Genomic DNA, 288,358 nt, shown 5'->3' on the forward strand with positions numbered 1-288,358 from the left:
CGCTGCTTGTTCTACCCTCACTTCCTGTATTTGGACTCCTCATAGAGACACACTGGCAATAGCTGCAGGGATAGAACTTTTTCACCCAAAAATATACACATTTTTTAACCAATGTATATTGCAAATATACATATAGTAGCATTATCTACATTATATAAAAAGTTTTTGTTGTACACTTTAATAATGCATGTTTTGTGCATCTTCTCCTAAAGGCCCCAATACATAGTAATCTTTTGTGTATGGGATCCTCACTATTCTAATAATGACAGGGAAAATAGGGTCTAAGTATGTTAAATGAAATGCCTGATCCTTTTATTTACCCTAGTAATAAGCTGCCACCAGAAGTGTTTGGCTGAGGTTTTTGGCTGTACTAGACCTGCCAAGCAGAATCTCTTAGATCGGAGCTTGATTAATAAACCTTTATATGGCTCAACCATTGTACAAGCAACCATCAGTGGATCGTTTTTGTGGCTGTTTCTCTTCATCATTCATCAACCGCATATCCCCCAAAGGAAGATGTGCAGCCGATGACCTAGGATTTTTAAGCATGCTAATAGGATGTGATCAGCAGATGAACAAGCGTTTATTGCTGGCCCTATAACATAGGCAATATCTTATAATAGGACCCTTATTCTCCTCTCCCCATTGAAAACACAAGCACATTTGACTGATCTGATCATGTTTGCCATTGTGAAGTGAAGTAAAGAGTTGCTGTTAGCCCTACAAGTGTTTGGCCAACAGCTGTTAAATATGTATTCAAATTGCAAGAGTGAAATAGCACCATCTCCAACTTTACTAGTTTAGCATTTTATCTGTAGTGCTCTTGGTGTTAGGCCTTGACCCAATGGCCCCAGCAACATCCTTACTGTCAATTATGACTATAATTTATTACAGTACCCAGCCATAATGTCACATCAGTGTTAAAAAAAAAAAGAATAGTGCAAACAGCAACTCATGGCTTAGAAACTTAGATGTTAAAAGGTAATATATTTTTAAGAGCTCTGACTGTCGCAACAAATAAAAAAATAAAAACAACAATACTCATCTGCCGATCCCCTGCTGTTGCAGACCCGATGATGCCTGATTCCTTCTGTCTAGCACTTCCTGCTTTCATCTTGACACACATGATGGCCCTGATTTATCAGCTTGAAACCATTATTGTCTGTTTTTTCCCATAGCAACCAATCACAGCTCAACTTTCACTTAACAAGAGCTCGTTAAGATATGAAAGTTGAGCTGTGATTGGTTGTTCTGGGAAAAAACTGACAATTAGGGATTCAGGCTGATGGATAAATCTGGCCAAAATGTATGTTCAGACAATGACTCTCCACAGTGCTAGATGACACCTTTTAGGCAGACTTAAAGTGAAGTGTCTTTTTTGGCAATACTGAACTGCTATTGATCTATACTAATACCTTTTTATAAGATGTGCTACTCTTGCAGTGGCTTAGCAATTTATTTATAATGCGATAAAAAGTTGGTGTACTAAACCTAACCATTATATATATATATTTTTTATAGAAAACTATAATAGTAAAGCAAAGGTAATTGTATCCTTTGTGCTAATGTAATGTGAATTTCAGTTGCTTTCTCCCCCTCTATTTCCTGATGACCTCTAAAAGACCTTTTCCCTCGGTAACAAAACCTCTCATATATCTGCATTGAATTGTGTCACATACTTGTGGAATTTTGACAAACTAATGGTGATTCCAGAGCAACTGATTGGGAATCAATGGCGTAAAGCATGCAATGTGTGTAATGAAGACATGTGTTGTAGCTAGTTAACCTACATTATTAAATATACTAATGCACAGTAAATCACTCACCATACAGAAATAACCTCTCACATGATAAGTTTTCTTCATGTATTCAGTAAACACTTTTCCAAAAAATTTCATTTTGCTTTATGCATTTTTAAATGACGTCTCTGGCTTCACATGGGATTTCCCGCCCTACATGTTGCTGCTCATATGCTAATTACGGTGTCACTTGGAAGTGGAGAAGAAAATGAATATCTTCAATTCTGCAAGTTTGCAAGAGTGAGTCAAGAGTGAATGAACCTGATTAACCCAGTAAATGCTTTGTTTTCTGACATACTATATAAGGCATTTTTTGGGAACATTTGGTAACGTTAAGTAGAAAAATGATGACACTCTCTATACATTAACTTCATGTTAGTATTTAATGTAAAACAATGCATCAATCAGAAGACTGTAGGATATAGTAGAAAGAAAAAGCTGTCTCTGATAAGAATGTTTTTCTTTAATTTTCTGGAATAACTGTGATGTTGGTCATTTTAGGGTACATTCATACTTTTATTGTGCTGCAGATTTTCTGCAGCAGATATTGCTGCCCAATGAAAAAAAATATGCAGCAAAATATGCATGTGTGAACAAACCCCATACACAGGAAAGGTCTGTAGATTTTCTGTGGAATTTTACCTGCATGTAAATCTACAGCTAAAAATCAGCACCAAATTGTGCCAATTTGTTGCCGCAGATATACACTGCTCAAAAAAATAATAATAAATAAATAAATAAAGGGAACACTAAGATAACACATCCAAGATCTGAATTAATTAACTAAACAAGGTGAAGTCGCTAAGGCAGACGTGAGGCCCTACTACTTACGTAATTAGAATTGTTAATCAACTAATCATATTAAATACTTTCATCTTTACATAGTTGAATGTACTGACACCAAAATCGCACAAAAGGTGTGGAGAGCTCACAAAGGTGGGTGCGCAATGACAGATTGCGGGGGTTCCCAGGGGCGAGACCCCCGCAATCAGACATCTTATCCCCTATCCTTTGGATAGGGGATAAGATGTGTTAGGGCCAGAGCACCCCTTTAACCCCTTAAGGACTCAGCCCATTTTGGCCTTAAGGACTCAGACAATTAAATTTTTACGTTTTCATTTTTTTCTCCTCGCCTTCTAAAAATCATAGCTCTTTTATATTTTCATCCACAGACTAGTATGAGGGCTTATTTTTTGCGCGACCAGTTGTCCTTTGTAATGAAATAACTCATTATATCATAAAATGTATGGCGCAACCAAAAAACACTATTTTTGTGGGGAAATTAAAAAGAAAAACGCAATTTTGCTGATTTTGGAAAGGTTTTGTTTTCACGCCGTACAATTTATGGTAAAAATGACATGTGTTCTTTATTCTGAGGGTCAATACGATTAAAATGATACCCATTATTACATACTTTTCTATTATTGTTGTGCTTAAAAAAAATCACAAACTTTTTAACCAAATTAGTACGTTTATTATCCCTTTATTTTGATGACCTCAAATTTTTTTATTTTTCCGCATAAGCGGCGGTATGAGGGCTCATTTTTTGCGCCATGATCTGTACTTTTTTTTGATACCACATATAAAAAACTTTTTATACATTTTTTATTATTTTTTTAAATAAAATGTATTTAAAAAGTAGCAATTTTGGACTTTTTTTTTTTCGTTCACGCCGTTCACCGTACGGGATCATTAACATTTTATTTTAATAGTTCGGACATTTACACACGCGGTGATACCAAATATGTCTTTAAAATTTATTTTTTACGCTTTTTGGGGGTAAAATAGGAAAAAACGGACGTTTTACTTTTTTATTGGGGGAGGGGATTTTTCACTTTTTTTTTACTTTTACTTTTACATTTTTTTTCCATTTTTTTTTTACAGTTGAATAGTCCCCATAGAGGACTATTCATAGCAATACCATGATTGCTAATACTGATCTGTTCTATGTATAGGACATAGAACAGATCAGTGTTATCGGCGATCTTCTGCTCTGGTCTGCTCGATCTCAGACCAGAGCAGGAGACGCCAGAAGCCGTACAGAGGCAGGTGAGGGGACCTCCGTGCAGCGTTCTAAATGATCGGATCCCCGCAGCAGCGCTGTGGGCGATCCGATCATTCATTCAAATCGCGCACTGCCGCAGATGCCGGGATCTGTATTGATCCCGGCACCTGAGGGGTTAATGGCGGACGCCCGCGAGATCGCGGGCGTCAGCCATTGTCGGCGGGTCCCTGGCTGCGATCAGCAGCCGGGATCAGCCGCGCATGACACGGGCATCGCTCCGATGCCTGCGGTTATGCACAGGACGTAAATGTACGTCCTGGTGCGTTAAGTACCACCGCACCAGGACGTACATTTACGTCCTGCGTCCTTAAGGAGTTAATAGTTGATAACATGAGTGTTATGCTGATTGGTATTTACATCAATTATTAAGGTAAACGAGAAAAATATAATTTGCATAATAATTTGGAACAGGGTGTAAACAATAACTGGCACCTGATTCAAAGGGATGCTGTCCTTGCAGAGCTGGCAAAAGAAAAAACAGTAGTGGCCTTTAAGAAAGTACAGAATTTGGGGGACTTACTTGTAGTAGATTTAGGTCAAAAGCCCAGAGTACTTCTAGCCCAAAAGGTAATCAAAAATGTGGCACATGTAACTGGTGCCTCTAATTATAAAAGGGGAAAAACTTTGTTTTAGGAGGTATGTCATTTCAAGTGAGGGATTTCATTTGCTGACAAATCAAAATCTCAAATAGCTAAAAATATCTTCCTTTATTACAAATAGCATATTACAGAATAAAGTATATATAAATCCCCATAAAAACAGTGATTCACAATCAATACACAAGGCGCGATATTTGTAGGGACAATCCCCAATATTACATCCTAACCCGACGCGTTTCCCCGTAACTGGGTAATTTACAGTAGCATGCGGTTCATCAGGGGGTAAAAAGACGGTTGTGGTCGCTTTAGAGCAAAAAAATGTATATGAGCAGCATATAAAACATATAAGCAACAAATAAAGCAAGTACATAGAAACACATTACTAGACTCTGAGATAATCAAATGGTCTGTTCGGGTTTTGGAGCTACAGATTGCAGTGATGCATCCTCAGACCTTCATTATTGTCTCAATATAGTCACAGTAGTCAAAGTATGTTTCTTTCTATAGCTGACCTCAAAGATATATAGAGTGTACTCAACACATATCCTCCAGGGATGCCACTACAGTCGTGTAGACACATAAAGATACAGCCATCCAACTAGAGAGCGGAGCTATAGATCAGAACTGTCATTGATAAAGATTAAGCGATATATGGTATAAACCAGCCACACTCAGATAGCAAAATCCTCCATACCTATTCCCGCTGCTGACGGTCACCTAAGCTTACTACAGCGACCACTTAAGCACATGACCACCGCTCCTGATGCCGAGGGAATTTAATTTGCTGCCATATTGATTTTGGGGTGTACGGAATTGCGTGTGAATGTGAAAAATTTTATATAGATAGTAGTGTACGTTCCATGCACACGCGGTTCTGTGAACACATCTACTCAAAACACAAAAGGGTTGTTGTCCCACAGTAATACAGCATATGTTAGAAGATCATGGAGGCTAAACTAATGTTCTGGAGTTTTTTGGTATTGATAAGGTACAAAAAATAGCTGGCGGTGACAGGAGATCTGACCCTAGATCTGAATGAATGAACTAATCGTATGAAATACTTTCGTCTTTACATAGTTGAATGTGCTGACAACAAAATAACACAAAAATGATCAATGGAAATCAAATTTATCAACCCATGGAGGTCTGGATATGAAGTCATACTCAAAATCAAAGTGGAAAACCACACAACAGGCTGATCCAACTTTGATGTAATGTCCTTAAAACAAGTCAAAATGAGGCACAGTAGTGTGTGTGGCCTTTACAGACCCATATGACCTCCCTACAACACCTGGGCATGCTCCTGATGAGGTGGTGGATGGTCTCCTGAGGGATGTCCTCCCAGACCTGGACTAAAGCATCTGACAACTCTGGACAGTCAGGGTTCAACATGGCGTTGGTGGATGGAGCAAGACATGATGTCCCAGATGTGCTCAGTCGGATTCAGGTCTTGGGAATGGGCGGGCCAATCCATAGCATCAATGCCCTCCTCTTGCAGGAACTGCTGACTCACTCCAGCCACATGAGGTCTAGCATTGTCTTGCATTAGGAGGAACCCACGTCCAACCGCACCAGCAAATGGTCTCACAAGGGGTCTGAGGATCTCATCTTGGTACCTAATGGCAATCAGGCTACCTCTGGCAAGCACATGGAGGGCTGTGCGGCCCCTCAAAGAAATGCCACCCCACACCAATACTGACCAACTGCCAAACCGGTCATGCTGGAGGATGTTGCAGGCAGCAGAACGTTCTCCACGGCGTCTCCAGACTCTGTCATGTCTGTCTCATGTGCTTAGTGTGAACCTGCTTTCCTCTGTGAAGAGCACAGGGCAGCAGTGGCGAATTTGGCAATCTTTGTGTTCTCTGGCAAATACCAAACATCCTGCATGGTGTTGGGGTGTAAGTACAACCCCCACCTGTGGACATCGGGCCCTCATACCACCCTCATCTAGTCTGTTTCTGAACTGAGAAGTGGTCTGTGGTCACCACCTGCAGAACCACTCCTTTATTAAGGGTGCCTTGCTTATTGCCTATAATTTCCACCTGTTGTATTTTCCATTTGCACAACAGCATGTGAAATTGATTGTCAATCAGTGTTGCTTCCTGAGTGGACAGTGTGATTTCACAGAAGTGTGATTGACTTGGAGTTACATTGTGTTGTTTAAGTGTTCCCTTAATTTTTTTGAGTAGTGTATATTTATTTGTGCAGTTTCCATTGTTGTATTTGTAAGTTTCTAACTAACTTGTTTTTATTGAGCACTGTTCTTTGTTAAAGGATACGCGCCCTGATGTTGGCAGCAGGTATTGCAAACTGGCAGTGACAATAGTGGGGAGGGGCGCCCTGTACTCCCCTGTTTGTTGTATGCCGTTTTCACCGTAAATAAATTCTACTGTTCCTGCATCAATTATCTGGTGAGTGCCATCAGTTCTTTTTTTATTCTACTGTATTGATGGACCAGCTTCCATGATTAAGCACCCCAGAGTGAGCAGATCAGGTCTTGGTATGTTTTCTCCTCCCGTCACCTGCACGTCTGGTCTCTGTCATTGCTGTGCCAAACGCTGTCTCTTTTGGATGTTATGATATACTTTAAATAGGTGTAAATATCTCTGCTGCATAATTTTTCTTGCACAGTTTATTATACGGTTAAAAAAGGCCATCAAGTACAACCTGAACCCTACTGTGCTGATCCAGAGGAGCACAACCCTCTCCCATGAGGTTGATGCCAATTGCTTCCTAACAGAGGAAAAATTCCTTCCCGACTCCAATGTGGCAATCAGATTTAGTCTCTGGATCAACGTTCTGTCCCCATAAATTTAAAGTGGTTTTCTAGGAAAATAAAAAAATGTAACATTTGCCTCCCCATACATTAACCCCTTAACGACCATGGACTTCCCTCACCAGGACGTACATTTACGTCCTGTGTATGACCGCGAGCATCGGAAGGGTGCTGGCGTCATACACGGCAGGTTCCGGCTGCTAGCAGCAGCCGGGGACCCGCCGGTAATGGCCGACATCCACGATCGCGCGGATGTCCGCCATTAACCCCTCCGATGCCGTGATCAATACAGATCACGGCATCTGCGGCATTGCGGCACTTTGATTGGATGATCGGATCGCCCGCAGCGCTGCCGCGGGGATCCGATTATCCAGCATGACAGCCGGAGGTCCCCTCACCTGGCTCCGGCCATCTCCTGGAGGCCTTCTGCTTTGGTCTGTGATCGAGCAGACCAGAGCAGAAGATCACCGATAATACTGAGCAGTGCTGTGTCCTATGCATAGCACTGCACAGTATTAGCAATCAAAGGATTGCTATAGATAGTCCCCTATGGGGACATAAAAAGTGTTTAAAAAAAAGTTGAAAAATGTAAAACTAAAAAGTAAAAAAAAAAGTGAAAAATCCCCTCCCCCAATAAAAATGAATATTGTCCGTTCTTCCCATTTTACCTCCAAAAAGCGTAAACATTTTTTTATAAACATATTTGGTATCGCCGCATGTGTAAATGTCCGAACTATCAAAATATAATGTTAATGATCCCGTACGGTGACTGGCGTAAACGTAAAAAATGTTAAAAGTCCACAAATGCTTTTTTGTCACATTTTACATAAAAAAAATGAATTAAAAATGATCTAAAAGTTTTATAGAAGCAAATGTGGTATTTAAAAAAGTAAAGATGACGGCGCAAAAAATTAGCCCTCATACCGCCCTATATACGGAAAAATGGAAAAGTTATAGGTGGTCAAAATAGGGCGATTTTAGATTACTGATTTTGTACAAAAAGTTTTAGATTTTTTTTAAGCGGTACAAAAATATAAAAGTATCTAGCCATGGGTATCATTTTAATCATATTGACCCACAGAATAAAGAACACCTATCATTTTTACTGTAAAGTGTACAGTGTGAAAACAAAACCCTCCAAAATGTGCAACATTTTGGTTTTCATTTAAATGTCCTCCCTAAAAAAAAATTTTGGGGGGGTTTGCCGTACATTTTATGGTAAAATGAGAGGTTTCATTACAAAGTAAAATTGGTCATGCAAAAAACAAGCCCTTAAATTGGTCTGTACATCGAAATATAAAGGAGTTATGGATTTTAGAAGGAAAAAACGAAAACGCAAAAATAAAATTGGCCTGGTCCTTGAGGTGAAAATGGGCTTGGTCATTAAGGGGTTAAAACAATAAAGGGAAAAAAGCCAGTGTTCAGCAGGATGTCAGAAAGGAGAACAAACTTGATTGTTTGAGGGACAGAAAGCTCTGTCAATCGCGGCTGTGGGGGAGCAATGGAGGTAAGTATGCTGGCTTTTATTGGTTTAGTAAATGGAAGGCATATGCTAAAGTTTTATATTTCACTGGAAACCCCCATTTACTACTTTTTACAGATTTTGGCACATTGTTTTTTCATACAGGGCTAAACCTCCCTGTACAGATTTCATACTTAACATGCTGGCTATCTTCAGCGGTGACTTTTGGGAGCTTGCTATAAATGTTATACTTAATGATGATCTCTTTAGCATTTGTCAATGAATGGGATTTGGAACACTGTATCAGAAAAATGGAGTTTCCATCATGGTAAAGATAACTATATTAAGAAAAATGTTTTGGACCTTAACACGACATAATTTTAAAGTGTGATGATTTACTTTTGTTATTGAGTTTGGGTCCAAGTTGACCTTTAAAAGTAGTTGATCCAGAAGATTGATTAATCATAGCGGAGTCAATGCAGATGATGGATGCATAGTACCTATGTGTCTCATCTAGTGTATTCCTTTGATTGTATCTACTTGACTGTTTTTCTAAATATCAATCCCATAACTTTATCTGAGGTCAATGCGGGTACAATTTTTTTTTCTATTTAAAAAAAAATTATGATTATTATTTTTTTTTTAAGATCACAGTAAAATAATTCTGCACTGCTGTAATAATCCATCCAAAGATCAAAAATAGGGTAAGCATGGTAGCAGGAAAAAGAAATCTTAGTACTCATTGTAATTTATGATCTAAATCATCCCCTGTATTAAATATACTGTGTGACCTGGATATTTATCGGTGGTTTTTCCAATGTTTAGCCATGAACTGCTGTCAGAAATACAGGTCAGGATATTCATGCGCTAACCACTCTCATGCAAACATTAGCTGCCTACAAGGCATGTAATGTCACTGAGAACATTCCTGTTGTAGTGGCTCAGTCAACCTGAAATAGATTTCTCTAGACCGTAATTCTTTATAGGAAGGACGAAATCTGAAGACTTGTGTTATATTATCTTTGATGCTTTTATAATGTCATATCTGCTGTATATTAATATGTTTTTTTTCTTCGGCACTCTTGGTTGACCTGAGATTAATCCCATTTATAGAGTTGCACGTATGTTCCCATGTGCAGTGATGGCTCGGTTTATGATCTAATCCACTGGGGGGTGCACACGCATCAAACATTTCACGTCCAATATGTTTGTTGCCAAGTCTCATAACCAGAAATAGATTATTGAATAAATATTTTGCTTTAGAAGAGCTGGCCTTTACTGTTGACAGCAATTTATATCACTGTATGGCTTCCAGGGCAGTAAAAGTCACTGAGGCTCAATGTGTAGAGCTGCTAAGTGCTAGCATATAGGCCATAAACAGAAGTGATCAGGTAACAGCACATGTAATCTACAGACCTCTATGTAATCTCATTCTCAGGGTCTGTATCAGACACTTCATCAGAAGCCTGGCACTGTCACACAATGATTAATTAGTACTATCCTTTTCCCCACACGTGCACTGTGGATTATGCTGACAGGCGTTCATGAATGACTTGCAGCTCTGCAAATAATATATTGGAGCTTTCTATTGACTGAGCTTTAGAAAATCAAACTGTGCCAAGGAAAAAAAAATAAAGCAGGCTTCAGGATAAAGCAAAAGACCTTGAGCAATCAGATAGCCATTGCTGATTTAATATATCAATTTTAGATATACAGTGTGACTTCTGGGATTTATATTGATTTAATATAGCTCAAAGTACTAAGTGTAAATGAAGTCCTGTCTATAATTTCAACCTTCAATAAGCAAAAACAAAATCAATGATACGATATGGAAAAACTTCCCTTGTTCTTGATCATTTAACAAAGGGAAAAGGCTTTGTTATTATAGTGCAGCCTCTTGTTAAAGGAGTAGGACATTAGAGAAATGGTGTCAATCTATAAATATAGATAAAGCACTCAAAACACCCTAGCAGCTAATATCCTAAAACATTGTCCTTGGGATTTTCCTTTGTAGGCTGCTTTTTCATGTGAAAGCTGCTGTTTCGGAATTGACTTCAGAGTAAGCCATTTTGTACTGTGCTGACTTGCGCTTTTTAGTTGGCAGGGGGCAGCATGAAAAAAAAAAAAAAACCTCACCTACACACGTCCCCCATAGGGGACCTACATAAGTCCCCCACTTTGACGTCATTTGGTCCCCATGACCATGATAATTGGTCTCTTTTATCAGGCGGTCTTTCTTCATTAAATACACATCTTATCGATGGAGCCGGAGGCCAAGCGCACGCCCTTCACAGCTCCACGCTATCAAGTGCTCCTTAGCATTGTGCACAGGGAACTCCTGCGTCTTGTTGTTCACTCCTGCACATTGTTCCAATAGATTTGAGTGATTGATTAATTCAAGTTTAAATTTGGATTTTCAAATTTTAAAGGGGTTATCCAGGGAAAAACTTTTTTTTATATATCAACTGGCTCCAGAAAGTTAAACAGATTTTTTAATTACTTTTATTAAAAAATCTTAATCCTTTCAGTACTTATGAGCTGCTGAAGTTGAGTTGTTCTTTTCAAAGTGCTCTCTGATGACACCTGTCTTGGAAACTGTCCAAAGTAGAAGCAAATCCCCATAACAAACACTTCAGACAGTGTTGAGTGCAAATATTCCAAATGCAAATTTTTACTGTGAATATCGTTATTTCGCGATTTTGCGAATATTTAGAATATAGTGATATATATTTGTAATGACGAATATTCTTTTTTTTTTTTTTTGGGTGAATTTATTTGAATATTTATGTGAATATTGGCACTTCCAGACAGGGCACTGATCCCTCCCTTCTTTTTGGTGGAAAATAGGTAGACGCAGCAGCACTCCGGGGTAGTGAAAAATAGTGACTTTATTTATTACCAGAAATGTACAACGACGTTTCCACCACCTCTCGTGGCCATTATTTAGCTTTTTTGGTGCAAGATATAATTGCGCATGCGCATTATGCGAATTTCATTAAGAATTTTTGCATGAAAAAGAAATGGAGAGAGAACAAACATAGCGAATATGCAAATTTCGTAAACATAGGCCAAATATTTGTCCATATATTTGCGAAATATCGCAAATTCGAATATGGCCCCTGCCGCTCATTGCCAGACAGAGAAGAACAACTCAACTTCAGCAGCTGATAATTATTGAAAGGATTAGGATTTTTTAATAGAAGTAATGTACAAATCTGTTTAACCAGTTGAGAGGTTAAATAAGGTTAGCGAACGGATTTTAATATGAGGTTTATATAATTTATATGTTCATTTATATAATCCTATTTTTATAATAGTTTTTCAGTGGATGTAATAGTTCTGTGATGATATTATGTGTTATTTATTTTTATATATGAGGGTACTGTATTCTAATGATGGTTACCTCACTTCCTGTCATGTAATTTAGTTTTGCCGGCATTTTAAGTCATTTTTTTATTGTATGTTTTCTTTATTACCTGAGGATGAAACAAGACCGGCTTTGAAAAGGATTGTACACATCACATGCAATAAATGTGATTTTATTTTTAAAGATTGGTCTATTGACCGTTTTACTGGCAGCATCCTGTGAATCTCAAGAGGGAGTGTTAGGGGTGATTGTTACTATTTTTAAATAGGCATTTTAGTCAGTGGAGGGACTGGCACCCTGTTGTTGGCAGCTCTGTTTAAGGTGGCTATGCAAGTAGGTAGGGAAAGGGTTCCTGGGCTAGCTCAGGGCGTACTCTTTCCTGCCCTACGTGACATTTTATGACAGCAGAGCGGTCACATTCAAAATTATGCTGAAATACCTTGCATCACCACTACAAATAGTAGAAGAGGCTTTAGTACTCTCACAAGTACCACGGCCACTATAAACAGCTGTCTGGAGTTGGACCTCCCTCTTTTTCAATTTTAAAGTGCTGTTTTTGGGCCAGACCATACATTTTTGGAGGGTGAATAATTCCTTTAAGAACTAATATATTTTTGTCACATTTCAGGATCAACAACATTTTTCTTTTCTGTTGTATCATCAACGTAGCTTTATAGCACCATTTTGAGGATTATTTGGGGATCGTTTTATTGATTCATTTTTTCTTTCCTTGTTTTTAGATTGCTAAAACCAGAAAATCCACCCCTGTGTTTTATGCAAAAAGTGAATTTTGTGTAGCCACATTAAATGTTTTATTTTTATTAAATTTTTTTGCACTTTTTCTTTTGCTGTTATCATGTGACAAAATTAAGAAGTTAAAGCAGACCTGTCAGCAGTAAACAGGAGTGTCAAATGCATATGAATAGATGGAGCTAGTCCTTAGAACTCCAGACATATTTGGCTAGATTTATCAAAACCTGTGCAGGGGAAAGTTGCCCAGTTGCCCATAACAACCAATCAGCTGCTCCTTTAATTTTTAATAAGGCCTCTGCAAAATGAAAGAAGCAATCTGATTGGTTGTTATGGGCAACTGGACAACTTTTCCTTTGCACAGCTTTTGATAAATCTCCCCAAATATCTCAAAGCCCAGGTAAGTCCAGTACATGCCCTCTTTAGGTAGTGGCAGGCAGTCAAATGAGGTGGGCAGTTGCAAGTGGGCCAGTGGGTGATAATAAGGAGGACATGGGTTGGGCTTACCTGTGTTCTTGCCGTGCTGGAGAACGCCCCTGTGCTTTTGAGCCTTACTTGCATACTAAAAAGGCTTATATCTTGGCATAGGACTTTAAAAGTAAAAAAAAAAAATACTGTATTTAACTGTATTAACTGTAAAATTAAAATTAATAACACTTTATTCCATTTAAGTTGCCTGTCAGTGTTACACAGACAGGCAACAGGCAGATGCTAATGGCAGACCTAGGGGCATTTGTTAAGTCCCTGACTGCCATAGTTAATTATTGGACCCCCATGATTGTGCTGCTGTGAATTGATGGGCTGACAGAAGGAGCTTTCTCTCGCTGAAAAACACCTTAGATGTTGTGGTTGTTGCTGACAACAGCATCTAAGGTGTTATTTAAGGGGTACTCTGGTGGAGAAAAGTTTTTTTTTTTTTTTAATCAACTAGTGCCAGAAAGTTAAACAGATTTGTAAATTACTTACATTTTTTTCTTTTCTGTCTGACCACAGATTCTCTCTGCTGACACCTTTGTCCACATCAGGAACTGTCCAGAGCAGGAGAGATATGCTACGGTGATTTGTTTATACTCTGGACAGTTCCTGACATGGACAAAGGTGTCAGCAGAGAGCACTGTGGTTAGACAGAAAATACATTAAAAAAGAAAGTCCTATGGAGCATACAGCAGCTTATAAGTAATGGAAGGATTAAGATTTTTAAATAGAAGTAATTTATTTATTACAGCATTTTACATTTTTCCAGTTCACATCCCATCCATTATTTATTAGGCTTAAACGCCTAAACAGTGATCCAGCCACATATCTACATCAAGCAGAGGAGCTGAAAAGTAGCCTTTGCCTTTTTTGGACAGTGCACAAGAGAAAGTAGCAAATATGGACAGGAAGGATCTACTCTCGTACCGCAACAAAAGGAAGAATAAAAAACAGGACACAAAACGCTTTACCCTCTTTTTCAAGAATTCTCTGGTCAATTCTATCATCAATAGCACCGTAAGGAAATTTTGCCATTACCTGGATAATGATAAGGATCTACATGAGATTGCTAAGCAACCTCCGATGATAACATACAGAAAGAAGAGAAGGTCTTAAATACCTCACCAATAAGAATCAGAAAAAAATAGATGTTTCTACCAACTGACTTAGTGACAAAAAAATGGCAGGCAACTTTAAATGTGGCAATTGTAAATTTTGCACACCATTTCCCAACTCATTACATGCAAGACCACTTACTTAGTCTATTATTTAGTTTGCCCCTGTTTGCGTTTCTACATAGGCAAGACCAAACGTCAGCTATGTACACGTTTCAGAGAACACCATTAAACTTTAAAAAAAGGTCTAGGGATTCCTTGATTGGCCGAGCACTTACTGTCATGCCATGACAATAATGTAGAAGTGTTAAATTTTTGCGGTCTCTAAAAAATTGTCATGCCTGACATGGGAGGAGACATGCCAAACCACTTTTACAGTGTGAGGCTCATTGGATCTTGAGGTGCAATGCCCAAGGTCCTGCAGGATTCAATGACCGGGTTGATATTTCCCTGTTTCTTTTATGATGTTCTATCATTTTTCAGTATGGGCTACATGATTTCTCTTTCTTGGTACACGCATTTATTAATATTTTCTATGGTTATCTACTTCATAATATTTTCTAATGATAGATATTTTCATTTTCCTTTTGCTCCTTCTTTCACATTTTTGTGGTTTTATTTATTGGTCCTCTTATTCTTTTATTGTCTCATTGTTCTACTCGGGCTTTCTCTCTATTACCTTTACTCCTATTCACTGGGTGTTGGTTTTTGACTTGCATCACTTCCCGTTCATTTTGTTTATCAGTTGCTATGGTAACTTCTCTCAGATCTCACTCTGTTAAAAACCCTGGGTGTGACAACGTAATCTTGAGGCCGGAAGAAACACGCACTCATGTGCGAAACTGCCGGCGTTGGCTCTGAACGCTACCAACACACGTCGATGCTTCGATCCAGTGCCCCGTGATTCGGACCCCTGGACGCATCGACCTCCGCTGAGCGGTGAGTGCACATGCACTTCTTTTGCATTTGATTAATTTACAAATCTGTTAAACTTTCTGGCACCAGTTGATTTAAAAAAACAAAAAACAAATTTCCACCGGAGTACCCCTTTAAATGTTTAAAAATAAACAGTACAGCATGTAATGATTAGATTTTTTTTCCGAATAAAACCCATAAAACAGTGGAGTATCAAAAAAAAAGTCTCCTAAATGGCTGCCATAAAACCACTGTATGATGGTAATTATTTCTTGGGCCCCCTTTTTTTTTCTAATTAAATCATAAGTATCAAAATCATATGGCAAATATCTATGAGCATTGGGACACTTGTTCTTACAAACTATTTAATGAGACAATATCTTTGTTGTGAACAAAATCTGTTATTTGATAATAGCCGAAATAGCTGGTGGGAACTGTGTCTGGATTCCCATACAACACTCTGGGACTGCAGCAAGCTCAGACATAATTGCAGTTGTTTTACTTGTGCCTGGCACCATATGTCCTCATAAGGAAGTGTCACACTGGTGTAGCATTACTAACATCTGGCTACCATGAGTGCCTGTAAATGAGAGCATTTGCAAGTGGGAGGATAAGGCTGGCGATTGGCAGTGCCTCATTACTTAACACTGTTTGCCCTGTCACACACAACTCTCTTGCAGGTTAATTGTGGAGCAAAACAATAGATTTGCAAATCAGTGGAAAGACTGATCTGTTCAACATGTTTTCGGATGCAAATCCTATATTTGTGCTCTAAAGAATTTTAAATAAGGAGCTTAAATCTACAAACAAACAAAGTCAACTGTCATGTTGTGTTGTACTGATGTGTGCCTGATGCGGTGGGTATGTGTACCTGCATGTGCGTATACATTCATACCTGCTGCTTACTTAATATTCTATCTCTTCCTTCCAAAGTGATACCAATATGTGTCCCGTGTCAGGAACTGTCCAGAGCAGGACAGGTTTGCTATGGAGATTTGCTCCTGACATGAACAGAGGTGTAAGCAGAGAGCAATGTGGTCAGACAGAAACATTTTTTAAAAGAAAAAAACTTCCTCTGTGGTGTACAGCAGCTGATAAGTAATGGAAGAGAAGTAATAGAAGTAATTTACAAATGTGTTTAATGTTCTGGCACCAGATGATTACATTTTTCCCCGCACTGGAGTACCCCTTTAAATGCATTCCATTTCAATGAATTCACCACAAAGAAATGCATTTACAAGCTGATATATATTTATTTATATTTATTTACAGTATAATGGTCCTCATGCACGGCATGATCGCAAGTCTGATGACACAGACTAATGACTGGTGAGGCATGGTCAGATCAAGAATTGCTGCCGTAATATGGATGCATAAAAAACTCAGGTATGTGAGGACCTTTAGACTCCATGAGGGAATTAAAACATTTCTGTTTGACACTTTGGCATAAACATAGCTGTGATTGTTTACCTATATTGGTGTTCTCAAGTATTGGGACACTCTTCACAACCAGTTGAGGACGCAGGGCGTATGAGTACGCACTTGCGTCCTGGTACTTAAGAACACTGAGCATGCTTCAAACCCAGTGGGTCCTGACTGCTAGCAGCAGCCAGGACCCAGGGTTATTGCTGGGCATTGCCAATTGGGCTGATGCCTATAGACCCTGCGATCACAGTTGATCGCGGCATCTAAAATGAAAGTAAAACAATCCCAGCAGCTCAGCAGAGCTGATTGGGACCATCACAATGAAACCGCAATGTCCCAATTAGCTATGAGGATGGAAGGAGGGCCCTTACCTAACTCTTCGCCTTCTGATCAGTGATACTCTGCTGCCTCCAGCCTCCGCAGTCTGGAGCAGCAGAGCACCGATAACACTGATCAATGCTGAGCCAAAGCTCAGCATTGAACAGTGTATGCATCAGCAAGACTGCATGTTATAGCCCCTATGGGGACTTCAAAAAAAAAATGCTGAATGACACAGCATGGACATGTTGGCAGCATGAGGAGACCATATAGTGGCTGAATGACACAGCATGGAGGTGTTGGCAGCATGAGGAGACCATATAGTGGTTGAATGGCACAGCGTGGAGGTGTTGGCAGCATGAGGAGACCATATAGTGGATGAATGCCACAGCCTGGAGTTGCCAGCAGCATGAGTAGGCACTAGGCCTTCACAATCCCTAAGATTTAAAGATGAATTAAAAAATTTAAACCAAAGATTTTGGATAGCGGGTGCTACCTATGAGAAAATTTAAAATTCCCAGACCCAGGCCCCACAGCGGCATCAGTAAACCATATATTGCCTGAATAACACAGTCTGGAGTTGGCTGATGCACGAGTACACAGCAGGGCTTTACAATCCCCCCCCAAAAAACACAACAATTTTATACATTTTTGAAAAAGATTTTGGATGGTGGGTGCTACCTATGAGAAAATTTGAAATTCCCAGACCCAGGCCCCACAGCGGCATCAGTAAACCATATATTGCCTAAATGACACAGCCTGGAGTTGGCTGATGCACGAGTACACAGCAGGGCTTCACAATCCCCCCCCAAAAAAATAATGATTTTCTACATTTTTGAAAAAGATTTTGGATAGCGGGTGCTACCTATGAGAAAATTTGAAATTCCCAGGCCCAGGCCCCATAGCGGCATCAGGAACCCATATATTGCCTGAATGACACAGCCTGGAGTTGGCTGATGCACGAGTACACACCAGGGCTTCACAATCCCCCCCAAAAAACAACACAATTTTTGAAATTTTTGAAAAAGATTTTGGATAGCAGGTGCTACCTATGAGAAAATTTGAAATGACCAGACCCAGGCCCAGAAGCACCATCATTTTTTTCTTTGAAATTTAAAACAACCTTTGCCTGTCCCGGACCCCATCGTGTGGGTACAAAAGACCAAATCCAACAAGCCCCCACAGCAACATCAGTAAAGCATACATTGCCTGAATGGCACAGCCTGGAGTTGGCTGATTCACGAGTACACAGCAGGGCTTCACAATTCCCCCCCAAAAACACCACAATTTAAAAAAAAATTTAAAAAGATTTTGGATAGCGGGTGCTACCTATGAGAAAATTTGAAATTCCCAGACCCAGGCCCCACAGCGGCATCAGTAAACCATATTTTGCCTGAATTACACAGCCTGGAGTTGGCTGATGCACGAGTACACACGCCAATTACCAGATCCAGGACCCACAACGGCATCAGTAACCCGGCATCAGTAACCCATATATTGCCTGTATGACACAGCCTGGGGTTGGCTGATGCACGAGTACACACCAGGGCTTCACAATCCCCCCCAAAAAAACAACACAATTTTTGAAATTTTTAAAAAAGATTTATGATAGCGGGTGCTACCTATGAGAAAATTAGAAATTACCAGACCCAGCAGCCCCAAATTTTTTTTAATTTTAAATTTAATACAACCTTTGCGTGTCCCAGACCCCAGCGTGTGGGTACGAAGGACCAAATCCAACAAGCCCCCACAGGGCTCATGTGGCCGTGAGATGTAGGCGCAACGTCTCCATTGCCCTGACTGGCCATTGTTTCCAAGACTTCTCGCCCAGACAAACGATGTGAAGAACAGTGTGACACCGCCGTGACCTGCACACATGGTATGCTGAAGGGCCACTGAGACTTGTCCGGGCAGTGGAGGCTTAAGACATAGTGGAGGATGTGGAGGTGGAGTAGCACACTGTCACAGGACCAACGGGCTGACAGAGTGTAGCAGGAAGCAGCATTGAGTACACACCAGAATCCCAAAGAAAAAACAACCTTTTTTAAAAAAAAATTTAAGAATATTTAGAACAGAGGGTGCCACCTATATATTGCCTGAATGACACACCCTGGAGCTGGCTGATGCATGAGTACACACTAGGGCTTGACAATTCCCCCCCGAAAAAATACAACAATTGTAGAAATTTATGAAGAAGACTTTTGGGTGCTACCTATGAGAAAATTAGAAATTCCCAGACCCAGGCCCAGCAGCGCCATCAGTAAACCATATATTGCCTGAATGACACAGGCTGGAGTTGGCTGATTCATGAGTACGCACCAAAGCTTCACAATCCCTAATAAATTCACAATCCCTAATTTTTGACAAAAAATTTTAACGGAAATTTAGGACAGTGAGTGCTCTCTATATATTACCAGAATGACGCAGCCTAAGAGTTGGCTGCAGCATGAGGAGACCATTGAAATGTGTGATTTTTTTAATTTGAAATTTTAATAAAAATTTGTGTCTCGGACCCCGCCGTGTGGGTACAAAGGACCTAATCTCACAAGCACCCACAGGGCTCATGTGGCCGTAAGATGTACGCGCAATGTCTCCATAGCCCTGACCGGCCATTTTAGTTTTTTGTACCTTTGGTTAAGAACAAGCGCATATCCAAGAGTCCAGAAGACTATATAATGCAGGATGGTGGACCACCAAAAGACATTCTTCTATAAAATATTTTTTTATTAAATAAAGAAGCAGAGTTCATCCCTCTCCGTATTTTTTTTTGAAAATTTTACTTTAAAAAATAACACGCAACAAGCGTTCAATGGTGTAATGGTTATTATTCTAGAAAATTCAAGTTTATTACTGTGATAATTATCAGAAAATTTGAAATAAACACTACCCAAGAGGGTTACATTGCACCATAAATGTTAAAATTTAAATTAAGCACGTATGTATGTATTTCAAAAATCCGAAAATTAAAGGCCCAAGCCCAGAAGCATCATGAAGTCAAGTAGTTCCTGAAAGACACAGGAGCAGTCAGGAGTAGGCATCAGCAGTACCCAAGAGGCTTTAATAACCCCTTACATTGCACGATCAATCACAAGATCGAGCAATAACAGGTGTGTTATGCCCTCAGATGTCCGGGGCTGCACGTGTGCTACACTGAACGGACCAGCGTGTGCCTATCTTTCACCGACAGGTGCGGGTAATCCGCTGAACCCCGTTCGCGATAGGGATCAGGGATTGCAATTATTTGCCAGGAAAGAAGAATCACAACTAAGTGCGGGTCATAAGCTCGGGTTCATTAAGTCCCTGCCCTTTGTACACACCGCATGTCTCTACTACCGATTGGATGGTTTAGTGAGGTCCTTGGATCGTCCCCGGCAGGGTAGGAGAAGGCCCTGGCAGAGCGACAAGAATTTAAAGAGAAGGAAAAGGACGGGGAAAGGAAGGGGAAGGGGGAAGGGAGATATTGGGGGGGAGAGAAAGAGGGGGAGGGGGGAGAGGGAAAAAGGGGAAGGGAAAGGGGGGGAGGGGGGTTGTTGGGAAGGTAGTAGATTTTTATGAGCTATTTTTGATTATGTCCTTAGGATTTTGGATTTTTTATTTAGTGTTTTTCATCTTCTTTTTTTCTTTTTCCCTTCTTTTTTTCTTTTTTAGATGAACTTCATCTCCTGTGCTCCTCCACTCATCGGCAGGGAACACCACATCTCTCCTCATCTTCACTTCCCTGTGGGTAAGTATTTGATTCGACTATATCCATATTTTATTCCTATACAGCATGCACTAATAATCTATGTTTAAATAACATTTGATGTCATACAGTCAATATAGATACGTTATGTGATTTTCAGACTGGATGATATTTTAATCTATTGGGGCATGTGCTATTGGGTATATAGACAACCTGGTTAATTAGTTGTAAATTTGGTATCAGGTTTTGGTCATCCTTTACTAGTTTCGACTCGACACCTGCTCTTTGTGTAGGCTGTTACTAAATTTACTGATAGGCAGGCATATTTAGAGGAAGGCAGAAAAAGTAAACCCTTTGTTAAGTCCCAGTGGACTGAGAGTTTTTAATCTAAATATCCATGTTGCCCCCTCTCTCAACAATTTTTTATCTAGGTTTCCTCCTCTTGGCCCCAGGCGGGGTTTGAGAAAACCCCTAAACTTCAAATTTGACATATCTCCCCTTTGTATTTTACGGATGTGTCTTGCTAGGGGGTATCTGCACCCCTTCTAATTGTGCTGAGATGTTTGGATATTCTCCTTCTCAACTGTTGTGTGGTATTGCCCACATACATCTTTGGGCATCCGCATTCCGCAATGTAAACTACTACGGTGGTCTGACAATTAATAAATTCTCGTATTTCATATTAACGTCCATCTGTGACGTTGACAAATTATTTTTTCTTTGGCATGTATCTACAGAAATTACATCCTCCACATGGATAGGATCCTTTTACCTTTGATTTTAACCACATTGTATTTGTTTTCTCTTCTTTATAGTGACTGTGCACCAGACACTCTCTGATATTTCTGCCTCTACGATAGGTCACACTTGGGCCTTCGGTAAGTACTTCCTTAAGATCATTATATTAAGATATCATTATATATCAGCCAATATTTTTTGAGTATCTCCAGAACCTGCTTATTGCTTTGATCAAAGGTTCCTATACACCTCACTATTCGTGGTTGTTCATCTGTTTTTTTCTTTCTTAATAGATCCACCCTTGGGGTGTCTCTGGCCCTCACAAAGGCATGATGCAAAGTCTTTTTAGGGTAACCCCTGGCTAAAAATCGATGGTATAGGAGTTTACTCTCTTCTAAAAAAGCATCTTCATTTGAACAATTGCGTTTGGCTCTGAGATACTGGCCTATGGGTATACCATTTTTTAGAGGTCTCGGATTAAAACTTTTCCAATTGAGAAAACTATTAGTAGATGTGATTTTTCTGTAAACTTTTGTCTGTACGCTGTCTCCAGGCTCGAAAGAGATCTCTAAATCCAAAAAACATAAAGAGTGAGACTTAATTTCTGATGTGAAATGAATACCAATCTGATTATTATTAAGGCTTTGTACAAACGTATTCAATAAAGTTGTGGTGCTGTCCCAAAACAAAATAACATCATCTATATATCGCCCCCCAAAATAAAATGTGCTTAGTGAATTCCTCGTGCTCATCTGAAAATACTATTGTGTCCTCCCACCACCCAAAAAATTAATTTGCAAAATTCGGTGCACATGCTGTGCCCATTGCTGTGCCTTTGTGCTGTAAATAAAAGTGACCATCAAATGTGAAGAAATTATGTGTTAGTAGAAAATAGAGGAGAGTGGTAACAAATTTGTTGTGCTCAGTGAATTGTGTGCCTCTAGTGTTGAGAAAGTGCTCTACTGCTTTTATTCCCAAATTGTGTTCAATATTAGTACATAAGGCCTCTACATCGAGACTTGCAACATATGTACCAGGTGGGAATGTGATCTCTTTGAGTATTGAGACAGCGTCTCTGGTGTCCTTTATATATGAGGGTAACGAAGCCACAAATGGTGATAAAATTTGATCTACGTATAGACTTATTCCCTCTGTTAAGTTGTTTTCCGATATTATCGGGCGTCCCGGAATCGGATCCTTCTGTTTGCGAATTTTTGGCAACGCATAACACGTTGCCAATGTGGGTTTTTTATTCAGCATCGCCTTATATTCCTCTTCCATGATCATGCCCTTTGATTTTCCATCTAGCAGGATGTTTTTTAATTCTTTGACATAATTGTTTGTGGGGTTATGGTCTAACCTCTTGTAGGTGCTTTGATCTTCTAGCAATCTTAACACCATATTTTTATAGTCATCTCTCGTCATGATTACTATGTTGCCCCCCTTATCGGAGGGTTTTATGACTATTTGGTAATTTTTCTCTAGTTCTTGAAGAGCTTGATTTTCTTTTTTAGTGAGATTATTGTTATACCTACTAGGTGTTATTTTTTCAATTTCTGAGCACACCATTCTTACAAAAGTGTCTATGTTGTTAAATTGACTAAATGTTGGCGTTGTTTTACATTTAGGTTTTAGAGTGGAGAAAGGTGGAAGTACTGCAGATCTGACTCCCGTCTCATTCTCCTCCAGAAGATCAGTCAGGTCAGTTATCACTTGTTCATCTCTCCTTCTATTTTCTACCCAATTGCCTGAGTTATTTTTATGTACTTTATGCAAAGCGAGCTTTCTCGCGAAGAGGTTAATATCTTTAACCCATATAACAGGGTTAAATTTGGGGGTCGGGGTGAAGGATAACCCCTTCTGTAATATTGACTCCTGGTCTGATGTTAACTGTATTTTTGAGAGGTTACATATCTGCATTTCTCCATCTGTCCCTAGGTGGGTCTGGGGTGTAGTGAATTTTGCAGGTATCCCAACTTCTCCCTGTCTCTGAGTTGGATACCTCCTCCTAAAAAATGAGGTTGTTGTTGATTTGTTCCTCCTCCAGATTTTATATGTGGATGAGTTACCACTACCGATTGTTGAGTCTGAGCTGTTGTTTGTGGTACAGAGGAATAGGGTGCCAAGGATGAGTCCTGCAAATTTCCAATATTTGGTGCTATTGTCTGAGGTCCTGGGTTTTGTGCCCATGTCTGCTGTTGGTAATTAGGGTTCGTGTAGTTGTACTGATTTGGGGTACTTCTCTGTTGGTTGTATTGCTTATATTGTTGACCCCCAGGGCCTTGGCCTCTATTTATCTGGCTCTTATTTGGTCTCTTATAACTGTATTTTCATAAATTTTTTGCCTTATATCTCCCAGTATTTGAATTGGTACCCTTTCCACCTGACTGGTCGTCAGACTCTGATATTTCCGATTCAGATATATCAGTATATTTATTATACTGGTTATATGTATTCTCTGTACCTCTTTTTATATATATCAGACCTGTTTCGAAGTCTTTTTTGTCTCTTATGTATTTACGATGCTTACATTCTTTCAGCTCAGATTGAAAACTCTCAATATGCTTTTGTAGTTCTTGTTCTAAATTGTTAAATTCTGTTTGCGATTTAAAGACCTGAATCTCTTCTATCTGTTCCTCCAACTGCTTAGCAACCTCACCAAAAATCCTTTTTTGGTATGTGACCAAATAATCAAGCATGCAAAGTGAATTTTCTGTTAGGAGCTATTGCCAACCCTTAATAAACTCTATTTATCCTAAGTCCCCTATACACAATTTTTTGTTGTAAGTAAGTCTCTAGACTTGCAATCTCACACCAGGAGCGTAAATGCTTTTTATATGTTTTTTGAAGATTGCCTAATGCGGAATTTATGTCAATTTGGTTTAATGGCAGCTCATTTGCAGAAAACAAGTGCTGCGCCTGGGTAATGAATGATTCTGGATTTAGTTTTCCAGATAAAAAACTTGCCATCACCTTTGTTGGCAATTTTGCCTGGTCTGATCACAATAGGGAATTAACCTCTATTCACATTCACCATAACTGGTATAGACCAGTATATGGAGGGTTAAATTTGTTTATTTAATTCCAATAGATTCCCATTTGGGAATCCAAAAAACCCTAATTTCTCATATACTTCTTTTGATTTATATTAAAACTCCCATATGCTTTATTAGGTGATACACACTTTTTTAAAATGCTTTCCTCTAAATATGCCTGCCTATCAGTTAAAAAATACAATTATGATTACTAAAAACACCAAATAAATTTAGTAACAGCCTACACAAAGAGCAGATGTTGAGTCGAAACTAGTGAAGGATGACCAAAACCTGATACCAAATATACAACTAATTAACCAGGTTGTCTATATACCCAATAGCACAGGCCCCAATAGATTAACCCCTTAAGGACCAGGCCCATTTTGGCCTTAAGGACCAGACCAATTTTATTTTTGCATTTTCGTTTTTTCCTCCTCGCCTTCAAAAAATCATAACTCTCTTATATTTCCACCCACAGACCCATATGAGGGCTTGTTTTTTGCGTCACCAATTGTACTTTGTAATTACATCACTTATTTTAACATAAAATGTACGGCGCAACCAAACAAATATTATTTATGTGGGAAAATTTAAAAGAAAAACGCAATTTAGCAAATTTTGGAAGGTTTTGTTTTCACACTGTACACTTTCCGGTAAAAATTACATGTTTTCTTTATTCTGTGGGTCAATACAATTAAAATGATACCCATGATTATATTCTTTTCTATAATTGTACCGCTTAAAAAAAATCTCAAACCATTTTAACAAAATTAGTATGTTTGAAATTGCCCTAATTTGACTACCTATAACTTTCTCATTTTTCCGTATATGGGGCGATATGAGGGCTCATTTTTTGTTGCATGATCTGTAGTTTTTATCAGTATCATTTTTGCTTAGGTTTTACTTTTTATTAATTTTTTATTAATTTTTTTTAGAATAAAATGTGACAAAAAAGCAGCAATTTTGGACATTTCTATTTTTTTTACGTTTACGCCGTTCCTCGTACGGGATGATTAACAATATATTTTAATAGTTCAGACTTTTACGCATGCGGCGATACCAAATGTGTATTAATTATTTTTTTTATGCTTTTTTGGGGGTAAAATGGGAAAAAACTGACGTTTTACTTTTTTATTGGGGGAGGGGATTTTTCAAATTTTTTTACTTTTTTAATTTACATTTTTTTACACTTTTTATGTCCCCATAGGGGACTATTCATTGCAATCAGTTGATTGCTAATACTGTGGAGTGCTATGTATAGGACACAGCACTGCTCAGTATTATCGGTGACCTTCTGCTCTGGTCTGCTCGATCTCAGACCAGAGCAGAAGACCCCTGGAGACGGCCAGAGCAAGGTGAGGGGACCTCCAGCCGCCATGCTGGATGATTGGATCCCCGCGGCAGCGCCGCGGGAGATCCGATCATCCGTTCAAAGTACCGCATTGCCGCAGATGACGTGATCTGTATTGATGACGGCATCGGAGGAGTTAATGGCGGACATCTTCGCGATCGCGGATGTGCGCCATTACCGGCGGGTCCCTGGCTGCTGATAGCAGCCGGAACCTGCCGGGCATGACGCGAGCACCGCTCCGGTGCTTGCGATCATGTCGGCGCGTAAATGTACGTCGTGGTGCGTTAAGTACCACGTCACCATGACGTACATTTACGCCCATTGTCGTTAAGGGGTTAAAATATCATCCAATCTGAAAATCACATAACGTATCTATATTGACTGTATAACATCAAATGTTATTTAAACATAGATTATTAGTGCATGCTGTATAGTAATAAAATAGGCATATAGTCGAATCAAATACTTACCCACAGGAAAGAGAAGATGTGGAGAGATGTGGTGTTACCCGCCGATGAGTGGAGGAGCACAGGAGATGAAGTTCATCTAAAAAAGAAAAGAAAAAAAGAAGGGAAAAAGAAGATGAAAAACAATAAATAAAAAATCCAAAATCCTAAGGACATAATCAAAAATAGCTCATAAAAATCTACTACCTTCCCAACAACCAACAGTGCCCATCAATCAAAAGGGCCTGTCCAATGGGCTGAATTGAAGTAGGTAAACACAGCCCATTGGATAATAACACATCCTGTATGCTATCGGTGACGCCATAAACAGAGGTTATAAGAACGACCGACACCACATCCACGCTGAGGTGCCCGCTACCTCTTGATAACGCTACGTCGTAGCGAAACATGTTGAGGGGGGCAGAGTGAATATTTTAAATAACCATAGCGCTGCTCCTCTCTGCAATTAGCCGTGTGTGACCTGCAGGCACACATGGTTGCTCCACCATAAACAAAGCAGTATTAAAGCAGCAGAGACATCTGCTCAAGGAAATAACCTTATCACAATAGCAAAAAGAGCAAACAGCGCTATCTGATTTAAAAAATAAAAATAAAAAAACACCTAATAAAGCATATGGGAGTTTTAATATCAATTAAAAGAAGTATATGGGAAATTAAGGTTTTTTGGATTCCCAAATGGGAATCAATTGGAATTAAATAAACAAACTTAACCCTCCATATACTGGTCTATACCAGTTATGGCACACTGTAACAGGACCAACTGCCTGGGAGCCAGAGCGTGGAGGAGGAAGTGGTGTGACCTGTCCAAGTTGCTGTTGTGGCTGTGCAGGAACCACATTTACCCAGTGGGCGGTAAAAGACAAGTATTGTCCCTGCCCGTAGTTACAGCTCCACACTTCGGCGCTGCCGTGCACTTTTGAACACACCGTCTGGCTCAAGGACTGGCCCACCTTCTCTTGAACAAACTTATGCAGGGCTGGTACTGCCTTCTTCGCAAAGAAATGACGGCTTGGGACTCTCCACCTCGGCTCGGCACAAGCCATCAATTCTCTGAAAGCTGCAGAGTCCACCACTTGAAAAGGGAGGGACTGCAACACCAGCAACTTGGACAGGAGCACATTAAACTTCTGCGCCGTTGGATGAGTGGGCGCATACTGTTGTCTCTTGGACATGGCTTCGCCGATGGATTGTTGGTGGAATGGCTGACTAAAAGCGGGAGAAGCAGGAGCGACAGAAGGAGGGTTTGACACACAGCTCCCTTCGGCTGAGGTGGTGGAGCCTTGGCTGGATGAAGGAGGGAGCGGATGGCCAATGGGTGATGCAGCAGGCTGGACCACTACATCGGAGCCAAGGTTCTCCCAGGCCGCTTTATGGTGGCGAAGCATGTTTTGACGCAGGTCCGTGGTGCCGACATTGGGACCCTGGCCACGCTTCACCTTCTGCCGACAGATCTTGCATGTGGCTACGTGAACCTCCTCCGGATGCCTTAGGAAAAACTTCCACACCGCTGAGTAGCTGATTTTCCCACCCGCAGTCCGCACTAATTGACTGCTACTGGCGCCGTCTACAGGAACTCCTGTTCCACTACCTCCCAGAAAGGTAGGCTGCCGCGAAGCAGGTGGTCTCCCGGGGCACGTTTGGCTCCTGAATTTCCACTCCTGCAACCGTGCTACCGCCTTGCTGCCTCAAGGGCAACCTGCAACTCTCTTCTCCTGATGATGATGAAGCCCCTTCTGCACCCGGCTTCATCATCATCAAAAGGTGTGTGCACGTCACTGATGTCCTCCTCAGGTTCCCCAACAGGGTCTGCTTCAGGACCCTGAACACTTGCAACACCGCCTCCCACGTCACTCTCCGCATCACTACTTGGCCGCCTAGAGGAGCAAGCGATGCATGTCTCCTCCCCTTCATGGCTGTCCAGTAGCTGCTGACTGTCCTCTATTAGATCGTCCTCAGTAAATAGTGGAGCTGAACCCACAGCATAAGATACTTCTTTAGGAGAGGGAACAGCATAGGACAAAGGCAATGGGAGGACAGAGACTGCTCCCGGGCCATGCCAACTAAGGGTTGTGTCTGAGGAACCCACCGACTGTTGACTGGGGGTGTCAGATGTCACTTGTGATGATGTGGATGAGCGTGTTAACCAATTGACGATGGCAGATGGGTTGCTGGTGGAGACACGACCGCTGGCTGATAACGGGAGCTCAGGCCTCTCGCTGTGACTCCTGCTGCCACTCGCCCAAAGTCTGCTGCCAACTCTGCCTGAAGTATTTAGGCCTCTGCCACTCCTCTGTGCATGTCCTGGCACTTCTCTGCCTGACATATTTAGTGCGTTTCTGAGGGTAATACAATACGCTACACTACTCTTTAAACAGTATTTGTCTAGAACAGCAGCAGGTGATTACTTATGGCTGTCCTTTCACAGTATGTAGGCCCTTTACAGATTAACAGGTACAAGATGGTACACTACTTGGATGTACGTATGCGGTATTCGCTGATGAGGGCAGTAAGATGCGTAACTATATTGCAGAAAAAACTCGTTATTTTTGTAAAACACCAGCCGGTGAATACTATTGTTTGGACTTTGACGGTATGGAGCACCATGACAGATTAACAGGTACTAAATGGTACAATACTTGGATGTACCTATGCGGTATGCACTGATGAGGGCAGTAATATGCGTAACTATAGGTAGAAAAAACTCTGTATTTTTGTAAAACACCAGCCGGTGAATACTATTGTTTGGACTTTGACGGTATGGAGCACCTTGACAGCTTAACAGGTACTAAATGGTACGATACTTTGATGTATGTATGCGGTATGCACTGATGAGGGCAGTAAGATGCGGAACTATACGCAGAAAAAACTCAGTATTTTTGTAAAACACCAGCTGGTGAATACTATTGTTTGGACTTTGACGGTATGGAGCACCTTGACAGCTTAACAGGTACTAAATGGTACAATACTTGGATGTACCTATGCGGTATGCACTGATGAGGGCAGTAATATGCGTAACTATACGCAGAAAAACTCTGTATTTTTGTAAAACACCAGCCGGTGAATACTATTTTTTAGACTTTGACGATGTGGAGCACCTTGACAGATTAACAGGTACTAAATGGTACAATACTTGGATGTACCTATGCGGTATGCACTTATGAGGGCAGTAATATGCGTAACTATACGCAGAAAAACTCTGTATTTTTGTAAAACACAAGCCGGTGAATACTATTTTTTAGACTTTGACGATGTGGAGCACCTTGACAGATTAACAGGTACTAAATGGTACAATACTTGGATGTACCTATGCGGTATGCACTGATGAGGGAAGTAATATGCGTAACTATACGCAGAAAATACTCTGTATTTTTGGAAAACACCAGCCGGTGAATACTATTGTTTGTACTTTGACGGTATGAAGCACTTTGACAGCTTAACAGGTACTAAATGGTACAATACTTGGATGTACGTATGCGGTATGCACTGATGAGGGCAGCAATATGCATAACTATACGCAGAAAAAACTCTGTATTTGTTTTTTTAAAAACAGCCGGTGAATACTATTGTTTGGACTTGCACAGTATGTAGCCCCTTGATAGATTAACAGGTACAAAATGGTACAAGTGCACTACAGTCCACTGAACAATCACATATTTCTGAACAGCAGCAGGACCCAACAGTGCAGCACCACAAAAAAAAAAAAAAAAATACAGGGATTAAACACACAATTCTGTGCCACAGAAGTTTTGTGGAGCAAATAAAAATAAACTCAATTGGGCTGAAAAATGAGGAGATAAGATGCTTCAGAAAGTTCAGGCAGCTTGGAGATCTGTATGAGGCAGCTGACAGCTATCTGCCCCTCTCTGCTGCAATGCTCAATAACGTGAATAGGAGGTTTAGCTATCAATGATCCTTCTCAGTGTAACAGCACAGCACTCTGCACTCCTGTCTTTCCCTAATGCTGATGTGACTAGCATTTGCTTTGTAACGCTGTGGTATGAGCTATTCACACACACGCAGTCCCGTCCTCTCTATCTGAGTGCATAAATGAAATGAAGAGAGGCAAGATGGACGCCGATTATATAGGGGCTGTGACATCACAGGGGTCAGTGAACACTGATAGGCTGCATCTAACATGTGATTCAGGGTTCGCCCGCCTACCTTCATTCCCCCCGCTGTTTCCCACCCTCCCATAATCCCCTGCCCCATGTACTCACATGCGGATCCACCATCTTAGGTCTCCAATAGCCTGGGACGCTGTAAAATGGAGTTTAATGAAGCGATTTGCACGATAGAATTGCGGCGATATTCGTTGCGAATCGAATTTTTCATTAAATTCGTAACGAATTTGGGTTTGTCAACTTCGATTCGCTCATCTCTAACTATGACCAAAGGAAATTACTGGAAACTTTCCCTCCAGCAGAACCTGGTGTCTCAGAGCACTCAGCCATGCCACAGTCTACCATCATTCAACCTCACAACCTGCAGGTTGATAGGTCCCTACTAAAAGAAAAGGGTTTATTAGACAGAATATTGGACACACTAGCCCACTCTAGGAGTTAGTCTACTAATAGAACATATGTCAGAATCAATATAGTTTTTTTCTTCCTGATATGTTGAAAGAAATATTAACTCAGTCTCACCTACAACTCTGAAAATTTATGACGTTTTAACAGGATGGTTTTGACAAGGGCCTGTCGCCCAGTACGATTTGGGTTCAAATTGCAGCTATGTCAGCCTTTCTACATACCAAGCTTCTTCAGATACAGGAGGTAAATGCAAATATCTGCTTAAACCCTTGGAAGAGATTGAACTCAAGTTTCTTTCACTTTTTTGGAGTTTTTTGGAATTGCAGGATTTTTCCTCTGTAGAGCCTTACTTTTTTTTTTTTCCCCCTGGGAAGGTTCTTCTGAAACTCTTTCAATTATTCAATTCAAAATGTATTTCATTTGTAGATATAAAACAGGTCATAATTTTACCACAATATATCCCTGATATTGCTGGTGGTAAAGGTGACAATCTTAAAAGCTGGATGTGGTAAGATGTCTCAAAATCTATCGTGGAAGAACCAGTCAATTTTGGAAGGACAAATTTGTTTATCTCCTATCAAGGTAACAACAAAGGAAAGAAGGCATCTAAACTCTTTAATGATAATGTCATAAAAAAATGTCAAGGTCCTGAAAGCTCACAGTAGAGAAGTTATCCCCATTATTGTGCTGCTGATGAGACTAAGGGAAAACAGATTAACTACTTCAATCTTATCTTTTATAACACTTGATAAACTTTCTGTGCCATGCTCCTGTTCTATCTATTTTCCAGCCACCAGCAGCACCACCATGAATCCTTCAGCAGAGCTGGTAGTGGCATAGTGGCCTCAGGGCTAGTAATCTGTGTTTTAAATTCTTGAGCTTTAGCTTATTTAAACATTTGAATTTATCTGAACTTACTGAATGGATTCTTTGTGTCTGAAAAAAGCGGTGATGCATTTTAAGTGTTCCAATTGCATGGAAAACTCTGAGGCATCCAATTTACATCTACTGTATAATACTATAGTATTAATGTGGATAAAGTACTAAAATCTAGAAATGTTATAAGTTGGTAGAAGTAATCTGCAATAGTGCTCAAATAATAGGAATTTAATACAAAAACATATGTAACACTATATAATCATAATTTTCACACAAAGCCATATAATCTACATATGCACGCAAAGCAATTAGAAGGCCGTCAGAGGCTGAAGCAATTAGATTTAAATTATTAATCTGTTTCTCTGTGTATTACCATCTAATTTCATAGTAATATTCCCATGGCTATTTTGTACATACGTTTATCTTTGATTCTAATAATACTCTCCAATGGGATTTCCTGTTGCTAATTGAATACTCAGAGAGATATTTAAAAAGCATTACACTGGCACTTGTAACACCAGTGGTTCCTATTCACTAGCATGTGGCATGTATCGCAACTTAACTCTGCTGAGCAAAGCGCTAGGTTGTCTGTCTGCTCAGCTTCACTGTGGTATGCTGCGACAGTTACTGATGTGCCCAATAGGGGTCATGCACATACACAGGCTGCTTTTCAAAGATTCAGTGCATGTTATTGAATTCCTTCCCCCCAGCAACCACTTATATTAACCTGGTCCTGTCCTTTGGTGCAATAATGTAATTTCAAAAGTGTCTAATCTGTGTTCTGTTGTTCATGTTTCTGTGTCTGTTATCCTGACCCTTCCTCAGCCTGATCCCTTTGTACCTCACAGATTCTCCAGTGTATGACCCCGAATTTCCACCACACCTGTGTATTTATCAAGCTTGTTACCACCTGGCTGCACCTAAGCCTACTTAGCTCTGCTACGCTGAAACTAGTTTCAGGTTGCTACTACCTAGCTGTACCTATACTAGATCAGCTCTGCTGCATAACCAACTCAGACTGCTACAAGTACCAGGGAGTTCTGGCCAACCAGTCCAGCCTCCACCTAACCGGGATCATCTTTACGGTAGCAACCTGATATCCCCCTGCAGCAGAAGTCCAGCTTTCACATCCTGAAGCAGGATAAAGGGTGAAAACCAGGGGAATACTTAAACTCTGCTCTCTAGTTTGGCCCAAAGTCAAACCTGTAGGTGGCACAGCATGTCCACACTCATTGGGGCATTACAACCCTACGACAACAAGGTATTTCACTCAGCCATCTAGTATGCTGCTCTGTACTGATGAGGAGCAAGAACTTTAAAACAGCTGTCCGAATGGGTGTCTCAGGTTTGGTTGGTATCCTAGTCCTGTTTCATGGCTCTTTCTTTTGAAGGAGAACTAATTTATATTATGTTCTCAGGGAGTGTTACAATGTAATACTCCCTATGCCAGTTGGATCTCCACACGGAGAACCAGTACCCCTGAGAGCACAAAACAAATCAATATTTTTTCCTAGTTCATGGGGTGGGTTTTGGGACTGCTGGGGATATTGTTAAGCTTATTAGACTATTCTTATTACTTTATAAATTTTTTGTATAATGTTAAAAAGTTTAAAAAGCCATTTTATTTTAATTGTTTCCCTATTTTTAATTAAATAGAAGCAATGGATAAGAGTTCACTTAAAAGAAACAGAAGAATCTAATTACATTTTTGTTCTAATGAATTTAATAAGAAGGAACCTTTTCTCCTCTTTTAAACAAGCACAAAGCCACATGCTTTCTTATATTGTTCTAGAGCTAATGAACAAGTTATAATAAACTGATTGTTTTACTACATACAAGGATTGTATATTTCAGACTTTGCTGTTTTTGCATGGGCTTATAACCCCAATATTAGTGCACATTAGTGGTTGTATAACTAATAAGGTTTTAATTCTACTAGATTGTAGCATTTAGACTTTGCTTCTTTTTAGTCTATATTTTGATGAGCTATTATAGGAATGCTATCCTTTAGGGTATAGTCACATGGTGCAGTTTTTAATAAATGAACAGCTAAATTATTCTGATTATCAGAAAAAGCACAAGAATTACACTCTTATGGCAAATATCAAATCATAATATTGACTACAGTAAGAAAAGGGGCAAAAACATTATCTCCAAAAATCCCATATAAAAAGTAAGTTCCATTTTTATTACAAATTACATTATTTTCCTACAATACTTGTTTTTATCCTGTAAAAATTCAAATGAAAATGTTTAATATACAGTGATCTCTCCGACCTACGATGGCCCCGACATACGATAATTTCAACATGCGATGGCCTCTCAGAGGCCATCGCATGTTGAAGGAAGCATCAACATACGATGCTTTTGTATGTCGGGGCCATCACATAAACGGCTATCCGTCAGCACAGACTGCTTCAGCTGCTGCCGGATAGCCATTTACGGTGCCCCGAGTGCTCCGGTGGTCTCCTACCTGTCCTCAGGGCTCCAGAGCGTCCTTTTCGGGATCCCATCCATCACCGGCGCTCTCCATCGTCATCATCACGTTGCCGCGCATGCCGCCCCATCATCCAATAGGAGCGGCGTGCATAGTGACGTGATGACGGCGACGTGAGAGCGACGTACCCGGGCAGCAGAGACATTCCGGAGCATTGGGGACACCACAGGGACGCGGCGACAGCGATGGACCAGCGGTGGACCAGGGCAGCGGTGACGGGTCCAGAACGGCAGGGACAGGTGAGTACAACTTCCTATACTTTACATTGCACGGATCCCTCAACATACGATGGTTTCAACAAACGATGGTTCATTTGGAACAGATTACCATCGTATGTTGAGGGACCACTGTATTCACAAATAAAAAGACAATAAGACAATGTAGAAATTATAAACAAACAAAAGCACGGCCACAATAGTATTAGGTACAATCAGGCCTGCACTGGCCATTACCCTGAAGCTGTAAACCCTGTTGTGTAACAAAAATCACCTGCCCCTTATACCTAATGCATACTGTAAAAAGCAATAACCTATGGGTATTAAGGGGACTAATTGAAGAATTAAAAAATTAGTTTGTCTTCTCTTAAGGTGGGCATATATTTTCAATAACTGTTGTCCAAATGTTCGGCCAACAGTTATTTCTTCCTAACTCCCCACATACATGAATGTTTAGCATAGCCAAACGTTCATGTGTTGTCTATGGGGAGGGGTATGCTGCAGTCAGACAGAGGCTTACCCTCTCAGAACATAAGGGTCTGGCGGCAAAAATCTAAAATGCCTGACATTTCTTTCCACCAACATAATCTGTTGGTGGAGAATTGGGAAACTACCATACACCTTAAACAGTTGGGTCATTTGGCTGACTTTAGAATAAGGTGTATGGGCACCTTTAGAATATCATTCAGTACAAAGTACATTGTATGAGAATCTAAGGCGATAAATTGGCTCCCCCTTTACACTATTCCTGTAAAAGTCAGAAAAACAACCTTTGGTTTGACCCTGCCTACTTTTCACAGTCCATGTTGGCTAGATCACTCACTAAAACTGGCCCGGCTATCACGGTCACATCCTATAGCCAATTCCCGTGGTATGTAGGGTAACTACTCTTCGGAACTACTAACTAACACAGCTATGACCAGATACATACAGGTCATTTAGTAGGTCCCCCCGTGTGGTTCTGGGATTTTTTCTCACCGATCTTGTGATAATCTTGATACCACAGGGTGAGATCTTGCATGGAGCCCCAATCGAGGGAGATTATCAGTGGTCTTGTATTTTCTAATAATTGCTCCCACAGTTGATTTCTTTACACCAAGCTGCTTTCCTATTGCAGATTCAGTCTTCCCAGCCTGGTGCAGGTCTACAATTTTGTTTCTGGTATCATTCGACAGCTCTTTGGTCTTGGCCATAGTGAAGTTTAGAGTGTGACTGTTTGAGGTTGTGATAACAAGTTCAAACAGGTTCCATTAATACAGGTAACGAGTGCAGGAGAGAATATTTTCTTAACTGTTTGCCGATGAAGGACGAGCCGACTCGAGCCCGCGTCATACAGCGCGGCCCCCAGCTATTTCCTATAGCTGGGGGCCGGTGTTAATAGCCGACATGCGGCGATTGCCACGGTCGACTATTAACCCTTTAGATCGCCGCTGTCAAAGTTGACAGCGGCGTCTAAAGGGACATTTAAACGGTCCCTGGTGGTCCAGTGGGGGGGATCGAACCCCCCCCCCCCGCAGTGCGATCGCGGGGGAGCGATCCACTTCTGAGGGAGCCGGAGGGCTTACCTCTCCTGCTGCGGCGGCTCCTGCGCTCTGAATGATAAAGCCTGGCAGGGCCAGGCTTTATCAATCGAGCCGGAGCACACAGATCAGTGTGGTTGCATGAAACCCCATTGATCTGTATGAGGAATCTAGTCATTCCTCTTAAAGGAGTACTATGATACAGAAAAAAATGTCACCATCGTATAGGTTCTTTAAATACCTCTCAATAGAGGTGCTGATCTCCTGAATCGGTCCGGCGGTTCTCCCGCTGCAGCCCGCGGTAATTCGGCTTACTTCCGGGTACTGTACGTCTGAATCTGACGTCAGCAATCACGTTATCCAGCATTCATTGCACCTATCCTTTTGCCCACAAGCCCTTCCTCACTATTTCTCCCCACCCCTAATAATATATATCACTACACCCCTCTCTGCCTCCTCCAATAATGTAACAATTGCTACAGCTGGATCACACTGGCTACAGCTATGTAAGCATACTTTGCTCACATCGCTGTAGCACACTTGTACCGGAGAATAGCTATTAGCTATTTACATGCATAAAATAACTTTTAAACACACTTTTCTAATGGAATAGCTACGGTTTCCATTTGCTCCTATTGGGATGTGCGCATGCGAGTATAGTATGTTAGTTGCGTAACTTGCTTTGTGAATATAACTGATAGTTACGGCGGCTTAACTATCAGTTATATTACTGGTTGAACGTAATCACATGCCAGGTCCGAGGATGCTGGTTACTGCGCATGCGTGCGACTCGGTTCATGATAGGAGGGAGGCTGCAGAGACATTTACTCAGCCGAGCGAATGCCGGCTGAGTAAACGAGGGGGCTGTTGAATATTCAACTGGGGGAGTGACCGAATCGCATTTGTGGGGCCGACTAAATGTGGGGAGGAACAAAGGAATGATGACATCTTGTTTCAAAGATGGCCGCCGACGGCCAGATAGTGCGGAACGAAAGTCATCATTCACTGGGTGAGGCTGCACTTCCGGTTTGGCTAGAAAACATGGATTCATTCATGGAACGCTACTGAGGTAATTGACAAAATTATATAACTTGGGGAATCAGTGATAATGGCAGGTAAAAGTGTTGGTTAAGAGTACTCCTTTAAAAGTCACCTGAGAGGACTAAAAGAGTAAAAAAAATAAGTTTTAAAGCACACACATTAACCCCTTCCTTATTAAAAGTTTAAATCACCCCCCTTTTCCCAAATTCCATATAAAAATATGTAACATAATAAAAATTAACATATGTGGTATCGCCACGTGCGTAAATGTCCAAACTATAAAAATATATTGTTAATTAAACTGCACGGTCAATGGCGTAGGCGCAAAAAAAAGTCCAAAATCTAAAAAAGAGTATTTTTGGTCACTTTTTTTAGATCATGAAAAAAATGAATAAAAAGCGATCAAAAAGTCAGATCAATACAAAAATGGTACCGTCCTGTACAAGTAAAAAGAAAAAAGTTATAGGGGTCAGAAGATGACAATTTTAAACGTATACATTTTCGTGCATGTAGTTATGATTTTTTCCAGAAGTAAGAAAAAATCAAACCTGTATAAGTAGGGTATCATTTTAATCGTATGGACCTACAGAATAAAGAGAGAGTGTAAAAATGGTATCCCCCCGAACTTACAAAATGGTGTTTCTTCTATAATGTTGTCACACAATGATTTTTTTTTGTTTCGCCTTAGATTTTTGGGTAAAATGTCTGATGTCATTACAAAGTAGTGGTGGTGCAAAAAATAAGCCATCATATGGATTTTTAGGTGCAAAATTGAAAGGGTTATGATTTTTAAAAATAAAAAGTAAAAAACGAAAGTGCAAAAACTAAAAAAACTCTGCGTCGTTAAAGAAGAAGTTAAAGAAGAAGTTACAGGTTTGTGAGAGCCAGAAATCTTCCACCATAATTTGCAAATAAATTCTTTAAAAATCAGACAATGTGATTTTATGGATTTTGTTTTCTCATCATGTCTCTCATAGTTGAGGTATACCGTATTTTTCGCCATATAAGACGCTCCGGCATATAAAACGCACCCAATTTTAAAGGAGGAAAATCTAGAAAAAAATAGATTCTGAACCAAATACTGTAGGAAAATATTTTATATCAGTATAGTTCCCCCACAATAGTTGGCAGTATAGTTCCTCCACAATAGTTGGCAGTATAGTTCCCCCACAATGGTAGGCAGCTCCCCCCCCACAATGGTTGGCAGTATAGTTCCCCCACAATGGTAGGCAGCTCCCCCCCCCACAATGGTTGGCAGTATAGTTCCCCCAGAATGGTAGGCAGCTCCCCCCCCACACACACACAATGGTTGGCAGTATAGTTCCCCCACAATAGTTGGCAGTATAGTTCCCCCACAATGGTAGGCAGCTCCCCCCCACAATAGTTTGCAGTATAGTTCCACCACAATGGTAGGCAGCTCCCCCCCCCACAGACATACAGCTTCCAGCCATATACAGAGTACGGCTGGAAGCTGTATGTCTGTGTGCTGCCCCCACAGTGTTCCAGTCACCGCTCCTCTGGCCCGGTGTCACAATCTACTGCTATGGCCTATGGACCATAGCAGTAGGTGCCGGGACCGGAGGAGCGGTGACCGGAACACTGAAGATTACGCGCCGCCAGTCACTCACCAGGCCCAGGCCAGCGCGCGTCTTCCTCCGGTCCTCCTGCGCCTCTATGGTTGTCCGCACATGACGTCACTGACGTCCTGTGCGTACAACCATAGAGAGGCGGAGGATCGCAGGAGGACCGGAGGAGGACGCGCATCGGCCGGGGAATGGTTAGTGACCTGCGGACATCCTTATGTCCCAAAAAGATTTTTCGGGACACAGGTTTTCCTATGCCGCACATCACTATGATTATCTGCCCGGGCCGGCTCCTGTGTGCGGCTGCAGGCGGGGGCTGGCCAGAGCAGGTAAAAACTAATTCATGTATACTAAAAACCAGGGTGCCTCCAGCTGTTGTGAAACTACAACTACCAGCATGCCCGGACAGCCTTTGCCGGTCGGGGCATGCTGGGAGTTGTAGTTTCACAACAGCTGGAGGCACCCTGGTTTTTAGTATACAGTTATTAGTAATTCACCTGCCCGGCGCCCGGAACTGTATGTTCCTGGCGTAGGGCAACAAACATTCAAAAATTCACCGGCGGTCATCAGGCTGCTGCGGGCGGTGAGCGGGTAGTCAGCGCTGTACCGCACCGCCGCAGCCTCTGTACTTACCGCTGACTTCCCGCTCTCGCCCGCAGCAGCCTCGGGTATATATTCGCCGTATAAGACGCACCAACTTTCCCCCCTCCGTTTTGGGGAAGAAAAAGTGTGTCTTATATGGCGAAAAATACGGTACCTATGAAGAAGATTACAGGCCTCTCACATCTTTTTAAGTGGGAGAACTTGCACAATTGGTGGCTGACTACATTTTTCCCCCCCCACAGTTCATTACTAATACAATGCTTCAATCTATATATGCCTTTAATGAAACTTGCAACAATAAAAGGAGGGGCAATACACACACATTTCACCCCCTGACAAATTAGTCTCTTGCTAATACATTAAAATTGTTTGAATCTGAAAAAGGCATGATAACTTCTACCCCTTAGAGCAGGGGATATACTCATATTACACCTACTAACCTCATTGTTACGCCTAGCGCTCCGGGTCCCCGCTCCTCCCCGGAGCGCTCACGGCGTCTTTCTCCCTGCAGCTCCCCGGTCAGTCCCGCTGACCAGGAGCGCTGCTCTGTCATGGCCGTTGGGGATGCGATTCGCACAGCGGGACGCGCCCGCTCGCGAATCGCATCCCAGGTCACTTACCCGTTCCCGTCCCCTGCTGTCATGTGCTGGCGCGCGCGGCTCCGCTCTCTAGGGCGCGCGCGCGCCAGCTCCCTGAGACTTAAAGGGCCAGTGCACCAATGATTGGTGCCTGGCCCAATTAGCTTAATTGGCTCCCACCTGGTCCTTGACTATATCTAACCTCCTCCTATGCACTTCCTTGCCGGATCTTGTTGCCCTTGTGCCTAGTGAAAGCGTTTTGTGTGTTTATACCCTGTGTACCAGAACTACTGCTATCTCCCCTGACTACGAACCTTGCCGCCTGCCCCCGACCTTCTGCTACGTCCGACTTTGCTTCTGCCTACTCCCTTGTACCGCGCCTATCTTCAGCAGCCAGAGAGGTGAGCCGTTGCTAGTGGATACGACCTGGTCACTACCGCCGCAGCAAGACCATCCCGCTTTGCGGCGGGCTCTGGTGAAAACCAGTAGTGGCTTAGAACCGGTCCACTAGCACGGTCCACGCCTATCCCTCTCTGGCACAGAGGATCCACTACCTGCCAGCCGGCATCGTGACAGTAGATCCGGCCATGGATCCCGCTGAGGTTCCCCAGCATTCCATCTCTGATCTCACCACGGTGGTCGCCCAGCAATCCCGACAGATCGCCCATCTAACCCACCGGATGTCGGAAATGTCCACCATTGTGCACCAACTTCAGTCGCAACTGCAGCAGCAACCATCTCCTCCGCCACCTCCTGCACCCCTTCCGCAGCGAGTGGCCACTCCTAGCCTCCGCCTGTCCTTGCCGGACAAATTTAATGGGGACTCTAAGTTTTGCCGTGGCTTTCTTTCGCAATGTTCCTTGCACTTGGAGATGATGTCGGATCAGTTTCCTACTGAAAGGTCTAAGGTGGCTTTCGTAGTCAGCCTTCTGTCTGGAAAAGCCCTGTCATGGGCCACACCGCTCTGGGACCGCGATGACCCCGTCACTGCCTCTGTACACTCCTTCTTCTCGGAAATTCGAAGCGTCTTTGAGGAACCTGCCCGAGCCTCTTCTGCTGAGACTGCCCTGCTGAACCTGGTCCAGGGTAATTCCTCCGTTGGCGAGTACGCCATACAATTCCGTACTCTTGCTTCTGAACTATCCTGGAATAATGAGGCTCTCTGCGCGACCTTTAAAAAAGGCCTATCCAGCAACATTAAAGATGTTCTGGCCGCACGAGAGACTCCTGCTAACCTGCATGAACTCATTCATCTAGCCACTCGCATTGACATGCGTTTTTCTGAGAGGCATCAAGAGCTCCGCCAGGAAAAAGACTTAGATCTCTGGACACCTCTCCCACAGTCTCCACTGCAATCTGCGCCTAGGCCTCCCGCCGAGGAGGCCATGCAAGTGGATCGGTCTCGCCTGACCCTGGAAGAGAGGAATCGCCGTAAGGAAGAGAATCTTTGTCTATACTGTGCCAGTACTGAACATTTTTTGGTGGATTGCCCAATCCGTCCTCCACGTCTGGGAAACGCACGCTCGCACCCAGCTCTCGTGGGTGTGGCGTCTCTTGATGCCAAGTCGGCTTCTCCACGTCTCACGGTACCTGTTCGGATTTCCACTTCAGCCAGCTCTCCCCTCTCAGCCGTGGCCTGCCTGGACTCTGGAGCTTCTGGGAATTTTATTCGGGAATCCTTAGTGAATAAATTCCGCATTCCGGTGACCCGTCTTGTCAAGCCACTCCACGTTTCCGCGGTCAACGGAGCCAGGTTGGATTGTACCATACGCTTCCGCACGGAGCCCCTTCTAATGAGCATCGGATCTCATCACGAGAGGATTGAACTTTTGGTCCTCCCCAATTGCACCTCGGAAATTCTCCTTGGACTTCCCTGGCTTCAACTTCATTCCCCAACCCTGGATTGGTCCACTGGGGAGATCAAGAGTTGGGGGCCCTCTTGTTCCAAGGACTGTCTAAGACCGGTTCCCAGTAATCCTTGCCGTGACTCTGTGGTTCCCTCAGTATCCGGTCCCCCTAAGGTCATTAAGGACTCTGCCTGCCACAGGAAATGCCCCTCCCCCCCTCCCAGTTCCATCAGGCAAGCTTCTGTGTCCCCTCATGACCCTCGTCCTGGTGTCACACTGCCCCGTGCCAGGTCTCGCCCTCTGCCCTCTCTCCCCATTCCCACTCCTGCGGTTCTGCCTGCCGTTGAGGAATCCCTCCATCCTTTCCCGGTGTCCTCATCCCAGGGGAGGCAGTTACCCGATAAAGAGAAGGGGAGACCTAAGGGGGGGGGTACTGTTACGCCTAGCGCTCCGGGTCCCCGCTCCTCCCCGGAGCGCTCACGGCGTCTTTCTCCCTGCAGCTCCCCGGTCAGTCCCGCTGACCAGGAGCGCTGCTCTGTCATGGCCGTTGGGGATGCGATTCGCACAGCGGGACGCGCCCGCTCGCGAATCGCATCCCAGGTCACTTACCCGTTCCCGTCCCCTGCTGTCATGTGCTGGCGCGCGCGGCTCCGCTCTCTAGGGCGCGCGCGCGCCAGCTCCCTGAGACTTAAAGGGCCAGTGCACCAATGATTGGTGCCTGGCCCAATTAGCTTAATTGGCTCCCACCTGGTCCTTGACTATATCTAACCTCCTCCTATGCACTTCCTTGCCGGATCTTGTTGCCCTTGTGCCTAGTGAAAGCGTTTTGTGTGTTTATACCCTGTGTACCAGAACTACTGCTATCTCCCCTGACTACGAACCTTGCCGCCTGCCCCCGACCTTCTGCTACGTCCGACTTTGCTTCTGCCTACTCCCTTGTACCGCGCCTATCTTCAGCAGCCAGAGAGGTGAGCCGTTGCTAGTGGATACGACCTGGTCACTACCGCCGCAGCAAGACCATCCCGCTTTGCGGCGGGCTCTGGTGAAAACCAGTAGTGGCTTAGAACCGGTCCACTAGCACGGTCCACGCCTATCCCTCTCTGGCACAGAGGATCCACTACCTGCCAGCCGGCATCGTGACACTCATAGTACACATATAAACCTGTAAAGTGCTATAACTCAGAATAGATATAAAGAATGTATATAAAATAGAATATATATATATATATATATATATATAAATAATGCCAATACCTTTATTTCTCTGAGAAAATAACTTTCAGTGGACTGGCCATTCAATGCACCCATTAAGTTAAAATAGATGAAAATGGCAAAATAGCTAAATGATTGTTCACAGTGTTAAATTTAAGAACAAACTCCAAGGCTCCAAGCTTCAGCACAATCCCCACCTCTATACAAACTTCCCATGTGTATCACCTTAAACAGTAACAGTGCACACTTGTGCCACCATATAGTAGTTAATTGCCCCTTGTGCCCAACACATAGTATTTAGGTCCCCTGCGCCCCTAAAGTGCTAGACCCCTCTACATACCCCCATAAAGTTATTAGGTACCTTTATGTATCCCCAAATAACAGTCCCTCATATAGTTGTCATGCCTACATGCCCCTACATCATCATGCCCCCTTATAGTTTTTAGGCTCCACTATGTGTCTCCATATAGTTTTTAGGCCTCATTGTGTGCTTTAACACTGTGACAACATGTAGCAGCTAGGCCTCTATGTGCCCCCACAGTGTACCCCCATATAATAGTTAGGTCCCTCCATCTGCCCCCACACCATGCCTCCGTATAGCAGCTAGGCCCCTCCATTTGTTCCTGAGCTGTGCCCTTATATAGTAGCTGGGTCCCTTCATGTGCCCCCACACTGCACCTCTATAAAGAATATGGGTTTCTCCATGTGCCCCCATACTGTGCACCCATATAGTAGTAAAAAAAAAAAAAAAACTCACCTCTTACACTCCTTGCTCCCCGTTTCTGTGCAGCTCCTCTTCTCTTTTCTCTGACTAGCATCTCACAGACATGCAACTTTCCCTTAAAGGGGTAGTTCAGTGAAAAACAACTTATCCCCTGCCTAACTCCCTGGCTTTCTGAGAGGAGAGCATGCTATAGACAGCACACGCTCCATTCATTTCTATGGGAGTGCCGGGTCTATTCAGCGCTCCCATAGAGAATGAATGGAGTGCATGCCATCTGTAGCACGCACTCTTTTTATAGAGCCGGGATGCCGAGCAGGAGATTGTAGGGGATCCTAGCAGTCGGACTCTGGGGAATCCTGGGAAGGCAGGAACAAGGGTAGGTGTGACAGGCAGCGCTGTGTGTTGCACAGAAAAGCATTTTTCCAGCAATGATTCACCTCCCAGTCACATCAGCGTTCTGTTGCAGAGTGAGGGACAGAGAGCAGTGTGTGTTGCACAGAAAAGCATTTTTACAGCAGCGATTCACCTCCCAGTCACTATAGCATTCTATTACAGAGAGGGACAGAAAGCAGTGTGTTGCACAGAACAGCAGCGATTCACCTCAAGCCCAAATCCTGCCTAGAAGCACTGATAGGGAAGGGAGTGAGATTGAGAGAGAGTGCAATTTTGGGTGTAGTACACAGCAACTGTGTACTTAACCCCTTAAGGACACATGACGTTCTCATACGTCTCCATTTCCGAGTCCTTAAGGACACATGACGTATGAGAATGTCATGTGTTTTACCGGCCCCCCGCAACCATCTGGAGCGGAGCCGGTCCCCGATGCCTGCTGAAATCGTTCAGCAGGCATCGGGGCATATCGCCCAGGGGGGTATTATGACCCCCCATGTCGGCGATGGCCGCAGATCGCTGGACAATTCAGTCCAGCGATCTGCGGCGGATTCCGGGTCAATCGGGTCTCCAGTGACCCGGTGACCCGGAATTATTGGCTGATCGGGGCCGTCAGAGACGGCCCCGATCAGCCAGAGCCAGCAGGGGTGAGGTGGCACTGGTGCCACCTCACGATCGCCCTGATTCGTCGGCCGGATTACCGGCCGACCAATCAGGGCGCCTGCTGCGGGTGTCACTCCCGCAACCCGCTCCGCCCCTCTTCCGGAGGACGTGAGCGGGTGCGGGACGTGCACCCCGGGTGCTGGGGACCCCGATCCCCGGCGCCCCTGTTGGGATCGGGGCCCCAGGAGCAGCGGCGGCGGCGGAGACGACGAGGGACTGACCTGGATCGTTGGAGGTGAGTGACAGCCTCCTGCTGTTGCTTAGCAACAGCTCCCAGCATGCAAAAAGGGCATGCTGGGAGCTGTAGTTATGCAACAGCAGGAGGCAGACCACCACAACTCCCAGCATGCCCTTATGGGCATGCTGGGACTTGTAGTTTTGCAACAGCTGGAGGCACATTCTTTCTATGGAAAAGTGTACCTTCAGCTGTTGTGTAACTACAACTCCCAGCTTGCACAATCAGCTAAAGTGCATGCTGGGAGTTGTAGTGGTGCATCTGGTGGTTGCATAACTACAACTCCCAGCATGCCCGTTGGCTGTCGGTGACTGCTGAGAGTTGTAGTTTTGCAACAGCTGAAGGCACACTGAGTTAAGTAGCAAACCAGTGTGTCTCCAGCTGTTGCATAACTACAACACCCAGCATGCCCTTCCGCTGTCCGTACATGCTGGGGGTTGTAGCTTTTGCAACAGCTGAAGGCACACTGGTTGCAAAACACTGAGTTTGTTACCAAACTCGGTGTTTCACAACCAGTATGCCTCCAGCTGTTGCAAAACTACAACTCCCAGCATGCACTGATAGACCGTACATGCTGGGAGTTGTAGTTTTGCAACAGCTGGATGTTCCCCCCCCCCCCCCAATGTGAACGTACAGGGTACACTCACATGGGCGGAGGATTACAGTAAGTATCCGGCTGCAAGTTTGAGCTGCGTCAAATTTTCTGCCGTAGCTCAAACTGCCAGCGAGAAACTACTGTGAACCCCCGCCCGTGCGACTGTACCCTAAAAACACTACACAACACTAACACAAAATAAAATAAAAAGTAAAAAACACTACATATACACATACCCCTATACAACCCCCCTCCCCAATAAAAATGAAAAACGTCTGGTACGCCACTGTTTCCAAAACGGAGCCTCCAGCTGTTGCAAAACAACTACTCCCAGTATTGCCAGATAGCCATTGACTGTCCAGGCATGCTGGGAGTTTTACAACAGCTGGAGGCACCCTGTTTGGGAATCAGTGGCGTAGAATACCCCTATGTCCACCCCTATGCAAGTCCCTAATTTAGGCCTCAAATGCGCATGGCGCTCTCACTTTGGAGCCCTGTCGTATTTCAAGCCAACAGTTTAGGGCCACATATGGGGTATCGCCGTACTCGGGAGAAATTGGGCTTCAAATCTTGGGGGGTATTTTCTGCTATTACCCTTTTAAAAAATGTAAAATTTTTGGGAAAACAAGCATTTTAGGTAAAAAAAATATATATTTTTTTACATATGCAAAAGTCGTGAAACACCTGTAGGGTATTAAGGTTCAAATTACCCCTTGTTACGTTCCCCAAGGGGTCTAGTTTCCAAAATGGTATGCCATGTGTTTTTTTTTTTTGCTGTCCTGGCACCATAGGGGCTTCCTAAATGCGGCATGCCCCCAGAGCAAAATTCGCTTTCAAAAAGCCAAATGTGACTCCTTCTCTTCTGAGACCTGTAGTGCGCCAGCAGAGCACTTTTCACACCCATATGGGGTGTTTTCTGAATCGGGAGAAATTGGGCTTCAAATTTTGGGGGGTATTTTCCGCTATTACCCTTTTTAAAAATGTAAACATTTTGGGAAAACAAGCATTTTAGGTAAAAAAAAATTTTTTTTTTACATATGCAAAAGTCGTGAAACACCTGTAGGGCATTAAGGTTCACGTTACCCCTTGTTACGTTCCCCGAGGGGTCTAGTTTCCAAAATGGTATGCCATGTGTTTTTTTTTGCTGTTCTGGCACCATAGGGGCTTCCTAAATGCGGCATGCCCCCAGAGCAAAATTTGCTTTCAAAAAGCCAAATGTAACTCCTTCTCTTCTGAGACCTGTAGTGCACCAGCAGAGCACTTTTCACCCCCATGCGAGGTGTTTTCTGTATCGGGAGAAATTGGGCTTCAAATTTTGGGGGGTATTTTCTGCTATTACTCTTTTTAAAAATGTAAAATTTTTGGGAAACCAAGCATTTTAGGTAAAAAAAATATATATTTTTTTTACATATGCAAAAGTCGTGAATCACCTGTGGGGTATTAAGGTTCACTTTACCCCTTGTTACGTTCCCTGAGGGGTCTAGTTTCCAAAATGGTATGCCATGTGTTTTTTTTTTGCTGTCCTGGCACCATAGGGGCTTCCTAAATGCGGCATGCCCCCCAAAAACCATTTGTCGCTCCTTCCCTTCTGAGCCCTCTACTGCGCCCGCCGAACAATTAACATAGACATATGAGGTATGTGCTTACTCGAGAGAAATTGGGTTTCAAATACAAGTAAAAATTTTCTCCTTTTTATCCCTTGCAAAAATTTAAAAATTGGGTCTACAAGAACATGCGAGTGTAAAAAATGAAGATTTTGAATTTTCTCCTTCACTTTGCTGCTATTCCTGTGAAACACCTAAAGGGTTAATACACTTACTGAATGTTTTTTTGAATACTTTAGGGGGTGTAGTTTTTATAATGGGGTCTTTTATGGGGTATTTCTAATATGAAGACCCTTCAAATCCACTTCAAAACTGAACTGGTCCCTGAAAAATAGTGAGTTTGAAAATTTTGTGAAAAATTTCAAAATTGCTACTGAACTTTGAAGCCCTCTGGTGTCTTCCAAAAGTAAAAACTCATAAATTTTATGATGCAAACATAAAGTAGACATATTGTATATGTGAACCCCAAAAAAATATATTTTGAATATCCATTTTCCTTACAAGCAGAGAGCTTCAAAGTTAGAAAAATGCAAAATTTTCATTTTTTTCATCAAATTTTGGGACTTTTCACCAAGAAAGGATGCAAGTTACCATAAAATTTTACCGCTAAGTTAAAGTAGAATATGTCACGAAAAAACAATCTCAGAATCAGAATGATAACTAAAAGTATTCCAGAGTTATTAATGTTTAAAGTGACAGTGGTCAGAATTGCAAAAAACGCTCCGGTCCTTAAGGTATAAAATGGCCTGGTCCTTAAGGGGTTAAGCACTGGTGTGTACATCTGATTGTTTTACACAAATACTTTTTTAAGCGTATTGGAGCGCATTGTCCTCCCCTCATTAGTGCATACCACATACGTACATCTAAGTGGTGTACTATTTTGTTCCTGTTAAAGTCTTAAGGGCCTAGATACTGTGAAAGGCCAGTGAAAGGTACACACCATCTGGTGTTGTATACAAATACTTTTTTAAGCATACTGGAGCGCATTGTGCTCCCCTCATAGGTGCATACCACATACATACATCTAAGTGGTGTAATATTTTGTTCCTGTTAAAGTCTTAAAGGCCTAAATACTGTGAAAGCCTGCCAAAAGTACACACCGGCTGGTGTTATACACAGACACTGTTTTAAGCGTACTGGGGCAGCGCTGACAGAGGCCTACTGAGCTTCAGGTAGTGCACCCCTACCCTTCTTTCACTCTTCTACACCTCTCTGTCACCCATCGTAACCTCTCTGTAACCCCTGGAAACCCTTCTTTTATTCCATACACCCTTCTGTCACCCCTGTATGCCCCTCTGTCACCCATGTTCACCTATCTACACCCCTGTCTCCCATGTACACCCCTCTGTCACTGTGGTGTAATGCAGGAGGCATTGTGTGTGCTTGGAGGGGGGGGGGGGGCTGGAGGTATTTGAATGAGGCTGGAAACATTGGAAGAGATTTATCAAAACCTTTGCAAAGGAAAAGTTGCCCATAGCAACCAATCAGATTTATAATTTCATTTTGCAAAGGCCTTGTTATAAATGAAAGAAGCAAGCTGATTTCCTCTGCACAGGTTTTGATAAATCTCCCCCCTTGTGTGTTGTGGGAAGGCTGGTGGCATTGTGTTTGGAGGAGGCTGGAGTCATTTGTAGGGAAAAGATGAGGATAATGCTGGAAAAGTGCAGAGCCTAATACTAATATGTCTGTGTTGCATGTTCTGTGCCAGATGTCATGATGTCCTGCGCCAGATGGGGAAGAAAAAAAAGAGAATGACTGATTAATCGGTAAGGATGTCCTGCTAATTTCTTTTTTCCAAGGGGTGCCCAAAGCCAAAATGGGGAGGGGGGAAGCACAATTTTCTGTTCTCGCCTCAGGAGCAAAAAGAGCTAGCTACAGTTCTGTCTGTAATGCACATCATGTAACAATGTTTAGCACTTATTAGAGTGCTGTCATTGTCTGTTCTTGCATCAGGAGCAAAAAGAGCTAGCTACAGCTCTGTCTGTAATGCACATCATGTAACAATGTTTAGCACTTAGCTGATTGCTGTTATTTTCTGTTCTCGTCTCAGGAGCAAAAAGAGCTAGCTACAGCTCTGTCTGTAATACACATCATGTAACAATGTTTAGGACTTAGCTGATTGCTTTTAATTTCTGTTCTCGCCTCAGGAGCAAAAAGAGCTAGCTACAGCTCTGTAATGTACATCATGAAACAATGTTTAGCACTTATAAGATCGCTGTCATAAGAGCCTTGTAGTTTGCAGACTTTGTTTAAAGACAATTTATAATTTATGAAAAGTGACTTGTAAATTTTTTAATAATATTTAATATAATTTAAATAAATAATTTCTATACATAAAAGCCAGGTAAAAAGTCCAGAATGGAAGGTAACTCTTGTCACTACATTCTCATGGCATAAAGGACATTTCCAAAAGAATCTGCATGTCATACTGAATAACAGTATTATTTTACTAACCCAGTGTTAGGAGTCACGCCAGGTGGTGGATCCTCTGAGCCTGTGTGGATGGAGACGTGAGCCATGCCAGGTGCCGCTGGATTTCACCCGAGCTAGCAAAGCTGGATGGTCTTGCTGTGGCAGACGGCACCCAGGTCGCTACCCCTGGCACGACTCGTCCACACATGTAGCTGGGGGGGGGGGGGAGTGGCGTGGCACAGAACGTGGCAAGATGGCAGACGGACAGGGCAGGAACACAGGTACAGGATAGGACAGGAACAAGGGACAAGTGTACAGTAGCTGAGACACAGGACTAAGCAATGGCAATGGGACTTCACAATGGCATAGACTACCAAATATCCGGCTGGAAACCAGGGAGGAGCAGATACTTATGGACCAGGGGACAGGTGCAGGTGCTTTAATTAATTACGCACTGGCCCATAAGAGTAAGAGCCCTAGAAGGCAGAGGCACGCATGCCGGGGTTGAAGGGACGCCAGGAAGCAGACACCGAGGATGGTGAGTGACAGACTGAGATTCGCATGCGGGCGCGTCCCGCAATGCGAATCTCAGCCCCGCCGACAGCGGGGACAGAAAGTGCTCACGGCTGACAAGTCCGGCCGGAGCGCAGGCGTAACACCCAGCACACTCCCTATGTGTGTTACAGCAAGACAAAGTGTTCTACTCCCCTATTGAGGCTCTCTGTAGGCCAGAAATAGCTGCTTTTAATAGCGATTCACCCCAAAAATTTATACAGACCGAAACAATTATTTTTGAAAAATTCGACAAATCGGCCGAATAGAATTTTTCAAGAATTCGCTCATCTCTAACACAAATGCATAACCCTTTCAACTCTCACCTTTACTTTGCACATATGATATCTGAAGAAAGACATTATTTATATCATTATAGTACATCTTGAATAGATTCTTTATTGCTAAAGTTTGATTTATACTGACCATTAAAGAGGTACTCCGGGGAACTAAACCCATAGCCCATTCTTTCCCTCTCATCAACCTATTTAATTGTCTAAACATCATTCAATAACTTTATAGAGCAGATTCCCCTCTTTCAGTTGTCACATGTAGGGAGTAAGGAAAATATGTCATACTGCCATACTCTCTGTCTGTTCAAACCCCTCACTAAAAGTAGCCCCCACCTTCCTGAGAGACACAGACCACATGGGCTTTGCCCCGCCAGATAAGTCATGCTCTCTTTAGTGCTGAGAGCTGGGAGGTGTGTGTGGTCTCCTCCAATCACACACTGAACCTCTGTCTGCTACTCAGAGCAGGATGGTGGGTGCTTTTCGCAAAGAGTGAGTGGAATGGCAGAGAAGAGATGCAATGATTCCTGGGAAATGTAGTATCAATTTGGCAAGGATGGCAAAGAATATCAAGCAGCCAGAGAAGACCACAGGTGTCACAGGAGCCATGCATATCAAGTAGGATCATTTGCAGGGAACATATACAGGTAGCGTGGTGACTTTGGAGCTTTTTTTTATATTTACACTTTCCTGGATTACCCCTTTAACACTATGATGGGGTATAAATCTTTTATTTTTATTTGGTAAGTTAAATACACATTATAATATTGTTTTGGTGTTTACTATTGTAACACTCACGGTTCAGTAGCTGCTGTATTCAAGTGCTGCTGTTTCTAAGTGCATTGGAGAGATATTGCAGGAGGCTGACTTGGAGTTGTTCAACTGCAACATCTGTGTTTCTGCTGACCACTGCATGAGAACAGGTAAGGAATTTGTTCAGGTGTTTGGTATTGTGTTTGCTAATGAGCCTAGCTCATTAAGACGTTACATTTGTTTTTGGGGGAGGAGCTTGTGAGGGAGTGTGTGTATATATAGGCTCTGACTCATTAGCTGACCTAATTCATTAGCTGCTGTATTCAAGTGCTGCTGTTTCTAAGTGCATTGGAGAGATATTGCAGGAGACTGACATGGAGTTGTTCAACTGCAACATCTGTGTTTCTGCTGACCACTGTTTGAGAACAGGTGTTTGGTATTGTGTGTTTGCTAATGATCCTAGCTCATTAAGGTGTTACATTTGTTTTTGGGGGAGGAGCTTGTGAGGGAGTGTGTTTATATATAGGCTCTGACTCATTAGCTGGCCTAATTCATTAGCTGCTGTATTCAAGTGCTGCTGTTTCTAAGTGCATTGGAGAGATATTGCAGGAGACTGACTTGGAGTTGATCAACTGCAACATCTGTGTTTCTGCTGACCACTGCTTGAGAACAGGTAGTCAATGGAGAATATTCAGCGCAAGGTCTTGTCACCAGTAGGGTACCTCAGGGATCTGTACTGGGACCAATATTGTTTAATATATTCATTAGTGATATTGCAAAAGGTCTCGATGGTAAGGTATGTCTTTTTGATAATGACACCAAGATATGTAACAGGGTTGATGTTCCTGGAGGGATATGCCAAATGGAAAAGGATTTAGTAAAACTAGAAGAATGGTCAAAACTCTGGCAACTGAAATTTTATGTGGATAAGTGCAAGATAATGTACCTGGGGCATAAAACCCTCAGACAGAATATAGAATATTTGACACAGTCCTGACCTCAGTATCTGAGGAAATGGATTTAGGAGTAATTATTTCAGAAGACTTTAAGGTAGGAAGACAATGTAATAGAGCAGCAGGAAACGCTAGCAGAATGCTTGGATGTATAGGGAGAGGTATAAGCAGTAGAAAGAGAGAAGTGCTCATGCCGCTGTACAGAACACTGATGAGACCTCACTTGGAGTATTGTGTGCAGTACTGGAGGCCATATCTGCAAAAGGATATAGATACTCTAGAGAGAGTTCAAAGAAGAGCTACTAAACTAGAACATGGATTGCAGGACAAAACTTACCAGGAAAGGTTAAAGGACTTTAACATGTATAGCTTGGAAGAAAGAAGAGACAGAGGGGATATGATAGAGACTTTTAAATATATAAAGGGAATCAACACAGTAAAGGAAGAGAGCATTTATAAAAGAAGAAAAACTACCACAATAGGACATAGTTTTAAATTAGAGGGGCAAAGGTTTAAAGTAATATCAGGAAGTATTACTTTACTGAGAGAGTAGTGGATGCATGGAATAGCCTTCCTGCAGAAGTGGTCGCTGCAAATACAGTGAAGGAGTTTAAACATGCATGGGATAAGCACAAGGCTATCCTTCATATAAGATAGGGCCAGGGACTATTGATAGGATTCAGATTATTGGGCAGACTAGATGGGCCAAATGGTTCTTATCTGCCGACACATTCTATGTTTCTATGTTTAGTAGACCAGAACACTGGTAGTAGTAGATCCGCTGGACCTGTGTGGCAGATGACGAGGGCCATACCAGGAAGTGGAGTCTAAGATGCCGCTGGCTTTCACCAGAGCCCGCCGCAAAGCTGGATGGACTTGCTGCGGAAGGCGGCACCCAGGTGGCTACCCCTGGCACGACTCGACCACACAAGCGGCTGAGGAGATTCGAGGTACAGATGGAAAACAGTAACTCGTAGTCTGGATAGCAGAAGGTCAGGGCTGACAGCACAGGTGCATAGTCAGGAACGAAGCATGAGGTCAGTAGGCACGTGGCACAGGAGCAAGGTCAGGAACGTAGCAGGAGGTCAGTAACAAGGCAAGGCAAAACACAGTAATGCTTCTCAAAGGCACAAGGCAACAGAGATCCGGCAGGGATATGAGGGAGGAGCAGGAACTTATAGAGGAGACACAGGTGTTGCACATAATTATGGGCGTACTGGCCATTTAAATCTTAAAGCTCTGGCGCACGCCCTAGGAGATGGGGACACACGTGACAGAACTGAAAGGCAAGAGGCAACAGGGAGCTGAGGTGAGTGACAGGCTGGGATCCGCATGCGGACGAGTACCGCGATGCGAACCCCAGCCTCCCCGGCAGCAGGAGAGAACAGGGAAATGCGCTTACGGCCAGCACTGGCGGCTGGAGCGCAAACCATAACAACTATTAGAGATGAGCGAATCGAACTTGACAAACCCGAATTCGTTACGAATTTCATGAAAAATTCGATTCGCAATGAATACGAATATCGCCGCGATTCTATCGCACGAATCGCTTCATTGAACTCCATTTTACAGCGTTTCAGGCTATTGTAGAGCAAAGATGGCGGATCCACATGTGAGTACATGGGGCAGGGGATTATGGGAGGGCAGGAAAGAGCGGCGGGAATGAAGGTAGGTGGGCTGACCCTGAACCACATGTGAGATGCAGCCTATCAGTGTTCACTGACCCCTGTGATGTCACAGCCCCTATATAATCGGCGGCCATCTTGCCTCTCTTCATTTCATCTATGCACTCAGATGGAGAGGACGGGGCTGTGTGTGTGAATAGCTCATACCGCAGCGTTACACTGCAACTGCTAGTCACATCAGCATTAGGGAAAGACAGGAGTGCAGAGTGCTGTGCTGTTACTCTGAGAAGGATCATTGATAGCTAAACCTCCTATTCACGTTATTGAGCATTGCAGCAGAGAGGGGCAGATAGCTGTCAGCTGCCTCATACAGATTTCCAAGCTGCCTGAACTTTCTGAAGCATCTTGTCTCCTTATTTTTCAGCTCTATTGAGTTTTTTTTGCTCCACAAATCTTCTGCTGCTCAGAATTGTGTGCCAGAGTGCAATTTAGGGTTTAATCCCTGGATTTTTTTTTTTGGTTGTGCTGCACTGTTAGGTCCTGCTGCTGTTCAGAAATAAGTCATATTAGTGAGGACTTTAGTGCCTTTTTACCATTTTTCACCTGTTACTCTGTCTCTGTGCTAAATTCAGTGTTATACCACACGTTATACACCTGCCGTGGTATTAAAGAATTTTTTTTTTCCTGAGTACAAATACGCTTTTTCAGTGGCCATATCATTGCAAAGGGCCTACATACAAGCAAATAGCGTACCATATACCACCTTTTTTTCTGTCTCTGTGCTAAATTCAGTGTTATACCACACGTTATACACCTGCCGGTGTATTAAAGAAAAATAAGGTTTTCCTGCGTAAAAATATGCTTAACAGTGGCCATATCATTGCAAAGGGCCTAAATTCAAGCAAATAGCGTACCATATACCACCTTTTTTTCTGTCTCTGTGCTAAATTCAGTGTTATACCACACGTTATACACCTGCCGGTATATTAAAGACATTTTTTTTTTTCCTGAGTACAAATACGCTTAACAGTTGCCTTATCATTGCAAAGGGCCTAAATACAAGCAAATAGCGTACCATATATTACCTTTTTTTCTGTATGTGTGCTAAATTAAGTGTTATACCACACATTATACACCTGCCGGTGTATTAAAGAAAAAAAGTTTTTCCTGAGTACTAACACGCTTTTTCAGTGGCCTTATCATTGCAAAGAACCTACATACAAGCAAATAGCGTACCATATACCACCTTTTTTTCTGTCTCTGAGCTAAATTCAGTGTTATACCACACGTTATACACCTGCCAGTGTATTAAAGAATTTTTTTTTTCTGAGTAAAAATACGCTTAACAGTGGACTTATCATTGCGAAGGGCCTAAATACAAGCAAATAGCGTACCATATACTACCTTTTTTCTGTCTCTGTGCTAAATTAAGTGTTATACCACACGTTATACACCTGCCGGTGTATTAAATAATTTTTTTTTTCCTGAGTACAAATACGCTTTTTCAGTGGCCTTATCATTGCAAAGGGCCTACATACAAGCAAATAGCGTACCATATACCACCTTTTTTTCTGTCTCTGTGCTAAATTCAGTGTTATACCACACGTTATACACCTGCCGGTGTATTAAAGAAAAAAAAGGTTTTCCTGCGTACAAATACGCTTAACAGTGGCCTTATCATTGCAAAGGGCCTAAATACAAGCAAATATCGTACCATATACTACCATTTTTTCTGTCTCTGTGCTAAATTAATTGTAATACCACACGTTATACACCTGCTGGTGTATTAAAGAAAAAAAAGGTTTTCCTGCGTATAAATACGCTTAACAGTGGCCTTATCATTGCAAAGGGCCTAAATTCAAGCAAATAGCGTACCATATACCACCTTTTTTTCTGTCTCTGTGCTAAATTAAGTGTTATACCACACGTTATACACCTGCCGGTGTAGTAAAGAAAAAAAAGTTTTTCCTGAGTACAAATACGCTTTTTCAGTAGCCTCATCATTGAAAAGGGCCTACATACAAGCAAATAGCATACTATTTAGTACCTGTATTTCTGTTTTATACCACACGTTATACACCTGCCGGTGTATTAAAGAAAAGAAAGGTTTTCTTGCGTAAAAATATGCTTTTTCAGTGGCCTTATCATTGCAAAGGGCCTAAATTCAAGCAAATAGCGTACCATATACCACCTTTTTTTCTGTCTCTGTGCTAAATTAAGTGTTATACCACACGTTATACACCTGCTGGTGTATTAAAGAAAATAAAGTTTTTCCTGCGTACAAATACGCTTAACAGTGCGCTCATCATTGCAAAGGGCATACATACAACCAAGTAGTGCACTATTTAGTACCTGTATTTCTGTCTTGGTGCTAAATTCAGTGCTATTTCACACATTAGTATACACTGGCCGGTGTATACAACAAAAAAATTGTTTTTTTCTGCGTATAAATACGCTTAACAGTGCGCTCATCATTGCAAAGGGCATACATACAACAAAGGAGTGTACTATTTAGTAACTGTTATTCTGTCTAGGGCCTATATACTTTGAAAGGACAGCCATAAGTAATCGCCTGCTGCTGTTCTATACCCTCATAAACGCACTAAATATGTCAGGCAGGGAAGTGCCAGGACGTGCACAGAGAAGGGGCAGAGGCCTACATACGTCAGGCAGAGTTGGCAGCAGACTTGGGGCGAGTGGCAGCAGGAGTCGCAGCAATAGGCCTGAGCTCCCTTTAACACCCAGCGGTCGTGTTGTCCACCCATCTCTCCTCGTCAATTGGTTTGCACACCCATCCCCATCATCACAAGCGACATCTGACAACCCCAGTCAAGAGTCGGTGGGTTCCTCAGACACAACCCTCAGTTGGCATGGCCTGGGAGCAGTCCCCATAATCCCATTGCCTTTGTCCTATGCTATTCCTTCTCCCAAAGAAGTATCTCATGCTTTGGGTTCAGCTCCACTATTTAGCGAGGACGATGTAATAGAGGACAGTCAGCATCTAATCGGCAGCCAAGAATGTGAGGAGACATGCGTCCCTTGCTCCGCAAGGCGGCCAAGTAGTGATGCGGAGAGTGACGTGGGAGGCGGTGTTTCAATTGTTCAGGGTCCTGAGGCAGACACTGTTGTGGAACACGAGGAGGACATCAGTGACGTGCACACATCTTTTGATGATGATGAAGCCGATCGCAATTGGGAGCCGGGTGCAGAAGCCATCAGGAGAAGAGATTTGCTCTTTGTCTATGAGGCAGCAAGGCGGTAGCACGGTTGGCAATCAGCGTGGTGGTGGCAGTAGTGGAAATTCAGGAGCCAAACGTGCCAGGGGGAGACCACCTGCTTCGCGGCAAGCTACCATACAGGGAGGTAGTGGAACAGGGGTTCCTGGAGACGGCGCCAATAGCAGTGAAATAATGCGAACTGTGGGTTGGAAAATCAGCTACTCTGCGGTGTGGTTGTTCTTCATAAAGAATCCGGAGGACCTTAACGTAGTCACATGCAAAATCTGTGGGCAGAAAGTGAAGCGTGGCCAGGGTCCCAATCTCGGCACCACGGCCCTGCGTCAACACATGATTCTCCACCATAAAGCGGCCTGGGATAATTGTGGCTCCGAGGTAGTGGTCCAGCCTGCCGCATCACCCAGTGGCCATCCGCTCCCTCCGTCATCCAGCCAAGGCTCCATCACCTCAGCCGAAGGGAGCAATGTGTCAAACCCTCCTTCTTGCGCTCCTGCTTCCTCCGCTCGTAGTCAGCCATTCCGCCAACAATCGATCGGCGAAGCCATGTTCAAGAGACAACAGTATGCGCCCACTCATCCAACGGCGCAGAAGTTGAATGTGCTCCTGTCCAAGTTGCTGGTGTTGCAGTCCCTCCCTTTCCAACTGGTGGACTCTGCAGCTTTGAGGGAATTGATGGCTTGTGCCGAGCCGAGGTGGAGAGTCCCAAGCCGTCATTTCTTTGCGAAGAAGGCAGTACCAGCCCTGCATAAGTTTGTACAAGAAAAGGTGGGCCAGTCCTTGAGCCTGTCGGTGTGTTCAAAAGGGCACAGCAGCGCCGACGTGTGGAGCTGTAACTACGGGCAGGGACAATACATGTCTTTTACGGCCCACTGGGTAAATGTTGTTCCTGCACAGCCACAACAGCAACTTGGACAGGTCACACCGCTTCCTCCTCCACACTCTCGCTCCCAGGCAGTTGGTCCTTTTACAGTGTGCACCTCCTCCTCCTCCCCCGTGTCCTCGGCCTCCACTGCACATCCAAATCTCGGTGGCCCTTCATCGTACCACGTGTGTAGGGCACAGCGGTGTAAAGCCGTCCTTCCCATGGTTTGCCTTGGCGAACGGAGTCACACAGGGGAGGAACTGCTGAAGTTCATTAGGGAAGAAATCCGAGTATGGCTTACTCCACAATGGGTAGAACATTGTGGCCGCGCTGTGACAAGGAAATGTGAACCATTCGCCCTGCATGGCACACGTGTTGAATCTGGTTGTCAAGAAGTTCATCAAGTCTTCACCCCATTTGCAAGACGTCCTGACAATGGCAAGGAAACTGTGCATGCACTTCAGCCACTCGTACACCGCCAAGCACACTTTGCTTGAGCTGCAGCGTCAGAACGGTATCCCACAACATAGTCTCATTTGTGACGTTGCCACATGTTGGAATTCCACCCTCCATATGTTGGACAGACTATACGAACAAAGAAAAGCCATCACTGATTTTTTGATGATACAAGCAGATAGGAGTACTCCCCTGTGTAACTTCAATGTGAACCAGTGGCAGCTCATACGTGACACCTGCCGTTTGCTGAGGCCCTTTGAGGAAGCCAAATTTTTTGTTAGTCGCTCGAATTACGCCATGAACGACGTAATTCCACTCCTACATTTACTCCAAAAAAGGAGTAAATGTAGGAGCAGCCAGAGGAGCTGGAGGGTTATTACGAGGGAGGCGAGACAGAGGACCCAGACACATCGTGGCAGTATGCAGTGGAGATGGAGGCAGGTAGTCCCATCGAGTAACTGTCACAACTGGCACGTTGCATGCTGAGTTGCTTGCGTAGTGACCCCCGAATTGTCAAAATTCGTCAGCGCAATGACTTCTGGATCTCCACCTTATTAGACCCTCTCTACTGGCCCAGAATGGGGGCCTTTTTTACACCCACTGAGAGGGAGGACAAACTGACCTACTTCAGGGAGCTTCTACGTAGTCGGTTGGCCGATGCCTATCGGCCACATGGTCCATCCATTCGCAGGTCTGACTCGGGGGGCCCTCTGCTCTCACCATCCACTGCCACGGCTGCTGGGGAGGGGAGGGGTGGCAGGAGCAGTACCGGCTCAATCAGCAGCAGCCTGAGTCTACAGTCGCTGATGAGTAGCTTCCTTCAGCCGCATAGTGAAGCTACTCATCAGCAGCAGGTGAACATGGAGCACGACCAGTACCAGCAGGTGATGGCTTACCTCGACATGACCCTGCCAACAACCGTTGAAGATCTGCTGGACTTCTGGGCAGCCAAACTCGATTTATGGCCGCAACTAGCAGAGTTTGCCCTGGAAAAGCTATCCTGCCCGGCCAGTAGTGTTCCATCAGAGCGGGTGTTTAGTGCGGCCGGGGCCATAGTCACCCCAAGGCGAACTCGTCTGTCCACTAAAAATGTGGAGAGACTGACGTTTGTCAAGATGAATCAGGAATGGATCAACCAGGATTTCCAGCCACCAATGACAGATGGGTCTGAGTAGATTGGCCATGCTCCTATAACAAAAAAATTTCTATTGTGGTTGGTTATGAAACCCTCTGGGGCAGACCTGGGGATTGTACGGCCCCCTTGACACATATGGCCCTTTGATTGGCTCTGACCAGCCCGCGCTGATTGGGGGACAACTATGCTGCCTAATCTGGGGGACATCTATGCTGCCTAATCTGGGGGACAAGTATGCTCCTAATCTGGGGGACATCTATGCTGCCTAATCTGGGTGACATCTATGCTGCCTAATCTGGGGGACAAGTATGCTCCTAATCTGGGGGGCATCTATGCTGCTTACTCTGGGGGACATCTATGCTGCCTAATCTGGGTGACATCTATGCTGCCTAATCTGGGGGACAACTATGGTCCTAATCTGGGAGACATCTATGCTGCCTAATTTAGGGGCAACTATGCTCCTAATATGGGGAAAACTGAAGCTTCTGGCCTTGGGCCCATAATTTTTTGAAGTTTAGCAGTAGCTAAATACATGCTTAATGCAAATGTCAACATTGATCTTTAAATGTAAGGGGTTATGAAACCCTCTTGGGTACTGCAAATGCATGCTCCAGACTCATTCTGTGTCTTTCAGAAACTACTTGCCTCTCTGGTGCCTCTGGCCTTGGGCCTTAAATTTTTGGATGTTTAGCAGTAGCTAAATACATGCTTAATGCAAATTTCAACAATGATCGTTAAATTCTGGGCGCTCTGCCAGGGCCTTCTCCTACCCCGCCTGTGCCGATCCGAGGACCTCACTAACCAACTCACTTACTAATCCAATCGCTTATAGTGACGGGCGGTGTGTACAAAGGGCAGGGACTTAATAAACGCCAGCTTATGACCCTCACTTACTGGTAATTCCTCGTTTTAAGATTAAATAATTGCAATCACAGATGCCTATCATGAACTGGTTTCAGCGTGCAACACGCACCTGTCCTTGAAAGATAGAGACACGCTAATCCATTCAGTGGAGCGCTAGTGCGGCCCAGGACATCTGAGGCCATAACACACCTGTTACCAACACAACATACCTGTTGCGATCTCGCAATTGATCGGGCAAGGTAAGGGGTTATTAAAGCCTCTTGGGTACTGCTGAGGCCTACTCCTGACTGCTCCTGGTGCAATGTATGGGGCAATTAAACACTCTTGGGTAGTGTTATTGTTAAATTTACTGGTAATTTTATCAGTAATAAAATTGAATTTTGCAGAATGCTAACTGTTACACTACGGAAAGCTTGTTGCGTGTGATTTTTTTATGAAAAAAATAATAGATGGAGAGGGATTAACTCTGCTTAATCATTTTTGGCGAATAGAATCCTTTTGCCATCTGATTTTTTGGAGACAGATGCACTTACACACATGTAATAATTTTTTTAACCAAATTTCAAACATTGTGTGGTTTATTACTTTTGAAAAGAATGTCTTTGGGTGGTCCACCATCCTGCATTATAGAGTCTTCTGAACTGCTGTATATGCGCTTGTTTTTTTAAAAAAAAAGGTATTTTGTCCGACAATTTTGATAAAATTTTGCGTTTTTTTGGGGTGGATTGTGAAGCCCGGGTGAAGGGTGTGTAGTGTGTACTCGTGCATCAGTCAACTCCAGTCTGTGTCCGTTAGGCAATATATGGGTTACTGATGCAGCAGAGGTGAGGCCTTGGTATTGGAATTTCAATTATTTAAAAAAATTGAACATATTGTGTGGTTTATTATATTATAGAAGAATGTCTTTGGGTGGTCCACCGTCCTGCATTATAGAGTCTTCTGAACTGCTGTATATGCGCTTGTTTTAACAAAAAGGCATTTTGTCAGACAATTTAAAAAAAATTTGCGTTTTTTGGGGGTGGATTGTGAAGCCCGGGTGTGTACTCGTGCATCAGCCAACTCCAGGCTGTGTCTTTCAGGCAATCTATGGCTTACTGATGCAGCTGTAATTGAAATTGAAATTCCTAGACCCAGGCCCCACCTGAGCCTGGGTCTAGGAATTTCAATAAAAAAAAAAAAAATTCAACAATTGTGTGGTTCATTATTTTTGAGAAGAAAGTCTTTGGGTGGTCCACCGTCCTGCCTTATAGAGTCTTCTGAAATGTTGGATTGTGAAGCCCTGTGTGTACTGGTGCATCAGCCAACTCCAGGCTGTGTCCTTCAGGCAATAAATGGGTTCCTGATGCCGCAGAGGTGGGGCCTGGGTCTGGGAATTAAAAATTTTTGGATTGCGGGTGCTACAAAAAAAGATGGACACACCCTAATCCGTTCAGTGGAGCGCGCCTGCGGGCCCGGACATCTGAGGGCATAACACACCTGTTATTGCTCGATCTCAGGAGAAGGGGGTTCATCATCGGGAGAAGAGAGTTGCAGGTTGCCCTTGAGTCAGCAAGGCGGTAGCACGGTTGGCAGTCAGCGTGGTGTGACAGTAGTGGAAATTCTGGAGCCAAACGTGCCCGGGGGAGACCACCTGCTTCGCGGCAGCTTACCTTTCCGGGAGTTAGCGGGTTACCAGCACCGGTCGATGAAAGATAGAGATACGCTAATCCGTTCAGTGGAGCGCGCCTGCGGCCCCGGAAATCAGAGGGCATAACACACCTGGTATTGCTCGATCTCGCAATTTATTGTGCAAAGGTAGGGGGTTATTAAAGCCTCTTGGGTACTGCTGAGGCCTACTCTTTACTGCTCCTGGTGCAATGTATGGGGTAATTAACCCCTTAACGACGCAGGACGTATATTTACGTCCTCCGCCGGCTCCCGCGATATGAAGCGGGATCACGCCGCGATCCTTCATCATAGCGTGTTGGTCCCGGCGCTCATCAACGGCCGGGACCCGCGGCTAATACCGCACATCGCCGATCGGGGCGATGTGCGGTATTAACCCTTTAGAAGCGGCGGTCAAAGCTGACCGCCGTTTCTAAAGTGAAAGTGAAAGTGACCCGGCTGCTCAGTCGGGCTGTTCGGGCGGCGTCCCGAACAGCTTACAGGACACCGGGAGGGCCCTTACCTGCCTCCTCGGTGTCCGATCGGCGAATAACTGCTCCGTGCCTGAGATCCAGGCAGGAGCAGTCAAGCGCCGATAACACTGATCACAGGCGTGTTAATACACGCCTGTGATCTGTGTAAAAGATCAGTGTGTGCAGTGTTATAGGTCCCTATGGGACCTATAACACTGCAAAAAAAAAGTAAAAAAAAAGTGTTAATAAAGGTCATTTAACCCCTTCCCTAATAAAAGTTTGAATCACCCCCCTTTTCCCAAAAAAAAAATAAAACAGTGTAAAAAAATAAATAAATAAACATATGTGGTATCGCCGCGTGCGTAAATGTCCTAACTATAAAAATATATCATTCATTAAACCGCACGGTCAATGGCGTACGCTCAAAAAAATTCCAAAGTCAAAAAAAGCGCATTTTGGTCACTTTTTATACCATAAAAAATGAATAAAAAGTGATCAAAAAATCTGATCAAAACAAAAATCATACCGATAAAAACTTCAGATCACGGCGCAAAAAAATGAGTCCTCACACCACCCTGGAACCTGGAAAAATAAAAAAGTTATAGGGGTCAGAAGATGACATTTTTAAACATATTAATTTGCCTGCATGTAGTTATGATTTTTTCCAGAAGTGCGACAAAATCAAACCTATATAAGTAGGGTATCATTTTAACCGTATGGACCTACAGAATAATGATAAAGTGTAATTTTTACTGAAATATGCACTGCGTAGAAACGGAAGCCCCCAAAATTTACAGAATGGCGTTTTTTCTTCGATTTTGTCGCACAATGATTTTTTTATCCGTTTCGCCGTGCATTTTTGGGTAAAATAACTAATGTCACTGCAAAGTAGAATTGGCGACGCAAAAAATAAGCCATAATATGGATTTTTAGGTGGAAAATTGAAAGGGTTATGATTTTTAAAAGGTAAGGAGGAAAAAACGAAAGTGCAAAAACTGAAAAACCCTGAGTCCTTAAGGGGTTAAACACTCTTGGGTAGTGTTTTTTTTAGTAGTTTTATCAGTAATAAAATTGAATTTTTCAGAATGCTAATCCTTACACAACGGAACGCTTGTTGCGTGTGATTTTTTAATGAAAAATATATATATATACGGACAGGGATTAACTTTGCTTCATCATTTTGTTCGAAAAAAGTTCTTTGGTGATCTGATCTTTTGGAGACAGATGCGCTTACACACATATTGAATTAGTTTTTGTAAAAAAATTTCAAACATTGTGTGGTTTATTATTTTTGAGAAGAATGTCTTTGGGTGGTCCACCGTCCTGCATTATAGAGTCTTGTGAACTGTTGGATATGCGCTTGTTCTTACACAAAGGTATTTCTTTAAAACATTTCTAAAATGTTGTTATTTTTTGGGGGGGGATTGTGAAGCCCTGGTGTGTACTCTTGCATCAGCCAACTCCAGGCTGCATCATGCAGGCAATATATGGGTTACTGATGCCGCAGGGGTGGGGCCTGGTTCTGGAAATTTAAAATTTTTGGATAGCGGGTACTACCAATGAGAAATCTTTGACAAAAATGTCATATATTGTGTTGGTTTTTGGGAGGGGGGGGGATTGTGAAGCCCTGGTGTGTACTCTTGCATCAGCCAACTCCAGGCTGTGTCATGCAGGCAATATATGGGTTACTGATGCCAGAGGGGTGGGGCCTGGTTCTGGAAATTTCTAATTTTTGGATAGCGGGTGCTACCAATGAGCAATCTTTGACAAAAATTTCTCATTGTGTTTATTTTGGAGGGGGGGATTGTGAAGCCCTGGTGTGTACTGGTGCATCAGCCAACTCCAGGCTGTGTCCTTCAGGCAATATATGGGTTACTGATGCCGCAGAGGTGGGGCCTGGGTCTGGAAATTTCTAATTTTTGGATAGCGGGTGCTACCAATGAGAAATCTTTGTCAAAAATGTCATATATTGTGTTGTTTTTTTGGGGGGGATTGTGAAGCCCTGGTGTGTAGTGTACTAGTGCATCAGCCAACTCCACACTGTGCCATTCAACCACTAAATGGTCTCCTCTTGCTGCCAACATGTCCACGCTATGTCATTCAGTCACTATATGGTCTCCTGACACTGATGCCACCACCAGGCTCTGTCATTGTGCTGCTGTGCGGCAGTGATTCTAAGAGCGATGCCGGTAATCTGCATGCTATTCTGAATAACAGAATTATTTCACTACCCCAGCACACTCCATATGCATTTTAGGACACAGCAAAGTGTTCTATACCCCTATAGAGGCTGTATGTAGGCTAGAAATAGCCTTTTTTAACATTGATTCGCCGCAAATAAATTCAGATCAAAACGAAGTTTTTGGGAAAATTCGGCGAATCGGCCGAATCGAATTTTTGAAAAGTTCGCTCATCTCTAACAACTATGAATACTCCCTTTTTGAATACCTCTGCTAATCTCTTTACATCTCAGCCTTTTAAGCATGAGTTCCATATACCGTATTTATCGGGGTATACCACGCACCGGCCTATAACACGCACCCTCATTTTACCAAGGATATTTGGGTAAAAAATTTTTTTTTACCTAAATATCCATGGTAAAATGAGGGTGCGTGTGTGCGCGTGTATACCCCGATATACCCCAGGAAAGGCAGGGGGAGAGAGGCCGTCGCTGTCCGCTTCTCTCCCCCTGCCTTTCCTGGGGTCTAGAGCGCTGCTGTCGGCCCTTCTCACCCCCTGGCTATCGTCGCCGCTGCCGGTTCTGTCCCCCTGACTATCGGTGCCGGCGCCGATAGCCAGGGGGAGAGAAGCGGCGCCGACAGCCAGGGGGAGAGAAGGGGCAGCGGCACCCATTGCCGCTGCCCCGTTGCCTCCCCCCATCCCCGGTGGCATAATTACCTGAGTCGGGTCCGCGCTGCTGCAGGCCTCCGGCGTGCGTCCCCGGCGTCGTTGCTATGCGCTGAACGGCGCGGCGCATGACGTCAGTGCGCCGCGCCGTGCATAGCAACGACGCAGGGGACGCACGCCGGAGGCCTGCAGCAGCGCGGACCCGACTCAGGTAATTATGCCACCGGGGATAGGGGGAGGCAACGGGGCAGCGGCGCCGGCAATGGGTGCCGCTGCCCCTTCTCTCCCCCTGGCTGTCGGCGCCGCTTCTCTCCCCCTGGTTATCGGCGCCGGCACCGATAGTCAGGGGGACAGAACGGGCAGCGGTGCCGATAGCCAGGGGGTGAGAAGGGCCGACAGCAGCGCTCTAGACCCCAGGAAAGGTAGGGGGAGAGAAGCGGACAGCGACGGCCTCTCTCCCCCTGCCCTTCCTGGGGGTGTATCGGCGTATAACACGCACACAGACTTTAGGCTAAAAATGTTAGCCTAAAAAGTGCGTGTTATACGCCGATAAATACGGTACATAGTCAGAATTCAGTTTTAGATCTTGCATATACTGTCAGTGTGGTGGCGGGAGGGGCAGGGCAGATGTTTCTGCCCTAGGGGCAGATGGCATTACCCCTCGTATTTGTGACGCCAGGGCGTGGTTTAGCCTATAAGCATCCGAAGGTATAACGCTGGATCCTGGGCTAGGAACGAGGGCAATAAATACTCAGACGCCAAGTTACGGACAACAGTATCTTTACTGATGGTAGACAGTTGGTAAAGTCTATACAGTTCAGCCAGGGCAAAAGGAGGCAACCAGTGACTCAGAGACCTTAAGGGCTTGCCAGGACTTGTAGTAGGACTAGGCAATTTAGTGTAGGCCACGTTGCTTGACAATTTGACAGAGACCGACTTGACTTGACTGATGACGGACAAAGCTGCAGGTTTAGCTTACTTGCACTTGACTGTGGCTGCAGGACTTGAGTTGAGGCCTCCAATACTCTGGACACACACACTAGGCATGACTGACCTGCAAAAGACATGACTGCAAAAGAGAGAGAGCTATCTCCACCCAGGGCTTATATGGGGGGAGACTAGCAGGGAGCCCTAGGTCACCCCTGGGATCACTGGTACCTCTTGGGTAACAATCACATGACATATCACATGGTATAACTCTTAACCCCTTGGGGACTGAGCCCATTTTGACTTTAAGGACGGAAGGTATGTATATTTTTATTTTTTTACTGCCGGCAGTATGGAGGACAATTTTTATTTTCTGGAGTTCTCCTTTAAGCATTAATAACTCTGGGATGCTTGCACTTATGAATTTGATTCCGAGATAGTTTTTTCGTGACATATTCTACTTTATTTTATTGGTAAATTTTCATCGATACTTGCATAATTTCTTGGTGAAAAATGTCAAAGTCTGATGAAAAATTAGAAAATTTAGCATTTTGATAAATTTGAAGCTCTCTGCTTGTAAGGAAAATGGATATTCCAAATAAATTATATATTGATTCACATATACAATATGTCTTCTTTATGTTTGCATCATAAAGTTGACATGTTTTTACTTTTTGAAGACATCAGAGGGCTTCAAAGTATAGCAAAATTTCAAAATCTGAATTTTTCAGGGACCAGTTCAGTTTTGAAGTGAATTTGAGGATCTTTATGTTAGAAATACCCCATAATGGACCCCATTATGAAAACTGCACCCCTCAACGTATTCAAAATGACATTCAGAAAGTTTGTTAACCCTTTAGATGTTTCACAGGAATAGCAGCAAAATGGAAACAAAAATTCTAAATCTTCATTTTTTACACTAACATGCTCTTGCAGACCCATATTTTTTTATTTTAACAAGAGGTAAAAGGAGAAAATGAAAAATGTAACCCAATAACCCAATTTCTCTCGAGTAAGGAAATACCTCATATGTGGATGTAAAGTCCTTTGTGGGTGCACTAGAGGGCTCAGAAGAAAAGAGCGACAATGGGATTTTGGAGAGCAAATTTTGCTGAAATGGTTTTTGCGGGGCGTGTGGCATTTAGGAAGCCCCCATGGTGCCAGAACAGTGGAAAACACCCCACATGGCACAATATATGGGAAACTACACCCCTCATGGAACATAACAAGTGGTACAGTGAGCCTTAAAGGGTAGCTCCCACCATCATGTTTTTTTTTCTGTCCCTGCCTATTGCCCTTCTATCCCTTACACCCTCCCTGCCTTTATTTTATTTTTTTACTATTTTAAAAATGGCATTTAGTCAGCCTCTTCCTGCCCCCCCCCCCCCCCCCACCTTGCAGCAGGGCCATCGGCGAGTGCGGGGAGCCGATGCGCAGCCCTGGATGTTCCTGCGCCTGCGCAAAATTACGACTGATGCCCTGCCGGAATCAGTCGGAATTTTGCAGTGACGTCACTCTGCACTGCATTCGGCCATTAGGAGGGTGACCCCTAGTGGCCGAATTTCTAATTGCTTTTAAAATCTTTTAAAAGCATTTTTTTAATAAAAGTATTATTAGAGATATGTTGTAGTACTTAAGTACTACAACATATCAAAAAAATAATTTCATGACAGTGCCCATTTAACACCCCACAGGTGTTTGACGACTTTGCTTTGAAGTTGGACGTGAAAATGAAAAAAAAAATTTTTTTAACTAAAATGCTGATGTTACCCCAAATTTTTCATTTTCACAAGGGTTAATAGGGAAAATGTCCCCCAAAATTTGAAATTCCATTTCTATTGCGTAAGGAAATACTTCATATGTGGATGTAAAGTGATCTGCGGGTGCACTAGAGGGCTCAGAAGGGAAGGAGCGACATTGGGCTTTTGGAAAGTGAATTTTGCTGAAATGGTTTTTGGGTGGCATGTCTCCTTTAGGAAGCCCCTATGGTGCCAGAACAGCAAAAAAGCACCTCACATGGCACACTATTTGTGAAACTACACCCCTCAAGGAACGTAACAAGGGGTGCAGTAAGCGTTTACACCCCACTGGCGTTTGATAGATCTTTGTTTTCATTTTCACAGACCACTGTTCCAAAAATCTGTCAGTCACCTGTGGGGTGTAAATGCTCACTGCACCCCTTGTTACATTCCGCGAGGGATGTCGTTTCTAAAATGGGGTCACATGTGGGTATAAATTTTTTTGCGTTTATGTCAGAACCGCTGTAACCAGCCGCCACCCCTGTGCTAATCACCAGTTTAGGCATAAAAAGTACGTAGTGCGCTCTCACTCCTGAGCCTTGTTGTGCTCCCGCAGAGCATTTTATGCCCACATATGGGGTATTTCCGTACTTGTGAGAAATTGTGTTCCAAACTTTGGGGGTCTTTTTTTCCTTTTACCTCTCATGAAAATGAAAAGTACGGGGCAACACCAGCATGTTAGTGTGAAAAAATTAAAAAATGTTACACTAACAGGCTGGTGTAGACCCTAACTTTACCTTTTCATATGTGTTTAAAGGAAAAAAAGGCCATCAAAATTTGTAGTGCAATTTCTCCCGAGTACGGAAATACCCCATGTGTGGCCCTAAAATGTTGCCTTGAAATGAGAGAGCACCATGCGCATATGAGGCCTAAATTAGGGATTTTCATAGGATGCCACCACAAATACTGTACGTCCGTTTTCCCCAGACAGGGTGCCTCCAGCTGTCGTAAAACTCCCAACATGCCTGGATAGTCAATGGCTGTCTGGCAATACTGGGAGTTGTTATTTTGCAACAGCTGGAGGCTCCGTTTAGGAAATACTGACGTACAAGATGTTTTTAATGGGGGGGGCACAGTGTAAGGGTGTCGTGTATATGTAGTGCTTTACTCTTTATTTAGGGTTAGTGTAGTGTAGCGTTATTAGGGTACATTCACACGAGCGGGGGTTTACAGTGAGTTTCCCGCTGCAGCGGAAAATTTGCCGCATCTCAAACTTGAAGCGGGAAACTTGCTGTAAACCCCCGCCCATGTGAATGTACCCAGCGTGCACTGTTAGACCGTGCATACTGGGAGTTGTAGTTCCACTGAGAGGTATACTGGTTGGGATTGGGAAACACTGAGTTAGGTAACAGACAACCACAGTGTTTCCACACCACTGTCTGTTTCCTAACTCATGTGCCTCCAGCTGTTGCAAAACTACAGCTCTCAGCATGTATGGTTTGTCAGTGCATGCTGGGAGTTATAGTTTTCCAACAGGAGGAGGCACACGGGTTGGGAAACACTGAGTTAGGAAACAGACAATGTTTCCCAACCAGTGTGCCTCCAGTTGTTGCAATACTACAACTCCCATCATTCCCAGACAGCTGAAGGGCATGTAGGGAGTTGTAGTTATGCAACAACTGGAGGAGAACAGTTTGGAGACCACTGTGTAGTGGTCTCCAAACTGTAGCCCTCCAGATGTTGCAAAACTTCCACTCCAAGCATGCCCAGACTGCCGAGCCATGCTGGGAGTTGTATTTCGGCAACATCTGAAGGGCCAGATGTTGCCAAACTACAACTCCCAGCATGCCTGGACAGTCTTGGCATGCTTTGAATTGACATCTGGAGCGCTACTGTTTGTACACCACTGTATAGTGGTCTCTAAACTGTGCGCTTCCAGATGTTGCAAAACTACAACTCCCAGCATGCCTGGACTGTCTGGGCATGCTGAGAGTTGTAGTTTTGCAATATCTGGAAGGACTCAGTTTGGAGACCACCCACTTTACGGCGATCTTCCCTGCTGCATCTGACACCGCCACAGCCGCTGGATGCACTTGTCTGCCGCTGGTCGCTGGTCCCTGGTCCCCACGCCGTGATCGCAGGTAACTGCCACCGGTCCCCGCCACATCCTCGGCACCCGCACCAACGCTGCCATCTTCTCTTGCTCTGCCCCGACAGCCAGGGGCGGGCAGAGTGGGGGAAATAAACTTTCACCCCCCCCCCCCACTCCTGCCCTGTGATTTGCCGGTCAGTCCTGATTGGCCAATCGCAGGGGATAGGTGGATGCGGCTATGCTGCCACCTCACTCCTATCCTTCAGGATGGTCGGAGCTGTGTCTGACAGCTCCGATCATCCCTATTTTCTGGGCTATGGGTCATCAGAGACCCGATCAGCCCGGAATCTCCACAAATCGCCAATCTGAATTGATCTCTCCCCTCCAGGCATTTGCACGCGGTGTCTGCTGAATGATTTCAGCAGGCATCCCGGTCCGGTCGCCACCCACCGCGTGGCAGGGTCTGAAATTACCATGGGCGTACAGGTATGCCCTTGGTCCTTAAGTACCAGGGAGCAAGGGCGTACCTGTACGTCCTTCATCCCCAAGAGGTTAAAGTGATAACACATTTTATACAGTACAACATATTTACAATGGGGAAACTAATGCGGGGGGCATTGGTGACACTGAAGAATGCTGTCTGACAGGGCAGTGAAGGTACGGGTTAACACCTCCCGTACTGGGCCACCACATAAGTATGTAGTGATTTTTTGTGTATTGTTATAAATGTATTCGTTAATGTCAACTGTGATCTCATCACATGGGATTTTCTTTTCAGGCAGAAGGCTACACTTAGAAGGCTACACAAAGAAGCTATTTTACATTTCTCCACAGGATAATACCAATATCCTATAGAAACTTGAATCAACAATAGCTATGTCCCCTTATAATGAATAAATGCCATCACTAGGAAAATGTACCGTAGTCTTTTATGATACAAATAAAAATATGAAAGGTTTTTAACATTAAACAATATGCCACTAAAAGCCATTTAATGGAAAACCCTTTAAATGAATAAATCATTGTTCATCATAGAATTATGTCAAAACAGAGACAATCCCAGATATATTAAACCCAGGAATATATATGTAGAGGGGTTTGTACATGCATTAAATTGTGCTGTCATTTTAGATTGTTATACTTAGGCCTTCGAGATAAAGCTAACATGGTCTTTCCAGGATGCATCATGCCTATGTCTTTCTCTAAAACTAAAGCCAAGTGTTCCACAATAGTGGAATCTGAGGCACATGTGGCTCATGACCTCATGCTATGTGGTTCGTCATAGGAGTTCTGAACAATGAGAATTTGTATGGTATAATACGCACCCCCCCCCCCCCCATAGACATGATTGTAGGGGGTGTGGCATGACATCATGATCACGGCTGCCCTATCCTTTGCATAGGGGATAAGATGTCCAGGGGTGGAGTACGCCTTTGAATCAGCACACGTTACAAGGGTGAAACAAAAATCACAAAAGAAAAAGGCAAGAAGGAAAAAAGCACACAATCACCAATATCTGTAAAAATATGTAGACAACTTTTATTGTACAACTATAAAACACTACCTTGTCACTACCTGACGGAATGCGTGGGGTCACTTCCCTTCTAGACTGTGCGCTTTACTCTAGTGTTGACTAAACTGTAATTTTTCATCTTATTTTGTGCACTTTATAATGTGGATATTGTTTACATATTGCGTAGTATTGTGACTAGAGATGAGCGAATCGAAGCAGACGAACCCGAATTTGTTACGAATTTCAGGATTTATTTGATTTACAACGATTGCGAATATCGTTGCAATTCTATCGCAGGAATCGCTTCATTAAACTCTGTTTTACAACATTCCAGGCTCCAGGACACCTAAAGTGGCGGATCGACATGTCAGTACATGGGGCAGGGGATGCTGGGAAGGCAGGAAGGCAAGGCAAGAAGGGAGGTAGGCGGAATGACCCTGAATCACATGCAACCCTCTTGGGTACTGCTGATGCCTGCTCCTGTGTCTTTCAGGAACTACTTGGCTCAATGATGCTTCAGGGCTTGGGCCTTAAATTTTGGGATGTTTTGCACTAGCTTACATACATGCTTAATTGAGATTTCAACATTGATCTTTCAATCTTAGGGGTTGTGAACCCCTCTTGTGTACTCATGCTGTTTCCTGGCAGTTCAACGAGGGGAAGTGTGGATTTGGGGCAGAGTGCCGCTTTAAAAACGAGTGCTCCGGTTGTGAAGGCGCTCACGGTTTGTCGCGCTGCTTCCGCCTGGGCAAGGGAAAGGGGTTTGGAGAGGCTGACCAGAAGAGTAGTGACGCCGGTGAGGTTGGCAGAGATGCCGTTCCTCGTGCGTTACCCAAATAGGCGGGCTGCGGAGTTGCTCAGTTTGAGACGTTTTTGATGGGTTTTAGGATACCTTGTGTAGGGATTGGTGGGGCGTGGGGGGTGCACAACTTGGCCTCGGCCCTGGCGCACCCAGAGGTCGTGGCCGAAAAGTTGTTGACGGAGGTTGCGCTTGACCGTATGGCAGGGCCGTTTGTTTCACAGCCATTGCCTGACTTGTGCTTATCCCCTTTGGGGCTGGTCCCAAAGAAGGAGCCCAACAAGTTGCACCTCATCCAGCATCTCTCCCACTCAGAGGGGTCGTCGGTGAATGACAGAATTGACCCGGAGCTTTGTGCAGTGTTGTACACCTCCTTTGATGAGGCATTGGGTTGGGTGCGGAAGTACATTGTGGGGCCCTGTTGGCCAAGACCGATATTGAGGCTGCATTTGGGTTGTTGCTGGTGCATCTGGGTTGGGTTGCTGTTGGGGGGGGGGGTACATTTTTTGTTGATTTATGTCTCCCAATGGGTTGTTACATTTTGTGTGCTTATTTTTAGACTTTTAGCATGTTTTGGAATGGGTAGTTAGGTCTGAGGTGTGGTTGCATCGGTGCTCCATTATCTCAATGATTTCCTGTTTTTGGGGCAGGGCAGTTCAGCCTTGTGTGGGATTCTGTTGCAAACCATGGAGAGGGTGGCTCGCTTGCTTGGGGTCCCATTGGCGCCTGATAAGGCTGAGGGCCCGGATACCGAGATCAAGTTTCTTGGGATTGTCATAGATACGGTGGCCTTGGAGTGCCGGCTACTCTCTGATAAGTTTTCGGAGCTGCTGGCGGTGGTGGCTTCGGCTGTTCGGGTTCGTAATTTGCAGTTGAGGGACTTGCAGTCTCTGTTGGGGTATTTGAATTTTGCATGTCGCATTATGCCTATGTAGTGGGTGTTCTCGCGGAGGCTGGTGGCTGCCACCTCATAGGTTCGGTGGCCGCACCACTATGTGCGGTTGTTGGCAGAGTTGAGGGCTAACTTGATGGTGTGGCAGTCGTTTCTGGAGCATTTCAACGGGCGGTCGGTGGTCATGGAGGGGTTGGTGTCCAGTTGTGCTTTAGAATTGTATACGGATGCTGCTGGCGGTGGGGGTTTTGGGGCCTACTGGCAAGGTCGGTGGTGTGCGGATGCTTGGCCGGATGAGTGACGGGCGGCAGGTTTGGTGCGCAATTTGGTGCTACTGGAACTGTTTCCCATTGTGGTGGTGGTGGAGGTTTGGGGTAATCAGCGGAGTATCTGTTTCTGGTGCGACAATTTTGGGGTGGTTCAGGCGGTGAATGCGCAAACTGCATCCTCGCCGCCTGTGGTTCGCTTGCTGTGCTGGCTGGGGCTGCGGGGTCTAGAATTGAATTCACATTTTGTTGTGCGTCATGTCCCTAGTGTGAAGAATGCCAGAGCTGACTCTCTTTCTCGCTTTCAGTGGGAGCGGTTTGGGGAATTGGCCCCGGAGGCAGAAGTGCGAGGTGCGCAGTGCCCGGCGTGGCTGTGGAAGCTGGTCTGAGGGATGCCTTTGGGTTAGTTCGCCGGTCCGTAAGTGAGGCTACATGATCAGGGTATAGCAGATGTTGGTGGGAGTGGGAGTCAGTGTTGGGTGAGCTACATGGTGCGGGTGAGTCAGAGGATTGGGTTATGAGGGTGTTGTGTTATGTGGGCTGGTGTTTTGGGGAGGGGGTGTCTCCTTCTGGGTTGAGCCGCCGTTTGTCGGCACTAGCGTTTGGTTCAAGTTCAGGAGGTTGTAGGACATTACTAAATTCTTTTTAGTCTGGCAGGCTGCAAAGGGGTTCCGTAGGGGGGCTCAGGCGTGGGACTCACGCTGGCCTGTTTCCTTTGAGTTGCTGGAACGCCTGGGGGTGGTCCTGGAGGAGGTGTGTGTGTTGGCTTTTGAGGCAATGTGATTTTGCTTGGCATTCTCGCTGGCATTTTTCGGGGCTTTGTGAGTTGGAGTCACCCTGTAAGGTAGTGGTGGGGGGTCTGCGCGTAAATGACGTGGGGGTGGTGGATTCAGTTCTGGAATGTTTTATTCGCAGGTACAAAACGGATCAGTTGGGTAAGGGAGTCTTGGTGCGTTTGGCGGCTCATGGGGTGTCTGCCATGTGTCCGGTGCGGTGTTTCCGTGCTTTTTTGGCTATTAGGCCCGATTGTGGGGGACTGTTGTTGGTGCATGGTAATGGCGACTATTTGTCTCATTTTCAGTTTATTCATGTTTTTAGGAGGTGTGTTGCCAAGGTGGGAGGGGAGACGAGTGAATTTAGTTCCCATTCCTTCCAAATTGGTGTAGCTACAGAAGCCGCTCAGTGGAGTTTGGGGCCAGAGGCCATTAAGAGGATTGGCAGGTGGGAGTCGGGCAGGTTCCAGTTGTTTATGCGGCCGCATTTATTGTGATTTGGGGGGTTGTTTGATTGTGGTGTTTTACGGGAGGCTTATTTTAGGGGTCTGTTTATTTGTTGTGTTTTGTCTTTCAGATGCTGGTCCTTGACTGATTTGGATAGTGGGTCACTCCTACATGCGGTGTGGATGTGTGCGGGCCGCGGTTGATCAGAAAGCCAGATATGTAGGTAGGTGACTAGCTAGGCACTTAGGCAGTCATGTATGAAGGCAAGGTATGTACATAGTTAGGTAGTCAGGTATGTAGGTAGGTAGCAAGATATGTCGGTAGGTAGTTAGGCAACCAGGTATGTAGGTTGTTAGATAGCAAGGTATGTAGGTAAGTAGTTCAGCATCCAGGTATAAAGTTATGTAGCCAGGTAGTTAGTCAAGTATGTATATATAACGCACTGACGAAGGAGTGAAGTATCATTCGTTTCACTAATTTTATTAAATAGTGAAAAAGATAATTGTACAAAAATCCATTATAAAAAATCCCTTCATATAGATAGAAGGTGTGTAAAAAATATTATGGTAGTTCCGGCCGCCATCGGCTGTAAATATGGTTCACATATAGCACCTCCTCCACATAATCATCTGAGTCACATTTGTATACTCTTCTTAAAATGTGAAAAAATAAACCTGTGTTCACACCAGTCTTTTCCAGCAATATTATCTTTCGTGTTTGTGCTGGTCTCTGTTCAATTTAATCTTAAGCATTCAGCATTAGTCATACAGCGGGGTACTTGTAATATGTATCCGGTTCAATCTGGACTTAAACGGTCCCGTCTAGCAGTCCAATTCCCTTGGTTTTATTGCATCAATAAGTCCTATGTGTGAACAGAATTCAAAGTTCGCTATACTTAAATGAACATCACTGGTTGAAGGGAAAAACAAAAAGAAAAAACCTGCAGTCCCGAACTTGCTTCACATGTTCCTCCAGATGGATGGCAGTCCTCTCGGTAGGTCAGGTTCTGTGAGTCAGGATATCATATCGTGTAGGATCCTTCACATGGCGTACGTGCTCAGGTTGGATTGAGGTGCTTGATTGTTTTAGATGGAAACAAGATAGTGTTATTGCGATTAGAAAGACTGCAATATTGTCTGGGTTTGCGGATTCAACGCTTTTCCTGCTGTTGAAGTCATCAGGAATCTTTTTTGGTACAGCATAGTAATAGCTCAGTCTGTCATTTTGGCTTGAGTAGTTCACCTGCATACAGCTCTGATGGCGGCCGAACCTGACGAAGAGGGAGTCCCCGTCCCTCGAAACGCGTTGTTCCCTTTCTTAAATAAATCTCTTTTGTTTTACTATAAGTACGCTTCCATGACGGTTTTTATGCCCTAATAACTGCCGTGATTTAAGAGGAGGAGAGCGCAGCTCAGAAGCACCCCCTTTTGGACCCGGGGATTCTTGCATCTCCACGCCATTTCTACATGTGAAGGATCCTGCACGATATGATATCCTGACTCACAGAACCTGACCTACCAAGAGGACTGCCATCCATCCGGAGGAACATGTGAAGCAAGTTCGGGACTGCAGGTTTTTCCTTTTTGTTTTTCCGTTCACCCAGTGATGTTCATTTAAGTATAGTGAACTTTGAATCCTGTTTACACATAGGACTCATTGATGCAATAACGGCGAGGGGAATTGGATTGCTAGACGGGACCGTTTAAGTCCAGATTGAACAGGATACATATTACAAGTACCGCGCTTTATGACTAATGCTGAATGCTTAATATTAAATTGAACAGAGACCAGCACAATCACGAAAGATAATATTGCTGGAATAGACTGGTGTGAACACAGGTTTATTTTTTCACATTTTAAGAAGAGTATACAAATGTAACTCAGATGATTATGTGGAGGAGGTGCTATATGTGAACCATATTTACAGCCGATGGCGGCCGGAACTACCATAATCTTTTTTACACACCTTCTATCTATATGAAGGGATTTTTTGTAATGGATTTTTGTACAATTATCTTTTTCACTATTTAATAATTTATTCACTGTGGTGTACAATAAAAAGGGAAATGAATGATACTTCACTCCTTCGTCAGTGCGTTATAATTGACTGAGTGAGGAAACTTGGAGAATTGTGCTATACACAGATCAGTGCGAAATAGTCAAGTATGTAGCCAGCACCCCCTCCACCCGGTAGCATATCCAGAGTCTAGTCTCGGGAGAAGCAATATTTTGTGTTAGCGGACAGAAAATAAGGTGTTGCTTACGGAAGTTACAGGTAGGAAATGTCCCCAGGAGGTATTGGGCCCTAGTGGATCATGCATCATGCTCCCAGGTAGTTAATGTCCCCCTGGAGGTAGTTATGCCCTCTGTGGGTGAAGCCCCCAGATAGCTTCCCCTGTAGGCAGCGGGGTCCCCCCACAGTGGGTGCAGACAACAGGGTCCCCCCACAGTGGGTGTAGGCAGTGGGGTCCCCCCCTACAGTGGGTGTAGGCAGCGAAGTCCCCCCCAGTGGGTGTAGGCAGCAGGATTCCTCCACAGCAGGTGTCAGCAGTGTGATCCCCCCACAGTAGGTGTCAGCAGTGGGGTCCCCCAACAGTAGGTTTAGGCAACGGGGTCCCCTCACAGTAGGTGTAAGCAGCGGGCACCCCCACAGTAGGTGTCGGCAGCAGGGTCCCCCCACAGTAGGTGTCGACAGCAGAGTTTTTACCCTTCCCCCCCAATCCCAAGTTTAAAAAAAATAAAAATGATGATGTTTACCTGATGTCTTCTCCTCCGCAGTGCAGCAGGGGCCACGCCGTCCTTCCTCCACAGTGCAAGCACTGATGAGTGATGTCATCGGCGCCTGCACTGCGCGAAGTCACGTCTCCTCTGTGTAGGTGCAGATGCTGCTCACACAGAGTAGATGCCTTCTCCTGTTTGTGTGTGTGCCGCACATACAGGAGAAGGCATCACTGTCTGCTGGGGATCCGGGACAAGTGTCCTGGATCCTCTGTAGTGGCGGCACTTGCGGACCCTGTACCCGGCTGGCCCCTCGGGTATTACTGGGATTACCATTCACTTTTCCATCTGGGCAGCTTAATTTTATTTAAAATATCCAGATGTTAGAATGACTAAGATAGCAATATACAGGAACACATACGATAATGAATAATAATAATCCATTTATATAAATCCTTAAAGCTAAGAAACCATTTGATGGCACGAGTACGCCAGAAATTAAATGTATTCTCCAGAATATATTTTCCATAACAAAAATAACATTTTGGGTTTATCCCCTTTCGAAGTCAGTATGAAAGCATTTTCCATTTCCAGAGATGAGTCTTTGATATGATTGTCAGTTCACCTGAAGGTTTGTGAAATTTGTTTAAGCAAATTCTCCCAGCAAAAATCAGCACTGTAGGAAAATCTGTTCTGACAGTGTTTAGTTAAAGGATGCCTGTGTAGCGTGTGACTGTTGAAGCAGCCCCAGGGAACTTTGCAAAAAAGGTGTATGCAAATTATTTCCTAAAAAAGCCAACATGTCCAACAATTGGTGACAATGTTTAGTTAGGAAAGCTGAACATAGACAGGGGCAACAACAAGCTATAACAGAGGAAAATTCCAGACGTGACCGGCTCTATCAAGTCAGTGTCAACAAAAGTAAACTGCAATTGTCTTTGCTTCCTGACACCTTGGAAAAGGGTTTAAACATACAAAGAAATTCACACAGTCTCCTATCACATATTCTGCCTGAATGCATTAAATGTATTATGACATTCTCTGCAATACAAGTAGAGCAAGATTCGATAATAATAGTACTAAGCAATAAGCAAATATCTGGAGAATTGCATGCAAATAGCAAAAGCCTGTCCCATCTCTGAGATAAGAAGCCACCTTGAGACCAGTAAATGGAGGGCCCAATTTAAACCAATCCCATAAACCTCCATTAGGTTATTATTAAATCCCAACATTTTTCAATTCACTTGAATAGAAATGTATTAACTCTTTATTAAATCTTTATTGCTAAAGGGTAACTGCAGGAAAAGTAACTTATCACCTATCCACAGGATAGGGGATAAGTGTCAAATTGCAGGGGGTCCGACTGCTGGAATCTCCTGAATGGGCCCTGGCCTGAGAGGAGTGGGTGCTGGGTCAGCACATGCACCATTCATTCTCTATGGGAGCGCAGAAGAGACCCGAGTGCGGTACTTGACAACTTCGGCGCTTTCATAGAAATAAAAGGAGCATGTGCTGACCCCAGCATGTGCTCTTCTCAGAGAGCAGGGGCCTGTTCAGAAGATCGTGGGGGGTCCCAGCAATTACCCCTGCAATCTGACACTTATCCCCTATCCTATGGATAGGTAATAACTTACTTTTTGCTGCAATAACCCTTTAACTAAATACACAAGTTAAAAATATGTTTAAGTACACAAGAGTCTATTATGTACCATGCAAGTTACAAAGACAGCTGTGCATGCAGTACCTGCTTGATGCAGAGATGCTTACTACACAATTAAAATTAAAATTCTCTTCCCCCCAAAACATGTTTCACCACATACAGTGGCTTTGCCAAAACACCACTCTTGGGCCTTTTATAACCACCCATGATGACTTTAAAGTGGGTATAGACAATGTACCCCCAATAAAAAGCTGTACCACTATAGTTAGTTACTAATCAGAAGCAATGTGTAACAACTGCACTCACCATCACGGAAAAGGTCCCATGAAGGGAGACTTAGAAGACATGGGAAGAAGTTGGCACTCGGAGCATGCACAGGGCCTTATAGTTAAGTAGGAATTGAAATTGTGCATGAACGCCTTACTTAGTAAAATTTGGCCTATGAACACAGTAGAGGTAGAGGTATACAAACCTCACAACAATTAAAGCCGAGGGTTAACAAAGACCTCTTATATACATGTGTTCAAAAATAAAATGTAACTTTTATTAAATTATATACTGAAAAAACTGGTGAGAAACACACACTTAAAAACACAGTTCCATTAGTGTCACAAATATACCTCCTGCGAAGAGTATCACTACTGGGTCGCTACAGAAATTCTCACTGGCACAAAAAGGGGATTACCATATTTTCCAGCGTATAAGGTGACTGGGCATATAAGATGACCCCCAACTTTTACAGTTAAAATACAGAGTTTGGGATTTATTCGCCTTATAAGACTACCCCTCTACTGCGATACGGTACCTTACCATTATTCCTCCACACTAGGTTGTCAGCATAGTTCCCCCACACTAGGTAGGCAGCATCATTCCCCACACATTAGGTTGTCAGCATAGTTCCCCCACATTACGTTGTCAGCATAGTTCCCCCACATTAGGTTGTCAGCATAGTTCCGCCACATTAGGTTGGCAGTATTGTTCCCCTCACATTAGGTTGGTAGTATAGTTCCCCCACATTAGGTTGTCAGCATAGTTCCGCCACATTAGGTTGGCAGTATTGTTCCCCTCACATTAGGTTGGCAGTATAGTTCCCCCACATTAGGTTGAAGTTCCCCCACATTAGGTTGGCAGTACAGTTCCCCTCACATTAGGTTGTCAGCATAGTTCCCCGCATTAGGTTGGCAGTATTGTTCCCCCCACATTAGGTTGGCAGTATAGTTCCCCCACATTAGGTTGTAGTTCCCCCACATTAGGTTGGCAGTACAGTTCCCCCCACATTAGGTTGTCAGCATAGTTCCCCACATTAGGTTGGCAGTATAGTTCCCCCACATTAGGTTGTAGTTCCCACACATTAGGTTGGCAGTACAGTTCCCCCCACATTAGGTTGTCAGCATAGTTCCCCGCATTAGGTTGCAGTTCCCCCACATTAGGTTGGCAGTATAGTTTCACCACATTAGGTTGTAAGCATAGTTCCCCCACATTAGGCTGGCAGTATAGTTTCATCACATTAAGTTTTAGTTCCCCCACATTAGGTTGGCAGTATAGTTCCCCCCACATTAGGCTGGCAGTATAGTTCCTCCCACATTAGGTTGTAGTTCCCCCACATTAGGTTGTAGTTCTCCAACATTAGGTTGGCTATTCCCCCACATTAGGTTGTAGTTCCCCAACATTAGGCTGGCAGGATAATTTTCCCCACATTAGGTTGTAGTTCCCACACATTAGGTTGGCAGTATAGTTTCCCCCACATTAGGTAGGCAATGGACCCCACAGACATACAGCCTTCAGCCATATACAGTGTATGGCTGGAGGCTGTCTGTCTATGTACTGCCCCACTTCAGTGCTCCGACCACCGCTCCTCCGGTCTGGGATCATGATCTACTGCTATGGCCTATAGGCCATAGCAGTAGGTCCCGGGACAGGAGGAGCGGTGGTCTTGCACCGAAGATGATGTGCTGGTAACTTACCATGCCCGTGCGTCCTTGCTGCTCCACTCTGCTTTGCTATTGCTATGGGTGAACGCACGGGATTTCAGTGATGTCCATGCGTGCGCTACCTCCCGGTGGCCCCTGCATTTTTAAAGTTAACACAGGGCTGCAGAAAGGTAACTGGGACATCCTTGTGTCCCAAAAAGATCTTTTGGGACACAGTAATGTTAATCTCACCCAGAAAGCCCGGCGTATGGATAATCCATACCCCGAGCATTCCGGCCGACTGCAGCACCCAGCGTATAAGATGACCCCCCCGCCTTTGAGAACATTTTACAGGGTTAAAAAGTCGTCTTATATGCCGGAAAATACGGTATGTATCTGAATTACTCCCTAATGTGGATACAGTTCCTGGGTGGATTTCACGATGAACACTGCTACCTACACTTGGATAATAATGTTTGAGTCACAGGGGTATAGTGAACCCTCAAGTTGTATGGACCTCAGACCTGGCTACTTTATATTAGGAGCTCTCCACTTTGCAATACCACTTATACACGTGGTTATTCAATTATGCTCATGTACATATGCCACATGCTAGTGAGATGTTTCCGTGCATATATGAACAGGTCGAGACCCGTCACTCTGCTGTGCACCACAGGTGTGGGCTTATTTTATGGCATACTTGCCATTCATTATTGCCAAGACCCAAATTGTGATTACTGATTCAAGTGTTGACACAATAGAGCTGCTGTTAAAAATTTAAACTGTCACCCCCCAACATGTTTCTCCACCAATGTGGCTTTATCAAGGAGAATCAACTGACAGCATTGAGTGCCAGATATCAAATGGCCTTATTTATGGGGTTCCAAGATGATCTCATCAATTCCTCAGCCAATCAGATGGACACATTCACTCTACCAATCCTGAGCCACACATCAAATCACAACTTGCCAATCATGTGCCAATATAGTATTACTGTTATCTCATCAGCCAATCCGCCCCATGTGTTATAAATGACATCACTGCATATTATCGACACCTACCTATAAGGCCATCCTGTGATATGTCAAATCCTGTACTCCGGTTCAATACATGTCCACTGACGTCACAGCAAGTGCGCCAGTAGAGCCGGAACAACGTGATCCCATACACCCACATGATCTTTTTGTTTACCTACGTGACCATTAGATTCACGCCCAGTGTTCTCAGTACTTTCTTCTGATCCGCATAACTCAGCGGCACCACGTGATCTCCGTGTTTACTCACGTGACGGCGAGGTTCACGCCCAGCGGTCTCCGCTTTCACACAGTATCCACCGTTGGTTCATATAGACTCCTAATGGTGCACCTGCACAATGGTTCATTTATTCTATCTTGAAGTTCCTTCATATAAATAATAGGCACAACTAAAATGGAAGGGGACTGGATTGACTATATGACACAAATGGGGAAAAAGAAGGGGGAAATTAATCCTAAGGGAGGGAGGATATGAGGATAAATAGAAAGGGATGGCACCTATAGTATATATATATATATATATATATATATATATATATATATTTATAATATAGCAAGTATCATAGGATTGGCATGTTAAAATAAATTAAGTTGGCACATGTGGAATGTGTATTGTACTCTATTGAGATGGCATAGTGAGATACAATCTGATGTAATACATATATCAATAAATATCTTCATATAAAAAGTGTTTTGGAAATTCAAGTCAAACATGAAGCTAGCCAATACAATACACTAAATGTAATGGACCCCAAAGGAATTAAGGGCTCAGATGATGAGACACCTAACTATATCTCTACCAAAAATATGGCTGGTAATCCAACTAGGTGAGTATTCTACATTGCATGAACTGATTCCTCCCAATGGCAATGGGTTATATAAATGCTGTATAATTGAACCCCTCATACCATGGGGGTTCAGGGTTTACAGTCGGAAAATCCATTTTGACTCTTCTTTCAGAAGGATATTGTCAAAGTTGCCACCTCTTGGGCCTAGTTTAATTTGTCTTAGACTCCAGAATCGTAGGTTCTTTGGGTCATTCGCATGAACCTCTCTTACATGACGATCAGCCCCCCTCCCAATACCACTCAGGTGCTTAGAGATGCATCTCCGAAACTCTTGCAAGGTCTTCCCTACGTATAATTTTGAGTACGTGCAAGCACAAATATGTACATTGCCCAAACATTTACAATTGACAAAGTCATATAATTTAAAGACTCTGTTATCAATAGGATTTGTAAATTATTTTCTTCGGGTTACGTAGGTACAAAACGAACATTGGCCACATGGGCAGGTACCCATTGTTACGCCTAGCGCTCCGGGCCCCCGCTCCTCCCCGGAGCGCTCACGGCGTCTTTCTCCCTGCAGCTCCCCGGTCAGTCCCGCTGACCGGGAGCGCTGCTCTGTCATGGCCGTTGGGGATGCGATTCGCACAGCGGGACGCACCCGCTCGCGAATCGCATCCCAGGTCACTTACCCGTTCCCGTCCCCTGCTGTCATGTGCTGGCGCGCGCGGCTCCGCTCTCTAGGGCGCGCACGCGCCAGCTCCCTGAGACTTAAAGGGCCAGTGCACCAATGATTGGTGCCTGGCCCAATTAGCTTAATTGGCTCCCACCTGCTCCCTGGCTATATCTGGTCTCCTCCCTTGCACTCCCTGGCCGGATCTTGTTGCCCTTGTGCCTAGTGAAAGCGTTTTGTGTGTTTAAAGCCTGTGTACCAGAACTTCTGCTATCTCCCCTGACTACGAACCTTGCCGCCTGCCCCCGACCTTCTGCTACGTCCGACTTTGCTTCTGCCTACTCCCTTGTACCTCGCCTATCTTCAGCAGTCAGAGAGGTGAGCCGTTGCTAGTGGATACGACCTGGTCACTACCGCCGCAGCAAGACCATCCCGCTTTGCGGCGGGCTCTGGTGAAAACCTGTAGTGGCTTAGAACCGGTCCACTAGCGCGGTCCTCGCCATCCCTCTCTGGCACAGAGGATCCACTACCTGCCAGCCGGCATCGTGACAGTAGATCCGGCCATGGATCCCGCTGACGTCCCTCTGCCTTATATCTCTGATATCACCACGGTGGTCGCCCAGCAATCCCGACAGATCGCCCATCTAACCCACCAGCTGTCGGAAGTATTCACCATTGTGCAGCAACTTCAGTCGCAACTTCAGCAGCAATCATCTCTTCCGCCAGCTCCTGCACCCCATCCGCAGCGAGTGGCCAGTCCTAGCCTCCGCCTGTCCTTGCCGGACAAATTTAATGGGGACTCTAAGTTTTGCCGTGGCTTTCTTTCGCAATGTTCCCTGCACATGGAGATGATGTCGGACCAGTTTCCAACTGAAAGGTCTAAGGTGGCTTTCGTAGTCAGCCTTCTGTCTGGAAAAGCTCTGTCATGGGCCACACCGCTCTGGGACCGCAATGACCCCGTCACTGCCTCTGTACACTCCTTCTTCTCGGAAATTCGAAGTGTCTTTGAGGAACCTGCCCGAGCCTCTTCTGCTGAGACTGCCCTGCTGAACCTGGTCCAGGGTAATTCCTCCGTTGGCGAGTACGCCATACAATTCCGTACTCTTGCTTCTGAACTATCCTGGAATAATGAGGCTCTCTGCGCGACCTTTAAAAAAGGCCTATCCAGCAACATTAAAGATGTTCTGGCCGCACGAGAGACTCCTGCTAACCTGCATGAACTCATTCATCTAGCCACTCGCATTGACATGCGTTTTTCTGAGAGGCATCAAGAGCTCCGCCAGGAAAAAGACTTAGATCTCTGGACACCTCTCCCACAGTCTCCACTGCAATCTGCGCCTAGGCCTCCCGCCGAGGAGGCCATGCAAGTGGATCGGTCTCGCCTGACCCTGGAAGAGAGGAATCGCCGCAAGGAAGAGAATCTTTGTCTGTACTGTGCCAGTACTGAACATTTTTTGGTGGATTGCCCAATCCGTCCTCCACGTCTGGGAAACGCACGCTCGCACCCAGCTCTCGTGGGTGTGGCGTCTCTTGATGCTAAGTCGGCTTCTCCACGTCTCACGGTGCCTGTTCGGATTTCTACTTCAGCCAGCTCTCCCCTCTCAGCCGTGGCCTGCCTGGACTCTGGAGCTTCTGGGAATTTTATTCGAGAGTCCTTAGTGAATAAATTCTGCATTCCGGTGACCCGTCTTGTCAAGCCACTCCACATTTCCGCGGTCAACGGAGCCAGGTTGGATTGCACTGTGCGTTACCGCACGGAGCCCCTCCTAATGTGCATCGGACCTCATCACGAGGAAATTGTATTTTTTGTCCTTCCTAATTGCACTTCCGAAATTCTCCTTGGACTACCCTGGCTTCAACACCATTCCCCAACCCTGGATTGGTCCACTGGGGAGATCAAGAGTTGGGGTCCCTCTTGTTCCAAGGACTGCCTTCAACCGGTTCCCAGTACTCCCTGCCGTGACCCTGTGGTTCCTCCTGTATCCGGTCCCCCTAAGGTCATTAAGGACTCTGCCTGCCACAGGAAATGCCTCTCCCCCCCTCCCAGTCCCATCAGGCAAGCCTCTGTGTCCCCTCATGGCCCTCGTCCTGGTGTCACACTGCCCCGTGCCAGGTCTCGCCCTCTGCCCTCTCTCCCCATTCCTACTCCTGCTGTTCTGCCTGCCGTTGAGGAATCCCTCCATCCTTTCCCGGTGTCCTCATCCCAGGGGAGGCAGTTACCGGACAAAGAGAAGGGGAGACCTAAGGGGGGGGGTACTGTTACGCCTAGCGCTCCGGGCCCCCGCTCCTCCCCGGAGCGCTCACGGCGTCTTTCTCCCTGCAGCTCCCCGGTCAGTCCCGCTGACCGGGAGCGCTGCTCTGTCATGGCCGTTGGGGATGCGATTCGCACAGCGGGACGCACCCGCTCGCGAATCGCATCCCAGGTCACTTACCCGTTCCCGTCCCCTGCTGTCATGTGCTGGCGCGCGCGGCTCCGCTCTCTAGGGCGCGCGCGCGCCAGCTCCCTGAGACTTAAAGGGCCAGTGCACCAATGATTGGTGCCTGGCCCAATTAGCTTAATTGGCTCCCACCTGCTCCCTGGCTATATCTGGTCTCCTCCCTTGCACTCCCTGGCCGGATCTTGTTGCCCTTGTGCCTAGTGAAAGCGTTTTGTGTGTTTAAAGCCTGTGTACCAGAACTTCTGCTATCTCCCCTGACTACGAACCTTGCCGCCTGCCCCCGACCTTCTGCTACGTCCGACTTTGCTTCTGCCTACTCCCTTGTACCTCGCCTATCTTCAGCAGTCAGAGAGGTGAGCCGTTGCTAGTGGATACGACCTGGTCACTACCGCCGCAGCAAGACCATCCCGCTTTGCGGCGGGCTCTGGTGAAAACCTGTAGTGGCTTAGAACCGGTCCACTAGCGCGGTCCTCGCCATCCCTCTCTGGCACAGAGGATCCACTACCTGCCAGCCGGCATCGTGACAGTAGATCCGGCCATGGATCCCGCTGACGTCCCTCTGCCTTATATCTCTGATATCACCACGGTGGTCGCCCAGCAATCCCGACAGATCGCCCATCTAACCCACCAGCTGTCGGAAGTATTCACCATTGTGCAGCAACTTCAGTCGCAACTTCAGCAGCAATCATCTCCTCCGCCAGCTCCTGCACCCCTTCCGCAGCGAGTGGCCAGTCCTAGCCTCCGCCTGTCCTTGCCGGACAAATTTAATGGGGACTCTAAGTTTTGCCGTGGCTTTCTTTCGCAATGTTCCCTGCACATGGAGATGATGTCGGACCAGTTTCCAACTGAAAGGTCTAAGGTGGCTTTCGTAGTCAGCCTTCTGTCTGGAAAAGCTCTGTCATGGGCCACACCGCTCTGGGACCGCAATGACCCCGTCACTGCCTCTGTACACTCCTTCTTCTCGGAAATTCGAAGTGTCTTTGAGGAACCTGCCCGAGCCTCTTCTGCTGAGACTGCCCTGCTGAACCTGGTCCAGGGTAATTCCTCCGTTGGCGAGTACGCCATACAATTCCGTACTCTTGCTTCTGAACTATCCTGGAATAATGAGGCTCTCTGCGCGACCTTTAAAAAAGGCCTATCCAGCAACATTAAAGATGTTCTGGCCGCACGAGAGACTCCTGCTAACCTGCATGAACTCATTCATCTAGCCACTCGCATTGACATGCGTTTTTCTGAGAGGCATCAAGAGCTCCGCCAGGAAAAAGACTTAGATCTCTGGACACCTCTCCCACAGTCTCCACTGCAATCTGCGCCTAGGCCTCCCGCCGAGGAGGCCATGCAAGTGGATCGGTCTCGCCTGACCCTGGAAGAGAGGAATCGCCGCAAGGAAGAGAATCTTTGTCTGTACTGTGCCAGTACTGAACATTTTTTGGTGGATTGCCCAATCCGTCCTCCACGTCTGGGAAACGCACGCTCGCACCCAGCTCTCGTGGGTGTGGCGTCTCTTGATGCTAAGTCGGCTTCTCCACGTCTCACGGTGCCTGTTCGGATTTCTACTTCAGCCAGCTCTCCCCTCTCAGCCGTGGCCTGCCTGGACTCTGGAGCTTCTGGGAATTTTATTCGAGAGTCCTTAGTGAATAAATTCTGCATTCCGGTGACCCGTCTTGTCAAGCCACTCCACATTTCCGCGGTCAACGGAGCCAGGTTGGATTGCACTGTGCGTTACCGCACGGAGCCCCTCCTAATGTGCATCGGACCTCATCACGAGGAAATTGTATTTTTTGTCCTTCCTAATTGCACTTCCGAAATTCTCCTTGGACTACCCTGGCTTCAACACCATTCCCCAACCCTGGATTGGTCCACTGGGGAGATCAAGAGTTGGGGTCCCTCTTGTTCCAAGGACTGCCTTCAACCGGTTCCCAGTACTCCCTGCCGTGACCCTGTGGTTCCTCCTGTATCCGGTCCCCCTAAGGTCATTAAGGACTCTGCCTGCCACAGGAAATGCCTCTCCCCCCCTCCCAGTCCCATCAGGCAAGCCTCTGTGTCCCCTCATGGCCCTCGTCCTGGTGTCACACTGCCCCGTGCCAGGTCTCGCCCTCTGCCCTCTCTCCCCATTCCTACTCCTGCTGTTCTGCCTGCCGTTGAGGAATCCCTCCATCCTTTCCCGGTGTCCTCATCCCAGGGGAGGCAGTTACCGGACAAAGAGAAGGGGAGACCTAAGGGGGGGGGTACTGTTACGCCTAGCGCTCCGGGCCCCCGCTCCTCCCCGGAGCGCTCACGGCGTCTTTCTCCCTGCAGCTCCCCGGTCAGTCCCGCTGACCGGGAGCGCTGCTCTGTCATGGCCGTTGGGGATGCGATTCGCACAGCGGGACGCACCCGCTCGCGAATCGCATCCCAGGTCACTTACCCGTTCCTGTCCCCTGCTGTCATGTGCTGGCGCGCGCGGCTCCGCTCTCTAGGGCGCGCGCGCGCCAGCTCCCTGAGACTTAAAGGGCCAGTGCACCAATGATTGGTGCCTGGCCCAATTAGCTTAATTGGCTCCCACCTGCTCCCTGGCTATATCTGGTCTCCTCCCTTGCACTCCCTGGCCGGATCTTGTTGCCCTTGTGCCTAGTGAAAGCGTTTTGTGTGTTTAAAGCCTGTGTACCAGAACTTCTGCTATCTCCCCTGACTACGAACCTTGCCGCCTGCCCCCGACCTTCTGCTACGTCCGACTTTGCTTCTGCCTACTCCCTTGTACCTCGCCTATCTTCAGCAGTCAGAGAGGTGAGCCGTTGCTAGTGGATACGACCTGGTCACTACCGCCGCAGCAAGACCATCCCGCTTTGCGGCGGGCTCTGGTGAAAACCTGTAGTGGCTTAGAACCGGTCCACTAGCGCGGTCCTCGCCATCCCTCTCTGGCACAGAGGATCCACTACCTGCCAGCCGGCATCGTGACACCCATGTTTGGGTTTCGGAGCCACATGTTTTTTTTGACTGCACTGAAGTGGCTATGAACCACCAAATCTCGTAAATTGGACCCCCTCCGATAAGTGACATTAGGGTAAGGGTGTAAAACTGTCTTAAGGTCTCAATCTGCTCTTAGTATCGGCCAATATCTCTTGATCACATTAAGCACCTGTTCTGACTTGTTTTCAAATGTTCCAATACAGCGGATTGTTTTTGATGTTTCTCCTCTTGACTTAGCATTGTCCTTCAGTAAGTCCATCCTAGATGTACTTTTTGCCCTATGTAGGGCCTTCTTGAGACGCTGCCTTGGGTAACCCCCATTTTGGAACCTCTTCATAAGTTTTTTTTAGACTTCACCACAAATGTACTCTCCTGGGAGCAATTGCGCCTCACACTCAGGAACTGGCCCACTGGGATTCCACATTTTAAAGATGCAGGATGCCAGCTCCCCCATTCCAAAAGGCTATTTACTGCAGTATCTTTATGATACATAGATGTCTGGATGCAGCCGTCATCGTCGATCATAATTTTGAGATCCAAAAAATGTATAGACTTAAATCCGAATTCTGATGTGAACAACATCCTGATATCTTTGTGGTTCAAAACTGAAACAAAATTGTGAAAAAGCTCCCAACCACCACCCCACAAAATCAAAATGTCGTTGATAAAACAACCCAAGAAAAGAATGTGTTCAGTGAACGATGTGTTGACCTCTGTGAAAACTATACTATCTTCCCACCACTCATGAAAAAGGTTCGAGTAAGTGGGTGCGCAAACTATGCCCATTGCCGCTCCCTTTATTTGGTGGTAAAATTTACAGTTGAAAGTGAAAAAATTGTGCGTAAGGACGAAACGTAAAAGTGATAACACAAATTCATTGTGAGGATGAAAATTTGTCCCTTTTGTGATAAAAAATTGAGTGACTGCTTTAATGCCCAGATCGTGCCTGATGCTGCTGTACAGGGCTTCCACATCCAAACTAGCTAGACATGTACCACCTTGTACAGCAACATCACTTAATTGGCACACTGTGCCCATAGTGTCTCGTAAATACCGTATTTTCCGGCGTATAAGATTACTTTTTAACCCTGGAAAATGTTACCAAAAGTCTGGGGTCGTCTTATACGATGGGTGTCATCTTATAGGGCGGGTGCTGCAGTCAGCTGGGACTGCCGACTGCAGCACCCGTCCCATTGCCCCCTCTCCGAGATTAATTTCCCCCATCACAATCGGGACATCCCTGTGTCCCGAAATATCTTTTCGGGACACAAGGATGCCCCGGTTACCTTTCTGCGGCCCTGCGTTAACTTAAAAAATGCAGGGGCCACCGGGAGGTAGCGCACACAAGGACTTCCCTGACGTCCCGTGTGTGCGCCCATAGAAACAGCAGAGCGGAGCAGATCAGCGAGGACGCGCTCATGGTAAGTTACAAGTGGCATGTCATCTTCGGTGCTCCGATTCGGGGACCTGCTGCTATGGCCTATAGACCATGGCAGTAGATCATGACCCCTGACTGGAGGAGCGGTGGTCGGAGCACTGAAATGAGGCAGTACACAGACATATAATCTCCAGCCATAGACAGTATATGGCTGAAGGCTATATGTCTGTGGGGGCCACTGCCTACCAAATGTGGGGGGAACTATACTGCTAACCTAATGTGGAGGGAACTATACTGCCAACCTAATGTGGAGGAACATATTGCCTTCCAAATGTGGGGGGAACTATACTGCCAACCTAATGTGGGGCAACTATACCGCCAACCTAATATGGGGGAACTACAACCTAATGTCCCCACATTAGGTTGTAGTTCCCCCACAATAGGTTGGCAGTACTATACTGCCAACCTAATGTGGGGGGAACTGTACTGCCTACCAAATGTTGGAGGAACTATACTGCCGACCTAATGTGGGGGGAACTATACTGCCTACCAAATATGGGGGGAACTATACTGCCTACCTAATGTGGGGGGAACTATACTGCCAACCTTGTGTGGCGGAACTATACTGCCAACCTAATGTGGGGGAAATAAACTGCCAACCTAATGTGGGGGGAACTATACTGTCAACCTAATGTGGGGGAACTATACTGCCAACATAATGTGGGGGAACTATGCTGACAACCTAATGTGGGGGGGGGGGAACTATGCTGACAACCTAATGTGGGGGGGAACTATACTGCCAACCTAATGTGGGGGAAACTATACTGTCAACCTAATGTGGGGGGAACTATGCTGACAACCTAATGGGGGGGGGGACTATGCTGACAACCTAGTGTGGGGGAACTATGCTCACAAACTAATGTGGGGGGACCTATGCTGACAACCTAGTGTGGGGGAACTATGCTGCCTACCTAGTGTGGGGAAACCATGCTGCGTACGTAAAGGGGTACTCCACTGCCCCAGGGATCGGAACATTTTGTTCCAAACTCTGGGTGCGGGCTGTGGGGGTTGTGACATCACAGCCACGCCCCTTGTGACATCATGTCATGCCCCCTCAATGCAAGTCTATGGGAGGGGGCATGTCGACCACCAAACGATAGTCTGATAGTGCTCCTCCCGAGACTAGAATCCGCCCCTGGAGAGAGAGCGGTGCTGTGCCCAGAAAACCACACATCTTTCACTTGTCTGGCCCACCCTTGTATGTATCCTCTTTCTCTGCCTCTCAGATCTCGCTCCTGAGGACTAGAGTGAAGCGGCGCAGGCACGCATGTGCGAGATCTTAGGCGGCGCAGGCGTGAATGTTAGAGATCTGAGAGGCGGCGCAGGTGCGCATGTGCAAAATATGACAGGTGGCGCTGGTGCGCATTTGCGAGATCAGAGAGGTGGAGAAGGAGGTACAGTAATGGGATACAAGGGTTGCGCATGTGCGAGATCTGAGAGGCAGAGAAGGAGGTACCGTAATAGGACGGGTAAAAGAGGCATGTACCGCTCTGATAGTCTTGGAGACAGGGAGGGCTGGGCAGGCAGGGAGAGCTGACCAATCCAAGCAGGCTTTGTATACAACTACCAGCCAATCACTGGTAAGGTACAGTACATCACGGTAGAGGGGTAGCCTTATACAGCGAATATATCCCAAACTCTATATTTTAACTGTAAAAGTTGGGGGTTGTCTTATACGCCGGAAAATAAAGTAAGCAGGTAAGCTTTGAACAAAAGGAAAAAGAAACTGATCGACGTAGCGGCTGCATTCCTGTGTTAGATTGTCATTACCTGAGGCCTTCTTGTGCACTTTGGGGAGTGCATAAAATGTCTGGAATAAAAAGGAACTGGATTAAAAAGAGCTTTAAGCTCATCATCCATGATGAGCTCATTATTTCTTGCTGCTTTCAGCAGAGTTTTTAACTCTGTCTGATGTTCTTTTGTGGGATTAGAGCCAATACCCAATATATGGTAGAGTCTTCAAGGAGCCTCAAAACCTTATCTGGGACGACTACATTGCCACCTTTGTCTGCCGCTTCCCATTCACATGGGCTAAGGTTACTGGGTCTATTTTTCTTGTTGCTTTTAATTCAACTCAGATCCTGTGTAACCAGCTGTACAAAGGTTTCAATATTATTGAATTAGCTCAATGGTGGAGTATTTTTACATTTTGTCTTCAGGTTCAAAAAGGTGCCGTTGGTACTGGTGGACCACTCATGTTCTCTTCCAATAGAGACGTCCATTCCTCAACTACCTGCAATAGATCTCGTTTCGTACGCGCTTGGATGGTATGACATTGATGTAGCACCAATTTTTGGCCAAATTCCCTTCTTTTCCAGTAGAGAGAATTTCATAGGGAAAATGTTGGCCTAGTACAATATGACTGAACCCTGCTGTTGAAGTACTGCAGTTCCCTCCTCAGGGTTCTCAAAAATTTGGGCCTTAACTACCACCTACTGAAAGTCAATTAATGTCCCGGTCTATCCTGCTCCCCATGATATCATGTACAATGTAGATGGCCATCTTTTTGATCCTCACTTCCTTTTTATGCATACCATTATACAGCTTGATGACTTGATCTGATAAATCAACCCCTCCCGTGTATTTGTAATCTAGAATACAATCTGTCTTAGAGATCATGTACTGGTACCTAGTACAGGAACATGGTTAGAGCCATTGCCACGAACTGTAGTCGTCAATATAAGGACATCTCTCTTGTCCTTATCCTTGACCAACAACATGTGTTTTGGGGTGGCTTCTCTGGTTTTTGCGTAGAGTGCCATAAGCTACAGTAGCTCTGGCAGTAAGGCAATTACATGGGGGATGTTGGTGTAGAAGTTGGTACAGAGGAATTTCCGGCAAACCCATAGACTACCCCCTTTAGCAGTGGGTCACTGGATTGCTAGGAGTTTTAAAAGTGTACCCTGCCACAGCACCAACATTGTAGTTACACTTTAAGACTAGCCTGTGTAATGCCGGTCTTAGTAAATTTTGCCCATGGTTATTTAGCTTATCAGAATCATTTTACAGTGACCCCTCGACCTACGATGGCTCCGACATACGATAATTTCAACATGCGATGGCCTCTCAGAGGCCATCGCATGTTGAAGGCAGCATCAACATACAATGCTTTTGTATGTCGGGGCCATCGCATAAACGGCTATCCGGCAGCGCTGACTGCTTCAGCTGCCACCGGATAGCTGTTTACGGTGCCCCGTGTGGTCCGCTGACGATCACTTACCTGTCCTCGGGGCTCCGGCACGTCCTCTTCAGGATCCCCTGCATCGTCGGCGCTCTCAATCGACGTCATCACCTCGCTGCGCACGCCGTCCCGTCATCCAATAGAAGCGGCGTGCGTAGCAACGTGATGGCGGCGACGGAGAGCGAGGATGCCGGGGAAGAAGAGGCCTTGCCGGAGCGTCGGGGACACCTCTGGGACGAGCGGTGACGGTCCGGAGCGGCGGGGACAGGTGAGTACAACTTCCTCTAACAGTGGTCTTCAACAGTGGCTGTCCGGGCATGCTGGGTGTTGTAGTTTTGCAACATCTGGAGGTCCGCAGGTTGTAGACCACTGTCCTATACTTTACATTGCACGGATCCCTCAACATGCGATGGTTTCAACAAACGATGGTCCGTTTGGAACGGATTACCATCGTATGTTGAGGGACCACTGTATTAGAAATGACTGTAAGTGACTGACAGAATGAAGAATTATACAAAATACACAACTATTTAAAATAATACACATGTTAGCTTTTATACATACATGGGTTTGTAGTTCAGCGCCATAATTCTCAGCCTTCCTTTCTGTGGTTCTGCTGCTGGCCCATTCTCCTCCACCATACAAAGTGAGCGTTATTCTACTTTTCAGCAGTAGGTGTGTGTGTACATAAGGAATGATATGCAAATAGAAAAAATTGAGACATGAACCGACGCACCCTGACCTGAGGCAGAGGGGTGCAGATCCCCTCAAAACAAGTCAACTGTTTGTTATAATAAAGAACGCTGTTTAAAATCACCTAGAATTTTGGCATCCTTACAACTTCGTCTCCTGATCCAGCAAGCGCCAGACAAGTGTCTTTTTCTTCTAAACCTCACCAAGAGTGTGGATCTCTATATAAGGAATACCTACAGTGAAAAACCCTACAGTTGATATCTTCTCAGAAATCCCGTTCCATAATTCTGCTTGATGACGAAAACATTGGTGTGAATGGGTCTTTTATTTACCAATGGGTAAATTCCATAATCCAGACCTGCCAAAAGAATAAACATGTTCATTCTACTGGTGGAATCCTGTGTGGACTGCATTACTATTAACCCCTTAAGGACCAAGGGCGTACAGGTACGCCTTTGCTCCCTGGTACTTAAGGACCAAGGGTGTACCTGTACGCCCGTGGGAATTTCGGTCCCCGCCGCGCGCCGGGCGGGGATCGCGCCGGGGATGACTGCTGATATCTATCAGCAGGCACCCCGCGCAAATGCCCAGGGGGGTCATTAGACCCCCCCATGTCGGCGATCGGCGCAAATCGGAAGTGAATTCACACTTGCGATTTGCGCCGATTCCGGGTCATATGGGTCTATGGTGACCCGGTGACCCGGAATAGAAGGGGGATCGCGGGTGTCCTAGACACCCACGATCCCCCTGTAGCGATAGGAGTGAGGTGGCAGGGTTGCCACCCCTCCTATCTCTGCTATTGGTGGTCTAGACGCGACCACCAATAGCAGATTGGGGGCGGAGGGGTTTACTATCGGTTTCCCCGTCCTGCCCACCCACAATAGGCGGGGCAGGATGGGGAAACCGTCAGGGACCGGCGCCGAAGATCCACTTACCCATCGGCGACGGCAGCGGGCGACGATCGGCGGAAGAAGAGGACCGCGACGCAGCTCCCTGGATCCAACGGAAGCCGGTGAGTTACTTGGCAACATCTGGAGGGCTACAGTCTGAGACCACTATAGTGGTCTCTAAACTGTAACCCTCCAGATGTTGCAAAACTACAACTGCCAGCATGCCCAGAGAGCTTTTTAGGCTTGCTGGGAGTTGCAGTTTTGCAACAGCTGGAGGTCTACAGTTTGAGACCACTGCAAAGTGATCTCTGTACTGTGCACCTCCAGATCTTGCAAAACTACAACTCCCAGCATGCCCAGACAGCAGTTTGCTGTCTGGGCATGCTGGGTGTTGTAGTTTTGCAACATCTGGAGGTCCACAGTTTGGAGACCACTGTGCAGTGGTCTCTAAACTATAGCTCTCCAGATGTTGCAAAACTGCAACTCCCAGCAAGCCTAAACAGCAAACAGCTGTCTCTGCATGCTGGGAGTTGTAGTTGCGATCCCTCCAGCTGTTGCATAACTACATCTCCCAGCATGCCTTTCGGCGATCAGTACATGCTGGGAGTTGAAGTTTTGCAACAGCTGGAGGCACACTGGTTGGAAAATACTGAGTTAGGTAACAGAACCTAACTGAAGGTTTTCCAACCAGTGTGCCTCCAGCTGTTGCAAAAGTACAACTCCCAGCATGCACGGTCTGTCAGTACATGCTGGAAGTTGTAGTTTTGAAACAGCTGGAGGTTTGCCCCCCATGTGAACGTACACGGTACATTCACACTGGCGGGTTTACAGTAAGTTTTCTGCTTCAAGTTTGGGCTGTGGCAAATTTTTCACCGCAGCGCAAACTTCTAGCGGTAAATTCACTGTAAACCCGCCAGTGTGAATGTACCCTAAAAACACTACACTACACTTACACATAATAAAGAGTAAAACACTACATATACACCCCCTTACACTGTCCCCCTAATAAAAAATAAAAAACGTATTGTACGGCATTGTTTCCAAAACAGAGCCTCCAGCTGTTGCAAAACAACAACTCCCAGCATTTCTGGACAGCCACTAACTGTCCAGGCATGCTGGGAGTTTAGCAACAGCTGGAGGCACCCTGTTTGGGAATCACTGGCGTAGAATACCCCTATGTCCACCCCTGTGCAATCCCTAATTTAGTCCTCAAATGCGCATGGCGCTCTCTCACTTCAGAGCCCTGTCGTATTTCAAGGAAACAGTTTAGTGCCACATATGGGGTATCTCCATACTCAGGAGAAATTGCTCTACTAATTTTGGGGGCTTTTTTTCCTTTTACCCCTTATGAAAAAGAAAAGTTGGGGTCTACACCAGCCTGTTAGTGTAAAAAAAAATTTTTTTTTACACTAACATGCTGGTGTTGTCCTTTACTTTTTATTTTCACGGGAGGTAAAAGGAAAAAAAGACCCCCAAAATTTGTAACGCAATCTCTCCTGAGTACGGAGATACCCCAGATGTGGACGTAAAATGTTCTGCGGACGCACAACAAGGCTCAGGAGTGAGAGCGCACCATGTACATTTGAGGCCTAAATTGGTGATTTGCACAGGTGTGGCTGATTTTACAGCGGTTCTGACATAAACACAAAACAATAAATACCCACATGTGACCCCATTTTGGAAACGACACCCCTCACAGAACGTAACAAGGGGTATAGTGAGCCTGAACACCCCACAGGTGTTTGACAAATTTTCATTAAAGTTGGATGGGAAAATGAAAAAAAAAATTTTTCACTAAAATGCTGGTGTCACCCTAAATTTTTCATTTTCACAAGGGAAAATAAAAAAAGGCCCTCCAAAATTTGTAACCCAATTTCTTCTGAGTAAGAGCATACCCCAAAGTGCTCTATGGGTGCACTACAATGCTCAGAAGAGAAGGAGCACCATTGGGATTTTGAAGAGAAAATTTGTCCGGAATTGAAGGCCACTTGTGTTTCCAAAGCCCCCATGGTACCAGAACAATGGACCCCCCCCATATGTGACCCCATTTTGGAAACTACACCCCTCATGTAATGTAATAAGGGGTACAGTGAGCATTTACGCCCCACAGGTGTCTGACAGATTTTTGGAACAGTGATCCGTGAAAATGAAAAATTAAATTTTCCATTTGCACAGCCCACTGTTCCAAAGATCTGTCAAACGCCAGTGGGGTGTAAATGCTCACTGCACCACTTATTAAATTCTGTAAGGGGTTTAGTTTCCAAAATGGGGTCACATGTGGGGGGGGGGGTCCACTGTTCTGGCACCATGGGGGGCTTTGTAAATGCACATGGCCCCTGACTACCATTCCAAACGAATTCTCTTTCCAAAAGCTCAATGGTGCTCCTCCTCTTCTGAGCATTGTAGTTCGCCCGTAGTGCACTTCAGGTCCACTTATGGGGTACCTCCATACTCAGAAGAGATGGGGTTACAAATTTTGGGGGGTATTTTCTGCTATTAACCCTTGCAAAAATGTGAAATTTGGGGGGAAACACACATTTTAGTGAAAAAAAAAATATTTTTTTTTACAAATGCAAAAGTCGTGAAACCCGTGTGGGGTATTAAGGCTCACTTTATTCCTTGTTACGTTCCTCAAGGGGTCTAGTTTCCAAAATGGTATGCCATGTGTTTTTTTTTGCTGTTCTGGCACCATAGGGGCTTCCTAAATGCGACATGCCCCCCGAGCAAAATTTGCTCTCAAAAAGTCAAATATCACTCCTTCTCTTCGGAGCATTGTAGTTCGTCCGTAATGCACTTCATGCCAACTTATGGGTTGCCTCCATACTCAGAAGAGATGGGATTACAAATTTTAGGGGGTATTTTCTGCTATTAACCCTTGCAAAAATGTGAAATTTGGGGGGAAACACACATTTTAGTGAAAAAATTTAATATTTTTTTTACATATGCAAAAGTCGTGAAACACCTGTGGGGTATTAAGGCTCACTTTATTCCTTGTTACGTTCCTCAAGGGGTCTAGTTTCCAAAATGGTATGCCATGTGGGTTATTTTTGCTGTTCTGGCACCATAGGGGCTTCCTAAATGCAACATGCCCCCCAAAAACCATTTCTGAAAAACGTACTCTCCAAAATCCCCTTGTCGCTCCTTCGCTTCTGAGCCCTCTACTGCGCCCGCCGAACACTTTACATAGACATATGAGGTATGTGCTTACTCGAGAGAAATTGGGCTACAAATATAAGTATACATTTTCTCCTTTTACCCCTTGTAAAAATTCAAAAATTGGGTTTACAAGAACATATGAGTGTAAAAATAAAGATTGTGAATTTTCTCCTTCACTTTGCTGCTATTCCTATGAAACACCTAAAGGGTTAAAACACTTACTGATTGTCATTTTGAATACTTTGGGGGGTGTAGTTTTTATAATGGGGTTATTTGTGGGGTATTTCTAATGGGAAGACCCTTCAAATCCACTTCAAACCTGAACTGGTCTCTGAAAAAAAGTGAGGTTCAAAATTTTGTGAAAAATTGGAAAAGTGCTGCTGAACTTTGAAGCCCTCTGGTGTCTTCCAAAAGTAAAAACACGTCAATTTTATGATGCAAACATAAAGTAGACATATTGGAAATGTGAATAAAAAAAATATTTTGAATATCCATTTTTTTTACAAGCAGAAAGCTTCAAAGTTAGAAAAATGCAAAATTTTCAAATTTTTCATCAAATTTTGGGATTTTTCACCAAGAAAGGATGCAAGTTACCACAAAATTTTACCACTATGTTAAAGTAGAATATGTCACGAAAAAACAATCTCGGAATCAGATTGATAACTAAAAGCATTCCAGAGTTATTAATGTTTAAAGTGACAGTGGTCAGATGTGCAAAAAATGCTCTGGTCCTAAGGTGTAAAATGGCCTGGTCCTTAAGGGGTTAATGGTGACATTGCAGGTATACACGGTCCTAGCGCCAAAATCTCAGCCTGGAATCCGTTGTGTGAATGTCCCCTTAAGCTGAGGCTCCCAAGATCTGCTCAGAGAATATTGTTAGACATAGTACATCATAACGCGTAGTCTAAGAAAAATGCTTTAATGCTCCAGCTGATATGGCATCATACATTTAGATCTAACACATTACAATTGGCATTCAGTGATTCCAAATCAATGCAAATTACAATTCCTACACTTATAAGACTGGAAAAGTAAGGCATGTATTCCTCTAGTAGAAATAAAAATGTATGGTAAATGGTAGTAGCATGGTAGTATATGATTCTATATTCATATATGCTAATTAAACCCCAGCTTGATGGGTTAATGTAAATGTGCAAGCTATTGGATTTTTGTTCATCTCCAGCTGTACATTACATAAAGTGAGGCAGGTTTTTGTGACAGTATTCCTTAAGCAGTATACATGTCCTTGGTATTTAAGCCTCAATCCTTAAAATCCAAAACAGCTTTGCAAGGTTCCATATGTACGTATGATGAAAATATAGAAAAATCTTGAAATGCTGATATGGCACAAAGCTTCAGTATTTAAATGACATTGATTTGTGAAGTGATGTCAATTGATTTTCCATTACTGTCCTTGTGTTCCTCTCTCAGGTTTGGTATGTGACTGTCTATAGCTCCTGTGTGGTGGGGGAGGGGCAGGAGGGAGAGTGTATGTGCCACATTCTTTCCTGTGCCCTTTAGTGATATCATTATGTGGATACTTACCAGTGAAACGCATCTTTCTTACCCTATTTGTAGCCTTTTAAAGAACTATTTACCATGACAGATGAGGGGCATAACTAGACATCTGCTTTAAGAGTCTGCTTTGGATTGTCACATGCAGATGTATTATATTATGTTTGGTCTTTTGAATAAAACAAACACATTTTACTCCAGAAATGAACTAGGAGAGAGGTTTTACACATAGTATTTTAAAGAAAAAGCAGTGTTTTTTTTCCTGAAATTTTTTCAGCTCTTATTTTTTTTTTCAGAAAACACTAGTGTTAACTAAATACCAAAAGTAAAATATACATTGTACTACAAACAATAGTCTGAACAAACACAAATTTAGTTTGGTGTTTTTGTTTTTTTTTTAAACCTGAAAATACACCACAAAAAAAACTGCCCCCTCTTAATGCAGTTTATGCGGTGGTGGTGGGGGCGGGGAGGATTTTAAAAGAATTTAGCGCAACTTTTTTTTTTTGCTTTAGCTGCGCCACATTTGCTTACAATGTAGCACACACTATTAGCTCACATATTAAGATATTTAGCACCCGATTTAGCATCCTGTTAACCCATTTTTTTAAAAGGGGCATGGCTAGGCTTTTTGTGCTATTGACACCCTATTTTCAAAGGTTTAGCACAACTTTCTGGTGCACAATGGTGTTGTAGTTAATACCAAGTATACCTGGTATTAAATTATGTGCTATTTGGCCCAAATTTTAAAAAGACCAAACACACACTTCTGAAAATGAGGTGCAGTTAACACTTTTTGAGGTGCAAAAAAAAAAAAAGAGCCCTAATAACACAAGTCTTTAAATATTCACCCCTGTGCGCACAATAAGAAATCTAAAAGCAAACGCTCCGTAAGACCAACAGGTCAAGGGGAATGTCAGGTGTGAATAGCGCTTACCCCCGTTGTTGTGCACACCATACACAACAATGGAAACAGCATATACGTTCATCAGGACAAAAGCGTCATTTCAAGTTACTATAGGCAAAATAGGCAGCCGTCTAGAGTGCCCTCTTGATGTGGGGCAGCGCTCTGCCTGCCGCAAGAAAGTTAGACAGCCAGCTTCAAAACCACTCACTCAGCCAGCAGCATGAGGAGGAGGTTTGTTATATTGTGTCACCCAAGTAATAAACTAATTACATGAGAAAGGGGCTTGTTACAGTGAGTCACCTCAGCAGTAAGGTGGGGTGTGTCAAAGGGCAGGCCAATTGGTGGAGTCAAGGGGGCTGCAAAATTAGCTTTTGCCTAGGGAAGCGAAAAACCTTGCACCAGCTCTGTGCACAATTATTAGGCAAGTTGTATTTTTGGGGATAAAAACCATTATTGAATAATTACAGTGTCCTTCGTCAAACCAAAATGTCAATAAACCTTAAAGGAGAAATGCGGCACACTTCCCCTGTGCTTGGGCTGCAAAAACTAAAAAAATAACTTTAACTCACCTTTCTATGTTCCCCGATTGCGCCGGTATCAGCGTCCTATTCCTCTGGCGCTGCTCAACTCCCTGCTTCTTCGGCTCGGAACGTCACACTGCAGTCAGCTCATTGCCGGCTGCAACAATGTCCTGTCTCGGCCGGTGATAGGCTGAGGGCACTGTCATGTAAGGAGCCCGGGAAGCAGGGCGGGACATGAGAGCTGGGTAAAATCTTTAGGCACATGCGCTCAGCAGACAGAGCACTGTGCTCACGGAACATGTGACTCCACATCACTAGGATGTGTAGTTAAAGGTAATGAATATAACACTTATTGGGGGAAAGTGTTATACACCGCAAATCTCTTTTAAGAAAGTGTCTAAAACTGGCAGTAGGTTTGGGAGTTGATTTTGATTCTGTCTTCAACCCAAAAAGGTCCCACTAGCTCATCTAGAATACCTGCCCATGCCAGTACCCTGCCTCTACCTTGCTCACTAAGTCGATTTGGATCTCTTTGCCCATTACAGATCTAGCTGCTGGCCCATCCATCTGGACCACCAAGAGTCACTCTCATCTCATCAGTGCATGAAACCTGAACCTGTTGCAGTTCTAGAATATGACAGCAGTGGAGGATAATTGGTTTCTCATAGCATTGCATTTTATTCGTCTCACATCTTTGGCAGTTAATTTGCATCTTTTTTCTCAACACGCTTCTTGTGACCCTGTTGACCATTTGCAAGAAAATGTTTGATGGATCTGTGATCACGGCCAAATATCTTAGAAACTGCAAGAGTGAAAGACTCTTTACAATTTTTGACTTTTCAAAGTCAGTAAAAAAAATTTGGGCACATTTTTCCTGAGGAAAAGAAACTGCCTAATTATTATGCACACATCGGCATAGAGTGTTCATCTTCTTAGGCCACACCCTCCCTCATAACACAAATACACATCACCTGATATCCTTAACCCCTTAAGGACCAAGCTAATTAAGCCTGTACGCCCCTCAAAGACCAGGCTTGTTTTTTCAAATCTGGGATGTATGTCTTTATTTGAGAATAACTCTGGTAATGTTTTGCCAAAGAAAACAATTCTGACATTGTTTTTTTGTCACAAGTTTTACTACATGAAAATAGTAAAAGTTCATCGATATCATTTGTATTTTTTTATTTACAATGCAAGAAACCGTGAAATTTTTTGAAAAAAAGACGATTTTTTGTTATTTTGACGTTAATAGGTTGCATATATTTATACATAATGTTTATTTTTTTTATCAAAAATTATAATTTCATATGTCTACTTTATTTTCCCAACTTTTTTTTAATTATTATTCACATTTTAGATGTATTAGAGGCCTAACAAATTTACTTGACATTTTGAAAATTTGAAAAGTACATCTTATTTTTATGTGCTAAGCAAGGATTGCAGCAACTGAGAAGTAGTAGAACATGGGAACCCCCCCCCCCCCGATTGACACAATTTTAAAAACTAGACCCCTCAAGGTATTTGCTAGGGGGTACCAGTGAGTATACCATTGTTTTTTGGCAGTAATTATTACAAAGTCAGTGTTAAAAAATCAAAACTAGTTTTTTTTTCACAAATGCATCATTTATGGGACAGATTTTTTGTACATCACTTCTGATATTGAAAGAAATGCACCTTATATTTTATTTAGCTGCTTGTACCATGTTCGGAAATACCCCCGCTTAGGCCATATATGGTTCCTTGGTCGCATGGTAGGACTCAGACGGAGAGGAGCACCATTTGGCTTTCAGGGCAGAACAGTACCCCCACCCCCACAAGTGACCCCATTTATATACCGCACCCCTACAAATTATTGGCTGGACCAGGGATCTCTCTGATTGGTCCTTGGTCGGCTGGCAGTATAACGCGTCTGTCTGTGACAGTTAAGGCTCCTGATGGATATATCCGCCATGTTGTGGGAATAAGCACCCGCTCATGGTGAATATATCCATCACTGCTGCGGCTGGGTAGCTCAGTGTGTCCGCTCATGACTGCCGGCGGGAAATCCACCGCTATGAGTGGACACACAAAGCTACCCAGCCGCAGCAGGGAGCTCATTACCGTGACTGCTGTATAATGTGTAGGATCACATGGTGGACATCCACAGCATATTACATGCTGCGGATGTCGCCAATGTGATCCTACACATTATGCATTTTTTTTATTAGATTCATTTAATAAATGTATTTTTAATATTTTTTTTCTTTTTTTTTACATTTTATTACATTTTTATTTATTTTTACACTTTTATTTTATTTATTTATTTATTTTTACACTTTTTAATGCTTCGGAATACTTAGTATTCCAAAGCATTGCAGTTATATGCTGCCTGCCAGTTTTCACTAGCAGGCAGCATATTAGGACGTGCCTCTGGCACGTCCTTTCAGGCAATACCCAGGGCAGACCTGGGGGTCTTTGTGGGACCCCCGGCTGCCCAGGTATGCAGCAGCCCCCGCGAGGCTCCAGGGTGCTGCAGGAGAGACAGAGGGAGCCCTCTCCCTCTGTCAGAACTCCTTACAGCGCGTGGTCACTTCTGACTGAGGCTGTAAGGGTTAAACTGTTGGGAGTGAACTTCACTCCCGGCAGTGCGGCAGGTCCCGGACAGCCGCGGCCACACACAGCACCCCACGATCGTGATGCGTGGTGCTGCAGAGGAGACAGAGGGAGCCCCCTCCCTCTGTCATAACACTTACAGCCCGCGGTCACTTCCGACCGCGGCTGTAAGGGTTAAAACTGCCGGGACCGAAGTTTACTTCGGTCCCGGCAGTGCAGCAGGGTCCCGGCTGTGTGATACAGCCGAGTCCCTGCCGCGATCTCGTGGGTGCACTGGGCAGCACCCACGAGAATAATGGATGAGTATAGACGTCCATTTGCGGGAACGGCCGCCAAACTGGACGTCTATACTCGTCCACGGTCGTTATCAGGTTAAAGCGCAAATCCCAAATATATTTTTAACAATCTTTCAGATAGTAATGTGCGTCAGTTTTTTATTTGTTTCCGCTCCAAATACCTGTTCCGAGGTTCCGTTTCGGCCAGTCCCGGAAAATGTTATAATTTTACTTTTTGCTGCAGCCTGGTTTCCTAGATAACCGTACCTAGCATACAATATAATGGCTGAGGGTATGGCGCAAGGTATGGTTTCAGGGGAGACCAGGGTGAGACTGCAGCACAGAGCGTGCTTAGATTATATTTGTTAGGACCAGCTGAAACAGCCTCTCAAAACAGGTACAGATTACTATAATGTTATAGGCTGCACAATTGTTAAAAACAAACAAACACGGAGTTCTGCCAAAAATCCAGCCCCATTGAATTCAATGGGATTCCGTCCACCATCCTGGTCTTTAAAGGGGTACTCCGGTGGAAAACTATTTTTTTTAATCAAGTTTTTTTCTTTTTTAATTTCTTTTCAGTCTGACCACAGTGTACTCTGCTAACATATCTGTCCATGTCAGGAACTGTCCAGAGCAGGAGCAAATCCCCATAGCAAATCTCTCCTGCTCTCATCCCCTTTAAATTTTGCGGAGTGTGGAATTTCTGCCGCCAAAATTCTGCTGTGTGAATGGGACAGTGGAAACCCAATAAAGTCTATGGGCAGTACATTTTGGTGGAATTCTCTTGTGGAATTCCCCACCAAAATTCCCCCATCTAAACATGCATAAGCGAGGAAAAACTGCCACTAAAGGGTGAAAACTAGCAAAAATAAAAACACTGTGTAGGTAACATATGGCCACAGTGTTTTTGGCATGTCTGTTTCCAGCCTTAGTGCAGTCTTACACAATGCATTTTGTTGTGTTTTTGTTTTGTTTTTTAAATGCCACTGTAGTTTTTGATGCAATATTATTGAGTCCTTCCTGTATATTTCCTATTCCTTTTTAATCCACTTTTGGACTTAGCTCAAAAATGACAGTAGCAAAGTTATACATAACTTTGAAAAAGTAGGAAATATTTGCAAAAGGAACTTTGACAAATACTTTTCTATGTTGAGCATTTGGCAGGCTTTTCTAAATAGCAATACACGTGATCTCAATTAATTCTGTAATTGCTCTTACTGTTCTAAAAATACTTGGTATAAATATTTTGTTAAAAGTACCTACTCTCTTCTGCTATAAATACTTGCTTGAGGCTAGGTTTCTACTTGTTTTTTTTTCCAGTAAATCGCCCCAAAAAACATCACAATAGCTGCACAGCAGGGTTTTTTCATTTATTTATTTATTTTTTTACAGCAAAAACACTGCAGCAAGATGTAAGCTGAAAGTCAATAGGGATTTATAAAAAAAAACACCATACCTACTTGCCTGTTTTTTTTTCGCTTGGTTGTTTTTTGCTTAGCAGCAATTTTGTAAAATTGCCGCATGCTGAGACTATTGCTTTTCTTTATATAGGAGGCACAAATCCTTCAAAAACATGTCTACCTTGAACTTTCCTCCCACCTCTTGATGATAGAATCTTATGGCTTTAAGTATCACCTCTATGCTGATGACTCTCAAATCTACCTCTCTGGTCCAGATGCCATCCACATCCCTACTATGAAGGATCCCAGAGTCTGTCGACTATATCTTCATTATTCCTTTGCTCCTACTTTCTAAAATTCAACGTTAAGAAAACTGAAATCATTGTCTTTCCCTCATTTCGCTTAGTACCCGTTTTATCAAGCGCAGTCAATGGTTCCACTCTCTCTTTAGTCCGTTGTTTTGGGGTATCATTTCATTCTGCTCTCTCTTTCAACTCACACATCCAAACCCTTACTTCCTACTGCCTCCTAACCTCAAAAACATTACTTAAATCCGGTCATTCCTCAAATTTGACGTAACTAAACTACTGGTACATGCCATCATCATTTGCCACTCTGTGGGACTTCTCCCTCTGCGGACTTTCATCAAATAATCTTGCTTCCCTCCAATCTATCCTAAACTCTGTTCTCCAACTAATCCACCTGTCCCCTAAAGCTCAGATTGGTGGCACAGAGGATATTTGGAGCTTAACCAGTGTGACCATTCGGTTCTTGTTCACCTCTCTTACCAAGGCCCTTTTCCCCTGATTACTTAGTTTATTAGGATGGTAAGGTCTAGGAAGAGCTCTGGTTGTTTAAAACCAAAGCCACTGTGCTCTTGGGAACTTTCAGTGGAACAGAACTTTTTTTGTATGCTTCTCCAAATCTGTATCTCCACACAATCCTGTCTCTGGGCTCTACAGGCAGTTCTTTCCACCTTATGGTGTTGGTTTTGCACTGATATGTATTGTCAGCTGTGTGACCCTATGTAGACAGGGGTGGGTCTTTTCAAATCATGTCCAATCAACTAAAGTTATCACAGGTGACTCCAATCAAGATGATTAAGATAAATGGAAGGCCCCCAGAGCGAACTTTCAAGTCTCATAGGGTAGGAATACTTTTGTCTATACAAACAGCCTTCAAAATATTATTTTTTTTTGCTGATGGCGGACAAAATTGCGCACATATATTAAAAATAGTTGGAAATTCTTATGCAGCATGACCTTAGGATGTTTTTTGGGGTAATATGGTAGCCAGCAAGTCTGTGAAAATCAGTAGTGCGATATAGAACACACTACAAACAAAAAATGCTTCCATTAGCATAAATTTTGTCATCAAAACACAATTCTCTATTTATGGAATTAATATATATATATATATATATATATATATATATATATATATATATAGGCTTCTCTTTAGGACATGAAAAATGTCAGAAAAAATTTATGTCTAACACCCCCCCCCCCCCTCAAAAAAAAAAATGTTTGCACAAAGCCTATGAATTTCACAGCATTTTTTAAGCCAAGAAATGAGGTCTAATTCTGAAATAGAATTTGCAAGTTTGAATCTTCACCTGCAGAGCATTTTACGGCTCAATTACCTTCTGCATAAAAGATAGATTTACCAAACCACATGGCTGGGAGCTCTATCTCTCTAACTTCACATTACTTACTGATTTCATTTCTTTTATACACTATATTTTCCTCTTGAAACATGTGTAACTCTTACTTTTTTCTTGGGTTGTGAGACACAATTTTTGTGCTTTTTGCCAGAAAATCAGAATGAAACCCTCAGACCTGACAATTTGCATTAGGGTTTGAGAAAAGGGGGCGTGTCCTCGGTTAGGTTTATAAAACCATCAGATATATTACTTTAACCCTATAGAAAGTGTTGGTTTAGAATCCACATAGGATTCCTTGTTTGAAATTATTGCAAAATGTAGGGAAATTTACCATTTTATTTTTCGGTTGTTTTTCTGCTGACTGTTTATTTTTCTTTCATACATTTTCTCCCACCTTTTTTTTTTATTTTATTTTTTCAAGAATGTTTTCAATGAACATGTTTCAAAAAACAGAACAATGCATTTAGGGAAGGGGAGGAAGGGAGGGAAGAGGTAGGGAGGGGTTCAGCTATAACAGTGCAAAACACAAGCATGCAAGAGGGCACCCTTGTGCCACCCTAGGCAAAAGCTAATTCTGTCACCTCCTTGACTCAGTACATTGGCTCCGCCCTTTTACATGCCACACCTTACTGCAGGGGTGACACATTAACAAACTAACCTCCTTCTCATGTTACTCACATTACTACTGGGGTGAGCGGTTGCTATAAGGACCTGGAGATGGTGTGCAATAACTTTCTTGCAGTGGGCAGACCGGTGCTAGCATTAAAGGGGTGCCCCTGGCGGAGTGCCCCTGGCATCTTATCCCCTATCCAAAGGATAGGGGATAAGATGTTAGATCGCCACAGTCCCGCTGCTGGGGACCCCGGGAATTGCCGTTGCGGCACCTCGCCATCATTACTGCACAGAGCGAGTTCGCTCTGTGCGTAATGACGGGCGATATAGGGGCTGGAGCAGCGTGACATCATGGCTCCGCCCATCATGACATCACGGCCCGTCCCCTTAATGCAAGTCTATGGCAAGGGGCTTGATCACCGCCACGCCCCCTTCCCATAGACTTGTATTGACGGGGGCGGGCCGTGACATCACGAGTGCGGAGCCGCGACGTAACGATGCTCCAGCCCCTGTATTGCCCGTCATTACGTGCAGAGCGAACTCGCTCTGCGCAGTAATGATAGCGGGGTGCTGCAGCAGCGATCCACGGGGTCCCCAGCAGCGGGACCCCGGCGATCTGACATCTTATCCCCTATACTTTGGATAGGGGATAAGAGGTCTAGGGGTGGAGTACCCCTTTAAGAAGGCGCTCAAGGCTGCCTATTTTGCCTATAGGTGGAGTCTGCCTTGGGGATGAGTGGCATCAGTCAAAATGTAAGAGATTTCCACCGCCTATAGCCTGTTCTAGATGCCAAGTGGTAAGCCCGAAGCAATCCTTTAATTAATGACTAATGCATGCAGGGAATAAATGTAAGAATTTGGTCCACGTATGGAAAAAACATTCACAGGCTTTTCCTCGAGAAGTGAAGATTCTATTCAGGCCTGCTTGCTCTTTCTGAGTGTTGCTGTGTAAGAGGGGGCGTGAAAGAGGAGTTTCAAAAACTGGAGTTTGAAAGCAGGAGGTTGAGATCGCTGTGAGTTTTAATTTTTGAACCCACAAGGTCTACAAAAAATTTTAAGTGTCATTTTGACTGTCTGTTTTTTCCTATACATTTGTGAAATCCCCATAACTAGATGGCCTCCATGTTGGAAAATGCAGTCCAATGTACATCCTGTTCAATGTATGCAATCCTTGAACAACAGTTTGAGGGTGCATATTGTTGTGCGAGATGTGTGCTAGTTGTCCGTTTGGAAGCCCAGATCCTGCATCTAGAGGGGCGACTGGCAACAATGAGAAGCATTAACAACATGGAGAGGAGTCTCCTGCTCACTGAGCAGGCACTCTCGGGAATAGAGGTGGGGGAGGACAGTGGGACGGAGTTGCAGGACAGTCAGGCAGTTAGCTGGGTTACAGTTAGAAAGAGGGGTAGGGGAAAAAGTGTCAGGGAGGCTAGTCCTGAACTGGCACACCCCAACAAGTTTGCCCGCTTGGCAGATGAGGGGGATGCCATTACAGAGCTAGCAGAACTGCAGCAGGATACCGCCTCTGACCGCCAGGGGGGTGTCTGCTCCAGTAAGGAGGGAGGGAGGAGTACAGGGCAGGCCAGACAGGTACTAGTGGTGGGGGACTCAATTATTAGGGGGACAGACAGGGCAATCTGTCACAAAGACCGGGATCGCCGAACAGTGTGTTGTCTGCCTGGCGCACGAGTTCGGCACATCGCGGATCGGGTTCACAGGTTGTTGGGCGGGGCTGGAGAGGAACCAGCAGTCATGGTACATATTGGCACCAATGACAAAGTAAGAGGTAGGTGGAGTGTCCTTAAAAATGATTTCAGGGACTTAGGCCGCAAGCTTAAGGCAAGGACCTCCAAGGTAGTCTTTTCTGAAATACTACCAGTACCACGAGCCGCACCAGAGAGGCAGCGGGAGATCAGGGAGGTAAACAAGTGGCTCAGAAGCTGGTGTAGGAAGGAAGGGTTTGGGTTCATGGAGAACTGGGCTGACTTCGCTGTCGGTTACCGGCTCTACCGTAGGGACAGGCTGCACCTCAATGGGGAGGGTGCAACTTTGCTTGGGGAGAAGATGGCTAGAAGGGTGGAGGAGTGTTTAAACTAGGGACTTGGGGGGAGGGAACCTACAGCAAAGAGGGGGAAGATAGTGTAGATAGAGAGGTGGGAATTATAAATGTACCTGGGGGTGGAGCGGAGGGAGGGGTTAGAATAGTTAATAGGATTAGGCTTCATAGGAAAATAAACCTTACACCCTTGAATCCCATTAATCCCAATAACATAAAGGATGGAAATGTAAAGTGTATGTTCACAAATGCCAGAAGCCTAGCAAATAAAATGGGGGAGCTTGAGGCCTTGATACTGGAGGAACATATTGATATAGTTGGGGTCACTGAGACATGGCTGGACTCCTCGCATGACTGGGCTGTCAATCTGCAGGGGTTTACATTGTTTCGCAAGGATAGAATGAACAGAAAAGGTGGTGGAGTCTGTCTGTATGTAAGAAGTGGTATGAAAGTCAGTGTGAACGATGCCATAGTGTGTGATGATTCTGAGGATGTGGAATCATTGTGGGTAGAATTACAAAAGGAGGCAAATACTGAAAAAATAGTATTTGGTGTAATCTACAGACCCCCTAATATCACTGAAGAGATAGAAGTTCGGCTTCATAAACAAATAGAGAGGGCCGCCCGGGCAGGTACAGTGGTAATAATGGGAGATTTTAACTATCCAGATATAGATTGGGGTCCGGGGTTGGCTAAAACTACAAAGGGGCGACAATTCCTAAATTTATTGCAGGATAATTTTATGGGCCAGTTTGTGGAGGACCCAACAAGAAGTGATGCCTTGTTGGATCTGATCATTTCCAACAACGCAGAGCTGTTTGGTAATGTAACTGTGCGGGAAAACCTTGGTAATAGCGACCACAATATAGTTACTTTTGACTTAAAATGTAGAAAACAAAGACAGGCGGGGAAGGCAAAAACATATAACTTTAAAAAGGCAAATTTCCCTGGGCTGAGGGCTGCACTACAGGACATAGACTGGGGGGAGGTGTTGTCAAATACTGATACAGAAGGTAAATGGGACATCTTTAAATCAACTCTAAATAACTATACAGCTAAATATATACCAAAGGGGATCAAATATAAACGATTAAAACTAAATCCTACATGGCTGACACATGATGTTAAAAGAGCAATAAACAACAACAAAAAATAGCCTTCAAAAAATACAAATCTGATGGGTCAGCTGTAACATTTAAACAGTACAAGGAGCGTAATAAAATCTGTAAAAATGTAATAAAAACAGCAAAAATTCAAAATGAGAGACGGGTGGCCAAAGAAAGCAAAACTAATCCTAAATATTTTTTTAGATATATAAATGCAAAAAAAACCAAGGACAGAGCATGTAGGACCCCTTAATAATGATAATGGGGAGGTTGTCACAGGCGATCAAGAGAAGGCGGAGCTACTGAATGGGTTCTTTAGTTCTGTATACACTATGGAAGAAGGAGCTGACATTGGCCAGATCAGTGCTGGTAACACATCATGTAATGTACTGAACTGGCTTAATGTAGAGATGGTACAAGGTAAGTTAAGTGATATAAATGTAAGCAAATCCCCAGGACCAGATGGACTACACCCAAGAGTTCTTAGAGAGGTAAGTTCAGTAATATCTGTACCCCTGTTCATGATATTTAGAGATTCTCTGGTGTCTGGTATTGTGCCAAGGGAAGGCGAATGTGGTGCCAATCTTCAAGAAGGGCTCTAGGTCTTCCCCAGGAAACTATAGACCGGTAAGTTTAACGTGCATTGTGGGTAAATTGTTTGAAGGACTTATAAGGGATTACATACAGGAATACATAGGGGATAATAGTATTATAAGTGATAGCCAGCATGGGTTTACTAAGGATAGAAGTTGTCAAACCAATCTAATTTGCTTTTATGAAGAGGTGAGTAGAAGCCTTGACAGAGGAATGGCTGTGGATATAGTGTTTCTGGATTTTGCTAAAGCATTTGATACTGTCCCTCATAGACGTCTGACAGGTAAGTTAAGGTCTTTGGGTTTGGAAATTTTAGTTTGTAACTGGATTGAACACTGGCTCATGAATCGTACCCAGAGAGTGGTGGTCAATGATTCGTACTCTGATTGGTCCCCGGTTATTAGTGGTGTACCCCAAGGTTCAGTACTGGGACCGCTGTTGTTTAATTTATTTATCAATGATATAGAGGATGGCATTAACAGCTCTGTTTCTATCTTTGCAGATGACACCAAGCTTTGTAGCACGGTACAGTCTATAGAGGATGTGCATAAGTTACAAGATGACTTGGATAGACTAAGTGTCTGGGCATCCACTTGGCAAATGAGGTTCAATGTGGATAAATGTAAAGTTATGCATCTGGGTACTAATAACCTGCATGCATCGTATGTCTTAGGGGGGATTAAACTGGCAGAGTCACTGGTAGAGAAGGATCTGGGTGTACTTGTAGATCACAGACTACAGAATAGCATGCAATGTCAGGCTGCTGCTTCCAAAGCCGGCAGGATATTGTCATGTATCAAAAGAGGCATGGACTCAAGGGACAGGGACATAATACTCCCCCTTTATAAAGCATTGGTACTGCCTCACCTGGAATATGCTGTTCAGTTTTGGTCACCTGTCCATAAAAGGGACACTGCGGAGTTGGAAAGGGTGCAGAGACGCGCGACTAAACTAATATGGGGCATGGAACATCTTAGCTATGAGGAGCGATTAAAGGAGTTACAATTGTTTAGTCTTGAGAAGGGACGTTTAAGGGGGGATATGATAAACGTATATAAGTATATTAATGGCCCATACAAAAAATATGGAGAAAAACTGTTCCAGGTTAAACCCCCCCAAAGGACGAGGGGGCACTCCCTCCGTCTGGAGAAGAAAAAGTTTAGTCTCAAGGGGCGACACGCCTTCTTTACCGTGAGGACTGTGAATTTATGGAACGGTCTACCTCAGGAACTGGTCACAGCAGGAACAATTAACAGCTTTAAAACAGGATTAGATACATTCCTGGAACAAAATAAGATTAATGCTTATGAAGAAATATAAAATCTCATCCCTTCCCCAATATCGCGCCACACCCCTACCCCTTATTTCCCTGGTTGAACTTGATGGACATATGTCTTTTTTCGACCGTACTAACTATGTAACTATGTAACTATACGGAAAAGAAAGAAAGTTTTTCAAGGAGCAGATATCCAGCATTAGAGTAAAGATTTCTTGGCGGCTGCAGAGATATAGAACAAAAGGCGTTTGTCATGGAACAATCTCGCCGAGAAGTAGTCTAGAAGGATGACAAAAATACACCAATAAGGAGTAAGAGGGTAAGTCAGGCAAAGATGCAAGGTCATATTAAGTGGTCCCTCAACATACGATGTTAATCCATTCCAAATGGACCATCATTTGTTGAAACCATCGTATGTTGAGGGATCCGTGCAATGTAAAGTATAGGACAGTGGTTTACAACCTGCGGACCTCCAGATGTTGCAAAACTACAACACCCAGAATGCCCGGACAGCCAACGGCTATCTGGGCATGCTGGCAGTTGTAGTTTTTCAACATCTGGAGGTCCACAGGTTGAAGACCATTGGTATTGGAGGTTATACTCACGTGTCCCCCCCAATCCGGACCGTCACCGCTCGTCACCACTGCCCTGGATGCCGCCTTCCATCGCTGTCGCCGCATCCCCGGGGTGTCCCCGACGCTCCGGCAAGGCCTCTGCTTCCCCGGCATCCTCGCTCTCCGTTTTGGCCATTATGTAACTTATGTATAGTATTTTTCAGCAAATTTCTGTACCATAGACTTGTATTACTGTATTACTTGTCTTGCAGACACAGGACAAAGCTGAGCTGATTTTCAGAGAAAAGGATTTGAGTATCAAGAGGGGGGGGGGGGGGGTGATAACTGGAGAAAGAACCATTTTTGTCCGATGAGATATATTAGAAAGTGTAATTGTGAAGTTTAAAATATTATTTTTATATTAGATGGAATTTGGATTTTTTGGGGTGGGATAAATAGTACTTTTTTTGCTTTTTTAATTTATGTCATTCAGCTTACATCAGGTCACTGTTCTAATACAAAGTGATGTCAGCATAAAAGTATGTTCACACAAAGGAATTTCTGAACTCAGTTCCACTTTCATTTTATTGTAGTAGCTTATTATTGTTTTCAATGGGATTCTGCTGCACCATTCACACTGCAGAATTTCTAGACGTTACGCTTCTGGATTTCTGGAATTCAATGTTCATGCATGTGCAGTATTAAAGGAGTACTCTGGCGCGCACTTTTTTCCTTTTATCCCGTCCGGGCTGCAAAATAAAAGAAAACACACTTTCTCTTACCTGCCAACGAGCCCCCGGAGCTCCGGTACACTCCGGTACAGGTGTTCGGTCCCCGGGCTGTATTCTTCTTACTTCCTGTTAGCCCGGCACGTCACACGGAGCTTCAGCCTATCACTGGCCGAGGCGGGACATCGCGGTGATAGGCTGAAGCTCCGTATGACGTGCCGGGCTAACAGGAACCGGAGCTCCGGGGGCTCGTTGGCAGGTAAGAGAAAGTGTGTTTTCTTTCATTTTGCAGCCCGGACGGGATAAAAGGAAAAAAGTGAGTGCCGGAATACTCCTTTAACACCGTCCGCCCACAAAATCAGAAATTACAAAAATACCTCCTTAATAATATTTTGTTTTTCTTGGTGTGAAAATCTCTTTTTGTCCAACTCTTCCTCCATCTTCCTCATTACCACAAGATGAATTCTGAGAAAGATTTACCTCAGCCACCGTGGTTGCATCTGTTTTTAGGGCTGTGTTTGTAGATGTAGATGGTCACATCTTGGTTGCTGGAGACACTAGCACCTAGGTTCATCCTTCTGTGCAAACTAAGGCCCCTTTCACATTACCGTTATGTTCCTGCAAAAATTCCCGTCAGAAAGTCCATTAAACGGCCGTAAAAAAATCCCATTTATGACCATGGGAATTTTTGACCATCTTTTAGCGTCAGTTATGTCCAGTTATGACTAACGTCTATTATTTTTGACGGTTCAAATAACGGTGCATGCACTAATTTTTGTCCCGTCAAAAATGATGGTGGAATAACATTTTAAAATTTTAACATTGAAGCCCATTAGTAACATATGTTCACAAATGACATTCTTTATTGTTCGTTTTTTTTATATTCCGTGATGATCCATTATTGCTAATGAGCATGCTCAGTACAGCATCACAACCAGGAAGTCACATGGAAATAAAATAATGGACATAAATTAACGGTGCATGACGGATGGCACATGTCCATTATTTTGACAGAATGTCCGTCAAAGTTGGTCATGAGTTATCATCCGTTGTAATCAGATATTTCATCCATTTTTTCATGACCCGTTATTGTTGTTATTGGGTGTCAGAATGCAGGAACATAACTGTAGGGTGAAAGGGGCCTTAGTCTCTAGGCATTCTATGTAATAGGGTAGATATGGCCTCTGGTGTCTTACTGAAGCCACCACACAGAGTGTCACAAGCTCCATCCTTCCTCTATCCCAGAGGAAGTTGTGAGGTAAAGATGCTTCATGTGATGCATGTGAGAAGTTTAGGTGCGCTGGGATAGAGGAAGGATGAAGCTTGTGACACTCTGTGTGGTGGCTTCAGTAAGACACCAGAGGCTTTATCAACCCTATTACATAGAATTCCTAGAAACTAATGCCCCTTTCACACTACAGTTATGTTGCTGCATTCTGACACCCAATAACAACAATAACGGGTCATGAAAAAATGGATGACCTATTATGGCCCGACATACGATAATTTCAACATACGATGGCCTCTCAGACGCCATCACTTGTTAAAGGCAGAATCAACATACGATGCTTTTGCATGTCATCCAATGGGAGCAGCAGGAGCGGCGTGTGCAGCGACGGGATGACGGCGGTGAAGATCGACGATCCCAGGCAGCCGAGACAGTCTGGAGTGGCGGGGACACCCCGGGGATGCGGCGACAGCAATGGAGGGCGACATCCAGGGCAGTGGTGACGGTCTGGAGCTGCGGGGACAGGTGAGTATAACTTCCTACACTTTTCATTGCACGGATCCCTCAACATACGATGGTTTCAACTAATGATGGTTCATTTGGAACGAATTACCATCGTATGTTGAGGGACCACTGTATTTGAAATGCACCAAAACCTGATACACATTAATAAATGTGAAGGGTTTTACACAATGAAGAACAAAACATCATCAGAAATGTAAATCCCACACTATTGATAAGTTCCCCCCACTGTGTATTAGTTTTCAGTTTAGTATGTGTTTTATCCCCTGTGTTTTTTCATTACAAGTCATATGATTCTTTCCTCATATGACTGAAGAGTTTCTATTGAAGAAGTCTATGGAAGGAAACATGCCAAGATTTTATGGGAAAAAACAAAAACATACCCTTAGCATGCTGCAACTGAGCCTAAAAATTTCATAAAATTGTGAAAATGTTAGCAATAGAAGCAGTAATCGGTCAGCACCACCGCTACTTCTTCTTACATAGTGAACACAGTCATATAGTCACATAGCTACTAAACAATTCGATGCAATGCGGTGCTCTGACAGGTATAAGTGTAACTCCAATATCTTCAAAGAAATATGAACAGTGGGGACTCACCACATCTTCTTAAAATCTTCTTTATTGATAAATACATAAAATTTGGTAGACAGGGAGAGGAAAGCACAAGCAGGTGGGATACAGCTGACAGCAACAGCGTATTTTCGCACTACATAGCGCTTCCTTGGGCCTATATGCTTAGCTTAGTCACACTTCTCATATATCAAACACAAGGTAGAAATTAACCAATCAAGGGTGCAAATGTGGCAAAGAAAAAAAAATATCTAAAAAAAAACATATTTCCCTATTAACTCTCAGCTAGCTCTCAGCTGCAGCATGTTTGGCCCAAAAAAATAAAAATAAAAACACCATGCGGCGAGTATGGCATTTTTCTTGGGCATTTAAAAAAAAGACAGAAAAAACAAGCACCTTTCTGTTTCTAACCTAACAGAAACATAAGCTAAATACATTGGTTATATAAACCAAACAGTAGAGTTTTTATGGTAGCATAAATGTCATATACCATATAATACCATATAATACAGTCCTGCCAAATCTCAGTGTTTTTATAGGGGTCATGGACACGATAAGAGACTAGTATGGCTTCTTAAAGGGGCACTCCGGTGGAAAACATTTTTTTTAAATCAACTGGTGCCAGTTAAACAGATTTGTAAATGACTTCTATTAAAAAATCTTAATCCTTCCAGTACTTATTAGCTGCTGAATACTACAGAGGAAATTCTTTTCTTTTTGGAAAACAGTGCTCTCTGCTGACATCACGAGCACAGTGCTCTCTGCTGACATCTCTGTCCATTTTGGACAGTTCTTAAAATGGACAGAGATGTCAGCAGAGAGCACTGTGCTCGTGATTCAGCAGAGAGCTCTGTGTTCCAAAAAGAAAAGAATTTCCTCTGTAGTATTTAGCAGCTAATAAGTACTAGAAGGATTAAGATGTTTTAATGGAAGTAATTTACAAATCTGTTTAACTTTCTGCCACCAGTTGATTTAAAAAAAAAAAGTATTCCACCGGAGTACCCCTTTAAAGTGATACTCCGCCCCTAGACATCTTATTCCCTATCCAAAGGATAGGGGATCAGATGTCTGATCACGGGGGTCTGGCTGCTGGGGGTTCCTCCGCCATGAAGTTACACCTTCCACCCCGCATCGCCAGTCATCCAGCACAGAGTGAAGTTTTCTCCATGCACCGGATGTCTGAGGTGAAGCATCCAAGATGGTGGGGGTCCCCAGCCTTTGGATAGGGGATAAGATGTCTAGGAATGGAGTACCCCTTTAAGGCTGGATCAAAAAGTATATATATGCACCTTTAATTTTCCTAAATCAAATCAAACTCTACATGGTCTATATTGATAAGTCCATAGGGCAGTAGCAAAAAAGAATATCAGGGCAATTAGAAAAATCTGAAGTTACTGTATATATTCATTACTAGAGATTTTCTTTTTTATTTGTTCATTTATTTTTCATAAATATTTTCCACATGTTTCATGCACAATCTTAGAAAAGTATAACAATACCATAGCTGAGATTAATACAGATACAGCCACTGCTTAGTCCTGACACAACGTTTCAGGGGTCCACCCTCTTACTCACCTATGAATAAGGGAGTAAACCCCCCAAAACATTGCATCAGGACTAAGCAATGTCTGTGTCATCCTCACCTATGGTATTGTTACACTTTTCTAAAAGAAAAAAAAAATTAATTCTGCAAGGTGAAAGAACTCCCCATAACAACTGTTGCTATTAAATATTACAAATCTGAAAAATGAGAGCTGTCATCTGATTGGTCATCACAGAGAATTTTACTGTTTTATTTGTATTATTTAAAAAAAAATTCCCCTTATTGTCTGGTCTTATAGATCCTGGTTCCTGCTGTTTCACACTTGGATGAGCTGGGGTGTGCAAAATCCAACAACAGTCTATGCATCCATCATGCAGGGTGTCAGGAATGCAGGATGGCGTTAAGAATGTGAATGTAGGGTGGAAGTTTTTATGGTATGTATTGGGTTCCTTGGTATAAAAGTACGAGTTGGTGAACATTTTGAGCAATTTAAATATAATAGCGGAGGACCTGCACTACAGTAAGTCTGCAGTATATTAGTAAGGGTTGTTTACTGTATGGAAACAATAAAGCTGAAAACACGTGTACAGTCAATAAAAAGAGAGAAGTATATGAGGGAATTTATCATTCACTATGCCAGTGTAGAGTGGCAAAACTGCACAAAACTTTTAGCAAGTGTGTTTTTGCACAACATTTTCCGTGCAAATATTGGGCTTATGGAAATAAAATTGCGCAATTTTGCTACTTTGCATTGGTGCAGTGAACGATAAATCCCCCTTAATAGTTTCTTTATTCAGATCCACCCCTATGTTTTGCTGGAAAACATCATCAATAACAGCCATAGAACCTGCATGTGTGGCTCTAACCCAAAAGTGTTGTCTACTTAAGATAAAAAATTTCTGTTTTCCGTTTGAGCACTGTTAAAGATACTGGTACTGGTTCAGGCAGCATCTTTGTCCTAAGCAGCCGCCTGAACAGAAGAGAAGAGGAGATGACTGATAGGGGAGGAGCAGTGAGGGAGTGGTATGTCAAGCAAGTGCTTGACGGGGGCACTCACGGTACTTCGGTCAAAGCAGGCTTCTTTATTCAGGTAGCGGCTGAACACATGTTTTTTTACCTTTTATGTTGCCAGATATGGGGGAAGTGTGGGGGTTCTTACTACAATATTGGGGCCTTTTTTAATATGAGGGCACGGGGGGGGGGGGGGAGGGGATATGCTATATGGGGGTTGTGTTGGGGGCCTAACTACTATATGAGGGGAGTGTTAAGCCTTACTACTTTATGGGGACAGAGTGGGGCCTAACTACTATATTGTCACGATTCGGCTTACGGGTAGTGGATCCGCTGTGTCAGCGAGGGATTGGCGTGGACCGTGCTAGTGGACCGGTTCTAAGAGGCTACTGGTTTTCACCAGAGCCCGCCGCAAAGCGGGATGGTCTTGCTGCGGCAGTAGCAACCAGGTCGTATCCACTAGCAACGGCTCAACCTCACTGACTGCTGAGAAGGCGTGGGACAGAAGGACTAGGCAGAGGCAAGGTCAGACGTAGCAGAAGGTCGGGGGCAGGCGGCAAGGTTCGTAGTCAGGATGGATAGCAGAAGTTCAGGTACACAGGCTTTGGACACACTAAACGCTTTCACTGGCACAAGGCAACAAGATCCGGCAAGGGAGTGCAAGGGAGGAGATCAGATATAGCCAGGGAGCAGGTGGAAGCCAATTAAGCTAATTGGGCCAGGCACCAATCATTGGTGCACTGGCCCTTTAAGTCTCAGAGAGCTGGCGCGCGCGCGCCCTAGAGAGCGGAGCCGCGCACGCCAGCACATGACAGCAGGGGACCGGGACGGGTAAGTGACCTGGGATGCGACTCGCGAGCGGGCGCGTCCCGCTGTGCGAATCGCATCCCCGACGGCCATGACAGTGCAGCGCTCCCGGTCAGCGGGACTGACCGGGGCGCTGCAGGGAGAAAGACGCCGTGAGCGCTCCGGGGAGGAGCGGGGACCCGGAGCGCTAGGCGTAACAGTACCCCCCCCCTTAGGTCTCCCCTTTTTTTTGTCCGGTAACTGCCTCCCCTGGGATGAGGACCCCGGGAAAGAATGGAGGGTTTCCTCAACGGCAGGCAGTACAGCAGGAGTTGGAATGGGGAGGGAGGGCAGAGGGTGAAGCTTGGCATGGGGCAGGGAGACACAAGGACGGGAGCCATGAGGAGGCACAGGGGCTTGCCTGACGGGACTGGGAGGGGGGGAGAGGCACTTCCTGTGGCAGGCAGAGTCCCAGTTCTTGATCTCCCCGGTGGTCCAATCAAGGGTGGGAGAATGAAGCCGGAGCCATGGCAGACCGAGGAGGACCTCAGAGGTACAGTTGGGGAGAATGAAGAACTCAATCCTTTCGTGGTGGGGTCCAATAGACATCAGGAGGGGTTCTGTGCGGTAACGCACGGTGCACTCCAATCTGGCTCCGTTGACCGCGGAAATGTAGAGCGGCTTGACGAGACGGGTCACCGGGATGTGGAATTTATTAACAAAGGACTCCAAAATAAAATTTCCAGAGGCACCAGAGTCCAAGCAGGCCACGGCTGAGAGGGAGGAGTTGGCTGAAGGAGAAATCCGCACGGGCACCGTGAGACGTGGAGAAGCAGACTTAGAACCAAGAGACGCCACACCCACGTGAGCTGGGTGCGTGCGTGCGTTTCCCAGGCGTGGAGGACGGATAGGGCAATCCACCAAGAAATGCTCGGTACTGGCACAGTACAGACAGAGATTTTCTTCACTACGGCGATTCCTCTCTTCCTGGGTCAGGCGAGACCGATCCACTTGCATGGCCTCCTCGGCGGGAGGCCCAGGCGTAGACTGCAAAGGATGCTGTGGGAGAGGTGCCCAGAGATCTAAGTCTTTTTCCTGGCGGAGCTCTTGGTGTCGCTCAGAAAAACGCATGTCAATGCGGGTAGCCAAATGAATGAGTTCTTGGAGGTTGGCAGGAATCTCTCGTGCGGCCAGCACATCCTTGATGCGACTGGATAGGCCTTTTTTAAAGGTCGCGCAGAGAGCCTCGTTATTCCAGGATAGTTCAGAAGCAAGAGTACGGAATTGTATGGCGTACTCGCCAACGGAAGAATTACCCTGGACCAGGTTCAGCAAGGCAGTCTCAGCAGAAGAGGCTCGGGCAGGTTCCTCAAAGACACTTCGGACTTCAGCGAAGAAGGACTGGACTGTGGCTGTGGCAGGATCATTGCGGTCCCAGAGCAGTGTGGCCCAAGACAAGGCCTTTCCTGAAAGAAGGCTTACTACGAACGCCACCTTAGACCGTTCTGTAGGAAACAAGTCCGACAACATCTCCATATGCAGGGAACACTGAGACAAAAATCCACGGCAGAGTCTGGAGTCCCCATCAAATTTGTCCGGCAGGGACAAGCGGAGGCTAGGAGCGGCCACTCGCTGCGGAGGAGGTGCAGGAGCTGGCGGAGGAGATGGTTGTTGCTGTAGCAGAGGCAGAAGTTGCTGTAACGTGGCGGTCAACTGTGACAGCTGCTGTCCTTGTTGGGCAATTTGCTGCGATTGCTGAGCGACCACCGTGGTAAGGTCAGCGAGACTTGGCAGCGGCACCTCAGCGGGATCCATGGCCGGATCTACTGTCACGATTCGGCTTACGGGTAGTGGATCCGCTGTGTCAGCGAGGGATTGGCGTGGACCGTGCTAGTGGACCGGTTCTAAGAGGCTACTGGTTTTCACCAGAGCCCGCCGCAAAGCGGGATGGTCTTGCTGCGGCAGTAGCAACCAGGTCGTATCCACTAGCAACGGCTCAACCTCACTGACTGCTGAGAAGGCGTGGGACAGAAGGACTAGGCAGAGGCAAGGTCAGACGTAGCAGAAGGTCGGGGGCAGGCGGCAAGGTTCGTAGTCAGGATGGATAGCAGAAGTTCAGGTACACAGGCTTTGGACACACTAAACGCTTTCACTGGCACAAGGCAACAAGATCCGGCAAGGGAGTGCAAGGGAGGAGATCAGATATAGCCAGGGAGCAGGTGGAAGCCAATTAAGCTAATTGGGCCAGGCACCAATCATTGGTGCACTGGCCCTTTAAGTCTCAGAGAGCTGGCGCGCGCGCGCCCTAGAGAGCGGAGCCGCGCACGCCAGCACATGACAGCAGGGGACCGGGACGGGTAAGTGACCTGGGATGCGACTCGCGAGCGGGCGCGTCCCGCTGTGCGAATCGCATCCCCGACGGCCATGACAGTGCAGCGCTCCCGGTCAGCGGGACTGACCGGGGCGCTGCAGGGAGAAAGACGCCGTGAGCGCTCCGGGGAGGAGCGGGGACCCGGAGCGCTAGGCGTAACATATATGAAGGTGGTGTGCGTGTGTGTGTGTGTGTGTGTGCGGGGAGGCTTTATTACTACATGAGAGCAGTTTTGAGGACCTTACAACTATAAGAGGACAGTGTGGAAGAGCTATCTACTATATAGGGTGGTTTGGAGCCTTTCTATTATATGGTGGCAGTATGGAGGGACTATTATTTGTGGCAACTATATGGGAGCATGGTGGAGCCTAACTACTATATAGGGGCAGTTGGGCCTACTATATGGGGACAGTGTGGAGGGCCTTACTACTACATGGGGCAGTTTTGGGGGATTAACTACTGTACAGTGGCAGTGTGGATGGTAGTACTCTATATGGAGTAGTGTGGGTCGTAACTAATAGATGGGGGAATGGTGGGGGGTCTAAATAATATATGGGGGCAGTTTGTAGGTCCTAACTACTATATAGGAACAGAGGGAAAGCCTAACTACTGCTAGAGCGATGAACCTAAAATGTTTGTCCAGCATATTTTGGATTCAAGCAGATGAGTAGTCATGGCTGGAGAAGAAAAGGAAAGGTGAACAACTCCATTCAGAAAAAAAATCAACTGTGAGTCACTGGAGGTAACTCTATGTAATCACAAGTTTATCATTTTTTGTTATATACCATATTAGTGCTGTGGTGGGGTCCAAATTTTGCCCTGGGTCCCACAGGACTCTAGTTATGCCTTGAAATAGCAAAACATTAAGGAATCTAATGTATGTCGCGTAAGAGACAAAGAGAGAGAGAGAGAGAGAGAGAAAGATTTTCCATATGTTTTTTTTCCCGATGCCACTGTGTCAGCCAATGCTTTCAACATGTTCTCACAGTAAAGTGATTTAATAAAGGGTTATAGTCACAATAAATGTTACAAATGCCTTTTCTTGGATTTGGTTGGAAAATTGTCATGCTCACTGTTATGCTGTACAGACAGATTAGCTTCATACTTCTCATTAAAGAAAACAAAATTGTAATAAAAATATAAACTACATTGGGGAAAAAAAGTATTTAGTCAGCCACCAATTGTGCAAGTTCTCCAACTTACAAAGATGAGAGGCCTGTAATTTTCATCATAGGCATACCTCAACGATGAGAGACATAATGAGAAATTTTTTTATTAAATCACATTGTATGATTTTTAAAGAATTACTTTGCAAATTATGGTGGAAAATAAGTTTTGGTCAATAACAAAAGCTCATCTCAATACTTTGTTATATACCCTTTTTTGGCAATGACAGAGGTCAAACGTTTTTTGTAAGTCTTCACAAGGTTTTCACGCACTGTTGTTGGTATTTTGGCCCATTCCTCCATGCAGATCTCCTCTAGAGCAGTTATGTTTTGTGGCTGTCACTGGAAAACACGGACTTTCAACTTCCTCCAAAGGTTTTCTATGGGGTTGAGATCTGGAGACTGGCTAGGCCATTCCAGGACCTTGAAATGCTTCTTACGAAGCCATTCCTTTGTTGCCCAGGTGGTGTGTTTGGGATCGTTGTCATGCTGAAAGACCCAGCCACGTTTCATCTTCAATGCCCTTGCTGACGGTAGGAGGTTTTCACTCAAAATCTCACGATACATGGCCCCACTCATTCTTTCCTGGCCCCTTAGCAGAAAAACAGCCCCAATGCATGATGTTTCCACCCCCATGCTTCACAGTAAGTATGGTGTTCTTTGGATGCAACACAACATTCTTTCTCCTCCAAACACGACGAGCTGAGTTTTTACCAAAAAGTTCTACTTTGGTTTCATCTGACCATATGACATTCTCCCAATACTCTTCTGCATCATCCAAATGCTCTCTAGTAAACTTCAGATGAGCCCGGACATGTACTGGCTTAAGCAGGGGGACACATCTGGCACTGCATGATTTGAGCCCCTGGCGGCATAGTGTATTACTGATGGTAGCCTTTGTTACTTTGGTCCCAAGTCTCTGCAGGTCATTCAGTAGGTCCCCCCCCCCCTCCCCCACATGGTTCTGGGAATTTTGCTCGCCGTTCTTGTGATCATTTTGACACTACGGGGTGAGATCTTGCATGTAGTTATAATTTTTTTAAAGTAGTAAAATAAAAATAAACTTCATAAATTGGGTATCCATGTAATCGTATGGACCTACAGAATAAAGATGTGTTATTTTTACCGAAAAGTGCACTGCGTAGAAACAGAGGCCTTAAAAAGTTGCAAAATGGCGTTTTTTTTCATTTCGCCCTACAAATAATACATTTTTTGCTTCACCACAGATTATGTTATAAAAGAAGTAATGTCATTACAAAGTAAAGTACAATTGGTGATGCAAAAAGTAAGCCATTATATGGGTCTGTAGGTGCAAAATTTAACGTGTTATGATTTTTAGAAGGTGAGGAGGAAAAAACTAAAGTGCAAAAATGAAAATAATTTTGAGTCCTTATGGTGAAAATGGGCTAATCCCTAAGGGGTTAATACAGGTAACGAGTAGAGGACAGAGGAGACTCTTAATGAAGAAGTTACAGGTGTGTGAAAGCCATAAATCTTCCTTGTTTGTAGGTGACCAAATACTTATATTCCACAATAATTTGCAAATAAATTCTTTAAAAATTTGACAATGTGATTTTATGGATTTTTTTTTGCATTGTCTCTCATAGTTGTGGTATTCCTATGAAGAAAGTTACAGGCCTCTCTCATCTTTTTAAGTGGGAGAACTTGTACAGTTGTTGGCTGACTAAATACTTTTTTGCCCCACTGTATGAGGTAATGTGGAGCACATATCATGGGATTAGTCAGCACACATATCAAACAAGTGTTGCTTTAATTGTTCAAAGGTAAAACATAAAACATATACATTTGGTATCACCATAATTTTACTGACCCATAGAATAACCATAAACTAAGGGTGCATTCACACACACACACACACACACACACATACATGAAACAGTGCCAATTTGAAGGCATTTACTTTTTTGACATGCCAATCAAAAATACATAAAACTTCAAATCCGCAGTAGATCCGGTGTGTACCCTTAAATGGTATTCTGAAGATCTTTTTATTTTATTTTACAGTGCTCAGGGCTCAGTTAAATATAAAAAGAAAAACTGTACCTATTCCACTTTCTCCCCTGCTATATATGTATAGTTTACCTGCCAAACGGATCTTCCTTTTGTTTGTGTCGCACAAGGACCTTCCGACAGCCAATCAGGGCTGAGATGGAACACTGTTGCAGCCATTGAAAGGTTGAGTGGGAAGGTCCTTGTGCAACACTAATACATGGAAATGCAATAGTACAGTCTGAACCGTTTTGGCTAAAGAAACATAATCATAGCCATACCTGAATCCCACAGGTTTTTGCCAGTTCTGAGCACACAAGAGCTTGAACAGCACAGCTTTAAACCTGTTTTCTATAAAATATTTGCCTAGGAGAGACCTTGCTGATGCATGATAAATACATAGCATCTTGTTGCTGTGCTTAGTCTTGCCATGGTGTGTGACCTGGGACATGACACAACCTTTTCTTTGTAGCAGAGTTTGGCTGTTCCTCACTCAGGTTTAGGCCTACTACACAGCTTTTATTGCTTCATAATCACCAGTTTGGTATAATTGGTTAATCATCCACGTGACTAAAATCCTATCAAAACTCTGGCATTGTGTAAGCGTACCTATATGAATTCATACAGTTTTGAAGGCAAAGGGTATCGAACCAAATATTGATTTTATTTAGACTTCAGTTCTTTTACTTAGCATTTTGCGATGTGATAACCATGTATTCCTCCTTAATCCTCCTTGTGAGCCTCAATTTCCTCCTCTCTCATTCTTCTCAGCCCTTATGTCTTCCTCTCTTCCTCTTTCTAAGTCTCCATGCCCTTTACATCCTCAGCCTTCATATCCTCCTCCCTAATCCTCTTTCCTAGCCTCTATGCCATTTTCCTCATTCTCCTCCTCTCTCATTCTCTTTACTTTCTATTATCCTCCTTTCTTTTTCAAATTTCTGCTCAGCCTTTAAGTCTTCTTCACTATTCTTCCTAGTTCTCATGTTATTTCCTGCCCTTTTCCACCATCCTCCTTCTCGATCACTGTTTTCCTTAGCTTTCATGTCCTTCTCTCTCCTCCTTCGTCTTCAGGTTCTCTTCAGCCCCATGCCTTTGTGGTGACCCAGTACAGAATCAAGTGTTCTTCTGTACTCCTGCCCATCCTGTGTGGCAGATGCTGCTTAAATGTCCGTCTTAGGCCCACTCTCCTTAGGACTCTCTATAATTCACAATATACTGCAATGTTATATAATGGTATAATTAGTATTTTCTATGCACTGTTACTTTAAGAATCCTGTTGCTATGAACCTTGTTGTTAGGGGAGTATGCAGAGGTGAACCAGGTGACTTATCTGGCCAATGGGATCTCTATAAATTCCTCCCATATATAGTGTAAGCAGAGTTCAGTTCTGAAGTACAGTTTGGTGAAGTGTGAAGGCTGTCTGTGAGGTGATCCTGAAGTAGGCCTGAGACCTAGTCCAGCCACCATGCATCTACTACCAGTTAACCCCAGTACCCAGGTGAAAGTCAAAGCCTTGAGGTAAGCACTAAGTCCAGGAAATTTAATACAAGTCAAGTCCAGCAAGTTAGTCAAGCTCCAAGTAACTAAAGTCTAGTGTCCGTTGCATACAAGTCAAGTCAGTCATATACAGCACAATCAACTATAAGTCCCAGCAAGCCGATAAGCTTCCCAAAGTTCCCCCTGCATCTCCTTCACGCTAATCTGAGCTGTAATGGATTGTAGAATCTTTCCAACCTCAGTAAAGCATACCAGTTATCCTTAACCTTGCGTCGGACTAATTATTTGCCCCGTGCCTGTCACAGGAGAAGCTGGTCTACCTCGGGTGGTGTCACAAAATGGTTAATTACATATTACCCTCATCCAACGCCTTTCCCTTTTATCCTCCTTAGCTAAGTTCTGTGCCTTTGGGTACAAAGTTCCCTGACTATAAACAATGTATTTAATAAAGAATCCAGTATGCCAGAATCAAGGATAGGCACATATATCTCCATGCTGTGTGTGCGGTGAATGGTGTGTTACACTGTGAGCTTCTGATTGACACTAAGGTGAAGGGAGGGAAGGCAAAAAAAGTGTTTTGTGTATAGGGGGAATGGGAGGTGTACTGGAAGGAATCTAAAAATGACTGTCTTTAAAGCCTTTAAAGCCTAGGGTTAACCAGCAGCAGAAGGTTTGAACAGCAGTGGTTAGCAGCTTTCTTTGAGCAGCTGTGTTCAGTGGCAATGTGGACTAGTACTCATACATTGTATCTGTCCTTCTCCCCGAAAATTAAGGGGACATTTTACATGCCGCCCTTCACCCCTAGATCATCTAGGCCCCCCTTTGATATCTAGGCATACTTGACAGATGTCTGATGCCGTCATGATGGATAAAGTATAAAGACTGAATTATGACTTAAAGGCATTTTACAGTAGGCAGCATTTTTATTAATGCAATTGTGGACATGTGTTTTTAACTTCAAAGCCTAGGAAAAAAATCAGGAAAAATTCCACACCTGGGGCATACTGTATTTCTGAAAAAAAAAATAATAATAATAATCTAAAAAAAAAAAAAAATTCTGCAGACCAAAACTTTTTCTATTTAGTGTATTTTATATTTCCCTAAAGACTTTAAATGAACATCTAAACATAAAAAAATATATTGAAAAGACCATAGCCCAGATTTATCAAACTGTGTGAGAGCAAAATTAGAGTACTTTTCCTACAGCAACCAATCACAGCTCAGCTTTCACTTTACCAGAGCTCATTTGCTGAGCTGTGATTGGTTGTTCTGGGGAAAATCACTCAATTTTTTCTCTCACACAAGCTTTTTGATGGAGTGGCCATCAGGTATCTGACTCAATGATCTAGCATTTATCCCCTATTTCTGCATAGAAGACAGATGCAGGTAACAGCTGGATGTTTTATGATTTATAGTAGAAGTAATCACTACCTTGGTGATTTGCTGCATTACGACCTGTATTTTAATCTAAATTTTATTTAAAGGACCTGACAAGAGAGGTTAAAATGTTACATTGAAAAACTGAAAAAGTTGCAAGTGCATATGTATTCAACATCTTTGCTATTAAACCCCTAAATAAGGTCTGGTCTAATCAATGTGCTTGAGAAGTCACCAAATTAATTTAATTCCCCCCTCCTCCACGACCAATCAAAGTGTCACATGATCGGTCACCATGATGTCAGTATAAATATACCTCTTTTTCTCCAAGGCCCCTGAGTCTGTAACACCACTACACAAGCAAACTGAAGACCAAAGAGCTTCCAAATGGCAAAGAGACAACGTTGTGGAGGAATTCAGATATCACAAACATATCCCAAAATTTGAAAAAGAGCACCATTAACGCTTTCAATTTTCCACCTACAGACCCATATTAGGGCTTGTTTTTTGTGCCACCAATTTTACTTTGTAATTAAATAAATCATTTTACCACAAAATAGACAACAAAATCAGAAAAAAAATATTTGTGGGGCAAAATTAAAAAAAAACTTAATTTTGTAAATTTTGGGGGCTTCTGATTTTACGCAGTGCACTTTTTGGTAAAAATGATACCTTAAATTTATTCTGTAGGTCCATACAGTTACAAGCATACCTAATTTATATAGGTTTTATTTAATTTTAATACCTAAAAAAAAAATTATAACTACATGCACCAAAATTAGTATGTTTAAAATTGTCAATTTCTGACCCCTATAACTTTTTTATTTTTATGTATACGGGGATGTATGGTGGCTCATTTTTTGGCGCCATGGTCTGTAGTTTTTATCGGTGCTATTTTTATTTTGATAGGACTTTTTGATCACTTTTTATAAAAATTTTTAGGGTATACAAAGTGACCAAAAATATGCAATTTTGGACTTTGGTATTTTTTTTACGTAAACGCCATTGACCATGTGGTTTAGTTAGCATTATATTTTTATAGTTCGGACATTTACGCACGTGGTAATACCACATATGATTATTTTTTATTACGTTTACATATTTTTTATATAGAATTTGGGAAAAGGGGGGTGATTAAAAATATTAATATGGAAGGGGTTAATGTGTGTTTTATTACTTTAATTTAACTTTTTTCTTTAACACTTTTTTAGTTCTCTTAGGGAACTTTTAGGAGGAATCATTAGATCCATTATAACAAAATGGAAACAAACCTTCAAACCTGACAAGAAAAGGTCACTCACCAAAACTCAGAGCTGACAAGGAAGGCATTTAAAAAAGAGTCAACAAAGACACCAACTGTAACACTGAAAGAGCTCCAAAGAGGAGATGTTTTTTCTGTCCATAGAACAACTATAAAGGAGGGGCTTTATGGCAGTGTGGTCAGACAAAAGCCATTGCTTAACCCCTTAAGGATGTTAAGGGGTTTTACCTAAATGACATGGCCTCATTTTTCAAATCTGGCATGTGTCTCTTTAAGTGGTAATACCTCTGACATGCTTTTACTTGTTTTTTCGTGACATATTGTACTTTATATTAGTGGTAAATCTTTGTTCATTCACGCAGAATATTTTGTGAATTTTTACAATGTTTTTATGGCATTCACTGTATGGTAAAAATTATATTATTTTTATTCTGTGTGTCAGTACGATTATGGCAAAACTCAATTAATATAGCTTTTTTATGTTCCTTTTCCTTTTCTAAACAAAATCCTTTTTTTGTGTGAAGGCTCATTTTTTGCAGGGCGAGCCATACTTTTTATTCGTACCATTTTTGCGATTCATGCTACCTTTTGATCTTTTTTTTATTCCACATTTTGGACCAAAATGTGCATTTTTTACATTTTTTTTTTTTTTACGGTGTTCACCCTGCGGGATAAATACCATTATCAGTTTATTCAACAAGTCATTACGGACGTGTCAATACCTATTATGTATAGGTTTGGGCGTTTTTTAATTTTTTGATGATAATACAGTATAGGGTTTTATTGGGAAAGGGACATTAATTTTTTTACACTTTATTAATTTATTTAAAAACCTTTTATTTTTTACTTTTCACTTTTTGCAGGTTATACTATGCTTCAGTTCATCTGTACTGCAGCACAGTATAACATCAGTACTACACTAACAGCCTGTGCAATCCAGCCTATGGCTAGACCTCACAGACTGCCATACTAGGCAGACAGGAGGCCATCAGAGAGACTATCTCTAGTACGAACCATCTCTCTAGTACGAACTAGTACGAACTCTATAGGTGGTGCAAACCCAGTCACCCCAACAGTAAAGCACTGGAGCACTGGCAGCATCATTCCATGCATTTTCCTCATTCAGGGACTGAAAATATCAGAACAATTCTTTAGGGAAACTTGTTTCAGATTGCCAGAGATTTGAGATTGGGATGGAGGCTTACTGTCTCCCAGCAGGACAATGACCCTTAAAGCCCAGACCTCAATCCAATTGAGAATCAGTGCATAACCTAAACCTAAAGACTGCTGTAAACCCACACTGAAGAAATGCTGGAGTTGAAAAATTAGAATAATGCACAATAACCTCAGCATCTCGATATGCTAAGCTAATAAAGACAAACCCCAAGAACATTGTATTTGTAACAGAATGGTAGATTTGTTTCCACCATTCTGCTCTGTTACTAGGGGGCATGGCTTGGCGCTCCGGCACCGGACTCACTATAGCGGGCTAACAGACTCCCCATGAGCAACAGAAATAGAAATAAATCACAGGGTAAACCCCCGCTGACCCCCTGGAGCATCAGCAGGTGATCATGTTTTTTTTTTTCAGCCGGCACCACCTTCACAAGCGCCGTGGCCCCTGGACCAGCCCCAGCCATCTTCTACTCCACTTCTGGCTCTCGTGTGCGCAGGAGGCTCTTGCTGCGCACGCATTTTCTGACTGCTTAGGCGGCGCTACACGCCCGGACAAGCCGGCATATACACCTCCGGACGCCAGGACTGCTCAGCTGTACCACCAATGACAGTTAAGTGACAATACTGCCTCTGGCTCCCCTATACCACCCCATGATCAGGCACCCCCTCCCAGCAAGACCCCCAGTCAAAACAGGCTCTGTCACCTCCTTTGGCTGCTGTGCCGTCACCTCACCTGGCACACCACAAACCACTGAAATCCCCTGCTTTCATAAACCAGAGACCTGCTCCATCCTATGCCCTGCCTCCTGCTCCAGGCTTACCTACCAGTGCCCTCATACCCCAACAGGAGTTCACACAAGTTAACTCCCTGCATGCCATAGGGCCGCAACCAGTAACATCCTGTGCCTCAATGCAGCTGCAACCCCAGCCTGTCTCTCACACCCACCCACCATTCTCTTCACCTTCTTTATACTCACCAGTGGGGGATTGGGCGACGCACTGTGCAGACATGGACTCAGATACCTCCACGCCTATTAACGATTCTTCTGAAGACGGCGAACCTCCTGACTACTGGGGAGAAAGCCCTCCAGCCAAAAATAAATTGTTTAAAACCTCAAATGTCTTCCACGAGCGGACCCACGCTCCGGCTGTTCATCATCTGATGACTCCCAACCTGCTGATACCCATGCAGATCGTCACTCCTGTCATATACCTGTTCCAGATTATGCTGCTCTGGATCCCCTGGCTGCACAACCTGTGACCTCTTCATTGCCCTCCACTGAGGTAGCTCTTCATGCCCTGAAAGATCACCCAGAACTCCAGACCCTCCTGACCCTCATCCCAACTAAATCGGATATGGTGTCCCTGGCCTCTGACCTCAAGAAGGCCTGGAAACAAGATCTACGCCCAGTGCTCAAAGATGGTCACCACCTGCAAAAGAAAGTCACTGACTTAGAACTCTTTCATGAAAATGTGACGGCCCAGGTGCGTGATCTCCAGATCTCTACAGCTAACAACTGTGCCCAACAACACGCAAATGTTGATCTTCTCGACGATATGGACAATTGAAACCGAAGAAATAATATTCGTATCAAAAGTCTCCCAGAATCGGTTGCTCCAAATAACATCCCGGGGACTTTGCAGAGACTTTTCGCCAAAATTCTCCAACGTCCTCCTGACACTCCCCTAGAACTCGACAGAGCCCACTGGACTTTGAAAGCAACCCTGACCCGAAGAAAACATTAGATATGATCTGCAGAGTGCCCCACCATCTTATCAAAGACAATGTTATACATAAAATGCGCATGCTCACAACCCTGACTTATTACGGGACGCCTATTCAACTGTTCCCGGACTTATCCCTCCATACACTGAGGCTGCGAGCTGCCCAGAAACCACTCCTCCAGCAACTGCAGAGCGGCCAAATCCTAGATCGCTGGGGCTACTCTTTCTCCCTGACAGCGAAATACGGGACTACATCGGCGACTTTGCAACACCCGAAAGACTTGCCTGCCTTTCTGGCAACCTTCAAATTGCCTCCGACACCCTTACCTTCACCAACTCATTCACCCTACCATCCCCTTGAGATGAACGGGCCAATTCCTCGCAGATTCGTCCAGCTGCAGCAGCACCCGCTCCTCTGCCACAACGTCAGAAACTAAATAATTTAGAACTCTACAATTGTAGACTTATTTTTCACACCATGATTGATTGACCTGGTCCTATCACTTATTCAGCTCCTCTTGGTTCTATGCTCTCTCCCCTCCTGCTTAGTTAGTATATTGATCACCCTGCCCTTTGTCATATGACAGGTCTGCCTTTTCCTTACTTACATTTGTAGGTTCCATATGGTTCCCGGGCCCTGGATACCGTTATGGATATTGTAGTTTGAAATCTTTTCCTGGCCACTTGGCTTACCTTCCATGTTACCCCCACTAGGATTGATATCGGACTGGTTCCAATATCCTTACTGGCCCTTAAGACCTCTCCCTATAGTACCCCTTTGACTGTTTCTCCCCAGTTGCTGTTTTCCTTCTCTCCTCCTACTCCGCTGCCTTTCTCTTTTCCTTATCCCTCTATCTTCTTCTCTTGCAGGACCTCCACATTCTCCTGTCTTACACCTAGCGAGCTGCCCGACACTATGCTTTGACGAGACCACAGTAAGTATGATGCATTCTTACACCACCCTGACATTTCTATAGCTACCCTTAACCTTTACTCCTTTAACAAGCAGAAAGCCCACATTTTCTGCTTGCAGGAGACGCACTTTAGAAGTGACTCTTTCCCCACAATCAATAACCGTTACTATCCCACGTGGTTGCACAGCACAAATCCTGAAGCCAAGACAAAGGGGGTATCCTTAGCATTTCATACATCTCTTCCCATCGCCATACTTAATTCCTCCATCGATCCACAGGCTTGTTTTATTTTTGCCAACTGTGAGATAGTGGGACAAACCATAACAATAGCCACGCTCTACACAACCAATCATGATCAGGTGCCCTTCCTCCTCAGGGTGTTGTATCGCCGCCTAGCCTCCTTTGCCTCGGGCCCGATTGTCCTTTGTGGGGATTTCAACTTGCCTCTGGCTCTTCTTCTCGACATGTCCTCAGGCAGAACTTACCTTTCCTACAACAAACTCCGAGCCCTGAGGAGGAAGCTGCATCTGATGCAACTGAGCGACATCTGGCGCGCCCTTTATACCGATCACCGCGACTACACCTTTTTTCCCCACCCCCCACCAGTCATACTCCTTCATTGATTACATCTTTTGCCCACATCATCTCTTACCTGCAATTAAGAAGGCCGACATACAGTGGGGATCAAAAGTTTGGGCACCCCAGGTAAAAATCACCAAAAGGCATCAAATTACAGATTAGACATTCTTATAATATGTCAACAAAAGTTAGATTTTATTTCCATCATTTACACTTTCAAAATAACAGAAAACAAAAAAATGGCATCTGCAAAAGTTGGGGTACCCTGTAGAGTTAATATCTTGTACTGCCCCCTTTGGCAAGTATCACAGCTTGTAAACGCTTTTTGCAGCCAGCCAAGAGTCTTTCAATTCTTGTTTGAGGTATCTTTGCCCATTCTTCCTTAAAAAAGTCTTCCAGTTCTTTGAGATTTCTGGGCTGGCTGTCACGCACTGCTCTTTTAAGGTCTATCCATAGATTTTCAATTATGTTGAGGTCAGGAGATTGTGAAGGCCATGGCAAAACCTTCAGTTTATGCCTCTTGATGTAATCCCCTGTGGATTTTGAGGTGTGTTTAGGATCATTATCCATTTGTAGAAGCCATCCTCTCTTTAACTTCAGCTTTTTCACAGATGGCATCAAGTTAGCATCCAAAATTTGCTGAAATTTTATTGAATCCATTTTTCCTTCTACTCGTGAGATGTTCCCCGTGCCACTGGCTGCAATACAACCCCAAAGCATGATTGATCCAACCCAATACTTAACAGTTGGTCAGAGGTTCTTTTCATTGAATTCTGTTCCCCTTCTTCTCCAAATGTACATTTGCTCATTCAGGCCAAAAAGTTCAATTTTAACCTCATCAGTCCACAAAACTTGTTTCCAAAATGCATCAGGCTTGTCTATATGTTTATTTGCAAAGTTCAAATGCTGATTTTTGTGGTGAGGACATAGAAGAGACAGGAAAAAAGAGAAAACCACACAGGCGCCTAGTGCATTATTTCAGGGTAACAATCAAGTTTAAATACGTGATTATATTGTGCTCACCTTGAGCTCAATAAATATGCACATATCACCCCAATAAATGGGGTACAGAAGAGTGATGGTATCCGGAGGGTGCTGCGAAGCCGTAGGGAGCTGGAAGCCAATGCAGGGCTATCCACAATGCATACAGGAGAATAAATAGAAAAACCCTCTTTAGGCGCTGCTTCTCCCAATGGATACGCCGAGACGTAGAAGAAGTTTATTTGTACAAGTATCTCTTTATAGTGGAATAGTGTACCACAACTCCAGTGTCTGCCAGATCTTTCTGGAGGGATTGTGCAGTCAAACGTGGGTTTTGAATTGTCTTTCTCACAATCCTGCGAGCTGTTCTGTCTGATATTTTTATTGGTCTTCCAGATCTGGCTTTAACTTCCACAGTTCCTGATGACTGCCATTTCTTAATTACATTCCGAACAGAGGATATTGACATCTGAAAACGTTTTGCTATCTTCTTATAGCTTTCTCCAGCTTTGTGAGTGTCAACTATTTTCAGTTTCAGATTTCTAGACAACTGCTTAAAAAAAACCATGGTGCTGATTGTTGGGGACAAGGTCAGATGAGTCTGGCAATTTAAAACCTTTGAGATTGACATCACCTGGTCTTCCCAAATGATGATTGAGAACAATCCATGACACTGGCAGGTCTCAGCTTTGCAAAGGGGGCAGTGCATGCTATAAATTCTGCAGGGTGCCCAAACTTTTGCAGACGCCATTTTTTTGTTTTCTGTTATTTTGAAAGTGTAAATGATGGAAATAAAATCTAACTTTTGTTGACATACTATAAGAATGTCTAATCTGTAATTTGATGCCTTTTGGAGATTTTTTTCATCTTTCCTTGGCTTCTTTATGCACATTAATACACATTTTTACCTGGGGTGCCCACACTTTTGATCCCCATTGTAGGTTATAACACTCTCAGATCATGCCCCCGTTTTTTATGAATGCCAATGCTCTAAAAGAAAAAAGGTCCTCTCTCTTTGTCCCCTCCATTTAAACCCCTTCTGACTCTCTCACACATATGACACCTGATATCTTAAATGCTTTTCACTCATACTACACATCCCTTTATTACCTCCCTTCTCCCCAGCCTACCTCCTCAGCTTCTTCCGCAGCCCCTACTCTACATCAATACATAGTGGACACAATCTTTACCACATTATCTCCGGAAACTGTACAACCCATGGAGGCCCCCTTCACTAAAAAGGAGTTAGACATAGCGATCTCGTCCCTGCCAGGAGGTCAGAGCCCTGGCCTGGACGGTTATACTGCCAAATTCTTTTAAAATCTACGCACAGACCCACTTCTTTCAGCCTTCAACTCTATCTCCTCCTCTGACCCTCCCCCACAGTCCTTTTAGCGAGCTTTCATAGTGGTCATCCCAAAGGAGGGGAAAGACCTTTCCCTTTGTCCTAGTTACTACTCAATTTCTTTGCTTAACCTCGATGTTAAACTGTTTGCCCAGTTGATAGCGAACAGTCTCTCTGACTACATGGAGGCTCTGGTCCACCCTGATCAGGTCAGCTTCATCTGCGGGAGGGAAGCTAAAGACAACACGCTCCGGACGTTTTCTGTTGTCCACTTTGCTTGCAACCGTAAGGTTCCACTTTTTCTCCTCTTCTTCGACGCGGAGAATAGACTGGGGCTTCCACTATGAGAGATCGCATCATGGCACTTTTTTATCCCACCCGCAGGCCCAGATACGTCTCAATGGACATCTTTCCCGACCCTTCGACATTTGTAATGGTACGAGACAGGGGTACCTCCTCTCCCCCCTGCTGTACGTTCTGTGTATGGAACATCTCGTTGACATCCGCCGAAACCCAGACATCAAGGGTTTAGATGCTTCCCCGTATCATTACAAATGTGCCGCCTATGCGGATGATCTCCTATTATACCTCTGATCCCGCCTCACTTCCTTTCCTTGTTTACTTTAAAACGCTTCAGTAGTCCGACAATTACAACACAACCACCTGTTTAAGTGGCAATCCAAATCCTTATCATACCTGGAAATCCAGGTTCCCGCTCATATACCAGACATATACCACATCAACTACCCCCCCCCCCCCCCCATACTCCAAATTATTAAATCGTACTTGGCCAGATGGGAGCGCAGAGACTTCTCGTGGCTGGGAAGGATTAAAGTACTCAAGATGAATGTGCTCCCACGCCTACTATACCTTTTCTCCACTATTCCAGTGCATTTACCTTGCTCCTTTTTCCGAGACCTCACTGCGCTCCTATCTGGCTTTGTCTGGTCCCACAAACATCCGAGACTGGCAAGACATGTTTTATTCTGTAGGAAACTGGAAGGTGGCCTTGCCCTGGAAGACTCTCTCTCCTATCATTTAGCATCAGTGCTCACACGGGTGCTTGATAGTTTCCTTCATTGCTCGACAAAACAATGGGTGCATTTTTAGTCATCTCTCACAGGTCTGGATCCGAGAGCCCTGCTCTGGCTACCGACACAGGATCTTCCTAGATTCTGTCTGTCATCTCTCCCCCCGATACTGTCTTCCATCGCCCTGACACGTGACTCCTACCTTAAACGGTCTGCTCTCCTCCTTCTGCCATGGGATGGGTTTTTTTTTTTTGGGAAGGGTAGAGGGGCTGGTTGGTAGGTGACTACTGTTTGTAAGGGGTGGTGCTGTGTCCGACCAAGATGATATAGTATAGGGGAATGTAGAAATTATAAGATGGGAATTCTGAATGGGAGGAAAAGGAAAGGAAATCATAAATATTCCATATCTTATGTTAATTATTTATTTTAATTTACTTGTTTAAAAGAAGGGAAAGAAGAAAAGGATTTTTTTTCTCTCTCCCTTCTCTGGAATGTATGTTGTGGGATTGTGGGCCCTTCCACTTCATTTAACCTCTTAAGGATGCCGGGCCCTGCACCCGGTTCCGGTGTTTAAAACGAGGTAGGTCCCGGCTGCTAATTATAGCCGGGACCCTGGGCTAATAGCGCGCGGCACAGATCATTGTGCCGCATGCTATTAACCCTTCAGACAAAGTTGATCGCCTAGTCTAAAACGAAAGTAAAAGCTTCCCGGCAGCTCAGTCGGGCTGATCGGGACTATCATGGTAAAATCGCGATGTCCCGATCAGCTAGGACGCGAGCGGAGGTCCCCTCACCTGTCTCCGTCACGTAGGATCGGCGTTTGATTGCTCCAAGCCTGAGCTACAGGCTTGAGCAATCGAGCCCCTAGAACGCTGATCCATGCAAAGCTATGGCTTTGCAGTGATCAGTGTAGATGATCAGTGTGTTCAGTGTTATAGTCCCCTTTGGGAGCTATAACACTGCAAAAAAAAAAGTGAAAAAAAAAAAAAGTTAATAAAGGTCATTTAACCCCTTCCCTAATGAAAGTTTGAATCACCCCCCTTTTCTCATAAAAAAAACCTGTGTAAATAAAAATAAACATACGTGGTATTGCCGCGTGCGTAGATGTCCAAACTATAAAAATATATCGTTAATTAAACTGCACGGTCAATGGCGTACGCACAAAAACATTCCAAAGTCCAAAATAGCGTATTTTTGGTCACTTTTTATATAATAAAAAAATTAATAAAAAGCAATCAAAAAGTCTGATCAATGCATAAAAGAAGCGAGCGGATTGGTTGCTATGGGCATCTGAGCAACTTTTCCTCTGGACAGATTTTGATAAATCTCCCCCATTGTGTAAATCAGATGGCACAAATTTCAAGCTCCATGTTATACACCAAGGTTGTGAATACTTTTGCAAGACACTGAAGGAATTTACTACTGTCCAGCATGCCAACTGAATTGTGTGAGGTGTATTTTTTTTTTGTATGTACTATTATGTACTTTTTTTTTTTTTTTGTGTAGCTTGCGCAAAAAAACTGTGGCAAAAATTAGCCTTCTTCATTACAAAAGTCATTGTGAAAACATACATGCCTCTAGTTATGTCCCTTTTTTTGAGGATATAAACCTCTGAATATGAACATGTCAAAATAGTGCTGCGCACACAATTTATTATTATTTTTTTTAACAACACTGCAAAATGTTTGTGGAAAATTTTCTTCAGTCTTTTGAATCAAAAGCAGATTTTTGTTTTTTAACTTAAAGGGGTACTCCACCCCTAGACACCTTATCCCGCCGCTGGGGACCCCCGCAATCTCTCTGCTGCACCCGGCATTTGTTTAGAGCATCGGGTGTTACGCCGGAGGCTTTTGACGTCACAGCCACGCCCCCCAAAATACAAGTCTATGGGAGGGGGCATGATGGCCGTCACGCCCCCTCCCATAGACTTGCATTGAGGGGAGTGTCCATGATGTCATGAGCAGGGTGTGACAGTGACACCAGTCAACCGGCATGGAGCAAAGTTTGCTCCGTGCACCAGATGTCTGGGGTGCTGAAGCCAAATTTGCGGGGGTCTCCAGCGGCGGGAACCCCGCAATCAGACATCTTATCTACTATCCTTTGGATAGGAGTCAAGATGTCAAGGGGCGGAGTATCCCTTTAAGATGAATTGGGAATTTACAGGAAGGCACTTTAGCGCATAAAATAGGTGCACAACTTCCCATTATAGTCTGTCTCAGTTTACTGAATGTTCCACTTCTGGTTTTGGCTTATCAGTACAGACCAAAATATTCAAGTGTAAAGGTGACTTTAAGGGCCGTAGATAATGGCATTCAATTAGGGTATGTTTACACGTGGCAGTTTCCTTGCAGAGTTTTCTGTAACTGAAAATCCATTTGAATAGGGTTGTTTCTGCAGCACGTGCATGTGATTTTGTACAACCCCCATTCAGCTAAATAGAACACATTTCAGCCACAATGTTTGCAATGTAAACCAGTCATGTGCGAACATACAGTTCTACCTAATATATCCCACCAAATTAACATTTCATTTTAAGCTGTGTAAATCATCGTTCACACATTGCACCAAGACTGTGCTGTCATAAAGCACCTAAAAATAATCTATGATCTTCTATGATACAACCAGACATAAAAGTAAGTATGTATCTACAGAGAACTGACTATAACATGAATGGGCAGTTTATATGGCCATTGTCCTTAACCTTTTCCCACATAAAGTTAATTTAAATTTTGATTTACATCCTGAGTTCTTTATCATTGATTTATCATATCCACGAGACAGACGTCCACTGATAATTGCCGGACTATATTAAGGCAATTATTACCCCGAACAGACACCATTAGGAATAACTCTCTATTGATTCTGGAAGCTAAAACTGAACCTTTTCGCATCTGAACTGGCATATAATGATAAAAGTTGTGTTTGACATCAGAAGTGCAATTCCATATATAACGTCTCATTCCCCGATCTCCTCCTTCCCACATATGCTTAGGAAGCAGTGTACTGCTGATTTTATCTCAAGAAAAGGACCTGGCCAAAGTCATTTTTCTTCCTTTGTTATAGAATTTGCAGTGTTTGCATTAAGCTTATACATGTATTAAAGGTTTTATGTTTGATATCGCGCATCAGCTGGATTAACCCCCGCCGTGCTGTTGGAGTTTAAGCTTGTCAATGTTTGAAGAGGATCTGAAAAACTTTGCTAAGCATTCTGGGTATTTCGGAGAGAAAAGGGTAATTGTTTTACAATGCACAATGGGATCATACAATACACTCAAGAAGAGCAAACTATTTCCTGTAAAGTTATGTGGTTTTGCAAACAGATAGTTTTTTGTTGTTCCTTAGAAGACCTCAGTGTTTCTCAATGCCTAGATTTCATTTAAATACCAGCAAGCACTATTACCTGGCAAACAACACACCATGGATTTTAAAGGAACACACTCTATAACACAAAGTGCTTCATATGAAAGCTTCTTGCATCAGATATGTAAACAAGTTTTTGTTAGAGTGTAATTTGGCACAGTACTTAGACATTTGCCCTAGGTCTATACACAGTAATCTGGGACAAATACTATATGTTAGTTTATATCTGCCAACAGTTACTTTTAATTGTTTAAAGGTCCATCAAGTATATGAGAACAGAGCCTTCTAAGCATACTGGTTACAGTGAAATATACCTGGTAAACATAATAACAAACACGAATTTAAATATATCAAAATAGCAATAAAAGCCTCATGTCCAGACACATTAGCACTGGACCATGGAGCAATGTAAGACGGTAGCCTGGTCACATTTTCTTTGACATCATGTGGATGGGCAGTTACATTATGAAATCTACCTAGAGTTGGCACCAGAATGTACAATGGGAAGAAGACAAGTTGGTGGAAGCAGTGCGATGCTCTGGGCAATTTTCTACAAGAAAACTTTGGGTTCTGGGATTTACATATACAGTGACCTCTCAACTTACAATGGCCTCAACATACAATAGTTTCAACATACAATGGTCTTTTCTGGACCATTGTAACTTGAAACCAGACTCAACATACAATACTGCACAGTCCAGATCGGTGAAAACGTGTCACAACTGGAGGAACTGACCAATCAGAATTGGCATTTTACTGGTAAAATCACCTGTATTACTGATGTTCAAGCGCTGAATGGCTGTCTGGTAGCCCCCCCCTACAGTACAGGGAGGAACTACAAGTTCTGTACTACTCCTTACCTGTGCCAGGGTTAGCTGCTCCTTTGGACACCAAGTAAGGGCGGCTCCATTTGGGACACTGTGTACTGTATAGGACCCTGAAGAAGCTCCTGTTCTCTACATAAACCATTGTTTCCCAACCAGGGTGCCTCCAGCTGTTGCAAAACTACAACTCCCAGCATGCCCGGACAGCCAACGGCTGTCCGGGCATGCTGGGAGTTGTAGTTTTGCAACAGCTGGAGGCACCCTGGTTGGGAAACACTGACAGACAGTGATTACAGCTCCCAGCAGCTATTTCTTACTTTTATATGTAAGGATTTGCTTTATCTATATTAGGTATCTACTTATTTTTCTTTAATCCTCACCTTTTCCTATTGATGGATGACATTTTGGTGGCTTCAGAACCAATTACCAGGTTTCCATAGAGTTCTGGTCTCACTATACAATGGTTTCAACATACAATGGTCGTCCTGGAACAGATTAAAATTGTAACTTGAGGGACCACTGTATTCACATATATGACCTACCTACACATTGTTTCTGAAGTACACCTATTCATCGCAGAGCCCACTTTTAGTAGGATATTGCACTCTTCAAAAATTCCTCTAGAGGATTGAAGAATATGACGATTTCACGGAAGGGACTTGAAATTGTCCAGATCTCAATCCAACTCAGAATTTCGACGATTCACAGCTTACAGGACTTTATGTGACTTTGGTGCCAGATTCTAAAAGACACTTAGACACAAGATCTTATACTACCAACCCCTAGATAGGTCAGAGCTATTTTGGTGGCAGAATGTGCACCTACACCTTATTATAGCTTATTAGCTATCTATAGTCTATTTTTTGCTAACTGGAATAGGCAAAAGATTATGAATAGATCTATGACCTTTAACTTCAGTCGTGTTCCCCAAAGTTTTCATTTCACATGCCCATTAAAGACAAAAAGTGTAGTTTAGTAACCCTAACATTCACATCAGTGACAAGAACACATCTTGCCAAAATGTCAGTCAGTAACTCCATTGTCTGGATACCATAAAGACTGCCCTGAAAAAAAGAGCAACCTTTGAAAAGGTAGGGAAGCGTTCCAAGTCTGTACCAAATTTATCAATCTGCTTGAAACCAAATGTCTGTTTTTTTTTCCACAGCAACCAATATCATCTCATGATATCTGAGCTGTGATTGGTTGTTACGGGAAATACCAGAGACAGTTTTGTGTTTCCAGTAGATTGATAAATCTTGGCCACTGTGCGACTTTCCTGTAAAATGTCTGTTATATAAATTATTTTCTTCTTCTGATTGCATGAACCTGAAATAAGGACTAGTTACAGGGGATCAATCTTACAAGAACATTAGAGTTGACAGAAGACAAAAGAGGTCCACAAAAAGGGTAGGGGAAGGAGAAGAATCCTGAAAAGGAAAACCTTAGTATCTGAGGCCAGAAGGAAACAAAGAAGAAGAATTGTGAAATAAACTGGAATAAAAAATACACACAGAGTGTAAAAATAACATTCATAAAATAAAAATAAAGTTAAAATGAACAAATAGAATTGAAGCCAAAAAAAATCTGTTTTTTTACCATCCTTCCATAGAAACCATAAGGGATGGTTGTCATTTATAGCTAGTGCATTCCTGCTGCCCACAACATGTCAGAAGCTTTCACTTTCCATCCAGATGTCAAAACGACAGGTAAAATGGAATTGGTTATCAAAAATATGTTCACTTTGTTTGCCTTAGCTTTTATGCATTCTCCTCAGACCATGTGATGACAAGGAATACACTAAATTCCTCCCCTAGAAAATCCCCAGCTAGATTTAGGCTGCATGCAGCTTAAGTAACTTCCAAAGAAGGGATGTGTCACAATCACAAGTCATAAACAGTGCAAATCTCATCATTAACATATAAGAGATAGGCGAGAGAAGGAACAAAATCCCACACATCTTTCCAGCTAAATTAGCTACTGTACGCGCAGGAACAAAACTAATCTACTGAGCAAGTCAGCTGACGGGAGGGGGTTTTCCGGTTGTATGTATGTAACATTTCATCGTATAGTTAGGCAACTTATTACAATATATTTTCCAATTCCTCATTTCATTGTCTTTACTCGCAGGTCAGTAAACCTTATTTACATTGAGGCTGAAGGCCTGTCCTGGCCATGTTATAGGGGTACTCTACTGGAAAACAATTTTCTTTTAAATCAACTGATACCAGAAAGTTAACAGATTTGCAAATTACTTTTATTTAAAAAAAATCCAAATCCTTCCAATACTTAGCTGCTGTATAATACACAGGAAGTTCTTTTCTTTTTGAATTTCCTTTCTTTCTGACCACATTGCTCTCTGCTGACACCTCTGTCCACATCAGGAACTGTCCAGAGCAAAAGAGGTTTGCTATGGGGATTTTTTCCTACTCTGGACAGTTCCTGACATGGACAGAGGTGTCAGCAGAGAGCACTGTGGTCCGACAGAAAGGAAATTCAAATAGAAAAGAACTTCCTGTGTATTATACAGCAGCTGATAAGTACTGGAAGGATTGGGATTTTTAATAGAAGTCATTTGCAAATCTGTTTAACTTTCTGGCACCAGTTGATTTAAAAGAAAAATATGTTTTCTAGTGGAGTACCCCTTTAAGTGCAAGGGAGCTCTGATACTGGCAACCTTGCAGATGTTTTGGACTACATCCCCCATGATTCTTTTTCAGCATTTTGGCTGTAAGAGCACCATGGGAGATGTAGTCCAGAGCATCTGCAGCATCGAAGGTTACCTATGCCTATACTAGAGAATGGTCAGGAAAGGTTTCCAGCCTCAGGATGTACACAAGAATGAATAATTATATATTTTTCTTTTTTTTTTTTTTTAAAGAACGAACAAGCATGCGATTTTCAATGACAAAGGTCTAATGCTTTGGATACACCACAGATAATTTTAAAGATATGCTTCCCAGAAGCTATGGACCATAGGAACCTGTAAACCAGTGCACCTCCAGCTGTTGCAAAACTACATCTCACAACATGTGGGCATTTTGGGAGTTGTAGTTTTGTAAGAGCTGGACGTGCGCTAGTTAGAAACCACCACTAGACTGAAGAGGACTCCGTTACTTAAATGTTGGAGTTTCCTTGGCTCCGAGTTGAGCAGAAGTCCTTGTCCAGGTGGGCGAATTGTGGGGTCGGGGGGTGTGAGGGCTGTGACCATCACCTATTGTGAACACTGGATCCTCCAGCTATACAATAGAGGTGTTCCCTTTCATTGTGACCTTCTGTTATGAGATGACCACTAAAAAGTGATCTCTACTGAACAGGGAGTAAATAGGTCATTTTTCAACTATATACTATATACGCCCTTTAAGCTGCAAGCTGAGCGCACAGATGAGCTAACCTGAAAAGGTCTCAAGTATCGCCACAACATTGCATCAAAATGTCACCTGTAACTTTGCAACAGTCATAACATTAAAGCCAAGACTCAATATTTCTCTTTTACGTTCTTTTTTGCTGTGGTAGATGCGTTTAGAGTTAAGTTTATGCAGTGGTCAGGAATTTATGAAACAGTTTTTGAAGAAAAAAAAATAAATAAAATTGGATACTTTGGCACAAAGCACCCAAAAGAGCACAACCACCAAATAAAAAATAGCATACAAAACTGGACAGCACTATTAAAAAGTTGCATAATTGTCATACAGGCTAAAGTAGTCACAACACCATACAAAGTGGAGTACTGATGTAAGAAATGTGATCAGCACCATATCACATGCCCTGTACTACGTAATTAAATTTGGTGCAGGTACACAGTTTGTGCCACATGAATTAATGGAATAAAATAAATAAATAAAATAAAAAATAAAAAAAACATTCTACACCACTTCATGAATACACAAATGCACAATGGGGAAGATTTATAGAAACCTGTGCAGAGGAAAAAAGTTTCCCATAGCAACCAGCTAGCTTTCATTTTTAAGAAGACCTCTGAAAAATAGCAATCCAATTGGTTGCTATGGGCAACTGGGCATTTTTTCCTCTGAACAAGTTTTGATAAATTCCCCCCCCCACAGTGCATTGATGGTAACTCCACTAAACACAAGGTAGTCTTTTTACCTTCAGCATAACATAAGTGGTTAACACTTTACTTCATTTCAGCATCATCCAGTATACATATATAGTAGGATCTAGAAAATAGCCTGAAGTCCCAAAACTAGAAGCAGAAAGCAGTGAGAGTCCACCAAGTAAAACATGTTCGTAGCACGGTTTAGGTTCGCGCCATTTTTTGTTCTAACTGGTAACCTGCCAGTGCTGTCTTTAACAGGACTTTGACTACTTATTTGTTTTGCTAGAGGCCTGGTGAAGTTCATATTAGTGAACATTGAACTTAGTCCGGAAGGTTTCCTTAGACCAGTTTATGAAGCAGAGGTCAATGAACTGCATTTGGGACTCCCATCATGCCTATATGCCAGTCATTGGCATTACTGGCTCAGGAGCTTCATAAACTACAAGGCTTTCATTTAAGTTTCTACTCCTGATCAATATATACGTTTACATCAGACACATACTGTTCTTTATACGCAGACCTGTTGTGCATTCCCTTTCACATACTCAGCCAGTAGCTATCAGAAAACAAATCCATCCATCTCCACTTGTACGTGAGGCACATGTTCAGGAGAGCCTTGTACATGGCACCTCCGGGTTGATGACTACTGTAATACATGTAGCGCACAGGCATTTCCTCTGCAGCCATGTCCTGCATAGTGCCATTAACCTGCTGTACATTCTTCACATTCCGAGAAGTTATTAAACATGAAATTCCTATAGCTATAACACGTATAAATGAATACCCGTTTAACAGGTTTTGCACACGTGTCGTGGTAACATTTTAGTAATCTGAATGGAAACACTTTCCACATGAATAGCTTTATTGCAAAGTAGCAAATCATGTCAGTTCCCAGCATTACATAACCTGTAATTACCCCTTATTTGTCAGAACTCATTGACTGTACCTATACATAGCCCGGCTATAGATCACCCTTTATGCTTATTCTTCCTTTAGTTTCACATCTCCAATGCATACCCCCTGGTCTGTATTCACATGAAAAGAAATGGCTGCTTCACTACTTAGGTTCACATGCAGGATTTAGTCCGTTCTTTTATCCAGATCACAGAAAAAGGTGACACTCTTCCATTATACAGTAATTTCTCCATTAGTGTCACTATTGGTCTTTGCTAAAAATACCAAACCAAAATACTACATGTGAACATCGCCTAAGGCTGCAAGTCTTCATATCAAACCCATAAAAACCCTTTAACTTATTCCCAAATTTTCATGGGGAGAATAAAGGCATTGCTTACTCAGGATCGATTAGTCATGTCTGTGCTAGGCAGACAAACCAGTTTCGTCTGCAGGAAGCACATGTAAACAATGCCTCCCTTCAGCTGTACTCTAATATCCGCCCTCAAGGACATAGGATGTATTAGTTAACTAGGGCACAGATTTATACCATAGTTTAACAGTTCGATTAGGGCACAATATTCTTCATGCCAAGAAGTACATACAACATATTCTATATTACTATATATTAGTCTCTCTCCCCCCTCCCAAAATTTTCCTTAAATTTGTTGTAAAGATAATATTTTTAATTTGTAATCAAATATTTAAAAAAGTTACACCAAAGTAGAATAGTGCACGTTGCAGCTCTTTATTGACATTGGCAAATTAAAATAGAATAAATTAACAAGTATTTTTTCAAAAAAAAAGGTTTTATACAAAAATACTGTCAAAATTTCCTAAAAAGCTTTCAACACAGTAGTATTTTCCATGAACTAAAGTAACTATATTAGCACAGTGTCAAACATTTTTTTGGGAAGAAAAAAAAACAACAAAAAAAACAAACACATTTGTGAAATGTTTTACACCGATTACATTCCACCCTTCTTGTCGTATGTACATGGGTGAAACACAAGGAAAAAAATAAAAAATTTATATAATTTTAACAGTAGGACTTCTCCTGATCCAGCAAGGCGTGGCCCATATTTGTTAAAAATTCCAGTTAGAACAAAAAAACAAAAAAAAAGGTGCACAGCAATGCATAGGTTAACTGAAGCAAGATGGCAGCATTAGTGCAGTGATAGGCCTGCTGTCAAGGTTCATGCAACCAACAATTTTCTCTGATGTTGATGCAGTTCAAAGAAACAAAGTGAAATGGACTTCTGTCAAAACGGCATACATGGACGACTTGAGACAAGAGACAAATCTGCTGAAACACCCTATTCGCTGAAATGGTGGCTCAATTAACAAGGCAGATGGGGAGGGGAGTCAGGAATAAAAAGGTGGGAATCAAAGGAGGGGGGGGGGGAGGTAATATATATTCTGTACAGATTAATAGTGGACTCTGGAAGCAAGATTCGATGTCCAAGGAGGAATGTTCAAAGTTTTTTAATAAATTTTTTTTGTATTTTTCATCCCAGGCTTAACAGCTCACTCTGTTGGGCTGCTGTTTGCAAACAAAGTCTGTCATAAAATCAAATTCATTCTGTCCCAGCCATAGCTCTGGTAGTTCTTTAATACGATCCAAACCCATTTCTATCACCAAGGACATTAGAACTTCCTCGTCTATAAAGTCCGTGTCTATAACACTAGGAGGCAGCATTGCTGCAGGGACGTGGCTCACCGACTGAGGCATGCCAGTGCTGTGCTTTGGATTGCAGTCTCTGAAATGCTGGTTTGTCCCATTTATCTGATGATTTGCAGGATGCAAATCTGGCATATAGTGGTTGTGTTGGTAAGGATGATGTGTAAAATATTGGTTGTTCAGCTTCTGGAGTTGCATGCTAGCAGTAAGCGGAGCTCCTTGATTTGTAACATGGGTTCCTATGAACTGTGAATTGTTAAACCTGGCAGCCGATGCCATGCTGCTATTCGGATGCCCACCATTTACATTCCCGGCGACCATGGCGTGTCTGATGCCATTGCTGGAGTTCATATTCCCTGTGCTGTAGTGCATGTGCTCTCCCATCAGGCTGTTAAATGCAAGTTGTTGTTGCTGTTGCTGATGGTGAGGATTCGGAAATTGCCCCATTCCCATCCGATGAGCAGGGTGGTGGTGGTGAAGCCCATTGGTTCCATCTGGAAAACGACCATGATTCATAGCCATGATATGGTCTGCCATTGCACACCTAGAAAGAGAGCAGGTAAATATATAAGAGACTGTCTGGTAAAAACAAAACAACTAGTGACACGCACAATCTAAGGCATCTGATCTCACCGCTTATCTAGGCAACGATGAATTAAAACGCAGAGCAAGTGTCACCATCTGCAGAACTGCTCAGACATCACTCTTCACAGCGTACATTCACATTTGCCTACAAGCTCATCTGAGCTCATTTCCTGCATTGTGCACTCCGCTGCTGCTAGAACATGTATACATTACCACTCAGTCACTGCAAAAAAGCCATTGCCCAACTGTAAAGCCCTTGACACAGGAGTGACAAAGGCATTGGCACACAACACATCTCCGCCACTTTACAAAGGCTCTGGATAATCTCATCGCCAAAGGTTACGCACATAAGCGGGCCATCATGTAAAGTCACCGCCGTCCCCACAGTGAAATGAGCAGAGATACCCCCTTTGCAGCAACCATGACAGATACAGTCTATAAATATTGAACTTCCTATAGCAGGCAACGAGGAGGAAACCAGGCAGTCGGGGGCACACAACAATGCAAACAAAGGTACTACATCATTAGCAAGTCATGCCCATATGCTGAGGGGCTGCAGCCTGATGTGTTCATTTCCAGGGGCCATGACAATCGCCCTAACACTAGTAGATCAGCACGTCTGCCATCATTAGAGCCATGCAGTGCCTGCTGATCCAGACCCCCAGTCCAGCACATTGCCCACTCTGCTAACTTACTGACACAGAATAAACCATCAGCAACCCAACTTTCCTCCTTCACATCATGGCCATGACAGATCAGCCAGGAAGACATCCTAGAGAATAGGTAACCTGACCATTCAAGCAACTTTTCCCCATGCACTGAATTATTTATCAGGGCACTGCCATCTGCCTGCTATCTCCATACAAGACAATGAGCCCAGCTCGTCCGATCGCAGCCCAGCACTTACCCCTTGTGAGTGATCCCGAACTGCGGCTTGGAGAGGATCAGGGGCCAGATCCCAGCATATAGGAGGATCCAGCAGCGATCCCTTTTGTGTGACCCTGGAATGTGATCGTGCTGCAGAGCTGACGCTTCCCTCACTCCTCGGCGAGAGGCATTGGGACTGGCCAACAATGAACTGTGCTTCTTCTTCCCTGGTTGTTAATATAGGATTGCAGAAGGGAGGAGGGTGGAGCGAGGAGGAGGGGGGGAGGGAGCAAAAAAAAAAAAAACAGCCGAGCAGGCGAGCAGCACAAGTAAAACCTGGAGGAAGGAGAAGCAGAGCGGAGCTGGAGCCGATCCAGCCGCCCTGATGCTGCACTGCTCTCCCGGGGACACGTGTGAGCCGCCCGCCTGCCGCTAGGTGTCTTATTCTGCTGCTCTTTGTATGGAGACAACACACTGCAGTCATATAGACAAGGGGCACACAAAGGTGCAAAGCTGCATCACTCATACAGCCAGCAGCTAGAAACTTCTTCATGTAGTGCTGATAAAGGGGGGCTTCTATTGTCCTTGAGGGGGGATACTTTGTTTACAATGTGGCCACAAACCATATTACTGCAGATCATTGTTTACCAACCAGGGTGCCTCCAGCTGTTGCAAAACTACAACGCCCAGACAGCCGAAGGCTGTCTGGTCATGCTGAGAGTTGTAGTTTTGCAACAGCTGCAGGCACCCTGGTTGAGTAACACTGTCGTAGATAGGTATGCTGGGAGTTGTAGTTTTGCAACAGCTGCAGGCACCCTGGTTGATTAACACTGTCGTAGATAGGTATGCTGGGAGTTGTAGTTTTGCAAGAGCTGCAGGCACCCTGGTTGAGTAACACTGTCGTAGATAGGTATGCTGGGAGTTGTAGTTTTGCAAGAGCTGCAGGCACCCTGGTTGAGTAACACAGTTGTAGACAGGTATGCTGTGAGTTGTAGTTTTGCAACAGCTGGAGGCACCCTGGTTGGGAAACGCTTCTGTAGACAAACATCCTGGAAGTTGTAGTTTTGCAACAGCAGAAGGCTACCTAGGTAGGAAACACTGCTGCAGACAGGCATGCTGGAAGTTATAGTTTTGCAACAGCAGAAGGCTACCTAGGTAGGAAACACTGCTGCAGACAGGCATGCTGGGAGTTATAGTTTTGCAACAGCAGGAGCCTGCCTAGTTGGGAAACACTCCTGTAGACAGTCAAACATGTCAACAATAACTACACTCAACAATAACAACACAAAAAAATGCAGCAAAAATGTTGTTTGTAAATCCAGCCTAAGGGCTTGTTCACACAAACAAAAATTTGCATCAAAAACTGCGCAGTTTACCCCAAAACAAAATCTCCCATCGATTTCAGTGGGGAATGTTTACTGTGTGAACACACATACAATTGTTATTTTGGGGCCCAGACAGCCAAAGTTGAAGTTTTGTTTAAATATTTAGTGTCTTTATTTGCACCCTCAAAATTGTGACGTGCTGTGGAATTTGTTGGTGTTATATAAATATTATTATTATTTACACACTGTAGCTTTGTATTTCTTTGCCTTCCCCCACTACTGGTCTACTATTCCCCCTGCTGTGCCTTGTTTGGTAAGGTATGTGGTGAAGTGTCGTCCATAGTGACAACACATCACAAGACCGCTCAATCTTAGGTGTCATGCTTACCTCAACTAAGGGGCAGCAGGGGACATGGAAGACCAGCAGTGGGGGATTGATAGACCAATGGTAAGCCGAATATATAGGAACGTTGTGAGTTATTGAGAGTGGGGGTCCTGTCACTCAGAAAATTATGGGATAGCTTTACTATAGTTGGAAACCCCTTTAAGATTACTTTAGGTTAGAGCTGGGCGGTATGACCAAATGTGTGTATCACGGTATTTTTGTAACTTATGGCGGTTCCACGGAATATAACGGTATTTCTTTCACCCCCCCCAAATCATGTGACCCGCGAGCGCTGTTCTGCTCCCCCCCCAAATCATGTGACCCGCCAGCGCTGTTCTGCTCCCCCCCCAATTAATGATCAGCCCAGCGGGGTACTACTCACATATGTCACCCGCAAGCACTGCCCTCCTTCTCTTTGTTGGGGGCTGCCGGCGATGGAACTCTATACTGTACGCCAGTGGTCTCCAACCTGCGGACCTCTTTAGCTGTTGCAAAACTACAACTCTCAGCATGCTCGGAGTTGTAGTTTTGCAACAGCTGGAGATCCACAGGTTTGAGACCACTGCTGTACGCTGTATCCCTATACCCGGGCTGCAAAAGATAAAGAAAATAAACTTTAACTTACCTACGTCAGCCGTTGGCTGTCCGGGCATGCTGGGAGTTGTAGTTTTGCAACATCTGGAGGTCTGCAGGTTGGAGACCACTGGCGTACAGTATAGAGTTCCATCGCCACCGGCCCCCAACAAAGAGGAGGAGGGCAGTGCTTGCGGATGACATATGTGAGTAGTACCCCGCTGGGCTGATAATTAATTGGGGGGGGAGCAGAACAGCGCTGGCAGGCAACATGATTTTGGGGGAGCAGAACAGCGCTGGCGGGTCACATGATTAGCGGGGAGCAGAACAGTGCTGGCGGGTCACATGATTTGCGGGGAGCAGAACAGTGCTGGCGGGTCACATGATTAGCGGGGAGCAGAACAGTGCTGGCGGGTAACATGATTAGCGGGGAGCAGAACAGTGCTGGCGGGTCACATGATTAGCGGGGAGCAGAACAGTGCTGGCGGGTCACATGATTAGCGGGGAGCAGAACAGTGCTGGCGGGTAACATGATTAGCGGGGAGCAGAACAGTGCTGGCGGGTCACATAGGATTAGTTCCCTGATGTGGGGACAGCGCTGCGCTGGGCTGATAATTCATTCCCAAGGAGGAGGGGCCCAACCGGTATTGCGGTATTGGGAAAAATTCATATCGTGCAGCACAAAAATTTCGGTATTCAGTATGAACCGGTATACCGCCCAGCCCTACTGTAGGTCAGCTTTGCGCACAGCTTTTTTTTGCGGAAAAATTGCATATTTTTCTTGCTGTTTTTTGTAGACATAACATTGTTGTCAATAATGAAATATAAAACATGACATACGAAGCAGATTTTGCTTTGTGGTGTTTTTGAAGTCAGTAGCATCTATTTCACACACAGCATGATCTATGGTGTTTATCTGGTGTTTTTACTATAGGCTTCTCTATAACGCTGGGAAAAAATAGAAATGACACTAACAAAGTGGAATACACAAGTTCAGAAAACAAAGCATTGTACAAAGTAAAAAAAAAAAAAAAAAGGAAACAAAGAAACAAAACACTACTACTACTATTGCAATGCGGCCTCTGGCAATGACATGTGACCATTATGACCAATTATAGTCTCAGTCTGCAGCAGTCACATGTGAGGAAACATAATCAATGAAGACTGGGTATGCAGAGACTGGCAGAGGTTTTTTTTTAGTGGAGGAGGGGATTTTATTATGTGGGGATTACTAAACATAACTTTAGAAAGATGTCTACTCCACTACCCCTACATCATTTCACATATTTTTAGTTCGGATAAATCCAGTAGACATGAACTATTTTTATATTCTACACTTTTGTGAGATTTGCTTTGTAGGTTTAATGTTCCTTACAGTTAATCATGCGGACATAACTGCTTCCCAATATGTTGACATGTGGATATCATAAGGCTCTGCTGCCTAGACAAGGACTAGTGTCCTACTTTCAGAGGAACAGTCCTTACATATATCAGGCTCCTCGTTCTCCTTGGGAATCAATTTGACCCCTTTTTCTGCCTCTCCTCCTTTATTCCACCATGGGCAGCACTACAATGCTCATTCTCCCCTACATGTGCTTTCATTTTATAGAATTGGATAATTCTTTCATCAATTGGTGAGTAGTGTTGAGCGGCATAGGCCATATTCGAATTTGCGAATATTCGCGAATATATGGACGAGTATTCGTCATATTTGCGAATATTCGCATATTCGTAATATTCTCGTTTTATTTTCGCATATGCGAAAAATTAGCATATACACAATTATCATAAGCGAAAATTCGCATATGCAAATTTTCACATATGCAAAAATGCGCACACCAGTCTTCGCAAATAAAATTCGGATTGCGAATATTCGCGAGCAACACTATTGGTGAGGACAGCTTAGTCTATGTGGAATATTGTGCAGTCAGAAACTTCACTCAGATATCTATTTCCTAATCCTACTGGGTTTTGTGTTGTGTTTAAAAATGTTTTTGTGAGGATGCCAACACCCCAGATTACTCATATGTTTACATACACGCGTGTTCTTCTTCTGATCATTTATGACAACTCTCATTTGATACATTATTTGTCTATTATGGGCCTGCATGCCTTTTTTACAGTATCAGCCTTTCTGGAACTGGTCAGCACCTTTTGATATGAATTTGGTTTGAAAATAAAATAAATAATAATTAAAAAAAAACAAAAAAAAAAACCTTTGACATGTCTTAGCGACAAGTCCTAACTCTCGAAGGCAACGCGTGCTGCAGACCGCACACGCTTCATTCATTTGTATGGGAGCGCCAAGTAGAGCACTCATCAATATCTCCTGGATAGGGGATAAGATATTTTTCAATGGACAGCCACACTTGCTAAATTACTCTGGGGGGAATTTATCAAGACCACTAGGTGAGGTGTAAAGGTCAAAACTTTGTATTATTCATGGCTGCGAAACTGAGGATAACGCAAACATTTTGCACAATTTCATAGATAACAATGAATTCCCCCCTATACATATGTCTCCTTACTGTCTACTAGATTCCTGCTTAGATATTATAGGGGTCATTCATCGAGGTCATAATCGGCTTATAGTTTTCTTAAGTCATGATGCACATGAACAAAAAGAAGGAAAAACTGGAGGTCAGCTCACGAGCATTAAGGGCCGTTTCCCTTGTATATATGCAGACAAATGAAGAGGATAGATAGATCCAGCTCTGGGCAAGGCAAAAATCATGCATGATAAAAAAAAAAGATTACCCGTTAAAACAGTGACATGTCACTCTAAAAAGTAGAGCAAAGCTGACGCGTTTCGAGGCGAAGCTCTTAGTCATAATAGTCAATAATATTACATGTCTGAGAGTACGGTGTCCATTTTAGGACATCAGTCGTCAGCCGTAACTCCGTCCTCCGTCAGGTGAAACGGCGACCCCCTCCTCCCTCGGGCCAATCTCCGTCAGCTGCCAGCCGCAACTTCCTCCTCCCTCCTTTGTCATCCTAAAGTCTCTCATCCGAAACTCCGTCATCCCTAAGATGAAAAACTTTCCTGCCGTGAAGCAGAGCTGAGTCAGTGTCGGCTCTCTGCTATACGGGTTCTGCTGTACACGCTATTCAATGTCGGCTCTGCTATACAGACTCTGTAGCACATGTAGTGTCTGTAGTACACATGCAAGTTTCACAGTTTGGACTCTGCTATACATGCTGTGCAGCTTTGGCTCTGCTATGCAGCAGGAAGTTGCGTCTGACGGAAAATTGTCTGAGGCATGATGGGATTTTGGACGAGGGAGTTTTGGATGAGGGAGGACGGAGTTGGGGCTGACGACTGACGGAGATTGGTGTGAGGGAGGAGGGGGGATGCCGTTTCACCTGACGGAGGACGGAGTTGGGCTGACAACTGATGGCGATTGGTCCGAGGGAGGAGGCGGGACGCTGTTTCACCTGACTAAGGATGGAGTTATGGCTGATGACTGATGATGTCCTAAAATGGACACAGTATGAGAGGAATAAATACCAAGTGTATAATGAGACGTATCCTCATTGGAACTGCTAACCGGCCTCAGAAAGCCGTAAATGATGTATTACTACAGGAGGTATCAGAACACACAGGTGAGATCTAAGCACAATAATGAGAAACGACCTGCTCCAACCGGGTCAACCGTTCTCCATAGAGTAAACAAAGGGACTACAGGGTTACACACACACTCCAGTAGTGGCACAACATTCGCCACATTTATGATGAGACTTTTTCCTGTGTATGCAACTTTTTCCACCGGCAGCACCAGTGGGTGTTTCGTGGCCTTGGTTTGTTCATGTTTTTCTAGACGCACAGTTTACAAACTTATTTATAATGTGTGACTTTTGCAGATGTCGCACAGCTTTGCGCGTCAGCCTTTCCACTTGGGAACAGGTGAAGGTAGCCGAGGTGAGCTGACCGACAATTGCGCTCTACATTAGCTCCATAAACATTAGCCGCCATTTATGAAAAGGCGCAAGCATTTTGATAAATGGCAACCAGCTGCACCGTGCATCACACAGGTGAAAAAAAACAAAACTAAAGTCGCACATATTAATTAATAAATGACACTAAATTTAGACATTAAAATGTAAATAGTTGGACTTTTCTGGTAACATTTAAATGAAAAAAATCTATTCATACATAAAATAGCCGTACAAGAAAAGTAAATCGTGAATTGTCCCTTTTCCCAATCCAAACATTTGGGATGTCTGGTAGTGTAGATGCCATTTATGTTTGCTCTTGTCGGTCTCTATGCGCTCAATCCAGTGAAGGTTACATCTATCTGCAGGCTAACAAAAAAATGTATTGTAAGATTTGTTAATATTTAACCAGAGCGCAGCACTTTATACTGCCCCTGTCTGTGTATATAGGCCTGACAAGAGCGGCCCCAAGAAATGTGACGGTATCGTAACTTTATTATATCGTCTGCACGCTTCCTTTACTAAATATCTGCACAGTGTTGTGCGCAGAGGATAGCAGGTGGTCTGAATTCCGCACCCACCATCTTTAAACAAACACAATACATGTATACAGCATGTGGCTCTGCAGTGTTTGCTTCTTGCTAAGTTTCAGCTTGGCTTCTCTGCAGTATTTCTGCCATCAGGCGTCTGTGCTCTGTAAACAAAATCAGAGTCACAAGTCACCAGGATCCACCTCTTACATACACATTTACTGCCCTTCATCCGGGAGGTGGGAGCAACATAGGTGCCCATCCCCCCCCCAGAGTCACAAACACTGCCTGACATATGGACACTGATTTATTGTTGACGATCAAGTTGGCTAAGTAACAAGGGCATATACTGTCTGCGACGTTAACCCTTCGCCAGTTCCCCTCTGCCGTGTCGTTCGCATATATTACACATTGGTGATGAAATGCATTATGAACAGCAGCCCAAGTTGTACGAGAAAAAAAAAAAAACTGAAAAAATTTAAGTTTTCATTTGCCAAGAAAGTTTCTTTCCCATTCCGGGCTTTGTTGCAGTATCAGCTCCGCATAATGTCTACTCTACAGAAACTAGGAAAAGTATTATTACAGTAGAATGGTTTTTGTAGTATGGGCGTTCTACGGAGCGGGTGCATACATAGGTGCAAGGCAAATGGTTTCTTATGTAAATATTCAGAGAGAGAGAGAGAGAAAAGAAAAAGTGTCACTTTTTTTTTTCTCCTGCAGAGAAAATAAGCAATGCCGAGCAATAGTAATAATGATACAAAGTATAATAATAGATAAAGTGCTAACATATTCATAGGTTGGAGTGGTAAATCTATGAAATGAAAAAAAGATGAAGGTCTATTGAAGGTGACGGCCCACTAACTACATTTATCACCTATTCACATGAAATTATGATCTCTGGGGGACACCCCCTGGGACCCCCATGGATTGATTGTGAGAGGACAATTTAAGGAGTGAAGAGCTTATAGGCCTTAATTAGTTCAATAGTTTATACCAATGTAAAGTCTGACTGCAGCTTTGAATGTACGCAATATAGTGTAACTCAGTGTTTCTCAACTAGGGTTCCTCCAGCTGCTGCAAAACTCAACTTACAGCATGCCCGGCTGTCCGGGCATGCTGAAAGTTGTAGTTTTGCATGCTGTGAGATGTAGTTTTGAAACAGCTGGAGGCACCCTGATTGAGAAACACTGGCGTAATACTTAAAAAAAATGAATTTGACTCTTGACTTCTTAATTTATGTGTAGCCTTGGGCAAAGGACAAGAAAGCTAGGGCATGTTCCTCCTATTCTATCCAGCTATGTGATTTTGGATAATGGAACAATGGGGGACATTTACTAATCTAGTCTATTCGGGGTATGCTTATAGACCAGCGTATGTGGTAGTCTCCTGTCTATTGTGCTCCTAATTTATCAAAGGTCTCACAGCCCTTGATAAATTCTGTGCTCAGACTTCAGGGTCTACAGCTTAAACTGCATTTAGACCTGCTCCAACATGGTCTGACATTTCAGCGTATTTTGGGCAGATGCGACTTGTTGCACTTGATAAATTCAGCACCAATGCATTTTTCTGTCTAAAATAGACCAGCATGCATCATGGACTAAAAATCCTCTACAGCAAAAGTCGCAGAAAAGTCGCACAAAAATAGACTGCGACTTTTCATGCGACAAATTTAGAAGAGAAAAACCAGTCTAAAGAGCTTGATAAATGTCCCCCAATGAGTAAATCATCATCTTGTCTAGATGACGATGCCATTATTATGATTAAAAAAAAAGATGATCTCTGCCAAGGTCTGTAAAGTGGTAGAAAGTGTAAATGTTAAACGTCGGCTTTGTGTGAAGTTAAGCATATTTCCAATGTCCAAACATTCTAAAAACATACTGTTAGGCAGCCTAGTGAACTGCATTGACGTCGCCATAGATGTCAATGCATTTCTGAGCGTATGTTCATTCTTTCGGTGGGTCTGCTCAGAAATGCATTGCCGTCTATTGGGATGGCAATGCAGTCCGCACGGTCCTAGCACCATCTACGATCGGCACTGCCCCTCCATGTTTTGCCCTGTTGCTATTGGCTACAACCATTTTGGGGCCTCCACTGCGTGATCCCAGCGCCGACAGAAGTCAGCACTAGGACCACGCGGACTGCATTGCTTTCCCCATAGATGTCAATGCATTTGTGAGCGGATCCACAAAAGAATGTTCATTCTTTCAGTGGATCCACTCAGAATTGCATTGCCGTCTATTGGGATGGCAATGCAGTCCGCACGGTCCTAGCGCCAACTGCGATCGGCACTGGCCCTCCATGTTTTTCCCTGTTGCCATTGGTTACAGCTATTTTGGGGCCTCCACAGAGGTCGTCACTAGGACCAAGCGGACAGCATTGCTTTCCCCATAGATGTCAATGCATTTGTGAGCGGATCCACAAAAGAATGTTCATTCTTTCGGTGGATCTGCTCAGAATTGCATTGCCGTCTAGGGATGGCAATGCAGTCTGCACAGTCCTAGTGCCGACTGCTGTCAGCACTGACCACCCTCAAAATCTCCGCCCACAGTTCTGGCAGAAGATTCCATTCTTATGAACCCAGTCTTACAGATATATATATATACAGTACAGACCAACAGTTTGGACACACCTTCTCATTCAAAGAGTTTTCTTTATTTTCATGACTATGAAAATTGTAGATTCACACTGAAGGCATCAAAATTATGAATTAACACATGTGGAATTATAGAGATAACAAAAAAGTGTGAAACAACTGAAAATATGTCCTATTCTAGGTTCTTCAAAGTAGCCACCTTTTGCTTTGATTACTGCTATGCACACTCTTGGCATTCTCTTGATGAGCTTCAAGAGGTAGTCACCTGAAATGGTCTTCCAACAGTCTTGAAGGAGTTCCCAGAGATGCTTAGCACTTGCTGGCCCTTTTGCCTTCATTGGGTTCAGGTCTGGTGACTGTGGAGGCCAAGTCATCTGGCGCAGCACCCCATCACTCTCCTTCTTGGTCAAATAGCCCTTACACAGCCTGGAGGTGTGTTTGGGGTCATTGTCCTGTTGAAAAATAAATGATGGTCCAACTAAACGCAAACCGGATGGAATAGCATGCCGCTGCAAGATGCTGTGGTGGTTCAGTATGCCTTCAATTTTGAATAAATCCCGAACAGTGTCCCCAGCATAGCACCCCCACACTATCACACCTCCTCCTCCATGCTTCACGGTGGGAACCAGGTATTTAGAGTCCATGCGTTCCCCTTTTCTGCTTTGCACAAAGACACGGTGGTTGGAACCAAAGATCTCAAATTTGGACTCATCAGACCAAAGCACAGATTTCCACAGGTCTAATGTCCATTCCATGTGTTATTTAGCCCAAACAAGTCTCTTCTGCTTGTTGCCTGTCCTTAGCAGTGGTTTCCTAGCAGATATTCTACCATGATGGCCTGATTCACACAGTCTCCTCTTAACAGTTGTTCTAGAGATGTGTCTGCTACTAGAACTCTGTGTGGCATTGACCTGGTCTCTAATCTGAGCTGCTGTTAACCTGCGATTTCTGAGGATGGTGACTCGGATGAACTTATCTTCCGCAGCAGAGGTGATTCTTGGTCTTCCTTTCCTGGGGCGGTCCGCATGTGAGCCAGTTTCTTTGTAACGATGGTGGTTTTTGTGACTGCACTTGGGGACACTTTCCACCTAGAATATGACATATTTTCAGTTGTTTCACACTTTTTTTATTATATAATTCCACATGTGTTAATTCATAGTTTTGATGCCTTCAGTGTGAATCTACAATTTTCATAGTCATGAAAATAAAGAAAACTCTTTGAATGAGAAGGTGTGTCACAACTTTTGGTCTGTACTGTATATATACATACAAGTCCCCCATGTGCCTTCTTTGTTTTGCCCCATTGCCTTTGGTTACAACCATTTTGGGGCCTTTACTGAGATGGTGAAGCATGCTCAGTTCAATTGCATATTGCTTTTAAGTCTCTACTGTGTACTTTGTTGCCTGGCAACAGCAGGTTGTTACATGTAGGGCACTTCTAGGAGAGAGTGTGAGTACCCTCTCCCCAAAGGGTCTTAGGCCCACAGGTTCTTAGAAAGAGGAGGAGCCAGGCCATGCCTAGGCCCGTAGTACCGGCAAGGTTGGCAGATATACATGTGCATAGTCACTGAAACACAGGCTTTACTGGCAAATTCGTCAACATAGGCATATAAGAATGATGAAACAGTTATTTCCAAGAGGAAGAAATTATGGTTAAATTATACGGATGGGGAACAGACACGTTTCAACATGTGGGCTGCTGTTCTCCTTACTCTGGCCACTTAGTTACCTTAAAGGGGTACTCTGCCCCTAAACATCTTATCCCCTATCCAAAGGATAGGGGATAAGATGTCTGATCGCGGGGTCCCGCTGCTGGGGACCCCCGGGATCTCGGCTGCAGCACAATGCTTTCATTACTGCACAGAGCAAACTCGCTCTGTGCGTAATGAGGGGCGATACAGGAGCCGGAACATCGTGATGTCACAGCCCACCCCCTTAATGCAAGTCTATGGGAGGGGGTGTGACGGCCACCACACTCCCTCCCATAGACTTGTATTGAGGGGCGGGCCGTGATGTCACAAGGGGCGGATCCCTGACGTCTCGTTGCTCCCTTTATTGCCCGTCATTATGCACAGAGCGAGTTTGCTCTGTGCAGTAATGACAGAGGGGTGCTGCAGCTGAGATCCCCGGTTCCATAGCGGCGGGACCCCCACAATCAGACATCTTATCCCCTATCCTTTGGGATAAGTATGCCTTTAAGATGTCCATATACTTTAGTCAAAAGTTGACAAAACCCAATGTCTTAGTGAGAACCAGTCAAATGTCATAAATGTATGACACTCTCCCCTGACAGATGATATGTATAGGACAATTTGGAGAGATAGGTTTGGCTGACAGCTATTGACAGTGTATGCCCACAGTTAGCAAAAACGCTCTACTAGAGTAGATCACTATCACTCACTATATCTTGTAAAGCCATAACCCTGAGTAGGCAAGTCCTCCCTATGTAGTTTCTGCTAAGGGCTCGTTCACACAGCCGTCTGCCCCCGTAAAGTCATACCCGTTCTCAAATCCGTTTGATACTTTTGCAAATGGGTTGAAAATGGCTGTAAAAGGATCCCATTGATGGGTATGGGATTTTGTTACAATCCCTTGTCACCAGTTTGCACCCGTTTGCTTCCTATTCCCTTTAAAAAAAAATAAATGGGTCCTTTAAAATTAACATTAAAGTCTATGGCAAACGGATGAGCATCCATTTGCACCCAGTTTTAAAATCCGTTTTTGAACAGTTAGTACTTCTGAGCATGCTCAGAAAAGGTGAAATCAGACTCCTGCAGTGATGCAGGACTACTCCTACTCCTATCATAGAACAGACTCGTGCGGGAGGCTGAGGAGGCTACATAAGTGCTTTAACTACTACCCCCATCATGGAACAAAGTCTGTTCCATGTTGTGTGTAGTAGTACAGGGGCTGAGGGACAGATCACACAGGGTCTCACTTCTGAGACCCCATGCGATCATAAGTTATTAACCAGGGGAGGCGGCAGCATGCTCCGCTCCCCTGCGATGTATCGTGTCTGGCCGTAACTGAGAAGCCATTCAGGGCTCCCGGTGGGGTTTTTAAGGTCAGTCAGTGCCATGGTGATTATACTTTCCACTTATAGCGCAGCAGGGACAAGCCATATAGCACATATAGCTATATGTCAGGCCCACAGCAGTGCTTCTATATGGCTTGTCCCCTGCTGCGCAATATGGCTTGTCCCTCGCTGCGCAATATGACTTGCCACCGCTGCACTATATGTGCAAAGAATTGTTTAATGCTTCTGGCGGGCCTGGGAACACAGCGCAATGCCATCCGCTTCCCCGGCTGGCCGGCTCAATGTAATCATGATCCCACTGACTGCGCAGTCCTTCGACTTGAAGAGAAAAAAAAAAGCAGTAACAACACATTACATCATAAACAATGCATACTTTTCACATCTTGAAGTTACAGTATTCTCAAAATCCTCTGGATTTTTTTTTTCTTTTAAATAGATTCAGGTTTAGTATCGGTCTCAATATGCAGAATTTTTTCCCAAAAACACCCAAAAGCAGGGAAAAATAACACCAAACACAAAAACACAAAGTGGATTTAGTGTTTTATAATTGCCTATTGACTCCCTGTTTACATCTGCCCGCGGAAAAGCACAGTGTGGCAGTTGTGGCGTGTTTCTTATGGTGTCCTTTGTAGCATGAATATGTTAATTAATAAACACTTTAAACTTTTTTGTCTTACCTACTATAGGTGGCATCTGTTAAATATATGGAAAAACTACTCAAATAAAAAGAAATGAAAATTAGCATAAACACATACATATTAGTATGGAGAATTACAGAACATTTTATGGTCTATGGGGGGGGATGTATCAATAATGGTGTTGCAATGTATGATTTTATTTATGTTTTTTTGCGTCAAATGGAGCCAGTAAATGGCATTGGAGCACCCAACCACCAGGTTTTCACATGTCACCAACTCTTCCTGTTGTGAAGGTTATCTACTACAGACTTCCAGCTGTTCTGCAGATCTGCCTATATAGCCAGAGGGCTAGGAAGTCTCTTCTTATGGTAGGAGTCTCCTGAATATAGTGTCTGAGACTAGAGAGACAGGTTTGCGACGTGCATCACAGATGCAATTTGTATTGTCCTTGTTTTTGGAACCTTCAAGTGTACTTTGCTATGTGAACTGTAAAAGGAGCCTGCCCTAACCTTTGCCACCCCTTTAACAGACATATTTGACACTAGACTTTTTTGCTGTATGAGGGGGAAGATATCCTATGTTACTATATATCCATGTTTGTCCACTATTTCTTTATTTATCCCTTCTGCACACCTTTGCTGGAGACTAAGATAATTATGTTAAAAAGCTCATTGATAAACACATTGTTACATAGCTGGCCTAATACAGTCACATTTTTGGTTTCTTCCAAAAGTCCGGGTTGTTTGTATGTCTTATGACTTCACAAAGTAGGAGGTAAGTCCAGCACCAATATATATTATTGAAAACAGTCATCCTTTATTTAAGCATACAGAAAGGTTGTGATTAAGAATATGTAGGGGAGATTTATCAAAACCTGTGTAGAGGAAGAGAGGTGCAGTTGCCCATAGCAACTAATTAGATCACTTCTTTCATTTTTCTCAGGTAAAAATGAAATAAGCAATCTGATTGGTTGCCATGGGCAACTGCACCACTCTTCCTCTACACAGTTTTTGATAAATATCCCCCGTAGTCTTTAACCTTTTGCCGCAAATGGACATTCATTAACGGCTGCGCCTCCCGAGGTATGACGCACGCTCAGCAGGTGAGCATGCATCATACCCGGTGGGTCCCGGTTGCTATAAGCATCCAAGACCCACAGCTAATGTTGGAGATTGCAGATCGGGCTGATATCCAGCATTAACCCTTTAGATGCGGCGATCAAACTTGATCGCGGCGTCTAAAACAAAAGTAAACATTGCCGGTTAGCTCAGTGGTGCAGTTCGGGACCGCTGCGGTGAAATCGCAGCATCCCAAACAGCATGCAGAACGCAAGGAGGGTCCCTACCTGCCTCCTTGCTGTCCGATCACCGAATGATTGCTCCGTGCCTGAGATCCAGGCAGGAGCAGTCAAGCGGCAGAAACACTGATCAATGCTATGCTTTGGCATAGCATTGAACAGTATGAGAGATCAATGTACTGCATGTTATAGTCCCCTATGGGAGCTATAACATTGCAAAAAAAAAAGTGAAGAGAAAAAAAAGGAAATAAAGATAATTTAACCCCTCCCCTAATAAAAGTTTGAATCGCCCCCCTTTTCCCATAAAAAAAAAACAGTGTAAATAAAAATAAACATATGTGGTATCACCACGTACATAAATGTCCAAACTATAAAAATAAATAGTTAATTAAACCGCACGGTCAATGGCGTATATTCAAATAAATTCCAAAGTCCAAAATAGCGTATTTTTGGTCACTTTTTATATCATGATTTTTAAAAAGCGATCAAGAAGTCCGATCAATACCAAAATGGTACCGCTAAAAACTTCAGATCATGGCGCAAAAAATGAGCCCTCATACCGCCCCATATATGGAAAAATATAAACGTTATAGGCAGTGGCGTTGCGACCGGGGTGCGACCCGCACCGGGTGACACCATCCTGATGGGGTGACACCAGGTACGCCCCTAGACTAACAGCACTCCCCCCCCGTCCTCAGTTGCGCTGTCTCCGTACTAGCTGCACCCACCCCCCGGTCCTCAGTTGCGCTGTCTCCGTACTAGCAGCACCAGACCCCCCCCCCCCCCCGCGGTCCTACCAATTTAATCTTATGTTTTATTAGAGGCAATGTTTACATTTCTGTGATATTTTTCATAAATCTTAAAAATCCCTAAACAATAGTTCTACTGGTAAACTCCATTTTTTAGCAGATTTTCCCTTTTCTGGCGTATATCATAAACATGGCCTTAGTTTCTATTACACTGCTTTTAGTCATCTACGTATAGACAGTAAGAAAGTCCAGGTCAAATCTGGAAATGTTAGCAGCAAATGCCTTTACTTTGTAAATGAGTCAGTTTAAAGGGCATCTGAATAGTTAAGGCATGACTAGCCAAGTGATGTCTATTACAGTGCCCTTATCCATCCTATTTACATCAAAGCAGGTTAGCAAACAAATGGCTGAACAGCACAGTTCAGGGTGGGGGTAATGTGGTCAGTAATGGAAGGTATGTAAAGTAAGCATTAGTGAACTGTATCATGTGTTATTCCTGGTTTAATCCCAAACCATTGTTTACTTCATTTACTTATTTTCCCACCATTGATATAGCAATATAGCGAATTTCATGGTGTTGTATACAGACTGGAATCACCCTCATTGGCCTATGAAAACATAAATAGAGTTCAAAATGTCACAATAGAAACTACAGTCAATTGAGGTTAATACAGTCACTGAAATTATTGTTTTTCCCATAAGCACCTACAATTATGAATCGTCAGGGTGTGCATGGTTTGCTGCAGGTCGGTGGGAGGAGGGAACACACCCATATGCTCCAAGGCTTGCTTATATTGAGAAAAATAAAAGTGTACAACTGAAAGTACAAGAACAGAGATATTGATATATTGTTTTAGATAAGGTCAGCTTAGGCTGCATACTAAGTCTGCTGATGTCTATCAGGATTAAAAGCATCACCCAATCTAGATACTCCTTCCCAGACTGGGGAATAATAACCTTGTGTACAAGACCTATTTACATGATGAGATCCCCGATCGGCAATCTCCACTTACTGATATTATCACCTTTATTGGGGCTTTTCTGCTCCGTCTAGAGCTTGGTATTCAACAGAAATTTCAGAAAACGCCTATACAAGGTGACCATATCAGTCTTCATTAGAGTGTAGATATCCAGTGTGGTGGGACTAGCAGTACAATATGGCTCTATAGACTTTAATGGGTGCTGTGTTACAGTTCTATCCACCTCAACTATGACAGAGCTGTACTATAGTTGTGTGCACAAGCCCTAAATGTGAAATAAAAAACTTCTCTGAAAATGTTCTAACATAGTGTTTCTGAACCTGCAGCATGTGTACTGTACACAAATGAAAGTGTTTACTTCACTCCTCATTGACTTCAGTGGGAAAAGTTGTAGACATGCATGGCAATAACTTCACTAAACCCCCAATGGCTGTGGCAGCATTGGGGCTTTATCGGTCAGACTCCAAAAAGTAATGACTTTTCCTTCAGATTAATTTTAGTTAAATTGTACTGTATGTGGTAGTAATATCTAGTTAGATTGTAGCATTTTACAGAGGCTGGGTATCAGTACTGTTTGTACAGTTTGGCAGCATTCATTGTACTGGGGGTGGGTGGTGGAATTAATTGAAATGTGGGTGGCAGCCATATTAGTTATGTGGATATGTTTTAACATTAATCATATGGCATGTGGATTACTAGATAAATTGTACTGTATGTGGCAGAATTATTGGCTGGGATTAGATACCGTATATACTCGAGTATAAGCCGACCCGAGTATAAGCCGAGACCCCTAATTTCAACCCAAAATCCCAGGAAAAGTTATTGACTCGAGTATAAGCCTAGGGTGGGAAATACATCATCCCCCCCTGTCATCATCCAGACCCCCGTCATTAACATCCTCATCATCATCATCATCTCCGCCTGTCATCATCCAGACCCTCATCATCATCACCTGTCATCATTCCCTTGTCATCATCCCACACATCCCCCCTTTATCATCCCCTTGTCATCATCCCCACCCCCCTTCATCATCCCCTTGTCATCATCCCCACCCCCCTTCATCATCCCCTTGTCATCATCCCCACCCCCTTCATCATCCCCTTGTAATCATCCCACCCCCCCCCCTTCATCATCCCCTTGTCATCATCCCCACCCCCCTTCATCATCCCACACCCCCCCTTCATCATCCCACCCCCCCCCCCTTCATCATCCTCTTGTCATCATCCGCCCTCAGTGGTCTTCAACCTGCGGACCTCCAGAGGTTTCAAAACTACAACTCCCAGCAAGCCCGGGCAGCCATCGGCTGTCCGGGCTTGCTGGGAGTTGTAGTTTTGAAACCTCCGGAGGTCCGCAGGTTGAAGACCACTGCGGCCTTCGACATCATCGAGCCCCCTCTCACCCCCCTTTAATTCTGTACAGTACTCACCTCCGCTCGGCGCTGGTCCGGTGCTGCAGGGCTGTCCGGTGAGGAGGTCGTCCGGTGGGATAGTGGTTCCGGGCTGCTATCTTCACTGGGGGCGCCTCTTCTCCGCGCTTCCGGCCCGGAATAGAGGCGTTGCCTTGACAATGACGCAGAAGTACGTTGGCAATGAACGTACCTCTGCGTCGTTGTCAAGGCAACGTGACTATTCTGGGGCTGGGCCCGAAGCGCTTAGAAGAGGCCTCCCCGGTGAAGATTGCAGCCCGGAACCACTATCCCACCGGACCACCTCCCCACCGGACAGTCCTGCAGCACCGGACCAGCGCCGAGCGGAGGTGAGTACTGTACAGAACTAAAGGGGGGTGAGAGGGGGCTGGATGATGTCGAAGGCCGCAGTGGTCTTCAACCTGCGGACCTCCGGAGGTTTCAAAACTACAACTCCCAGCAAACCCGGACAGCTGATGGCTGCCCGGGCTTGCTGGGAGTTGTAGTTTTGAAACCTTTGGAGGTCCGCAGGTTGAAGACCACTGCGGGTGGAGAGTTCACTCGAGTATAAGCCGAGGGGGGTGTTTTCAGCACGGCTTATACTCGAGTATATACGGTAGTAGCCTTGGACAAAGGCTGGATATCAGTACTGTTCGTACAGTCTGGCAGCATTTACTGCATCCACTGGGGGTGGGTGGTGGAATTTATTGTAATGTGGGTGGCGACCATATTAGTTAGCTGGATATGTTTTAACATTAATCATACTATGTGGATGGTCAGATCAATTGTACTTTGTGGGGGCATTGTGGGCATTGGTGGGGCCCAGAGAGTTGTTCTTTGATAAAACTCTAGAGGCCACAATGATGCACTTAGACTTAACTGCATCTCATGTTTTATGCGGGTCCTAGCAGTTGGCCGGTCTCTCTCTTTCATATAAGTTTATCTCTTTATCTATCTATCTGCTATCTATCTATCTATCTATATAGAAAAAAGAATGGGCAGCACCGGAAAGTGTTGTTGGTGCAAGCTGGATAACCCGGTCACAGGTCCAATAGATCCACAAAGCAAAACAGCAGCACTCAGGTTTCCGTGAAGAAAAAAGTGTGCTGCTTTATTCAACCAAACAACATAGGCGACGTTTCAGCCGTCTCGCATGGCCTTTGTCAAGTCTATCTATCTATGTATCTTCCATCTATATCTATCTCTTATCTATCTTTCTGTCTGTCTCTCATATGTAGCTATTTATCTGCAAACATTTCCATTGAATTTTTGGTGTCAAATAATAATTGTCTGTTTCAGCTTCAAATTGATTTTTCATGTCTGTAGCTGTGTAAATAATGCTGCATGCTTGTTAAGTCAGCTGCAGGGTTACATAACCGGCTTGACCACTCTATGTATCATTATATAGGGTGGGGAGGAAATTGTAACCTCTATTATTACTTAATCCTTCCATGTACATTGTCGCATGAAGCCATTAATACATATTACTAGCATAAGGGCAGGGAATCCTGAATGTTTTTGTGCACATAAACACCAGTAGTAGTAGTATTTGCAGACAGTGACGCATATGACTACTGACTTTGCATTTTAATTATTTTTTTCATCTTACTCAAGTTGATATGATGCTCCGGTAACGTTCAACATTCATAATCGAAATTCGGAAAACAAGTTCTTTTTATGAAAAGTTTATCAGTACTAGATTAAGTTACATGTAACAACCAATATTAAAATGTCAGATGCAAATAATAGGTTTCTATAACAATGCAACCTAGAGATGTTTTTGGGCTTACTGTAAGATGAAAATGCCGACCAGAGCTTGTAGAATAATCCCTAATAAATAAACACTACGGAGTTTGGAAATGATCGTTTTAAGACAATTCTGCTGCTAGACTGTAATCAGAACATCACAAATTATGCTAAATGCAGCACATTACTATGTTGTTATGAACAGTAAAAAGCATTTCCACCTACTAAAAATAACCAGGAAATGTAACCCTTTAAGTTATCCACTACTTAAGTTGTTTAATGTTATATTCAGTAAGTTCTGGAAAAGCCCGATTGCTACCATTACATTTCAGCTGCCACAAGGTTTGTATGTTTTTAGTTATCTGTATGCCATGACCTAACTAGTAGACCTGCCGTTAAAGAAGCCGGAAGACTTTCAAATAGCATACTGGGGCTTATGTAAAGCAAATGTTTGGCCAATGGAAAGAGAACTCATTCCAAGTTGGTTTAATCTCTTATTTTACTGGGTGGAGAGAGCATATGCAGGATTCCCCTTTCAACAGACCCTACAATATCAGCAAACTGAAGTTTAAGGAATCAATCCATATGTTATGGAAAGGAGATCGAGAGCCAACATGCAGCAAGATCTTATTTCCAAAGGCAGTAGGGGTGTGGTGGCCCTAAACTACAACAAATGGTGGCCACAGCTTTACAGCCCATCTCTGGTCCTACCCCTTGAAATGATGAAAATGAGAAATAGCTGTGCACCATGGAGTGGACTCTCAGGAGCTCAATAACAGCAGTGAGAGCACTAAAATCAACTTGACTCCATTCTGAAGGTTTAGGCTGGATTAATACTTATGAGGCTCCGTACAGAGCTTCCCAGTGCGTCCAGCGCCTATGAAGCTAGGATAGAAGGCAATGTCTACCGAGCGTATTCAGCCTAACAAATGTACAGGTCCATTCTTTTGGCGGCGGAATATCTGCCGCTAAAATTCCATAGCGTGCAGTGCGAGTGGAGATTAGTGTGAACCTGGCCTTAATCTAACAAAACCATGGAGGATAACATTTTTTTGACAAATATGCAATAAATGGAATGTGTCATCAGAAAATGGCCTTTTGTTTAAATCAAGTTTCATTTCTAAACATATTATTTAGGCAGCAGAAGAAACAAAAACAGAACTTATTCCAAGCGCCAGATCCCTTGAGGTAGTCAGTCTAACAAAGTAGACCAATTTTGATAAAAGATAACATTTATTCCAAGCATAGATCAACGCGTTTCAGACCCGAAACGGGCCCTTCATCAGGACAGAATGCTGAGAAGCCGAGACTTCCTGTTCTGTATGTGATGGTTAGGAGGAGGCTGCTGGAAAGTGATATCTAAGGCAATACGGTGGAAGGTGACACAAGTAGATAGATTGGAGTATAGATGAAACTTACAGCTCAGCCTCCCCTTCCCTGTGGACCACTACATTGGTCACAGCCCTTTCCTAATTATGTAAATGGACAGCTTCTGTCTATTGTTGCCTATGTCTTTGGGGCTTGCTGTAAAATGTTGTTAAAAAAGCTCATGCAAGATGTCTGCTCCCATATTAAAGTCAAAGAAAATGAAATAATTACAATCAGAAAATAAAAACAGATTAGAAAAAAATAACATGCTTTAGTATCTGTCTCTAAACAAAAATCTAGGCAATAAATTCCCTTTACATTCTAAAAAAAATGTTTGTCTCATATATCTGTGTGTGTGTGTGTGTGTGTATATATATATATATATATATATATATATATATATTTATTGCATTATCCCAGTGTACAAAAGAAGCGATGTTTCAGCGACCTCTCGTCGCTGTTCTCAAGCTGTATATCTATTAAATGATGAAGGTGGCCATACTCATCCTCGACAGAAGTTGGTTGGTTAAACAATTGTTGAAAGTATGATTTTCTGATAAAAGATCATTTTAAAGGTGCACTCACACACTTTAGTCAATATTGCCCATTACAGCTGTCCAAACTGAGCATACATGATCAATGACACTGGTGGAAGAACAAATGATCTTCCTGGGAATGTTCTGAAAACATTCTTTACTGATAGAATGTTTGTTGTCAAAGCTCTATCCTGAGCAAGGAACTTTTGTCCAGCTATCAGCCGACAATTTTAAACACAGCGGACTTTCAGAAGATTACAGCCTGTTATCAGTTTGTTAAAATAATTATTCATTGTTAAATATTACCCGACAAACATTTTGTCTAAAATCCTGTTTTAATTAAAGGGGTTATCCACCATAATGTGATTTTAGTACATACCTGGCAGACAGTAATGGACATGCTTAGGAAGGATCTGCGCTTGTCTTGGGGCTAAATGGCTATGTTGTGAGATTACCATAACACTGTGGCTAGCTTTTTGTGAACTGGTATTTCCTGTTTCAGTTTTATTTATTTTTATTTTATTTTTACTACAAATCCCATAATTTCATTTTCCTCCCTCCCACACATCAGCCACCCAACCCACTGAAACATTAATGAGCTGCATCCATTCAAAAGACCTGTGGTTTTCAATCAGGGTGCCTACAGCTGTTGCAGATTGATCTCCCACCAAGCAATCGCTTCACCCATTGAAGCAGACAGATTCCCTGTCATCATCTGACTAGTGAGTCAGGTCTCGGCCGCATTGCAACCTGGGAAAAATCTGAGACAACAGTAATTTTGTATGCTGGTAAAAATAAATATTGGGGTGCAAATCACATAAGAATTGTGAGAAAACCGTCACACACAGGTACAGACACTATGTTATGAACTACACTAACTTTACAGCCCCTGTAGCATAGTCAAATAAAAAAAAAATCATGGAATACCCCCTTTAACTTCAATGTAATGTATATGGGTACCTAAACCCTTTCCCGAACCATGACCTATCCACAACATTTCTATTGGATTATTGTCAGGATTTAACCTTCAAAGTATATTTCCAGTGTTTTATTAAGTTTTATGATGACATACAGCACTACCGAATTGGTTGCTGGAATAGCTTTACCGACTGGCAGGGCAGGGAACGGGGGGGAGAATAGGTGCTCGGTAAAGCCATATTGGCGCCGAATTGAAAAATGCTATAAAACAGGCCCAAACCATGATACTATAAGCACCATGTTTCACAGAAAGTATGAAATGCAGTGTTTTCCTTTCCCCAAATCTATTGCTTTTCATTTAAATGAAAAAGCTCTATTTTGGTCTTATCTATCCACAAAACATTGTTCCAAAGACCTTCTTCTTGTTCATGTTGTTTATAACAAAGGGCAGATAGGCTAGGTTTCCACACAGGTTTTTTACTGGCGGTTTTTGGAAAACTGCCACTCCCACAGTTTTTGAGCCAAAACCAGAAATGGATCCAGCAGTAAGGAGAAGTATAAGTCCGTCCTTTATATTTCTCATTATTTTTTAATACACTTCTGGCTTTTGCTCAAAATCCGCAGTGGCAGTTTTCCAAAAAAAGTCAGTAAAAAACCAAAGTGGAAACCTAGCCATAGACAGCTTTCTTCTTGCAGTCTTGCCATGCACACCTTTATTGTTAGGTGTCCTCCTGATGAGGGAGGACACAGAGGTTCATTTGTTCATCTGTTACTTTGTGTTCATTTGTGACCTTGCAGACTATTATATGCATTGTCTATCTTGGTTGACCCCACCCTGGATGAAGCCTTAGGGTATGTTCACACTGAGGAATTGGAGAGGAATTTTCACGAGTAATTCCACTTGTTTATTCCTCTCCAATTCATTCAGCAGTGCCATACACCATTGATTTAAATTGAATTCAGCCTCAAATTAAAGCCCATAGACTTCTATGGAATTCCGCACTCCCATTCACACTTCTGAATTTCCGGGCACAATTTCTGCCAGAGATCGAGCTGGCAGCACTAGAACTGCGCAGACTGTATTGCCTTCCCCATAGATGGCAATGCATTTCTGGGTGGATCTTTTGGGAGATCTGAAGAAGATCAGAAATGCAGTGACATTTATGGGGACGGCAATGCAGTCCATGCGGCCCTAGTCCCGCTGGCTCGATCTCCCAAATTCTGCCCAGAGATTCCCGAAACGTCGGGTGGTGGCGGCTCCTACTCTGTCTCAAACCACTTGGCAATATGATAGTTGTACTTGTATTCTGATGCTATGTCTTATGGGATTTCATTAAACACTTTGCATATGTGTTTACATACCAATGGCTGCTAATAGTATTGCACTAATAGAGCACCAACTTTTTAGCTCTGTTGTACTCTGGAGTTTTTTCTGTGGATTACAACTATGGCATTCTATGTGTTTTTAAATGTATTGTAATGATTTGCTATTTGTGTTCAATAAAAATGTTGGATCTTTCTCATGTGATGTGTGTCATGAATTTTGCATAGGATCCTGTTAAGATCACAGTGGGATATTTCTGGATTTTAACCCTTCTGGGAAATAGGGAAGGGAATATCCACTATTTGCATACAATTAGTTTTTTCTAGAGTTTTTTAAGATATGAAAGCTGAGCTGTGATTGGTTGTTATGTGCACATTACATGAGTTTTTATCTTATGTATATTTATAAATTTGGGAAAATTTTACTGATTATGCATTGATGGAGTCCAAACTTTTTAGAGAGGGTATGAGTACCAACATCACTTCTGAGGTCCTCGGAAGTCTCCCGTGTTTATGCCATGATGTGTTGTAATGATCAGACAGACTTTGACAGATCTCTATTCCTTAAAGGGTTAGTGTCATAGGGGGAAACAGCCGGGAGCTGGTCTATGCAGCAAAAAGGTTGAATCTGCTGTCAGGCAGGTTAGTAGAGCATGCTTCCATGTACCGCAACGGCTTATAACTAGTGATCATAGTGGGTCCCAGGAGTAAGGCTGGGTTCGCACTACGTTTTGAGCTTACGGGGACCTGGCCTCATTCTCATTCATTTGAACGAGCCGACCTGAGTCAGATAGTGACTCCGGTCGGCCCATTTTTGCCCTGTATGCGGTTTTGTGACCGGTTTTAGGTCTGGTCAGAAAACCGGATATGGGGCAAAAGAATGAGATAGGGGCCGGGTCCCATAAGCTCAAAACGTAATGTGAACTCTTACTTAGACCCGGTGCTATCTCAACTTATGACATGTTTCACCTTTAACCTATCTGCTAATCCTAAAGGTTTACATACTTTTGCCACTCACATATACATTATATTGGATAATTTTCTTCTATAACTAAATGGTCAAGTCCAATATTGCGGACCTACTTATTAGGGATCGACCTATTATCGGTTTGGCCGATATTATCGGCCGATATTCAAGATTTTGGACGTTATCGGTATCGGCAATTACCTTGGCGATAATCCGATAATGCCCCCCGCACCGCCCCCACCGCACCCCCCCCCACCGCATCGCGCTGCACTCCCCACCACCGCACCGCGCCGCACCCCCCAACGCACCACCCCGGCCAGGGACCGCCGCCGCCGCTGCCCCCTTGCCTCCCCCATTCCCGTTTTTTTAATTACCTGTTCCCAGGGCCCGGGGTCTGCGCTATTTCTGGCTCCTGCGTGTGCCTTTTTTACGCTGTGCGCTGCGCAGCGCAATGACGAGTGACGTCCTCAACACGACATCACCGTCAGTGCGCACAGTGACAGCTCAGGAGGACACCGCAGGAGCCAGAAGAAGCGTGGACACCGGGAACAGGTAACTATAAAACCGGGATGAGGGAGGCAATGGGGCAGCGGCGGCAATCTCTGGCCGGGGCGATGCGGTGGGGGGGCGTGGTGCGGTGGTCGTGGGGGGTGGTCAGTCGCAGTGGTTGTGATAGGACTCAGGACCCCAGGACAGGCAGGGGGAGAGAAGTGGGTGGTCTCTGGCACCGCAAAAGCCGCTGCAGTTCATTGATTTAAAGCGCCCGCTTTCAATCAATGATCTGCAGCGGTGCAGCGGGGACGGATAAATAGCCGTTAATTTATACCGGAATATCGGTATAAGTTATCGGCTATCGGCCCTAACCTCCACAGAGTATCGATATTGGCCCTAAAAAAACGATTTCATTTGATTCTCTTTATCTACTTTTAGGAATTGTGAAATGCGTGCAGCAATATACATTTTTTTTGAAGGGTTCACAAACTTTTAAGCACTACTGTATAAAAAGTGGACATAAATGGACACAAACGGATTTGTCGAAAAAAAAAATTAAAATGAACAGTTGATCTTAAGAAAATTTCCTGTCATTTTTCTTATTAAAATTGTAAAGTGTTGCGGAATCTGTTGGTGCTAACAATAAATATTTTTTTAAATTTAAAGATAGAACAAAAATAGCAAAATAGGATGCAAAAATAAATATTATTATTATTTAAAGATTTAAAAAAAAAGGGACACAATAGGATGCAAAACCATGATGTGAATGTATCTTAACTTGTTTTGATGTATTGTTATCACCTGTAACTTATAAACATTTACGTGCATTACTAATTCCCTGTATATATCCTTTTAGGCATCACTTTAACCCAGGTCAGGTTTCAGGCTCAGTTTAGATTCCTCCCTTCCCCTTTCATTGACTCCTTTCATGTTTACTATGTCTAAGCCAATCAAATCTGACCTGTTGAAATGGAGAAGAGGTGAAAGAATGAACGGGATCCCTGGAATAATAGCAATCGGCCCTGAAGAATGTGGAAAAACTCACAGAAACAGCAGGGGCCTTTTGCCATCCCTCATTCATCAACCTAACGGTCTTCAAGCCACAGATTTGGAGCAGTATTTTTATTGTAAAAACACAATAACTGTTAGTTTTCCCAATTACTTAAACTATTCCCTCATTTTCATATAATAAATCATTGTGCTGTTCTGTGAGCTGAAGCTCTGGTACAAATTGTACCTAATTGTTTTATTACAGCAAATCTGGTTCCTTCTGGATGCTATTACTGTACAGACTATTGAATAAAATTGACAAATGTTTTTTGTTGCTTTTCTTAGATGCAGTCTGCCTTTTTAGGAGAACAAGGGGAGAAAATAAGCTTGTTCTGTAGCATTGTAGCTGTAGCGTTACAAGGCAGTCAATAGCCAGCTCATCTGTTTATTTTTCATGTCAGGGTCAAAGGTTAGCAAGTTGCTAAATTGAAGGTGCAGTGCTGGCCGATGACCCATTTCTCTCAAACAGCCACAAGACAATTTGTTGTCGTGTCACTGCGTACACTCCACAAGTAGATAAAATAATGTTTTATGAGATTTGCAATTACTCGGCCCTAATTATAGTGATATTCTCTTTCATAACATCCATTCTTCAAATTGTTGTGGCGTCTGGGAGAAAATATCTCTTTGGTTGCAGGAGCATGAAGATAACAACAATGAAGCATGGTTTACTGGCTCTTTTTCTTTCTACATTTACAGGGAACACAGTAATTGAGCAAGCTAATGTTACACTTCCTCAACTAGGTAATGATTCCCTAAGAGGGCATCAATTTGACATCTGTAGAAGATGGAATACTGAGAAACAGCTAAACCCACAATTGCTTTCTATAACCAAGTGATATTTACAAATATAAGTGTAAAAGTTATCGAAACTTTCGACAAAGACATAAGGAAATCGGAAATCCAAAATGAAATATCATCCATCACAGTATTTATGTAGTACGTGCTATTATAACACAAGGTTGTAACAAATAGGGTGATTTAACAACAAAGCCAGGCTAGTGCATATAAATCCCTTTCTCCCATGATATAAAGGCCTGTACTTTCAGTAACAGACTAGATAGATATGTGCTATTTATTTCTCTATCAGTATGGTTCTTCCAGAGATGTGTACTAGCCTGGCTGTGTTTTTATATCTCCTTTTTTGACCCTCTTGGTTATTTGTTGGTAGTTTGTGGATACCTTACTATGCACTCTAGAGCAATTTTTGTTGTTGTTTCGGTTCAGGACCCGGGTACTGCTTTTCTAATGTTTGACCAATTCCCCCCCCCCCCCCCCCCACACACTTATAATTTGTTAGCCCACTGTTCTTTAAGTATAATGGCCCAGATTTATCAAAGAATGTCTACGGTAGAGCTATTTTCCTACATTTATTTGGGTGGACTAGCGTGCATCTTATTTATCAAGAAGGTGCAGCAGGATGATGAATTTTGCGCAGTTCTGATGTGGAGGGAAAAGCTCTACCATGTACACTTTTTCTAGACACTTGTGAGAGAGGGAAGTAGACACTTTTCCGGGTCCTGAATTTGGCAGGTTAGGTGTTTTTACTTACTTTCACAGAGCTGCCTGGACATTTTTACTTGCATTTTAGACGCTACAATCAAATTTGATTGCGGTGTCTAAGGGGTTAAAGCCGGGCATCACCATGATCAGTAATGTCTGGCATTAGAGATGGGTCCTGGTGGCACATAACCACCAGGACCACCCAGCTATGACCCGCTCTCAGCTCCTGAGCGTCTCATAGAAGGGGAGTGGGACGCTGTCGTCCACAAGAGGTTAAAGGTTGAATTGCGGAAGGTAGAAGTGATTCTCACGCCTACTGGCAGGTGGTGTAGCTTTGCGCCTAAAAAAGTACCTTTGCGCACAAAATAGTGACTTTTGACAAAAGTCGCAAATGATAAATACGTGACCACTGCATGGTCAAAAAGAAAAAGTTCTACGGGAAGGCAAAAAGAGTAAAACTGTCTATATCAAAAGACGCATAAAAGTCTTAAAATATGCTGCTTGCACTGAACTGTGCCTAAAAAAAATGCTCTAAAAGCAATGATAAATCTACCCCAATATGTGTTAATTTATTGCTTTTGTATTACATGCAAAAGTCCCTGCCAAACTGTGAGTTTACTGACCTGAACCAAATGTATTATAGGTCCTTATGATGTTGTTCATTTGGTCCATTACATAAGGGGTCAGGCCTGGACTTGTTGCTGTAATACAGGAACAAAATTGTACCCATAAAAGAGGTCAAAAGCAGTTTTTCTTAAAACTATTAAAGGGGTATTCTTGTGGAAAACTTTTATTTTTAAATCAATTGGTGCCAGAAAGTCAACCAGATTTGTAAATTACTTCTATAAAAAATTCTTAATCCTTCCAGTACTTATTAGCAGCTGTATACTACAGAGGGGAACAAAAATGTACCCATAAAACAAGTCAAAAGCTGTTTTTCTTAAAACTATTAAAGGGGTACTCCAGTGGAAAACTTTTATTTTAAAATTAATTAGTGCCAGAAATGTAAACAGATTTGTAAATTACTTCTATTGAAAATTCTTAATCCTTCCAGTACTTATTAGCGGCTGTATACTACAGAAAAAATTCTTTCCTTTTGGGGATTTATTTTCTGTCACCACCACAGTGCTCTCTGCTGACATCTCTGCCCATTTTAGGAACTGTCCAGAGCAGTATATGTTTGCTATGGGAATTTTCTCCTGCTCTGGACAGTTCCTGACATGGACAGAGGTGTCAGCAGAGAGCACTGTGGTCATGACAGAAAAGAAAGCCAAAAAGAAAAGAATTTCCTCTGTAGAATACAGCCGCTAATAAATACTGGAAGGATTAAGATTTTTTATTAGAATAAATTTACAAATCTGTTTAACTTTCTGGCATCAGTTGATTTAAAATAAAAAAAGTTTTTTTTAAAGGGGCACTCTTTTAAAATAGTAAATTACCTCTATTTAAACATAAAAGTCTTCCAGTACTCATCAACTTATCACAGGGTTGTATACCCTATGGGAAGCCATGTAGTTCTTTCCAATCTGACTCAATTCTCCCTGCTGCCACCTATGTCCATGTCAGGAACTCTCTAGAGAAGAAGAATTAAAAGTTTGCTCCTGCTCTGAACAGGTCCCAGCATGAACAGGTGGCAGCAGGGAGCATCGTGTTTCAATGGAAAGAACTGCAGGACTTCCTCCAGGGCATATTGTCGAGGCCCAGTACAGAAGAGGCCCTTCTGTACACTTTTGGTCCTATCAGGTGAACTCAGTCCCAGTCCGCTGGCCTCCACACTCCTCAGGACTCTCATCACCCAGTCTGTCATGTAAAGAGTTAATGTATTATATTCATGTTATTGTTACTGTTGCTAAGTCTATGTAACCACGGAAGGTGCCAGTGACTTCTTGGTGACCTATGGGACCCCTCCAAATTGCTCCCTTATATAGCAGGGAGGAGCCAGCTTACTTTCAGTTTAGTTGTTGCTGAGGTACAGTCTAGTGAAGACCTGAGAGTGTCTGGTATTCCTGAGGGAGACCAAGGCCTAACCACGCAGCCACTATCCATGGAACCCCCTTCAGGTGAAAGTCAAAGCCTGGTAAGCCTAAATACAGGGTAGAAGTCTAATCAGCAAAGGCAAGTCTAAAGTCAGCATTTGACTGCATAATTGAGTCCAAGTCCACTACAAGTCCCAGCGAACCCACAAGTCTCCTAAAGTCCACTGGTCACCTCTTTGGGCCTAAACTGAGCTGTAAAGACTTTAACATCTGTCTGCCTCAGTAAAGTGCCGTTGTTCTGTAACCTTGCATCAGAGTGATTATTGCCCTGCGCCTAGCCCAGAAACCAGCGGCCATACCTCGGGTGGTGTAGAGGATAACTACGCCCTGGCGTCACGAATATTAAGGGTTAATAACATCTGCCCTAAGGGTAACAACATCTGCCCTTCATCACACCCTCACCACAATATAGCAGCTGATAAGTACTGAAAGGCTTGAATGTTACCGATCAATAACTTTCTGACTCCAGTTGATTTGAAAATGTTTTTTTTTTCTCTAGAGTACCCCTTTCTATTTTTTTTGATCAGTCATAATGTTTGCATCATATAGATTTTTATATTTAAGGGCCACTTATACATGAAAACCCAATTGTGAAGATCTAATGGGCATTTCCTTTATTACCATGCTCACTTTTGCAGGGAGGAGTTTCCTTTCAGCCTGGTCTACATGTCATTATTGCCTAGTGGCAACTCCTTCAAGAGCCATGTGCTAGACAATGATCACTTCTGTGCATCTATAATGCCAACAGCAACATGTCACCAAAAAGGTTGACTTTAATAGCAGCACAATTGATGAGGATCAGTGATTAAATATAGTTAGAAAAGATTCCTCATTAAGTTGAACTCTTTAATATAGGCTTAATTTATAGACTTAAAATAAATTAGAAAAAGGGAAAAGACTATTGACCCAGTAGAAATGCATTCTTGACATTGTAGCGTAGAGAGAAGACATTTGGGATGGTAAATGATCAGGATCACAATAATGCAGCATGTCTAATAAGGACTATTAGGAGGTGTAACTAATGAAACCGGTGGTTCAACAGCCATTTCTCCTTATGAAGCTGTCAGATTGAATTATTCTCAGGAAACCATTACTGGGCATCTCATACCTGCCCATTATTAAGACATTGATGCTGGAATTGCAATTTTTCTGCTTTTACATTATGCTGAACCCAGTATATCTGAACTATATAATGTACAAATGCTTCATATTACTCCTCATCTGCATCTCTGACCTTACCAACATAATGGAACAACTATAGTGTTGAATACTGCCCATACTATTATCACAAAGTGATTTTTCCCTGAAGAAAGGATAGAGTAGACCACCATGTATAGGCTGTGGCTTGACCTTTGGGGCCCCATGATCAGGAAAAAGAAGCAGCCTCAATGCTCCCTGGAGGAGTACAGCTTACTTAGTGTTTATCCAAATATAGCCTTTGTGGGCATCTAGGTATGAATGGAACAGGTTAACATGTAAATGTGTGGTTGGATAGCAAAAGGATTCTGGTTAAACATCTTTGGAAAGTGATAACGTTTTGTTGTAAGTAATTACATTTTATTTATATATATATATATATATATATATATATATATATATATATGGGATGAGTATTTACCTCAGAGCGAGGCCACCACTCCTGGTGTAACGGAGCTTCAGAAGGCCATTAAGCACTCCGTGGGCATTCTGGATAGGGGAATATGCAAAGCAGCTCATTACATCACCTTTTCAGGTAATGTTCCCTGGTATCAGCTTAGCTCCTGTTAAGGAATATAAAAAGCTGATCGGGATTTTATGCCAAGCCAGACTACTCCCCAAAAGGGAAGTTTCTACCCATCTGCAGACAGCTGTTTCGTGGTCTTTGCCACTCGTCAGTACAGAGCAGGGTGATCTGGCTTGGCTGGGGTAAGAGGCCTGAGAGCAGCTAAAGGGGATGAGTATTTACCTCAGGGCGAGGCCACCACTCTGAAGGTCCGTTACACCAGGAGTGGTGGCCTCACCCTGAGGTAAATAATCATCCCCTTTAGCTGATCTCAGGCCTCTTACCCCAGCCAAGCCAGATGACTTGAGAAAGGTGGTGTGAGACCACAGAAACGTTGTCTGATGTTTTAGCTGGAATAAAACACAATTTTTCACCTTGGATACTCTGGTGTGCTGCGGCTGCTTCAATCTTTTCTGAGCATTTTGGACCCAGGATCGGGGTCCCTGAGCTTGCCTGCACCCACAGACTTGACTTGGGTCGAGTGTGCTGCTTCACTGCTTTTTTCTATATATATATATATATATATATATATATATATATATATATATATATTTTTTTTTTTTTTTTTATCAATATAAGTAAATTAGGATTTTTAAGGTGTTATCCCTTGAAGCTACATGTACTTAAGATATTCCTGTTGAGCCAAGGATAGATTCTTTCATCTAAATATAGTTACTTGACAAACAAGGAAATGTGTGACAATATGTACATGATGCAAATATACAGAATGATGTGTTGAGGCCAAAATATATATATATACTGCTCAAAAAAATAAAGGGAACACTAAGATAACACATCCTAGATCTGAATGAATGAACTAATCGTATGAAATACTTTCGTCTTTCCATAGTTGAATGTGCTGAAAACAAAATCACACAAAAATTATCAATGGAAATCAAATTTATCAACCCATGGAGGTCTGGATATGGAGTCATGTTCAAAATCAAAGTGGTAAATCACATTACAGGCTAATCCAACTTTGTAATGTCCTTAAAACAAGTCAAAATGAGGCTCAGTAGTGTGTGTGGCCTCCACGTGCCCGTATTACCTCCCTACAATGCCTGGGCATGGTCCTGATGAGGTGGAGGATGGTCTCCTGAGGGATGTCCTACCAGACCTGGACTAAAGCATCCGCCAACTCCTGGACAGTCTGTAGTGCAACATGGTGTTGGTGGATGGAGCGAGACATGATGTCCCAGATTTGCTCAATCGGGTTCAGGTCTGGGGAATGGGCGGGCAAGTCCATAGCATCAATGTCTTCCTCTTGTAGGAACTGCTGACACACTCCAGCCACATGTGGTCTAGCATTGTCTTGCATTAGGAAGAACCCAGCGCCAACCGCACCAGCATATGGTCTCACAAGGGGTCTGAGGATCTCATCTCATTATCTAATGGCAGTCAGGCTACCTCTGGCAAGCACATGGAGGGCTGTGCGGCCCCCCCAAAGAAATGCCACCCCACACCATTATTGACCGACCGCCAAAACGGTCATGCTGGACGATGTTGCAAGCAGCAGAACATCTGTCACATGAGCTCAGTGTGAACCTGCTTTCATCTGTGAAGAGCACACGGTGCCAGTGGCGAATTTGCCAATCTTAGTGTTCTCTGGCAAATGTCTAATGTCCTGCAAGGTGTTGGGCTGTAAGCACAACCGCCACCTGTGGACATCGGGCCCTCATACCACCCTCATGGAGTCTGTTTCTAACCGTTTGAGTGGACACATGCACATTTGTGGCATGCTGGAGGTCATTTTGCAGGGCTCTGGCAGTGCTCCTCCTGCTCCTTTTTACACTAAGGTGGGTTGTTGCCCTCCTAAGGCCTCCTCCACGTCTCCTGATGTACTGGTCTGTCTCCTGGTAGCATCTCCATGCTCTGGACACTATGCTGACAGAAACAGCAAACCTTCTTGCCACAGCTCACGTTGATGTGTCATCCCGGATGAGCTGCACTACCTGAGCAGCTTGTGTGGGTTGTAGACTCCGTCTCATGCTAGCACTAGAGTGAAAGCACTGCCAGCATTCAAAAGTGACCAAAACATCAGCCAAAACAGAACATACACGGAGTGCTCCCTGTGTGGAATCAGTGATGTCACCAAGGTGAGAGACTGGTAAGAAACTTGCTAACCTGGTAAGGTTGTACTCAAGAGGCACAACACTCAGAAGGGCATTGAAAGCGGTCGACTGCAGCGGCTTCCCATGCCAACTGATCGGCGTGAAGGCAATGGAGGTCAGCGGTGAGGCAGGATGTGGAAGCTGGTGACCGCACTGTCACACCTTCCATTCTCGACAGTGCAAGCACCAGCTTTCACTTCCTGCCTCACCGCTGACCTCCAAAACATCAGCCAGGAAGCATAGGAACTGAGAAGTGGTCTGTGGTCACCACCTGTAGAACCATTCCTTTATTGAGGGTGTCTTGCTTATTGCCTATAATTTCCACCTGTTGTCTGTCCCATTTGCACAACAGCATGTGAATTTGATTGTCAATCAGTGTTGCTTCCTGAGTGGACAGTGTGATTTCACAGAAGTGTGATTGACTTGTGTTAAGTGTTCCCGTTATTTTTTTGAGCAGTGTATTATAGTATATTTCTTCTTATTTACGGTTTATAGGATAAACATTGAGGGAATAAATAAAAGATGTGAAACAAAAAGCGCTTATTAAGAAATAAAACCTAAGCTTTAATTGGTTGTTATGGGCAAAAGTGGATAGTTTTAGTTTTCACTGTATTTTTTATTATTTTTTTTATTTCCCCCCATTATCTTTAAAATGTGAGGACAACAAATGGCTGAATATCAAATCTGCTTTGTTTGTTTCTTTGTGCCTTCTGCTTTTTTTAAGGGCGTGTATACATTGTTAGTATTATACTAGCAAAAAGAAAAAAAAATAGGTCAACATACTGGTTAGTACAAAAACAACAGCTACAAAATGTTTGCAAGCCAATGACTCAGGCAATCCAGGTCACTCTGAAAATAAATATCAGGTGATACCAAGTTTACTAGTAAAGACTGGCAATCTCAGCGAAGGCAGAATAAACGGTGAGCGCAGACATATAATAGCCTATGTGGACGTGACATCTGAGTGTGTTTTGCAGAGCTCCATATGTTCCATAGATATCAAATTCTACATTCTACTGAAGCGCAAAGTGCATAAAATAACAGTGACAGATGTAAACCACTCGAAAAATAATGACAAAGGTATAGACCAAATACATTTCTTATTAAAGATTTTACTATATGAAATACTATTTTCATTAGTATTTCCATTAGGCTACCCATAATGCTTTGTTCTAGGATTAAATCCTGTATTATCTGGTTTTAGGTGGAATGCAAGTCTTGTGCTACATGGGAGCATGTGAATGCTTGTTTACCGAAAGGTTCTCAGAGTTCCACCAAAAGGAAGGACCAATTCCTTTGATATTCTATATAGCATTGCATTGGCTCTGAACTTTTACACTTTCGGGGCTGCAGTATGTTAGTCAGCACTGCTTTGTTTTGGAGTAGTTTAGTACTGATGTTTGTTTGGCTAGAAAATCACAGATCCATCCATTAGTTTTTGTCTGGTAAAAAAAAAAAAAAACACAAGAAAGATGGGTCAAATTTCTTAATTGTGGTCATTTTATAGAGGGGTCATTGCTGAGACTTTGTTTTTGTATGGCCATACATTGTCATGTTACTGGCCTTTGACTTGACTTATTCTGCTTTTTTTGCACAACTTGATGCATTATTGTAAATAGATAAATAAATAGATGCCCATCTACTTCTCCCTGATAGCGCCTATGATTGCTGCCCAGGACAAAATAGTGAATCCAATATCAATCCATTTACATGGGCAATAAGAGATCTGATTCATGACATGTCCCTATGTTTCTATTGTACCAATGTTTACATAAGTACACCCATGTTTCCTGGCACAACTAGTATATGGGTATGTCCTAGTAGTTTCTGATGCTAATGCCTGGTCATTAGGACCACTACTTATAATGCAGAAAAACAGATGAATTCAGTCACAATTTTACATGACCAAATGTAAACAACAAAATTGGTATAATAATCAGCGATTAAAAAGTCATTTAACGCAAACCTGTATATAATAATGATTACAGTGAACAATATGATTTTTTCTAAATTACTATATGAAGTGGTCATTGTCCAAACTCCCAGCTCCTTATAACTACGCATTAGAAGACAGAGGTTCCTGCTCTGTCTCTATAGCACCGATAGTCAACACCCACTGTACATGATTTTATGGTGCTAGGTCTTGTGTTCACTGTGGGTCCTACAGAGATAAAGCAGGATGCTCTGTCTAGTAATGCACAGCTATGACTGGCTGGGAGCACTGACAATTGCTACTTCCTACAGGTATTTAGACACTGATTAGAAAAATAAAATAATTTAGAAAAATGATTATTGTGCACAGTGCTGCACTATAATCCCTTTTTTTTTATTTTTTTTTTTAATACAACTTAACAGGTACACTTAAAAGGGGACATATGGTTAGTAGAAAATGAGTTTTTTTTAAATTTTTGTAGCCTCAGGTGTCCTGACTCCAAAAGTGTTTTCATCTTATTACTACTTCTCCTCTGTTTCTAAGATATAAAGATTTTCATATTTGAAAGACTATTTGCTCTTTTAAATGGGTGGGAACTTCATATCAAAAAGGGATGTTAGCTAGAATTGGGGGGGGGGGGCACACCTCTTAAAGCGTATCTGTCAGATCCAACAAAAAAACTTTTTTTAAAATATATCACTCAGTACATAATCTTGACCATGTACATCTAATTTTTATGTGCCTAGCACCTTTATTTTTTTTTATCACTGTGCAGGCCTCCACCCCCTCCCTCAGTATGCTGTCTGCTCACATCTCCCCTAGCATTAGCAAAACTACAACTCCCAGCTAGTCCTCACTGACAGTAGCGGGACACAAGCTGACAGTGGGAGAATTTTTCCTCCAGCTGTGAGCCCTGCGCTCACAGCTGTCAATCAAGGAAGTGTGTCCATGACATAGGTGATGATGCATGGACACAGCAGGACTAGTATGTGTCCAAGCAGGCAGGGGGGGTCAGTTGTTTGACTCGATTTTTCAGTATGAAATACTGAAAATTTTCTAATGAAAGCAATTGCAAAACCTATTGGTCATGCATGCTTTACAACATGTCAAAAGTTTTTGTATTTGAAAGTGCCCATTTAAGTCTCATATTTGGACCCCCTGAGCCTGATTCATGCCCCATCAGTCTCCGACTTTTTAAGACAAAGGTTCTCGCCCTTGTGACTATTCAGGGAAAAGTACAGATAGTTGACCAAACAACAAAATCTTGTTTAACATGATTTTTATTGAGGTTTTTCATAAGAATTAAACAAAAGAAAGATTTCAACAATGACTTTGGAATGTAATATAGAACAAATGAACATATATTCATCCATATAAAGACAAGGTAATTAATAATTAAAAATTTTGCATTACATATAAATATATGATCGTTTATGTCATAACATCATTTAACCTAAGGATACTAAAAGTTTAACATAAAATTTACTGATGTTAATTCATAGTTATGAAAGGCTGAAGGCTTTATTAAGCATATGAAATTCGAGCTATGTTGCTAATTTCTATATTTACCGTATTTTTCGCCATATAAGACGCTCCGGCATATAAGACGCACCCAATTTTAAAGGAGGAAAATCTAGAAAAAAAAGATTCTGAACCAAATACTGTAGTAAAATATTTTATATCAGTATAGTTCCCCCACAATAGTTGGCAGTATAGTTCCCCCACAATAGTTGGCAGTATAGTTCCCCCACAATGGTAGGCAGCTCCTCCCCCCCTCCCCCCACAATAGTTGGCAGTATAGTTCCCCCACAACAGTAGGCAGCTCCTTCCCCTTCCCCCCCACAATGATTGGCAGTATAGTTCCCCCACAATAGTTGGCAGTATAGTTCCCCCACAATGGTAGGCACTGGCAGCTCCCCCCCACAATAGTTGGCAGTATAGTTCCCCCACAATGGTAGGCAGCTCCCCCCCCCTCCAAAATGGTAGGCAGCTCCCCACCCTCCACAATGGTTGGAAGTATAGTTCCCCCACAATGGTTGGCAGTATAGTTCCCCCACAATGGTTGGCAGTATAGTTCCCCCACAATGGTTGGCAGTATAGTTCCCCCACAATGGTTGGCAGTATAGTTCCCCCACAATGGTTGGCAGTATAGTTCCCCCACAATGGTTGGCAGTATAGTTCCCCCACAATGGTTGGCAGTATAGTTCCCCCACAATGGTTGGCAGTATAGTTCCCCCACAATGGCTGGCAGTATAGTTCCCCCACAATGGCTGGCAGTATAGTTCCCCCACAATGGCTGGCAGTATAGTTCCCCCACAATGGCTGGCAGTATAGTTCCCCCGCAATAGTAGGCAGCTCCCCCCCACAGACATACAGCTTCCAGCCATATACAGTGTATGGCTGGAGGCTGTATGTCTGTACTGCTGCCCCCACAGTGATCCGGTCACTGCTCCTCTGGCCCAGTGTCACATCTACTGCTATGGCCTATGGACCATAGCAGTAGGTGCCGGGACCGGAGGAGCGGTGACCGGAACGCTGAAGATTACACACTGCCGGTCACTCACCAGGCCCCGGTCGGCGTGCGTCTTCCTCCGGTCCTCCGGCGCCTCTATGGTTGTACGCACGGGACGTCACTGAGGTCCCGTGCGTACAACCATAGAGAGGCAGAGGATCGCAGGAAGACCGCAGGAGGACCGGAGGAGGACGCGCATCGGCCGGGGAATGGTGAGTGACCCGCGGACATCCTTATGTCCCGAAAAGATTTTTCGGGACATAGGAATGTCCGGCATAGGAAAACCTATGATTTTATCTGCCCGGGCCGGCTCCTGTGTGCGGCTGCAGGCGAGGGCCGGCCAGAGCAGGTAAAAACTAATACTGTATATTAAAAACCATGGGGCCTCCAGCTGTTGTGAAACTACAACTACCAGCATGCCCAGACAGCCTTTGCCGGTCCGGGCATGCTGGTAGTTGTAGTTTCAGAACAGATGGAGGCCCCCTGGTTTTTAGTATACAGTTATTAGTAATTCACTTGCCCGGCACCCGGAACTGTATGTTCCAGGCATAGGGCAATAAACATAGCCGGTGAGAGGTGAAAAATTCACCGGGGGTCATGAGGCTACTGCGGGTGGGGAGCGGGTAGTCAGCGCTGTACCGCACCGCCGCAGCCTCTGTACTTACCGCTGACTTCCCGCTCTCGCCCGCAGCAGCCTCGGGCGTATATTCGCCGTATAAGACGCACCAACTTTTTGGGGAAGAAAAAGTGCGTCTTATACGGCGAAAAATACGGTATGTGTCATAGTGACTGACTTACCGGAATTATTTTTACGTAGTTGTTGTATTTCACCTTAGACACTTCAAAATCCCTATAGCTTGAGAATGGACGAATGTAGCAATAGGATAAAACAATGTTGGAATCAGGCCACCCAAAGCTACAGAATGGTATAAAACTAGATTTTTTATACTAACCACTGGTCCTCTTTAAGAGTTTGTAGCCTCTATGTCAGTGTTTCCCAACCCAGTCCTCAAGGCACACCAACAGTCCAGGATTTTAATTTTTCCCTGTTCTATTCCAATGGAATAACTGAAAAAACCCGGAATGTTGGTGTGCCTTGAGGACTGGGTTGGGAAACACTGCTCTATGTAATTCTACGGGTAGTCTGATCACAAACTGGTGAATGGTCAGCTAGTAGGACACTGGGAAATTGTAGCCAACTGTCAAAATTGGCCATGCCAATTTGGGAACAATAGGCAATTTGTTTCATTATATAGAATACAAGATATCACTAGAGTTGAATGTAAAACTATCTATAATGAAAGGTGGCATCAATGAGAGCAAGGATCAATGTAATAATGAATTTATTTCTTGCCGTGTAAGCTGATTGTGGAGTGTGAAGTGCTTATTTATGTTCGTATTACAAATTCCATGGCTCCTTTCATCAATTGCACAGCACTTTTATTATTATCCTGGAATCAGACAATGAAAGGAGGAGGAATTAGATGTCTATGGTCCTTTGGCACCACTTGACAATATGGAAAGGAATTTACTGTTCATAAAAGCTTGATTTCTGTAGAAACATGGCATAGATAGAATTATTCCTGACCTAGCAGATCTCCGTATATTTTAGACTACACCTATGTGTATCTGTAAAAATTAGAGTACAATGGTCCTTGTGCTTGCCATGCCAGGCTTTTGCATGTTTTTCTTAGTAATGTTACACTATGCAGTTTTTCATTATTAATGCATGATTCTGCAATTAGTTTTGCTTTCTAATTTCTAGTATTAGCTGAAAAAGAAATAATGTATGTGTAGTAATAGAGCGAGGTTATAATGGTGCAAGCACGTGAAATTTTACAGCTTGTTAAATAGTCCTGATGGGTTTAGTAAAGGAACAGATGCTAATACTGTACACAAAGAGGCTAGTAAGCATTTTCTGTTGATAGGGAGAGGTTCCCAGCTACCACCTCCCCCACACTTCCTGTGTTTCAGTGTGTAGTCCTCATCCTCTTGGGAGAGACATGTTCAGGGCATGTCTACATGTCTACACAACTATTTACGCATAGTAGATCTGAAAATGACGCTATCACTAGGTTACTGATTTTCTATCTTCACAAAGTAGGTTGATCTGATGGTAATGTAAAAGTGTTTTTATGGTTTCGAAAATACTATTTCATATACAGTGGTCCCTCAACATACGATGGTAATCCGTTCCAAATGGACCATCGTTTGTGGAAACCATCGTATGTTGAGGGATCCGTGCAATGTAAAGTATAGGAGAGTGGTCTACAACCTGCAGACCTCCAGATGTTGCAAAACTACAACACCCAGCATGCCCGGACAGCCAACGGCTGTCTGGGCATGCTGGGAGTTGTAGTTTTGCAACATCTGGAGGTCCGCAGGTTGAAGACCACTGGTAGAGGAAGTTGTACTCACCTGTCCCCGCCGCTCCGGACCGTCAACGCTCTTCACCGGTGCCCTGGATGTCGCCCTCCATCGCTGTCACCGCATCCCCGGGGTGTCCCCGACGCTCCTGCATGGCCTCTGCTTCCCCGTCATCTTCGCTCTCCGTCGCCGCCATCACGTCGTTACGCACGCCGCTCCTATTGGATGACGTGATGACGGCGGAGAGCGCCGACGATGCAGGGGATCCCGAAGAGGACGCGCCGGAGCCCCTAGGACAGGTAAGTGATCATCAGCGGACCACACGGGGCACCGTAACGGCTATCCGGTGGTAGATGAAGCAGTCTACGCTGCCGGATAGCCGTTTATGAGATTGCCCCGACATACAAAAGCATCGTATGTTTATGCTGCCTACAACATTGGATGGCCTCTGAGAGGCCATCGTATGTTGAAATGATCGTATGTCGGGGCCATCGTAGTTCGGGGGGGTCACTGTATATATATATATATATATATATATATATATATATATTACAGCATTCATCTATAAGTCATATTAAAGAACAGCTACAAAAATGTCTCTCTCTCTAGAACAGTGTTTCCCAAGCGCAGTCCTCAAGTACCCCAACAGCTCATGTTTTCAGGATTTTCTAAGGGCATATTCACACTGCGGAATTCTGCCCTGAGATATCCCAGGCAGAGATTTCATTTGTAGCGGATGCTGGCAGAACAAGTCTGTGCTAGGACTGCTTGGTAATGTGCCATCTCCATAGATAGTATTTATGAGTGCATTTCCGCAAAAGAAGGAATATGTTCATTCATATGGTGGCATTTCCGCCATAAGAATGAACATATTTATTCTTTTGCGGAATTATTTCCTTTTTAACTAATACTCAAAATTAGAAAGCAAAGATAATTCGACAAAAATAAAGGTCTGTTGATTAACATTTTATGGCTCTTAGAATGCAAGAAATAAGAAAACAGCCGGGTTAGGCATCAATATAATGAATGAACAACCACATAAAGGATTGGTCTCAGCACTTTCCCTTACGTTGCAAGGAACCTAAATGAATGAACACCTGATCCACACAGTCCCTGGAAACCAGCAAATTCAACCTCTTCAGTGCTACCACGCCGAGCATCTACAGCAAATGATATCAGGCGAAAAGAAGATAGCGGAGCACTCACCAGGTCAATAAATGGCTACTTTATTGATCATCTCGATCAGTCGGGATACATGCAGGGGAGGATGGAATGGACGCGGGGGGGGGGGGTATAGAGAGCGGCGACGGACCATTTACGCGCCAAGGCGCCTCGTCAGGCCGGTGCACCGGCCTGATGAAGCGCCTCGTCGCGTAAACGGTCCGTCGCCGCTCTCTGTACCCCCGGGTCCATTCCATTCTCCCCTGCATGTATCCCGACTGATCGAGATGATCAATAAAGTAGCCATTTATTGACCTGGTGAGTGCTCCGCTATCTTCTTTTCGCTTAATATAATGAATGAATTTGAATGTGAAGCTGAAAGTTCAAGCCTAGGGCTTCGCAGCGACTCTGGCCATAACACGGTTCACCCACCAAAGACTGCCATGTTGCATTCCCTGAATCGTGCTGCATTACAGTAAATGAGGTTGCACTGCAACATGCAGGTGGCCATTACCACAACTAGAAATCCATTCTAGATGAATTCTGGCAATTTTTGGGTTGTGGTTGCATCGGACTGCAACTTAAACCTGTTGACTTACAGTAGCACCCTGCTCCAAAGTTACTGTGTAGCCATAGCCTATATCTGTAAGGCATGATGCTAAATATAGCCAGAGCCAAACTTATCTGCCTATTATTATTCTATTTGTTTGATCATAGAGTATATTTAAACTTACTTATAGCTACAAATAATAACTTATTTCAATTACTTAAAGTTATTACAACTGTACAGAGGCGCAGACACGCAATATGCTTTTTTCATACAATAATTCAGATTAATGCTCTTTAGATTAGTTGGCATAAAAAAATCTTCAGAATAAAATTCTTGGGGCTTTTCTTGCTCTAGTATCAATTACAAGTATATATTCTCGTAATGTAGCACAATGAAGTTTGACAGGTGTAATGTAAGTAGCCAAGTATCTGTGACCCATAAAAAGGTCAGATGAATACAAGGCTCCGATTAGGGTTAGAAACATTTATCATCAGTATAATGAGGAGGTTGGCTTTATGTCTTCTTTAGAATATTAGTGATTAGGTATTTGTAATAAGTGGTGTAAAGTAATAATATTACATGTATGGGAAACGTTCTAATACTACTGACATGGGTAAAGTTGCCTAGGAAAATATTTGCTCCTATTGTAAAAGCCCAATTACACTGGTGCCAATTATTGGTGCAATTTAGATGTTTTCTAGTAAACTGGCCAGAAAAGATAAATGATAAAACTCTAGTTGAGCTTCATTGATCGCACAGCTATAAAAATCATTGTAATTGGTAAATACTTCTCTAACAGCTAAATATTTCCCTGTGTAATAGGTCTAGTGATCAGCCAATGAACAAGCAAACGCTCTTTTTCGTCAGCTGATTGCATCTTTTAAGCCGGTTTAAAAATCCTTATTTGTTTGCCGCACATCTCCATGTGTAATAGGGGGTGTGCAGCCATTTGTACAACACAGCCTGCATGAAATAGAGACAGGCTTCTATGAGCATCGAGGACAGGTCTGCCTGTGTAATACTACTCTTTGGAAACAATGAGGCTATATTCATATAGACTTCAATGGGATTCTGCACTCCCATTCACACTTCAGAATTTCAGCATGCAGATTCCGCAGTTTGACCATATATATTTTTGCTGCCCATTTTCTTTTTTTGAAGTGAGAAGACATATTTGGTGCAGTTTTAGGGTCCGTTTACACGGGCGGATTACCTGCAGAATTTCCGCAGAATAATAAGGGTAAGCTCCCATGTAGCAGATTTTCTCTGCTGAAAATCTGCAGTAGAATCAGGGACTTAACTAGAATTTGTAGGTCCTCACAGCTCTCAGCATCTAATAACAGGAAACTTAAAAGGCTGCATACTGTAAGGTTGGGTTCACATTACGGAATTCCCAAGCGGAGAAACTCCGCTTGGAGATTCCAGTACAGCAGTCTCCCATTCAACTTTGCTGAAAACATGATCAAGTTCATTCTTTTGGCGGAAATCGCTCAAATATATTGCTGTCTATGGAGACGAGACGGTGCATATCAGAGTGGTCCTAGATAGTCACACACCGCACACAGAATCTCCATCCTAAGTAGTGATAAGTAAAGGTACAGAGAATAGCGCCATAAATCAGGGAAACCACGTAGTAGTGCTACATAGCAGAAAACAACCACCAAAGTTGCAATGGCTGCTGTACCTATTATTACACACATAAGTGGAAAACATTAGCCGCAGAGTGGATGACATGTTAACATATTTTATCCACGCGCTGCAGACATTGTCCATACAGCATGTCAATTTATATTGGGAAATCATTGCAGAGTTACAGCTGATTTCCCCACCGATGTGCAATATCCTCTAGTCCTAACACAAAAATCTCAAGTGTAAAGTATAAAACAAACAAAAACAGTATTTCCATCTTTTTCAATAATAGAGCAATGTTAAAACTTTAACTTAAAGGGGTACTCTGGTGTAAAACAAATGTTTTCAAATCAATTAGTGCAATAAAGTTTAACAGATTTGTAAATTACTTCTATTTAAAAATCTTAAACCTTCCAGTACTTATCAGCTTCTGTATGCTCCAGAGGAAGTTCTTTTCTTTTTGAATTTATTTTTTGCCTGACCACAGTGCTCTCTGCTGACACATCTGTCCATGTTAGGAACTGTCCAGAGCAGGAGCAAATCCCCATAGCAAACATAGTTACATAGTTAGTATGGTTGAAAAAAGACATACGTCCATCAAGTCCAACCAGGGAATTGAAGTGAAGGGTTTAAGGGGATAAGGGGAAGGGATGTAGTTTTATAATTCTGCATAAGCATTAATGTTATTTTGTTCCAGGAATGTATCTAACCCTGTTTTAAAGCTGTTAATTGTTCCTGCTGTGACCAGTTCCTGAGGTACATATCCTGAGGCACATATCCTACTCTGGGCTGTTCCTGACATTGACAGAGGTGTCAGCAGAGAGCACTGTGGTCAGAAAGATAAGAACATCTTCCTCTGGAGCATACAGCAGCTGATAAGCATTGGAAGGACTAAGATTTTTACATAGAAGTGATTTACAAATCTGTTTAACTTTCTAATTTTAAAAAAAATTATTTCCACAGGAGTACCCCTTTAATACATTAATAAAATCCAACTAAAGTTAAAAGCACAAATGTGAACACAACATCAATGGTTCAATTGTTCAAAAGGCTAAATGACAAAACAGGGAAACAGTAGGGTATCTGTATGTTACCTATCATTGTAGTGTTCTTATTGTCTTAGGGGAGGCTCAGCAGAGGAGGTGAGTGAAGTTTTCTTTTTCACGCTTGGTGAATTGTCCTGTAGTTTACTGCAAATCTGATCCATGCAAATTTACCCTAAATGTGTGCTAATGACTATAAACATTCTAATAACTCAGAGGGCCTGCCAGACATAGTGGAATGCATACCCGACTGCAGCTCTATTCAAACAAAAGACACGTTGCCCCATTCTTGTGATCAGTGGGGGTCCCAGAGGTGAGTCACCAGCTGCCATTACAATTCCCATACAGGGCTGTATTTGCCGTGAGGTACCTGTTGTCCTATGCCTAGGGCACCATTGTTGTAGGGGGTTGCATTTCAGATGCTGTAGTATTTTGGGTGAATCCACATCATGGGTCACAACTGCTGTAAATTTTGTAGCCACTTATTATGTTGTGGATTTGTGATTTATATACCTCCTTCTGTGTATAAGGATTAGATCCACAGTGGAATCACTCTAATTGGGTGTATTAAAGGGGTACTCCGGATAGGAAAAATGATTCATAATCTGCTGTTAGCCAATTACAGATAGTTACCAGGAATCATAGGAAAATACAGATATGTTACTGATATGTATTTAGAAATGAATACATTATTTTTTAACCCTTTAAGGACGCAGCCCTTTTTCACCCTAAGGACTGAGCCCTTTTTCGCAATTCTGACCACCGTCACTTTACGCATTAATAACTCTAAAACACTTTTACCAAATATTCTGATTTTTCTTGACATATTCTACTTTATTTTGGTGATAAATTTTTGCCGTTACTTGCATCCTTTTTTGGTGAAAAATCCCCAAATTTCATGAAAATTTAGAAAATTTCGCATTTTTTCTAACTTTGAAGCTCTCTACTTGTAAGAAAAATGGATATTCCAAATACATTTTATTTTTATTCACGTATACAATATGTTGGCATCATAAAATGGACATATTTTTACTTTTTGAAAAAATTAGAGGGCTTCAAAGTAGAGCAGCAATTTTCAAAAATTTCATGAAAATTGCAAAATCTGAAGGGACAGATGTTACAGAACTACAACTCCCAGCATGCATGGGCAGTCTAGGTATGCTGAGAGTTGTAGTTTGGCAACATCTGGAGGGCTAGCGTTTGGGCACCACTGTAACAGTGGTCTCCAAACTGCGACCCTCCAGATGTTGCAAAACTACAACCCCCTCCCACCCCCCACCGTCAATTCCCTACCTGATCTCTACAGTCTCCACGATGACTTCGGTCCCCACGCCATCTTCAGGTAAGGTACCGGTCTCCATCTTCCCGACATCCAGGGGTGGGCAGAACGGGGGGTTTCCATGGCAACCCCCTGTTCTGCGCTGCCCTTGGTCAGAACTCAGTTCTGACTAATGGCAGGGGATAGGAGGAGATCGCAGCACTGCGACCTCGCTCCTATCCTGCAGGATAATCGGCATGCAATTGACATGCAATTTTCTGCGATCGCCAACATGAGGGGGTCTCAGGACCCCCCTCGGCGATGTGCCGGGATGCCTGCTGAATGATTCCAGCAGGCATCCCGGTCCAGTCCCCAACCGGCAAGCGGTGGGAACCGAAATTCCCACGGGCGTATGCATACACCCTACGTCCTTAAGGACTCGGGATGCAGGGCGTATGTATAGGTCAGTATCAAACAAGCTGATACATGGGGGACATAAGGTTTTTTGAAAAATACGTGCTTCAATTTTTGATGAAAAATTATACAAATTTATTAAATAATGTTGACAAATGTATGTCTAAATCAGAAATAAAAGAATAAAATAACTAAATAAAATAATGCATCCACAATTTAAAATACAATAATGTATACATTAATACCACAGGGCCCTTGTGGAATAATATGGTGTCCCGCACTGAGATAGTTTGCTAGCAAAATTTGATAGTCCAGCATCTGATGTATCGGATAGGTGGAGTAGTATTCTCCAAAGAAATTAACAGGGTTTCCCAGTCCACATATAGAGGATATATTTACCGGCTTATGATGTCACTTCAGTGTACTGGTGTCCTCAAATGATGCTGGGACACTGGCATGCGTCTCCGCTGCTAGTCTGCCCACCACAGACCCGTGTTTGCCGCTGTGCTGGTAGATGGAGAGGTAACCGTAAAGTTGTCCTGGCGTGGACCTTGAGTGCTCCGGTGGCGTCTGATGTCAAAGACACGTGTTGTTATACCGGATGAAGAAAGCTGTTGAATCAACCGGAGCAGCCGGAGGCAGTTGGCTGGAAACTGGGAGGCTGCAGATGTTGCAAGAGGTAAATGTCGGATTATCCGTTCAGTACAGGTGGAGAGGTTCAGTGCAGGCTTATACACTAATACTAGTGTATTGGTGGATGCATTAAATATGCTCTAGATGCGTTTCAGGGCTCTTAAGCATTCAGAATGGCCCTTTCCTCAGTAGAGATGTAGGTCGATTTGTCTGTTCGATCCGTATATACACGTATTTCAATTAAAATAAATGCATTTAAGCTGTTTACTATGTAGGAAGCAAAAAAAATGGAAGGGATTCTCATGACCAGAGGGTAGAAAGCAAGAAATGGAATGGATTCTCGTATCTAAAAAGTGATACATACTATAGAACTAACTACTACACTCAGAAGAGTTTATTGTGGCAATAGTGTTACATTTTAACAAACACAGGATTGTATAACGTTGTATAAATATAATATTCATTGATATAATATTCAATGATTGGAGTGGCAAACAATAAATGGATAAATAAACATAAGGATAAAATGATAAAAAGAAGTACAATAAAAATGTGTAAGAAAATAAAAATAAAATGAAAATAAAATAAAAATAAAAATCACAGTAAAATAAAATAAAAATAAACCTGAACATAAATAAAAATAAAAATAATTGTGATAATAATAAAATAAATATAACATTAAATGAAATAAAAAATATATATAAAAATGTATAAAAATATAAATAAAATAGAAATAGAAAATAAAAATATAAATATATATATATAAAAATATAAATATATATAAAAATAATAGTTTTTCATCAAAAATTGAAGCACATATTTTTAAAAAAAACTTTATGTCCACCATGTATCAGCTTGTCTGATACTAACCTTGAGGGGGTGACTATTTGTTTTTTCCTTTTCTTAATTTACAAATCTGTTTAACTTTCTGGCACCAGTTCATTTAAAAAATAAGTTTTCCACCGGAGTACCCCTTTAAAAAACAAGGATCAGAAAACTTGAATTTTACCTGCCGGTTACATTGTTAGGCTATACAAGGTTAAAGAGGTGTCTGATACTTGGAAGGCAATGTGTAGTAAAAGGTTGATTTCTAAATCAGACTTTGTCCCTGAGAATGGTACTGCTCATTGCTGAGGAGTGGTTGAAAATCAGTTAAAATTATGAAGAGTTATTGATGCCTCCATTTTTACCGAGAGGTAAAAAATGGTGTTGATCAAACATAAGGTTATTTAAAGAGGACCCATTATCTCTTCTTCCATCTCTCCTTAAAAGTGATTTTAGGCATGCTCTGCTCACATCTGTGTTGTGGTTTTTATTAGAAAAGGGAAACCACAACGCATTGCCATATCCATTGCTTCATGGACATCAATCCACTGAATAACAGCACTGTATCACCATGCTGCAACTGTAAAAATGCAAGTATACAAATATCAATATTACCAAGAATATCACTGTACAAGGGACAAATGGTAACACTACATCTACATAATACCACCACATATTGACTGAATAATACCAATCATTCCCTGTACTATGGCTGATATTACTCCTATACAGTGGTAAATATCAGTTCTACACAGGTTCTTCAGATCACATGGTGACTCACAGTTGACATCTTCTTTGAATTGTTCACATTCTCTTTCATCTCCTTCTGGTCTAGACCTGAAGTGATTCATCTCTGAAGTATCTAAAGATCTTAGGCTCCTTACTTTTCCAGCACCATCCTCACCTTTTCATACCATACTAAAATAATCACACACAATAATAGTGTCACACACACAGGAATACTGTAATACTCCACTTTTTGTGCCCCCAAAGATTAATGGTTCCCCCATTGTGCTCCCATACAGTACTATGTCCAGCTTTGTGCCCGTTACCATAGTTATCCCCTTTGCTAATAGTGTACCCTTTAGAGAACCCACAGAGAAATATGTCCCTTTTTGATCTCCCACTCAGTAATATGACCTCCCTTTGGTGCCCTCATGCAATCATTTGCCCCCTTTTGTGTCCCCACTCAGTATAATGCCCACTTTTGTGCCCCCGGAAAGTAGTATGTCCTCTTTTTACTCCCAGTGTAAGGACCTTTCTTTTTTATGTCAGACGTAGTCATGTGGCCCCTCTTTGTGCCCCAGTGGAATAATAAATCTCCCTTTGTGCTTTGCACACTAGTTAGCTACCTCCCCCTTTAATAGTTCCCTATTATTTATTAATATAAAAATATGTAACTCATCTTCACTCTTACACTGGGGGCTAGGTCCTTTTTCTGCAGGTGGCGCTATTCAATCTGCTACCTGTGCCATGAAGTGGAAACCCCCGCTGTCACAAACATTTGTAGGCTCCATACCTAAAGCAGCCTGTGGCTTACAAGTGCTAGCGATGGAGCAAAGAGTCGATGGCTTTCTGCTCTGTCATGCCTTTCAGCTGAATCTGTGTCCTGAGGCTGCAGATCCTGGTAGAAGCCACAGCGTATATGGGCAATTGATAAGCAATAGGAGGTACTCTACTATATCCGATCTGAGAGAATTATAGTGATCTATGATACTGTCAGTTTGGGTCTCTAGACCCATGGTAAGGCCAAGACTTACACATTTGTTAAAGTGGCCTTAGAATGTAGGGGTACACCTTACTGGCAAAGGAAATGGTAATGTTCAGTTTCCATTTATTAATACATGTCCAGTAGAAATCCAAAAGTGAAACAATATAAACTTCTAGGAAAAAAGCTCCAGAATTGTTATTTTATCAGCAGTTCTAGGGATTTGTGTCCCAGTCTGAAAAGTGTACATTTTCCTCTAAATGTACTTTCTGAATAAAGACACATGTTAGTGTAGATAATGAAAATAAGGATAACAACAAAACTTATAGAGACCTATATAGAAATGGTTCATGCACTGAGAACAAGTGCTTCCTTTAATCTTGCTTCCTTTGGTGTATTTGTAAATGTATTGTCACATTAATCGGGGGTATTCAATGGTAAACATTTAATGATTTTATACGGTTATTTATGATAACCTATGAAGGCTCTCTGTTTCCTCAGCTGTGTGCACTTGAAAAGAATGGGATAAAAGCTTCCTCTAATGAAGACTATCAAAAGCTGCATTGAATGCATCTCTGCACAATGAGCTCCCCTAGCAAGTTACATTTTTGAAATGATCATTTCCAAAGTGCACAGTTTAGAGGAAACAGTAGTAATGAACTCGTGCTGACTACAGGACATTTTTCTTCCTTAGCTTCCCAATTTCAGGCAGAAGTGATTGGGGCACAGGCTAATAATAACTACAAACCAACAAGGGTTTTCATGACAGTCTTTATGCCTTTAGTAAATGTACAAAATACGGTTTTCAACAATGATTGGATAGAATTTAATATAGAAGAAGCTAACTTTTGCTAAATTATTGTAAATTAAAAAAAAAATAGTTTTGAAATACATAAACACCTAAAATGTCACTGCAGATTGTTTTTCATTCATTTGTAGTTCATTAAAAAAAACGTAAAAATAAACAACCTTCTTGGCTCACTATTAAAAAGGTCATCAAACTGTCCATCACCTTGACTTATGTGCAGGTCATATTAGAGACTGTCATGGTTATTAATGTTACGACAATGTTGCTGGAAAGCCGGCCTGATAACAGCCTATCACAATACTGTTGTATGTGAACTTCTCCCTTCTGCAACCTACAGATTTACTAAATGTAAAATGGTCAATGCAAGTAGTAGGTACATGTTCCAAGTCAGAATATATTATCCATTTACACTAAAAACCAACGTTGTGTAAATATTTATTAGAAATTCGCCAGTGTATTCCATCAATAAGCACGGAGCTTACCAGGCAGCACCTAAATGAACTAAGTCTACATAGGACTGTGTTGGGTCAAAGTAATGATGAAACACAAACATTTTTTAGCTTTCTATTTAAAAACTGCGGCTACACAGATTCCTGTGTTTTGTTTTTTCCTAGCCCCTTCTGTTCAATAGTCGTCAGTGCTGTTAGATTCTGCATCTGATATGCTAATAGAATCCAGACTGTTACTAAGCAGTCATCACCTGTAAGTTGTCAACATATCAAGTACCAAGGATCGTGCCCCGTAAATATCTGAGCAGTGGTGACAGTCTCTTCAACAGTCTCATCTACTACTAAGGCGGCAGGTCACCCCAGCCCTCAACAGGGTGTCTGAGCCCAAAAGCTCTCCCCATTAAGAACTGCCCAGTTCATGGTCTTTTCACTATTTAGCAAGCATATCAGGGCTCTGAAACTAACAGCACCAAGAAATATAGAATGGGGGAGTTGGGTCTAGAAAAAAAAAAAGGATGAATGGACAAAAATCTGTGGAGATGTAGTTTAACATGAATTATAAAAGCGGAAGTTTTGTTTGTTGGGGGAAATAGCCATTTTGTATATTTTTTTAAAATAATTTATCGTTTATTAACCCCTTCAGGACCAAGCCCATTTTGGTCTTAAGGACCGGAGCGTTTTTGCACATCTGACCACTGTCACTTTAAACATTAATAACTCTGGAATGCTTTTAGTTATCATTCTGATTCCGAGATTGTTTTTTCGTGAGATATTCTACTTTAACATAGTGGTAAATTTTTGTCGATACTTGCATTCTTTCTTGGTGAAAATTTAGCATTTTTCTAACTTTGAAGCTTTCTGCTTGTAAGGAAAATGGATATTACAAAGAAATTTTTTTTGTTCACATATACAATATGTCTACTTTATGTTTGCATCATAAAATTGACGTGTTTTTACTTTTGGAAGACACCAGAGGGCTTCAAAGTTCAGCAGCAATTTTCCGATTTTTCACAAAATTTTCAAACTCGGTATTTTTCAGTGACCAGTTCAGGTTTGAAGTGGATTTGAAGGCTCTTCATATTAGAAATACCCCATAAATGACCCCATTATAAAAACTACACCCCCCCAAAGTATAAAAAATGACATTCAGTCAGCGTTTTAACCCTTTAGGTGTTTCACACGAATAGCAGCAAAGTGAAGGAGAAAATTCACAATCTTAATTTTTTACACTCACATGTTCTTGTAGACCCAATTTTTGAATTTTTATAAGGGGTAAAAGGAGAACATTTTTACTTGTTTTTGTAGCCCAATTTCTCTCGAGTAAGCACATACCTCATATGTCTATGTAAAGTGTTCGGCGGGCGCAGTAGAGGGCTCAGAAGCGAAGGAGCGACAAGGGGATTTTGGAGAGTACGTTTTTCTGAAACGTTTTTTGGGGGGCATGTTGCGTTTAGGAAGCCCTTATGGTGCCAGAACAGCAAAAAAAAAAACACATGGCATACCATTTTGGAAACTAGACCCCTCGGGGAACGTAACAAGGGGTAAAGTGAGCCTTTATACCCCACAGGTGTTTCACGGCTTTTGCAAATATAAAAAAAATAATAATAATTTTTACCTAAAATGCTTGTTTTCCCAAAAATTTTGCATTTTTAAAAAGGGTAATAGCAGAAAATACCCCTAAAAATTGGAAGCCCAATTTCTCCAGATTGAGAAAACACCCCATATGGGGGTGAAAAGTGCTCTGCTGGCGCACTACAGGTCTCGGAAGAGAAGGAGTCACATTTGGCTTTTTGGAAGCAAATTTTGCTCTGGGGGCATGCCGCATTTAGGAAGCCCCTATGGTGCCAGGACAGCAAAAAAAAAACCACATGGCATACCATTTTGGAAACTAGACCCCTCGGGGAACATAACAAGGGGTTAAGTGAACCTTTATACCCCACAGGTGTTTCACGACTTTTGCATATGTAAAAAAAAAAAAATTTTTTACCTAAAATGCTTGTTTTCCCCAAAATTTAACATTTTTAAAAAGGATAAAAGCAGAAAATACCCCCCAAAATTTGTAACACAATTTCTCCCGAGTACGGCAATACCCCATATGTGACCCTAAACTGTTGCCTTGAAATACGACAGGGCTCCAAAGTGAGAGCGCCATGCCCATTTGAGGCCTAAATTAGGGACTTGCATAGGGGTGGACATAGGGGAATTCTACGCCAGTGATTCCCAAACAGGGTGCCTCCAGCTGTTGCAAAACTCCCAGCATGCCTGGACAGTCAACGGCTGTCCAACAATACTGGGAGTTGTTGTTTTGCAACAGCTGGAGGCTCCGTTTTGGAAACAGTGAAGTACCAGACGTTTTTCATTTTTATTGGGGAGTAGAGGGGGGCTGTGTAGGGGTATGTGTATATGTAGTGTTTTTTACTTTTTATTTTATTTTTTGTTAGTGTAGTGGAGTGTTTTTAGGGTACAGTCGCCTGGGCGGGGGGTTCACAGTAGTTTCTCGCTGGCAGTTTGAGCTGCGACAGAAAATTTGCCGCAGCTCAAACTTGCAGCCAGATACTTGCTGTAAACCTCCGCCCATGTGAGTGTACCCTGTACATTCACATTGGGGGGGGGACGGGGGGGGGGGGACATCCAGCTGTTGCAAAACTACAACTCCCAGCATGCGCTGACAGACTGTACATGCTGAGAGTTTTAGTTTTGCAACAGCTGTAGGCACACTGGTTATGTATCACTGAGTTTGTGACCTAACTCGGTGTTTCACAACCAGTGTGCCTCCAGCTGTTGCAGAACTACAACTCCCAGCATGTACGGTGCATGGTGTACATTGACTGCTGAGAGTTGGAGTTTGCAAAAGCTGGAGGCACATCGGTCGTGAGACACTGAGTTAGGTAAAAAAAAAAGAAGAGTTTGTGACCTAACTCGGTGTTTCACAACCAGTGTGCCTTCAGCTGTTGCAAAACTACAACTCTCAGCAGTCACCGACAGCCAACGGGCATGCTGGGAGTTGTAGTTATGCAACCAGCAGATGCACCACTACAACTCCCAGCATGCACTTTAGCTGTTTGTGCAAGCTGGGAGTTGTAGTTATACAACAGCTGAAGGTACACTTTTCCATAGAAAAAATGTGCCTCCAGCTGTTGCAAAACCATAAGTCCCAGCATGCCCATAAGGGAATGCTGGTTGTGGTGGTCTGCCTCCTGCTGTTGCATAACTACAGCTCCCAGCATGCCCTTTTTGCATGCTGGGAGCTGTTGCTAAGCAACAGCAGGAGGCTGTCACTCACCTCCAACGATCCACGCCGGAAAGTCAGTCCCTCGTCATCGCCGCTGCTCCTGGGGCCCCGATCCCAACATTCACGCCGGGGATCGTGGGTCCCCAGCTCCCGGGGTGCACGTCCCGCACCCGCTCACGTCCTCCGGAAGACACCCGCAGCAGGCGCCCTGATTGGTCGGCCGGTAATCCGGCGACGAATCAGGGCGATCGTGAGGTGGCACCAGTGCCTCCTCACCCCTGCAGGCTCTGGCTGTTTGGGGCCGTCAGAGACGGCCCCGAACAGCCAGTAATTCCGGGTCACTGGAGACCCGATTGACCCGGAATCGCCGCAGATCGCTGGACTGAATTGTCCAGCGATCTGCGGCGATCGCCGACATGGGGGGGCATAATGACCCCCCTGGGCGATATGCCGAGATGCCTGCTGAACGATTTCAGCAGGCATCCAGCTCCGGTCCCCAACCGGCTAGCGGTGGGGACCTGAATTCCCACAGGCGTATGGATACGCCCTCGGTCCTTAAGGACTTGGAATGCAGGGCGTATCCATACGCCCTATGTCCTGAAGAGGTTAAGTAATGTACTGATACAGAATAAAGGCATTACATAGATATATTGTACAATACAAATTGCTGACAAAAAGCACCAAGCATACTCTACTGAGAACAAGCCAATGGTGTGAAGGAAAACTATACAGTTAATGGGGGCGGGGGGGGGGGGAGTAACCATTTTGACACATCCTCACATAATGGAAAAGCGTTTTGTTACTTTATGGGATAAGTAATCTGTAAATTTTTTGGCAAACATTTATCCCTTCATCTTTCTGAAATAACTTGTACACTGGGCAGTTCCATAGGTACACCTTCATAGGGAATACAGGAAGAATGTTGCTGTCTCAGTGGTAACAATGTGGCAAAAGACTAGCTTTTAGGTTAGTAGCTAGAGATAAACGAACTTTTGAAAAATTCGATTCGACTGATTTGCCGAATTTTTCTAAAAAATTTGGTTCCATCAAAATTTATTTGCGGTGAATCTATGTTAAAAACGACTATTTCTGGCCTATAGAGAGCCTCAATAGGGGTGTAGAACACTTTGCTGTGTTCTAACACGCATATGGAGTGTGCTGGGGTAGTGAAATAATACTGTTATTCAGAATGACATGCAGATTACCGGCATCACTTTTAGAATCACTGCCGCAGAGCAGCACAATGACAGAGCCTGGAGGTGGCATCAGTATGAGGAGACCATATAGTGGCTGAATGACACAGCGTGGAGGTGTTGGCAGCATGAGGAGACCATATAGTGGCTGAATGGCACAGCGTGGAGGTGTTGGCAGCATGAGGACACCATATAGTGGCTGAATGACACAGCGTGGAGGTGTTGGCAGCATGAGGACACCATATAGTGGCTGAATGACACAGCGTGGAGGTGTTGGCAGCATGAGGACACCATATAGTGGCTGAATGACACAGCTTGGATGAGGCTGAAGCATGAGGACACCATATAGTGGCTGAATGACACAGCATGGAGGTGTTGTCAGCATGATGAGACCATATAGTGACTAAATGACACAGCGTGGAGGTGTTGGCAGCATGAGGAGACCATATAGTGGCTAAATAACACAGCATAGAGGTGTTGGCAGCATGAGGAGACCATATAGTGGCAGAATGATAACGCTTGGATGTGGCTGAAGCATGAGGAGACCATATAGTGGCTGAATGACACAGCGTGGAGGTGTTGCCAGCATTAGAAGACCATAAAGTGGCTGAATGACACAGCGTGGAGGTGTTGGCAGCATGAGGAGACCATATAGTGGCTGAATGACACAGCGTGGAGGTGTTGGCAGCATGAGGAGACCATATAGTGGCTGAATGACACAACGTGGAGGTGTTGGCAGCATTAGGAGGCCATACAGTGGCTGAATGACACAGCGTTGAGGTGTTGGCAACATGAGGAGACCATATAGCTGACACTAGGGCTTCCTAAGATTAAAAGATGAATTTTGAAATTTTAATTGAAGATTTATGGTAGCTAGTGCTACCATAACATTTTTAGGCCCAGGCCCAGCAGCATCAGTAAACCATATATTAGCTGAATGACACAGCCTAGAGTTGACTGAAGCCTGAGGAGACCATTGAAATGTAAGATTTTTAAATAGAAATGTAAGATTTTGAAACTGAAATTGAGGATTTTGAAATTGAAATTTTTAACTACAAAGTTTTAGTGTCCAGGGGCCCAACGTGTGAGTACAAAGGACCAAATCTAACAAGGAGTCAAATGTCACATGGCAGCACAATGACAGAGCCTGGAGGTGGCATCAGTATGAGGAGACCATATAGTGGCTGAATGACTGCCTGGAGTTTGTGGCAGCATGGGGAGATCATATAGTGTCTGAATGGCACAGCCTGGAGTTGGCTGAAGCATGAGGAGGCCATATTGTGTCTTAATGGCACAGCCTGGAGTTAGCAGCAGCATGATTAGACACTAGGGCTTCACAATCCCTAAGATTAAAAGATGAATTTTGTAACTTAAATTGAAAATTTATGGTAGCTAGTGCTACCATGAAAAATTTATAGGCCAAGGCCCAGCAGCATCAGTAAACCATATATTGGCTGAATGACACAGCCTGGAGGTGGCTAAATCATGAGGAGACCCTAGAGTGGCTGAATGACACAGCCTAGAGGTGGCTGAAGCATAAGGATACCATATAGTGTCTGAATGGCACAGCCTGGAGTTGGCAGAAGCATGAGAAGACTATTGAAGTTTAAGATTTTTTAATTTAAGATTTTTAAATTGCAATTGAGGATTTTGAAATTGAAATTTTAACTACAAAGTTTTAGTGCCCCGGGCCCCGGCGTGTGGGTACAAAGGACCAAATTTAACAAGGAGTCACATGTCACATGGCCGCACAATGACAGAGCCTGGAGGTGGCATCAGTATGAAACCATACAGTGGCAGAATTGCACAGCCTGGGTGGGTGAAGCTTGAAGAGAGACCATATAGTAGCTGCATGGAACAGCGTGGAGGTGTTAGCAGCATGAGGAGACCATAATCTGGTAGAATGACACAACCTGGAATTGGAATTTAAGGTTATGTCCCAGGCCCAGCAGCATCAGTAAACCATATAGTGGCTGAATGGCACAGCCTGGAGGTGGATGAATCATAAGGAGACCATATAGTGTCTGAATGGCACAGCCTGGAGTTGGCAGCAGATGAGGAGACAATAGTGCCTCACAATCTCTAAGAATAAAAGAGAAATTTTTAAATTTCTATTGAAGATGTATGGTACCTAATGCTACCATAAACATATATAGGTAATGTCCTAGGCCCAGCAGCATCACTAAAGCATGTAGTTGCTGAATGACACAGACTAGAGCTGGCAGCAGCATGAGTACACAAGTGGGCTTCACAACCCCTAAGATTAATTGATGAATTTTGAAATTCCCATTGAAGATGTATGGTACCTAGTACTACCATAAACATATATAGGTAATGTCCTAGGCCCAGCAGCATCACTAAAGCATGTAGTTGCTGAATGACACAGACTGGAGCTGGCTGAAGCATCAGCAAACCATATATTGAATGAATGGCACAGCCTGGAGGTGGCTGAAGCATCAGTAAAACATGTATTGGATGAATGGCACAGCCTGGAGGTGGCTGAAGCATCTGTAAACCATATATTGGATCAATGGCACAGCCTGGAGGTGGCTGAAGCATCTGTAAACCATATATTGGATGAATGGCACAGCCTGGAGGTGGCTGAAGCATCAGTAAACCATATATTTAATGACACAGCCTGGAGGTTTTGGCAGCATGAGGAGACCATATAGTGGGTGAATGACACAGCGTGGAGGTGTTGGCAGCATAAGGAGACCATAAAGTTGCTGAATGACACAGCCTGGAGCTGGCAGCAGCATGAGTAGACCATATAGTGTCGGAATGGCACAGCCTGGAGTTGACAGAAGCATGAGGAGACCATTGAATTTTAAGATTTTTAAATTTAAATTTAAGATTTTTAAATTTAAATTGAGGATCAACAGGTAAAAATAGTTCACTACTTAAATGTACGTATGTGGTATGCACTTATGATTAAAATAGGAATTTTGAAATTTAAATTGTTTATGGTAGCTAGTGCTACCATAAAAAGTTTTAGGCCCAGTCCCAGCAGCATCAGTAAACCATATATTGGCTAAATTACACAGAGTGGAATTGGCTGAATCATGAAGAGACCATATAGTGGCTGAAAGGCACAACCTGGAGTTGGCTGACGCATGAGGAGACCATATAGTGTCTGAATGGCACAGCCTGGAGTTTAAAGGAGCATGAGGAGACCATTAAAATTTAAGATTTTTTAATTTAAATTGAGGATTAACAGGTACAAAATAGTACACTATTAAGATTTACGTATGTGATATGCACTTATGAAAAATGCGCTACAGTACACTTAAAAAAGAGTAAAAACACTAGCCAGTGAGTACTTTTGCCTGGACTTTCACAGTATCTAGGCCCTTGACAGATTAACTAGTTTAAAAGAGTACTTAAATGTAGGTTTGTGATATGCACTTATGAGAGAAGAAAAATGCGCTACAGTACGCTTAATAAAGGTATTGGAGTAAAACACCAGCCGGTGATTACTTTTGACTGTCCTTTCACAGTATGTAGGCCTTTGACAGATTAACAGGCACAAAATAGTACACCACTTAGATGTAGGTATGTGGTATGCACTTTTAAGGCTGAAAAATGCGGCACAGTATGCTTAACCCCTTAAGGACGCAGCCCTTTTTCACCTTAAGGACTGAGCCCTTTTTTGCAATTCTGACCACCGTCACTTTACGAATTAATAACGCGAAAACGCTTTTACCAAATATTCTGATTCTGAGATAGTTTTTTTGTGACATATTCTTCTTTATTTTGGTGGTAAATTTTCGGCGTTACTTGCATCCTTTTTTGGTGAAAAATCCCCAAATTTCATGAAAATTTTGAACATTTTGCATTTTTCTAACTTTGAAGCTCTCTAATTGTAAGGAAAATGGATACTCACAATAAATTTAATTTTTCTTCACAAATACAATATGTCCACTTTATGTTGGCATCATAAAATGGACATATTTTTGCTTTTTGAAAAAATTTGAGGGCTTCAAAGTAGAGCAGCAATTTTCCAAAATTTTATGAAAGTTGCTAAATCTGAAGGGACAGATGTTACAGAACTACAACTCCCAGCATGCCTGGGCAGTTGAGGCATGCTGAGAGTTGTAGTTTGGCAACATCTGGAGGGCTACCGTTTGGGCACCACTGTAACAGTGGTCTCCAAACTGTGACCCTCCAGATGTTGCAAAACTACAACTCCCAGCATGCCTTTGGCTGTCTGGGCATGCTGGGAGTTGCAGTTTGGCCTTCCTTGTGGTTGCCACAGTAAAGATCGTTTTACTTTCACTTTCAATTACCCCCCCCCCTACCGTCGATTCCCTACCTGAGCAAGTATCAAGCAGGCTCCAGAGAAGATCCCGGGTCCCCAGGCATCTTCTCCTGCAGGTACGGCCACCATCTTCTTCCCAGATCCCCTCGACATCCAGGGGCGGGCAGAACTGGGGGTTGCCATGGCAACCCCTGTCCTGCGCTGCCATTGGTCAGAACTCCGTTCTGACTAATGGCAGGGGATAGGAGGAGATCGCAGCTCTGCGACCTCACTCCTATCCCTTAGGCTGATCGGGGCTGTTGCTCACAACTCCGATCAGCCATATTTTCTGGGTGATCGGGTCCCCAGAGACCCGATCAGCCCGGAATTGGAGAAAATCGCATGTGTGAATTGACATGCGATTTTCTCCGATCGCCGACATGGGGGGAGGTCTAAGGACCCCCCTGGGCGATGTGCCGGGGTGCCTGCTGAATGATTTCAGCAGGCATCCGGCTCCGGTCCCCAACCAGCTAGCAGTGGGGACCGGATTTCCCACGGGCGTATGGATACACCCTCGGTCCTTAAGGACTTGGAATGCAGGGCGTACCCATACGCCCTGTGTCCTGAAGAAGTTAAAAAAACATTTTAGTAAAATACCAGCCGATGATTACTTTTGCCTGGACTTTCACAGTATCTAGGCTCTTGACAGATTAATAGGTACAAAATAGTACACTACTTAGATGTACGTATGTGGTATGCAGTTATGCACTTATTAGGGCAGAAAAATGCACTTCAGTACACTTAAAAAAGGTGAAATGCTGCTGGAATGAGCTTTTCTGTGTAACACACACATAGCGATGTCCTTCTTGTCTGTATGTACTAATGAATGATATGACGAGCCACAAAATGGCTGCCGAATATATAGGGCTGTGACATCACAGGGGTGACTGGCTGCTGATAGGCTGTATCCTGCATGTGATTCAGGGTTATCCCGCCTACTTCCCTTCCCGCCTTTCCAGCATTCCTTGCCCCATGTACTGACATGTGGATCTGCCATTTTAAATGCCCTGGAGCCTGGAACGCAGTCAATGAAGTTTAATGAAGCGATATTCGCATTCACTGTGAATGGAATATTTCCTGAAATTTGTAGTGAATTCGGGTTCGTCAATTTCGATTCGCTCATCTCTATTAGTAGCATTGGATGATAAAAAATGATAAAAGAAAGAAATATTTCATCCGAGTGGAAATATTTGTAAAATCAGCTGTTAGCACCAACAAACCCAAAATGGAATGTAAAAGACAAGGCTGATATTGATAAAGCCATGTGACAGGCAGCTGTTTCCTTAGGAGTTCACATAGAATATCTGATGTACACACAAACTCTCTACATGCCAAAGAATAGCTGTACTTCAGTGTACAAAGATTCAACTGAGATATGATTAAGGGTCAATAGACTGTGTGATCATAAAGTAATAGTAATATAAAAGTACTAAGCCTTATGCTGGAAAACTGGCATCTGGGAACCTAAGATCTACATTTTTAAATTGTTATTTTGTTTTATGAATCAGTTTGACACTTGCAAAGTTATTTTAAGGCTATGAGTCACAGAAATTTTATAGGAAACAATATCTGCTAATGTGCTCTTAACCCCTTAAGGAACAAGCCCATGTTGACCTTAAGGACCAGGACAATTTTATTTTTGCGTTTTCATTTTTCCTCCTCGCCTTCTAAAAATCATAACTCTTTTATATTTTTATCCACAGATTAGTATGAGGGCTTGTTTTTTGCATGACCAGTTGTCCTTTGTAATGACATCACTCATTTTACCATAAAATGTATGGTGCAACCAAAAAAATACTATTTGTGTAAGGAAATTAAAAAGAAAACCGCAATTTGTGGAAAGTTTTGTTTTCATGGCGTACAATTTACAGTAAACATGACATGTGTTCTTTATTCTGTGGGTCAATACGATTAAAATGATAAATACTTTTCTATTATTGTTAAAAAAATCGCAAACTTTTAAACCAAATTAGTACATTTAAAATCCCTCTATTTTGACGATCTATGAACTGTCACGATGCCGGCTGGCAGGTAGTGGATCCTCTGTGCCAGAGAGGGATTGGCGTGGACCGTGCTAGTGGATCGGTTCTAAGTCACTACTGGTTTTCACCAGAGCCCGCCGCAAAGCGGGATGGTCTTGCTGCGGCGGTAGTGACCAGGTCGTATCCACTAGCAACGGCTCAACCTCTCTGACTGCTGAAGATAGGCGCGGTACAAGGGAGTAGACAGAAGCAAGGTCGGACGTAGCAGAAGGTCAGGGCAGGCAGCAAGGATCGTAGTCGGGGGCAACGGCAGGAGGTCTGGAACACAGGCTAGGAACACACAAGGAAACGCTTTCACTGGCACAATGGCAACAAGATCCGGCGAGGGAGTGAAGGGGAAGTGAGGTATAAATAGGGAGTGCACAGGTGAACACACTAATTGGAACCACTGCGCCAATCAGCGGCGCAGTGGCCCTTTAAATCGCAGAGACCCGGCGCGCGCGCGCCCTAAGGAGCGGGGCCGCGCGCGCCGGGACAGGACAGACGGAGAGCGAGTCAGGTACGGGAGCCGGGATGCGCATCGCGAGCGGGCGCTACCCGCATCGCGAATCGCATCCCGGCTGGAGACGGTATCGCAGCGCACCGGGTCAGTGGAGCTGCCCGGAGCGCTGCGGTAGCGAGAGAGAAGCGAGCGCTCCGGGGAGGAGCGGGGACCCGGGGCGCTCGGCGTAACAGTACCCCCCCCCTTGGGTCTCCCCCTCTTCTTAGAGCCTGAGAACCTGAGGAGCAGACTTTTGTCTAGGATGTTGTCCTCAGGTTCCCAGGATCTCTCTTCAGGTCCACAGCCCTCCCAATCCACCAAAAAGAACCTTTTTCCTCTGACCGTCTTGGAGGCCAGTATCTCTTTCACTGAGAAGACGTCAGAAGAACCGGAGACAGGAGTGGGAGAAACTAATTTGGGAGAGAAACGGTTGATGATGAGTGGTTTAAGAAGAGAGACATGAAAGGCATTAGGAATACGGAGAGAAGGAGGAAGAAGAAGTTTGTAAGAGACAGGATTAATTTGGCACAAGACTTTGAAAGGACCAAGATAGCGTGGACCCAGTTTGTAACTGGGGACACGAAAGCGGACATATTTAGCGGAGAGCCATACCTTGTCTCCTGGAGCAAAAATGGGGGGAGCTCTTCTTTTCTTATCGGCAAACTTTTTCATGCGAGATGAAGCCTGTAAAAGAGAATCTTGGGTCTCTTTCCATATGGTGGAAAGATCACGAGTCACTTCATCTACAGCGGGCAAACCAGAGGGCAAGGGAGTAGGGAGGGGGGGAAGAGGGTGACGGCCGTACACCACGAAAAATGGGGATTTGGAGGAAGATTCAGAGACTCTAAAGTTATACGAGAATTCGGCCCATGGTAGAAGATCTGCCCAATCATCCTGGCGGGAGGAAACAAAATGTCGTAAATAATCACCCAAGACCTGGTTAATTCTTTCTACTTGTCCATTGGATTGAGGATGATATGCAGAAGAAAAGTTTAATTTAATCTTGAGTTGTTTACAGAGAGCCCTCCAGAATTTTGACACGAATTGGACGCCTCTATCCGAGACTATCTGTGTGGGCAACCCGTGAAGACGAAAAATGTGTACAAAAAATTGTTTAGCCAACTGAGGCGCTGAAGGAAGACCAGGAAGAGGGATGAAATGTGCCATCTTGGAGAATCGATCAACGACCACCCAAACAACAGTGTTGCCACGGGATGGGGGTAGGTCTGCAATAAAATCCATACCAATCAGAGACCAAGGCTGTTCGGGGACAGGCAGAGGATGAAGAAAACCAGCGGGCTTCTGGCGAGGAGTCTTATCCCGGGCACAGACAGTGCAGGCTCGCACAAAGTCCACGACATCCGTCTCCAGAGTCGGCCACCAATAGAAGCGAGAGATGAGTTGCACAGATTTCTTGATGCCTGCATGACCTGCGAGATGGGAGGAGTGACCCCATTTGAGGATTCCGAGGCGTTGGCGTGGAGAGACGAAGGTCTTTCCTGGAGGAGTTTGCCTGATGGAGGCTGGAGAAGTGGAAATCAGGCAGTCAGGAGGAATGATGTGTTGCGGAGAGAGTTCAACTTCCGAGGCATCCGAGGAACGAGAGAGAGCATCGGCCCTAATGTTCTTATCGGCAGGCCGAAAGTGAATTTCAAAATTAAATCGGGCAAAGAACAGAGACCACCTGGCCTGGCGAGGATTCAGCCGTTGGGCAGACTGGAGATAGGAGAGATTCTTGTGATCGGTGTAAATAATAACTGGAAATCTTGATCCCTCCAGCAGATGCCTCCATTCCTCAAGTGCTAATTTAATGGCTAGAAGCTCTCGATCCCCGATGGAGTAGTTCCTCTCCGCCGGAGAGAAGGTCCTAGAAAAAAAACCACAAGTAACAGCATGCCCGGAAGAATTTTTTTGTAGAAGGACCGCTCCAGCTCCTACAGAGGAGGCATCAACCTCCAATAGGAAGGGTTTAGATGGGTCAGGTCTGGAGAGCACGGGAGCCGAAGAAAAGGCAGACTTGAGCCGTTTAAAGGCGTCTTCCGCTTGAGGAGGCCAAGACTTGGGATTGGCATTTTTTTTGGTTAAAGCCACGATAGGGGCCACAACGGTAGAAAAATGTGGAATAAATTGCCTGTAATAATTGGCGAACCCCAAAAAACGTTGGATAGCACGGAGTCCGGAGGGGCGTGGCCAATCTAAGACGGCAGAGAGTTTGTCTGGATCCATTTGTAGTCCCTGGCCAGAGACCAAGTATCCTAGGAAAGGAAGAGATTGGCATTCAAACAGACATTTCTCTATCTTGGCATAAAGTTGATTGTCACGAAGTCTCTGAAGAACCATACGGACATGCTGGCGGTGTTCTTCTAGATTGGCAGAAAAAATCAGGATATCGTCCAGATATACAACAACACAGGAGTATAAGAGATCACGAAAAATTTCATTAACAAAGTCTTGGAAGACGGCAGGGGCGTTGCACAGGCCAAAGGGCATGACCAGATACTCAAAGTGTCCATCTCTAGTGTTAAATGCCGTTTTCCATTCATCCCCCTCTCTGATGCGGATGAGATTATAAGCACCTCTTAAGTCCAGTTTGGTAAAGATGTGGGCACCTTGGAGGCGATCAAAGAGTTCAGAGATAAGAGGTAGGGGGTAGCGGTTCTTTACCGTGATTTTATTAAGACCGCGGTAGTCAATGCAAGGACGTAGAGAGCCATCTTTTTTGGACACAAAGAAAAATCCGGCTCCGGCAGGAGAGGAGGATTTACGGATAAAGCCTTTTTTAAAATTTTCCTGGATGTACTCCGACATAGCAAGAGTCTCTGGGGCGGACAGAGGATAGATTCTGCCCCGGGGTGGAGTAGTGCCCGGGAGGAGGTCAATAGGACAATCATAAGGCCTGTGAGGAGGTAGAGTCTGAGCTTGTTTTTTGCAAAAAACATCCGCAAAGTCCATATAGGCCTTAGGGAGACCGGTTACAGGGGGAACCACAGAGTCACGGCAAGGGGTACTGGGAACCGGTTTTAGGCAGTCCTTGAAACAAGAGGGCCCCCAACTCTTGATCTCCCCAGTGGACCAATCCAGGGTTGGGGAATGGAGTTGAAGCCAGGGTAGTCCAAGGAGGATTTCGGAAGTGCAATTGGGGAGGACCAAAAATTCAATCTTCTCGTGATGAGGTCCGATGCACATTAGAAGGGGCTCCGTGCGGAAACGTATGGTACAGTCCAATCTTTCATTGTTTACACAATTGATGTAGAGGGGTCTGGCGAGACTGGTCACTGGGATGTTGAACCTGTTGACGAGAGAGGCCAAAAGAAAATTTCCTGCAGATCCGGAATCCAAGAAGGCCATAGTAGAGAAGGAGAAGGCAGAGGCAGATATCCGCACAGGCACAGTAAGACGTGGAGAAGCAGAGTAGACATCAAGGACTGTCTCACCTTTGTGCGGAGTCAGCGTACGTCTTTCCAGGCGGGGAGGACGGATAGGACAATCCTTCAGGAAGTGTTCGGTACTGGCACAGTACAGGCAGAGATTCTCCATGCGGCGTCGTGTCCTCTCTTGAGGTGTCAGGCGAGACCGGTCGACCTGCATAGCCTCCACGGCGGGAGGCACAGGAACGGATTGCAGGGGACCAGAGGAGAGAGGAGCCGGGGAGAAAAAACGCCTTGTGCGAACAAAGTCCATATCCTGGCGGAGCTCCTGACGCCTTTCGGAAAAACGCATGTCAATGCGAGTGGCAAGATGGATGAGTTCATGTAGGTTAGCAGGGATTTCTCGTGCGGCCAGAACATCTTTAATGTTGCTGGATAGGCCTTTTTTAAAGGTCGCGCAGAGGGCCTCATTATTCCAGGATAATTCTGAAGCAAGAGTACGGAATTGTACGGCGTACTCGCCAACGGAAGAATTACCCTGGACCAGGTTCAACAGGGCAGTCTCAGCAGAAGAGGCTCGGGCAGGTTCCTCAAAGACACTTCGAATTTCCGAGAAGAAGGAGTGTATAGAGGCAGTGACGGGGTCATTGCGGTCCCAGAGCGGTGTGGCCCATGACAGAGCTTTTCCAGACAGAAGGCTGACTACGAAAGCCACCTTAGACCTTTCAGTAGGGAACTGGTCCGACATCATCTCCAAGTGCAGGGAACATTGGGAAAGAAAGCCACGGCAGAATTTAGAGTCCCCATCAAATTTATCCGGCAAGGATAGTCGTAGACCGGAAGCGGCCACTCGCTGCGGAGGAGGTGCAGGAGCTGGCGGAGGAGATGATTGCTGAAGCTGTGGTAGTAGCTGCTGTAGCATCACGGTCAGTTGAGACAGCTGTTGGCCTTGTTGCGCTATCTGTTGTGACTGCTGGGCGACCACCGTGGTGAGGTCGGCGACAACTGGCAGAGGAACTTCAGCGGGATCCATGGCCGGATCTACTGTCACGATGCCGGCTGGCAGGTAGTGGATCCTCTGTGCCAGAGAGGGATTGGCGTGGACCGTGCTAGTGGATCGGTTCTAAGTCACTACTGGTTTTCACCAGAGCCCGCCGCAAAGCGGGATGGTCTTGCTGCGGCGGTAGTGACCAGGTCGTATCCACTAGCAACGGCTCAACCTCTCTGACTGCTGAAGATAGGCGCGGTACAAGGGAGTAGACAGAAGCAAGGTCGGACGTAGCAGAAGGTCAGGGCAGGCAGCAAGGATCGTAGTCAGGGGCAACGGCAGGAGGTCTGGAACACAGGCTAGGAACACACAAGGAAACGCTTTCACTGGCACAATGGCAACAAGATCCGGCGAGGGAGTGAAGGGGAAGTGAGATATAAATAGGGAGTGCACAGGTGAACACACTAATTGGAACCACTGCGCCAATCAGCGGCGCAGTGGCCCTTTAAATCGCAGAGACCCGGCGCGCGCGCGCCCTAAGGAGCGGGGCCGCGCGCGCCGGGACAGGACAGACGGAGAGCGAGTCAGGTATGGGAGCCGGGATGCGCATCGCGAGCGGGCGCTACCCGCATCGCGAATCGCATCCCGGCTGGAGACGGTATCGCAGCGCACCGGGTCAGTGGAGCTGCCCGGAGCGCTGCGGTAGCGAGAGAGAAGCGAGCGCTCCGGGGAGGAGCGGGGACCCGGGGCGCTCGGCGTAACATGAACAGTGGTATGAGGGCAAATTTTTTTGCGCTGTGATCTGTATGTTTTATTGATCCCACATTTGTGTATATTTTAAAAAAAAATAAAATGTAACAAAAAAGCTGCATTTTTTTTACGTTCACGCCATTCACTGTACGGGATCATTAGCATTATATTTTAATAGTTCAGACATTTATGCATGTGGTGATACCAAATATGTTTATAAATAAAAACATGTTTACACTTTTTTGGGGGAAAATGGGAATAAGGGACATTTTAAATTTTTTATTGGGAGGAGGGGATTTTTCCCTTTTTTTTTTTTTACATTTTTTTTTTTTTTTTTTTAACTTTTTATGTCCCCATAGGGGACTATTTATAGCAGTCATTTGATTGCTAATACTGTTCAGTGGTCTGCTCAATCTCAGATCAGAGCAGATGAAGGCGGCGGAGGCCGCGCTGCCGCAGATGCCGTGATCTGTATTGATCAAGGCATCTGTGGGGTTGATGGCAGACATCCATGCGATCGCGGATGTCAGCCATTACCGGCTGGTCCCTGGCTGCTTTCAGCAGCCGGGAACTGCCGAACATGACTCGTTCATTGCTCCAATGCACGCGGTCATGTACAGGACATAAATGTATGTCCTGGTGCCTGAAGTACCGCCGCACCATGACGTACATTTATGTCCTTGGTCGTTAAGGGGTTAAAGTATAACTGTCATTTTAGTAAACTTTTGACATGCCATAGCAACAAGTCAAAAGATTTAATTGGTGGTGGTCTAGTTGCCCAGACCTCCACCAATCGTTAGAACCAGCAGAAGTGGGGGGCTGAGAGGGCTGCATTATCCTTCTGCCACATGCTCACTAAAGGCCGGCTCCATAAAAAGTCTCAACTATCGTGAGTGCGGAACAGTAGGCAGAAGTTGCATTCAACCGCAAGCTTCTCTCTGCTGGTTCTAATGATCAGTAGGGGTTTCCGCACTCAGACCTCCACTGGTAAAAACTTTTGACATGCCTCTATGATATGTTAAAAGTTTTCTGAAATAACGGTTACACTTTAACATTTGCAAAGAAATTGAAGCGGAGCATTGCCAGATTAGCAGTATGATGAATACAATTGGTTAATAATGGGGTCCATCAGGTTCCTTTATGGTTTCTACATTTAAAGTTAAAAAAAAATAGAATAGCATGCAGTGCTATTCTTTCAATCAAATTTGATGGAATCTGCGACTGAGGATCGCATGGAGATGTGAACAGAGCCTTCCAGTTATGATGGTCAACAATTAAAATGTTCAATTTTTGGTGGAATATGTCGGCATTATTAAGGTTCTAAGCTGTGAATTAAAACACTCATTAAAGATAATTAAGCCCCTCTAAAGGTCCCCATGAAAAGTCGTCCAACAACTAATATGAGCAAATTTACATTGATGTCATCATAGATTCCCTTTAAGTAATCATGAAAAGGAAAGAAAAACTCTTTTAACCAAGGAGGTAGTCATGGACTGATGGGTGATCACACATGGTTGGATAGTTCTTGGAGAATTCAAGCAGATGTAAAAGGTGAGAGATTTGGCACTTAAGTACATGAAATAAGAACGTATGAACTGAGGCAAGGTAATAAAGCAGGGAGCAGTGTGCATTTTTTCAGAACTTCTCACTTTTTATTAAATGAGTTTTATTTAACATGTTGCTTAAACAATAAAATGTAAGTGATGTGTAAGAACTGCATTATATGTCAATTGCAATGAAACATAGCAACAATATCAGAACACACAATTATTTGTAAAATACCCAGTGAAACTTTTTTTAACCCGACCACCCAAATCTGCACAAAAAAGTGGTCTTTTATGAGGAATGGTCTTCCGATAGAATGCTAATAAACGTGGAACTGAAAATCTGTCATAGAAAATCTGATCCGGATAAGGGGGTAGTCTTCTAAGCCCCTGTAAATAATTTCCTAATAGGTATTACTCTTCAAGAAATTACAAAGTGCTATGTGAATCAACACATAGACCCCATACTGTATAAAAACTTATTTGGACACTTTTAACTGAACACGTTAATTGATATTTGTTGGACACTCAACAGCAAATATCTCACAAGCTGAAAATAAACAACATGTTTGAAATTCATGTTGTATAATATAGAAGACTATTGCTGGACATGCAGTAAAAATATACAGTAGATATAAAAAGTCTACACACCCTATTAAAATGCTAGGTTTTTGTGATGTTAAAGGGCTACTCCAGTGGAAAACATTATTATTATTTTTTTAATGAACTGGTGCCAGAAAGTTAAATAGATTTGTAAATTACTTCTATTAAAAATCTTTATCCTTCCAGTATTTACTAGCGGCTGTATGTTACAGAGAAAGTTCTTTTGTTTTTGGATTTCTTTTTTTTCTGTCCACAGTGCTCTCTGCTGACACCACTGTCTGTATCAGGAACTGTCCAGAGCAGGAGAGGTTTGCTATAGGGATTTTCTCCTGTTCTGGACAGTTCCTGATATGGACAGAGGTGTCAGTAGAGAGCTCCGTGGACAGAAAAAAAAGAAATCCAAAAAGAAAAGGACTTTCTCTGTAGGATATAGCAGCTAATAAGTACTGGAAGGATAAAGATTTTTTAATAGAAGTAATTTACAAATCTGTTTAACCACTTAAGGATGAAGGGCATATTGCCGATCCCCGCTGCTCGTCGAGTGGGGACCAGACTGGGATGCCTGATGAAATCATTCAGCAGGCATCCCGTGACAATGCCTGGGGGGGTCCTGAGACAACCCCTTGGGGGTTCACTTAATCTGGGGCTGCTACATAACATGCCTACTGGGGGGGAGGGAGTTAATCTGGGGGTGCTACCTGCCTACTGGGGGGAAGGGGGTTAATCTGGGGGTGCTACATGCCTACTGGGGGGATGGGGTTAATCTGGGGGTACTACCTGTCTACTGGGGGGAGTGGGCTAATTTGGGGGTACTACCTGTCTACTGGAGGGGGGTCTAATCTGGGGATACTACTGCCTACTGGGGGGGAAGGGTGTTAATCTGGGGGTACTACATGCCTACTGGGGGCAGGGGGTTAATCTGGGGGGTACTACCTGCCTACTGGGGGGAGTGGGTTAATCTGGGGGTACTACCTGTCTACTGGAGGGGGGTCTAATCTGGGGATACTACTGCCTACTGGGGGGAGGGGGCTAATCTGGGTGTACTACCTGCCTACTGGGGGGAGGGGGTTAATCTGGGGGTGCTACCTGCCTACTGGGGGGATGGGGTTAATCTGGGGGTACTACCTGCATACTGGGGGGGGGGTTAATTGGGGGTACTACATGCCCTACTTGGGGGAGGGGGGTTCATTTGGGGGTAATGCTTGCCTACTGGGGGGAGGGGGTTTATCTAGGGGTACTACCTGCCTACTGGGGGGAGGGGGTTAATCTGGGGGTACTACTTGCCTACTGGGGGGTTAATCTGGGGGTACTACATAACATACCTACTGGGGAGGGGGTAAATATGGGGGTACTACCTGCCTACTGGGGGCGAGGGAGTTAATCTGGGGGTACTACATGCCTACTGGGGGAGGGGGTTAATCTGGGGGTACTACCTGCCTATTTGGGGGAATGGGTTAATCTGGGGGTACAACCTGTCTACTGGGGGTGTCTAATCTGGGGATACTGCCTGCCTACTAGGGGGAGGGAGTTAATCTGGGGGTACTACCTGCCTACTGGGGGGTGGGGGTTAATCTGGGGGTACTATCTGCCTACTGGATGGAGGGGGTTAATCTGGGGGTACTACCTGCGTAGGTACTACCTGCATACTGGGGGGAGGCGGTTAAATGGGGGTAATACATGCCTACTGGGGGGAGGGGGTTAATCTGGGGGTGATACTTACCTACTGGGGGGAGGGGGTTTATCTGGGGGTACTACATGCCTACTGGGGGGGGGGGGGTATGGGTTAAACTGTATGGCTATGCTGTGGTTCCTGTAGGCTTTGCGTGCGTAAGGTGGGGAGGGGATGAAAGGGGGGGCCTCCATGTCTATTTTGCTTGGGGCCCCCAAATTCCTTCAAACAGCCCTGTGCAAAACTACAACTCCAAGCATTCCCAGACTGCCCAGGCATGCTGGGAGTTGAAGTCTGGCAACATCTGACCCTTCAGATGTTGCCAAACGACAACTCCCAGCATGCTTGGAGTTGTAGTTTTGCAACATCTGGAGGGTTACAGTTTGGATACCACTACACAGTGGTCTCCAAACTGTTCTCCTCCAGCTGTTGCATAACTTCAACTCCCAACATGCCCTTCGGCTGTCTGGGCATGTTGGGAGCTGTAGTTTTGCAACAACTGGAGGCACACTGGTTGGGAAACATTGTCTGTTTCCTAACTCAGTGGTTCCCAACTCGTGTGCCTCCAGCTGTTCCAAAACTAGAACTCCCGGCATGCACTGACAGACCATGCATGCTGGGAGTTGTAGTTTTGCAACAGCTGGAGGCACACAGGTTGTGAAACACTGAGTTAAGTACAAACTCTCAGTGTTTTGCAACCAGTGTGCCTCCAGCTGTTGTATAACTACAACTCCCAGCATGCACGGACAGCCAAAGGGCATGCTGTGAGTTGTAGGTTTGCAACAGCTGGAGGTTTGGTACATGTGAATGTGCAGGGTACATTCACACAGGCAGGGATTTACAATGAGTTTATTACTACAAGTTTGAGATGCAGCAAATTTTTCGCTGCAGCTCAAACTCCCAGCGGGAAACTCGTGTGAAACCCTGCCCATGTCAATGTACCCTAAAAACACTACACCAAATAAAAAGTAAAAGACTACAATTACACATATCCCTAAAACCCCCGCCTCCAGCTGTGGCAAAACAACAACTCCCAGTGTGGCCGTACAGCTATTGACTGTCCAGGCATGCTGGAAGTTTTGCAACAGCTGGAGGCACCCTGTTTGGGAAACACTGCCGTTAGGTAATTTTGGTATCGTAGGCAAGTGTAATTCTTGCATCCTGGTCCGTCCCTATGTAAATCCATAATTTAGGCCTCAAATACGCATGGCTCTCTCTCACTTCGGAGCCCTGTCGTATTTCAAGGCAACAGTTTAGGGCCACATATGGGGTATTTCCGTACTTGGAAGAAATTGCCTAACAAATTTTGGGGGGCTTTTTCTCCTTTTACCCCTTATGAAAAGGTAAAGTTGAGGTCTACTCCAGCATGTTATTGTGAATTTTTTTAATTTTTTACACTAACATGCTGGTGTTGCCCCGTACTTTTCCTTTTCACAAGAAATAAAAGGAAAAAGACCCCCAAAATTTGTAACACAATTTCTTCTGAGTACGGAAATACCCCATATGTGGACGTAAAATGCTCTGCGGGCACACAACCAGGCTCAGGAGCTCATTTAAAGGTAATTTCCACAGGGGTGGCAGGTCGTAACAGTAGTTCTGACATAAATGCAAAAAAAACACCCACATGTGACCCCATTTTGGAAACTAAACCCCTCATGGAACGTAAAAAGGGTATAGTGAGCCTCAACACCCACCCCACAGGTGTTTGAAGAATTTTCGTTAAAGTTGGATGTGAAAATGAAAAATTTGCTTTTTTTTTCACTAAAATGCTGGTGTTATTTCACATTTTTCATTTTCACAAAGGGTATAAGGAAAAAAGCCCTCCACAATTTGTAACCCCGTTTCTTCTGAGTATATAAATATCCCATATGTGGATAAAAAGTGCTCTGCGGGAGAACTACAATGCTCAGAAGAGAGGGAGCACCATTGGGCTTTTGGAGAGAGAATGTGTCTGGAATTGAAGGCCATATGCGTTTACAAAGCCCACACTTGACTTGATGGGGTATTTACACACTTACAAATTTGGGGGAGCATTTCCTCCTATTACCCTTTGTAAAAATGTAAAATTAGGAGAAAAAATGCATTTTAGTGAAAATAAATTTAATTTACACATATAATTTTAAAGAAAAGTCGTCAAACACCTGTGGGGTGTTAAGGCTCACTGTACCCCTTGTTATGATCTTTGAGGGGTGTAGTTTCCAAAATAGTATGCCTTGTGGAGTTTTTTTTTGCTGTTCTGGCACCATAGGAGCTTCCTAAATGTGACATGCCCCCCCCCAAAAAAAAAACATTTCAGCAAGATTTGCTTTCCAAAAGCCAAATGTGACTCCTTCTCTTCCGAACATTGTAGTGCGCCCACAGTGCACTTGACGTCCACACATGGGGTATTTCCATACTCAGAAGAGATGGGGTTACAAATTTGTGGGGGCATTTCCTCCTATTGCCCCTTGTAAAAATGTAAAAATTTGTGGAAAGAACAGCATTTTAGTGAAAAAAAAATATTTTAATTTACATATTCAGTGAAAATTCATCAAACACCTGTGGGGTGTAAAGGTTCACTGTATCCCTTGTTATGTTCCTTGAGGGGTTTAGTTTCCTAAAAAGTGTGTCATGTGGGGTGGGGGTTGCTGTTCTGGCACCATAGGGGCTTCCTAAGCGTTACATGCCCCCCAAAATACATTTCAGAAAAACTCTTCAAAATCCCATTGTCGCTCCTTCCCTTCTGAGCCCTCTAATGCACCCAAAGAGAACTTAACATCCACAGATTAGGCATTTCCTTACTCGAGAGAAATTGGGTTCCAAATTTTAGGGTGATTTCTCTTCTTTTACCCCTTGTAAAAATTCAATAACTGGGTCTACAAGAACATGCAAGTGTAAAAAATGAAGATTTTGAATTTTCTCCTTCACATTGCTGCTATTCCTGTGAAACACCTAAACACACTTACTGAATGTCATTTTGAATACTTTGGGGGGGGGGGGGGGGGTGCAGTTTTTATAATGGGGTCATTTATGGAGTATTTCTAATATGAAGGCCCTTCAAATCCACTTCAAAACTGAACTGGTCCCTGAAAAATTTAGATTTTGAAAATTTTTGTGAAAAATTTGAAAATTGCTGCTGAACTTTGAAGCCCTCTGATGTCTTCCAAAAGTAAAACATGTCAATTTTATGATGCCAACATAAAGTAGACATATTGTATATATGAATCAATATATAATTCATTTGGGATGTCCATTTTCCTTATGAGCAGAGAGTTTCAAAATTAAAAAAAATACAACATTTTCAAATTTTTCATCAAATTTAGAATTTTTTGTTTTACCAAGAAATGATGCAAGTATCGACGAAAATTTACCACTAAGATAAATTTACCACTAACATAATGTTAAATATGTATGAAAAAAAAATCTTGGAATCAGAATGAAAAGTAAAAGCATTCTGGAGTTATTAATGCTTAAAGGGGTACTCCAGTGGAAAACTTTTTTTTAAATGAACTGGTGCCAGAAAGTTAAATTTGTAAATTACTTCTATTAAAAAATCGTTATCCTTCCAGTACTTATTAGAAGCTGTATGCTACAGAGGAAATGTTTTGCTTTTTGAATCTCTTTTTTGTCTTGTCCACAGCTGACACCTCTGTCCATGTCAGAAACTGTCCAGAGCAGTGTAGGTTTGCTATGAGGATTTTCTCATGCTCTGGAAAGTTCCTGATATGGGCATCAGGTGTCAGCAGAGAGCACTGTGGACAAGACAAAAAAGAAATAAAAAAAAAGAATTTTCTCTGTAGCATAAAGCTGCTAAAAAGTACTGGAAGGATAAAGATTTTTTAATAGAAGTCATTTCTAAATCTGTTTAACTTTCAGGCATCAGTTGATTTAAAAAAAAATGTTTTCCACTGGAGTACCCCTTTAAAGTGACAGTGGTCAGATGTGCAAAAAAATGCTCGGGTTTTTAAGATGAAAATAGGCTGAGTCCTTAAGGGGTTAACTTTCTGGCACCAGTTGATTAAAAAAAATGTTTTCCACTTGAGTACCAGTTTAAAGGGAAACTGACAGGCTGTTCACCCGCACTAAACCTAATACATGGAGTCAAGGAAGCTCGGCAAGACGGCAGCCTCCTGCATTGCGCACTAAACGTAATTAGCATTCTACCAGTGGAGGCCATGCCTTGGAAGGTAAGTAATACATTGTTTTTCTGTTCACCTGCACTATAACCCAGATTGGTGGACACTATAACCCAGTATTGGGTGGACAGCTTGTCAGTTTTCCTTTAAAAAATTAGACAAAGATAAACCATGTCAAAACGTTTTTCACCTTCCATGTGACCTATAAAGTGAACAATTCAATTGCAAAACAACATTTACTCACTCTTCCTTGCAAAAGGACTCCTAATCTGTCAGATTGCGAAGACATCTGTGCACAGCCCTCTTCAGACCACCCCACATATGTTCAATTGGATTGAGGTCTGGGCTTTGGCTAGGTCACTCCAAAATGTTAATCTGCTTCTGCTGAAGCCATACTTTTGTGGATTTTGATGTGTTCCTTTATCGTGCTGAAAGGCAGCATAAAACTGATGATGGGTTCCCTTTAAAACGCCAAGCACAATTGTCAGTTGAAGGTTATTTTTATAGGTTTACAGAATACATACATAAACTAGAATGGTTTAACTCACTGACAGCAGTCAGTGATCTTGGAAATGGTGAGAAAATTGAATACAATGTATCATCAAAAGTTATGTAACTTTTCAATGTACAGTAGTCAGACTGTGTTTAACTACAATAATTTATGTGGCTAGTTGGTTCCTTCTAGTTCTTAAAGGGGTTCTTCGCCCCAGACATCTTATTCCCTATCCAACCTATCCAAAGGATAGAGGATAAGATATCTGATCGCGGGGGTCCCGCCGCTGGGGACCCCCGCAATCTCTGCAGCGGCACCCTGCCGTCATCACTACAGAGCAAACTGGCTCTGTGCGTGATGACGGGGCAATGCAGGGGACGGAGCATCGTGACATCACAGCTCCGCCCCCCGTGATGTCACATCCCGCCCACTCAATTCAAGTCTATGGGAGGGAGCGTGGTGATCATCACGCCCTCTCCCATATACTTGTATTAAGGGGCGGGGCGTGACATCACAGAGGTGGAGACATGATGTCACGATGCACCATCCCCTGCATTGCCCCATCATCAAGCCAGTGATAGCAGGGTGCCGCTGCTGAGATTGTGGGTGTCCCCAGTGGCGGGACCCTTGCGATCAGACATCTTATCTCCTATCGTTTGGATAGGTGATAAGATGTCTGGGGCGGAGTGCCCCTTTAAGGCACAATATAAATGGACTAATATAAGAGATTGTTTCATATGGCAGGATTCCATTGGCTATGTTTCCAAAAATTAGGAACTACTTTGGTATAGCATGTTGATAAAGTGCCCCAGTGAGGTTTTCTGTGGTAATATCAGTATTATCAGACTTGCTTTTAAATGGAAGAATTTAGAAGAAAAGGGCCCATTTATTTCCTTCCCATACCATACCTCTATGTACAAGCAAGGCAAGGCGTGTACTCTAGAATACACACATTTACATATTCTATATCTGTAAGGTTATCATTGCCTCACACAAAGGATCTTCTGCTTTGTATAAAGTCATGTACAGTGGGTTTTTTCAGGTATTTTTTAGTTATGCTTCCTCTGTTACATACATTATCAGCCTGTAGAGATGAAATGGAAAGTGAAAGCAAGAAATGAATGAGGAACACAATAATAATTTCCCATGACAACTGCATGCATGAGAGCTTCATGAAAATGATGGGGTTTTCCTTAGATGACACTCTGCGTTTCGTGATGATAATATAGTGAGCTGTACAATACAGCAATGATCAATATAGGATGGATTTTACCAGGTGGATGAGCTAAGACCAGTCCTTAGGTTTACATAATGGGTATTTTGCAGAGGGGGTTGATGAAACTTGTAGTATGAAGCCATCTACACACAATTCATTCCTTTATGGGAAAAGAGAACAACAACACACAACATAAAACCTGCTTTTTATAGTCATTGTTGGCTGCATTTTTGCAATATGAGGAAATATTTAATGGATTATTTTTATTCCACATTTTCATTCACTGAGGTCAATAGGTAGAACGCAACAGTAAAACATGTCAGTGTGTCTAATAGGAAATGCAACAAGCCCCAAGAAATGTAGTTTCTAACTTTGTCATGTAAATTATCATTCTGGAAATGCCATTATATTCTAAGGCAAGTTTCTAGCAAGATTTATTCTTGTATAAAAGTGCTTTTTATAGTACAAAAAAATATAATGTTAACTAAAAATGTTATTGGGAATTTATCAATGCAGTACGATCGAGGTCAGATGTGAAATTGTTGCAAATTTTCTGTGCATGTCTCTTAGTTGAGGAAAATTTTTCCGACATCAGTATCCTTCCCATGAATGCACTCTACTTTTAAGTATATCTTAACATTCAAGCTAAGAGAGTAAAGAGAGTAAAGAAAGAGTAAATAACATCCTCTTATAACATCCTCGACAAAGACGCTTCCGGCGAAACGTGTCAGGGTTGTGGAGGTGGACTGGGGTGAGTCCTGTGCCAGCTGATACTAAAGTCTCTTGTTTCCTTTACTTTTACTTCTTATCATTTTCGCCAGCTGCTAGTTACTATCTTTGCTGCTCCTTTGGTTGCCGCTAGTTACTGTTACGCCGAGCGCTCCGGGTCCCCGCTCCTCCCCGGAGCGCTCGCTTCACTCCCTCCGCTGCAGCGCTCCGGTCACGTCCTCTGACCCGGGGCGCTGCGATCCCGCTGCCAGCCGGGATGCGATTCGCGATGCGGGTAGCGCCCGCTCGCGATGCGCACCCCGGCTCCCCTACCTGACTCGCTCCCCGTCTGTTCTGTCCCGGCGCGCGCGGCCCCGCTCCCTAGGGCGCGCGCGCGCCGGGTCTCTGCGATTTAAAGGGCCACTGCGCCGCTGATTGGCGCAGTGGTTCCTATTAGGGTTTTCACCTGTGCACTTCCCTATATTACCTCACTTCCCTTGCACTCCCTTGCCGGATCTTGTTGCCTTAGTGCCAGTGAAAGCGTTCCTTGTGTGTTCCTTGCCTGTGTTTCCAGACCTTCTGCCGTTGCCCCTGACTACGATCCTTGCTGCCTGCCCCGACCTTCTGCTACGTCCGACCTTGCTTCTGCCTACTCCCTTGTACCGCGCCTATCTTCAGCAGCCAGAGAGGTGAGCCGTTGCTAGTGGATACGACCTGGTCACTACCGCCGCAGCAAGACCATCCCGCTTTGCGGCGGGCTCTGGTGAAAACCAGTAGTGGCTTAGAACCGGTCCACTAGCACGGTCCACGCCAATCCCTCTCTGGCACAGAGGGTCCACTACCTGCCAGCCGGCATCGTGACAGTAGATCCGGCCATGGATCCCGCTGAAGTTCCTCTGCCAGTTGTCGCTGACCTCACCACGGTGGTCGCCCAGCAGTCACAACAGATAGCGCAACAAGGCCAACAGCTGTCTCAACTGACCGTTATGCTACAACAGTTACTACCACAGCTTCAGCAGTCATCTCCTCCGCCAGCTCCTGCACCTCCTCCGCAGCGAGTGGCCGCTCCTGGGATACGCTTATCCTTGCCGGATAAATTTGATGGGGACTCTAAGTTTTGCCGTGGCTTTCTTTCCCAATGTTCCCTGCATCTGGAGATGATGTCGGACCTGTTTCCCACTGAAAGGTCTAAGGTGGCTTTCGTAGTCAGTCTTCTGTCCGGAAAAGCCCTGTCATGGGCCACACCGCTCTGGGACCGCAATGACCCCGTCACTGCCTCTGTACACTCCTTCTTCTCGGAAATCCGAAGTGTCTTTGAGGAACCTGCCCGAGCCTCTTCTGCTGAGACTGCCCTGTTGAACCTGGTCCAGGGTAATTCTTCCGTTGGCGAGTATGCCGTACAGTTCCGTACACTTGCTTCAGAATTGTCCTGGAATAATGAGGCGCTCTGCGCGACCTTCAAAAAAGGCCTATCCAGCAACATTAAAGATGTTCTGGCCGCACGAGAAATTCCTGCTAATCTACATGAACTTATTCACCTAGCCACTCGCATTGACATGCGTTTTTCCGAAAGGCGTCAGGAACTCCGCCAAGATATGGACTCTGTTCGCACGAGGCGTTTCTCCTCCTCGGCTCCTCTCTCCTCTGGTCCCCTGCAATCTGTTCTTGTGCCTTCCGCCGTGGAGGCTATGCAGGTCGACCGGTCTCGCCTGACACCTCAAGAGAGGACACGACGCCGTATGGAGAACCTCTGCCTGTACTGTGCTAGTACCGAACACTTCCTGAGGGATTGTCCTATCCGTCCTCCCCGCCTGGAAAGACGTACGCTGACTCCGCACAAAGGTGAGACAGTCCTTGATGTCTACTCTGCTTCTCCACGTCTTACAGTGCCTGTGCGGATGTCTGCCTCTGCCTTCTCCTTCCCTGCTGTGGCCTTCTTGGACTCTGGATCTGCAGGAAATTTTATTTTGGCCTCTCTCGTCAACAGGTTCAACATCCCGGTGACCAGTCTCGCCAGACCCCTCTACATCAATTGTGTAAATAATGAAAGATTGGACTGTACCATACGTTTCCGCACGGAGCCCCTTCTTATGAGCATCGGATCTCATCATGAGAGGATTGAACTTTTGGTCCTCCCCAATTGCACCTCAGAAATTCTCCTTGGACTTCCCTGGCTTCAACTTCATTCCCCAACCCTGGATTGGTCCACTGGGGAGATCAAGAGTTGGGGGTCCTCTTGTTCCAAGAACTGTCTAAAACCGGTTCCCAGTAACCCTTGCCGTAACTCTGTGGTTCCTCCTGTAACCGGTCTCCCTAAGGCCTATATGGACTTCGCGGATGTTTTCTGCAAAAAACAAGCTGAGACTCTACCTCCTCACAGGCCTTATGATTGCCCTATCGACCTCCTCCCGGGCACTACTCCACCCCGGGGCAGAATTTATCCTCTCTCTGCCCCAGAGACTCTTGCCATGTCCGAATACGTCCAGGAGAATCTAAAAAAGGGCTTTATCCGTAAATCCTCCTCTCCTGCCGGAGCCGGATTTTTCTTTGTGTCCAAAAAAGATGGCTCCCTACGTCCTTGCATTGACTACCGCGGTCTTAATAAAATCACGGTTAAGAACCGCTACCCCTTACCCCTCATCTCTGAACTCTTTGATCGCCTCCAAGGTGCCCACATCTTCACTAAATTGGACTTAAGAGGCGCCTATAACCTCATCCGCATCAGAGAGGGGGACGAGTGGAAAACGGCATTTAACACCAGAGATGGACACTTTGAGTATCTGGTCATGCCCTTTGGACTGTGCAATGCCCCTGCCGTCTTCCAAGACTTTGTCAATGAAATTTTTCGTGATCTGTTATACTCCTGTGTTGTTGTATATCTGGACGATATCCTAATTTTTTCTGCCAATCTAGAAGAACACCGCCAGCATGTCCGTATGGTTCTTCAGAGACTTCGTGACAACCAACTCTATGCCAAAATTGAGAAATGTCTGTTTGAATGCCAATCTCTTCCTTTTCTAGGATATTTGGTCTCTGGCCAGGGACTACAGATGGATCCAGACAAACTCTCTGCCGTCTTAGATTGGCCACGCCCCTCCGGACTCCGTGCTATCCAACGCTTTTTGGGGTTCGCCAATTATTACAGGCAATTTATTCCACATTTTTCTACCATTGTGGCTCCTATCGTGGCTTTAACCAAAAAAAATGCTGATCCCAAGTCCTGGCCTCCTCAAGCAGAAGACTCCTTTAAACGACTCAAGTCTGCCTTTTCTTCGGCTCCCGTGCTCTCCAGACCTGACCCTTCCAAACCCTTCCTATTGGAGGTTGATGCCTCCTCAGTGGGAGCTGGAGCTGTTCTTCTACAAAAAAATTCTTCCGGGCATGCTGTCACTTGTGGTTTTTTCTCTAGGACCTTCTCTCCAGCGGAGAGGAACTACTCCATCGGGGATCGAGAGCTTCTAGCCATTAAATTAGCACTTGAGGAATGGAGGCATCTGCTGGAGGGATCAAGATTTCCTGTTATTATCTACACCGACCACAAGAACCTCTCCTACCTCCAGTCTGCCCAACGGCTGAATCCTCGCCAGGCCCGGTGGTCTCTGTTCTTTGCCCGATTTAATTTTGAGATTCACTTTCGTCCTGCCGATAAGAACATTAGGGCCGATGCTCTCTCTCGTTCCTCGGATGCCTCAGAAGTTGATCTCCCTCCGCAACACATCATTCCACCTGACTGCCTGATCTCCACTTCTCCTGCCTCCATCAGGCAGACTCCTCCAGGAAAGACCTTTGTTTCTCCACGCCAACGCCTCGGAATCCTCAAATGGGGTCACTCCTCCCATCTCGCAGGTCATGCGGGCATCAAGAAATCTGTGCAACTCATCTCCCGCTTCTATTGGTGGCCGACTCTGGAGACGGATGTTGGGGACTTTGTGCGAGCCTGCACTATCTGTGCCCGGGATAAGACTCCTCGCCAGAAGCCCGCTGGTTTTCTTCATCCTCTGCCTGTCCCCGAACAGCCTTGGTCTCTGATTGGTATGGATTTTATTACTGATTTACCCCCTTCCCGTGGCAACACCGTTATTTGGGTGGTCGTTGATCGATTCTCCAAAATGGCACATTTCATCCCTCTTCCTGGTCTTCCTTCTGCGCCTCAGTTGGCTAAACAATTTTTTGTACACATTTTTCGTCTTCACGGGTTGCCTACGCAGATTGTCTCGGATAGAGGGGTCCAATTCGTGTCTAAATTCTGGAGGGCTCTCTGTAAACAACTCAAGATTAAATTAAATTTTTCCTCTGCATATCATCCCCAGTCCAATGGACAAGTAGAAAGAATTAACCAGATCCTGGGTGATTATTTGCGACATTTTGTTTCCTCCCGCCAGGATGACTGGGCAGATCTCCTTCCATGGGCCGAATTCTCGTATAACTTCAGGGTCTCTGAATCTTCCTCCAAATCCCCATTTTTCGTGGTGTACGGCCGTCACCCTCTTCCCCCCCTCCCTACCCCCTTGCCCTCTGGTCTGCCCGCTGTGGATGAAATTTCTCGTGACCTTTCCATTATATGGAGAGAGACCCAAAATTCTCTCTTACAGGCTTCTTCACGCATGAAGAGGTTCGCGGATAAGAAAAGAAGAGCTCCCCCCGTTTTTTCCCCTGGAGACAAGGTATGGCTCTCCGCTAAATATGTCCGCTTCCGTGTCCCTAGCTACAAGTTGGGACCACGCTATCTTGGTCCTTTCAAAATTTTGTGTCAAATTAATCCTGTCTCTTATAAACTTCTTCTTCCTCCTTCTCTTCGTATCCCTAATGCCTTTCACGTCTCTCTTCTCAAACCACTCATCCTCAACCGTTTTTCTCCCAAATCTGTTCCTCCCACTCCTGTTTCCGGCTCCTCGGACGTCTTCTCGGTCAAGGAAATTTTGGCTGCCAAAAAGGTCAGAGGGAAAAATTTTTTTTTAGTAGACTGGGAGGGTTGTGGTCCTGAAGAGAGATCCTGGGAACCTGAGGACAACATCCTTGACAAAAGTCTGCTCCTCAGGTTCTCAGGCTCCAAGAAGAGGGGGAGACCCAAGGGGGGGGGTACTGTTACGCCGAGCGCTCCGGGTCCCCGCTCCTCCCCGGAGCGCTCGCTTCACTCCCTCCGCTGCAGCGCTCCGGTCACGTCCTCTGACCCGGGGCGCTGCGATCCCGCTGCCAGCCGGGATGCGATTCGCGATGCGGGTAGCGCCCGCTCGCGATGCGCACCCCGGCTCCCCTACCTGACTCGCTCCCCGTCTGTTCTGTCCCGGCGCGCGCGGCCCCGCTCCCTAGGGCGCGCGCGCGCCGGGTCTCTGCGATTTAAAGGGCCACTGCGCCGCTGATTGGCGCAGTGGTTCCTATTAGGGTTTTCACCTGTGCACTTCCCTATATTACCTCACTTCCCTTGCACTCCCTTGCCGGATCTTGTTGCCTTAGTGCCAGTGAAAGCGTTCCTTGTGTGTTCCTTGCCTGTGTTTCCAGACCTTCTGCCGTTGCCCCTGACTACGATCCTTGCTGCCTGCCCCGACCTTCTGCTACGTCCGACCTTGCTTCTGCCTACTCCCTTGTACCGCGCCTATCTTCAGCAGCCAGAGAGGTGAGCCGTTGCTAGTGGATACGACCTGGTCACTACCGCCGCAGCAAGACCATCCCGCTTTGCGGCGGGCTCTGGTGAAAACCAGTAGTGGCTTAGAACCGGTCCACTAGCACGGTCCACGCCAATCCCTCTCTGGCACAGAGGGTCCACTACCTGCCAGCCGGCATCGTGACAGTTACCCTATTGGTTATTACCTGTTTGCTGCTAATCACCATCACTGCTGCTAAGACCCTATATGGTCACCCAGATATTATTTATTTATCAATTCACTACTGGGTTCTTTAATTATGCCTTTATTTGTTATATTCACACACATTTGCACTTTATATACCCCTTTTGTATTTCACCAGTCTGTTGTGATTCATCACCATTTTTTTATTGATTTTTTCACCAACAGTCATTTTTTAACTGTATCATTTTTTTATTCACTCTTGGTCTTTTGGCCTTTGTGTGGAGTGTGTTGTCCTATGCGTTTTTGCACATTTATTACTTTTTTTGCACATATCTCCTGGTTATAGCTTCATTATATTTTTTTCTTTGGTGTATGCAATTGTTACGCCGAGCGCTCCGGGTCCCCGCTCCTCCCCGGAGCGCTCGCTACACTCTCTCCGCTGCAGCGCTCCGGTCAGATCCACTGACCCGGGGCGCTGCGATTCTGCTGCCAGCCGGGATGCGATTCGCGATGCGGGTAGCGCCCGCTCGCGATGCGCACCCCGGCTCCCGTACCTGACTCGCTCTCCCTCGGTCCTGTCCCGGCGCGCGCGGCCCCGCTCCCTAGGGCGCGCGCGCGCCGGGTCTTTGCGATTTAAAGGGCCACTGCGCCGCTGATTGGCGCAGTGATTCCAATTAGTGTCTTCACCTGTGCACTTCCCTATATCACCTCACTTCCCCTGCACTTCCCTGCCGGATCTTGTTGCCATTGTGCCAGTGAAAGCGTTCCTTGTATGTTCCTAGCCTGTGTTCCAGACCTCCTGCCGTTGCCCCTGACTACGATCCTTGCTGCCTGCCCCGACCTTCTGCTACGTCCGACCTTGCTTCTGTCTACTCCCTTGTACCGCGCCTATCTTCAGCAGCCAGAGAGGTTGAGCCGTTGCTAGTGGATACGACCTGGTCACTACCGCCGCAGCAAGACCATCCCGCTTTGCGGCGGGCTCTGGTGAAAACCAGTAGTGACTTAGAACCGATCCACTAGCACGGTCCACGCCAATCCCTCTCTGGCACAGAGGATCCACTACCTGCCAGCCGGCATCGTGACAGTAGATCCGGCCATGGATCCCGCTGAAGTTCCTCTGCCAGTTGTCGCTGACCTCACCACGGTGGTCGCCCAGCAGTCACAACAGATAGCGCAACAAGGCCAACAGCTGTCTCAACTGACCGTTATGCTACAACAGTTACTACCACAGCTTCAGCAGTCATCTCCTCCGCCAGCTCCTGCACCTCCTCCGCAGCGAGTGGCCGCTCCTGGGCTACGCCTATCCTTGCCGGATAAATTTGATGGGGACTCTAAGTTTTGCCGTGGCTTTCTTTCCCAATGTTCCCTGCATCTGGAGATGATGTCGGACCTGTTTCCCACTGAAAGGTCTAAGGTGGCTTTCGTAGTCAGCCTTCTGTCCGGAAAAGCCCTGTCATGGGCCACACCGCTCTGGGACCGCAATGATCCTGTCACTGCCTCTGTACACTCCTTCTTCTCGGAAGTCCGAAGTGTCTTTGAGGAACCTGCCCGAGCCTCTTCTGCTGAGACTGCCCTGTTGAACCTGGTCCAGGGTAATTCTTCCGTTGGCGAGTATGCCGTACAATTCCGTACTCTTGCTTCAGAATTGTCCTGGAATAATGAGGCCCTCTGCGCGACCTTTAAAAAAGGCCTATCCAGCAACATTAAAGATGTTCTGGCCGCACGAGAAATTCCTGCTAATCTACATGAACTTATTCACCTAGCCACTCGCATTGACATGCGTTTTTCCGAAAGGCGTCAGGAGCTCCGCCAAGATATGGACTCTGTTCGCACGAGGCGTTTCTTCTCCTCGGCTCCTCTCTCCTCTGGTCCCCTGCAATCTGTTCCTGTGCCTCCCGCCGTGGAGGCTATGCAGGTCGACCGGTCTCGCCTGACACCTCAAGAGAGGACACGACGCCGCATGGAGAACCTCTGCCTGTACTGTGCTAGTACCGAACACTTCCTGAGGGATTGTCCTATCCGTCCTCCCCGCCTGGAAAGACGTCCGCTGACTCCGCACAAAGGAGAGACAGTCCTTGATGTCTACTCTGCTTCTCCACGTCTTACTGTGCCTGTGCGGATGTCTGCCTCTGCCTTCTCCTTCTCTACCGTGGCCTTCTTGGACTCTGGATCTGCAGGAAATTTTATTTTGGCCTCTCTTGTCAACAGGTTCAACATCCCAGTGACCAGTCTCGCCAGACCCCTTTACATCAATTGTGTAAACAATGAAAGATTGGACTGTACCATACGCTTCCGCACGGAGCCCCTTCTAATGAGCATCGGATCTCATCACGAGAGGATTGAACTTTTGGTCCTCCCCAATTGCACCTCGGAAATTCTCCTTGGACTTCCCTGGCTTCAACTTCATTCCCCAACCCTGGATTGGTCCACTGGGGAGATCAAGAGTTGGGGGCCCTCTTGTTCCAAGGACTGTCTAAGACCGGTTCCCAGTAACCCTTGCCGTGACTCTGTGGTTCCCTCAGTAACCGGTCTCCCTAAGGCCTATATGGACTTCGCGGATGTTTTCTGCAAAAAACAAGCTGAGACTCTACCTCCTCACAGGCCTTATGATTGCCCTATCGACCTCCTCCCGGGTACTACTCCACCCCGGGGCAGAATTTATCCTCTCTCTGCCCCAGAGACTCTTGCCATGTCTGAGTATGTCCAGGAAAATTTAAAAAAGGGCTTTATCCGTAAATCCTCCTCTCCTGCCGGAGCTGGATTTTTCTTTGTGTCCAAAAAAGATGGCTCCCTACGTCCTTGCATTGACTACCGCGGTCTTAATAAAATCACGGTTAAGAACCGCTACCCCCTACCCCTCATCTCTGAACTCTTTGATCGCCTCCAAGGTGCCCACATCTTTACTAAATTGGACTTAAGAGGCGCCTATAACCTCATCCGCATCAGAGAGGGGGATGAGTGGAAAACGGCGTTTAACACCAGAGATGGACACTTTGAGTATCTGGTCATGCCCTTTGGCCTCTGCAACGCCCCTGCTGTCTTCCAAGACTTTGTCAATGAAATTTTTCGTGATCTGTTATACTCCTGTGTTGTTGTATATCTGGACGATATCCTAATTTTTTCTGCCAATCTAGAAGAACACCGCCAGCATGTCCGTATGGTTCTTCAGAGACTTCGTGACAATCAACTCTATGCCAAAATTGAGAAATGTCTGTTTGAATGCCAATCTCTTCCTTTTCTAGGATATTTGGTCTCTGGCCAGGGACTACAAATGGATCCAGACAAACTCTCTGCCGTCTTAGATTGGCCACGCCCCTCCGGACTCCGTGCTATCCAACGCTTTTTGGGGTTCGCCAATTATTACAGGCAATTTATTCCACATTTTTCTACCGTTGTGGCTCCTATCGTGGCTTTAACCAAAAAAAATGCCGATCCCAAGTCGTGGCCTCCTCAAGCGGAAGACGCCTTTAAACGACTCAAGTCTGCCTTTTCTTCGGCTCCCGTGCTCTCCAGACCTGACCCTTCCAAACCCTTCCTATTGGAGGTTGATGCCTCCTCAGTGGGAGCTGGAGCTGTTCTTTTACAAAAAAATTCTTCCGGGCATGCTGTCACTTGTGGTTTTTTTTCTAGGACCTTCTCTCCGGCGGAGAGGAACTACTCCATCGGGGATCGAGAGCTTCTAGCCATTAAATTAGCACTTGAGGAATGGAGGCATCTGCTGGAGGGATCAAGATTTCCAGTTATTATTTACACCGACCACAAGAACCTCTCCTACCTCCAGTCTGCCCAACGGCTGAATCCTCGCCAGGCCCGGTGGTCTCTGTTCTTTGCCCGATTTAATTTTGAGATTCACTTTCGTCCTGCCGATAAGAACATTAGGGCCGATGCTCTCTCTCGTTCCTCGGATGCCTCAGAAGTTGAACTCTCTCCGCAACACATCATTCCACCTGACTGCCTGATCTCCACTTCTCCAGCCTCCATCAGGCAAACTCCTCCAGGAAAGACCTTTGTTTCTCCACGCCAACGCCTCGGAATCCTCAAATGGGGTCACTCCTCCCATCTCGCTGGTCATGGGGGCATCAAGAAATCTGTGCAACTCATCTCCCGCTTCTATTGGTGGCCGACTCTGGAGACGGATGTTGTGGACTTTGTGCGAGCCTGCACTATCTGTGCCCGGGATAAGACTCCTCGCCAGAAGCCCGCTGGTTTTCTTCATCCCCTGCCTGTCCCCGAACAGCCTTGGTCTCTGATTGGTATGGATTTTATTACTGATTTACCCCCTTCCCGTGGCAACACTGTTATTTGGGTGGTCGTTGATCGATTCTCCAAAATGGCACATTTCATCCCTCTTCCTGGTCTTCCTTCAGCGCCTCAGTTGGCTAAACAATTTTTTGTACACATTTTTCGTCTTCACGGGTTGCCTACGCAGATCGTCTCGGATAGAGGCGTCCAATTTGTGTCTAAATTCTGGAGGGCTCTCTGTAAACAACTCAAGATTAAATTAAATTTTTCTTCTGCATATCATCCCCAGTCCAATGGACAAGTAGAAAGAATTAACCAAGTCTTGGGTGATTATTTGCGACATTTTGTTTCCTCCCGCCAGGATGACTGGGCAGATCTCCTTCCATGGGCCGAATTCTCGTATAACTTCAGAGTCTCTGAATCTTCCTCCAAATCCCCATTTTTCGTGGTGTACGGCCGTCACCCTCTTCCCCCCCTCCCTACCCCCTTGCCCTCTGGTCTGCCCGCTGTGGATGAAATTTCTCGTGACCTTTCCATTATATGGAGAGAGACCCAAAATTCTCTCTTACAGGCTTCTTCACGCATGAAGAGGTTCGCGGATAAGAAAAGAAGAGCTCCTCCCGTTTTTTCCCCTGGAGACAAGGTATGGCTCTCCGCTAAATATGTCCGCTTCCGTGTCCCTAGCTACAAGTTGGGACCACGCTATCTTGGTCCTTTCAAAATTTTGTGTCAAATTAATCCTGTCTCTTACAAACTTCTTCTTCCTCCTTCTCTTCGTATCCCTAATGCCTTTCACGTCTCTCTTCTTAAACCACTCATCCTCAACCGTTTTTCTCCCAAATCTGTTTCTCCCACTCCTGTTTCCGGCTCCTCGGACATCTTCTCTGTCAAAGAGATCTTAGCCTCTAAAAAGGTCAGAGGGAAAACTTTTTTTTTAGTGGACTGGGAGGGTTGTGGTCCTGAAGAGAGATCCTGGGAACCTGAGGACAACATCCTAGATAAAAGTCTGCTCCTCAGGTTCTCAGGCCCTAAAAAGAGGGGGAGACCCAAGGGGGGGGGGTACTGTTACGCCGAGCGCTCCGGGTCCCCGCTCCTCCCCGGAGCGCTCGCTACACTCTCTCCGCTGCAGCGCTCCGGTCAGATCCACTGACCCAGGGCGCTGCGATTCTGCTGCCAGCCGGGATGCGATTCGCGATGCGGGTAGCGCCCGCTCGCGATGCGCACCCCGGCTCCCGTACCTGACTCGCTCTCCCTCGGTCCTGTCCCGGCGCGCGCGGCCCCGCTCCCTAGGGCGCGCGCGCGCCGGGTCTTTGCGATTTAAAGGGCCACTGCGCCGCTGATTGGCGCAGTGATTCCAATTAGTGTCTTCACCTGTGCACTTCCCTATATCACCTCACTTCCCCTGCACTTCCCTGCCGGATCTTGTTGCCATTGTGCCAGTGAAAGCGTTCCTTGTATGTTCCTAGCCTGTGTTCCAGACCTCCTGCCGTTGCCCCTGACTACGATCCTTGCTGCCTGCCCCGACCTTCTGCTACGTCCGACCTTGCTTCTGTCTACTCCCTTGTACCGCGCCTATCTTCAGCAGCCAGAGAGGTTGAGCCGTTGCTAGTGGATACGACCTGGTCACTACCGCCGCAGCAAGACCATCCCGCTTTGCGGCGGGCTCTGGTGAAAACCAGTAGTGACTTAGAACCGATCCACTAGCACGGTCCACGCCAATCCCTCTCTGGCACAGAGGATCCACTACCTGCCAGCCGGCATCGTGACAGCAATCCTATTATTATTACAATTGCAGCTTACCAGCAGTTCTGTCATACTGTTTATATTTACTCTTACTGGTACATAGGCTCCCTCACCCCAGTATCCACCTTATAAATTATATTTTACATTGGTATTTTCAAACTTTACGTGTATATATATATATATATATTTTTTTTTTTATGAATTGATTCTGTATTTTATACATATATGCATGTTTTAATCAACATCTCAATAAAATTATTTTTATATGTGATTACGCTTGTTATAAATTATTTACATTGGGAGGGCGTGGTCTGGCTGCCGGAGTGGATGGCTGCATAGCATAGGAGCTCCGATCCTGTAGCCCGAAAAAGCAACTAAACAAGCGGTCACCACGATCATTTTTGGTTCAAAGAGTGGGGAACCATCACCCAGCATGTCCGGCCGCAGAAAAAGGATCGCACGACAAGAGACTCTAGCTAAATTCAGCTTCACTAGAAGCAAGCGGAGGGAGCAAGATGGCGCCGACTCCGGGACATTCGCAGCAACATCGCGGCCCCGCTCTCCGGACCCACCTCGCACACAGGTTGAGCTGCCTCCCCGCAGATCCACGTCAGACCCGGCGCTGCACAGCTCTTTGGCAGGAAAGAACGGGGAGAGGAACCACACAGAGGATGGCGGCCGCGAAAGCCCGGCGCTCCGTACGGGGAGCCTGCATGGAAGAGGAGCGGGGCCTGCACTGCTGGATCCGGCCTCCCCTCCTCCAGCTGCGACACCAGAACTCGGCTCATCGCAGGAGGCAGCTTCCACATCACCCAGAGCTGAGGTACAGGGCTTGCTGGACGCTAAGGAGGGGGAGGTGGAGGAACTGGGTGCTCTTGGCTCACTGGAGGTGTCTGGAGCGCCACTGACAGACACTGCCATGAAAAATATGCTACTAATACTGAGGCAGACCTTTTTACATGACATGCAAAAAACAATATCCCCACTGAACAGCACAATAGATGAACTCGGTGGGCGGATAGATCACCTTGAAAACAAGATGGAGGAATTCTCTGAATCTCACAACATACTAATAGACTCCCATACAGAGTTGGAGGAGGAGGTAGTAATGCTAAGAGAAAAGATAGCTGACCTGGAGGACAGGAGTCGTCGCAACAACCTTAAATTGAGAGGGGTCCCGGAGTCGATACAGCCTATGGACATTCCTTCATATGTACGCTCCTTAATCCAAACTGTGCTACCAGATTGTACACCTCAGGAGCTGGAGGTTGACAGAGCTCATCGGATACCTAAACCCCGCCACTTGGACGAATCGGTCCCAAGAGATATATTGGCAAGGGTCCATTTTTTTACCATAAAAGAAAAAATTATGGAGTACTCTAGGAAAAATAATGGACTCCCTGCCCCCTACCATCAGGTGGCAGTGTATGCAGATCTGTCAGCGGCAACAATGCAAGCGAGACGCCTATTGCAACCCATCACTCTGGCCCTCCGGTCAGCAAATATCGCATACAGATGGGGATTTCCTGCTCGTTTGTTGGTACGAAGGGATAATAAAACTCATGTCATTCGCTCAGCGTCCGAAGGACAATCTCTCCTCTCATCATGGAACTTACCTCCAATACAAGGCAGACCACCTAGATCTACCAACTCGGCTCCCAAGTTACGAAAAGAATGGGCTGTGGCCTAGCTGAAGTTGGTGACTGAAATCATTTTACTATCTGCAGGTTCGGGAGGGCTGTGTAGGTCCACTTATGGCTTCGGACTGGACTGTTGCCCTACTTCGTTTTTTGGGCTCTTCTGAGTTGGGCCTATGGCTCGTGTGTTTTCCTTATTTTATGTTTTTCTTTACGGTGAAAGTTTTTTTCTGTCTAAGTCGCTTAAATGTTGCTCATACCTTCGTTAATGATGCTTTGCTTCTGCACTGTAGGGGTGTGGGTGCTGGCTGGGAGACACACACCCCTCCCCGTTACCTAGGCACTCAACTTAATTATATAGCTGAATTATGCTGGTCCAATGGGGATCCGCATTGGTAGTATCAATGCTAATGGGCTTAATACACCTTGTAAACGTTCATATTTCTGGAAAGAGGCACAGGCGCTCAGAAGTGATGTGATATTTGCTCAGGAAACGCACTTGCTTTCAGGGGACGCCTTTAGACTGAAGCACTCAGCTTATCCACATATTTTTCAATCTCACTACAAAACTAAGTCCAGGGGTTCCTTGATAGCAATTAAAAACACAGTGGCTTTCCAGCTAAAAGAAGTTTACACTGATACAAAAGGTAGATATGTCATTTTGAGATGCACGATTAATAATATCCCGTTGACTTTGGTCTCATTATACGCTCCTAATGCAGGACAGTTGGGTTTTCTCAATTCACTTTACAGGAGGATAATGAAACAAACGTGGGGGTCACTGATACTCGGGGGAGACTACAATTCAGTGTGGGATCCCGCTCTAGACACTACTTCACATACTAGAGCGTCTTCCTCAGTTCTGGCCAGGTGGGCATGGGAGAGGGAATTATATGACCCATGGAGAATTGAACATGGCACAGACAAATCGTTTTCTTTCTATTCAGCTGCACATAATTCTTATTCTAGAGTGGATATGTTTTTGATTGATGCATCTTTACTAAATTCAGTTACGGGTACTACTTTAGAAACTATTCAGTGGTCGGACCACGCAGCTATATCCATGGAATTGAAAGACACTATGTCCTCCCCCCGTGCACACTCATGGCGACTTAACCCTTTTTTATTATCACATTGTGAATATTCTGGAAGGCTTGAAAAAGATATAACTGAATATTTTCACATAAACGATAATACGGTAGACAGTCCTATATCCCTCTGGAACTGCCATAAAGCAGTTATTAGGGGTCTCTGTATTAAATACAGTTCCATACTAAAAAAACTAAGAGATAGTAAACTAAAAGATGTCTTGTCCCGCCTACAAATAGCGGAACGGGAGAATATTTCCTCTCCTTCCACATTAACTGCTTCTTCTCTTTTCTCTATACGGCAGGAACTTCACAGTTTATTTTTACACACATATGAAAAAGCACACCGAAAGTTACAAGCACGTTATTATGCTCAAGATAACAAAGCAGGTAAGCTGCTAGCCCAACGACTTAAAAAACGACAAATTAAATCCCGAATACCCTTCCTAATACACCCCACTTCGCAAACTAAGTTATATACCCCGGCTGACATTGCAGATGGTTTTGCAACCTTTTATTCCCATTTATATAATTTAGGAGATCAGGCATTGCCTGAGACTGACCCAATGCCAGCTATTCAACATTATTTGGCTAAATTAAACTTGCCTTCTCTTACAGAGGGACAAATAAAGGCTATTAATGTGGAGATTAGTCATCAGGAACTGTTAGATACCATAAGATCTTTACCAGTAGGGAAAGCACCCGGACCTGATGGTTTCTCTAGCTTATATTATAAAAAATACGCTATACATTTATCCCCATATCTGCTTAAATTCTGCCAGACAGCTATGCTGACTGGGAAATTACCCAGAGAAAATTTACAGGCCCTTATAACCACTCTACCAAAGCCCGGTAAATCTGTAGATGCACCGCAAAACTATCGCCCTATATCTTTATTAAATCAAGATATAAAGATCTTAGCGAAGCTTTTAGCTTCTAGACTGGCTGCTGTATTACCCTCCATAATTAGCTCAGACCAAGCAGGCTTTGTAGCTGGAAGACAAACGTCGGATAACACACGTAGGCTCCTGAATGTTTTTTATAATCTAGAAATTGAGGGCACCCCGGCTTTGGTCCTGGCCCTGGACGCCGAGAAGGCATTCGACCGACTCCGTTGGTCGTTTGCCTTCTCGGTCCTACAGCAGATGGGTATCGTAGGTCCTATTCTCACTGCTATTTCCTCTCTTTATTCCTGTCCCACAGCCAGATTATTGGCAAATGGTTCCCTATCTAGGGAATTTTTTATCACAAATGGCTCGAGACAGGGCTGCCCCCTCTCCCCTCTAATATACATCCTGTCCATTGAACCCCTGGCCCAGGCCCTTAGGTTAAACGATAATATATCTGGAGTAGATATAGCTGGTGTTTCGCACCTCATTTCTTTATATGCAGACGATGTTATACTATCCCTGACCAACCCACTGTCCTCTCTCTCGGAGGTCATGAAAACTATAGAGGAATATGGAGTGCTCTCCTATTATCATTTAAATACAAACAAGACGCAAGCACTCCCACTGAATCTTTCACCTTGTATTATGCAGTCCTTGAAGTCTACATATAGCTTTGAATGGTGCCCAAATAGCATTAAATACCTGGGAGTCAATTTGGCTTCGCCACACTCCCTTTTATATGCTCTAAATTATGAACCACTATTATCGGACTTGACCTCTGCAGTACATAAATACTCTTCGATGGAGATATCTTGGATGGGCCGCATAGCAGCGTTCAAGATGTTTTTACTGCCGAAGCTACTGTATTTATTCCGCACGATGCCAATTCACATACCAGAATCTTTTTTTAGGAAGGCCACATCTATTCTCTCTAGATTTATTTGGGCCGGTAAGAAACCTCGCTTAAATGCAGCTATTATGGCCAAATCTAAATTAGCGGGAGGTCTGGGATCTCCAGATATAAAAGGATATTATGTATCCACATTGGTATCCTTCTTGCGGCATTGGTGGTCGTCCTCCCCCCCCCCCCCCTTGGGTGAAGATAGAGAGTCTATCGGTTGATCCATTTTCACTGCATGACGTTTTATACACACCAGCATGGAATGTAGAGGTCCCGACTGTCCGTAACCCTATGGTTCGCGCCTCTCTGAGAGCGTGGTCCAGTTACCTATCGAAAGTGGAAGGCCAGGTGGACATGAGCCCCTTGAGCCTACCGTTGACGTTTGTTCAAGCTTCCATACGAGATATAGACCTGTCAAACTGGATCAAAGCAAATATTAACACAATTGGACAGCTATATGAGGGGTATGGACTAATGACATTTGGGGACATACAGAAGAAGTACAATCTACCTAGCACTGATTTTTATAAATTTCTTAGAATTCGTCATTTTCTGGGATCATTAAAACCGACTCAGATCTCCATGAATCCTGCCACCCTTACATATTTAGCGTCTCAGATAAAGGGGCTCTCACCACTATTTTTACTATATACTCAAACGAACACTTGCAATAAATCTTACCCGCTTAGACTGTGGGAGAGAGACTTGAGCATTGTTATACCAATTGGGGAATGGCAGGGGGCTTTCCGAGGTGTTCACAGGGCTCTGCAGTGTTCCTCACACATAGAATCAGCTTACAAAACCATTTTAAGATGGTATTTCACGCCGGACAAAGTAGCGTTAGCCTATCCGGGCTCTACTAATACATGTTGGAGGGGCTGCGACCAGAAAGGAACATTGGTCCACATACTGTGGAAATGCCCTCTCATAAAACCATTCTGGGAGGACTGCAGAGCACTGTTGACAGAGATTCAGAGAGCTAGGGTGCATTGGTCTCCACAGCTGGTACTCCTTTTTATAGGTGTGCATGAAATACCGCATGCAATGAGGGATTTCTTTTGTATTTTTTGTATAATAGCAAAAATAGCACTGACTAGATGCTGGAAGACTGACTCGATACCTACACGCACAATGGTAGTAGATAGACTTAATATGACCTATGCGTTTGAATACACACTGGCCAGAGGTTCGGGATCGTTAGCTAAATTCCATATCAGATGGTCGGGTTGGGCAGCATCTGCTTACAGCATAAAAGTTGATTCAGGGAGTTTTTCTAGCATAAGGGGCAGGGAGAGAGCCTCCTACTGGGGATACCAGAATATAGATGCCTACTAAGAAACATATCTTTGACATACACCTTTACAAACTATAGAAATTAGCATTTAAGCCCATTGTGACACATGTTCCTAAAAGTAGCACAGCACGACTTGAAAATGAAGATTGAAACAGCAGTGAAGGCTTCCCAGTATGTTATGATAGAGGAAAAAAGACGGACAGATTTGTTGTACACTGTTAATGTTGTATTCTGTAATTTGTGTGCACCTGGCCCCAAACAGTTGGGGGATACAGGAAGATGACAGCGTCGAAATACTTGCTGATATATGTTTATGTAACACTGTGGTTACTTGTTTCTTTTATGTTTTAAAACCAATAAAAAACTATTGAAAGTAAATTATTTACATTGGGACAAATTCACTGTTCTGTGTGGTTTTCCACACTTATAGGTTGACTCATATTAAAAGTAAAATATGTTTTAGTAGCCACAAAATAATAATTACATGTTAAATACATGAAAATCATATACAAGGTGTTCAGATAGTGTCAGTGCAAAACACAGAGGGCAGTACCTATGTAAGAAGTTATGTAGCCATATTAATATCAACCATAAATAAGGTTGGGTTCACATATATCAGGTGTCCAGCATAGTTTCCCTCTGGCGTGCACTGGAGGGAAACTGATGCTGGAACTGATCCCATTCATTTGAATAGGACAGTTCACAGTCATCTAGCGTCCCTATTTTGATGCCGGATGGTTGGACAAGCCGGACACCACCGGACAGGGGAACGCAGCTTGCTGCATTCCCTTGTCCGATGCCAGAAGCAATGGATGCCAGATGCAATGACAACTGATGCACATTGTCATCAGTTGCAGCATCAGTTGCGTTGAGATTTATGCCAGATATATGTGAACCCAGCCTTACACAGTATTCACCACTGGTAACTGATCTATTTATAGTAAAGTGACTCTTGCTAAAGTGCTATGCAATACATTGCTTCAAATGCACATAGGGGAGATTGGGGAGATCAGATTGCTTTTTCCATTTTAACAAAAGGCTTCTGAAAAATGAAAGAAGGAATCTGATTGCTTTCTATGGACAACTTGCCCATTCTTCTTCTTATACACAGGTTTTAATAAATCTCCCACATAGTAATGCTAGTGGCAGCTGGTAAAAAGAAAGAATGATTGGAAAAGCGTTGCTTAAACAGTCTATAAATGAGTAGCTTGTACGCAAGCCATACACAGTTCTTATCTGTTATAAGAACAACAGAATATATACATGGAATGATACATTTCCCCTTATCCTAAATAAATTATAGTTAACACGCTAAAGCAAATTTACTAAAACTGTCTGATTCATCGTGCAAACTTAGAAGGAAAGAATACAAAGAAGCCAGATTGATCACAATGGCTCAGGCTGCATTTGTAGACTGTCTAGTCTAAGGCTGGCCTTACACATAAGATAATGGTTATCTATAAATTATGCACAAACTATCATTTGTAATGACCACTTATATCTGCCAAAAGCACTATTGACCATGCTACTGACGGATGCTGAAAAGAACTCTGGGGGGAGATTTATAGCACTCGTAGGGTACGTTCACACCTATGTATTTTGCTGCAGATTTTCTGCTGCTGATTTTTCTACCCATTGACTTCAACGGGTAGGAAAATCAGCAGCAGAAAGTCTGCAACAAAACACCCAGCCAAATAAGCAATTGTCAACATTCACCTTTAGTAAGATTCTCTACTATAAGACAGTTTGATAATTCTTCCCCAGTCTTTGGACAAGCTCAGCCGATCATTTGCCACTGTTCAGAAGCTTACTATGTGTATGTTTGGTAAAAAATAAACAAACAACAATAGTAATTTGGCAGTTTACTCTGCCATGTTTATGACACCATTGTTTGTGTGAATTATCCCATAGGAAGTTGAATGGCCATATTGCGCCAAAGTCCTATGTGAATGGCACATTGCACATTGACTAGTTTGTACCATCAATTAGTTAACTGTAGGCATAAATAATGCATAAAAATGTTGGCATATGCCATCACATTGTAGGTCATGCCCTTTTCATCTATGCCTCATCCCTTTCCTGATTATCCATACTACCTTTTTGGATAAGGCTCATTTTACTGGACTATGCATAATAAAGTGTGTTAACAGAGGTGTGCCACAATTTTGAGTCATTTGGAACCAAAATTCTGATGCAGCAGCCATATAAAATGTGGGCCACTGTAACTTATGCTCTATGGCAAATCTATTGCACAATACATATACATTTGTTCTATGATGTGATGAGTAACACCCGCTGTGCTGTGATGCATGGAAGAATATTGTATTAGAGTGTATTCACGCGAGCCTATTGTGTTTCAAACTCACAGCGTGTTTCCCGCTAGTTGGAAAGGGGCAGGCTCTCAGCGGGCCTTCCATGGCAGATTTTTACCAGCGGAATCTTCACTTTTAAAAGACCACCACAAATCCCAACTGACTTCAATGGGGTCTGCAGTGGATTTGCAGCTAGGTCTCATGTATGTCAGCACCACTTTAAGGCTAGATTTCCACACAGGTTTTTTTCTGGTGTTTTTCGGAAAACTTCCTCTACAGTTTTTGAGCCAAATCCAGACATGTATTCAGAAGGAATGGGAAATATTAAGGAAGGACTAATACTTCTCCCTCCTACTGGATCCACTTCTGGCTTTGGCTCCTAAACTGCAGATTAAGTTTTCTTAATCCCTTAACGACGCAGGACGTATATTTACGTCCTGCGCCGGCTCCCGCTATATGAAGCGGGATCGCGCCGCGATCCCGCATCATATCGCGTCGGTCCCGGCGCTAATCAATGGCCGGGACCCGCGGCTAATACCACACATCGCCGATCGTGGCGATGTGCGGTATTAACCCTTTAGAAGCGGCGGTCAAAGCTGACCACCGCTTCTAAAGTGAAAGTGACCCGGCTGCTCAGTCAGGCTGTTCGGGACCGCCGCGGTGAAATCGCGGCGTCCCGAACAGCTGATCGGACACCGGGAGGGCTCTTACCTGCCTCCCCGGTGTCCGATCAACGAATGACTGCTCCGTGCCTGAGATCCAGGCAGGAGCAGTCAAGCGCCGATAATGCTGATCACAGGCGTGTTAATGCACGCCAGTGATCAGCATAGGAGATCAGTGTGTGCAGTGTTATAGGTCCCTATGGGACCTATAACACTGCAAAAAAAAAGTAAAAAAAAAGTGTTAATAAAGGTCATTTAACCCCTTCCTTAATAAAAGTTTGAATCACCCCCCTTTTCCCATAAAAAAAATAAAACAGTGTAAAAAAAATAAAAAATAAACATATGTGGTATCGCCGCGTGCGTAAATGTCCGACCTATAAAAATATATCATTAATTAAGCCGTACGGTCAATGGCGTGCGCGCAAAAAAATTCCAAAGTCCAAAAAAGCGTATTTTGGTCACTTTTTATACCATTAAAAAATGAATAAAAAGTGATCAAAAAGTCCGATCAAAACAAAAATCATACCGATAAAAACTTCAGATCACGGCGCAAAAAATGAGTCCTCATACCACCCCATACGTGGAAAAATAAAAAAGTTATAGGGGTCAGAAGATGACATTTTTAAACGTATAAATTTTCCTGCATGTAGTTATGATTTTTTCCAGAAGTGCGACAAAATCAAACCTATATAAGTAGGGTATCATTTTAACCGTATGGACCTACAGAATAATGATAAGGTGTAATTTTTACCGAAATATGCACTACGTAGAAACGAAAGCCCCCAAAAGTTACAAAATGGCGTTTTTTTTTTCGATTTTGTCGCACAATGATTTTTTTTCCCGTTTCGCCGTGCATTTTTGGGTAAAATGACTAATGTCACTGCAAAGTAGAATTGGCGATGCAAAAAATAAGCCATAATATGGATTTTTAGGTGGAAAATTGAAAGGGTTATGATTTTTAAAAGGTAAGGAGGAAAAAACGAAAGTGCAAAAACGGAAAAACCCTGAGTCCTTAAGGGGTTAAAAAACACCAGAAAAAACCCTGTATGGAAACCTAGGCTAAAGGTAATCTGTCCAGGTTCCTATCAAAGCAATTTCTCCCTGAGTAAGGTTTTTCCATTTCCATGATGTTACAAACAGGAAGGATCCAGATCAGGGGTGACAATCCTGTCTTTTATTAAGGTGTCCCCAAAGTTAAGGTGTGTGGTAATTGTGTATATATTATATATAAGGTTTGGACTGCACAATGACAGTAAATTTGGCAAAAGTTGTTGTAAATTATGAGATGCAAATTTCCAGCCAAATTTCCAGTGATTTTCTATCAATTTCTGAAGGCAGTAGAGTAAGAGCAGTCACTGCAGTTGTACTGTGGATGTCACATAGTGGAACAAATGCAACGTAAAGGGGTATCTGGTTATTAAAAATGTATCCCCTATCAACAGGATAGGGGATAAGTATATGATCGCAGAGGTCCCGCAGGGTCTTGGCAGTAATGCCAGCTGCAGGGATGTCTGCGGATAAGAGATACATTTTTAATAACCGGATAACCCCTGTACCTAACCTCCCTGTATCAGCCCCCTTGTTAGTTATCTCTTCTCAAAAGCATTTTTCTGTCTGCCCTATTAGGACTAATGAATGGATAAATAAGGCCCCCACTCAGGACCCCTTTCTATGATCTAGGCTAGAGAGATGTTGACAAACAGCAACTATTGCTCTGGATGACCCAGTATATCGTTATATTACATTTAGTTACATGGCCAAAGGTAATACTGTATTTCCCCTGTAGTGGTTGCTGTAGGGAAACAGAGAAGCAGGCAACATCTTCCCCTAGTAAAACCAACTTTCTGCTGTGGGTCTCCAGCTCTCATATTAATAAAGCTGCTGTTATGTGGTGAGAAATCTCTTCTAATGTCTAATTCCTAGTATTATCTAGTAATTGTATATGCCCGCTATGGGTACTATCACCATAGTAATAGTTGTTACGCCGAGCGCTCCGGGTCCCCGCTCCTCCCCGGAGCGCTCGCAACATCCTCGCTACTGCAGTGCCCCGGTCAGATCTACTGACCGGGTGCGCTGCGATACCGCCCCCAGCCGGGATGCGATTCGCGATGCGGGTGGCGCCCGCTCGCGATGCGCACCCCAGCTCCCGTACCTGACTCGCTCTCCGTCGGTCCTGTCCCGGCGCGCGCGGCCCTGCTCCCTAGGGCGCGCGCGCGCCGGGTCTCTGCGATTTAAAGGGCCACTGCACCACTGATTGGCGCAGTTGGTCTAATTAGTGTGTTCACCTGTGCACTCCCTATGTATACCTCACTTCCCCTGCACTCCCTCGCCGGATCTTGTTGCCATTGTGCCAGTGAAAGCGTTTCCTTGTGTGTTCCTAGCCTGTGTTCCAGACCTCCTGCCGTTGCCCCTGACTACGATCCTTGCTGCCTGCCCCGACCTTCTGCTACGTCCGACCTTGCTCTTGTCTACTCCCTTGTACCGCGCCTATCTTCAGCAGTCAGAGAGGTTGAGCCGTTGCTAGTGGATACGACCTGGTTACTACCGCCGCTGCAAGACCATCCCGCTTTGCGGCGGGCTCTGGTGAATACCAGTAGTAACTTAGAACCGGTCCACTAGCACGGTCCACGCCAATCCCTCTCTGGCACAGAGGATCCACCTCCTGCCAGCCGAATCGTGACAGTAGATCCGGCCATGGATCCCGCTGAAGTTCCACTGCCAGTTGTCGCCGACCTCACCACGGTGGTCGCCCAGCAGTCGCAACAGATAGCGCAACAAGGCCACCAGCTGTCTCAACTGACCGTGATGCTACAGCAGCTACTACCACAGCTTCAGCAATCATCTCCTCCGCCAGCTCCTGCACCTCCTCCGCAGCGAGTGGCCGCTTCCGGCCTACGACTATCCTTGCCGGATAAATTTGATGGGGACTCTAAGTTTTGCCGTGGCTTTCTTTCGCAATGTTCCCTGCACTTGGAGATGATGTCGGACCAGTTTCCTACTGAAAGGTCTAAGGTGGCTTTCGTAGTCAGCCTTCTGTCTGGGAAAGCTCTGTCATGGGCCACACCGCTCTGGGACCGCAATGACCCCGTCACTGCCTCTGTACACTCCTTCTTCTCGGAAATTCGAAGTGTCTTTGAGGAACCTGCCCGAGCCTCTTCTGCTGAGACTGCCCTGCTGAACCTGGTCCAGGGTAATTCTTCCGTTGGCGAGTACGCCATCCAATTCCGTACTCTTGCTTCCGAATTATCCTGGAATAATGAGGCCCTCTGCGCGACCTTTAAAAAAGGCCTATCCAGCAACATTAAAGATGTTCTGGCCGCACGAGAAATTCCTGCTAACCTGCATGAACTCATTCATCTAGCCACTCGCATTGACATGCGTTTTTCCGAAAGGCGTCAGGAGCTCCGCCAGGATATGGACTTTGTTCGCACGAGGCGTTTTTTCTCCCCGGCTCCTCTCTCCTCTGGTCCTCTGCAATCCGTTCCTGTGCCTCCCGCCGTGGAGGCTATGCAAGTTGACCGGTCTCGCTTGACACCTCAAGAGAGGACACGACGCCGCATGGAGAATCTTTGCCTGTACTGTGCCGGTACCGAACACTTCCTGAAGGATTGTCCTATCCGTCCTCCCCGCCTGGAAAGACGTACGCTGACTCCGCACAAAGGTGAGACAGTTCTTGATGTCAACTCTGCTTCTCCACGCCTTACTGTGCCTGTGCGGATATCTGCCTCTACCTTCTCCTTCTCTACTATGGCCTTCTTGGATTCCGGATTTGCAGGAAATTTTATTTTGGCCTCTCTCATCAACAGGTTCAACATCCCGGTGACCAGTCTCGCCAGACCCCTCTACATCAATTGTGTTAACAATGAAAGATTGGACTGTACCGTGCGTTACCGCACGGAGCCCCTCCTAATGTGCATCGGACCTCATCACGAAAAAATTGAGTTTTTGGTCCTCTCCAATTGCACTTCCGAAATTCTCCTTGGACTACCGTGGCTTCAACGCCATTCCCCAACCCTTGATTGGTCCACAGGAGAGATCAAGAGCTGGGGTACTTCTTGTTTCAAGGACTGTCTTAAACCGGTTCCCATTACTCCCTGCCGTGACCCTGTGGGTCCCCCTGTAACCGGTCTCCCTAAGGCTTATATGGACTATGCTGACGTATTTTGCAAAAAACAAGCTGAGACTTTACCTCCTCACAGGCCTTATGACTGTCCTATTGACCCCCTCCCGGGCACTACTCCACCCCGGAGCAGAATTTATCCTCTGTCGCCCCAGAGACTCTTGCTATGTCTGAATACATCCAGGAAAATTTAAAAAAGGGGTTTATCCGCAAATCCTCCTCTCTTGCCGGAGCTGGATTTTTCTTTGTGTCCAAAAAAGATGGCTCCCTACGTCCTTGCATTGATTACCGCGGACTTAATAAAATCACGGTAAAGAACCGCTACCCCCTACCTCTTATCTCAGAACTCTTTGATCGCCTTCAAGGTGCCCACATCTTTACCAAACTGGACTTAAGAGGTGCTTATAATCTCATCCGCATCAGGGAGGGGGATGAATGGAAAACTGCATTTAACACCAGAGATGGACACTTTGAGTATCTAGTCATGCCCTTTGGCCTGTGCAACGCCCCTGCCGTCTTCCAAGACTTTGTTAATGAAATTTTTCGTGATATCTTATATTCCTGTGTTGTTGTGTATCTGGACGATATTCTGATTTTTTCTGCCAACTTAGAAGAACATCGCCAGCATGTCCGCATGGTTCTTCAGAGACTTCGAGACAATCAACTTTATGCCAAAATGGAGAAATGTCTGTTTGAATGTCAATCTCTTCCTTTCCTAGGATACTTGGTCTCTGGCCAGGGACTACAAATGGACCCAGATAAACTCTCTGCCGTCTTAGATTGGCCACGCCCCTCCGGACTCCGTGCTATCCAACGTTTTTTGGGGTTCGCCAATTATTACAGACAATTTATTCCACATTTTTCCACTATTGTGGCTCCTATCGTGGCTTTAACCAAGAAGAATGCCAATCCTAAGTCCTGGTCTCCCCAAGCGGAAGACGCATTTAAACGGCTCAAGTCTGCCTTTTCTTCTGCTCCCGTGCTCTCCAGACCTGACCCATCTAAACCCTTCCTATTGGAGGTTGATGCCTCCTCAGTGGGAGCTGGAGCGGTCCTTCTACAAAAAAATTCTTCCGGGCATGCTGTTACTTGTGGTTTTTTTTCTAGGACCTTCTCTCCGGCGGAGAGGAACTACTCCATCGGGGATCGAGAACTACTGGCCATTAAATTGGCACTTGAGGAATGGAGGCATCTGCTGGAGGGATCAAAATTTCCAGTTATCATTTACACCGATCACAAGAATCTCTCCTATCTCCAGTCTGCCCAACGGCTGAATCCTCGCCAGGCCAGGTGGTCGTTGTTCTTTGCCCGTTTTAACTTTGAAATTCATTTTCGCCCTGCCGACAAGAACATTAGGGCCGATGCTCTCTCTCGTTCCTCGGATTTCTCGGAAGTAGAGGTCTCTCCGCAACACATCATTCCTCCTGACTGTCTGATCTCCACTTCTCCAGCCTCCATCAGGCAAACTCCTCCAGGGAAGACCTTCGTTTCTCCACGCCAACGTCTCGGGATTCTCAAATGGGGTCACTCCTCCCACCTCGCAGGCCATGCGGGCATCAAAAAGTCCTTGCAACTCATCTCTCGTTTCTATTGGTGGCCGACTCTGGAGACGGATGTTGTTGATTTTGTGCGGGCCTGTACTGTCTGTGCCCGGGATAAGACTCCTCGCCAGAAGCCTGCTGGTCTCCTTCATCCTCTGCCTGTCCCCGAACAGCCTTGGTCTCTGATTGGTATGGACTTTATTACAGACTTACCCCCATCCCATGGCAACACTGTTGTTTGGGTGGTCGTTGATCGATTTTCCAAGATGGCACATTTTATTCCTCTTCCTGGTCTTCCTTCAGCGCCTCAGTTGGCAAAACAATTTTTTGTACACATTTTTCGTCTTCACGGTTTGCCCACGCAGATCGTCTCAGATAGAGGCGTCCAATTCGTGTCAAAATTCTGGAGGGCTCTCTGTAAACAACTCAAGATTAAATTAAACTTCTCTTCTGCTTATCATCCTCAATCCAATGGGCAAGTAGAAAGAATTAACCAGGTCCTGGGTGACTATTTACGGCATTTTGTTTCCTCCCGCCAGGATGACTGGGCAGATCTTCTACCATGGGCCGAATTCTCGTACAACTTCAGAGTCTCTGAATCTTCTGCTAAATCCCCATTTTTCGTGGTGTACGGCCGTCACCCCCTTCCCCCCCTCCCTACTCCCTTGCCCTCTGGTTTGCCCGCTGTGGATGAAGTGACTCGTGATCTTTCCACCATATGGAAAGAGACCCAAAATTCTCTTTTACAGGCTTCATCTCGCATGAAAAAGTTTGCCGATAAGAAAAGAAGAGCTTCCCCCATTTTTGCTCCCGGAGACAAGGTATGGCTCTCCGCTAAATATGTCCGCTTCCGTGTCCCCAGTTACAAACTGGGACCACGCTATCTTGGTCCTTTCAAAATCTTGTGCCAAATTAATCCTGTCTCTTACAAACTTCTTCTTCCCCCTTCTCTTTGCATTCCCAATGCCTTTCATGTCTCTCTCCTTAAACCACTCATCATCAACCGTTTCTCTCCCAAACTTGTTTCTCCCACTCCTGTTTCCGGTTCTTCTGACATCTTCTCCGTGAAGGAGATACTGGCCTCCAAGACGGTCAGAGGGAAAAAAAGTTTTTAGTTGATTGGGAGGGCTGTGGTCCTGAAGAGAGATCCTGGGAACCTGAGGACAACATCCTAGACAAAAGTCTGGTCCTCAGGTTCTCAGGCTCCAAGAAGAGGGGGAGACCCAAGGGGGGGGGTACTGTTACGCCGAGCGCTCCGGGTCCCCGCTCCTCCCCGGAGCGCTCGCAACATCCTCGCTACTGCAGCGCCCCGGTCAGATCTACTGACCGGGTGCGCTGCGATACCGCCCCCAGCCGGGATGCGATTCGCGATGCGGGTGGCGCCCGCTCGCGATGCGCACCCCGGCTCCCGTACCTGACTCGCTCTCCGTCGGTCCTGTCCCGGCGCGCGCGGCCCCGCTCCCTAGGGCGCGCGCGCCGGGTCTCTGCGATTTAAAGGGCCACTGCGCCACTGATTGGCGCAGTTGGTCTAATTAGTGTGTTCACCTGTGCACTCCCTATGTATACCTCACTTCCCCTGCACTCCCTCGCCGGATCTTGTTGCCATTGTGCCAGTGAAAGCGTTTCCTTGTGTGTTCCTAGCCTGTGTTCCAGACCTCCTGCCGTTGCCCCTGACTACGATCCTTGCTGCCTGCCCCGACCTTCTGCTACGTCCGACCTTGCTCTTGTCTACTCCCTTGTACCGCGCCTATCTTCAGCAGTCAGAGAGGTTGAGCCGTTGCTAGTGGATACGACCTGGTTACTACCGCCGCTGCAAGACCATCCCGCTTTGCGGCGGGCTCTGGTGAATACCAGTAGTAACTTAGAACCGGTCCACTAGCACGGTCCACGCCAATCCCTCTCTGGCACAGAGGATCCACCTCCTGCCAGCCGAATCGTGACAATAGTCAGTACTGTGCCACTATAAATCCATCATTACAGTATTGTAGACAATAACTGTAGACATAGTAGTAGTCTGCCAGCCCCCTTGTAATGAGAGAAAAGAAGATAAAGGGAGAAAGAGCGTGTACTCATTTTATCTACCCCGCAGCCCTGTCAATTTATTTATGTCTAAAAGTAACACAGTGTACATCTGAAAGTATTACATGCAATTCTGAGAACTCCTTATAATAATAAAAGCATTCTACTAAACATTAAGTTGAAGAAACAGTGTGTCCTTTCTTGGAAGTTATTACATTCATTGGAATAATCTGCTTATATGAATATTTAAATCATGTCCCCTATGAATTCCTTCCAAAATAAATCTTTTGAATTATATATTAGAGGCAGTCTAAGGTTTTTCTACATTGCTGTTGCAATTCAATTAAGAGCTGACAAAAGCAAGGACAAACAAAAGCCAATGTAAAGGAAGTTCGCTCTCCAGAAACAAATAATCCGCATGGCTGTCTTTATTATGAAAAATGGCTTGCATGAAGAACAGCTGAATAGTCCAAACATGTTTCCCTGGAAACATATCTCTTGTCGTACCTAAATGATGTTTCATGGGAGCATCTACGTACAAAACCCCGAGCTGCGTCTTTAATAAACACCTCACAACTGTAATTGATATGAGACAAACACTTTCATTTATTAAATCCTGGTTTCAGTTGGAGAATAGCAAGAAATAAAAGAGAGAGAACAGGATGTTCTAGTTATTTACTTAGAAGGAAATATTGTTCTGTAGAGTTGCCCTGATAATAAGGCTATGTAATTGTAGGCTAATTGAATAATTGTTTCTTACATAGATTTACCCTTTACAGCGATGGATACCACCCAATTGGATTAGAGGACCTTTTACAGGAAACATATGCTAACTATTAAAAATATGGGACTCAATGGTAAAGTTAACAATTTTTTATGGTTAATGAGTTATTAAGAAATGCATTGCTCTCATACCAGTATAAACATAATACAGAGATCTGTAAAACATATCTCTCGGCACTAGAGCATAGCCTTATTTTTCTTGTAGAGAATAAAATGGGGAAAAAAAGCTATAAAAGGGAATGTATCACCCAGATTGCTTTTCCTGATAAGAGCCAGATACAAATACATGTTCTTTTTTTCCTAATCGGTTACTATTTCCTGATTGTAATTTATTTTTATTTCATTTTTAACCTGTTAAGGATGAAGGGTGTACAGATGTGCTCTTGCGTCCTGGTACTTAAAGACAAAGGGCGCGTTTCATACACGGGGGTCCCGCTTGCTGTCAGCAGCCAGGACCCATGGTTAATATCGGGCATTGCCTATTGGGGCCAATGCCTGGCATTAACCCTTTAGATGCCGTGATCAAAGTTGCTTGTGGCATCTAAATGCGGGATCTAACATTGCCTTTAGCTCAGCGGAGCTGATCGGGACATCTGCCCTGAAATCAAGAGTCCCGATCAGCTACGTGGATGGCGGGAGGGTCCTTACCTGTCTCCTCGCCATCCGACCGGGGCTCTGATGTCCCCAGCCATCCATGGCAGGCTAGAGCAGAAGAGCACCGATAAAACTGATCAATGTTGAGTCAAAGCTCAGCATTGAACAGTCTATACAATACTATCACAAGATTGCAAAAGTAAGAAGTGTAAAAAAATTTTCATTGATAAAAGGAAATTAACCCCTTCCCTAATATAAGTTTGAATCACCCCCCTTTTCCCATTTTTTTTTTAAATAAAATAATGTAATCAAAAATAAACAGACAAATATGGTATTGCCGCATGTGTAATTGTCTGAACTATTAAAATATAAAGTTAATTAAATTGCACGGTCGATGGCGTACATGTAAACAAAAAAGTTGCACATTTATGGTCACTTCATATACCATAAAAAAATAATAAAAAACAATCAAAACGTGATGAGCTCTAACATAGCTCTAGCTCTAGCTATTAACGTATACAGAAAAAAACGGAAACATTTAAAAGTAATAAGGGTAAGAAGATGACAATTTTTGGCATACAAATTTTGGTGCATGTAGTAAACAAATGTAAGTAGTAAAATAAAATAAAACCTACAAAAGTTGGGTATCCTTGTAATTGTAAGGACCTACAGAATAAAGATAAGGTGTCATTTTTACCGAAATGTACACTGCGTAGAAACGAAAGCCCCGAAGTAAAAAAAAATTGTGTTTTTTATAAATTTTTGCCCAACAAATAATAATTTTTGGTTTCACCACAGATTTTGATATAAAATAAGTAATGTCATTATTACAAAGTACAATTGGTGATGCAAAAAACAAGCCCTTATATGGGTCTGTAGGTGCAAAATTGAAAGCATTATGGTTATTTAAAAGGGGAGGAGGAAACAATGAAAATTGGCCAAGTCCTTAAATGGGCACCGTCAGATACAAAAGCTTTTGATATGTTGTAAAGCATACAAAACCAAAAGGTTTTGCAATTGCTTTCATGAAAAAATTTGTCAGTATTTCATACTGAAGAAAAAGCCAATCAAACAACTGCCCCCCCTGCCTGCTTGGACACATACTAGTCCTGCTGTGTCCATGCGTCATCACCAATGTCATGGACACACTTCCTTCATTGACGGCTGTGAGCGCAGGGCTCACAGCTGGAGGAAAAATCCTCCCACTGTCAGCTTGTGTCCCGCTACTGTCAGTGAGAACTAAGAGTTGTAGTTTTGCTAATGTTAAGGGAGATGTGAGCAGACAGCATACTGAGGGAGGGGGCAGAGACCTGCACAGTGAAACCACCCCCCCCCCTCCCTTTGAGAGGAATTCAGACTATTATCACCACAGACAAAACAGGAAGCCTCAGATAAGATTTAAGGATTAGCTGATTGAAAATTGAAATAATAATACTTTAATGGTGTATTATCATCTCAAGAAGTCACCCCCTATCCCAGGAATGAATCGGGGCACATCAATTTGGGTTCACATTCACATTCATACTCTATGGTGCTTTAAAGCATTGCTAAGCTCTGCACTCGGCAATGTTTGGAGGTCCTGTAAAGAATAAAAGGAGCACTGGCAGCTTATGCATTGTGAACTTAATTTATTAATTTTTGTGATTGGTGGATGTCCCAGTGGTCAGACCCTTACTGATTAGCCTGTTATCCACTTACCTGTAGATAGGGAAAAAAAAGTCTTGATATGGAAAAACACCAAAAAACACTGCAACTCATCCATAAGCTGCTTCTAATATTGTAGCTGATGCCATTTAACAAAAGAGGGGCTAAATTGCACTACCACAGCCCACAGACAAAACTAGCAAGATTTTTTGAAAAAAATTACTCTTTTAGTCTTATTCCATACAGCCCATTTAGTAAGGTTAACAGTTACAATGCATGTGTAAGCATATCAACCGGGTCACCACATTTCCAGAAGCTTGACCGCATTACGGAATTAATAACCTGTCTGGACAAGTGTACCATCTGTGGCTTTTTTTCCCTCTGAATAGTTTTTCTTTGACTTCTCCAGCATCTCCAGGATTACCATATACTTAAGGGTTACCTTGGCAGTACACAATGCCTCAAAACTAACTAACCTGAAAACACAAGCCGCTGAAAACATAGGCCACAATAAAAAGCTAATAAAATACCAATCCGAACCCACTAGCTAAAGAAATGGCATTTGTATATGACATTGGCCTGCAGGATAGTGAGAGTAATCATACAGAAACTAAGTAACAAACCAGTCCTTATGGACTCAGCCCATTTTCACCTTAAAGCACAACTGTCATGAAGTCTGGGTGCAACAACCTGCACACAACCTTTGTACTGTGTGCAGGTGGTAGGTATAGCAATGTTTTTACCTAATATTTGCAGGCTTTCATGACCCCAAAAAATGCTTTTATCAAAACCACTGACGGTCGGATAGGCGTGGCGCGAGATACGCAATGCCCCGCCGCCACCACCCCCCTGTATGTCAGTGCTGGGACCGCTGTGTGATTGACACACAGGTCCCAGCGCATGCCCCTTCAGCTAATCTAACATGCGTGCTGCTGCGTGTCATCCAGCTAGCACTGCGGAGGAAGACGGCAGGGGGAGCGAGCGCTCGCTGGGTGAGCGAGCGCTTGCTGGATGACACGCAGTGGCGCACACGTTAGATTAGCTGAAGGGCGCATGCACTGGGACCTATGTGTCAATCACACAGCGGTCCCAGTGCTGACATACAGGGGGTGGGCGTGGCGGCGGGGCATCACGTACCTCGCGCCACCCCTATGCAACCCTCAGTGGCTTTGATCAAAGGATTTTGAGGCCATGAAAGCCTGCAAATATATCAGGTAAAAACATTGCTATACCCACCACCTGCACACAGTACAAAGGCTGTGTGCAGGTTATTGCACCCAGATTTCATAACAGTTGCGCTTTAAGGATGCAGCCCTTTTTTGCAAATCTGACCACTGTCGCTTTAAGCATTAAAGGGGTATTCCAGGCCAAAACATATTCTTCTTTAGCATAGTGGTAACTTTTTGTCGTTGCTTGCATCCTTTCTTGGTAAAAAATTCCCAAATTTCATGAAAATTTTAAAAATGTTGTATTTTTCTAACTTTGAAACTCTCTGCTTAGAAAATTGATATTCCAAATAAATTATATATTGATTCACAAATGCAATATGTCTTCTTTATGTTGACATCATAAAGTTGACATGTTTTTACTTTTTGAAGACATTAGAGGGCTTCAAAGTATAGCAGCAATTTTCAAAATTTTCACGAAAATTTCAAAATCTGAATTTTTCAGGGACCAGTTAAGTTTGAAGTGGATTTTAGTGGCCTTTCTTTGAGAAATACCCCACCAATGACCCCATTATAGTAAGTAAACCCCTCAAAGTATTTAAAATGACATTCAGAAAGTTTGTTAACCCTTTAGGTGTATCACAAGAATAGCAGCAAAGTGGAGGAGAAAAATCGAAATCTGCTTTTTTTACACTAACATGTTCTTGTAGCCCCATTTTTTTCATTTTTAAAAGTGGTATAAGAAGACAAAGCCACCCAAAATTTGTAGCCCAATTTCTCTCGAGTATGGAAATACCTCATATGTTGACATAAAGTACTCTGTGGGCTCACAACATGGCTCAAGAAGGAAAGAGCAACTGTTGGATTTTTTTTAAAACAAATTTAGCTGTCATGGTTTTTGGGGGCCATGTCACATTTAGGAAGCCCCCATGGTGCCAGAAGAGCACAAAAAATTTAATAAAAGGAATACTATTTTGGAAACTTAACCCCTCAAGGACCGTAACTAGGGGTATATTGAGCCTTAACACCTCACATGTGTTTGACGACTATGCGTTGAAGTTGGACGTGAAAATGGAAAATTAGATTTTTAACACAAATGATGGTGTTACCTCAAATTTTTCTTTTTCACAAGGGGTAATAGGAAAAATGGACCCCAAAATTTAAAGCTTAATTTCTCCTGATTAAGAAAACACCCCTTATGTGGATGTTAATTGCTCTTCTGGCGCACTACAATGCTCAGAAGACAAGGAGCATATTTGGCTTTTTGAAAAATAATTTAGCTGAAATGGTTTGGGGGGGGGGGGGGGGCATGTTGCATTTAGGAAGCCCCCAGGGTGCCAGAACAGCCCAAAAAAAAAACACATGGCATACTATTTTGGAAACTACACCCCTCAAGGAACGTAATAAGGGGTATAGTGAGTCACAGGTGTTCAATGGTTTTGTGTTGAAATTGGACGTGAAAATGGAAAATTTAATTTTTAACACTAAAATTATGGTGTTACCCTAAATTTTTCTTTTTCACAAGGGGTAATAGGAGAAAATGGACCCCAAAATTTAAAGCCCAATTTCTTCCGATTAAGAAAACACCCATTATGTGGACAATAAGTGCTCTGCTGGCGCACTACAATCCTCAGAAGACAAGGAGCAAAATTTGGCTTTTTTTAAGAGAATTTTGCTGAAATGGTTTTAGGGGGGCATGTTGCATTTAGCCATAAATTAGGCCATAATTAGGCCATAAATTGAAACATTTAAGTTTTTTATACTAAAATGCTGGGGTTACCCAACTTTTTACATTTTCACAAGGGGTAATTGGGTTACATATTTTGGAGGTCTTTTTCTCCTGACTATGGAAACGTGTTGGGCAGGTGCACAACAAGGCTCAGAAATCATAGAGGTCTGTTTGCATTTGTGGCCTATGGCATATCAATAGCTGACGGTTACATACATTCAGAGGAGAATACAAAAATGAAACACCCACATGTGACACCATTACAGAAAGTACCCACTCTGGGGAATGGGTATAGGGGTAAAGAGGACATTTTGAATGCCCAAGTGTTTCCTAAATTTATTTTCCAGGAATGGATGAAGGGTAGCTTTTGAAAATTGCAATTTTCAACCTATACTCTGCTTCCTCTTCCTGGGAAAAACTGACATGTGACTCCGAATTGTTGCCTGGAAATGCGACAGAGCTCATAAGCGAGAACTCTTCGCATTTGAGGCCGATGTTTCTTACGGACCTAACAGTTACATACATTCAGAGGAAAACACAAGAAAGTGAGGCATTACAAACGTGAGCCTATTACAAACTGTACACCCCCTAGGGAAGGTGTATAGGGGTGAAGTGGAGATTTGGAACAGACAGGTGTTCCCTAAATCTACTTTCCAGGAATGGATGAAGTGTACTATGGCGGGAATGAAAATTGCAATTTTAATACTGATATGCCAGTTCCCAGAATGATGACCCGAAAGTAAAAATGATGCCCGCCCCAAACCCTATGCTCTGAATCATCATTCTGGAAATGTGATGTGTGTGGCTGTACTAACTCTGCTACCTCAAATGCGCACCCTGCTTAGTTGGGGAGAGAGCACTGCAATTTGAGGCCACTGCAAACCCCCAATGCTGTTGACTGTGTCCCATTACCCATTTTTTTTGGGCTGTCCCACAAATGAGCGTGGATCTGGTGGTGAGGGATGTGAAGAGAGGGATACTAGTATAAAAATTATCCACGTAAAGGTGGTAACCTTTATCTAGCAATGGGTGCAAACCCCAAAGGATTTTCCAGCTAACACCCAGAGTGGGGGGACATTCTGGGGTTCAATACGGGAATCTCAACCCTCATACACCATAAACTTGCAAGTGCACCCTGAGGTACTCTCACAAAGTTTATACATCTTCACGCCATATCGCTTGGTTGGGAGGAATTGCCAGAAGCTGAGTCTCCCCTTAACCCCTTAAGGACTCAGCGTTTTTCAGTTTTTGCATTTTCTTTTTTCTCTCCTTACCTTTTAAAAATCATAACTCTTTCAATTTTCCACCTAAAAATCCGTATTATGGCTTATTTTTTACGCTAATTCTACTTTGCAGTGACATTAGTAATTTTACCCAAAAATCCACGCCGAAACGGGGAAAAAAATCATTGTGCGACAATATTTAAGAAACAACAAAATGTTGTAACTTTTTGGGGCATCCGTTTCTACACAGTGCATTTTTCGGTAAAAATTACACCTTATCTTTATTCTGTAGGTCCATATGGTTAAAATGATACCCTACTTATATAGGTTTGATTTTGTCATACTTCTGGAAAAAAATCATAACTACATGCAGGAAAATTTATATATTTAAAAATGTCATCTTCTGACCCCTATAACTTTTTTATTTTTCCCCGTACGGGGCAGTTTGAGGACTAATTTGTCTTAGCGCCGGAGTACCCCATTAAGGACTCAGGATGCATACGCCCTGCGTCCTGAAGAGGTTAAAGCTGCAAATGTTAAAAAATGAGGATTAAAGAAAAATAAGTAGATAACTAATCATGATCATTACATTTGATCTGATTTAATTATCAGGATCTGGTACAAACTAATTGATTACTATTATAATTCACACAGTTATGTGTTTATCTCACACTATGCTTTCATTTTCTATTTTTCATTTAGTTTTTTCAATTTTGTATTTTGCATTGCAACTTATATCACATATATGATTCCTATGAAGTAATAGACAATATATGTATGCTTTATTCCATTTATGTAACTTTTACACTCTTCTACTGTTACAACTGACACTTATTTGTCTTATTAAAACCTTAATAAAAATAATTTAAAACAGAGATAAAGTAAAGGGAAGAAAGAGCTTCTGGAAGCTGTGTATGTTGAGTATGGTTTCAAGTAACAATGGTCCAGAAAGACCACTATATATTGAAAATATTGTAACCTATAGCTATTGTAAGTTGAGGGGCCACTGTATACAGATAAATGATGAGAATATATTGCTTTAACCAAAGAATTTGTATTTTCTAAGAATGAAATAATATGGTTTACAGGTCTGCCAATTGATGTCTTCTGCATATAACATCCTATAGCCTCTTATTGGCTTGGTTATACATTACTGTCACATGACTAATATATACATTTTGATATAAGAAGACTGCACTGTTCATAGAAAAATAGTTTTTTAATGAAGAACTAGTACTAAAACATAACCTTTAATGTAAATCAGTTAAAACAAATGACGCCCCACACAATTACAATAAATCTTGAAAGAAAATAACCAATGGGTTCAATATACAACTATACCACTGTGCTGATTCCCAAAATATAGAATCCAAGTAACACACAGAACCAATGATTCTATAATATCTCTATTTGAACTACCAAACAAAAAAAATATATTACTTAGCATCAAATACAGTCCTAGATATAAACAAACCAATAAAGTAACACAACTCAGTCCCAACGTGTTTCGCCTGGTTGGAGACAGGGATCTTCAGTGGACACACTGGAAATTTAAAAAATCACTAAACCCATATCACTTATGACCCATGATCAAACAGTATAGTTACAGCATAAGATGAGGATTAGCATGGAGGTCAATGATAATAATCTAGTGCAATTCTTGATAACCAGGTCATATGTGTAATAAACAAACTGGCTCCCAATGGAGCCACTTACAACACCCAGTGCCTGTGATGTCTGGAGGTGTGTCATGTCTGTATTGGTCTGTGTTCACACACAGCTATTGGTTTGGTTGTGTGTGAACAGTTTTATGTTCCCTGGTAAGGGAATAATTAATAGCCTTTTGCTTGCTAGCCAATAGCTCCTAGGGTCTGTCTATTTAATGTCAGCCCAGTGTAGCCTCTGGGCTGGTGATTGACTTCATTATATCCTGACTTGATAAGATGCTGGACATGCTGCATGGAGCTCTTGGTGAAACACTCTTTGTTTGAGCTTTTAATCTACTATCTCTGTTTTAGCATGCAATTTGTATTTTCTGGTTTTAGCCAATTTTATGTGGCATGCTCTTAGAAGATTTCAAGTTGTGTTTGTTTAGTCAGTTTTAGGATTTGTATGTTCTTTTTGCTATGTGTCTGTTCACACTGTGTTTTCTCTTGTATCCGTTTATATGAAGTTCTGTTTTTTATATTTCTGTTTTCCTACTGGGTCAGCTTCTGACCTCACTGTGGAGTGTGCCACTGGCCAGAAGTCTATTTGGATTTATTATTAATGGCTGCTTTGTTAGTGGAGTGTCCAGTTTGTGTGTCCAATGTGAACAGCGTCCTATGTTAGATCCCTGTTAGCTCCGTGTCTACTGGAGCTGTTCGGAGGGATTGCTATTCCTGTCTTGTGTTCAGTGTGAACAGTGTTCTATATCACATCCTGTGTATTTAGGCAACCCTGTTATCTGCCCATGGGGACTTAGAGGGTATTGTTATTCCTGCATCTACTGGAGATGTTCTGAAGGGATTGCAATTTATCCTGTATTGTGTTCAGTGTGAACAGTGTTCTATAATTATATCCTGTTGTATCCATTTTTCTGATTTGTAACAAGGCATCCCTGTTACCGACTATTTTTTAGTATGTGTTTTTATTTAGTCCCCTGCACTTTAGTTCAGGGAGGGTGGATGGGCAAGTAGGCAGAGAGAGATGGTTTTAGGGTCAGTTTAGGGCTCACTCTCCCTATTCCCTGGTCGGTCCCTGACAAGGTGGTTATACAATAACAAGACCATCAATGATACCTCCTTATGATATCCAGTGAGCACTAATCAATTATATAGGTTGTGATGATGGTAAACACTGGCTCTGCTACATGTTCTTATATTTACTTAAAGCACACGTTATAGTACAGCAGGACAATGTGACAGTGTATCAGTGTTGTAGTCTAAAGGTGGCTACACACCTTCATTAGCTGAGCTGTCAGCTGAACGAACAACAGCTATTCTTTCTGATTACCCCATACACATGAATGCATGGCCAAACATACCTCATTTGTCCCCTTCTGGGATAGTGCTCCCGGGATGCGGTAACTCCGGCAGTTTTCGGGACAAGTCCTTTGTCTCGGCCCCGGCATCGCCATTGTCTGGCAGCCCAGCAAAGCAGCGCCAGCGCCTGCATGAAACATCTAGGGATGAAGATGCTCCAGAGGTGAGTGCTCATGACCTCCCTGTCATAACAGACTGCCTTGCCAGGCATCCAACACAATATGCACATGTGACTGATTTTGCATTGAAGAATATGCTAGTTGCACTGCATCAATCTATTCACCTTGATGTGGCCCACTTACACCAGCAAAAAGCAGACATTGCTGATGTCAAACAAAGAGTGCAGCGGGCTGAACAAAAGATGGGGGATTTGCTTCTTCCCATAATGAACTAATAAATGCACATTATGACCTTGAGTCAGAAGTCACTACTCTGCATGCAAAAGTGGTGGACCTTGAGGATAGGTCCCACCACAATAACGTAAAGTTTAGAGGGATTCCAGAATCCATGCCTCTTTCAGCTCTTAAGTCATTCTTGCAAGAATATATTAAGCTGGTGTTACTTAATTGCACACCTCTTGATCTCACTATTGATCGTGCTTACCGGGTGCCTAAGCCAAGTCATCTAGTGGAAGAGATCCCACAGGATGTATTAGCTCGCCTGCATTACTTCTACATAAAGGAAGAACTGATTGCTGCAAGGAAAGCACCTCCCTTGCTTGGAGACTTTGGCAAAGTGACTCTCTTAACAGATCTATTACTATCAGCTGCAACACTACAGTACAGGAGAGAACTTGCACCCATCACATCGGTCTTTAGAGACCATAAGATAATGTACTGGTGGGGATTCCCGGTGCACCTCCTCATCAGCGAGATAATACCTTACATGTTGTTAAGACAGTCGAGAAAGACTCTCTCTTGTTATCCAAATGGAACTTACCAGGGGGATCCAACAAACCACCAACCTGTGCTTCACCGTCCCATGTGACCTCGGAGTGCAAAGTAGTGGGTTCGGTGAAATGAGGTCATGACAAAGTGTCATAGTGTACGACTCAGCTCAACCAGCTCTCTAGGCTCATGTGGCTATGCTTCCAGTTTGGACTTTACTATCTGCTGATATTTGCAGGTTTTCCATATTCTTTCTTTTATGTTTTATTGGTCTTTCTTGGTTGCATGTTTTTTCAGGTGGACCTAACTCTCTATTCTCCATACTTGGTGATCAAGAGCTAAAAAATGTAGGTTTAGAAAGCCTCTTGTCCTATCCTTGACAGTTAGAAACAAAGGTGGGAAGAGCAAGAGAGGGGTCGAATAGGAAGAATAGCAGAACTGAAGGGCTGCCTGATCCACCATTGACAAGCTATGCCATCAAAGATATGGATTTTCTTTCTCTGAAAACGTTTCTCTGTACTTACAGTGTGAGTAAAGACAATCAGATACATGTAAAATAGTATCAGTAGTAGTAACTTTTACTTCACTATTAAGATTAAATAATGTCATTAGTATTTTAAATATTTAATAAAACAACTGGCCGAGTTTACAATTAGCTGACACAACAGCATACAAATACTGGCAAAAATGATGTCATCATCACTCTAGGATGATGTTTGTAAAATAGGAAGGAGCAAATGATGCATGTAGACCTATGTGTAGTTTTGAAATGTAATAGGAAAAACACTAAGATCATAAAACATACTTTTATTGGTGTACAATTAAAATATAGGCACACAAAAACAAAAAGATATACAAAACAGTATATAGATAGCAACCCAGCTTATCCTAGTATTGGATATATTGCTGGAGTAGAGGCTATACTAGCCCTGCTTGGTCGCATAGCACCCCTTACCTGTTACTGCAGGGAGGCCTTCCTAGAGAATGCCAACCTGCAACAGGAACCTCCTATCTCTCCCTGGTTCTGGAGGGAATGGAGGCATCGGGTGCAGTGATGATGTTTGTCCAGCTTTTTTTTTTACTTTATAGCAAATGCACAAATCACAGATATGCCACAAAATAATGGGCAGATTTACTGTTGCAAATGGCAAGATTCTAGCACAATTTTCTTTAAAAAATGGCTTTTGATTTGCACCACGTTTAGCATAGGCTTTCAACACATTAAAGACAATTTAAAGCTTTGCTCAACAAGGGGCGAAGTAAGGGGAAATATGGTGTGGCTTAACAGAAAAGAGGCATGGCTTATATGCACCAAAATTGTGGTGTAACATTTTGGTGCAAAGTAAGCCAACTAATGGTCTAAACTAAGACTAGACACATTTATCAAACAGCCTGAGTCACTGTGATAATCCTGGTGCATTTTTAAACTGTCTAGTTTAACTTTCCACCGTTTAAGAATTAGACAGTATTAGAAAATCTGCCCCAATGTTTGTTTAATCGCTGAACATTCTGAAAACCACAATGAGTCCTGTGTTGTTTCCCCTGTGGCTTTTATCACAGCCTGAATTCTTTGAGATAAAATTTCACTAATCATAAACAATATTATACATTATTCCAATTACAACTTTCTCGGAGAGCGGTTAAAAGATCATCTCTGCAGTCATGAACTTTTTTTATTTCCACCATAAATTTTCAAACAAATAGAAATCTAGACTGTTTGTTGGCCATGTCATTCAGTTACTATGCTTTTCCTAAAGAAAAGAAAATTTGTGATTCATCCAATTAATGTTTCATTGCTCACTTTAACCCAATGATATACTCTCAATAAATTGCTTCTCTTTAGGTCCCTGTAGCCTTATTTTCTCTACTTAGGAGTTAGTGCTGGTTGGTTTTTCTATATGTCAATCTATTGCTCCTCCTGTTTCTGCCCATACAGTGTTTTTATTTTGAAGGCATATTACTTTGCTTTTTCTATCTTGTCCCTTTATGTCTTCCTTGATCTACCCATATGTTTTCCTTCAAGATTTTATTTATACGTGTACCAAATTTTATGCATAGACCAGGAACAACCAACATCTTTTGCCACACTCAAAGCTGAATTTTCTTTTCAAAGTAGTTTTATAATCCTTTCTTCTGTATAATCATAATTTATAATTTCTCTTTATAATGCTAGTCTATTGTTTCATTTAAGAAGTTTCCTGTGTGGACCTGTTTTATTTTTTTGTTTTCTTTCTGTCAGCAAAATACATTTTTAAACTTTTTCCCATATTTGTTTTACAAATGCAAATTGCAAGGTCATTCCATCATGTTTTTTTGTTTCGGTATTAAATGTTTCTATATTTTTCATCTTCTTGATCTAAAAATATGTATCATTAATTAAATAATTTCCTTTCATTAGTTTGAGAGTAGTTTGATGGATATTTTATGAAGACAGAATGTTCATCTATTTAACAAATAGTTTTGAGTTATATCTGTGATATGTTTGCTATCAACAAAAAAGCCGGGTTCCATCATTTCAGCCAGGGGCTATATAATATCTCTTGTGATAGTAAAGTGTAACAATGTCTTTAAAGGGGTACTCTGGTGGAAAACATTTTTAATCAACTGGTGCCAGAAAGTTAAACAGATTTGTAAATTACTTCCATTAAAAAAATATTTGTCCTTCCAGTATGTATTAGCAGCTGTATGCTACAGAGGAAATTCTTTTCTTTTTGAATTTCTTTTTTGTCTTGTCCACAGTTCTCTCTGCTGATACCCGATGCATATATCAGGAACTGTCCAGAGCAAGAGAAAATCCCCATAGCAAACCTATGCTGCTCTGGACAGTTACTGACACAGACAGAGGTGTTAGCAGAGAGCACTGTGGACAAGACAAAAAATAAATTCAAAAAGAAAAAAATTTCCTCTGTAGCATACAGCTGCTAATAAGTACTGGAAGGACAAATATTTTTTAATAGACATCATTTACAAATCTGTTTATCTTTCTGGCACCAGTTCATTTATAAAAAAAAAAAACGACACAGGACGTAAATGTACGTCTGGGGAGCTGGTACTTAACGCACCAGGACGTACATTTATGTCCTATGCATAACCGCGAGCATCGGAGCGATGCTTACATCATGCACGGCAGGTCCCGGCTGCTGATAGCAGCCAGGGACCCGCCCGTAATTGGGGACATCCGCAATGCCATGATCAATACAGATCACGGCATCTGCAGCATTGCAGCACTTTGAATGGATGATCAGATCGCCCGCAGTGCTGCCGCGGTGTTCAAATCATCCAGCATGGTGGCCGGAGGTCCCCTCACCTGCCTCCGCTGCCTTCCACGGGTCTTCTGCTCTGGTCTGCAATTGAGCAGACCAGAGCAGAAGATGACTGATAATACTGATCAGTGCTATGTCCTATGCATAGCACTGAACAGTATTAGCAATTGAATGTTTGCTATAATTAGTCCCCTATGGGGACTATTAAAGTGTTAAAATTACAGTAAAAAAAATAAAAGTGAAAACCCCCCTCCCCCAATAAAAACGTAAATTATCCCATTTTCCCTATTTCACCCCCAAAAAGTGTAAAAATTTTTTTTATATGCATATTTGGTATCGCCGCGTGCGTGAATATATCAACTATTAAAATGAAATGTTAATGACACCGAACGGTGACTGGCGTGAACGTACAAAATACAAAATAGCTGCTTTTTTTTTATAACATTTTATTCCAAAAAATTTTTATTAAAAAAGTATTAAAAGTTTTATATATGCAAATATGGTATCAATAAAAAATGAGCCCTCATACCACCGCTTATATAGAAAAATGAAAAAGTTATAGGTCTTCAAAATAGGGGGAAACAAAACCTTCCAAAATTTGCAAAATTGTGGTTTTCTTTTTAATTTCCCCACATAAATAGTATTCTTTGGTTGCGCCATACATTTTATGGTAAAGTGAGTGATGGAATTACAATGGACTTCTGGTCGTGCAAAAAACAAGCCCTCATACTAGTCTGTGGATGAAAATTTAAAAGAGTTATGATTTTTTGAAGGCAAGGAGGAAAAAATGAAAAAGTTAAAATAAAATTGTCTGAGTCCTTTAGGCCCAAATGGGCTGAGTCCTTAATGGGTACTATCATCTCTCTACAAGTCCCTGCTGCAGTAATATCTCATAAGATAAAACTTAATTCTTTCAAATTAATAAATTGAACTATGTACATCAGGTAGTCCTACTTTTTCAGATACAGTGGGAAGCTTTTAAGTAAAATTGGCTCCTTACATAAATATTGATTCATACTGCAAGACTTCAAGCAACGGATGGTTTAGATCAGTTTTTTGTGCTTGTAATCTAAGTAACCCATAACTCATATAAATTACATTGAAGTAGACCCAAGGCTACACTCATACAGTGTGCTGCACATTCAAAGCACAGCAATAGCACAGTATAAATACACCTAGAGACATAGGGGACATTTATCAAAGCATTAAGTCATTTTTTTTTTTTTTTGCTTAAAATTGTCACAAAAAAGTCGTATGTGCAACTACTCTATTTTTTGTGTGACTTTTTTAAATTTATCAACAGGCTGAAACCAGTTTATAAATAAGTCGCACATGAGAAAAAATGAAAATAAAAAAGGAATACATAAGCAAACATTGATAAATGTCCTCCAAAGTATGTACCCCCTCAGACACACTTACCACAGGTTGAGAACGTAGGGTTTAGATTATACATTATGATTGAAGCCACTTGGTCCTCCTTGTCATAATGGCCATGTGGCATAGAACATTGACAGCTGATGTTATTTTTCTAAACTGTACTTAGAATGGATGATTTATCTTATGGCTTATTGTATAAATCACCTTTCTATAAGCACATTGTTTAGAATCTTAAGTGATTCTTTAAGATAATTTTCCATGTCACTATATTTTAACCCCTTCCCGACCTATGACATACCTGTACGTCATGGGTGGCAAGGTGTTCCCGACCCATGACATACAGGTACGTCATGGACATTACTGCCGCTACTCGCGGCATCCCGCAGCGCCCGGAAAGATGGTTGCTATCACTGATAGCCAGCCATCTTACCGTGCGACCACGGGGGGTTTCATCCCCCACCCCCCCCAGCGATCGCTGCTATCAGCTGGTCAAATCTGACTAGCTGATAGCAGCGTTTCGCTATCAGAATACTTAGCAGCGCGGTGTGTGAGTGCCGATCACGGGGATCGGGACACACACCGCTCTGCTAAGTGTCCCTGACCCGTCCCCCGGCGTCACTTACCCGTCGGAGCGGTGTCCCGAGCGGTCCCGGCGTCCTCCGTGTGGTCCCGGCGTCCTCCGTGCGGTCCCGGCTGCGCTGCGTCCCGGAGGAGCACAGATTGGAGACCATTATACAGTGGTCTCCAAACTGTGGACCTCCAGATGTTGCAAAACTACAACTCCCAGCATGCCCAGACTGCCCAAGCATGCTGGAAGTTGTAGTTCGGCAACATCTGATCCTTCAGATATTGCCGAACTACAACTTCCAGCATGCCTTGGCAGTCTGGGCATGCTGGGAGTTGTAGTTTTGCAACAACTGGAGGCACACTAGTTGGGAAACATTGTCCGTTTCCTACCTCAGTGCCTCCAGCTGTTGCAATTGTTGCAAAACTATAACTCCCAGCATGCACTGACAAACCATGCATGCTGGGAGTTGTAGTTTTGCAACAGCTGGAGGCACACTGGTTTGGAAACACTAAGTTTGGTTGCAAAACACTTGAAAGTTTATTACTTAACTTAGTGTTTCCAAACCAGTGTTCCTCCAGCTGTTGCAAAACTACAACTCCCAGCATGCACGGACAGCCAAAGGGCATGCTCGGAGTTTGCAACAGCTGGATGTTTGCCCCCTCCCCCCAATGTGAATGTACAGGGTGCACTCACATGGGCGGAGGTTTACAGTGAGTGCTGCAAGTTTGAGATGGCGCAAATTTTGCGCTGCAGCTCAAACTTCCAGCGGCAAACTTGCTGTGAACCTCTGCCCATGTGACTGTACCCTAAAAACACTACACTACACTGACACTAACCTAAAATAAAAAGTAAAAAACACTACATATACACATACCCCTACACAGCCCCCCTCCCCCCAAAAAATGAAAAACGTCTGGTACGCTACTGTTTCCAAAACGGAGCCTCCAGCTGTTGCAAAATAATAACTCCCAGTATTGCCGGACAGCCATTGACTGTCCAGGCATGCTGGGAGTTTTGCAACAGCTGGAGGCACCCTGTTTGGGAATCACTGGCATAGAATACCCCTATGTCCACCCCTATGCAAATCCCTAATTCAGGCCTCAAATGCGCATGGCGCTCTCTCACTTTGGAGCCCTGTCGTATTTCAGGGCAACAGTTTTGGGACACATATGGGGTATCGCCGTACTCGGGAGAAATTGCCTTACAAATTTTGGGGGGCTTTTTCTTCTTTAACCCCTTATGAAAAGGTGAAGTTGGGGTCTACACCAGCATGTTAGTGTAAAAAAATAAATTTTTTACACTGACATGCTGGTGTTGCCCTATACTTTTCATTTTCACAAGAGGTAAAAGGGAAAAAAGACCCTCTAAATTTGTAATGCAATTTCTCCTGAGTACGGAGATACCCCATATGTGGGCGCAAAGTGCTCTGGGGGCGCACAACAAGGCCCAGAAGGGAGAGTGCACCATGTACATTTGAGGCGATTTGCACAGGGGTGGCTGATTGTTACAGCAGTTCTGACAAACGCAAAACAATAAATATCCACATGTGACACCATTTTGGAAACTACACCCCTCACGGAATGTAATAAGGGGTGCAGTGAGCATTTACACCCCACTGGTGTATGACAGATTTTTGGAACAGTGGTCTGTGAAAATGAAAAATAAAATTTTTGATTTGCACAGTCCACTGTTTCAAATATCTGTCAAACGCCAGTGGGGTGTAAATGCTCACTGCACCCCTTATTAAATTCCATGAGGGGTATAGTTTCCAAAATGGGGTCACATGTGGGGAGGGTCCACTGTTCTGGCACCATAGGGGCTTCCTAAATGGGACATGCCCCCCAAAAACCCTTTTGCCCCCCAGAAAAACTCACTCTCCAAAATCCCATTGTCGCTCCTTCCCTTCTGAGCCCTCTACTGCGCCCGCCGAACACTTGACATACGCATATGAGGTATTTCCTTACTCAAGAGAAATTGGGTTACCAATTTTAGGGTGATTTCTCTCCTTTTACCCCTTGTAAAAATTCTAAAATTGGGTCTACAAGAAAATGCGAGTGTAAAAAATGAAGATTTAGAATTTTCTCCTTCACTTTGCTGCTATTCCTGTGAAACACCTAAAGGGTTAAAACACTTACTGAATGTCATTTTGAATACTTTGGGGGGTGCAGTTTTTATAATGGTGTCATTTATGGGGTATTTCTAATATGAAGATCCTTAAAATCCACTTCCAACCTGAACTGGGCCCTGAAAAATTACAATTTTGAAAATCTTGAGAAAAATTGGAAAATTGCTGCGGAACTTTGAAGCCCTCTGGTGTCTTCCAAAAGTAAAAACTTGTCAATTTTTTAATGCAAACACAAAGTAGACATATTGTATATGTGAATCAATATGTAATTTATTTGGAATATCCATTTTCCTTTCAAGCAGAGACTTTCAAAGTTAGAAAAATGCTAAATTTTCAAAATTTTCATGAAATTTTTAGATTTTTTACCAAGAAAGGATACAAATATCAGTGAAATTTTACCGATAACATAAAGTAGAATATGTCACGAAAAAACAATCTCGGAATCAGAATGATAAGTAAAAGCATTCCAGAGTTATTAATGTTTAAAGTGACAGTGGTCAGATTTTCAAAAAATGCCCAGGTCATGAAGGTGAAAATGGGCTGGGTCATGAAGGGGTTAAAGGAAATAGTAGCGAGCTATATCCATGCTCTATTGATAATGAGCAGCATGAAATACCTTCAGGGCCCCAAATCACAACAACATATAATTTATTCTCAAGGGGTGTGCTGTTAAGAGTGCTCATAGCTGTAACTTCAGCTGTGAATGGAGCTGTAAGTCATTGGGGCGGTCTGATGACTCTGTAACAGATCTCTTCTTTTACACAAATCGGGAGAGATCTTCCAGTTAGGGCCAGCGGACCATCATTTGGAATTCATCAGTTCCTCCTGTTTACATTGGCCTCACATGTGGTATTTAAATCACTATTTGTAGAAATGACCCTCTTCAGCACACCAGACACCCTAAACTAATACAGACTACACACTATACCCCTACGGGTAGGGTCACACATAACGAATACGCAGCATATTTTACATTACGAGAAATCCACAGAGCAGCAGGAAATATGCAGTGCATTTTGTTATGTGAGCAGACACACAATGCTTCCCCGCCACAGTACCATGTGAGCAGTAGGGTTTGTAGGTGGGCCCGTGCATTACAGTAATTTTGGTGCTTGGCCCTGCCTCCAAACCTTATTGCACACACAGGACTGTGGCGGAGAAGCTCTGTTTATCTGTTCATAGCAAATGTGCTGTGTATTCCCCACTGTCCAGCAGATTTCTTGCAGCTTGAAAATTACTGTATATGCGCTATGTTTGCCCTACCCTAAGGAGTTAAAGACCCAAGCCAGTTAATCACTGTATCAAGGAGAACAGGAGGAAGAAGACCTATCGCCCTGGCGCTGCGGATGTTTGTCCCAAGGATTCAATGGAGACAGTAGTATGCAAACATAGATCCCTCGGCAGGGACCACTTTATTAAAAAAATAAAATACGCGTTTAGAGGGTAACACCCTCTTCATCAGATCTGATGAAGAGGGTGTTACCCTCGAAACGCGTAATCTGTACCTTGCTATTTTATTATTTTTTGTATGAACAATTCTCTATCAATTCCACTTTCCTGATGGCAGCTAATGATGTAATTTAAGGTTTTTTGGGTCTCCTACAGGTTTTTCCCCTAATATCTTGTTGCTGTTTCAGACATTAAATAAGTGTTGGCAACAATATATACATGTTCCCATAGACCTTGAGAGAACATGTTGAGGAATAAGACTCAAATAAGGTAAATATTTTAACTAAACTGATTTAAGACACCAGTAATACTTATATAATTATATGGAATTTTGCCAGAACCTGGGCCCAGTATGTAAAGCATTTAATATTTCACCCATGATCAAGAAGCAACTATAGGTAACTGTTCCTTTCAGAACAAAATCATTTTAGAGAATTTTTTTGGAACTTTGTCATTACTGTTATGCAGTATCATACTGTGTATGGACATGCCGCTTTGACAAGAAGAATGGCAATGCCCAGTTGTCAATATATTCACACATTTTCGGGAAGACTAAGAAAAAAGGCATAGCGCAGAGTATTGAGAAAATATACTCTAGAATTATATTATAATGAATACAAAGAGCATTATATACCAAAACAGACTTGTGAGGAGTACTGAAGGCTCCTCTTTAAATATGAATAATTGAGCTAATATATGAAAACTAATGCAACAGCATGTTTTACTAATAAAGCCTTAGTTTGCTGTCAATTAGTTGATGTATTAGTATGATATTCTTACTAAACCTTTGTATACACCTTAGATATTAGTCTACCTTTTATTATTACTGTAAGCTTCTTGGGCATGGTCTACCCCATCATTTTTTGGTAGCTCTTATCCTGTATATTTGTTATGTTATTATATTTTCCTTGTTCAGTAATCCCGTAAAGTACAGCATACACTGTTGGTGCTGTATAAACACAATTTCATGCAACGGAGCTTAAGTTTAATATCTTTAACCTTTTTGAGACGACATGTGACCCCCAGGGGAGCCTGTGCATAATCTAAAATATTTTTGAAAACACATTCTTTTATTTTTTGAAGAGTATTAGAGAAAGTATTGCATTATTGATCATTTTATTACTGTTAGCGTTCCTGAAAAGATTTGAAGGCCATCACACAATTAATATGTTTTCTTCACCTCAGATACCCGATTAGTAATGTTTTCACAAAAGTTCTTTATTAATATTGCTTTATTTATTGCTAGTAATATATTGTTTTCTCTCCTCATTGTTGTTTTATTAGAGGTTCATGTTTGCCTTGTATTCCCATAGCTCCAGTTCCATTTTTTACATATTAGTGGGATATACAACTCCTGCTGTGTCCTAGCTTATACTAACATTTTAATAGGCTCTCAGTGTTACTTGCTGGAGATGATTAAATAATTAAAAACAAACATCTATTGAAATAAATTAAACAACACAATTAGCAATAAGTGCAGTAACCTAAAGAACAAGCACCCCTCCTGGGGTCTGAGCTCACTGGTGCTTTTAACCCCTTAAGGACCAAGGACATATCGGTACATCCTGAGTCCTCTCCCTTACTATAACGCAGGGGCCACGGCGTGGCCCCGTGTCATAACGGGTCGGGCCCGGCCTCTAACAACAGCCGGGACCCGTGGCTAATAGCGCGCGCGGCACTGATCGTGGTGCCGTGCGCTATTAACTCTTTAGAGTGAAAGTAATCTGCTTCCAGTTAGCTCAGTGAGCTGTTCGGGATCGTCGCTGTGAAATCGCGGCATCCCGAACAGATGTAGGACAGCAGGAGGGTCGCCTTACCTGCCTCCTGTTGTCCGATCGTCGAATGACTCATCAGTGCCTGAGATCCAGGCATGAGCAGTCAAGCGGCAGAGTCATTGATCAATGGTTTCCTATGAGAACTTTTCATGTACAGCGGGGGGGGGGACCTAAAGATGTGCCTACAGCTTTCGCAAAACTACAGCTCCCAGCATGCCCACACATCCTGTGAGTTATAGTTTTGCAACAGCTGGAGGCATATGATTGGTAAAACTGATCTTCAGCAGTCTTGCTGCAGGCTGTGTTCCTCCACTTGTTGCAAAACCACAACTCTCAGCATGAACACACATCATTTGGCTGTGCAGGCATGCTGAGAGTTGTAGTTTTGCAACAGCTGGAAGCATATGATTGTGGTCCCCCTGTAACACACACACACATTCACTTCATATATTCATAGATATAAATACATACATATATATCCACACACACAGGAACACTTACTTTTTAAACAAAGAAATCCTTCATTCAGTCTTCTGTCCCATGCTCAGTCACGGCAGCAGTGTGCTTCCCCCCCCTTCTCTCCACAGGAGCAGGCTAGCAGCAGCTTTAGACCTGCAGACCTGTCAATCATAAAGTGGGTCCATGACGTAGGTGATGACAAGGGGACACAGCAGGACTAGTGTGTATCCCAAGAGGAAGGGGGGGCAGTTCTTTTTTTTTATGAAAGCAATTGCAAAACCTATTGGTTGCATGCTTTACGACATATCATAAGTTTTTATATCTGACAGTGCCCATTTAAAGCAAAAGATAATCCTCATCAGAACCTTCCATTGACATCAATAAGGCTTATATTCCATGAGGATTCCAGGCAGAATTTCCACATGGAAATTGGAGGAAAGTCATTAAGGAAATTCCACAAGGAAATTCTGCTATGTGAATGGGCCCTAAATGTGCATTATAATTATATTAGTTAACAGAAATATAGCTCATGCATGTAAATTAGCATTTTCCATTGCATAGTGTTCATCATACACTATAGACTGACATAAAAATGCCTAGGGGTCTATGACTTATTTTTTATATGATTTACCTTCAAGGCGATAAGCACCAGGACAGACAACTTTGGTCCCTTTTTGGTGCTCTAGGCAAATGGTGCAATGGCAGTACTACACAGGCACAGGGCATATAAGTGATTACAGAGCAATTACATCTGATGAGTCACATATGACGTCTTCTCTGATTGGAGCTGTCCTCTTTTCTTTTCTTCTCTGGTATAATAATGACTTCCAGCCTTAACATTTCTCTCTGCAGTATCTGCCAAATATAGGCTCTGCACTTTTCCTGTATTATTCCTACCTTTTCCCCACCCATAGTGCCCTAAAACGTAACAATGGCCTTTGATAGGTAGGTCAATCCCCCCAAATAGGTAGGAAGGTCTCTCTGGTATGTAGATAGATGGCTCCAAAAGTAGATAGCCCCTACAATATGTAGACAGGTTCCCAGTAAGTAGACAGATGCTCACTGTAGGTAGAGAGAGGCCCCCTTTAGGTATACAGGTGCCCTATGTAAGTAAATATGTCCACTAGTAGGTAGATAAGTGCCTCCTCTAGGTAGATAGTTTCCCCAGTAGGTAGATAAGTGCCTCCCTATAGGCAGTCGGTGCCCCTATATATAGTTGGTACCACATTATAGGTGGACAGGTTGCCTATTGCCAAAAATAAATAAACTCACCACCTCCCTGCTCCCATGCAGAGTGTTTTTTTCCTATAACATCCATACAAAGAAGCTCAGGTCTGCTGTATCAATCACTTCACCCTTCTGGAGATAACTGACTCCCATTTTCGACAGCTTTGAAGTGACCAAAAAAGCACAATTTTTTTATGTGATAGTCCCGATCAGATGCTGCAATCAACTTTGTCCTGAATTTCACATTGTTATTGTGCGTCCCCCACCCCCCCCGCCCCCCCCCCCCCCCGCCCCCCGGAGATCAGATGGTCCACTCTCAATACATTTTTTGAATAGTCCACAGCACCAATGGAATCATGTACTGTCATCTCTTTAAGGTTTATTGTACAAGGATCCATTCCTGAATAGAAAAAAATGTACTGAATGGCAGATCTCCTGGACACAAACCAAGGATAAGGCCAGTTCATGCTTTGTCTACTCTGCTAAGAAGTCCTATAGTTTCAGTTTTCTCTGAGCTAGTTGGTGGAACCAAATGTCAATGTCGTCTCCATTCATTCCACACAGAAGAGGAGAACCTGTACCTATATATCTACACATAGTCTGAGATGCAGCACATTGAGAATATTAAAGAGAAAAACAACAAACATAGAAATATATGGGCAGCATGCAACTTGACTTCTCAGTGAGTTGCTAGTCTGTCTTGTAAATACAGTTTGATATCAAGCTATTTTTTTCAGAATGAAAGGAAGTGTGTGGGAGTACATTCACATATACTATTCAATATACTATCTATGCAAAGTTTTGTTGGGAGATTGGTGACCATTTGAAGTTCTTACAGTCCACTTCAGAAGTCCTCTTTTCTCATTTGAAGGCAGGGTAGTACTATAATATTTATTACAAATAAAATTATATTTAAATAATAATAAGTAATGATAATATAATTCAAAAATTTTTATGGTCCATTATATGTAATTACAGAGAGAAATAAAATATTGATTTACTTAAAACTTGATGTAAATTTTTCATCTTAAAATTATAATTTTTAAATAATATAATTGTAGTATCCATAGCCGGAAATGAACTAATTTCCATAGGAATGGCCTCCCAGTCCTCAAAATAAATATTACAAGGTGCACATGAAACCAATGGCCTGTCAATGTATGGCTCTTTGATGTGGTTGCCCACTCTATTAAATAGGGGGTCCAGACAGAGGGCTACCCTTCAATTAAATCTGTAACAAATCTTATGGATAGAAGTATTACAATGTTGTTGTTTTTTTTTTAAACCAAGATATAGACAGATATAGAGAGAAAGTATTTGGGCATCGAAACAGAAAAGTAAACACAATATCTGCATGTTCATGGAAAAGCAATCTGCTCTTTAGCTGGCAAGTCATCAAACTTCTTATTGATGCAGATACATTTTATATTCACCTAGAGAACCAGATAGGTCTATCAATGTAAGTATAATTGATGTTTTCATTCTCATCCCATATGAATCTTATAGGAAAAGATAATTGGCAATTGACAGATCCATGAATAATCTTGGAACATATGCCCGGGTTTTACTCTTGCCAAAACTTGCCTTGCCAAATCAAATATCACAAGCTTGAGTAAACAGTCTTGACACATGTCCTTAAAAAGTCTACAAAATTAAATAGTGTTTTATCTCAAAAAGAAACATCACATTCAGTAGTAGTTGCAGTCTTGATAAATCAGATGTGAATTAGCAAAACTACTGCAAAGATAATGTAGAGCTTTTTGCACCAGTTGTGATAACTCCCCCTTATTTCACCATTATGGATTAGGGTTATTTGTGACATAATATTTTGGTTTTGGCTAAAAATACTGACACAAATACTATGTGTAACTCACTAAATCGCCTTTTTACCTTGTCTGTCCTGTAGGGAACATAACTAATTTTCCGCAGGGTTAATGAAATAAAGAGTTGTTATTGCATATCAAACTAGATAACACATTTCTCGAGGAACACCCCTTGCTTAATTGGGTCTTACCTGCATAGCATTATACAGTCTGATCGGCGCTTCACTGATACAGCCTGGTGGCCAGAAGCAGGTAGAGGGACCCTCCGCTGCCATCATAGCTCATCGGACCTTTGAGATTATGTTGCGGGGGTCTGATGAGCTCCTTGAGCTAACCAGCATCTGTAACGTTTAACTTTTAACTCTGCATCTGGCACAGATCAATAAAAAGCCACACATCAAATGAATCTCTGCCACACTCACCAAATAGACGGGGCAAACTGTAGACAGGGCATGGCCACCCCTGAGTGCCAAATAATTTAAACTGTAAATAAAAAAAGTCCTAGCACTCACCAGTTTTGCAGAAAAGGTGACTATTTATTCACATAGTGTCATGTAACAGCACCCGGTTCGGCGGGATGCCTTCCTTCTTCTCGCTACGTGCACCACCACATGATACGGAAGTGCTGACCACAAATAATTAAAACTAACAGACAAAAGATGTCGTGCAAACCCACACCTGCTCAAAGTTGGTATGTTGCACATGTGAGTGGATTTATCAAGAGCTGTGCACCCCTTAAATAATCCAGGCAGTCCTACACTAGCAGGAATGTATTTTTAGACTGTCTTATAAAATGCCTGTCTTAGTAAATCCTCCCTCAGTGTTTGTGTCTTGCAGCAGTTTTAGAGGTGGAATCTCATGCTGTACTATAGCAATGTTCTTCATGCATCATTGACGTAGTTTTCATCTTCCTTATAACCAGTATATGGTTATTCAGTATTGCTGGCACTTTACCTTGTATGCATTATCAGCTTCTGAAACAAAACAAGTATAAATATTTTATGCCTGTGACAAATTTCTGTCCAGCTGTTTATTCTAAAGATAATGACATTTAGTCTGTATAGTCTTTACAACGTAAATTCTAGTTGGGATTTAAAATGACACTTACCCTAAATGAAAATGTTATATGTTTCATAAAAGTATAAACTGTGCTGTCTCTGTCTACTATTCCTAGTTGAGGTTGGGTTCACACATAGTATTTTGGTCAGTATTTTGCTCAGTATTTTTAAGCAATACCAGGAGTGGAACAGACACAGAAAAAGGTGCCAAATCTTTTCACTAGTTTTTCTCTGTGTCGGCTCCATGCTTTTGGTTAAAAATACTGAGCAAAATACAGACCAAAATACTCTATGTGAGCCAAGCCGGATGTAGTTTAGAGCTTAAACTCTTCTTAGGGAAGTCAGCACCACATTCACAGTCAGTAAATAGCATTTTAAAGGGTAAGCAAAAAGTCACCGTGCACCAACCGTGACAATACAAATACAGTCCTACCTTTATCCGGAGATTTATTCAAAATGCTTCATATGTAGACACAAATTTACACCTTTTATCTACTTGGCAAACACTTCTGACAGTTCTTATTGGAACAGTTGAACAAGAGTTCCCTGAAGTGTTGTTATACATAACATAGGAGCACAGTGACTTTTTACTCACCCTGTAAGTAAATCATAGTGTAGTAGGATTAAGCTAGGCATAGATATTTGTAAAAGCTGACTTCATCCATGGATATTCTGATTTATATATGTTTATGCTATGAAGAGGGTTGAGGGAAATAAATAGAAATATCTAATACTAACCATACACATAAGAATTCAGTCTGGTAAACCTTTGAACCCTCTCCCCCAACTACCAAAACAAGTGCACCACTAGGATGTCTCACACGTTTGGCTTTCTTTATATCAGACAAAGGATCTGGTAAATTCAAATCCAGTTGAACGTTATTAAAGAAGCCACCATTACATTATTTATGGATCCTGTTTAAGTTGGAAAGGTCCACTAATAATAAGGCCAGCTTAAGTGGTTATATCAAATTATTATTAATATTATTAGTACTATTTTCCATAAAAGACACTTCACAGAGAAAAAGAGTCTGGCATTACATCTTACGCCCCAATACCCACCTTCCTAAGAGATACGCTGCTCCCGTTGGAAAATTGTGTTCCACTTCAGCAGTGGTGCTTATTCATAGAAAGCAGCATATGTAAATCTAACAGTTAAACAAGAAATAAATGCAATCATCACCATGTGTGGGAACTTTTTTTTATTTATTTTCTTTAGTACACAAACATACATGCAGTGGGGTCTGTGGATGGACAACAGGGACAATGATCAGTTTTTTATTTGAACTGCATTAGTAGTTTGCCATTAAAGGAAACCTATCAGCTGCAATTCACTCCCAATTTGAAAGCTGGAACGCTCCTCGCTCATCCCTGTTGCTGCCTGATTGATATTCAGGCCTCAGCTTTCAGCCCTCGGCATTTCAGGGGTTTGGAAAAGCCTTTTTGGCACTTGCACTAAAGTATGGAAGCATAGAAACAAATTGAACAAACATATGAATAGTACCATCCATCTTCTTGCCCTAAAGGAGTAGTGTGGCAAAAAATAACTTATCCTCTATCCTAAATGGGCCCCCGACATCCTGCTGGAAGCAGTCTTCAGACCCCCGCAGGAAGCCACAGCCTATGGGATACATGGAGTGGGCATGTCGGACGCCACTCCATGCAGGGATTGGCACGCCCCCTTCCAGCAGACTGCCGGGGAAAGAGTTACTGGCGAGGATTAAAGTGAGGGCATCACAGATGAAGTCAACACACAGGGGGCTTTTGTTTGATCTGGATATAATGTTGCGGATACTCTGGATACTGAGGGATTGTGTAATGTTGGTATAGAGACTTTCTATATCTATGACTGCTAGCAAGTAATCATCTTGCCAAGTACATTCCTGATTTTTAGAAAGAAAGTTATTGGTATATTTTACCAGTGAATGTAGTGGATGAAGTAACCAGTCAATATATTTAGACAATGGCTCCATGGTGGACCCCACCTTGGACCCCATTGGGTGTCCGGGGGGGGGGGGGGGGTGTCGTCCAGCATTTTATGCACTTTGGATAAAAAATACCAACAAGAGAAATTTGGATATTTGGGGAACAATTTGTTACCTGTTTTGTTACATAAGATGCTCGGAAGTTCTTTCCAAGGGACTTAATTTTGTTTTCCAAAGCAATTCGATGCAGCGGATTTTGAGGTGGACTTATTTAAATCCATACAGAACCTTAACGGTACGTTCACACATACAGAATCCTGCGCAGATTTGATGTGCAGGATTTGGAACTTCCAAATAGAAGCTGTGCCAAATCATTTTGTTTACATTGAAATCTGCAGCAGAAAATCCTACGCATCAAATCTGCATACGTATGAACGTACCCTAAAAGGGTATTCCACAATAAACGGGTGTCAACAAGTAGTGAGGAGGGTGAATGTCCGTTTTTTTGTGTTCCCCCTAGGTTTTAGCCCCCTGATGCTGAATTAGAATATCTGGGCTCTTTAATAGAACTACTGGGTGGAGATATTGGCCCTCATGGTCCGGATGATCCCTCGGGTGCTACGTTCTCTGGAGGTGTCAGATCCCCCTTTTGTCCCCCTTTGGTGCCGGGCAGTAGATTAGACTTTTTACAACACAAAGTGCTGGAGTAGGTCAAGGCTCTGCAATATCTGAGTGATCCTCCGAACCTACTCCCCGAAGAATTGATGGCCCTTACACATTTGACATCAATAAAATTGGTCATCTTCAAAAAATCGGATAAGAAGGCGGGGAATATAATACTCATGAGGGAAAAATACTATATCACTGAATCACTTTGCCAATTACAAAATCCTACTTACTATGAGTAAAATCCCACCCAAAAGTAAATCCCACCCACAAATATAGCTCTAAACTTCAAACCCTCTTAAGAACATATGTGGAAAAGGGCATCTTATGTAACAAAACAGCTAACAAATTGTTCCCCAAATATTCAAATTTCCCTTGCTGGTATTTTTTACCCAAAGTGCATAAAACGCTGGAATCCCCCCCCCCACCCCCCCCCCTCCCCCCGGATTATGGAGCCATTGTCTAAATACATTGACTGGTTACTTCACCACTATATATACATGCACTGGTAAAAGATACCAACAACTTTCCTTCTAAAATTCAGGAATGTACTCGGCAAGATGATTACTTGCTAGCAGCGATAGATATAGAAAGTCTCTATACCAACATTCCACAATCCCTCAATACCCTATCCCAACCTCCTATCATGACCTTATATCCCGACCTCATATCCCAACCTCATATCCTGTCCTCATATCCTGACCTCATATCCTGTCTCCATATCCTGTTCCCATATACATACCCCATATTCCGACCTCATATCCCGTCCTCATATCTCGACCTCATATCCCTTCCTCATATCCCATCCTCATATCCTGTCCTCCTGTGTCAACCTCATATCCCGTCCTCATATCCCGACCTCCTATCCTGTCCTCATATCCCGACCTTGCATCCCATCCTTATATCCCATCCTCATATCCTGTCCTAAGGTGGGACTAATTTGTGATGAAAATATTTTAAGCTGAAAATAGAGGCCCACAAGTCTCTGCAGATGTCCGCTCTCCCCACCTGTACACATGGATGGTTTGTGATCTCCAATAAAGGACATCTTCTGCAGAATTACGGTCAGTGCTCCGTGCTTTTTTCTTAATCAAGACTACATATTCATATGAACTTTCTCACGTAGAAGCACCACCTCAACTGCTATATTGGGTCCGTAGTTATCTGCAGCTATTCAAGGTTGCTACATTCATCTGAGGCATTTATAGAAAAGTGCATTACCCCCACGCTGTTTCTATATAGAGGATTATGAAAATAGAAGGGGACGTGGCTTTGTGGGACTGGGCGTGATTTGCAAGCCAGACTGATGCACAAAAAGGGTAGATAATAAAAGGGGTTGGGCTTAAAATATGGCCATGTCTTTGTGAGATGGGGTGTGGCTTGTAAGCCGGACTGACACATTCACCGAGCAGAGCCTGTGGAGTAAGGTACTGGAAGTCCCATATTCTTGCATGGGACTTGAAACAGAAACAAAAACTCATCTTTTAAATAAGGGTGTAGGTAAGGGTTTATTTAACTATCATATCTTTTTATTTGACATATAAGTAATATGTGTAGCAGGTATTATTGAAACATTTCCAGCCATATGGAAGGTATGTGGGAACATACATTTCCCATAGATTTGCATGGGACTTTAAACAAAAAACCAGACCCTCACAAGTGGGGGTAGTTAAGGGTTAAATTAACTTTCCTATATTTTAAGTGGGCATATAAGTAACATGTGACTGAGTATTATCGAAATATCTCCAGCTGTTTGGAAGTTATGCAGTAACATATATTTTCCCATAAACTTGTATGGGACGTTAAACAAAAACCTGACCCTGGCAAATGGGGGTGAGTAAGGGTTAAATCACCTATCCTATGATTGTTTTTGACATATTAGTAACATGTGTGCCAAGTTTCATGTTAATATCTTTAGCCGTTTGGACATGATGCTGGAACATACATACACACATACACACTTTGGGGGACATGTATCATTATTTGTGTATGGTAGAAGCAGTTTACCCCTTTTGCCTAATTCTACATTATGCGCAGAAGCGCAAAATTTATCAATCAAGCGCAATGAGTTTCATAAATTGCGGGCAAATATAGTAATCTCCTCATACCTCCACTCTTTGAAAAATGAAATCGATGACTTAGAGCATCTTGCTACGTGCAGTCCAAGATGGCTTATGTTTGCGTTAAAAATATGGTTATTGCACAAGATTTCTGCGGGTAAATGAAATGTTTGCAGTTAATAAATTTGTGTGTACTAAATTTGTGTGTCACTCCAAAGTACACCGAAACCTACACATCTGGAGGAAATGCTCCACCAGAATGTACACAAAAAAAGACGCAAAAAAACAAAGATTTTACCCCTGTTTTGTGTTTAAATTTATGTGCAAAATTTAAACACAAAACAGGGGTAAAATCTTTGATGCATGTCCACCGTTGAATGATAGAAGCAAGCACAATCAGCTCTCCCACAACGGATCGACTGCAGCTCGGACAGGTGCGGATTCACCAGTACATAATCAAGAAGAAGAAAGTCCAGCGCAGCTATTTCAACAGATATGCGGTTTATTTCATGCAAGCAGGACACAAGACAATCATGGAGGTGACGCGTTTCGTATGAATAAGGCCGGCTGCCACCGGCCGAAACGCGTCACCTCCACGATTGTCTTGTGTCCTGCTTGCATGAAATAAACTGCATATCTGTTGGAATAGCTGCGCTGGACTTTCTTCTTCTTGATTATGTCCACCTTTGAGTTTTATATATATATATATATATATATATATAAAAGATTAATGGAAGCATACGCCCACGGACGTCACTTCCAGGTATTTCACACCGGCACAGACGACAGTGGGAGAGTGGTCTGAAGACAAAATAGCTATCACGCTAATGGAGGTCCCCATTCCCATGCTGTAGTCTGCGGTTAGTGCCATCATTCTATGTACCCACGTTCTTTGCTTGTTTCTGGATTGAGCACCCCATCGAAGTACACACAGACTCCAGTGTCGGTATGGTATCAGATACCTGTGAATAGGATCGCCGCGGAAGCTGTGCCAAAAGCTTTATCTATTGCACCTCCTTAGATTTTAACATGCCTGATCCTATGATTCGATGGAAGACAATTCACTGTTGCAGGGGTCTGAGAGTTTTTCACTTCCTCCTCCTTAGTTTTGGGTATATATATATATTTATATAGGCATCTGGAGGTGTAGCTGACAAAAATGTATGGGCAGCCTAACTCACTCCAGATCTTTAATTTTAATGACTCACAACTTACGCTACATGCAATTTGTAAGGTATGTAGATAAATAGAAACCACTAAGTTTCTAGTCTATGTATAGGGTTTCTTCCTTCTTCCTAGTACAGAAAGATAGATCATTTCCATTATGTGCAGATTAAGTCTTAAGTGTATCCAGAGTAATTTAAAAGATTGATACTTGTACCTTTTGATAAGGAGTCAGTACTGTATATAGCATGTCTCTCTGTGTGTACCTGTCCTGTAGACTGCAATCAAATCCTTAACAATAGAGCACAGTCCTTGCTCAACATCTGTCACTCTATGGGTAAACAATACCATGCATAGTTTATTTGTCTGCTCTTACCGGTTTAGTGCACTGCTCTGTGTTGAAACACAATGTTATTTCTTAATATGTTAACACTTGAGTCAAGTTGACCTAGGAAATCTTTTAATGATTAGATAATATATAGTTTGTGTAGCAGCCAACCACCAGGAGGAAATATAAGGAATTATAGTTCTTTTTAAAGTGTATGGATGTAATATCCATATGAAAAGAATGATACTCTTGCAAGTATCTCCTTTATCACAGGTATAGAGCTGAAAATAGAATTTAAACATTAAATATAAATGTAGTGTTTAATACAACAGAAAAAGAACACAAATAAGCATTCTAATATGGATTTATTTTTTTATGGAAAATAGGATTTGAATGTATGTGCAGTCTGAAAAGGAGTAGTTCCTTGTATATATTCCTTGTGACTTCATATAAAAGAATCAATATTGTCTAAAGTCTTAAATGGACATCATGAATCACTATTAAAAACGACTATTTATTGCCTACAGAGAGCCTCAATAGGGGTGTAGAACACTTTGCCTTGCTGTAACACCCATTTAGGTATCGAAATAATTTATTTCAATTCTATAAAATTTTATTAAAAATTTTACAAGTCACTCTTCATCAATTATAAAACGAAAACCTCTTTAACCCCCTTAAGGACTCAGCCCATTTTGGCCTTAAGGACTTAGCAAATTTTATTTTTGTGTTTTCTTTTTTTCCTCCTCGCCTTCTAAAAATCCTAACTCTTTTATATTTTCATCCACAGACGAGTATGAGGACTTGTTTTTTGCACAACCAGTTGTCCTTTGTAATGACATTACTAATTTTACCGTATGGTGCAACCAAAAAAATACTATGTGTGTGGGGAAATTGAAAAGAAAACCGCAATTTTGCAAATTTAGTGCACTCCACTACGCTTAAAACTGTATTAGACTACAGAAACAAGTGTGTAGCTTTGGCTTTCACAGTAACTAGGCCCAAATTATTTTAACAGGAAAAATATATAGGACACCACGTAGGTGTACGTACAGTTTACACTTATGAGAGGAGGACTATGAGTGTGTAGCTTTGGCTGGCCTTTGACAGTAAATAGGCCTAAATTAGTTTGACAGGAAAAAAAAAAAAGTACACCAGCTACGCACAGGTTACACTTATGAGAGGACAACAATCTGTATTAAGCATTGAAATCAGGAGACAATTTTTGTGCTCACCCTAACTGGCCCTGTTAGCTTTAGAGTTGTAGTACACA

The 288,358-nt window shown here is 43.6% G+C and overlaps 1 protein-coding gene and 1 long non-coding RNA gene across 2 annotated transcripts; one reads left to right on the forward strand and one right to left on the reverse strand.

Annotated features, from left to right (window-relative positions):
* Positions 1 to 16,591: 16,591 nt before the first annotated feature.
* On the forward strand, positions 16,592 to 21,593 carry LOC130360765 (uncharacterized). The gene is made up of 3 exons (XR_008890786.1): positions 16,592 to 16,708; positions 20,714 to 20,789; positions 21,563 to 21,593. It is a non-coding gene; the product is annotated as an uncharacterized LOC130360765 (long non-coding RNA).
* A 125,289-nt stretch (positions 21,594 to 146,882) lies between these two features.
* On the reverse strand, positions 146,883 to 149,512 carry CITED2 (Cbp/p300 interacting transactivator with Glu/Asp rich carboxy-terminal domain 2). Its single transcript, XM_056563338.1, has 2 exons — positions 149,332 to 149,512; positions 146,883 to 148,383 (listed from the first exon to the last, which is right to left on the reverse strand). Exon 2 carries the CDS (start codon positions 148,374 to 148,376, stop codon positions 147,678 to 147,680), a length of 699 nt encoding a protein of 232 aa, XP_056419313.1. The 5' UTR covers positions 148,377 to 148,383; positions 149,332 to 149,512; the 3' UTR covers positions 146,883 to 147,677.
* Positions 149,513 to 288,358: the final 138,846 nt, after the last annotated feature.

Source organism: Hyla sarda, chromosome 3 (assembly GCF_029499605.1).
Source record: "Hyla sarda isolate aHylSar1 chromosome 3, aHylSar1.hap1, whole genome shotgun sequence".
Classification (NCBI taxonomy): Eukaryota; Metazoa; Chordata; class Amphibia; order Anura; family Hylidae; genus Hyla; species Hyla sarda.

Bases quoted from the DNA above. Each gene is read 5' to 3' on its own strand.
- CITED2 (XM_056563338.1), bottom strand. From the start codon at position 148,376: ATGGCAGACCATATCATGGCTATGAATCATGGTCGTTTTCCAGATGGA.